Here is a 288,358-nt window from a genome sequence, read left to right as displayed (position 1 = left end):
AAAACAAAAGGGCAGATGGGATAGCTGATTGAAAAGCACTCCCTCAGTTCTGCATTGAAGTGGCCAAGTAGATTATTCACTTAAGCCTGGAGGAGGACTGGAATTCACAATATACTGGTTCGAAAGTTATACTATGAAGATTTGAGCATAAAAACATTTCACATTCTCCCACTCACTCAAACTGGAAATACTCCACACCGTGGGCAGCATGGTGGCAAGTGGGCAGCACGGTGGCACAGTGTTTAGCACTGCTGCTTCACAGCGCCAGGGACTCGGGTTCAATTCCAGCCTTGGGTGACTGTGTGGAGTTTGCATGTTCTCCCCGTGTCTGCATGGGTTTCCTTTGGATGCTCCAGTTTCCACCCACAGTTCAAAGATGTGCAGGTTACATTGATTGCCCATACTAAATTGACCCTCAATGTGAGGGGAATTAGTAGAGTAAATACATGGGATTACGGGGATAGGGCCTGGGTGGGATTGTTGTCGGTGCAGGCCCAAGGGGCTGAATGGCCTCCTTCTGCACTGTAGGGATTCTATGATTTAAAATCAGTCTACCCTCAACACTTATTGAGACAGAAGATGTTAATAGAATAGAATGAGAGAAAGGAGGGGCAGAAATCTGTGCTTATAAAGCCCCTTTAACCTAGTAAAACATCCCAAGGTGCTTGACAGAGACATTATAGAACAAAGCCAATAGAATCAATTATAGAATCAAGCCACGCAAGGAAATATTAGATCGGGTAACCAAAAACTTGGTGAAAGAGATAGGCTTTAAAGAATGTCCTAAAGGAGGAAAGTGATGTTTGGAGTCAGAGAGGTTTATGGACGGAATTCCAGTGCTTAGGACCTAGACAGCTGGTACCATGTCTACTGACGGTGGAGCGATTAAGGTCGTGAAGAGGCTCAAGGATTAGAAGAGCTCAGATATCTCAGAGGTTTGTAGGTTAGGAAGATATTACAGAGGTAAGGAGGGTCCAGGCCATGGAGAGATTTGAAAACAAGGATGGGAAAATTGAGACATTGCTTAACCAGGAGCCAGTGTAAGTCTGTGAGGACAAGGGCGATGGGTGAACAGGATTTGGTCTGAATAAGGAAAGAGGTGGCAAAACTTTGGATAACCATAAGCTTATAGTGGGCAGAATGTGGGAGGCCAACGAGAGAGTGTTTTAACAGTGAATTCGGGATGTCACAAAGACATGGACGAGGGTTTCAGCAGTAGAAAAGCTGAGGCAGGTATGAAGTTGGCCAATGTTCTGGAGGTGGAAATAGGCTATCTTACTGATGACACAAAGATGTGGCTGAAATCTCATCTAGGGTCAAATAGGATACCGATGCAAACAATCTGGTCAGTTTCAGACAATTGTCAGGCAGAGGGATGGAATCAGTGCAAGGGAGTGGAGTCTGCAATGACAGCCAAAGACACTGGCTTCAGACTTCCCACTATTTAATTGGTGGAAAATTCTGCTTATCCAGAACTGGATGTCAGATAAGCAGACTGATAGAGGCAATAAGGGGGCTTAAGAGAGGTGGTGATGGGTGTCATCAGCATGTAGATGGAAACTGGCGTTGCATTTTCTGATGATGCCATCTATGAGCAGCATGTAGATGAGAAGTAGGAGGGATCCAAGGATAGATACTAGAGGAACACCTGAATTAACAGTACAGGAGTGGAAATAGAAAACATTGATGGTAATTCTCTGCTTACAATAAGATGGAGAAAATTGGTGAATACAGATACAGTCAGCTAGATGCCAGTGGAGAAGTATCAGAGAGGGATGGTCTGATTGGACATGCCGAAGACTGAAAACGAGTTGAGAGGGACATGCATGGATAATTCATCTTTGTCATAATCACATTGGATGTAATTTGTGACATTGGTAAAAGTATTTTTGTACTGTGGCATGGGCAGAAACCTTATTGAGTTTCCATTAATTGTCCCTAAAATATTTGATTCAGGAATTATATGAATTCCATTGTTGTGTTATGTTAGAAAAAATGAGAGTTTGTGTATTAAAATTACTATTTGGTATGTACTAAAGTGGCTGTGGACTGTTCTATGGCTACAAAGTTATTTCAATGGATTCTGCTTACTTTCCTTACTCAGAGAAATTCAGTGAATTAAAGCAGTGCCTATCTGCATATTTTTTTAGTTCTGGTTGGAGTTTAAAGTCCATTCAGATTCAATAACTTGCTGCCCATTTAGAAATTTCTCTTAAATTCTGACAGAAATGGCTCAAAAGATATTTCCTGTTATCAAAGGGCATGAGGAGAGCATGATGTTATTTAGTGTGCCAGTTGTAATGACTTGGCTTATTCCAAGACACTGTTCTACCCATTACATGAGTGCAGATAAGAGCTCTGATGAACCCTGTGTTATAAATTATACTGTCAAGTGCTTGTCTAATCTTCTAAGATTCATGACTTGATTTTGTAAATACATTGTAAATGTTTTAGAATTTTTGATGTGTGTAATATTTTCCATCTATCTGATATGTAAATAGGCATGAAGCATGAAGTTGCATTTAATCCAGTAGCAATACTGTAATTGAGTTAATTGTTAATCTCTGGACAAAAATAAAAACATGTACATAACATGCTAAAAATTCATTCACACCCATTTTTGGATGCATGGGTTTTAACTTCCAATCTACCTTTGCCCAGTTCCATTGAAGCAGGTCTTACAACCAGGTGAGAAGGGGTGAATGGGCTCCCCTCTATTCAACTGCCTCACTTGGTCACAGCAAAGGTTTACGTTTCTTTTTCACGAGGATGTGCCTTTTCCGAATCCAAATCTATTTAACTATCTAAGCTGTGAATAATAAGGAACCAATCAAACAATGTTTTCTTGAGTCAAGGAATGATCAAATTTATTAACCACTAAACCTGAGGGAAAAAAGTAATCAAAAATTGACAACACACATGCAGATTTCACAAATAAGCAAGTATTAGAGTCCAGTAAAAAAAGTTAAACTATTATTTGGCTAAGTGTCTTTTGATTGTCCATGAGGCGTAGATATTTAAATGTTGCAGCTGATTTGATTGGCTGGTTTCTTGGATGCATGATGTGGAGATGCCAGCGTTGGACTGGGGTAAACACAGTAAGAAGTCTCACAACACCAGCTTAAAGTCCAACAGCATTATTTGGTAGCAAAAGCCACTCGCTTTCGGAGCGCTGCCCCTTCGTCAGGTAAGTGGGAGCTCTGTTCACAAACAGGGCATATAAAGACACAAACTCAATTTACAAAATAATGGTTGGAATGATTTACAGGTAATCAAGTCTTAAAGATACAGACAATGTGATTGGAGAGAGCGTTAAGCACAGGTTAAAGAGATGTGTATTGTCTCCAGACAGGACAGTTAGTGAGATTTTGCAAGCCCAGGCAAGTCGTGGGGGTTACAGATAGTGTGACATGAACCCAAGATCCCGGTTGAGGCCATCCTCATGTGTGCGGAACTTGGCTATCAGTCTCTGCTCAGCGACTCTGCATTGTCGTGTGTCATGAAGGCCGCCTTGGAGAACGTTTACCCGAAGATCAGAGGCCGAATGCCCGTGACCGCTGAAGTGTTCCCCAACAGGAAGAGAACACTCTTGCCTGGTGATTGTCGAGCGGTGTACATTCATCCGTTGTCGTAGTGTCTGCATGGTCTCCCCAATGTACCATGCCTCGGGACATCCTTTCCTGCAGCGTATCAGGTAGACAACGTTGGCCAAGTTGCAAGTGTACGTACCGTGTACCTGGTGGATGGTGTTTTCACGTGAGATGATGGCATCCGTGTCGATGATCCGGCATGTCTTGCAGAGGTTGCTGTGGCAGGGTTGTGTGGTGTCGTGGTCACTGTTCTCCTGAAGGCTGGGTAGTTTGCTGCGGACGATGGTCTGTTTGAGGTTGTGTGGTTGTTTGAAGGCAAGAAGTGGGGGTGTGGGGATGGCCTTGGCGAGATGTCTGTCTTCATCAATGACATGTTGAAGGCTCCAGAGAAGATGTCGTAGCTTCTCCGCTCTGGGGAAGTACTGGACGACGAAGGGCACTCTGTCCGCCGTGTCCCGTGTTTGTCTTCTGAAGAGGTCGGTGCGGTTCTTCGCTGTGGCGCGTCGGAACTGTCGATCGATGAGTCGAGCGCCATATCCTGTTCTTATGAGGGCATCTTTCAGCATCTGGAGGTGTCTGTTGCGATCCTCCTCATCTGAGCAGATCCTGTGTATACGGAGGGCTTGTCCGTAGGGGATGGCTTCTTTAACGTGTTTAGGGTGGAAGCTGGAGAAGTGGAGCATCGTGAGGTTATCCGTGGGCTTGCGGTATAGTGAGGTGCTGAGGTGACCGTCCTTGATGGAGATGCATGTGTCCAAGAATGCAACCGATTCCGGAGAGTAGTCCATGGTGAGTCTAATGTGGGATGGAACTTGTTGATGTCATCGTATAGTCGTTTCAGTGATTGTTCACCAGTGATTGTTCACTGAAACAACTATATGATGACATCAACAAGTTCCATACCACCATCTCTTCCTGTTGGGGAACACTTCAGCGGTCACGGGCATTCGGCCTCTGATTTTCGGGTAAACGTTCTCCAAGGTGGCCTTCACAACACACGACAACGCAGAGTCGCTGAGCAGAGACTGATAGCCAAGTTCCGCACTCATGAGGACGGCCTCAACCGGGATCTTGGGTTCATGTCACACTATCTGTAACCCCCACGACTTGCCTGGGCTTGCAAAATCTCACTAACTGTCCTGTCTGGAGACAATACACATCTCTTTAACCTGTGCTTAACGCTCTCTCCATTCACATTGTCTGTACCTTTAAGACTTGATTACCTGTAAAGACTCGCATTCCAACCATTATTTTGTAAATTGAGTTTGTGTCTTTATATGCCCTGTTTGTGAACAGAACTCCCACTTACCTGACGAAGGGGCAGCGCTCCGAAAGCTAGTGGCTTTTGCTACCAAATAAATCTGTTGGACTTTAACCTGGTGTTGTGAGACTTCTTACTGTTCTTGGATGCAGTCAGATGTAAAATATGTCGCAATTATTACAAGATCTTGGTTCGCTGGTCGATTTGTAGTAAAGTTGTCCCCTGATCCAGGTAATACACTTGTTCCAAGAGAGAGAGCACTCAGATTTTAGTATGTTTTCTCTGCTGAAAACCTTACTGCAATCTCTCTGCAATGGCTTGTAAATAGCTTGCAACAGACGTAAAACACAAAGTCCTTTGACATGGAAAACTTTAGCCACTGACAATGCATTTCTTCTCTGTTGACAAATATCCTTTTGTCATGATTTGTTAGGAATATTCTTTAATTACCATTATGAGCAAAATGGAACTGTTAAAATGTTCTGGCCAATGTTCCACCAATATTTGTCGCACACGATCATCACATTTGGACTGAGTAGCAGGGTCACCATTGTTCAAACTGATGGCATATTCACTTTCATGTCCTCTCAAGCCTTGATCCTGGCAGGCTTCATCTGGTTCATCTTCTACATTCAGATTATGTTTCTCAATCTCTACTTCAACTTGTGAAACTGTTGGCAAAACTGTTGCCTCCGTTTTGACTCCAGGTTCATTCTTTAACCTATGATGTGGATGAACAGACTTTAAGAAAGGAACCTTCTTGCTTTGCTTGTTTATTTTCCTTTACAGCCTTCTGTTTACAATATTGTGCCCCCGTCAATTTCTTTCTATTTGCCGTGATGCCACGTGACTTGTTTGTTTACTTATATAGTTTCAGAAATAGTTAATTCAGTTTTTTGCCACCACCTCCCAAATGTTGCCCCTCTAGGTGATTACCTGGTTTGCCTAGTGGCTACACCGGCTCTACACGTGGTTTAACTGACTCCACTCTAATTATTGGGTAAATTGGAAAATAATTCTTCCTTTCTTGATATTGGGTTCAGTGGCTGGAATGGACAAAAATGTGGCCAAATCCAGTTTTTCCAATCATGATGGAGGAGAATTTATGACCATCTGAACTATTTCTTTCCAGTTATACAAAGAGCTTCTGGATCAGTGGAAGAATCAAATGGAACAGTAGATGGCAGTATTTAACTTTTAAAAACTGGATTAGTGACATGAGATGGGTCAGTTACTGAATCAACAACCAAGCTGAAGATATGAAATAGCTTTACGTGCATTATTCTTTCCTGCACAAGACATCTAAGTCTAACACTCACAACTCATATTGTGAACTAGAAAACAGATTCAACCACTAATCACACAGCTGGCAAAAAAGAGCTGAATATGTGTATTTTTAAAATTTAATTTCTTCAATGTTGTGATAATGCTTTGCAATATTCCAAAAGACATTTGCAAATTTGAAATGTTCATTGCATCTGAAGGTAGTAATGAAAATGAAATGTTTCCTTTTATGTATAACTAGCAATAAGCATTTTGCTAGTTGTTGCGTTAATAGCGTTAAGGTCTGAAACACTTAAATTTAATTGAAGTTGAGCTCGAAGTCAAACTTAAAGCTTTCCCAACAGATTTAACTTACTGAAGCTGAGTTTGGGGTCATTAGAAAACACAAAAGCAGCCATTCATCACTAACATTCACCATTAATAGCTGTCAGAGGGTACTTTTAGCACATTCAAGATGTGAAAGAAGTGTTGGGAGTTCATGTTACCTTTTACTGCCTTGCTAAAAACAAGTGTTAGTGGATTGCCCGAGCTTCAGTGGAAAAGAAGATGAGGCCCTGTATAAAACAGGCAATTGATTCACTATCATTTATTTTTCACTCAGTAATAAAAATGAAAATCGTACTCAGTTCAAACAGGTCTTATATTGTACGTGGGAGAAGCTCTCACGTGAAAGCCATCAAAATGGTAACCCATCGGATTTATTTGAATGGTTGCATTCTTTCAAAGCTTGTGTTCTCCACAAATAAAGGGTAATTTACCACTATATTTTTGTAGAATCAAAATATTTAACAAAAGAACAAATGAATCCATGATGAAGTATATTACTGAAAAGTAAGTAATCCAGTATAATCCTCTGGGGCATGAGTTCAAATTCCACTATGGCAGTTGTTAGAATTTGAATGTATTTAATACATATGGAATTGAAAGCTAGTGTCAGTAATAGTGACCATGAAACTATCATCAATTGTAGTTTAAAAACTCATCTGGTTCATTCATGCCCTAATGCTCTTTAGGGAATTATGTGGAGATGCTGGCTAGGGTGGGCACAGTAAGAAGTCTCACAACACCAAGTTAAAGTCCAACAGGTTTATTAGGAATCACAAGCTTTTGGAGCGCTGCTCCTTCATCAGGTGAGTGGCGCCAGTCACCTTATGAAGGAGCAGAGCACCAAAAGCTCGTGATTCCAAATAAACCTGTTGGACTTTAACCTGATGTTGTGAGACTTCTTACTGTGCCTTTAGGGAATGAAACCTGCTGACCTTTACCTGATCTGGCTTACATATGACTCCAGATCCACAACAACTTGGTTGACTCTCAACTGCCCTATAAAATGGCCTAGCAAGCCACGGCAATTAGGAATGGGCAACAAATGCTGGTTTTGCCAATGACATACCCATGAAATTAAAAAAGCAGCATTTTCTCAGTTCAAAATAACACTTCAGAATCATGATAACTGTTAATATCAGCTGAATGGACAACTGATACTAATTCGAGCAGATTGTGAATTTTCCCCCACATTCTTCTATCTCCCACTGAAATCTGCCTCATATCCATCCCCCAAATGTTTGAATGATTTTACTTCTTTGTTCTTGATTGAGAGCATCCAGTTAGCCACTTCGTTTAGCTTGGTAACTCACACTTTTCCCCTCTGTCCTTGAAACTACTGCCCCATTTCCAGTTTCCCTTTCATAGCGCCAGGTCCTTGAATTTGTTGTCACCTCTTAAATACGTGCCTTTCTTTCCCAGAACTCTGTGTTCCTCCAATCAGGTTTCCATCCTGCTACAGTTCTGAAATGGTTGCTATCAAAGTTACAAATTACATCCAATATGACTGTGACAAAGTTAACTATCCCCCTTTGTCTTTTACAAACTTTCTGCAGCCTTTGACATAGTTCATCACAAAACTCTTCTTCAACACCTCTCCACAGTGGTTCAGCTGGTTTCTTTCTTATCCATCTCATCATAGCCAGTGAATAATCTGCAATGCCTTTTATTTCTGCTTTCAAATTATTAGCTCTGGTGAACCTGGTGATCCTTGGCTCTACCATTTTCACCTTCATTCTGCCTCCTTGGCAGATGGGGCAAGTGGGTTGAACAATAGCAGATGCAGTTTAATTCAACAGATGTTCAATAAAGTAGTTAAGAAGGGGGAGAAAAGCACAACTAACTTACTTCAGGAATGGTATTGAAGTATCTAAGGATGAAATTAAAAGAAAACTAGGAGGCTTAGTTGACTCAATTTTCAACATGCTTATTCAAAGCAGAACTGCAATCAACAAAATCAATAAGAATGACAAAAAAAGAATAGAACGATAGAAAGTCAAAGGAAGTTGTAATCAAACCCTTGTCAGACCACACCTTGAGTATGAAGCCCTGTTCTGGCGATTTAAAAAAATACATTTGAGGCTACGATGGTAGTATTTCTATGAGTCAAAAGATTGTGGGTTCAAGTCCCACTCCAGCAGTTGAACACAACAATCTGGGCTGACAATGCAGTACTTAGCAAATGCTGCACTGTCAGAAGTGCTGTCTTTCAGCTGCCCTCTCAGGTGGATGTAAAAGATTCCACGGCACTATTTCAAATAATTTCAATCTTGACAAGACTTAGCCCTCTATCAGTGTCATATAAACAAATAGATTCTGGTCATTACCAAATCACTGTTTGTGGGAGTTTACTCTAGGTAAACCAGCTGCTGTATTTTCTATATTACAACAGTGACTACACTTCAAAAGTACTTTATTATCTGTAAGTGCTTTGGCCATCTAGTGGTTATGAAAGGTGCTGTATAAATAGGAGTTTTTTCAGAAACATGGGAGGCAATCAAATGTTGGAGTCTGCACAGAAAAGAGGCACAATGGCAATCTCTAGTATTAATTACGGAGGAAAAACTGAAAAAAACTTTTACATATTAGGTTGGATGGAGGTATCAATGCGGGTCCCAGATCAAAGAAAGGTTTCAAAGCAAAGGGAAGACCCGAAAGCATCCGTGTACTTTTCAGATCAAAAGGCTGGTTTAAAATGAGAGATTTTTAAAAACTCTTTCAAGGGAATGTGGGCATTGCTGGCTCGACTAGCATTTATTGTTATGTGGTCTGAAGCTGGGGATGTAGTAACTGATTCTAGAGAGGAAGCCAACGAAGGGTCTTTTGTAGGAACAGCCGACAGTTTTATTTTAAGGTGTGGAGACCCTGATCACATGACCATCCTCTTAAAAGGGCCATGCCACAGCACGGTAACACCCCAAATACATAACAGCATTCCTCTTTACATTTAAGGCCCCATGGCAAATTACTGAGGTGTTTACACATAGCATCACAAATACTTGATACACATTAGGCAATGCAACATGACTGAAATCAACACAATCAATAGAAGAGGCAATCGGGAGGCTGCCAAGCCCTCACTGGTTGTATCCGTCAGTCAGGCATGTCAGTAGACATTTCCTCCCTTGGAGGGGTCCTGGTATCGTTCATAATAGGGGAATTGGCATCAGCGATAAGATTGTTAGTGCTTTTGGGCTTAACTGATGCACCTATAGTAGAAAGCCCAATATCGGGAATGAGAGAGGGCATTCATCTTGAGGTGATGCTGGCAAGCCACTATGGGCAGCCAGCAACTGGTTAGCAAACCAGTTCACCCTTGGTTTAGACTATGTACGATAGAACATAGAAAAGCTACAGCACAAACAGGCCCTTCGGCCCACACGTTGCGCCGAACATGTCCCAACCTACTTGGCTTACCTATAACCCTCTATCTTACTAACTTCCATCAACTTATCCAAAAGTCTCTTAAAAGACCCTATCGAATCCGCCTCCACCACCACTACTGGCAGCCGATTCCACGCACCCACCATCCTCTGAGTGAAAAACTTATCCCTAACATCTCCTCTGTACCTACTCCCCAGCACCCTAAACCTGTGACCTCTTATGGTAACCATTTCAGCCCTGGGTAAAAGCCTCTGAGAATCCACTCTATCAATACCTCTCAACATCTTATACACCTCTATCAGGTCACCTCTCATCCTTCGCTTCTCCAAGGAGAAAAGACCTAGCTCTCTCAACCTATCCTCATAAGGCCTAATCCAGGCAACATCCTTGTAAATCTCCTCTGCACCCTTTCTATGGCTTCCACATCCTTTCTGTAATGAGGCAACCAGGACTGGGCACAGTACTCCAGGTGGGTCTGACCAGGGTCCTATACAGCTGCAGCATTATTTCCCGATTTCTAGACTCGATTCCTCTATTGATGAAGGCCAGTATTCCATACGCCTTCTTAACCACAGCCTCTACCTGCGACGCTGCTTTGAGCGTCCTATGAACCCGGACCCCAAGATCCTTCTGATCTTCCACACTGCCAAGTGTCTTACCCTTAATATTATATTCTTTCATCCTATTCGACCTTATCTGGGTTGAAGTCCATCTGCCACTTCTCCGCCCAGGCTTGCATCTTATCTATGTCTCGTTGCAACTGCTGACATCCCTCTACACTATCCACAACACCACCAACCTTTGTGTCATCAGCAAACTTGCCAACTCATCCTTCCACTTCTTCATCCAGGTCATTTATAAAAATCACAAAGAGCAAGGGTCCCAGAACAGATCCCTGGGGCACTCCACTGGTGACCAACCTCCATGCTGAAAAAGACTCATCTACAACCACTCTTTGCCTTCTGTGGGCAAGCCAGTTCTGAATCCACAAGGCAATGTCCCTTTGTATCCCATGCCCCTTCACTTTCTCAATAAGCCTTGCATGGGGCACCTTAACAAACACCTAGCTGAAATCCATATAAGCTATATCTACCGCTCTTCCCTCGTCTATGTGTCTGGCTACATCTTCAAAAAATTCAATTAAGCTCGTAAGGCATGATCTGCCTTGGACAAAGCCGTGCTGGCTATTTCTGATCATACTATTCCTCTCCAGATGTTCATAAATCCTGCCTCTCAGGATCTTCTCCATCAACTTACCAACCACTGAGGTTAGACTCACTGGTCTATAATTTCCCGGGCTATCTCTTCTCCCTTTCTTGAATAACGGAACCACATCCGCAATCCTCCAATCCTCTGGAACCTCTCCCGTCTCCATTGATGACGCAAAGATCATCGCCAGAGGCTCAGCAATCTCTTCCCTCGCCTCCCACAGTAACCTGAGGTACATCCCATCCAGTCCCGGCGATTTATCTAACTTGATACTTTTCAAAAGCTCCAACACATCCTCTTTCCTAATGTCCACATGCTCAATCTTCTCAGTCCACTGCAAGTCTGCACTGCAACTACCAAGATCCTTTTCCACTGTGAATACTGAAATAAAGTATTCATTGAGTATCTCTGCTATTTCTATCGGTTCTATACAGACTTTCCCACTGTCACATTTGATAGGTCCTACTCCTTCACATCTTATCTTCTTGCTCTTAACATACTTGTAGAATGTCTTGGGATTTTTCTTTATCCTGTCTGCCAAGGCCTTCTCATGACCCCTTCTTGCTCTTCTAATTTCCCTACTAGTCGTATACTCTTCTAGATTTCTAACGTTACGTAGCTCCCTGAACCTTTTGTAGGCTTTTCTTTTCTTCTTGACTAAATTCGTTACCGCTTTCGTGCACCATGGTTCCTGTGACCTACCATAACTCCCCTGTCTCATTGGAATGTTGCTGTGCAGAGCTCCAGACAAATTTTCCTTGAAAAGTTGCCACATTTCTTCTGTACATTTCCCTGAGAAAACCTCTTTCCAATTTATGCCTCTAATTTCCTGCCTAATAGCCTCATAATTGCCCTTACTCCAAATAAACACTTTCCTAGCTTGACTGATCCTATCTCTCTCCAATGCTAATGTAAAGGAGATAGAGTTATGATCACTATCCCCAAAATGCTCTCCCACTAAGAGATCTGACACCTGCCCAGGTTCATTCCCTAATACCAAATCAAATACAGCCTCTCCTCTTGTAGGCTTATCCACATACTGCGTCAGGAAGCCCTCCTGAACACACCTAACAAACTCCTCCCCATCTAAACCCCTTACCCTAGGGATATTCCAATCGATATTTGGGAAATTAAAATCTCTCATCACGACCACTCTGTTATTATCACATCTCTCCAGGATCTGCTTCCCAATCTGCTCCTCCACATCCCTGCTACTATTGGGCGGCCTATAGAAAACACCCAGTAAAGTTATTGACCCCTTCCTGTTGCGAACCTCCACCCCCAGAGATTCTGTAGACAATCCCTCTGTGGTGTCCATCTTTTCTACAGCCGTGACACTATCCCTGATCAACAGTGCCACTCCCCCACCTTTTTTGCCTCCTTCCCTGTCCCTCCTGAAACAAAGAACAAAGAACAGTACAGCACAGGAAACATCTGAAACCCGGCACTTGAAGTATCCAGTCCTGTCCCTGAGATAACCAAGTCTCTGTAATGGCCACCACATCACACTTCCAGGTAGTGATCCACGCTCTAAGCTCATCCATTTTGTTCACTACACTCCTTGCGTTAAAATAAACAATCTCCACCCTTCGGTCTGAGTGCTCCCCTTCTCTGTCACCTGCGTATCCTCTCTCTCACACTGTCTACAAGACCCTTTTATTTTTAAGCTAACCTCCTCTCTCCCAGTCAACTCATTTTGATTCCCACCCCCCCAACCATTCTAGTTTAAACACTCCCCAGTTGCCTTAGCAAACCTTCCCACCAGGATATTGGTCCCCCTGGGATTTAAGTGAAACCCGTCCTTTCTGTACAGGTTGCACCTGCCCCTAAAGAGGTCCCAATGATCCAGGAACCTGAATCCCTGACCCCTGCTCCAATCCCTCAGCCACGCATTTATCCTCCACCTTATTCCGTTCCTTCCCTCACTGTCTCGTGGCACAGGCAGCAATCCCGAGATTATTACCTTTGCGTTCCTTCTTAACTCCCGACCTAACTTCCTATATTCTCCTTTCATAACTCCTTCCCCTTTCCTGCCTATGTCAGTGGTACCAGTATGCACCACGATCTCTGGCTCCTCTCCCTCCCATTTCAGGATTTCTTGGATACGGTTAGAAACATCCCTGATCCCGGCACCAGGGAGGCAAACCACCATCCGCGTTTCTCGACTTCCTCCACAAAAACGCCTGTCTGACCCCCTCACTGTAGAGTCCCCTATCACCACTGCCTTCCTCCTCCTTTCCTTACCCTTATGATGTGGGACCAGTTTGAGTCAATACAATTGCAGGTACCCACTTGTCTCAGGTAGTATAGCTATGTGCCAACTCTCCCTCCCCTTGCTGAAACAAGCATCGTTTACCATTCTCTTGTCTCCTGGCTACTTGCAACTGTTGGTTTCATTCTATTATCACTGATGTCTCTTGGGATATTAAAAGATCAAATGCCATTCTCAGCTTCCTCTTCATGAGTAACAATGTGGGTGAACTCTGCGTGGTCACTAGTATTCCTGTATAATGCCAGAAAGCTATTAAGACATCAGGGTAATGAACATTGGTCTCAAAAAGCTTTAAGTGTGTGTTTCAGGGATTGCACAAATCTTTCAGCTAATCCATTAGTTGTTGGGTGATAGGGTATTAATTTGATAAGTTGGATATCACTCCCCTTGAGTAATCTTCAAATTTTGTGATGTAAACTGTGGCCCATTGCCACTGGCAATTTGTTCCAGCCTGCCAAACCTTGTGAACATCCCCTTCAGTTTCTCGGTGGTTTTGTCTATGTTGGTGGATTTCATCAAAGCCTCTTCTGGCCACTTAGAGTGTGCATCAACCAAGAGCATATTCCCCATGACTGGACTAACAAAATCAAAATGGCATTTTAGTTCATTCCCATGGATGTAGGGGTGACAACATTGGTGGGTTTCTCACCTGAGCACCTGACTGGCATTGTCCCACTTTTTCTTCCAGCTGGGCATCCAGACATGGCCACCGAACATAACTCTGAGCAAGTTCCTTCATTTGGACTATGCCAGGATGTATTTTGTGTAGATGTCTTTTGTGTAGATGTCTTTTGTGTAGTTGCTTCAACAGTTTGTGTCACACATTAGGAGAGATGATCATTCTGCTTCCCTACAAGCATCCCGCCTTGGACTGTCAACTCTAGCCTCTGTGACATTCATGGTTTTAGATCAGGCTGCATTCCCATTATCGTCCCCTTTCAACACCATATCTGGGACTTCCCACATCACGGAATCATTCCTGGTATGTCGTTGGACTTGTGATGATGTCACTGATGCATTATCTATTTGGGGAAAAATAGAAAATGTTGGGAACACTGCTCGGTGGATGTGGCCAGCAGGCCAAGGACAACCATGATAATACATTCGCGTTAGCATGGCTCTCTGATTTTTGATACTTTATGTCGTATGAATGTGCTGACAAGATGAGGGACCATCGTTGCAATCTACTAGCAGTGAGTGAAGGTATACCTTTGTGCGACCCAAAGATGGCTGTCAATAGTCAGTGATCTGTTAATGGGGTGAAGTGTCGGCCATACAGGTACAAATGGAACTTCTGGACTCCAAAATTATACTCAATGCTTCTTTTTCCAATTGAGCATAGTTAGATTTGGCACTCGTCAGTGTGTGGGAAGCAAATACAATTGGCCTCTCCTCTCCTAAATGTAAAATGTGTGAGACGACTGCCCCTACTCCGTAGGATGAAGTATCACAAGCAAGTTAGATTTGGCACTCGTCAGTGTGTGGGAAGCAAATACAATTGGCCTCTCCTCTCCTCTCCTAAATGTAAAATGTGTGAGACGACTGCCCCTACTCCGTAGGATGAAGTATCACAAGCAAGTGCTTTCAACAAAGTAGCGAAATTGGAGACAAATTTACCACAATAGTTGACTAGATCTAAAAATGTCTTTAACTGGGTCACGTTCTTTGGATGTGAGCTTCCATGATGGCTTCCATCTTCTTTGGTGCTTCACGTAGCCCTTTGTTATCAATAACGTGGCCCAAGTATTGGGTCAGAAGAACTCATATTTCTATTTCTTGACATGCAGACAATGTATTTGAAGGTATTTGCAGCGTTGATTCAAAGTTCGTCAAATGTTCTTGGTCAGTTGCACTGGTAATCAAAATATCATCAAGATAACATTGTATCCTGAGTAATCCATGAAGAATTTGGTCCATTGACCGCTGAAATAACACAGGGGTGCTGAAGTGATTCCAAAGGGTAATTTTTTTGTAGTGGAAAAGGCCTTTGTGGGTAACAATGGTGAGCAAAGGTTGTGATTTGGCGGCAACCTTCATTTGCAGGTAAGCTTGTGATAAGTCGATTTTGCTAACCTTTTGCACACTTGATAGGCCTGCAAACAGATCCTCAACCAGTGGGAGTGGGTATTCTTCTGCACATCATATTGGATTGGTGGTCATCTTAAAATCCCCACAAATGCAATCTGTACCACCCTGTTTCATGACAGGCATTATTGGTGTGGCCCAGTCACACGGTGGTAAGTTTCCAAAATTCCACTGTCAACAAGTCGCCCTAGCTCCAATTCAACTTTTGGATGAATTGCAGATGGAACCACGGTGGCACAGAGGTTAGCACTGCTGCCTCACAACGCCAGAGTCCCAGGTTCAATTCTGGCCTCGGGTCACTGTCTCTGTGGAGTTTGCGTATTTTTCCCGTGTCTGCGTGGGTTTCCTCCAGGTGCTCCGGTTTCCTCCCGCAGTCCAAAGATGTGCGGGTTAGGTTGATTGGCCATACTAAATTACCCCTTAGTGTCAGGGGGATTAGCAGGGTAAATGTATGGGGATGCGGGAATAGGTTCTGGGTGGTATTGTGGTCGGTACAGACTTGATTGGCCAAATGGCCTTCTTCTGTATTGTAGGATTCTATGACTCTTGCCTGAAGGCTTTTTGGTTGGCTATTCAGGTAGATTTTGAGTCTCACTTGCACTCCTTCCATTGAGCCAACTGTATCTTCGAATAAACTCTTATATTTGTTTACAGCACTTCAGTCTAGCTTGATCTTCCCCAGCCAAAATCGGCCAAAGAGAGCCGGGAAATTACCTTGGACCACGTGGAGAGGCAACACCATCATTTGTTCCACCTTGATGATGATGTAGCCTTTCAGTGGCACATTTCTTCCGTATATGTTCTTAAGATCACATTTGCTGACATTAAGGGAGGATGCATTAGTTTCTGTTGAGATGTAGCATTGAGACTAAAAATATGGCAGATCTTGCGTCAATTTCCATTTTGATCTGTTGCCTATTCAGCATAGGGATTACTCAAAATTGGAGTGATTCTTCTTGGACGCATAACATGTTCAACCTTAGCTCCTCTTCAGACTCCTTTAATGTCTCTTCCTGACTGCTATTGTTCTCATCAGCCATGTTATCAATTTCTTTTGCTGAATTTGTCTTATTCCTCTTTTTATGTGTGTCTGGATTCTTTTCCAAACCACTTTGTTCAGGGAACACTGAAGCTCTTGCAATGTGGCTAACATTGCCACAATTCTTGCATTGGATGTCCTTGCTCCAACAGTCAGCCAGTGAATGCCCTGTTCCGGTACATCAATGACACTCCTGAGGTTGGGTAAGCTTCCTTTGGATGGAGAGCAACCTATGGTCTCTCATGCCAGTTCCCAATTGTGAAGTTCATCTGGCTGCGAATTCCATTGAGGCTGCAATTTCCAGAGTTGTTCTTAATCTTAAGGTGTGCTTGGAGATCAAGCATCGCTGGATTGCCTTATTTCTTAACCCACAGACTAAACAATCTCACAGAGCAGTGAAGGAATGGCTATATAATTCCAAATCAGGATGGTTTGTGGCTTGGAAGGGAACTTGTAGGTCTTGGTATTCCCATACATCTGCTACCTTTGTACTTCTAGGTGGTAGATGCTGGTGAAGGAGCCTTGGTGAATTACTGCAGTGAATCTTGTAGATGGTACACAATGTTGCTACTGTGGTAGAGGGAGTGAATGTTGAAACTGGTGGATGGGATGCCATTGAAACAAACTGCTTTGTCTTGGATGGTGTTGAGCTTTCTGAGTGTTATTGGAGATAATTAGCTTAATTTTTTATCTGTTACATCCCAAATGTGGCACATTTTGTTTTGGGTTCATCTGTGTGTTTTCTCATAAAAAGTTAGCCAACTTGGAAGATTGTGAGCAGGCAGCTGTGTATCTGACAGCCGTCAGAACAAGGAGTGTAGAGGGCATTGGGGATCAAGAATGTTCCTGATCTGGAGCCACTAAGCAGAAATTGTGAGTGGGACCCATGCTTGGAATGAAAAAGTCCAAGTTCATCATTGTCAGTCTGCCTGGTAAAGCTAGTGGAGATATCGGCAGAAAGAGAGAGCTCTGTAAGTCCAAGTGCCATTTTGGTAAACTGAGGAGCGCCCAAATGAATTCCTAAGGCCTGTGGCACAGCTTGATTTGGGTTCTGGAGAAATGAGGGAATCCTTAAGATCCTGTAATCTACAGGGGAAATTTTGGGTTGAATTATAAATGGAACAAGAAGTGGTCTTTTTAGTTTTGGGCTTATATGATAATGGGTTATGAAATATAGTATTAAGTTCGCAGTACTTGCTTTGTTTAATTCTTGTGTGGTCATAGAATCCCAATAGTGCAGAAGGAGGCCAGTCGGCCCATCGAGCCTTCACCGACCACAATCCCAGCCAGGCCCTATCCCCATAACCCCACGTGTTTACCCTGCGAATCCCCCTGATGCAAAGAAGCAATTTAGCATGGCCAATCCACCTAATCCACACATTTTTAGAGTGTGGGAGGAAACTGGAGCACCCAGAGGAAATCCACGCAGACACAGGGATAATGTGCAAACTCCATACAGACAGTGACCCAAGGCCGGAATTGAACCCGGGTTCCTGGCACTGTGAGGCAGCAGTGCTAACACCGTGCCACCTAAGTTTTCACTTAAATTGTGAAATCTTGTACCATGATTCTTTCAGTTAATAATTGGGAGTTTGAATTTCTTTTCAAAACTTAATGGTCTCCCTTGAGATCATAACAATTTATGTAGCATGTTGAATGAACAAGATGTCTGAAGGCACTTTACTGAAAAATAATAACTGGAAAGGTCACAGAGCCATGGAAGAAAGCTCAGAGAGATGACAGACGGATATGTTGAAAAGATGTGTTTTGACAAAAATTTTAATAGAGCACAGATGATAGAGAGGCAGAGACATCTTTCAGTACGTAATGTTGACATGACTGAAAGTTCTGTCAGCAATTGTGTGTTGAGAAGAGGTTAGAGTCAACGAACCACAGGATTCAGAAGAAAGATGACTGGAAAAGGCCATGAAGATAGAGAACTTTAAGATTGTGGAGGGCTTTGAAGACAAAGACACAAACTTGAAATTAGATATTTTGAGAAAAGGGACCCAATGTCAGTTAGTGAGGAACAATGACAAACTGAACTTCATGTGGAACAAGGTGCAGGCAGCTGCATTTTTGACAGGTTATAGTTAATAGAGGGTGGATAATGGAGCATTGGAGACTGGAGATGATGATTACACATTAATGAAAGTTGCACTTCAATGGAATGAGACCCATTGTCATCCACAAAGGCAGCACATTCGTTTGCAAGACTGTCTACAGTAAATTACACCCTGATCCTTGGAGAAGCCTGAAATCTACAAGAAAACTTAGAGTCCTTCCTTGCTGTTTCTGGTTGTTCATCAGAATCATATTATAATTGTTTGATTTTCTAAATATTCCATCAGCCTGTGCTTAATGCAAGCATGAATGGCAGAGTGATGTTGCTGATATTCGCTGTAGTCTGGAAATAACCAGGGGCAAAGAATTTATGGACTGAGGTAACCTTGACTGCAAGAGGCAATGCAATGTTACTTGTGGCTGCAGATCTTGTTGAAGGAAATGACACAGGTGTGTGACAGCCTCCAGTTACCCTGGCCATATAAGAAGCTAGTATTTAATTCTGGGCCTATACACTGTGTTGGGAGGGTCAGAACTTTTGCCACTTCTCCTCTTTGCTCACCCCAAAGCTCCATGTGATTGTTTCACATGTTCCCGCTGCAGTCCTTCCTCCGTTCAGAGTGCAGTGGCGAAAGGGTTCCTATTTTCAGTGTTGCCAGCACCTTGCAACAGGACAGCCTTTTGAAGGTTGTCCTGTTGCAAGCAAACAAAATTGATAATGTATCCAACATTCACAAGCAAGATGACTGCCAAATGTTTGCAATGATTTAGATCAGGTAAGCATTCCTTTAAATAGTGCTGGGACTAATTGCTTTTGTCCTGTATTATTCACAATTTGTGGATGGGTTTAGGAAACAGTGGTGGCAGTGCTAAAAACAGAAGTATGGCTCTTATTTGTGTCATAGGCCCCTAACTTAATTTATTTAATAGGCTCCCATCTGTTTCTGATAAGGATGGTGGATATTTAAATTGAGACCTATTCAAAAAATCACAACCTGTAGCCTCTTACAGAAAGTTGTATATTTTGTTCTGGTTTTTGTCACCCCATTCATGCCGAGAAACAGAACAGGAGGTAGATAAAAATCAGCCCCATGGTATGATCAATCTCAGTTCTAGTAAAATGTACTTTCTGACTTGGTTTAACTTTACTGTGCTCACTCATCATGTCCACCTTCACATGGCAGGAAAAATAAACATATTTCATTGTTTCACAGACTTGAGAAGGAGGAGGAGATATTCCCTGCAAGACAAATGTGACGATGAAAAGTGTGTGTGAGCCATCTGTTTTAAAAACACGCCTGTATATTTTCTGTAGTAAGTGAATATGCCGAAAAGAAACGCATCTTCCAATGAGAAGTGATTTTCAATGAGCTAAGCCTGGATTTCCTGAACAATGAAAACATTTAGTCTTCTTCCACTCTGTTCTCCTTCCTGGAATCCTTTCATCCTCAGGAATATCCACCAGAATTCCAAAGCTAATGGTGATGTTACGTAGAACCCATTAGGATATCACAATATGATTGATTTTTTTTGGCTTTCTTGAAAATAACACAGTTAATAGAAGGAAGTCATAGAGAACTGAGTGCTCTGTAACTAAGTGTTATGCATCACTGGGGAAATGGTTGGATCTTTAACATCAGAGTTATAAGCTGGGAGTTCAGATTATAACCTCTGCAGCTGGAAGGAAGGAGTCATAAAGAACTGTAATAATAAAAAGTATTACAAAGGAGAAGGTTGATACAACATAAGCACCTAACTATTAGACCAATCTACACTCTTAACAAATTGTGCAGGAGGGAGACAAAGAGGTTAAGGTCACAGAATAGGATGGGAATATTGATGAATATATCTGCAATGGCATAACAGACATCATAGTGAAACAAGACAATCAATACATTAGATCTCTAATTTTGAAGGAAAATACTTAATTAAATGAAGCTGCACAGATGTTATGTGGATGCAATCAATGAATTGAAGAACATTGGATAATATAAGGTGAAAAAAGTTTTCTTTTACAATGCTTGCTATGATACATACATTATCAATTGAGCAATGATCTGAGAGGCAGACATTAACATTGGTGTTTGACTGTGTCTGGAGGGTAACATTGGCACCAAAAGTGAGTGCTAAAAGCTGCTGAAAGACAAAACACCTGGAGGGACTTGCAGTCCAAATGACCCTTTTGTTGTTTTCATAGATTGTAATGCACTGGTTTGTTGAAACAAAATCTATATTGACAGTATTAATAGATTTTTCTGTAAAGTAGTTTATGAATCTTTTGGGAATTGCAGCATTCACACAGGGGAACTTACTGATTAGTGGTACAACTCCAGTTGCAAATTCCTTTCATTCGCAGCTAAAATGCAACTATTATCTACGAATTGTTACAGCATAAAAAAGTGAATTTTTGCTAAAATTATGGTGTATGCACATAGTAGACTAAACAAGTCTATCATTAAACAAATTATAGTTCAATTAAAAGCTTGTGTTGAACCAAAGTAATGCCACAAAAATGTACATTGGGTTTATCGCCTTATTAAAAGGAAGAATGTGAAATGTTTAGCCATGTGTCCAGACATATTGATTTCACTTTTCTTACTTTAGCAAGAAAGTAGATATTAATATTACAATTTGGTTTCTCTCCCAATACTGTCAACTTGTGTTCACAACAAAAAGGCATTTTCAAAAGTGGATTTAGTCCCTTTTGAATTATTGAATCTTGCACGTTCTAGGTAGCATAACACAGGACTAATAATTGTTCCTTTACCTCAGGATTGAGAACTGGAATCCACTTGAGATGTTCAATGTGTTCTGTGCATTTCAAAAGATGGAAAATACAAGGTTCTATGACAAATACTTTAGACTAATGCTAACAGTTAAAACAGCAAGAATTCAGACTGGGAGGGTTAAACAATGAGAGTTCAGCGTGGAACCGAATAATACAGCAAGAGTTCAGAGGGGGATCGCTTAAAACAGTGCGAGTTCACAGTGGGACGGGTTAAAAAACGTTCAGATTTCAGAGTGTGATGGGTTAAACAACGAGCTGGCTGTATCCAGTCTGTGAGTTCAGAGTTTGATGAGTTAAACAGTAAGCTGTCTGTATCCAGTTTGTGAATTCAGAGTTCGATGGGTTAAACAATAAGCTGGCTGTATCCAGTCTGTGAATTCAGAGTGTGATGGGTTAAACAGTAAGCTGACTGTAACTAGTCCGTGAGTTCAAAGCTGCTTTGAGAAAGAATAATCAAAGATGTGCGGGTTAGGTTGATTGGCCATGGGAAATTGCCCCTTAGTGTCAGGGGGACTAGCAGGGTAAATACGTGGGGTCAAGGGGATAGGGGCCTGGGTGGGATTGTGGTCGGTGCAGACTTGATGGGCTAAATGGCCTCCTTCTGCACTGTGGGGATTCTATGATTCTGTGACAGCACGACAAACCTGGTAAGTGATTGGCAGGATAGCATTTTGCATGTTTCCTTCAAATCAGGTATATTAGCTTATTGGGAGTAGTGCGCTTTTTCAGTTATAAAATAATTAAGTTTATTTTGATTAAATAATATATTAATTGACATAATAAAGATTGCAGGTCAGATGATGTGTTGTCACCATGGAATGTGGGGGTGATGGATGCCAGCTTGATTCTGGGCAAAAACATCTGCAGTTTGTGTCTGCTGCTTGAGGAAATTTAATGTAGCATTATTGAACTAAAGGCCACGTTGCAGGCACTGCTGTGCATCAGGGAGAGGAACGTTACTTGGACACTTCTTGCCAGGAGGCTTAACCATAGGATATGATTTTCAGATTTGATCAGCGACAGAAGGTGTGACTGAGAGTGAGGCAGGTTCAAGGTTCTTGCAGCCTATATGGATAAAAAGGTGACTGCACAGAATGAGTATATTGACCATGGCAGAGTCCAGACGGCTGCTTTGTCTGTCCAGTGCTAAGATTCGGAACAACTGCTCTGAGCTGGAAAATCACTTACAGTGGGAGCGGCTGAATCCAGTGGTCATGGTTCATGTAGATACCAACAACATAGGTAGAACAGGGCAAGAGATTCTGTTGAGGGAGTATGAAGAGCTGGGGGCTAAATTAAAAGGCAGAATATCACAGGTAATAATTTCTGAATTATTTTGTGAACCACAAACAAATTGATAAAGGGTAAATAAGATTAGAGAATTAATTTGTGACTCAAAGATTGATGTGGGAGAAGTGGTTTTGCCTCACAGGGTATTGGCACCATTACTGGGGAAAGTGGGAGCTGTGCCATTGGGGAGGTCATCACCTGAACCACAGAATTCCTACGGTGCAGAAAGAGGCCATTCAGCTCATTGAGTCTGCACCCACTCTCCGAAAGAGCACCCCATCCAGACCCTCCCCTCCATCTTATCCTGGTAACCCCATGCATTTACCATGGCTAATCCCCATAACCTGCACATCTTTGGACTGGTTAGTGTTTGGATAGGTTGTGGTGATATTCTCAATGATAAATACTCAGATATAGAAGACTAGATTTGAGTAAGGGTCATAAGGTTTGGAACTATGACAGCAGATTAGAGCATTGCGGTTGGATGTAATCTTCCTTTATTATAAAGGATTATGTCACTCCAGACCAGGACTGAACAATGTTTACTTGCATGAGAGGACATAATCAAACAGTGCCTGAGATCACCTGGCTGTGCGTATTGACAACATGAAGTGCAAGCAATAAATTGAAATTCATTGTTCGCTGATACTCTGCACTCGAAAGTTCAAAGGCTATTTCCTAATTAGATTCTTCCTTGCTTTGAAATGCCAGTGCAAAAGAGAAGCTAAAACATTGAATGCCCTGAGATATTATATCATAGTAGAGGCAGGACTTTTAAATTACTTTTTAATTCATAATCTTTATATAATGATGATTTACAACTTTATCCCAGTGAGCAGTCAGTCTGAAGCCAACTGAAGACTGGGCAAGTCAATAACTCCGTGGAGTATTTCATCGCATAGGAAGTGAGAGACGGTTTTTCAAAGATTATTATATGGTAAGGGTTAGTGCGAAAGAAGGGCTAGAGCAAAAAAAGCTGCTGGCTTTTCCCGTCATTTTTAAACGCTATTTCAAAAAAAGTGAAGCATCGCTAAAAATGGACACCCTTGCCATCCTCTAGGGAAAACTCTTCCCTGCCTCCCCATTGGAACTCTCTCTCCCCACTGCCCCCCCCTTCCCCTGCCCTCCCACCTTCACTCTGACCACTGCCATGGAACTCCCTCATGGAACCTCTCCCCACAGAATCTGCTACTCCCCTGCACTGACCTTGGCAGTGCCCAGACATTATCAGGGCCATTGCCCAGGCATGACCCTCTCCCCTTGGGGTTGTATTCACCTGTGCGCCTCCGGCAGGTTCTGCACATCGTGGGGGACCTGTGGTGATTAGGACACGCCAATGTGAATGAACAATTTAACGTGGGGGGGGGGGGAGTATCAGATGTAAAGTCTTGATTGAATATTTAAATTGATGCAAATTGCCTGTTATGTCATGGGGAGGGTGGAGCGTGGGTGGGGTGGGGGAAGGGGGGGGGGAAGGGGGGGGTGGGGGGAAGGGGGGGGGAAGGGGGGGGGGAAGGGGGGGGGGAAGGGGGGGGGCGGTCAGGGACAATCGATTGGGCAAGTCGTGCCAGTATAAAAGCCATTTTGGGACTCCCATTCAATTCTCCACCTCCTCCACTTTTCCTGCTCCCAAATGTAGCAGCGGAAAACCCCCTTCGAGTAGCATATGTTGTTCTGTTAAATTTTACCACAAAACTGTTTGTTACATCATCAAAAAGGTGTATCCTACTTTTTTAGATAGTAGATGGCGCAGGTTTTGAAAGTGCTGTCAAAGGTGCCTTGGTGAGTTGCTGAAGTGCATCTTGTAGATTGTACTAACTGTTACCTTTCTTGCTGATGGTGGAGGGAGTGAATGTTTAATATGATGGATAGGATGCCAGTCAAGCAAGCTGCTTTATTTTGGGTGGTGTTGAGCTTCCTGAGTGTTGTTGGAGCAGCACTCATCCAGACAAGTGGAGAGTATTCCGTCACACTTGAGCCTTGTAGAAGGTGGACAGTTTTTGGGGAGTCGGGAAGTGAAACACTCGTCAAAGAGTTCCCAGCCTCTGATCTGTTCGAGTCGCCCAATTTTAAATTATTGGCCCATTTACCTTTCTGGTCAATGGTGACCCTTAAAATATTGCTGTTGGGGAATTTGATTATGGTGCCACCGCTGAATCTCGAGAGGAGATGGTTTGATTCTCTTGTTGGAGATGATCATTGTTTGGCACTTGTGTGGAATAAATTTAACTTGGTGCATGGGACATTGTCTGCTTCATTATTTGAGGATTGTGAACTCAACTGAACGCCATGCAAGCATCAATGAACAACTCAACTTCTTATCTTATCATAGAGGGAAGCTGATTGATGAAGCAGTTGCAGATGGTTGGGCCTAGGACAGCACCTTGAGGAACTCATGCTGCAATGCCTTAGGGCTGAAATGATTGATGTCGGACCGGGGAGGATTTACAGTGAAACACACTGTGCCTAGGGACATGGCCCCCAAATGACAAGGAGAGCCAAAATGATGAGCAAATCTCTCACATCCAATCAAGGACAGAACTACTTCAAATCCCTTCCAAGATTTGCACGTCAATCATTCTGTTGAACCAATCATAGAGAAGGGGGCAGCTCTTTCCTGATACAACCCCCCGTCAGAACTATATTACCCATGCGGTTCGTGGTGCTGTGTGCTAGCGCAGTGAGGAGCAGCAATGTGGTATCAGGGGAGACCCAACCTGTGGTGCCTTATGGGAATTGTAATCCAGCCGCACGCAACAGTGATTGGCACCCAACAGCCAGGAGTTCGGATTTGAGAAAAGGTGAGCCAGAGCAGCTATTACACAAGCAGGGCTAGAATTGCAAGTGCGTGCCTGTAAGTCCCAGGCCCGGGTGGTGGGAACCAGAATCACAACTGAATAACCCCCTCTACCCCATTCCCCTCCTTCGCTCCCATTCCCCTCCCTCATCTCCATTCCCCCTCCCTCACCTTCCCACTCCTGCCTCCCTCACTTCCCCAATCCCCCCTCCCTCACCTCCCAATTAAGGTGTGTTACCTAATTCAATAGATAGAATGGCAGGGAAAAGAGAGTTGAGGATGCAGGCAAGAATTTCTTCCTCACTCGATGTATGGGAAGTAATGGATTTAATCATAGCAGTACTGTCTGATTTCCATGCGTGAACCATAAAATTTAACAGCACGGATAGAAGCTATTTGGCCCTACATTGTCAATGTGCAGCTCTCAGAAAGAAGTGTTCACATCATACTTCTCTTTGTTAAAACATTCTGATATGAAACATATGATGGAGTCTACTCCTACCATTGTTTTTGGTGGGAACATTCCATGTTCCACAATCCCTCATTTCATATCAATAGTCATTGTGTCATCATATTTCATTTGGTCGAGAAAATTATTGCTGCAGACAACCTGGTACCTGCTGTAAGAATGGGTTCAATTTTCAAGTATAAAGAAAGGTTTCAAACATGGATTTGATTTGACCGAAGAAAGGGCTTGATGCATGAATGCTTGCAAACATGCACCAAGCCCTATTCATTAATATCTAGATAGGATACAGAAACAAGAGGAGGCCACTCAGCCCCTGGAACTGGTTCTGCCATTATGGTTGATCTATATCTTAACTCTATTTACCCAGTTTTGTTCCATATTTTGTTGGTAAAGCTCTATAATTCATGTTTTAATAAGCTCAAATTACATAATTAAACTGTGGCATAATTATTTTCTAGCTATGCTAAAGACTAATGATTCACTGATTCATAGTTTAAAACAAAATGCAAACCGGCACTAACATGTAAAAAGCATAATTTTATTGATGTTTGGAGACTTAATGATAAAGACAGAGGAAATTGAGAAATTATATGGCCCACACATTTTCTTAGAGTTCCTGCACCTCAAACGTTCCCACGATACCACTGGTGGTGGTGACAGGGTAGGGGGAGAGGAGGGGAGAGTGAGTGTGAGGGGGTGGGGAAGAGTGAGTGTGTGTCAGGGGTGGGGCAAAGAGAGTTTGTGTGAGGGGCAGGGGAGAAGAGCTGGGTTGAGGGGTGGGGGTAGAATGTGCGAGAAGTGGATAGGAAGCAAGAATTTGTGCGACGGATGGGGAGAAATAGAGTGTGTGTGAGGAGGAAGAGAGTGTGTATGTGTGGGGTGGGAGGAAGAGAAAGTGTGAGTGAGGGGTGGGGATAGAGAGAGTGTGCGCGAGGGGTAGGGGAAGAGAGAGTGTATGTGTGAGAGAAGTGGGGATAGAGAGAATGTGTTGACGGGTGGGGAGGAAGAGAATGCATACAAGGTCTGAGAAGTAAGTGAGTGTGTGCAAAGGGTGAGGAGGAGGATAGTGTGTGAGTAAGAGGTGGGGATAGAGAGTGTGTGTGCGAGGGGTGGGGAGGAAGAGAGTGTGTGTGTGAGGGGTGGGGAGGAAGAGAGTGCGTGCGAGGGGTGGGGAGGAAGTGAGTGTGTGAGTGAACGGTGGGGAAAGTGAGTCTGTGCGAGGGGTGGGGGGAAGTGAGTGTGTGAGTGAAGGGTGGGGATAGAGAGAATGTGTGTGAGGAGTTGGGAGGAAGAGAGAGGGTGCAAGGGGTGGGGAGGAAGAGAGTGAGTGAGGGGTGGGAGGAAGTAAGGGTGGGGATAGAGGGAGTGTGTGTGAGGGATGGGGAGGAAGGGAGAGTCTGTGTGAGGAGTGGGGGGAAGATAGAGTGTATGTGTGAGGGGTGGGCTTTAGCTTTCAGATCCCAGAGTTAATGGGGAGGGGGGTACCCAAAGATAAAGCTGAGTATAGCATCCCACAAACTGTAAATCCACCTCTGCCTCCTGTTACCGAGCAGGTAAGAAACCCCAAGGTATATTATGAAGTTAAACTAGATCTCAACTATTTTTTTTATTTTGGCATAAGTGTGAGGTTAAGGTGCTTCTCTCCAGATGTGATTCTATTGACCACTTAAGAAGCTTTTATCAAATCAAACTTTATTTAACATTGCAGTTTAATATAACAAATTAATTAGTTTGACAGTTAACAATTGAATTACTTAAACATGACAAGATACAATTCTTAACTGCTAACGTATCTCTATTAGTTCCAATTTAAGCAATATCCTCTTTATAGACGTAAACTCCTGTTTAAAATCAGTTAGTAGACAACACAGGCTTATGTGCGTGGGCTGCCAGTCCTCAAGCCTCCAGAACACCTCTGGAGACAGGATGATCTATTTTTCTTAGCAGGTCTCAAACAACAGACTCCAGAGAGAGAGAGAGACTTCTTGCTTTTTTCAGAACCAAGCAGAAAACTGCCTGCTTTTCTCTGTAAGCTTAGCTACTCCCCTTCACCTGACTCTGTCTCTTGTCAATCACCTTAATCAAACCCTACTCTGAAACCCAGGGGAAAGCCAAAAATAAACAAAAATGCATTAACTCAGATTAAAACAAGCACCCCATTAGCTAAAACCAATTATTCTCCTGCATTCTCAGCATAGAGCTGGCTGTTGCAGACAAATTGGCATGGTGCAAACAGAGTTGAATTTTAAACATACCCTTTGCAAGAAACAGGATTTAAAATACATTTTTTAAAGGGAAAGTATCATCACACTCCAACAACCACAACCATGTATGACTCTAACTCTACTCTCCTTGTTAGAAAATGTCTTATATATAGGACACTTCTCAAAATAATAGGGTCCAGCTCTACATATTAAGAGACTCATTAAGGATAAATCTGAATAACAATTATAAATATTATTGAGAATAGAATAGAACAATAGAAATAAAACAATAGCACTTACAAGTTTTTGATCCAAGGAATCCACATTTTATTTAGCAAGAGATGAGCTGATCAAATCTTATTGAATTTTGAGGTCTCCCTACTTGCAGGTTTTCCCCTGAATACAGCTACCATTTTAGCACTATCTGTCATTCCTTCCATGTCTCTCATTTCTTGTCAATGGTTTATACATCCTGCAGAATCTATCAATCAAATTCTTAAGACGCAGTCAGTTACAGAATGAATCAAAGACGTTCTAACATTCCTGTGCGGTGTTATTTTTCCATCAACCTAGACTGTGCTACTTTTGACAGATGTTGCCTTCCAGGATGACCTCTGCATACAGCTGTTTGTATATCAATTCAAACACCTTTAATTTCACGGACACCGCCATGGGCGGCATGGTGACACACAATGATTAGCACTGCTGCCTCACAGCGCCAGGGACCCGGGTTCGATTCCCAGTTCGGGTCATGTCTGTGTGGAGTTTGCACATTCTCCCCCTGTCTGCGTAGGTTTCCTTCGGTGCTCCGGTTTCCTCCCACAATCAGAAAAACGTGCTGGTTAGGTGCATCGACCTGAACAGGCACGAAAGTGTGGCGACTAGGGGAATTTCACAGTGACTTCATTGCAGTGTTAATGTAAGCCTCACTTGTGACTAATAAATAAACTTTACTTTAACTATCATGAAATTGTTACTTCTGTTTTGTGTTGCTGCAAAGTTGAAAGATGAATAACTTATCAGGTTGTGTTCCCCTTACAGCAACAAGCCTCCTAAGGTCTTGTAACAAGCTCTGTCCATATCCGCAACAACAACACGAATTTATATAGCATACTTAATGTAGTAAAACGTCCCATAGTGTTTTACAGGGGGAATTCACAGCATCAGCATTAGGTGGGCTGAATGGAATGTGAAGGAGATTGAAAATATTAGTCTTCAGAGGGAAGTGAACGGCAGCTCACCAGCACAGTGCCTATGCCAGGTAGATTTGATGCACTCATGACCTCCTATATGAGACACTTCTTGCTGCCACAGAGATGGACACATGACTGGAAAGACCACAATGGCTGCAAGTCTTGTGCTTTGGCACAAACAATGAAGACATGGAAGGTAACCCTCTAATGCAGTTAATCATGTATAACTCATGGTTCTTTTATTGAATATCACTTCCTAACACAGTTTGCAGCCACTTTCAGGAAAGAGGTTAACACATCTCCCTGACATTAGACAAGGGGCAAGAAACTAAAATGAGTTAACTAGACATTGCATGAATGTATGGCTAACAAAGCAAGGCCGTCATAGAGTGGAAGCATAGATCATCCTCACAATAAGAGGCCACACTAATACAAATGTACGATGAATTCAAATGACAAGACCATTGTCATGAACAGCAAATGCATTTACAAAGTTGCATGATTTATACAGTGAGTGAACACCCATGACCCAAAAGTGATATAAAGGTTTCTTAATCTTTATAACCCGACTGTTATTTCTCAGTGGATCCCCAACATCTGCAGCAGTGGCGGAGGCAGCCAGCTGACTGCTATGTCCTGCTGTATTTCAGAGCTTTGGCAGGCATCCTCTGAAGATCTGAAGCCTGGAGGGCCCAGCCTGCTTTGGGTGTCCTGTTGCCAGGTGGCAGGTGAACCTTTCACAGCCTGTGCAGCTGGAGGTGATGGTGTTTATAAATAACACCAGGACCTTTGACTCCATTAGATTACAGTAAGAAGTCTCACAACACCAGGTTAAAGTCCAACAGGTTTATTTGGTAGCAAATAAACCTGTTGGACTTTAACCTGGTGTTGTGAGACTTCTTACTGTGCCTACCCCAGTCCAACGCCGGCATCTCCACATCATGACTTCCATTAGATTACAGCAGGGTGGACAAACAATGGTCTGCTCTGCCATGTGATTCAGATAAGGAGTCACCGATGCATAATTAACGAGCTTCTAAGCGTAAGGTAGGGCGCGATTTCTCAACCCGCCGCCGATCAGCAGAAAGTTGTCATTAATCCCATCGATTATCAGTCTCTGGAGTGGAAAATTCCATCCATTGTATTTTCACATGGCAATCTGCACCACTTTTATTTACTACATTTTGTACATTCACAGTAACCCTGATTTAGACTTTTTCCTTTGTCCTTTACTCTGACCTCATCTACTAAATCACTGTTCCTTTTCTCGTGCTATCTGTTTCTCCCAGTATTCTGTACACTTTGGTATTCCTCACTGATATTGTCTTCTGATTTCTACACCTCTACCGAGTGAGTTTACACCCTCCCCAATAACACAATTAAAATGCCCTAGAAAGAACTCAGTCCTGGCTCTATGTAGGAGCATCCTCTCTAGCCTGTGCAGGTCCCACTTCCCCTGAGCCCAAGAATCTAAAGTCTTCTCTCCTGCACTATCCTCCTATTTCTCTACTCACTTGCAGGTGGTGCTGGGAATAATCTGGGGATTGCGGCCAGGATTTTCCAGCCCATCCCACTGGCAGGTTCTTCAGGTCCAATTGAAGGCAATTCCTTCTATGGTAGGTTCCCTGTCAGTGGGGCGAGCGTAGACTTTGGCAGGATTGGAAGATCCTGCCAGCGGTCAATGGCGAGCTGCTTTCTCCAATGGAAAACACGCCACAGGAGTCGGGGGCAGAACTCCAGCCTACCAGTTCTGACATCCTGTTTACTAATTTCCTATCTAGCTCTCTAAATTCTTTTTTGTATTATTTATTCATGGGATGTTGGTGTTGCTAGCTAGGCCAGCATTTATTGTCCATCCCTTATTGCCTTTGAGAGGTTGTGGTGACCAAATCCCTCTTTAACCTATTTCTAATATCCATTTGAATTATTTCAAGTTTTCTTTCTCTATTTCTTTAAACTAGAATGGTTGGGGGGTGGGAATCAAATTGAAGTGACTGGGACAGAGGAGGTTAGCTCACAAATAGAGAAAGCTTGTCGACAGTGTGAGAGGGAGGATAGGCAGGTGATAGAGAAGGGGAGCGCTCAGACAGAAGGTTTGAGATGTGTCTATTCTAACGCAAGGAGTGTTGTGAACAAAGTGGATGAGCTTAGAGTGTGGATCGCTACTTGGAAATATGATGTGGTGGCCATTACAGAGACTTGGATGATTCAGGGACAGGACTGGTTACTTCAAGTGCCGGGTTTCAGATGTTTCAGAAGGGACAGAGAGGGAGGCAAAAGAGGCGGGGGAGTGGCACTGTTGATCAGAGATAGTGTCACGGCTGCAGAAAAGATGGACACCATGGAGGGATTGTCTACGGAGTCTCTGTGAGTGGAGGTTAGGAACAGGAAGGGGTCAATAACTTTACTGGGTGTTTTCTATAGGCCGCCCAATAGTAACAGGGATGTTGAGGAGCAGATAGGGAAACAGATCCTGGAAAGGTATATTAATAACAGAGTTGTCGTGATGGGAGATTTTAATTTCCCAAATATTGATTGGAATCTCCCTAGAGTAAGGGGTGTAGATGGGGAGGAGTTTGTTAGGTGTGTTCAGGAGGGTTTCTTGACACAGTATGTAGATAAGCCTACAAGAGGAGAGGCTGTACTTGATTTTGTATTGGGAAATGAACCTGGGCAGGTGAAAGATCTCTCAGTGGGAAAGCATTTTGGAGATAGTGATCATAACTCTATCTCTTTACAACAGCATTGGAGAGAGATAGGATCAGACAAGTTAGAAAAGTGTTTAATTGGAATAAGGGGAATTATGAGGCTATCAGGCAGGAAATTAGAGGCTTAAATTGGAAAGAGGTTTTCTCAGGGAAATGTACGGAAGAAGTGTGGCAAATTTTCAGGGACTATTTGTCTGGAGTTCTGCATAGGAACGTTCCAATGAGACAGAGAAGTTATGGTAGGTTACAGGAACCATGGTGTACAAAGGCTGTAATGAATCTAGTCAAGAAGAAAAGAAAAGCTTACAAAAGGTTCAGGGAGCTAGGTAATGTTAGAGATCTTGAAGAGTATACGGCTAATAGGAAGGATCTTAAGAAGGAAATTAGGAGAGCCAGAAGGGGTCATGAGAAGGCCTTGGCAGGCAGGATTAAGGAAAACCCCAAGGCATTCTACAAGTATGTGAAGAGCAAGAGGATAAGACGTGAAAGAATAGGACCTATCAAATGTGACGGTGGGAAAGTTTGTATGGAACCGGAAGAAATAGCAGAGGTACTGAATGAATACTTTACTTCAGTATTCACTATGGAAAAGGATCTTGGTGGTTGTAGTGCAGACTTGCAGCGGACTGAAAAGCTTGAGCATGTAGATATTAAGAAAGTGTTGGAGCTTTTGAAAAGCATCAAGTTAGATAAGTCGCCGGGACCAGATGAGATGTACCCCAGGCTACTGTGGGAGGTGAGGGAGGAGATTGCTGAGCCTCTGGTGATGATCTTTGCATCATCAATGGAGACAGGAGAGGTTCCGGAGGATTGGAGGATTGCGGGATGTTGTTCCTTTATTCAAGAAAGGGAGTAGAGATAGCCCTGGAAATTATAAACCAGTGAGTCTAACCTCAGTGGTTGGTAAGTTGATGGAGAAGATCCTGAGAGGCAGGATTTATGAACATTTGGAGAGGTATAATATGATTAAGAATAGTCAGCATGGCTTTGTCAAAGGCAGATCATGCCTTATGAGCCTGATTGAATCTTTTGAGGATGTGACTAAACACATTGATGAAGGAAGAGCAGTAGATGTCGTATATATGGACTTCAGCAAGGCATTTGATAAGGTGCCCCATGCAAGGCTTATTGAGAAAGTGAGGGGGCATGGGATCCAAGGGGACATTGCTTTGTGGATCCAGAACTGGCTTGCCCACAGAAGGCAAAGAGTGGTTACAGATGGGTCATATTCTGCATGGAGGCCGGTCACCAATGGAGTGCCCCAGGGATCTGTTCTGGGACCCTTACTCTTTGTGATTTTTATAAATGACCTGGATGAGGAAGTGGAGGGATGGGTTGGTAAGTTTGCTGATGACACAAAGGTTGGAGGTGTTGTGGATAATGTGGAGGGATGTCAGAAGTTGCAGTGAGACATTGATAGGATGCAAGACTGGGCGGAGAAGTGGCAGATGGAGTTCAACCCAGATAAGTGAGAGGTGGTTTATTTTGGCTGGTCAAATAGGATGGCGGAATATAATATTAATGGTAGGACTCTTGGCAGAGTGGAAGATCAGAAGGATCTTGGGGTCCGAGTTCATAGGACGCTCAAAGCAGCTGTACAGGTTGAGGCTGTGGTTAAGAAGGCGTATAGTGTACTGGCCTTCATCAATCGAGGAATTGAGTTTCGGAGTCGTGAGATAATGTTGCAGCTATATAAGACCCTGGTCAGACCACATTTGGAGTACTGTGCTCAGTTCTGGTCGCCTCATTACAGGAAGGATGTGGAAGCCATAGAAAGGGTGCAGAGGAGATTTACAAGCATGTTGCCTGGGTTGGGGAGCATGCCTTACGAGGATAGGTTGAGTGAGTTCGGCCTTTTCTCCTTGGAGAGACGAAGGATGAGGGGTGACCTGATAGAGGTGTATAAGATGTTGAGAGGTATTGATCGAGTGGATAGTCAGAGGCTTTTTCCCAGGGCTGAAATGGTTGCCACAAGAGGACACAGGTTTAAGGTGCTGGGGAGTAGGTACAGAGGAGATGTCAGGGATAAGTTTTTCACTCAGAGGGTGGTGGGTGCGTGGAATGGGCTGCTAGTAACGGTGGTGGAGGCGGATTCGATAGGGTCTTTTAAGAGACTTTTAGATAAGTACATGGAACTTAGTAAGATAGAGGGTTATAGGTGAGCCTAGTAATCGCTAAGGTAGGGACATGTTCGGCACAACCTTGTGGGCTGAAGGGCCTGTATTGTGCTGTAGTTTTTCTATGTTTCTATGTTTCTTAGACTTTTTTTTGGTCTACAATAGATATCAATGTTTTTGCAGTCTGCTTAATGCAGTGAAATTTGAATTTGATGATCATTACTTGTGCTGATTATGCAGCTATATGGCTCTAATATCACTTTGCAGATCTATTTCCCCCCATTAGTTCTTGTCTCTTTTCTCTTCACAACTTGTGTGCATACCATATAGATATAAAATATATATTAATTTTGTAAAATGACCCAAGGAAGTTCACAAGAGTTTTATCAGACAAAATTTTGCAAGAAGCAACTTAAGAAAATGTTAAGGCAGATGGTGCAGGTTTCTTGGAACATCTTCAGTGGGAAAGAGCAGAGATGGGGAGAGGTTTCGGGAAGAAATTCCAGAGAGCATGGTCCTTTAAGGAGGTGCTCCCTGAGGGCCACATGATTGGGCTGGACCCTATGGAGTGGCAGCATTGGAAACCGAGCCAATCGGGTGTAAGGGCACGTGTCGAACTGTGTCCACAGTTGGGGAGGATCCTCAATTGGAGCCAACAAGGAGTGGGGAATAGTTGCTTATTTAGCTAGAAACCTATGAGCGCGGGTGCGCTGCCACCGGGACCAAAGAATCCCGCTGTCGTAAATGCCGGAGAATTCCGGCCAAAGTCTTTTGACTAGATTGATGAATTAGTCACAAATCATTTTAACCCCTGAGCTTCGATCATTATGTTGATGTACAAATTTAATTCAGCGGTCTGCGAGCCAGGGGAGACAGTCTCCGGCTTCATGGCCAGACTGAGAGGGTTAGCAGAGCACTGTGAGTTCAACCCAACTTTAGGAGGAACGTTAAGAGACCATCTGGTCTCTGGTACAACAGTCTAATCATACAGAAGAAGTTTCTGGCTGAGACCAAAATCTCTTTAGAAAAAGCTGTGGAGTTGGCCCAGGTAATTGAGTGTGCTGAGCAGGGTGTAAGTGAGTTACAAGGTGTGCCCAACGAGGTGAACCGTTTGTGACAGGAAATGGCTGATGTGTAGAACAGCCCGACTGCGGGTGCAGCAGAGCCTGAAAAAGGGAATACAGTAATGAGGGCAGGAAGTTTGTTATTGATGTGGGTGAGGACGCTCCCAAGATGCTTGTCAATGCAGAAGTTATATATGTTACAGTGTAATAGGGTGGGTCATTTACAAGCGTGATGCAGAGTGAAGCAGTCAGGACAGAACATGCAAAAGAAAACCCCACAACAGGCCCAATTTTACCATTCAGAGACTAAGTGCTGGGTGCGGGCGTCAAATAGATCCGAGCCCAGAGGCCACGCTTCAGTGCGCCGATGCGCTTTTTTCCGGCGCTGGTCCAGTGGGCGGGGCTTAGCGCTGCCGGAACGATAGGAGTGCCGAACTGCGCATGCGCAGTTCGGAAAGAATCTGACAGAATGCGCCCAGGCGCAAAATAAAAAGCAGAGAGCGGAGAGAGCCTCTCTGCTGTTCATCCTCTGGTCAGGGGTGGGGTGGGGTGGGGGGAGGAGGGTGGGGTGGGAGGAGGGGAGGAGGGTGGGGTGGGAGGAGGGGCAGGGGTGTGACTTATCATCCCCTGGGGGGGTGGGAGGGGAGGGGGTGTGACGTATCATCCCCTGGGGGGGTGGGAGGGGAGGGGATGTGACGTCTCATTCCCTGGGGGGGTGGAGAGGGGGTGTGACATCTCATTCCCTGGGGGGGTGGAGAGGGGGTGTGACGTCTCATTCCCTGGGGGGAGGGGTGAGGGGGTGTGACGTCTCATCCTCTGGTTGGGGGGGTTCCGCTGCCTGTCTGCGGCCGATCCCTCCTGGCACCATCACTGGTACACTACCAGCCACAGATTACTGTTCCCTGCAGGTGCGAGAGAGCGGGAGAGATGGCTATGGCTGGTAGTGTACCAGTGATGGAGCCAGGAGGGATCGGCCGCAGACAGGCAGCGGAACCCCCCCCGACCAGAGAATGAGAGTCATAACCCCTCTCTCCGCCCGCCAATGGGATGATACGTCACACCCCCTCCACACGCCCCCCCCCCCCCCCCCCACCACCCAGAGGATGAGATGTCACATCCCCCCCCCCCACAGAGGGCGATGTGGGCCTGCCCCCTCTCCTCATCCCACCCGCCCCCCGCACCAGAGTTCCAACTAGGCCCGCCCCTCCTCTTCCGGCAGATGCCAACGGACCTGTGTGAAGCCCGATCACTTCAGCCATGGCTCGAAGTCAGTGTCCAGGAACGTGCCGCAGGCTGTCGAAGGACTGAAGGTGAGCGGGAAGGATGGTGGAGGGAGACCACGATCGAGGTAGGTTAGGGGTGTGCTCTGCTGGGGGGGCCTGCCTCCCAGAGGGGTCCAATCCCGGGGGGGGGGGCCTGCCTCCCAGAAGTGTCCGATCCCGGGGGGGGGGGGGGAGGGGGCGGTGGTCTGCCGGGGTGGTTAGAGGGGGTGTCCACGAAGGGTGGGCCTCGGCGATTCCCCTGCCAAATATAAGTACAAGTTGGACTTTTATTTATCAGGGCGGTAAAGGCGCGGACGCGAATTGGGCCGAACGCTGGTAAAGGGGGAATTGATGGTAAAGTTGGGCGCGCGCTTCATTAAGTCGATTTAAATGCATGCAAATGCATTTAAGTCGTCGCGCCGGCCGATTTGGGTGCGCACCGGAACGGCGCCCGAATCGGCCGTTGGTAAAGGCGCGATCCGCTAGGAATCGGGTGCGGATCGCGGCATAGGCCCGACGCCCAACTTTACTGCCATTTCATGGGGCGCGAAGTTTTGGTAAAATCGGGCGCAACGTTTCATTTAACTCCTTTAAAAAAACTGGATGAGTAGCCGGACAAGGGACCTGAGTCATTTACCCTAAACTAGGTTCAACTGAGTAAAGTGCCCCTATAGAGATATCGTTGATGGTAAACAGCAGATCTCTTAAAATGGAAGTCAACACAGGAGCTGTGACCACAGTCATTGTGGAGCAGGCATTTCATTAGGGGCCTTACCTGAGGAACACAGATCAAATTTAGAGGAAGTTTTGAGAAGATTTAAAGAAGTGGGTGTCCGTTAGAAACCAGAAAAACCACAGTCCTTCCAGCTCTGTATTATTGTAGGAATGGGAAAAAAAATTCATAATGATAGAAGCAGGCATTTATCAATGGGGATGTTGAGTCTTCTGTTCCTAGAGGAATTAAGCAGCAGAAGAAAGCTACAGACATTTTCTACACTTCAGACACTTTATTGCATGTATCTTCTATTATTTTATCTATGGGAGTTATGTCATAGGTTTGGTAGCATTGTACTGCTGTACACAATATAAGATTGATAAAATCAGATCTGCTTGCCTGTATGATTAGTGAAATGTACTCTTGCATGGCCATGTCATAACTAACCATAGAACAATCAAACAGAGGGCTGTCCAAATCAATCATTATAAATGAATTTCATTGCTTTTTTGAATTCAATTCACAGTGACTCATCGGAAATATTACCTTTCATATATCATTTCTTTCGGTTGTAATCATTTTTTAATAATGGCACCTCCTTCCTATGTTTTGTTTTGCTTTCTCTATTTCTTTTGAAAATGTCACAATAATGATGAAGGTTTAGTTCCCAGTCCAGGGTGTAGGGAGTGGGCAGATTTTAACTCCCAGGCAAGACGCCAGTGGAACATGCCTAGGACTACAGTTTGAACCCCAGTCCATTTTAATGGCTGGACCTCATTAATATTGCACTGGCCTATAGCTGCCTATCCAAAATTAGTGTCCAGAGGCAGCTCTGTAGCTTTGGATCTGTGAAAATTGGGCAACCTGGAGGTTAATGTTGGACTGCAAATAAGTGGGAGATTGGGGTGGTTGGCAGCAGTGGCTCAAAACCTTTTGCTCTTCCAATTGCTGACCCCCTCCACCAGGCTTTACTGAGTGGCGCATTCATTGATTAGTCAGCTGCTAAGATTGCATTGCAACCCGATCTAAAGTATTCATGTATTGCTTTATCATCCAAGAATACAGCAACATTAAAAATAACTGCAGCGTGGGAAGTGAATGCTAAATGTTCTCCTTGCATATTAATTCTCGTTCCGTCCGGTTTCCACAGGGCAAAGGGACTTAAGACTCCACAAGGGTCTGAAAAATTAATGACAGCTTAATGATTTGTGCTTCCTGTTCCATGATTTTATTTCTAACGCTTCGACCCTGTCCCATCATTACTCTGCGGTACTGCTCTTTTATTTCCTTGCTGCTTCCTTATTCTTTTTATAGCATTCCAGGAGATATTAAATTCATGGGGGCATTCATTTCTTTTAATGGTATTTGCATCTTAACAACATCATAACAAAATCTCTGAAATACAATTTCATAAAGGGCTATGAAAGTTTGTAACTATATTTGAGGTTACAGCGTATTGGCTTGCTGATCGTTGGAAGGGTCTTTATTCATTTTTGTGGGGATTTATTATCTCAGTGGATGTTTATTTATCTCAAGGGTGTTTTCAGGCAAGCTTATAAATTATAAATCAACAGCAGCAGACACAATCTACAACACAACAAATTAATTGCAGCACCATTTTGCCTTCTATTTTTAAACTGGTTAAAATGTAAAGGTTAAAAATTTTGACATTGAGATTAGAACCCAGTACTCAACATCACACATTTAGTCTCTTTGTTCAACAAGAAATGAATCTCTATAGTATTGTATTCTCTACTTCCAGATGCCTCGTTACTTAAGTCAATTTTTTCCAACTTAGTAAAATACCAAGGAAATGTCTTGCTGTTCGATAAAAGCACTAATTGTAATCTGAGTGGGTCTGAAACATGAAAAGTGATTGCTCCAAAAGGATATATTCAGCAAGGGAGTTATGACAGGTTTACAAAAAGCATTCTGCTAATGAGTTTGACATTTCAGTGTACTGAATGTGATGAAAATTTAAATGAGCTACAACATTTTGTTTAGAAGTGTGTTGATTTTTGTAGTTTAGGTTTCTGATGAAGCAGGGGTATAACACTTTGCCTGTTTAGATCAATAAATGCGGAGCAGATGCATTGCAATATTAACAGTGCAACAAGCAATAGAATTTGTGGTAATGAGCCAGAATGCATGATATATTATATACAGGGTCAATGTAAATGTAGGAACAGGAATAGATGGTTCAGCCTCTTGAGCCATTGATTTAGATAATAGCTGATCTGTACCTCAATTCTATCTATCCATCTTTACATCGTCATGTATGTGACCTCTGCCTGAAGACAACTCATTGATTCATTGTCTGCTGATGGTTCACCCGGAGCTGTTTTCTTGGCAGATTTTGTCAATGGTGGTTTGTCATTGCCTTCCACTCTCAGGAAAAGCTGGGTGAGGCGGCAGGTCCCAAGTCTACCTCAGCTGGCATGGGAATCAAAATGTGGAGATGCCGGCGTTGGACTGGGGTAAACACAGTAAGAGTTTTAACAACACCAGGTTAAAAAGTCCAACACGTTTATTTGGTAGCAAATGCCATTAGCTTTCGGAGCGCTGTTCCTTCGTCAGATGGAGTGGAAATCTGCTCTCAAACAGGGCACAGAGACACAAAATCAAGTTACAGAATATTGATTAGAATGCGAATCTCTACAACCAACCAGCTCTTAAAGATACAGACAATGTGAGTGGAGGGAGCATTAAGCACAGGTTAAAGAGATGTGTATTGTCTCCAGACAGGACAGCCAGTGAGATTCTGCAAGTCCAGGAGGCAAGCTGTGGGGGTTACTGATAGTGTGACATAAACCCAACATCCCAGTTTAGACCGTCCACATGTGTGCGGAACTTGGCTATCAGTTTCTGATCAGCGACTCTGCGCTGTCATGTGTCGTGAAGGCCGCCTTGGAGAACGCTTACCCGAAGATCAGAGGCTGAATGCCCGTGACCGCTGAAGTGCTCCCCCACAGGAAGAGAACAGTCTTGCCTGGTGATTGTTGAGCGGTGTTCATTCATCCGTTGTCGTAGCGTATGCATGGTTTCCCCAATGTACCATGCCTCGGGACATCCTTTCCTGCAGCGTATCAGGTAGACAACGTTGGCCGAGTTGCAAGAGTATGTACCGTGTACCTGGTAGACCAAGTACACGGTACCTACTCTTGCAACTCAGCCAACGTTGTCTACCTGATACGCTGCAGGAAAGGATGTCCCGAGGCATGGTACATTGGGGAAACCATGCAGACGCTACGACAACGGATGAATAAACACCGCTCAACAGTCACCAGGCAAGACTGTTCTTTTCCTGTGGGGGAGCACTTCAGCAGTCATGGGCATTCAGCCTCTGATCTTCGGGTAAGCGTTCTCCAAGGTGGCCTTCACGACACACGACAGCGCAGAGTAGCTGAGCAGAAACTGATAGCCAAGTTCCGCACACATGAGGACGGCCTAAACTGGGATGTTGGGTTTATGTCAATTTATGTCACACTATCAGTAACCCCCACAGCTTGCCTCCTGGACTTGCAGAATCTCACTGGCTGTCCTGTCTGGAGACACTACACATCTCTTTAACCTGTGCTTAATGCTCCCTCCACTCACATTGTCTGTATCTTTAGGACCTGGTTGGCTGTAGAGATTTGCATTCTAATCAGTATTCTGTAACTTGATTTTGTGTCTCTGTGCCCTGTTTGAGAGCAGATTTCCACTCCATCTGACGAAGAAGCAGTGTTCCGAAAGCTAATGGCATTTGCTACCAAATAAACCTGTTGGACTTTAACCTGGTGTTGTTAAAACTCTTAATGGGAATCAAACCCATGCTACTCATGTAATTCTGAATTACATGCTAGCCACCTAACAATTTACATGGTTCTGCCCAGTATTTGCAATACAGAAACCAGCCATTTGGCCCAACAGGTCCGTTTTGAGGTTTATGCTCCACATGAGACTCATCTTAACCTTCTTCATTTAACCCCATCAACATATCCTTCCATTCCTTTCTCTTTCATGCTTAGCTTCTTCATAAATGCATCTGTGCTAGTTACCTCAACTAATTCTTGTGGCAGTAAGTTCTGGATTTCAACCACTCCCTGGGTAATGAAGTTTCTCCTGAATTCTTCATTAAATTTATTACTGCCTATGACTATGGTGCAAGGAATGAGGGCTAGAGGGTCTAAAGTAATGTAAAACAACTGGGACAAAGTACCAGAGAACTGAGGTGGGTCTTTTAACCAGTCTTTTAACTTTGGCTATAGCCTGCTACTGTGCCAGCCTCCACCCTGCTTTTGGGGTTAGCAAGCTGGACTCAATCCTGCACCCATGCCTAGAGTGTGAAAATATTGCAATTTGGTGTACTTTTTAATCAAATTGGGAAATTTCCCACATGGAGCTACTTTGGTATCAAAAATCCAGCCTTTACTTTCCAAGAGTTATGTGGCCTTCATTTTCTTCCTTCCAAAACGTACAACATCACATTGATCTCCACTGAAGCTCATTGTCCATAAAAAAAACTGTTTGCAACTTTATTATCTTCCTATTTTGTTGCAGTGATCCTTTCTATTCATGATAACTCAATTGTTGATGATTTTCCTGTTTTGTTCCATCCTCTTTGATACTCTGGCCAAACAAAAATCTAGTAATCTAGGTTTTGAAATGGCAATTGATCCAACACCCCTTACATTTTGGGGCAAGGAATTCTTCCTATTCTTTATATGAATAAGTGTTTCTTGATTTTACTTATAAAGTGCCCAGCCCTAACTTAAGGTTGTGCCCTCTTCTTCTAGATTTCCTCCACCAGAAGAAATAATTTCTCAGTATGTATTGTGTTGAATCTGCTATAATTTTATACACCCTGATTAGATCAACCTCCAACTTTCTCAACTTAACAGACTAAGTTCTGAAGAAGAGCCATATTGGACTTGAAATGTTGGGGGGGTTCTCCGGGCCTGCTAGCTAAAGACGAGAATCGCAATGTCCCAGAGAATCAGGCGCTGGGCAAAAAACTGAATTGGTGCAGAGCTCAGGGCCCTCACGCATAAAGCACTGGACCTGGGAGTGACAAGATAACAATTAGGGAACAAAACTAGGAGGATAAAGGAGTAAAGAGAAAGTGAATCTAAGAACAAAAGTAAGTGATTAAAACACTGCAAGAAAGAGCAGAGTGCAAGTTTACATCTCCTAAGGAAATCTAAACAACTGTTTGGGTGAGTACAATTTGTCGGGAATTAGTACTACTATTGGTCGTAATTGTTAAGCTATCATTCTGTGATACATTGTTTGTAAGAAATATATTCTGTAATAACAAAGAGTGGAGAAGGAAGGCCCTAGTTGATATTGTTTGATATTAAAGGACTAATTTAACTTAAAGGGGTAAGTCATGACAGGGGAGGAAGACACGTGGGTCACAGTTAGGAGGAGTAAAGGTCAGAAGGGTAATGTACGAGAGAGTATCCCAGTGGTTGTCTCTCATAGCAGGAAGGGCTCGGCTCTTAGTGAGCAGTTAGTGGAGGGGTCACCTGTGGTTGTCCCCCTCCAAAACAAGTATATTGTTTTGGATAGTGTGGAGGAGGATGACTCTCCAGTGGTAAGCCACAGTGACCAGGTCACTGGCACAGAGTCAGGCTCTGTGGCCCGGAAAGGAAAGAGAGGAATTAGGAGAGCAATAGTGGTGGGGGACGCGTTGGTTAGAGGCACGGACAGGTGATTCTGTGGGTGCGAACGGGACTCCAGGATGGTAGTCTGTCTACCTGGTGCTGGGGTACTGGATGTCTCCGAGCGGATAGGACATCTTAAAAGGGGAAGATAAAGAAACGGATGTCATTGTACACATTGGCGCAAATGACATAGATAGGAAGAGCAGGGGGATCCTACGAGAGCAATTCAGGGAGTTGGGAAATAGGCTAAAAAGTAGGGCCTCCAGGGTGGCAATATCTGGGCTGCTCCCAATGCCTCGTGCCAGTGAGACAAGGAATAGGGAGTTAGTACAATTGAACGCTTGGCTAAAGGACTGGTCCTGGAGGGAGGGCTTCATTTTCCTGGATCACTGGGAAGTTTTCAAGAGAGGATGGCACCTGTACAAGAAGGACGGGTCACAACTAAATTGGAAAGGCACGAATATCCTGGCTGGGAGTTTTGCTAGTGCAGTTCGGGTGGGTTTAAACTAATATGGCAGGGGGGTGGGGATCAAAAAATTAGGTCTACAAGTGTAGAGACTGGGGACGAGCTTGGGGCCAGGACAAGGCTGGCAAAGAAGAAGAGCACTCTGGGGGAGGATGACCTCACTGGGCCTGGAGGTCTGGAGTGCATCTACTTCAGTGCAAGGAGCGTAGCAGGTAAGACAGACGAACGTAGGGCCTTAATGTTCACGAGGAATTTGGATGTGGTTGCGGTGACGGAGACTTGGTTGAAAGAGGGACAGGACTGGCAGCTGAATATTCCGGGGTACAAGTGTTTTAGGCAAGACAGAAGAGGGGCCAAAAGAGATGGGGGAGTAGCAGTATTAGTTAGAGAACATATTACAGTGGTGCAGAGGGAAGACAATTCAGAGGGGTCGTGTAACGAGTCACTGTGGGTGGAGCTCAGAAACAGGAAGGGCACAGTCACTATGTTGGGGGTATACTACAGGCCCCCCAACAGCCCAAGGGAAGTGGAAGAATGGATATGTCAGGAGATACTGGATAGGTGCAGGAAAAATAGGGTTGTTGTGGTGGAAGACTTCAATTTCCCTAGTATAGACTGGAAATCGCTTAGAGCTGGGACTCTGAATGGGGAGGAATTTGTAAAATGCATACAGGAAGGTTCTTTGGAACAGTATGTAGATAGCCCAACTAGAGAGGGGGCTCTACTGGACCGAGTACTGGGGAATGAGTGCGGTCAGGTCTTCAAAGTTTCGGTAGGGGAACATGTGGCAAATAGTGACCACAATTCTGTTAGCTTTAGGATAGCGATGGAAAAGGATGAATGGTGTCCCAAGGGTAAGGTGTTGGATTGGGGGAAGGCTAACTTTAGTGGGATTAGGCAGAAATTGGCAGCTGTTGATTGGGAGAGGCTGTTTGAGGGTAAATCCACATCTGGCATGTGGGAGTCTTTTAAGGACCAGTTAGGGCTGCAGGACAGGCAGGTGCCTGTAAAAAAGGAGGATAGGAAGGGTAGGATTCGAGAACCGTGGATAACCAGGGAAATTGAGGGACTGGTCAAAAAGAAAAGAGAGGCGCACGTTAGGTCCAGGCAGCTAAAAACGGAGGGAGCTCTGGAGAAATACAAAGAAAGTAGGAAGGAACTCAAACGAGGAATTAGAAGGGCAAAAAGGGGTCACGAAATGTCCTTGGCAGACAGGATTAAGGAGAATCCCAAGGCATTTTATTCATACGTTAGGAACAAAAGGGTTGTCAGGGAAAAAATCGGACCTCTCAGGGACAAAAGTGGGGAATTATGCTTGGAGCCCAAAGAAGTAGGGGAGATCCTAAATGAATACTTTGCGTCGGTATTCACAAAGGAGAGGGATGTGTTGACTGGGAGTGTCTCGGAGGGGAGTGTTGAACCGTTAGAGAAAATCTCCATTACAAGGGAGGAAGTGTTAGGTTTTTTAGAGAATATAAAGACTGACAAATCCCCAGGGCCTGATGGAATCTATCCAAGGCTGCTCAAGGAGACGAGAGATGAAGTCGCTGGGCCTCTGACGCAAATCTTTGTCTCGTCACTGGACGCAGGTGAGGTCCCAGAGGATTGGAGGATAGCTAATGTGGTCCCGTTATTTAAGAAGGGTAGGAAGGATAACCCGGGAAGTTATAGGCCGGTGAGCTTGACGTCCGTGGTAGGGAAATTGTTGGAGAGGATTCTTAGGGATAAGATGTATGCGCATTTAGAAAGGAATAAACTCATTAACGATAGTCAGCATGGTTTTGTGAGAGGGAGGTCATGCCTCACTAACCTGGTGGAGTTTTTTGAAGAAGTGACTAGAATGGTTGACAAGGGAAGGGCCGTGGATGTCATCTATATGGACTTTAGTAAAGCGTTTGACAAAGTACCTCATGGTAGATTGGTGCAAAAGGTTGGATTTCATGGGATAAAGGGGGAGGTGGCTAGATGGGTGGAGAACTGGCTTGATCACAGAAGATAGAGGGTGGGAGTGGAAGGGTCTTTTTCTGGCTGGAGGCCTGTGACTAGTGGTGTTCCGCAGGGCTCTGTATTGGGACTTCTGCTGTTTGTGATTTATATAAATGATCTGGAAGAAGGTGTAACTGGGGTGATCAGTAAGTTTGCAGACGACACGAAATTGGCTGGACTTGCAGATAGTGAGGTACATTGTCAGAGGCGACAGAAGGATATAGATAGGCTGGAAATTTGGGCAAAGAAATGGCAGATGGAGTTCAATCCTGATAAATGCGAAGTGATGCATTTTGGTAGAGCTAATGTAGGGGGGAGCTATACGATAAATGGCAGAACCATAAAGGGTGTAGATATGCAGAGGGACCTGGGTGTGCAAGTCCACAGATCCTTGAAGGTGACATCACAGGTGGAGAAGGTGGTGAATAAGGCATATGGCATGCTTGCCTTTATAGGACGGGGCATAGAGTATAAAAGTTGGGGTCTGATGTTGCAGATGTATAGAACGTTGGTTCGGCCGCATTTGGAATACTGCGTCCAGTTCTGGTCGCCACACTACCAGAAGGACGTGGAGGCTTTGGAGAGAGTGCAGAGGAGGTTTACCAGGATGTTACCTGGTATGGAGGGGCTTAGTTATGAGGAGAGATTGGGTAAACTGGGGTTGTTCTCACTGGAAAGACGGAGGATGAGGGGAGACCTAATAGAGGTGTATAAAATTATGAAAGGCATAGATAGGGTAAACGGTGGGAAGCTTTTTCCCAGGTCGGTGGTGACGTTCACGAGGGGTCATAGGTTCAAGGTGAGGGGGGGGAGGTTTAACACGGATATCAGAAGGACATATTTTACACAGAGGGTGGTGGGGGCCTGGAATGCGCTGCTAGGCAAGGTGGTGGAGGCGGACACACTGGGAACGTTTAAGACTTATCTAGATAGCCACATGAACGGAGCGGGAATGGAGGGATACAAAAGAATGGTCTAGTTTGGACCAGGGAGCGGCGTGGGCTTGGAGGGCCGAAGGGCCCGTTCCTGTGCTGTATTGTTCTTTGTTCTTTGGGAGCTCCAAGCTGTGGTCTGCTCTTCGGCACCATAAAATATTTTGGGGGAAGGGCCTGTCTCCGAGCACAGAGATTGGGGTGCCCTTTAAAAATGGCCCCAATCTCAGAACAGCGGGATTGGCTGGCAGGTCGCTTGGAATGAGATCATCTGCATCTTTCACGTGGGACAATCTACCACCTGATCCTGTGGATGGAGAAACAGAGTTAATGTTTTGAATCTGTATGACTTTTTCAAAGCTGAAGAGAAATTTGATGGGTGTTACATCGTTAAAGAGACGGGGTGGAGCAGGTGGAGCAAAATAGAAGGTCAAGGATAGGTAGGAGCTCAGGAGAGATTTGACAAAGATGGCATGGATATCATTCTACTTGTACATGATACTTATAGTTAAGAGGATTGCCAGATAAAAACTGAATAAAATGCAAGACAGAGAGTCTGATGGAACACAACTTGCTCTGTTGATGTTGCAGAACAGTTTAAGAGTAAGTTCAAATTCACTTAAAAGCTTTCCACCACAGTGGCGTTGCTGCTTCCATTACCAAAGGAGCACTTTTGTAACATATTTATGTTTATGATGTGAATCTACAAAAGAAAAGTGACTTTAGATTTTGCCTAGTGCCATTTACCCTAACAAGCAAACATGCTGAAAATTGATTGCGTGGAACAGGGAGTATATATCACCCACTGCTACATGACATTTTAGGTTTGCTACAGTGCAAAGATTATTTGTTTAATTGACCATTAGTCAACTGTGCGTGCAACTATAACTGCAGTTTAATGCTAGATTAAACAACAAGATCTAATTTTGAACCTTTCCCCTTTACTCATTTCAATGCTGGCTCATTTTTCATAAGCATTGTTACAGGACCCTCATAAAATTCTGGCTATTAACATACCTTTCCAGCCATGATCCTTCATAAAAGACTTGCGCTATTTTCAAAGTTTTTTGCACTAGCTGTTCTTGTTAGTGGATCAGTGTAGCCTGAATGACATCATTTTATTTGACAGGATTTCTATAAAAGCCATTCAAATTTTTTTATATTTCTGACATATCACCAAATGCCCTGAAGTAACATTATTTGAACTGGATTACTTGCTGCTTTGTTTAGCAATATGTAAATTGATTTCCGGATATTTTGCCAAGGTAGCACAATGAGCTGACACAAGTTTTTGCACTGAGGTCCTGGCACTGATTTTCAAAACACCAAAGGTTATTTGTAGAACTTATTTTATTATCTGCAAATACTCTCTGTGGGAATCTTTATATTTCCAAAAAATATTACATGCAATGGATTTGTATTTGCTATTTGCTTTTATGTAAAAAACCTAACCTTGTCTCTTTATGTGGAGGAGTGGATACATGTTTGAAGTCAGGAGGTGTTGGAATCAACAGTGTTCAAATATTTATCTGAGAATTTTTTGTTTACCTTTATGGAAGAAGGTTATCTCGGATTGCAACGGGATCTTGATCAGTTGGGCCAGTGGGCTGACGAATAGCAGATTGAGTTTAATTTAGATAAATGCGAGGTGATGCATTTTGGTAGATTGAACCAGGGCAGGACTTTCTCAGTTAATGGTACGGCATTGGGGAGAGTTACAGAACAAAGAGATCCAGGGGCACAGGTTCATAGCTCCTTGAAAGTGGAGTCACAGGTGGATAGAGTGGTGAAGAAGGCATTCAGCATCCTTGGTTTCATTGGTCAGAGCATTGAATACAGGAGATGGGACATCTTGTTGAAGTTGTACAAGACATTGGTAAGGCCACACTTGGAATACTGTGTACAGTTCTGGTCACCCTATTATAGAAAGGATATTATTAAACTAGAAAGAGTGCAGAAAAGATTTATTAGGGTGCTACCAGGACTTGATGGTTTGAGTTATAAGGAGAGGCTGGATAGACTGGGACTTCTTTCTCTGGAGCGTAGGAGGCAGAGGGGCGATCTTATAGAGGTCTATAAAATAATGAGGGGCATAGATCAGTCAGATAGTCTGACTGATCAAAGGTAGGGGAGTCTAAAACTAGAGGACATAGGTTTAAGGTGAGAGGGGAGAGATACAAAAGTGTCCAGAGAAGCAAATTTTTCACACAGCTGGTGGTGAGTGTCTGGAACAAGTGGCCAGAGGCAGGTACAATTTTGTCTTTTACATGGGCAAGATTGATAAAGAGGGATATGGGCCAAATGTAGGCAATTGGGACTAGCTTCGTGGTAAAAACTGGGCGGCATGGACAAGTTGGGCCGAAGGGCCTGTTTCCATGCTGTAAACCTCTATGACTCTATGTGTGGATGCTTCAAAAGTTTTATATTATAAAGACTGTATTTCAAGTGCTTACTACATTAGAATGACATAAATCATTAGAATGACTTTAATGGAAATAAAAATAGGGAGAGATGTATCATGGGATGGTGATTCACTATCGACTGATTTACACTGTTGCACAAAGTCAGGGGATTTTCACAGTAACTTCATTGCAGTGTTAATGTAAGCTTGTGACACTAAGAAGTAAACTTTAAAGTCAAAGTCTGCTCCCATGTGGTTTGATATAAATCCTAAGTACAATTTGCTGATGATATTGAACACTGGGACAGATAACTAATAGAAATGGGATTGGCTGCGATTCTCCTATTGCGACCCGCAACTTTTCTGGCGGGTCGGGGTGGGAGATACGCGTCGCCGGCCTTGTTCCGGGATTTGCGCATGTGCCAGGAATGCATGTGTATCTCCCAGAGCCGGCGAAGTCAACCGTCAGACCACGCTGGAAACCGGCGGAAAGGCAGGTAAGTCATTTGAATCTTTTAAAAATGTTTTAAATGTCATTTAAATCTAATTATCGGGAACTTGCTAGGCCCAATAGCATCTCCCACTCGGCCAGAAGTACTTCATTCTGACGGGGTTTAGAGTAGCTCCTCATGTTCAGGGAACTAGCGGGAGACCCCTTCGGAATGAAGGGGGGGCTATTGGGACCCCCCCAGGGGGTCAGGCGGTGGGGGGGGGTTGCCCCCGGGGCATGGGCACCATGGCAGTGCCAACCTGTGCCTCCTGGCGCTGCCCAAGGGGCAAAGTGCCCATGCCCAGAGGGCACCTATCTGCCGGGGGGGGGGCCTGCCGCCAGGGGGAGTCAGGATAGGGGGATCGCTACTGCTGGGGGGAGTGGGCTGTACATCGGGGTGCTCCGGGACGGAATGGTCAGGGCTAGCCAGGAATTGTTGTGGGGGCCGTGGGAGGGGCTGGAGGGGCAGCACTGCAGGGGTCCCGGACTGGCCAGCGATCGAACTGGCCAGCAAACGGGGAGTCTGACAGATCGGGGCCACTGCGCATGCGCAGAGCTCCAGAACTGTCAGACTCCGGTGTGAATAGGTCCCGCTCCCCTGGGTTTTTAATGCGATTCACGACTGGGACCTCTGCATTGCACAGGGTGGGGAGAATCGGGTGAGAAGCTGAACTGACAAAACAGTCAGGATCTAGAACAGTTTTCCCGCCAATTCAGCGCTTTTGGGAGAATTGTGGCGGGGATTACCAGGATTCAAAGAAACAAAATAATTTGAATACTAATGTAGTGTATATTGAAACTGGAAACAACAAACGTGCACACAATTAATGGTGTCTGCTCACAAAGGTGGATATCAAAGGATTGGCATGTGATTATTGATCATTCATTGAATCCTTTTAGTCAAGAGAATATCATTAACAACCAAATTAATCCAATGCCAAGAAAGACCTTACATTTACAGAGTGTATCATGAATGCTGAACTTTACAAGATGCTATGTTTTGTAATATACCTTAATTCAACACCTCAGCTCAGAGACATGCCCATATGATCCGATTATTTATTTTTCAGTTAAATTTGTGTAAAAAAATCAGAGGTTTTCTTTATCCAAAACAGGAAGTAGGCCCAGGAGAAGCCTGGGAAGGTTTTTGGAGGGTTTAAAAGCAGGCCACACTTTTGAGCAGGCAGCGTCAGGAGCGGGCAGTGGAGTGAGTGGGAAGCAGAGTGAAAGCTGTAAGGGCTTTGGCTCACAGGGCTTCAGGGGGAAAGGACGAGCAGGGGTGAGTTTCTTTTTTTAAAAATTTCTAATTTACTTTTCTCTGTGTACCTTGGGAGAAAGGGTGAAATATGAGTGTTAAGCCAGTGTGTTGTTCGCAGTGCAGTATGTGGGAGGTCCTGGAGGCGCCTGGCCTCCCGGACATCCACATCTGTGAGGGGTGTGTCGAGCTGTGGTTCCTGAGGGTCCTTGTTAGGGAGCTGGAACAGCAGCTCGAGGATCTTAGGCTGTTAAGGGAGAATGAGGTGGTGATAGACGAGCTATCATCAGGTGGTCACACCAGGGCCACGGGAGGAGGCCAAGTGGGTGACAGCCAGGAAGGGTAAAGCTCGGGTGATTGAGAGCACCCCGGTGGGTGTGCCCCTACACAACAAGTACTTCTTCCTCAGTACTGTTGGGGGGGACAGCCCATCTGGGGGAAGCAGCAGTGGCCGTGTCTCCGGGGTGGACTCCGGCCCTGTAACTCAGAGGGCTAAGGAAAAGAGGAGGAAGGCAGTATTCATCGGGGACTCGACAGTCAGGGGGATGGACAGGCGATTTTGCGGAGGCAGGCGGGAGTCTCGCATGGTGGTCTGCCTCCCTGGGGCCGGGATCCAGGATGTCGCTGGGCGAGTCCCAGAAATCCTGAGGTGGGAGGGAGAGGAGCCGGAGGTAGCGGTACATACTGGTACCGCTGATGTGGGTAGGAAGGGGGAAGGGGTCATGAAAAGAGAGTATAGGGAATTAGGGAGATAGCTGAGAAGGAGGAAAGCAAAGGTAGTAATATCAGGATTGCTGCCCGTGCCATGGGAAGGTGAGGACAGGAATGGACTGAGGTGGAGGATGAATGTGTGGCTGAGGGACTGGTGCAGGGGGCAGGGATTCAGGTTCCTGGACCATTGGGACCTCTTTAGGGGCAGGTGTGACCTGTGCACAAAAAACGGGTGGCACTTGAATCCCAGGGGGACCAATATCCTGGCAGGAAGGTTGGCTAAGGCTACTGGGGAGAGTTTAAACTAGATAGGTTGGGGGGAGGGGATCAAAATGAGGTGACTGAGAGTGTGGAAGGTAGCTCGCAAACAGACAAAGGTTATAGGCAGTGCAAGAGGGTGGATGGACAGGGAATAGAGAAGGGGAGAGATCAGACCAAAGGATTGAGATGTGTTTACTTTAATGCCAGGAGCATGGTGAATAAAGGGGATGAGCTCAGAGCATGGATCGATGCCTGGAAGTATGATGTGGTGGCCATTACGGAGACTTGGATGTCTCAGGGACAGGACTGGATACTCCAGGTGCCAGGATTCAGATGTTTCAGGAAGGACAGGGAGGGAGGCAAGAGAGGGGGTGGAGTGGCACTGCTGATCAAGGATAGTGTCACAGTTGTAGAGAAGGTGTATGCTGTGGAGGGATTGTCCACCGAGTCTCTGTGGGTGGAAGTTCGGAGTGGGAAGGGGCCGGTCACTTTGCTGGAAGTTTTCTATAGGCCGCCCAATAGTAACAGGGAGGTGGAGGAGCAGATAGGGAAACAGATCCTGGAGAGATGCAGTAATAGCAGAGTTGTGATGGGAGACTTTAATTTCCCAAACATAGATTGGAATATCCCGAGGGTAAGGGGATTGGATGGGGAAGAGTTCGTTAGGTGTGTTCAGGAGGGTTTCCTGACACAGCATGTGGACAAGCCTACAAGAGGAGAGGCTGTACTTGATCTGATACTGACCAATGAACCTGGACAGGTGTCAGATCTCTCAGTGGGAGAGCATCTTGGGGATAGCAATCATAACTCTATCTCCTTTAGGCTTGCATTGGAAAAAGAGAGTATCAGGCAAGCTAGGAAAGTGTTTATATGGAGTAAGGGGAAATATGAAGACATAAGGCAGCAAACTAGAGGAGTAAATTGGAAGGAGGTATTCTCGGGGAAATCTACTGAAGAGAGGTGGCAGTCTTTCAAGGAATGTCTGTCTAGAGTTCTACAGGACAACGTTCCGAGCAGACAGGGAGGTGTTGGTCGGTTAAAGGAACCATGGTGCACGAAAGCTGTGCGGGACCTAGTCGAGAAGAAAAGGAAAGCGTACAAAAGACTCAGAGAGCTTGGCGAAGATAGGGATTTAGAAGAGTATACGGCTTGTAGGAAGGGACTAAAGAAGGAAATTAGGAGAGCCAGAAGGGGTCACGAGAAGGCCCTGGCAGGTAGGATTAAGGAGAACCCTAAGGCGTTCTATAAATATGTGAAGAGTAAAAGGATGAGACGTGACGGAATAGGGCCTATAAAAGGTGAAGGCGGGAAAGTCTGTACGGAACCAGTAGAAATGGCAGAGGTGCTCAATGAGTATTTCGCCTCGGTTTTCACAGAGGAGAAGGACCTGGGTGGATGTACTGCGGGCGTGCGGTGGACTGAAAGGATTGAGTATGTGGACTTTAACAAAGAGTTTGTGCTGGAATCTTTGAATGGCATCAAGATAGATAAGTCGCCGGGTCCGGATGGGATGTACCCCAGGTTACTGTGGGAGGCGAGGGAAGAGATTGCAGAGCCTCTGGCAATGATCTTTGCGTCGTCGATGGAGACGGGAGAGGTGCCGGAGGATTGGAAGATTGCGGATGTGGTTCCTATTTTCAAGAAGGGGAATAGGGATAGCCCAGGTAATTACCGACCGGTGAGTCTACCCTCAGTGGTTGGTAAACTGATGGAGAAGATCCTGAGGGACAGGATATATGAGCATTTAGAGAGGTTTAGTATGCTCAAGAATACTCAGCATGGCTTTGTCAAGGGCAGATCGTGCCTTACGAGCCTGGTGGAGTTCTTAGAAAATGTGACTAAACACATTGACGAAGGGAAGGCGGTAGATGTGGTTTATATGGATTTTAGCAAGGCGTTCGATAAGGTCCCCCATGCAAGGCTTCTAGAAAAAGTGAGAGGGCATGGGATCCAAGGGGCTGCTGACCGGTGGATCCAGAACTGGCTTGCCCAAAGGAGGCAGAGAGTGTGTATAGATGGGTCTTTTTCTAATTGGAGGTCGGTCACCAGTGGTGTGCCCCAGGGATCTGTTCTGGGACCCTTGCTGTTTGTCATTTTCATAAATGTCCTGGATGAGGAAGCGGAGGGATGGGTTGGTAAGTTTGCCGACGACACGAAGGTTGGTGGGGTTGTGGATAGTCTGGAGGGATGTCAGAAGTTACAGAGGGACATAGGATGCAAGACTGGGTGGACAAGTGGCAGATGGACTTCAACCCAGATAAATGCGTTGTGGTCCATTTTGGTAAGTCAAATGGGATGAAGGAGTACAATATAAAGGGAAAGACTCTTCGTACTGTAGAGGATCAGAAGGACCTTGGGGTCCGGGTCCATAGGACTCTGAAATCGGCCCCCCAGGTGGAGGAGGTGGTTAAGAAGGCGTATGGTGTGCTGGCCTTTATCAATCGAGGGATTGAGTTTAGGAGTCCGGGGATAATGATGCAGCTATATAAGACGCTCGTCAGACCCCACTTGGAGTACTGTGCTCAGTTCTGGTCATAGGAAGGATGTGGAAATGATTGAAAGGGTGCAGAGGAGATTTTACAAGGATGTTGCCTGGATTGAGTGGCATGCCTTATGAGGATAGGCTGAGGGAGCTCGGTCTTTTCTCCTTGCAGAGACGAAGGATGAGAGAAGACCTAATAGAGGTGTATAAGATGTTGAGAGGCATAGATCGGGTGGACTCTCAGAAGCTTTTTCCCAGGGTGGAAATGTCTGCTACGAGAGGACACAGGTTTAAGGTGCTGGGGGGTAGGTACAGGGGAGATGTTAGGCGTAAGTTTTTCACACAGAGGGTGGTGGACGAGTGGAATCGGCTGCCGTCAGTGGTGGTGGAGGCAAACTCAATAGGGTCTTTTAAGAGACTCCTGGATGAATACATGGAGCGTAATAGGATGGAGGGTTATAGGTAGGTCTAGAAGGTAGGGATGTGTTCGGCACAACTTGTGGGCCGAAGGGCCTGTTTGTGCTGTAGTTTTTCTCTGTTTCTATGTTTCTATGATCCAGTCGCCATGGGGGAGTAATCCAAAGAGAAATTCATTTAAGTGTGACAGTCTTTCACCTGAAATTAGTAACAGTGAGGATAAATTGTAATTACTTTTAAAACATTTGGGGAACCTGTAAAAACATTTTTAGTGTTTGACAATACCTTTTAAGAGTCTGTATGACTTGTAAAAGGATAAATTATGTTTTTTGATAATAAGAAATACTGGTCCACGTGACCTGGAGACAACTGTAACATTTGTTGTATTTGTTGCAGGATAAAAGAATAGAATGTGATAGCCCATGGGTTTTGGGTGTAGGTTTATTAGGGAGCTGTTTTATCCACAGTGGCTGGGTCTAGACTTAATGAAGCCTGTGAGGAAGCTGGTGATGTCATGGACTGACCATGTGACCAAACCATTAAAGGGACACACAATGCTAATATATAACATCCTTCCTCCTTTACTTCTAAAGTCCCATACAATGAATAACCCATATCGGGGGGTGATCTAACCAGCTCATTCTGCCAGTGAAATTGGCTTCACACCCATAAAGGGAGCGAATCTGATTTCAATATTCATAAGCTTATTAAATATAATTAATGAGTCCCAAATTTTATCATTTGGACTCACATGTACTTACCTGCTCATTGACCGAAGTCCTCATTGGCGTGGATCATGTATGGCACCCACCAATGGCTATTTGAGGGCAGAGTGGGCAGTGCCCCTTGGGCAGTGCCAGCCTGGCACTGGCACAGCCAGCCTGGCACCCTGGCACTGCTCATCAGGCACCGGGCAATGGCAAGGGGGTGTGGCCTGACGAGGCCGGGACTTGCAGTGCAGGGCAGGGCCTGAAGGGAATGGGCCATTGACAAGGGGTGGGGTCATGATGAGAGAGGCAGAAGGAGCTCTGTAACAGGGGGAGGGAAGAGGGTACTCTGCATTGGAGGAGGTGGTGATCAGCTGGGGCGGCGATTGGGGGAGTGTCTGGGGGGGCACTGGGAGATCCGGGGGTCTGCGCAATGGCACCCCTAGAGCTCAGCAGCTGGCTTCCTGGCATGAATAGGCTCCACGCATTCCTACTTTTGGCAGGAATCACATTTGTGCTCTTTTTTCTAAGTGCCGTACAATCATGTCTGGAAGCTCATCCAAACAAATCGACATAATTCTCTCCCATTTTCACACTTGCTGGATACTCAGAATTTTTTTGGTAAGATCGCCCCATAATTACACAGTAATTATAATGCAGTTAATAGGAAGGATGGTTTGGAGGACATCTATTCTGTGTTGGGTGCCTGTGCACTTTAGGAATCTCAGTGTCCTTGACTTTTTGGGAATACTCTCAGGGTTTGTCGTAAGTGTTTCCACCCTGGAAGTCTCTTTAGCAGAAGGTGGACTAGTAGCAATAGATTCATCAGCGATCTTAGGGTCGACTATTTATCTGAAGTCGCAGTTACAGTCTCTGGTAGACTGGAAGGTTGTACAGCCTGAGGTAGTTCTGGCACTAATGATGATAATACATTGGTGCGTGCAGCCAATAACTGATCTGTGTGTCGTTCCTAAACTAACTCATCTTCCATTTGTATAGTCTACGAGATTGGACCAGTTTGAGCCAAGACCGTTGCAGGAACCCACTTATTATTGGTGATATTACTGCGCACCAAAACTTGTTCTCCTTGCTGAAGTAGGCGTCATTTTGAATTACCTTTCCGTTGTAGGATTTGTGACTGTTGATTGCATTCTACTGTCTCATACGTCTCCTGTAGTATGAATAATCCAAAAGTGGCTCTCAGCTTTCTCTTTATGACTAGTAAAGCTGGCAAATTTTCTGTTGTTTCAAGTGTGGTGTTGTGATATGTCACCAAGAAACTGTTAAGACGCCGATTTAATTATACTTGGTCCTTGAAGGCTTTCAATGCATACTTCAAGGACTGGATGAATCTTTTGGCTAAACCATTTGTCGAAGGGTGGTTATGGTGCTGATTTTATGAGTTAGATACCACTTCTTTAGATGGTATTCAAACTCTTGAGCCATGAATTGTGATCCATTATCGCTTACAATTTGTTCTGGTTTCCCAAATCTGGCAAAAATCTCATTGAGCTGCTCAATGGTATGTTCTGTGGTGGTGGATTTCATCATGATCACTTCTGGCTATTTTGAGTGGGCATCAATGACATGTGCCCTTCGTATGGACCTGCAAAGCCTCTGTATAAATCTTGCCATGGCATTTTAAACCACTCCCATGGATGTAATGGAAACAACAGTGGTGCATTCCTGACCTGCGCACATGACTGGCACAGTTCTGCTTTTTCCTCAATCTGGGCATCAAGTTTTGGCCACCAAAAGTAACATCTTGCCAATTCTTTTGTTCTGACTATACCCATGTGTCCTTCATGTAATTATTCCAAAACTTTTTGTCGCAAATTTAGAGGAATTATCACTCTCATCCCCCAGAACAGGCATCCATCCTGTACTGTTAACTTAAATCTCCAGGGCTGTTTTTAACCCTACATTATTATTCTTTGCTGTCAAGCTTCACTTCTAAGGCTACAAACAAGTCTGTCTTGGCTAGGATCATCCAAAGAGTTGCCAAATTCACAATGCTCCATGAGGCGCTTCAGGGTTGCAATAAACTGCATGATGTTTTCTCTATTCCTTTAAGAAAACAAAAATGCTCTGCTACGATCAATGGTCTTAGGGCATAAAGATCCTCTAAAATTTTGGTCAGTACTTGATGCTTTTTACTACCAGGTTTCATGGGTTGAACCAAACTCCTTAAAAGATTAAAAGTTTTATTACTAATAGTGCATAGGAAAACAGGGACCACAATATCCTTGTATATTTTTTTGGCTTGGATATAATAGTGAAATCTTTCTGTATAAGACTTCCAATTCTCAGATTCTTCCTCAAATGACAGCAAAATTTTAAGTGCATGGTGCCAATTGCAGCTTGAGGCAATAACCTCTTGGCACAAGAAGCAAGAAGAATACAGTGACAAGGCTGACACTGAAATCTGTGTTTCACAAATCCATTACATGCTAACTAAAGCATTGCTTTATGTGGAAGCACTTGAAAATCCACTTTAAAAAAAAATTGGCCCCTAACTGCCAGCATTAGAGTTTCACGTGGTCTGCTCAGAAATAGTAAAGTGGTCATAGTTTATATACAGAGTATCAAAAAACAAATATTTTTGCCCTAATTAATTTTTTAAAATTGCAACTAATTAGGCTTGTATTACAAACATATGAAAGTCTTAAGTTTAGCCTGCATTGGAAAGGCCTCAACTACAATTATCACTATTTATACTATCACAACCCCAAGATGTCCCAAAATGCCTTATAGTCAATTAAGTACTTGTGAGGTGTAGGTGCTGCTGTAATGTAGGAGCAGTGGTAGCTAATTTGTGTCCAACAAGTTGCCACAAATAACAATGTGGTAATCAGTTTTTGTGTTGTTGAGGGATAAATACTGGCTAGGACGTGAGCGATGTCAAACAGCAAGCCAAAAACCTATTGTACGCTATTGAACTGCAGACCGATTCATGATGGTTATGTTGTCGAGGAGCATGAATCTGCAGAAAGATCAATAATACGATATTAATCAATCATGTGAAATATGTACGTACAGCATTTTGTTTATTTGTTTGAAAGAGTAGCTTGGTCATTCCTGAACATTACCAAGTAAGTGGATAATGTCAGTGCAGCACAAACTTGGTAATATGTGTGATACTGAATGATTTTCGATCATTGGAACCACTTATATATATATATCTCTCAAGACTAATGTTCAATGGTTCTGAAGATATCCACACTATTAAACAAAACAATTATGCAGTTGTCTTGCAATAGCAGCTTGATAAATAATCACCACTGTACCCAACTTCAATTGCAAACATTTTCTGCTCTTGCCTCCACAAAGGAAAGTAAAACATTTTCCTTGAATGATCACGTCTGCTTCCAACATGACTGGAAAGCCAGTGTGGCTTTTTCACATAGGTCAAGTTAAAATAAAGGCTAGGGGTCTGATGATATCTTTGAACCCAGCTTTCTGCAGCCTGCAAAAATAGCAATTTCAGATTGAGAGGCAAGTCATTGTTGGGTGAGTCATGTAGTCAATTTTAACTGCTTCTTTGCAGGTTAACAGATTTAAATCCATAGATTCATAGATATTTACAGCACAGAAGAAGGCTATTCAGCCCATCGTGTCCATGCCGGTTAACAAAGATCTGATTACACTAATCCCATTTTCCAGTGTTTGGACCATAGCCCTGGAGGTTATGGCAGTACAAGTCAGTACCTAAATACTTCTTAAATGTTACAAGAATCTCTGACTCAACCACCCTTTTAGGCAGTGAGTTTCAGACTCCCACCACCTCTGGGTGAAAAGGTTACTTAACTTCCATCTTAGCATTCTACTCCTGGTTATTGATCCCTGTACTAATGGAAAAAAGTGCCTTCCTGTCCGCCTTGGTCATCATTCCTCCGACTGCACTCTTAAGTTCTCCAGCCTGTGGAAAAACAGCTTCAGCCTATCCATTCTTTCCTCGCAGCTCAGATCCTCCATCCCAGTCGGCATTCTGGTGAATCTCCCCTGCACCCTCTCCAGTGCAATCACATCCTTCCTATAACCAGAACTGTATGCAGTACTCCTGTTGTGGCCTAACCAACAATTTATACAGAACCAGCATGACCTCCCTGCTCTTATATTCAATGACTCGATGAAAAAAGGCGTATCCCATATGCCTTCTTAACCACCTTATCTACGTGGGGTAGAATCTTCCCGTTCCGCCCACTACGGGAACTGTAGCGAGCGGGTCATGGACTATGCAAAGGCCCATTGACCTCAGATGGGATTTTCCGGCCTTGGGGCGAGCACAGCCGGAAAATCCTGCCCCTCCTCTGCCACCTTTAGGGATCTGTGGCTATGCACTCCAAGGTCCCTCTGATCTTCAGTACTTTCCAGGGTCCTACCATTCATAATGCAATCCTTTGTCTTGTTAGTCCTCCCCAAGTGTATTACTTCATATTTGTCCAGGTTGAATTCCATTTGCTACTGCTCTGCACACCTGACCAATTTTTTAATATTCTCCCGCAGTCTAGGCTATTCTCCTCAGTATTTACCATCCTAGCAACCTTCATGTCATCCGTGAACACATCCTCTACATTTAAGTCTAAATCATTAATGTAGACCACAAACAGCAAGGGCCCTAGCACTGAGTACTGCAGAACCCATTGGAAATAGATTTCCAGGTTACAACAACATTTTCTACCATTTGCCTCTGCTTTCTGCCTCTCAGCCAATTTTGGATCCAATGTGCCATTTTGCCTTGGATCCCATGGACCCTGACTTTCTTGACTAGTCTGCCATAAGATTATTATCAAAAGCCTTGCTAAAGTCCATATAGACCACATCAACTGCATTACCCTCATCAACACTCCTGGTGACCTCCTCAAAGAAATTGATTAACTTTGTCAAACGTGACCTCCCCTGAGCAAATCCATACTGACTGTCCCTGATTAATCTGTGTCTATCCAAGTGCAGATATATTCTGTCCTTCAGAATTCTTTCTAGTGACTTCCCTACCACTGAAGCTAGACTAACTGGTCTGTGATTTCCCAGTCTATCCCTTCCGCCCTTTTTTAATAATGGGATAATGTTTAATAATGGGATAATGTTAGCAATGCTCCTGTCCTCTGGAGATGTGGAGATGCCGGCGTTGCAACGTTGTCTACCTGATACGCTGCAGGAAAGGATGTCCCGAGGCATGGTACATTGGGCAGTCCATGCAGACGCTATGACAACGGATGAATGAACACCGCTCGACAGTCACCAGGCAAGAGTGTTCTCTTCCTGTTGGGGAACACTTCAGCGGTCACGGGCATTCGGCCTCTGATCTTCGGGTAAGCGTTCTCCAAGGCGGCCTTCACGACACACGACAGCACAGAGTCGCTGAGCAGAGACTGATAGCCAAGTTCCGCACACATGAGCACGGCCTCAACCGGGATCTTGGGTTCATGTCACACTATCTGTAACCCCCACGACTTGCCTGGGCTTGCAGAATCTCACTAACTGTCCTGGCTGGAGACAATACACATCTCTTTAACCTGTGCTTAACCCTCTCTCCACTCATATTGCCTGTACCTTTAAGACTTGATTACCTGTAAAGACTCGCATTCCAACCATTATTTTGTAACTTGAGTTTGTGTCTTTATATGCCCTGGATGTGAACTGAAATCCCACTTACCTGACGAAGGAGCAGCGCTCTGAAAGTTAGTGGCTTGTGCTACCAAATAAACCTGTTGGACTTTAACCTGGTGTTGTGAGACTTCTTACTGACCTCATCTGTGGCCAGAGAGAATTTAGAAAGTACTGCTAGTGCCCCAGATATCTCCACCTTTGTCTCCCTCAACAGTCTGGGATATATCTCAACCGGGCCTTCAGATTTATCCATTTTTAAAGCTGCTAAATGTGCTTGTACCTCCTCTCTCCTCTAATATTTCACAGTCCTCCACCCTGATGTCAAAACCTGTGTTGTCCTTTCCCATTGTGAAGACAGATACAGAATATTTTCAAACTCAAAAATTTTCATTGATTTTTTTATAAATTGCTTTCATTGTTTCCAGTTCTCCTGTAAATTGGCACTTATTTTTTATCTTACAGATTCTGTGAGGAAGACTTTCACCCTGCTCATTATTGCAACAGATTTTTGGCTCAAACCTTTGTTGATACCAGACCGAATATTGTGTTGACTTATTTAACTGTCTGCTGACAGAATATCTAGACTTGTTAATCAAGGGATGCCAATGCAGTATTAGAAATTAATGTTTTAACAGACATTTTAATACAGATTGAAGCAGCATGCTATAGATGGAGATGACTGACCATACAACCAATAGATCAGATCATAGATCTGCAGTCCTGCAACATTAAGCCGTGAATTATTGCGAACAATTAAACAACTTGCTTAAGGAAGGATATAATTTCATTAGAAGCAGTTCAGGAAAGGTTCACTCAGCTGAAGAATGAGAGTTGATCTTATTGAAATATATATGATTCTGAAGGGACTTGACAGCTTGGATCCTAGGAGGATGCTTTTTCTTGTGGGTGAGTCTGGGCATTGGTGAATTGACCATGCTAAATTGCCACTTAGTATCCAAAGACCTTGGTGAGACCACATTTGGAATATTGTGTGCAGTTCTGGTCACCTCACTATAAGCGCTGGAAAGAGTGCAGAGGAGATTTACCAGGATGCTGCCTGGTTTGGAGGGTAGGTCTTATGAGGAAAGGTTGAGGGAGCTAGGGCTGTTCTCTCTGGAGCGGAGGAGGCTGAGGGGAGACTTAATAGAGGTTTATAAAATGATGAAGGGGATAGATAGAGTGAACGTTCAAAGACTATTTCCTCGGGTGGATGGAGCTATTACAAGGGGGCATAACTATAGGGTTCGTGGTGGGAGATACAGGAAGGATATCAGAGGTAGGTTCTTTACGCAGAGAGTGGTTGGGGTGTGGAATGGACTGCCTGCAGTGATAGTGGAGTCAGACACTTTAGGAACATTTAAGCGGTTATTGGATAGGCACATGGAGCACACCAGGATGATAGGGAGTGGGATAGCTTGATCTCGGTTTCAGATAAAGCTCGGCACAACATCGTGGACCGAAGGGCCTGTTCTGTGCTGTACTGTTCTACGTTCTATGTGCAGGTTAGATGAATTAGTCGTGTTAAATTGCCCCTTAGTATCCCAAGATGTGTAGCTTAGATGGATCAACTACGGTAAATGTGTGAGGTTACGGGATAGGGTTGGGGATAGGGCCTGGGTAAGATACTCTGACAGAGAGTCAGTGCAGACTTTATGGACTGAATAGCCTCCTTCTACACTGTGGGGAGTCTATGATTCTATGAAATGGAAAGAGAAAAACTGAAGAATATTTAAAATGGAGTTTGTGTTTCTTTTCCCTATTTTCCAACCCCACTGCCCCACATGATATTAAAAGGGAACTAAAACAATAACATAAAATATGTGAGAAGTAGTTTCTAATCATATGAAAAATTTGACAATTGTAGGCAATCTCTCAGGAGTATAGGCTAAACTGAATTTAACAGTCAGCCCCGGTGTAGTGAAATGTATAACTTGATTTGCATAATGATCCAGTGAAATTGACTCCTACATTTAATAAATGACAGGTTTATGTTTATCTATATTAAATCATTTTCGCCAGGCTTCACTAGTCAGGCATAAAATGTATTTATGTGATGGCATTTCTATCACTATCTTTGCAGGCCTGTGGAGAAATGTCACCTCCACTGGCAAAGACCAGTCATTAGTGGACTTTATAGTGCAGTTCCAGCCGAGTGCTCCAGGTTGGGGAGGTGTGACCCCTTTGTAAAATGTATAAGATTGCCCAAATAAATGTGAGCTGTGCAACCCCGATGCCAACAGGAGTACAGTGCATTGTGTAGTATTCAAGCTAATGAAGAGTTTAGTCCAGCCTGTGATTCATTTTACAGTTTCTCTAAGTCTTCGTTTTGTTTTGCCATGTTTGACAATTAAAACAGTAATATACCATAATATTTATTGTATAGTGATTCTCCCATGAAAAACTTGCAGAATAATACCAAGCCAATTTGCTCCTTTCATTAAAAAGTCCAGCTATTGTAAAATAGTGGATTTAGCTATTCTTGGATTTTGTCCAGCCTTATTGTTATAACTCATTCCCTTTGATGTTGATAAAATAATAAGTCCAAATGTCACAGTAACACCCTGTTATTTTTTTAATTGAACAAACTTGTATTTAGTAGTGCCTTTCTTGTCCTCAGGATGTTCCAAAATGCTTTTGCAAATAGATACTCTCAAGGCTGTTCTATTTTTTCAGAGATTATCTGTACCTTAACTCCATTACATGCCTTCTATCTATAACCTTTAATATTCTTACATAACATAAATATATTTATCCTCCCTGAAAATTTTAATAAAGCACAACCTTTTGAGTAAAAGAATTCCAGATTTTCAGTATCCTTTGTGTTAAAAAGTGCTTCCTAGAATTCACTCTAACCGGGTTAGCTCTGTTTTATGATTATTTTCCCTTGTCCTGCATCCTCTCCATAGAGGTCATGATGTGGAGCTGCCGGCGTTGGACTGGGGTGAACACAGTAAGAAGTCTCACAACACCAGGTTAAAGTCCAACAGGTTTATTTGGTGGCAAATACCATAAGCTTTCGGAGCGCTCCTTCCACTCCATCTGACGAAGGAGCAGCGCTCCGAAAGCTGATGGTATTTGCTACCAAATAAACCTGTTGGACTTTAACCTGGTGTTGTGAGACTTCTTACTGTCCTCTCCATAGAATCATAGAATAGAATAGAATCAGAGAATCCCTACAGTGCAGAAAGAGGCCATTCGGCCTATCAAGCCTGCACCGACAACAATCCCACCCAGGTCCTAGCTCCATAAACCCATGGATTTACCCTGACACTAAGGGGCAATTTAGCATGGCCAATCAACCTAACCTGCACATCTTTGGACTGTGGGGGAAACCAGAACACCTGGAGAAAATCCACGCAGACACAAGGAGAATGTACAAATTCCACACAGTCACCTGAGGCCAGAATTGAATGAGGGTCCCTGGTGCTGTGAGGCAACAGTGTGCCACTGTGCTGCTCTGGGAGACAATACTTTTTTGGTATCTACCTCCTACGATTTTTAAAGAATTTGATTAGATCATCTCTCAACTTTCTAAAATCAAAGGAATACAAACCGAGTCCATATAAATTATCCTAATTTAACCCTTTTGGATCTGTGCCATTCCAGCAAAGTTCACGCTGTACCACACTCGAGGCATGTATGGTGTGGAGTTTAAAATAAAACAAAGTTCTCCAGATGGGATCTGACCAAGGCTAGGCACAACTGAAACATAGGGTTCTCCTTGAGATAATAGCTCATGTTTTATTAGCATTTTTGTACCTGTGCACAGGCCTATGTTGATTTGTACATATTGATATCCAGATCTTTTGCTATTTCACAATTCCTACTCTTTTCCTATAAATAAAATATTCAGATTTGTAAGGAAAAGTGAAAATTTAGCTCGCTTAATATCCTCTACATTTATAGAGTTAAAATCAGGCCCACTTAGACTGTTAATGTCCTTTTGTAACTTCCCTCGCAGACAATGAATTAATTTTAAATCAATGTTGTCGTGTCTTCTGTGCTGGCAGCTCCCGAGGGAAATCAATTGTTTGCTCCTTATGTGGCTCGGTGTCAAATTTTGTTTGATAATGCTCTTATGAAGTACCTGGGGTGTTTTACTATGTTAAAGACGCTATATAAATGCAAGAGGTTGTTGTTGTAGAGAACATGGCCATTTTCACACAGCAATGAGAAAATTGAATATTTTATCTGTTTTTCTACATGGCACTGACGAACAGGTAAGCATTATACAAGCCATTGGATGATCCTACTGCTGTTTCTTTCAATTTATTCTTTCACGAAATATAGATGTCACCGGCAAGGCCAGCTTGTTACCCATCCCTAATTTCCCTTGAACTGAATGACTTGCAAGGCCATTTCAGAGAGCAGTTGAAAGTCAACAACATTGGAGTCGCAAGTTGATCAGACTGGGTAATGGTAGCAGATTATGATTCCTAAAGGACATAAATGAACCAAATGGGTTTTCATGACAATCGATGATCATTTCATGGTAAACCAACTGAGACTAGCTTTCAATTCCAGATTTATTAATTGAATTTAAATTCCACAGGCTGCTGTTGGTGGGATTTGAACCTCCCAGAGCACTCTCTCTCTCTCATTCTCTCTCTCTCTCTCTCATTCTCTCTCTCTCTCACTTAAACTAGATATGGTGGTTTACTATGATTTTTATTGGCAAGAATGAGGGTTGCAATAATAAATAATACATTTCAAGATAAGTCTACAAAAACTCTACGTTGAAGAAGTACTGCAGTATAAAATGAAGAATAATGATTGGGCCAGAACTTGCACCCAGCAACTGGATTACAAGAGCTACAAATCTGATGTTGGAGAGCCAGGAAGTTACAGGCCAAGGTCCTGCCATTCAATTAAATACCAAGTAAAATTGCTTTCCTTTTTATAAGGTCTTACTCAGGCCACAGCAGAAATACTATCACCAATTATGGACATGACAACCCGAGAGAGCTGAGACTTTTTACTTGGCAAAAGGACAGACTTGACAACATTTGATTGAGTTCTTAAGAACAATGAAAGGCTTAGTCCAGTTGGATTAGTTATTTGAGCTAGATAGGTTAAGTGTGGGGGGAGTGGAGAATGGGGAGGGTGGAAATGGGAGGGACCAGGAAACATGAGTGCAAGATGTGAAAATATAGAACTAAATTAGGTGCTTATTGCAGACAGTTTTTCAACCCTTGGAATAAGTTGCCGGATTGTTCAGGTCCGAGGGACAAGTTGGTTCTTCTTGTGCTCTTTCATGTGTTACTTTACTCTTTGCTTATTGGACTAGAGTTTCTGCAAAAGTTTTGCTAATCTTTCAAACTCAATGCTATTTTCACTGAGGTTTTAGGCACCGACTCTTTGGACGGTGAGCACCGATTGTTCACCATCCTTAAAATTCTATCCTTGGATTTTAATGATGGGTACCTTTTGAGGAAAGATATATACATATATATATGTTCAATAAAATGTGAGAACAGAGCCCAGTTATTGAACACGATAAACAAACAATCTGGCACGCACGTCACACTAATCACCAGGGCTCTGATTTGGCTAAGATTAAGTGTCAGATCAAGCCCAAGGTGGGGTGCAATACCTTATCTTGTCATCTTGGATCTTATTTGTTTCTCTTGTGGGGATCTTGAACTGGATTCAATTGGAATTTGTATTTGGTTTTTGGAGCAAGCAGGGAATGGATTTGGGTTTACCCAGTCCACTCTGAGCATCGACTTTATGTCTTTAAGGGAGCAGTTAAAAAATAAAAAAAAGGGTCGGTAAAAATGTTAACATTCGAATTCCACTATTATTACAATAAGCTGCATGAAAATTCATTATTTTTATTTTGGCCAAAGGTGATTTATACATTCATTTAGAACTCCAAATGTAACCCTGAAATTTTGGAAGAGTCGAGTTAGTTTAGTGATTACGCTACAACACAACATATCATGCATGACTCATTTGGAACAACACATCTTATGTTGGTTTAAAACTTATTTTAGTGTAAATTATACATTATAAGATTAAATATTAAACAAACATAAATATTTTCATAAAAATATTTATGATTTTTTTATATACAGTGCAAAAATTTAAAAGCACTGTGAATGGGTGTACTGCACCAAATGGGCTACAGCAGTTCAAGAAGGTCACCACCACCACCTTCTTAGGAATAATTAGCAATGGGCACTAAATGCTGGCTTTGTCGGTGATGTTTACATCCCAAGAACGAAACAAGAAATCCCCTTGTATATTAAATGATTGCCATGCTCTCCTCTAGATTGCTTTAGGCATTAGGAATTGAATTTCCAAGTTAGTACTTGAACTTCTCCTGAATTGGTCCCATTTAAAACATTGTTTTTTGCTGCCATTCCCTGAAGATAGATTCTGGGTGAGTGAACGGGTATGTAAAATTGCACAATTAATTGGATAAGGCAAGGTTAGTGGGCTTGATATTATACTTCCAGCTAGGCTTGATGGAGTTGAGTGTGGTAATATGGGAGACTTAAACATTTACATATGGGGAACACATTCTCAATATGCTGCACATGCCCTTTACTTTTTATGCTGTGGCAAACATGGGTCAAGATTTTTAGGATGGCAGGGTCTCCCTCCCAACCATCTGAAGAGTGTGTGGCAAATGACAATGTATCCCCACTGATACTGGCTGCCTCACAGCCATTTAATTCTCCAATAAGTGTTACTTGACTGGAGATGGGATTTCTGCCATTGGGAGGAAACCCGTCACACAGTAAAATTGCAGATGGAGTTTGGGGCAGGTGGCAGCAGTGGGAAGGCATTATTGTGGTGGATTACAGACAGTGGGTGGGATTTCAATTCTGGGGTCGGCACCAACATGATGGTCACTTCTGGGTCTTATTCCCACGATGCATCGGTAATGCTCATGTATTGCAATTTTGGTTTGAAAGGTTGATAATTGGCTAGAGTCATATTTGCTGCCCAATTAAAAGCAGGATTGAGGCAGCGGTGAGCTTGATTAAGGGCAGGCAGCAGCCACTGTTGAGTTTGCATTACTCCCAATGAATGGAGGGGAGTGCAGAGCAAAGGGCAGTGAATAGGGAGGCCCTCTTCCCTACCAGGCAGTCCCTCATTTTTCAGATGCCTCACTGCTGGAGGCAGTGAGAGTGAGTGGACACAGGGTGATCTGACAAGGTGGATTCATAATTGACTTAGCTGTAGGAGATAGAGGTTGGTGACGGACAGCTGCTTCAGTGACTGGAGGCCAGTGACCAGTGGCATACCACGGATACCTGTGCTGGGCCCCCTATTGTTCATTTTATATAAATGACGTAGATGACTATGTGGGGGGTAAGTTTGTAAGTTTATTTAGTTATTAGTCACAAGTAAGGCTTACATTAACACTGCAATGAAGTTACTGTGAAATTTCCCTAGTCGCCACAGTCTGGCACCTGTTCAGGTCATTGCACATAACCAGCACGTCTTTTAGAATGTGGGAGGAAACCGGAGCACCCGGAGGAAACCCACGCTGACACGGGGAGAAAGTGTCACACAGACAATGACCCAAGCTGGGAATCGAACCTGGGTCCCTGGCGCTGTGAAGCAGCAGTGCTAACCACTGTGCTACCGTGCTACCATATTAGGATACTCCTAGGGTAGGACCAGTAAGTTTGCCGATGACACAAAGATTGGCCAGGTAGTTAACAGTGAGGTTGAGTGTCTTGGGTTACAGGAAGATATAGACTAGATCAACTGGGCAGATAAGTGGCAGATGGAATTTAACCCTGAAAAGTGTGTGGAAGGAGTACTTTGACAAGGAAGTACACTATGAAAGGTCTGGCACTGGGAAGTTCCGAAGAACAAAGGGACCTTAGTGTGTTTGTCCATAGATCTCTGAAGGTGGAAAAGCGGAAAGGTGAAAAAGGCATATAGCATACTCACCTTTATCAATTGGGGTATAGATTACAAAAGTAGAGAAGACATAATGGAGTTGTATAGAACTTTGGTGAGGCCGCAGCTGGAGTATTGTATGCAGTTCTGATCACCACATTATAGCAAGGATGTGAACACACTGGAAGGGGTGCAGAGGAGATTCATCAGGATGCTGCCTGGGATGGAACATTTAAGTTATAAAGAGAGGTTGGATAGGCTTGGGTTGTTTTCTCTGGAGCAGAGAAGTCAGAGGGGTGACCTGATTGAGGTTCAAGATTATGAGGGACATGGACAGGATGGATAGGGAGCAGCTGTTCCCCATAGTTGAAGGGGCCGTTACGAGGGGACTTAAGTTAAAAGTGAGGGGTGGGAGGTTTAGAGGGGGATTTGAGGAAAACCTTTTTACTCAGAGGATGGTGATGGTCTGGAATGCACTGCCTGGGAGGATGGTGAAGGCGGGATGCTTCACATCCTTTAAAAAGCACCTGGATGAGTACTTGGCACGCCATAACATTCAAGGCCATGGACCAAATGCTGGCAAGTGGGATTAGGTGGGCAGGCCTTTCATGCGTCGATGCAGACTCGATGGGCCGAAGGGCCTCTTCTGCACTGTAGAATTCTGTGATTCTGAGAAGAACTATCCTGGTTCCTGTCTGATGCAAATGACTGTCTCTAAGATTGACCAAGAGGCAGCCTGGAAGTGGCTAATGAGGTTAGCAGCAGAGGAGCACTGAGGAACTGAGTGTAAGCACCTGAAGCATTTCAGTGACATTCTCTGGTTTGGAAAGGTGAGTCCAAAGATATTCCCAAATGACATGACCCCTGGTCACCAGTCACCAGGATGTAAAAGAGAGGGGAATTCTGAGGTTGTTATGACCATATTGCCATGACAGTGGGTGGAATCTTACCAGAATTTGGTAAAGTGTTATATCAGCAATGTATGAAAATCTGGTGAGAGGGGAAAATCTGGTGAGGGGGTGTTTAATTACATTTACATTTTACACCCGTTATGGGCGTGAACCTGATTATGTAATTGGTGAGGCCGCAGCTGGAATACTGTGTGCAGTATTGGTCCCCTTATTTGCGGAAGGATATATTGGCCTTGGAGGGAGTGCAGAGAAGGTTCACCAGGTTGATGCCAGAGATGAGGGGTGTTGATTATGAGGAGAGACTGAGCAGATTGGGTTTGTACTCGTTGGAATTTAGAAGGCTGAGGGGGGATCTTATAGAGACCTAGAAGATAATGAAGGGGCTGGATAGGGTAGAGGTGGAGAAAGGAAGCTAGAACTAGAGGGCACAGCCTCAAAATAAAGGGGGGTCAGTTTAGGACAGAGTTGAGGAGGAACTTCTTCTCTCAGAGGGTGGTGAATCTCTGGAATTCTCTGCCCACTGAAGTGGTGGAGGCTATCTCGTTGAATATGTTTAAATCACGGATAGATGGATTCCTGATCGGTAAGGGAATTAGGGGTTATGGGGATCAGGCGGGTAAGTGGAACTGATCCACTTCAGATCAGCCATGATCTTATTGAATGGCAGGGCAGGCTCGAGGGGCTAGATGGCCTACTTCTGCTCCTATTTCTTATGTTCTTATGTCATCGGTGAGGGGTGGCGAAAATCAGAGATCACAATTACGGGATCTCGAGCCCCCACCAGCAATCTGATGGATGGAGAGGGCGGGCTCAAGATCCCACCCAGTATTATAAATCTTAAAGCTATAATTTTAAAATACAGTATTTTTAAAAATACTGAATCAAAATCTATTCTGATGATAAGCTGACTTTTATGGATTCAAACACTCCCCTTATCCCATGAGGAGACAAATGGAGGACATTCCTTGATATGGAAAACATTGAAATTCAATGAGTGCTCAACAAATGTAAATCAGATCCATTGACATTGATAGTTTTCCTTGAAACACAACGGCAATAACTGATAAGACACTCGAATGCCTTATTTGAAGGATGGTTCGCTGCTGCTACAAGGTCGCATGGTACAGTAGCCATCTTTACTCGCTACGAAACATCTAGCAAAAAAGGATAAATTGTTGCCAAGCAGACTCTATCACAGAGGGACTAAGTATCATCAAAGAGGAGTCTTGCATGAAAAGCCATCAGACTGCTGATGTTCACTAGGCAGTTGAATACCACCCCACAGTACCTTGAAAAAGAAATCAGCACCCTCTGACTTCTACCTGCTTCCAATCTTCAAGCTTGACTGAGAAACTGGCCTCCAGCAAATCAATATTAGGTAGCTGTCATAGCTGCTGACATATCTCTGCATAGAGTCATAGAGGTTTACAACATGGAAACAGGCCCTTTGGCCCAACTTGTCCATGCCGCCATTTTTTAAAAACCCCTAAGCTAGTCCCAATTGCCCGCATTTGGCTCATATCCCTCTATACCCATCTTATCCATGTAACTGTCTAAATGCTTTTTTAAAGACACAATTGTACGTGCTGATGCACTATCAATTACGACGCGAAGACTTCTGAGAGTGAGGGAAACTAATAGGCTTTTATTCACAGAGAACAGGAGCACACCCTTGTAGCTGACCTGGTCTAGACTGAGGCAAGGAGGAGGGACCATCACCTTTATACCCCACTCTGGGTGGAAAGGGAGGAGTCTCGGGCCAGGTGCAGCATGCGTGTGTCCAGGTACATACTTGTAGTAACACCTGTCTCTACTACTACCTCTGGCAGCTTGTTCCAGACACTCGCCACCCTCTGTGTGAAAAAATTGCCCCTCTGGACACTTTTCAATCTCTCCCCTCTCACCTTAAACCTATGCCCACTCGTTTTAGACTCCCCTACCTTTGGGAAAAGATATTGACTATTTAGCTGATCTATGCCCCTCATTATTTTATAGACCTCTATAAGATCACCCCTCAGCCTTCTACGCTCCAGAGAAAAAAGTCCCAGCCTATCCAGCCCCTCCTTGTAACTCAAACCATCAAGTCCCGGTAGCATCCTAGTAAATCTTTTCTGCACACTTGCTAGTTTAATAATATCCTTTCTATAATAGGGTGACCAGAACTGTACACAGTATTCCACAGATCTCCAAGCCTTACCAATGTTTTGTACAACTTCAACAAAACGTCCCAACTCCTGTATTCAATGTTCTAAACAATGAAACCAAGCATGCTGAATGCCTTCTTCACCACTCTGTCCACTTGTGGTTTCACATTCAAGGAGATATGAACCTGTACAGCTAGATCTCTTTGTTCTATAACTCTCCCCAACCCCCTACTATTAACTGAGTAAGTCCTGCCTTGGTTCAATCTACCAAAATGCATCACCTCTCATTTATCTAAATTAAAGTCCATCTGCCATTCATCAGCCCACTGGCCCAATTGATCAAGATCCAGCTGCAATCCTCGATAACCTTCTTCACTGTCCACTATGCCACCAATCTTGGTGTCATCTGCAAACTTACTAACAATGTCTCCTCTATGCTCATCCAAATCATTGATATAAATGACAAATAACAGTGGACCCAGCACCGATCCCTGAGTCACACCGCTGGTCACAGATCTCCAGTTTGAAAAACAACCCTCTACAACCAGCCTCTAGCTTCTGTCATCAAGCCAATTTTGTATCCATTTAGCTACCTCACCCTGGACCCATGAGATTTAACCTTATGCAACAACCTAGTATGTGGTACCTTGTCAAAGGCCTTGCTAAAGTCCATGTAGACAACATCAATTGCACTGCCCTCATCTACCTTCTTGATTATCCCTTCCAAAAATTCAATTAAATTTGTGACTCATGATTTTCCACTCACAAAGCCATGCTGACTGTCCCTAATCAGTCCTTGCATCTCTAAATGCCTGTAGATCCTGTCTCTCAAAATACCTTCCAACAACTTACCCACCACAGATGTGAGGCTCACTGGCCTGTAGTTCCCAGGCTTTTCCCTGCAGCCCTTTTTAAACAAAGGCACAACATTTGCCACCCTCCAATATTCAGGCACCTCACCTGTGACTATTGATGATTCAAATATTTCTGCCAGGGGACATGCAATTTCCTCCCTCACCTCCCACAATGTCCTGGGATACACTTCATCACATCCTGGGGATTTATCTACCTTGATGCACTTTAAGACTTCCAGCACTCCTTCTCTGTAATATGTACACTCCTCAAGACATCACTAGTTATTTCCCCAAGTTCCCTAACATTCATGCTTTTCTCAACAGTAAATACTGATGAGAAATATTCATTTAAGATCTCACCCATCTCTTGTAGATCCACACATAGATGACCTTGCTGATCCTTAAGAGGCCCTACTCTCTCCCTAGTTAGTCTTTTGTCCTTTATGTATTTGTAGAAGCTCTTTGGATTCTCCTTTGCCTTATCTGCCAAAACAATCTCTTGTGCCCTTTTTGCCCTCCTGATTTCTCACTTAACTCTACTCCTACACCCCCTATACACTTCAAGGGATTCACTTGATCCCAGCTGCCTATGCATCTCTTCTTGACCAGGGCCTCAATATCCCAAGTCATCCAGGGTTCCCTACTTCTGCCAGCCTTGCCCTTCACTCTAAGAGGAATGTGTTTACCCTGAACCCTGGTTAAAACACTTTTGAAAACCTCACACTTACCAGATGTCCCTTGCCTTCCCACAGACTCCCCCAGTTAACTTTTGAAAGTTCCTGCCTGATACCATCAAAATTGGCCTTGCCCCAATTTAGAATTTTAACTTTTGGGTCAGACTTATCATTCTCCATAGCTATCTTAAAACTAATAGAATTATGGTCACTGGTCCCAAAGTGATCCCTCACTAATACTTCTGTCACCTGCCCTTCCTTATTTCCCAAGAGAAGGTCAAGTTTTGCCCCCTCTCTAGTCAGGCCATCCACATACTGAATGAGAAATTCCTCCTGAATACACTCAACAAATTTCTCTACATCTAACGCTCTAATACTATGGCTGTCCCAGTTCAATGTTGGGAAAGTTAAAATCCCCTACTATTACCACCCTATTTTTCTTGGCACTATCTGTAATCTCTTTACATATTTGCTCCTCAATTTCCCGCTGACTATTTGGGGGCCTAAGGTAGAACCCTATCAAAGTGATTTCCCTCTTCTTATTTCTCAGTTCTACCCATACAGACTCAGTGGCTGAATCCTTGGATATATTCTCTCTCAGTACTGCCGTGATGTTTTCCCCAATCAAAAGTGCAATTCCCCCTCCTCTCTTACCTCCTGTTCTATCTTTCCTGTAGCATCTGTACCCTGGAACATTGAGCTGCCAGTCCTGTTCCTCCCTTAGCCAAGTTTCAGTAATTGCTATAATATCCCAGTCCCATGTGTCCATCCATGCCCTGAGTTCAATTGCCTTGCCCGTCAGGCCTCTTGCATTGAAATAAATGCAGTTTAATCTGGACTTCCCTTGTTCTCTGCTCTGCTTTTGCCTGATCTGTCTGGTACTAGGATTACTGACACTGCCTTTACTACTTAATGTGCTCTCTTTAACTTCTGTGCTGTCCTCAACCTTCTCTTCTGTCTCCCTACTGCTTTGGGTCCCACCACCCCTTCCAAACTAGTTTAAACCCTCCCGAGTGGCTCTAGCAAATCTCCCCACCAAGATGTTAGTCCCCCTCCAGTTCAGGTGTAACCTGCCCCTCTTGAACAGGTCACCCCCTTCCCCAGAAGAGATCCCAATGATCCAAAAATCTAAATCCCTGTCCCCTGCACCAGCTCTCAAGCCAAGCATTCATCTGCCTAATCCTCCTATTCCTATTCTCACTAGCACGTGGCACCGGTCGCAGTCCAGAAATTATTACCTTCGAGATCCTGCACTTTAGCCTTCGGCCTAAATCTCTATATTCACACTTCAGGACCTCATCTCTTTTCCTACCTATGTCGTTGGTACCAATATGTACAATGACCTCTGGCTGCTCACCCTTCCCCTGAAGAATGTCCTGCAACCGCTCAGAGACATCCTTGACCCTGGCACCAGGGAGGCAACACACCATCCTGCAGTCTCGATCGCAACCACAGAAACGCCTGTCTGTGCCCCTAACTAGGGAGTCCCCTTTTATTACTCCTTGCTTGCTCTTTGCCCAACCCTGCTCTACAACAGAAACAGGTATGGTGTCATAGGCACCAATTTCAAAGTCTTCATTTAATACACTAAGAAACAACAGGCCTCCACCGAAACAGAGAATGAGTTAAGTTCCATTTTATAATTACTGTTCTTATCTTCATCTTCACAAATGTTGTGTATCTGTGAGAGGGTGAGTGAGCCGTGTGATTTCAGACTTCACAAACTGTATTTTTAATGCAAAAACTTGCTGCTGGCTCCTTTAAATTGTCATTAATCACTCCAAGGATAAGCAAATACACACATCCACATGCTAATAGATTTGATCATGGACAATAAAAGTTAACACCTTTAACATTGCCTGGGAGAGGGCTCATAGAATTCTCCTGACCATGGGAGAAATATGTGCTCAGAATGACAGATAAGCAGAAGTCAGTACCTTAGTGCTGCTGGACAGGAGGTGGACTGCAACATTGTTTGCCAATGAGAAGGTGCAAATGGTGAGGAAGCAAGGCCTTGTCTTAACTGTATCTTTCTTCATCTTGCAGCCCAACCAGGAGTTGAATGCCAGGGAGAACATGAAGGCACACCTGGGCTGTGTGGTGCTCCAGCTCACATCACTGAGGAATTTTGTGGAACTGGCCGATAACCCTGCCAGTGTTGGTAAGCCACTGGCATGACTGGTGAAGAATGCCTGACATAAACAGGGTGAAAACATCACAAATGTCTCCATGTTGAGGGGATGGATGGCAATACTTGCCATGCAACAAGCATTTCTTCTTTGTTCTAAGCAGTGTGAGCAACTGTCGATTGTGTCAGTTTCCCTTCACCATCTTTTGTGTCTCCCACAGGGCCAGCAGTGGAGGGGCAGGTGGCCACACTGCAATAACAAGTTCCCAAGGAATAAAGGGAAGGTCGAAATCCTGGGGTCCACACTGGCACTTTCTTGCGCACTTTTCACCAGCACTGATCCCTGCATCTCAATGGGTCCTTGCACATTATTACAGAAGGTGACACAGAGTGAAGTGCACAGCATGTTAGAGCTGAGTTCAGTGGAGGCAGAGTCGGCTGTGGCTTGTCATCTTTGGAGAATGAAGGACAGGCGCACCCCTGCTCAGCAAGACCAAGATGCAGACCTTTGGTATTCATGCCATAGGTGAAGGGCAACACCTCCAATACTCGTCCAATCCCAGTCCCCTCAAAATAGCCTTGTCAAGAGAGGTGCAGAAATGTGAGAGATATTTTTCCCCACTTAACATAACTGGTTGTCTATGAATAAGGGTCTTCTCTTATTCAATGAGTCTTCTCTTTCAATGCTGCCTCTTGCTGCTGTCCCACTGCTGTAGCTCGGTCCACACTGTGTCACAACCTCCTGGTTCTGCTTTAGGGGCGTCATGGTGGCACAGTGGTTAGCACTGCTGCCTCACAGCGCCAGGGACACGGGTTCGATTCCCAGCTTGGGTCACTGTCTGTGTGGAGTTTGTATGTTCTCCCCATGTCTGCGTGGGTTTCCTCTGGGTGCTCCGGTTTCCTCCCACAGTCCAAAGATGTGCGAGTTGGGTGGATTGGCCATGCTAAATTGCCCCTTGGTGTCAGGTGGATTAGCTGGGGTAAGTGCATGGGGTTATGGGGATGGGAGGGATTGTGGTTGGTGCAGACTCAATGGGCCAAATGGCCTCTTTCTGCACTGTAGGGTTTCTATGATTCTATGCTGACACTTCTGAAAAGGTTCATCAGTATTGACATATTTGCTGTTGATTGGTATAAAAGAGTTCTATTGTTCCTTTTTAGAAGTGGTTCAGAAGTCATAGAATCATAAAATCCCTACAGTGCAGAAGGAGGCTGTTCAGCCCATTGAGTCTTTGTCGGCTCAGCATCTCACCCAGGCCCACCCCCAGCCTATTCCCATAACCTCATGCATTTACCCCGTTAATCCCCCTAATTTACACACCTTGGGACACTAAGGGACAATTTAGCATGGCCAATCTACCTAACCTGCACATCTTTGGAGAGTGGGAGGAAACTCGAACACCCGGGGGAAACCCACGCAGACACAGGGAAAATGTGCAAACTCCAAACAGACAGTGACCCAAGCCAGGAGTCGAACCTCAGTCCCTGGCACTGTGAGGCAGCAGTGCTAACCACTATGCCACTATTTCAATCCTGATTTGCCTTGGATCCATCAAAGTGGTTATCATACACAATGTTGACAACAAGAATACATCTATGTTATTTGCATAGAAATTAAAACCAGAAGCAAAATTTGTCAACAAATTATTATATTCAAAAGCTAAAATGGCTAGATTTTTTTGGAAGGAAAAGACTATGTTATTAATAATTTGTGGACTTTGGCATGACCTCATTCTAGTTACTGGGAAATACTGTTGTTCTTCCCATTTGTGGTAACCTTGGCTATGAATTTCTTTATTGGTCAATAATATCATAAAAGCTAAGAATACAGTGCACTGATGGGAAATAAACTCGTAAAGAATACTATTTCCTAGCAAATATCCTTGAAATCAGATTGTATAAAGGGTGGAGAGGAAAGTGGTTATTCAATAGTTACAGTACCCAATTGGATAAATTGACTTAACTAGAAAAAGTCAATACAAATGACATATAGAGTGTTGGTGCTGAACATGCCCCATTAAAGGAAAGCTGTCTTTAATGTGTTTTTGTTATCAACTTTTCTAATGATTTTATCAAAGGATGCAACTTTACTGGTACCAAGTGTTATTGCTCTTAGATTTAATTCCATCTCAAAATTAATGACCGTCAGAGGAAAAATCAAAAATCTGATACACTTGGCTCGAGTCAACCAAACAGTAACTCCAGTTTAATTCTGATACATTTACTGCCGGGTGTAGAATTTTTAATCCAGCTGAAGGATTGAAAGAATGAATGAAAGTTTGGGCTGAGAAATTTCCAGTAACGCCTAATATAAAGTGGTGAAATTTGTTTTGCATTATGCAAAGTACTTGATAAATATCATAGCAAACAGCATTTTCAACATGTACCATATTCCTTGTATTTGAAAATTAATGTATCAACAGATCTAGCACGAAACTTAGATTTACTAGGATGCTATCGGGACTTGATGGTTTGAGTTACAATGAGAGGCTGGATAGAGTGGGACTTTTTCCCCTGGAGTGTAGGAGGCTTAGGGGTGAACTTATAGAGGTCTATAAAATAATGAGGGGCAAATAAAGGAGATAGTTAACATCTTTTCCAAAGGTAGGGGAGTCTAAAACTAGAGGGCATAGGTTTAAGGTGAGAGGGGAGAGATGCAAAAGGATCCAGAGGGGCAATTTTTTCACTCAGAGGGTGGTGAGGGTCTGGAACAAGCTGCCAAAGGCAGTAGTAGAGGTGGGTACAATTTGTCTTTTAAAAAGCATTTCGACAGTTACATGGGTAAGATGGGTATAGAGTGATATGGGCCAAATGCGGGCAATTGGGACTAGATTAGTGGTTAAAAACATTTCGGCATGGACAAGTTGGGCCGAAGGGCCTGATTTCATGCTGTAAACCTCTAAATCTCTATGAGACACATAATGAAATCAAATTCCTTAATAGTTATTTCTGATTGAGTCTTTATTCCACTCTGTACTGAAGTAAATATTAGTGTACAATATAAATAGCTGACATTTATTTGCTTTTTGTCAATTTAAAAGAATTTATGGCTATTGACATTACCATAACTGTGCAAAAAGAGGCAACCATCAAGATACACCAAACATCAAATTAGTTTTATTGATTGTCTGACATACACTATTTTTACAGATTCACATTTAACGAGCAAATACTGTGCGGCCGAGGCAATGAGTTAAAATTAAACTGGGAAGTTATACTTTCTTGTGGCAGTGAAGCTGGTCTCAGTGAATCCTTTCTAAGCCATCTGCAATTTTCAGATGCATGATGGAGAAACTGTGGTGCTCAGTCGGCCCAAAGTACTATGTCCACTATAACTTCAAGAGGTCACAGGCAGGTTGGTGGAATAGATGGGAAAGTGACAGATCAAATTTAATGCAGAGAAGTGTAAAGTGGTAGGAGGAATGAGGAGAGAAAATATAAAATGAATATTGTTTTGTGGAACTGGTCATCTTATTCATCCAGCTGAAGTCCGCAGTGCCAGAAAGTGATGATTTGATTTTATGGCTGCCAGACTGTTAAATGATTATGGTTGTGGCTTCCATTCCCACCTGGAGTCTATCATGAGGAGTATCACAGAGGCCAGACTCAGAGATGAGTTGGGGCAGTTTTGCCAAGGTCAGGCCCAAATGAGAGGGGTGGGGTACAATTGCAAGGGTGTTGGGAGGGTGAGGTTTGGAAAAGTGGGAAATAAGCAGCAATGGTAATCTCATCTTTAGTAGGAGGCTGGCTTCCATTGGACATTGTTTGCTGGAACAAGAGGAACTCCCCCCATATCCCCGCCTTGTTGCAGCTAGACCAGTAGGCAGAGGCGAGTAGGCAATGGGCATGTGCCTCACCACCACCAGATTTTAAGGCCCCTGACTACCAACCAGTTCCTTGGGGGTTGATGGAGAGAAATATTCCAGTTACAGCGCACAATTCTAGGGGCAGAGTGGCCTCAGGTTTAGGTGCAGGCAGTGGGACAGATTCAGAAAGTGGTTTAAAATTCATACAGGATACAGGGTTTTATAAATAGAGCACAGATACAAAAGCAAGGAGCTATGACACTTTATAAACACTGGTTGCCTCAACTGAAAAGTTATGTTCAATTCTGAGCACCGCACTTTAGGAAGGATGAGAAGGCATTAGTTGGGTGCACAAAAGAGTTATGAGAATTGCTCCAGGGATAAGGTACTTCTATTAGGTAGCTAGATTGGACAAATTGGGATTGTTTCCTTAGAGAAGCCTGAGAAGAGATTTGATAGAGGTGTTTAAAATCATGAGTGGTCTAGACAGAGTAGATAGAGAAATCATAGCCCAGTTAGTGGAAGGGTAGAGGTCTAGAGAACAGCGATATAATGTATTGACAAAAGAACCAACGGCAACATGAGCAAAAACTTTGTTTACACAGTGAGAGCATGGGATCTGGAATGTATTGTCTGAGAATGTAATGAAGGCAAATTCAAACATAGCTTTCAAAGAAAATTGGATAAGCACCTGAGGAAACAAAAACTGCAGGGCAACTGTAAATGGGCAAGGAAGTGGAACCAGTTGAGTTGCTTTTGCAGCAAACTGATATTGACATTATGGACCAAATGGCCTTCTCTGGGCAGGTTTTTCCTCCCCCTCTGTGGCATGTTTCGTGGCGGCTGTTGTCAGTGGGGTTTCCTGTTGAACGCATCTTTCGCTGCCAGGAAACCTGTGACAGGGCTACACCATTGACAGGACCGTAAGATCCTGCCAGCATAAGCAGCTGTGTTGTAACCAGATTCTATTCTGTAGTTGGTTGGCTCTCAAGGGCTCAATGAAATGCAGTTTCCAACACTCATGCAGCTGCAGAAATTAAAGTTTTCTTCTTTTGTCTGAGCCTGATATTTCTCTCTCATTCAACATCAAGAAGAAGAATCAAAAACAGCAAGGGGTAGGAAACATTGATGGGAGTTAACAGTAATTGTAATGTTTTGATTTTGATTTGATTTATTATTGTCACATGTTTTAGTATACAGTGAAAAGGATTGTTTCTTGCGTGCTGTACAGACAAAGCATACCGTACATAGAGAAGGAGAGGAGCGGGTGCAGAATGTAGTGTTACAGTCATAGCTAGGGTGTAGAGAAAGATCAACTTAATATGAGGTAGGTCCATTCAAAAGTCTAATGGCAGCAGGGAAGAAACAGTTCTTGAGTCGGTTGCTACATGACCTCAGACTTTTGTATCTTTTTCCCAACGGAAGAAGGTAGAGGAGAGAATGCCTGGGATGCGTGGGGTCCTTAATTATGCTGGCTGCTTTTCCAAGGCAGTGGGAAGTGTAGACAGAGTCAATGGATGGGAGGCTGGTTTGAGTGGTGGGCTGGGCTTCGTTCACGATTCTTTGTAGTTTCTTGCAGTCTTGGACAGAGCAGGAGCCATACCAAGCTGTGATACAACCAGAAAGAATTCTTTCTCTGGTGCACCTGTAAAAATAGGGCAGAATATATCTCAGGAAATTAGAGGTGCATATAATATGGGTAATATAGTAATCATGGGGAACTTTGATCTTCATATAGTCTGGGTAAGCTGAATTTGCAATGTGTGGAGGACAGTATGAAACATGTGCAAGATGGTTTTCTAGTTCAGTACATTGAGGAACAGGCTATTTTGGATCCCATATTTTGCAATGAAAAGGCTTCATCATTATTATTGTACTTAAGGCACTTCAACTAGCCATAATGTCATCGAAAGTTATTGTAAGTGATTCAGCTAAGTCCAAACCTAGGGTCTTAAATCTGAACAAAACAAACTGCTAAATGGTAAACTACATTAAAAGATGTAATGATAAACATGGCTAGCATTAATTAAAACATAATTTGCAACAAATCGATATTTCTTTCAGGCACGAAAGCCCCATAAAAAAAGTGGTCTGAGAGGGGAAAAAGACTATTAGATCAAAGTAAATGCTTATAATGTTACCAAAAACAGTAGTAAGCCTGAGGAATTTTGGAACTAGCAAAGGAGGATCAAGAAATTAATAAAGAAAAGAGATTATGAGAATAGACTAGAAAGAGACTAAAAAAACACACTGCAAGAAGGAATAGGTATTTAAATAGGAAAAGATTAATGAAAGTATCTGTGGGACCATTAGAGGCAGGCAAAGCAGTAATTAAAATGGGGAATAAGGAAATGGCGGAGACATAAAACAAATATGTTGTATTTGTCTTCAGGGTGAAAGACATAAATCTTCCTTGGAGACCAAGAGTGGTGAAATTGAGGAATTTAAGGATAAGAAACAGTACAGGACAAATGAATGGGACTAAGTGGCAATAAATGCCTTGGACCTGACAACCAGCATCTGAGGGTTTTAAAAATGGCAAAGAAATAGTGGATGCATTGGTTTTGATCAACCAGAATTCCATAAATATTTTACCAAAGTAAGGATGTACTTGCCTTTAGAGAGAGTGCATTGGAGGTTCCTGGGATGAGTGGATTGTTCTCTGGGATGATATTGAGTTGACCAGTCCTATGTAGTTTTGAGCTTATGAAAGGGAGAGTGATCTGATTGACATGTAAAATTCTTAAGGGATTTAGCAGGGTAGTTGCTGATGAATTGTTTCCCCTCCTTGAGAAATCTAGACCATGGGGACGTGATCTTGGAATAACGGGTCTGACAATGTTAGAAATGCAGGTCCCTTTAAGAGTAAACCAGGTCTTGCTTCAGACTGAATTGAGAGCACTTCAAAACTGGATTTTTCCCTAGTTGGCGGTGCTTTTGGGACAGGGAGAGAGGATCCAGAGGGGAAGAGTGGAAAACAGTGTTTATACTGAATAATAGGTTCATAATAAAACAGTTGTGAACCATCAGAATATCTTCTGCAGCCTCATTAGATAAATAGATAGTCACCTGTTTAAAAGGGTCATCCATTTAGGACTGAGATGAGAAGAGATTTCGTCACTCAACAAGTTATGAGCCTTTGGAATTTTTTTCAAGAATTAAGGGAATTATAAGATATAGGGATAATTTGGGAGGTCAAAGATCAGCGATGAATGGCAGAGCAGGTTCAAAAGGCCAAATGACTTGGTCCAGATCTCATTGTGTAGTTCTTACACAAGAATCTCTTCCATAGCCAAGAAGAACTCCGTTATTGTAATTTGCTGCAACTTGAATCCTCTCATGCATTCATGTCTTTTCATAGTAAGAATAATCACTCTGACAGTTACTGTGTGCCTTATTTTATAATGGATGAATCAAGATTATTAAAAATAAAAAAATAAGCAGCAGCAAGAAGGGTTTCACTCATGACAAAGCTGACTAATTTGCTAAATAACACTGTACCTGAATCAGTGCCCCAATGCAAAACTCATTCCAAAGGTACACCTCACCTCTTGAGTCTTGTATTCATTTTCAAATCAAAGAACATGAAGGACTGCAGATTGTGTTTGGCTCTGTCAGCAGTAGATGTCAATCAAGAATCAAAAGATACAATGCCACCTTGCTGGCTGAAGTATTTTCTGAAAGTATATTTCACCTTCCCTGAAGGCCCAATTCTGAAACCACTTCATGCCCCCGATGAGTATCAAAGGCTATTTGATATCTGTCTGTTCTGGCATTTAACCTCTCAGAATCCTTTGCTGCATTGTTGGAGCTAGTCAGCTTTCACAGCAGGTGACTGAGGCATCTGTCTTCAAACTCCAACCAGCTATATGAATGCGGATTCTCTACCAATACAGAGAGGCCAAGTCTGCATGACTTAATTGAAAGTGATAGTTTTGTGAGCTTCACTAATAAAATATATAAAGATTCCTATGCCATTGAACAAGGAAAGTGTCAAATTTGGCACAACACTATCTTACTGTTGCCTTCCCAAATTGTACACATGCTTGCATATATAATTTACAAAGTGCAATTAAAGCATACTATCGGGGAAAATGACATAGTGGTAATGTTACTGGACTAGTAATCCAGAAGCCTGGACTAATGCTCCAGAACCAAGAGTTCAAATCGCAACATGGAAGATGGCGGAATTTAAATTCAATTCTGGAATTAAAAACCTAGGGCTGAGATTGTTGGGCTGGGCTATTGTGGTGGATAGCTTGAATCAGGAAATTTCCTGACTTGCTGGACCTAAAAGACAAATTTATCTGTCTTTGCTTGCAGTGGCAGCGGGATGTGAACAGGAGGAGAATTCTGGCCATTATCGCTGGTAATGTCAACTGCAAAATCCTTGTGCAGACAAAGTCCTGTCTTCATTAGGAGTAACCCTTCATGTTGTCATGCAACAGTATCACTGTGCTAAAGAGATTAGATTCAGAATAGATCTAGTGGCTCAAAACAGGGCATCCATGAGGCTCTGTGGGTCATTGGGTGGCCGAATTGTATTCGACCACAACCTGTAACCTTGTGGTCCTGCATATAGTTCACTTCACTACAACATATCAGAGCATGCCAGGAGCAGCACCAGGCACACCTAAAAATGAGATGCCAATTTGGTGAACATAGACATATATGTCATTCAGTAGAAGCATGTGATAGACAGAGCTACAAAATCCCATGACCAATGGGTCAGATCAAAGCTCTGCAGTACTGTCACACTCAGTTGTGAATGGTGGTGGACAATTAAACAACAGAAGGAGGAGGCTCCTGAAATATCCCTATCTTCTTATGGGGAGCCCAACACATCAGTGCAAAAGACAACGCTGAAGTATTTGTAATCATTTGCAGCCAGCAATGCTGAATGGGTGATCCATCTTGGCCTCCTTCTATGTTTGCCAACATCACAGATGCCAGTTTTCAGTTAGTTTGATACACCTGACATAATATTAAGACATGGTTAAAGGCACTGGATAAGGTATGGATGACACAAAGATTGGACCTGTGGTTAACAGTGAGGTGGAGTGTCTTGGGCTACAAGAAGATAGAGATGGAATGGTCAAATGGACAGATAAGTGGCAGATGGAATGTAACCCTGAAAAGTGTGAGGTGATACACTTTGGAAGGAGTAATTTGACAAGAAAGTATTCAATGAATGGTAGGACACTAGGAAGTTCTGTGGAACAAAGGGACCTTGGTGTGTTTGCCCACAGATCTCTAAAAGTGGAAGGGCATGTTAGTAGGATGGTGAAAAAGACATATGGGACATTTGCCTTTGTCAATCGAGACATAGATTACAAAAGCAAGGAAGTCATGTTGGAGCTGTATAGAACTTTGGTGAGGCCACAGCTAGAGTACTGTGTGAAGTTCTGATCGCCACATTATCAGAAGGATGTGATTGCTCTGGAGGGGGTTGCAGAGGAGATTCACAAGGTTGGATAGATTTGGGTTGTTTTCATTGGCGCAGAGAAGACTGAGGGGGAACCTGATCGAAGTGTACATATGAGGTGTCCATGTATGTCCAGTTCACAAAAAGCAGGACAAATTCAACCCAGCCAATTACACCCCATCAGCCTAATCTCGATCATCAGCAATATCATGGAAGGTATCAGTGAAGTGTTATCAAGCAGCAATTATTCAACAATAACCTGGCTTCTGTGAGGGCCACTTGGCTCCACACCCTATTATAGCTTTGGTCTAAGCATGGACAAAAGAGCTGAATTCCAGTGGTGAGGTGAGAGGGAGTGCCTGGACATTTTGGCAGCATTTGACTCAGTGTAGCATTAAGGAGATCTAGCAAAATTGAAGCCAAGTGAATCTTGGAGAAACCTTTTCCATGATTGGAGTCACACCTAGTACAAGGAAGATAGTTGCGGTTATTGGAAGCCAATCATCTCAGTTCCAGCACATCACTGCAGGCGTTCCTCAGATAATGTCTTGGGCCTAACCATCTTCAACTGCTTCATCAATTACCTTCCATCATGGATGTGGGGATGTTTGCTATGATTGCTGTGTTCAGTTCTATTCACAACACCTCAAATATTGAAGAAGTCCATGCCTGCATTAAGCAAGACATGGACAACATTCAGATGAAAGCAAAATATTGCAGATGCTGGAGATCTGAAATAAAAACAGAAAGTGCTTGAAGAAGGGAAAGGGTTAATGTTTTTTGTACTCAATGTATTTTGTACCTGAAGGGAAAGGGTTAATGTATTTTGTACCTAAAAGGTTGAATTTTGTACTTAGAATGTATCACAAGCATAACCCTTCATTGTGGCTAATCTCCTCAGGTTTATACTGCTTTCCCTCAGGTTTATACTGCTTTTGACATGAATAAAAGTTATTCTTGTTTGTACTGCTTCTGACATTAATACCAGTTAACTTTTATTTTTATAACAATAGATAGTCAATGTAAATGTGAATGCGTTTGTGAAGTCTTACCTTTCCTACAAGTTTGTGTGTGGTTTGCAGAAGACAGGCGATTCCATGGTGTGGATCGCGATATCAGCCGTTTGAAGAGGAACTCCTGCTGAGGCAGCTGGACGAGTGTCGGAATTTCAAAGGGGAACCGCAGGAAGAACAGTAAACAGAAGACCTGCGCTTCATGTGCTGAGGATGCCAGATACACTGGTTTATGGTCAAGAAGTTATCAATGTGTTTTTTGTTGTTGGTCTGGAAGCTTGTTTCGTGACCCCCAGCAGTTGTAAATTGTATTTCTGAGTCGTGACTGGTCTGGGGTTGATTCGTGACCAGTATTAGAAGCCATGCTGTATATATATCCCCACTTTTCTGTGTTCAGAGAGAACTTTGGCTTCCGCTTTCAAGGGGTCAAGTTCTCCCGCAAGCTTTTGAGAATAAAGCCTGACTATTTTGACTCAGACTTCAGAGGTATTTTTACCGACTTCAGTGCTGAAAAAGCTCAGCAGATCTGGCAACATCTATATAGAGAGATGCAGAATCTTGAATCCAATATGACTCTATTTTGGAACTTGACGTACAGGCTTGGGTTGATAACATAAGAACATAAGAAATAGGAGCAGGAGTAGGCTATCTAGCCCCTCAAGCCTGCTCCGCCATTCAATAAGATCATGGCTGATCTGATATTGGGTTCAGTTCCACTTACCCGCCCGCTCTCCATAACCCTTAATTCCCTTAATGGTTAAAAATCTATCTATCTGTGACTTAAACACATTTAACGAGGTAGCCTCTACTGCTTCATTAGGCAGAGAATTCCAAAGATTCACTACCCTCTGGGAGAAGAAGTTCCTCCTCAACTCTGTTCTAAATTGACTCCCTCGTATTTTGAGGCTATGCCCCCTAGTTCTTGTTTCCATTGTAAGTGGAAATAACCTCGCTGCTTCTACCCTGTCTCGCCCCTTCATTATCTTATATGTCTCTATAAGATCTCCCCTCAACCTTCTGAACTCCAATGAGTACAGGCCCAGTCTACTCAATCTCTCCTCATAAGCGAACCCCCTCATCGCTGGAATCAACCTGGTGAACCTTCTCTGTACCCCCTCCAAAGCTAATATATCCTTTCTTAAATAAGGGGACCAAAATTGTACACAGTACTCTAGGTGCGGCCTCACCAGTACCCTGTACAGTTGCAGCATGACCTCCCTGCTTTTATACTCCATCCCTCTCGTGATAAAGGCCAACATTCCATTTGCCTTCTTGATCACCTGCTGCACCTGCAAACTGAGTTTTTGTGATTCATGCACAAGGACCCCCAGGTCCCTCTGCACAGTAGCATGTTGTAATTTTTCACCATTTAAATAATAGTCCATTTTACTATTATTCCTTCCAAAGTGGATAACCTCACACTTACCAACGTTATACTCCATCTGCCAGATCCTTGCCCACTCACTTAGCCTATCCAAATCCCGCTGCGGACTCTCTGTGTCCTCCACGCAATTTGCTTTCCCACTCATCTTTGTGTCATCCGCAAACTTTGTTACCCTACACTCAGTCCCCTCCTCCAGATCGTCTATGTATATGGTAAATAGTTGAGGCCCCAGCACCGATCCCTGCGGCATGCCACTAGTCACCGATTGCCAATTATCAACTTATTGATAAGTAGCAAGTGACATTCATGCCCAAGTGGCAGGCAATGATCACCTTCAACAAGAGAGAATCTCACTATCTTTCTTGTCATTCAATGGCATTGCCATCGCTGAAACCCCAACCATCAAAATTCTGGGTCTACCAGTGACCAGAAACTTAACTGGGTCAGCCACATATATTGTGGTTCTAAAGGTAGGTCAGAGGTTATGAACTCTGATGAGTAACTCATCTCCCGAAAGCCCGCCCACCAGTTATAAGTCACAAGTCAGGAGTGTAATGGAATACTCGCTACTTGTCTGGATGAGTGCAACTCCAACAACACCAAAGAAGCTTAACATCATCCAAAATAGCCCACTTGATCGACAAACCATCCATCACCTGAAACATTTATTCCCACCTCCATTGAGGCACTGTAGCAGTATTTTATACCATCAACAAGATGTACTGCCACAAATCGTCAAGCTTCCTTTGACAGTACCTCCAAACACATGACTTCTACCAACTAGAAGTACAAGGGGCGCATGGGAATACCACCAATTAAAAGTTTCCTTCCAAACCTCACACACCATCCTGACATGGAACTACATTGCAGTACCTTCACTGTCGCTCGTTCAAAATCACCCTACGTCAGATGAGGGGAGACAATAACCTAGTGGTATTATTGCTAGGTGTCACTTGATCAAGACCACCCGACATCACACAAAGTGGGGGGGGCAATGGCATAGTGGTATTATTGCTGGACTACTAATCCAGAAACTCAGCTAATGTTCTGGGGACCCGGATTCCAATCTCGCCACGATGGAATTTGAATTCAATAAACAATATCTGGAATTAAGAATCTACTGATGGCCATGAAACCATTGTCGATTGTTGGAAAAACCCATCTGGTTCACTAATGTCCTTTAGGAAAGGAAATCTGCCGTCCTTACCTGGTCTGGCCTGCATGTGACTCCAGACCTAGAGCAATGTGATTGATTCTCAACTGCCCTCAGGCGACTAGGGATGGGCAATAAAAGCGATGCCTATGTTCCACGAATGAATAAAAGAAAGGACTGCAGCAGCTCAAAGAGGTAGTTTATTACCACTTCCTCAAAAGCAATTAGGGATGGACAAGAGATGCTCACCTTGTCTTGAACATCCTTTGAACATATATTTTTTTTAAATGTTTATTTGTAAGACTAACACTCATGTGCTGGTTAACCTGGCAGCATCATTAATTCTTATTCTTTGCAGTTTCGGGAAAGATAGTTATTGGATAAATTGCTGTTATGCAATACCTGGATCTACTTTAATTCACAGGCATGTATGCTCTTTTTAATGACTGCCACTTTCTCTTAGCTAGGTGACAGAGGAAATTGCTGTGGTTCATGGCTGCAATGCCTAATCTTTAAATTGAGCTTGCTTTACCATTAGGATAGTAATAGAGTGAACATGTAACAGCTTGAAATTGGATTTTGACGCTTACACTGGCCTCAGACACTGTGCACTTCTTAAAAACCATTGTTCTTCATTGAATCCTAACTCGTGAAAATATTGCATATTTTTGACATGTTGCAGACTATTTATGATAGCTGGATGATGGAAAGAACAAGATTATATGGCTTAGAGACTATCATTTTGATCTTTTGCTCAGAGATCATTGGAAATCACAGCCCTTGCCAAGATATCATATTCTATATTGTGTATCCATAATCTAAGTGTTACATTTTTTGATAGGGTAAGTGCTAGATATGGGAATGGACAAAGCATTTTAATGGATCATAGTGGTGAAGGATTGTCAGTTATACAAGGAAACAATTAAACAATAATAGATGCTTCTATGAACAAGAAATTATTTGTAGTTTTGTAAAGAGATTAAAACCCTAGGCTGGATTTCATGCAACCCACTGTGCCACCCCCTCTCCCTTACACACACACACACCCATTCTGTGTGATTTTAGAGGTGGCTAGCTCACTGCCTACCCTCCTACCCCTGTACAGGACCCCATTATACATGTGATGGCTGGGGTACCCACTAGCCCACTACACTTCGGCCATTTGAGGGCCTTGAGTAGGCAATATGCCCTCAACCTGCCTCCAAGGCCATAATACTGGTTAGTGTGAGAGGACAAGGGTGGAAAAGCCATTTTAAATCAATTTCATTGAAAAGGTGGGAAGGAGGAGGGCACATCATTCAGATGGTGCCCTGTGCGCTTCCTGGGCACCCCTCAAGATGTTACTCCCTCCACTTATTCCTTTACACCAGGCTTTCAAAATTCCGCCACTATAATGACTCAGGAAGCCCGACTGGAAAGGAACATAGGTTATTTCAGAATTCAAAGTAAAATCACTGTCGTGGTGTACACACACTACTCTGTGCCCTGGGACTACAGTTCAGCAGACCCAGTCCTGGGCCTGCCTTATAAAAGGCTCAGGTAATGAGTTCCAGCTGGGCAGGCCACTGCCTGTTACCATGAGAACCCATACTCAATGAGTCCCATGGGGAGATCAATCAGTGATTCCCCATGGATCTTGTGGGAGATTTCATATCCCCCCCACCCGAGTCCGAGGGTTCCCCCTTGCTCCAATGATGGTGGGGCATTCTCCACTTCTTTGCCTGTGGCCTCATGCCCATTGCTAGTAGGGTCTGGTTGGGGAGTGTGTAATGATAGCTGAGTGCCTTTTCCGTGAAAAGCCATTACAGTGGGCTCATCCTCAATGGCGACCTCTGACTGGGTGTCTGCTGCCTCTGTCTCTGTGTCCAAGCTGGAATCTTTATCATCCAGATGACTGGCTCTTGAATTTATAGAGGGCGGAGTTTCCCATCCACAGGCCGGTGTGAAGTACACTGACAGTGGCGCATCTGTAGAAACAGTTGCCTCTGCGGAAGGTTGCCTGTGACAAAGATGATCTACATTCTTCTTTACGGTCTTCTCCCTGGTTTTTATCTGAAACGACGCCGACATTAACTTGACATTACCTGCCAAATTTGGGAATGTCAGACTAAGACTGAAGGTGTTGGCCCATCAATAGCTCCACCAGGGCTAGTCCTGTCATCATATGCGGCGTAATCCTGTAGTTAAAAAGGAAACGTTCGAGCTTTATTTCTAGAGAACCTGTGGCTTGTTTCTTGATACCACTTATAAACGTTTGGACCGCCCACTCAACCAGGCGATTTGAGGATGGGTGATAGGGTGCCATGCAGATGTGCCTTACTCTTTTCATACTCATGAAAGTCTGAAACTCCCCGCTGGTAAAGGGGGTGCCGTTGTCTATCATGAGAACTCGGGTATACCACGTGTACCAAAAGATTGTTGGATTTTCTCTATGACATTGTAAGAGTTAGTAGACGCCAATCTGTGCATGTCGATCCATTTTGAATGGGCGTTGTTGGGAATTAAAAACATGGAGGTCATAAATGGCCCTGCAAAGTCTGCGTATACTCACACCCACGGTCTTCCTGGCCATTCCCAAGGGTGCAGCAAGGCTGCTAGTGGGGCCTTCTGGTATTCCTGGCAAGTTTTGCACCACTTGGCTGATTTTCAAAATCTAATCCATAGATATCTGGCATAGATTTCCTTCTACTGAGGGGTGGAAATCCCAATCTCAACCTATTTAGGCTGCCTGTAGCCTATTTTAACGATGTGGAGATGGCGGCGTTGGACTGGGGTAAACACAGTAAGAAGTCTAACAACACCAGGTTAAAGTCCAACAGGTTTATTTGGTAGCAAAAGCCACTAGCTTTTGGAACAGGCTGTCCCTTCGTCAGGTGGGTGGGAGTGGGTGGGAATTCCCACCCACCTGACGAAGGGACAGCCTGTTCCGAAAGCTAGTGGCTTTTGCTACCAAATAAACCTGTTGGGCTTTAACCTGGTGTTGTTAGGCCTATTTTAACCACAGGGCAGGCTTTTTTAAGGTCAGCTGGTTTTGATCTGACTTGTGTATTAACCACCACCCTGGCACCCCTGTAAAATCCAGCCTTATAACTCTTAAAATCGGCAATTAGTACTAATTTGACTGGATGAAAGAGAAAAAATAATAAAGGGGAAGTTCCTTCCTTTTGGAATAAGTAACTTTCAAGAATCGTCTCAAAAGTCCTATGATGTGTTATAGTTAGGCAAGTAAATTACTGTTGGTTTTCAAAGACTGTGCTCTGTCTGTGATCTGCAATATGAAAGTCGAATAAGTTACTCTAAATGTATAAAATTGAGGACCTTAATTAAGGAAAAAAATTAACATTATTAAAACATGCATGAATTTTGTTTTTAGAGTCAGCTGCTTTTCTTAGTTATACATATCATGTTGACCAAGATATATTTCTTAATGAAGCTACTTCTTCCTACAAGAAGGACATTAGTGCTGTGAGCATGGCTACTGATTACATCAACCATCTTGTTCGTGCCTTAGCTTACATTACTTGGGTTTATCTCTTCATACTCTGTGACAAATTGTTATAGATTTCAATCTAATCTGCATCCTGTTTGTATGTCACACATAATTTACAAAGCTCATATTTGTACCAACTGAGTGTGCATCAATCCAGGGAAGAAAATTACAAAGTAGTTTATTTATTAGTGTCACATGTAGGCTTATGTTAACCCTGCAATGAGGTTACTGTAAAAACACTCTGGTGCCTGTTTGGGTACACTGAGGGAGAATTTAGCATAACCTATGAAGCTAACCAGCATGTCTTTTGGACTGTGGGAGGAAACCGGAACACCCGGAGGAAGTCAACGCAGACACGAGGAAAACATGCAGACTCTGCACAGACAGTGACTCAAGCCCGGAATCGAACCCAGGTCCCTGGCGCTGTGAGGCAGCAGTGTTAACCACTATTACATTTTTACTGAAAATGTAAAACACATTGAAATTATATTGAGAATCACATAATTGTTGAAGCCTATACAAAATTATGGAACTCATATTACTATATATTCTAGCTGATGTGCTCCAAAAATATAGGATTACTTCTAACACAAAGCTTATCATTCACAAATTTTCACTCGTCTCTTCAGAGTCAAGCTGACTCCATTGTAATCAAATCACGTTTTCGTCAATGAGAAATGTAAGCACTATTTCAAGCATAACCAATTAGATGTTGAAATAATGACCCAGGTACACATAATAAATCTTGTATACAAGCATAAGGCTTAAATAGAAAATTTTAATCAGGCGTAATGTCATATAACAAATACTGAGTCACAATCGTAGAGTGCAACTTTGCGGTACCAGCAGAGCTTGGGAAGTAAATGAGTTTTTTAAACAAGTAGTAGTGAGAATCTGGAGTTCACTGACTCTTCGTGCTGCACAGAATCAATTGAGGCGTTTCAAAAGGAAATGGCTGCACACTTGAAAAATAAGTCTAATAAGGGATAAAGAGAGGAGCCAAGACATTAGACTTATTGAGACAAGCTGCCACAGCTAAAAAAGGAACAGATTTCATAGGCTGTATGGTTATTGATATTTTTATATCCCTTTTTATCAATTATAAAGAAAGGGAAATTGATTTAAAAAGAAGTATTCAAAGCAGACACTTTAAAAAAAGATCACTCCAATTGCAGAGTAGTAGCGTGGTGCTAATATCACTGGACTAGTAATTCAGAGGCCCTGGCTAATGCTTGGGTGAAATGAGTCATGTTCCCCCCATGGCAACTGGTGGAATTTAAATTCAATTAATAAATCTGGAATTGAAAGCTAATCTAATGGTGACCATGAACACGTTGTTGGCTGCCACTATCGGCTGTTATGGATAGCAATGAGATAGGCAAACTATACTTCATTTCTCTCACCAAATGTCTGTAAGCAAAAGGAGTTCTAAATTATTTTAAAGTATACTGTGGTGTGTTTTTCCAAATCCTTGGATTGTGTGATCCAATTTACTCATAACTCCCCTCAAAATTGTGTTATGATTCACTCAGATTAGTTTTTTCTCCCACATTGAAAACCCAGAGGGGGATAGAAAAAGAGATTTACAATTAGGAGGTAGATTTTAAGGTGGGTCTTAAAAGAGGAGTGTGGAGTATAGAGATGGAGAGATTTAAAGAGGAAATTCCAGAGCTTAGGGCCCAGCTGAAAGAGGATTAAACTGTTTGTAAATGGAGGCATCAAAACCAAGAATGAGGTTTCAGTGACAGCTAGGCTGAGGCAACACCGAGGTGTTGATGTTAATGGTTTCAATAATAGTGGGGAAGATAGGGTCAGATGTTCACTTTAGAATTTGAAACAGCTATTCTTCTAATGTTTATATTTTCAAAAAGTAGTGCAATGTAAACTTTAGAATCAGTCTCAGACCTTCATTTATTAGTACTGTAAGTGATTTGTTGTCATTCAGATCACAAATTGGTATTTCCAATGCCTATAGGAGGACTTGTGTGTAAATTCAATTACACTTTGTCAAATTGTTCTACATGTGCTAAGTGCAGACATTTAAGGAATCTGTAATAGGATGTAGCATTGAGTCACAGCAAATCATGTGGCTATTTATTAGGCATGCATTCTCACCTTGTAGATCTAGTTATGGTGACATTGAAAAGCACTGCAAACTCTCTAATATCCCATGTTAAAATTGAATTCTGTAAAAAAAACATAGAAACATAGAAAATAGGAGCAGGAAAAGGCCATTTGGCCCTTTGAGCCTGCTCCACCATTCATTATGATTATGGCTGATCGTCCAACTCAATAGCCTGATCCCATCTTCTCCCCATTGATCCCGCCTTCTCCCCATTAACAATCATTAGTGGTATGCCAATTAAATAAATATGGCACATTATTCTTCTTTTGCATGGTTTAGGGGAGATTTCCCTTTTGTGGAGCTTGGACAATGTTCAGTTTTCAGGTACAGTGAAGAGGAAATGAAAGTGATGTTACTGTAGATCTCTGCCCTTGTTATGTTACTTTGGGAATTTCTGGGCCTTTGTTTTAAAGGAACTGATTGATCAAAGCTGGTTATAGAGTGTACAGTTGTTGCCAAGAGTTGGGAAGTCTTATTGAAGTTGTACAAGACATTGGTAAGGCCACACTTGGAATACTGTGTACAGTTCTGTTCACCTTATTATAGAAAGGATATAATTAAACTAGAAAGAGTGCAGAAAAGATTTACTAGGATGTTACCGGGACTTGATGGTTTGAGTTATAAGGAGAGGTTGGATAGACTGGGACATTTTTCTCTGGAGCGTAAGAGGGAGTGATCTTATAGAGGTCTATAAAATAATGAGGGGCATAGATAAGGTAGATAGTCAACATCTTTTCCCAAAGGTAGGAGAGTCTAAAACTAGAGGGCATAAGTTTAAGGTGAGAGTGAAGAGATACAAAAGGGTCCAAAGGGGCAATTATTTCACATAGCGGGTGGTGAGTATCTGGAACAAGCCCCGTCAGAGGCAATAATAGAGACGGGTACAATTTTGTCTTTTGAAAAGCATTTAGACAGTTACATGGGTAAGGTGGTATAGAAGGATATGGGCCAAACGTGGGCAATTGGGACTAGCTTAATGGTAAAAACTGGGGAGTATGGACAAGTTGGGCTGAAGGGCCTGTTTCCATGCTGTAAACCTCTACGACTCAATGACTCTGTGACTCTACTGAGGTTCAGGTGAAGGTGACTGGTAGATCCATGCCATCAAGACTGCTTTGAGCAAAACTGAGGAAGTTTTGCAGACATTTTGGTGAGGACTGTTTCTGTGGAACTCAGCTTGGTTGGATGCATCGGCTGAGCTTTGGAGGCTAAATGATTGAAGAAAAGAAGCTGGAAATCTACCAAAGTATAGAGCTTTGGAGGATTTTGTGGCTGGAATTAGTGCCCCATACATTACTTGTGCCCAATAACTCTAGAAAATCTATTTTTGTTATATCTGCTATTTAATGTGTAAATTACAGTTTATATTGATCACAATTTGCCTGATAACCATCTATAATTTATGTTGAATTTAGTTTGAAGTAAAAATTTAGAAAACATGAAATCTTGTCCATTGGTTTTCTTGTTGGGTTGTTTGGTAAGTTCACTTATTTTGTTTTATTGGTCTCCACAGAGATCAGAACATTGAGTGAGGCGAGAGATTCGGAAAAATGTATGAGGACAGAAGATCTTTGCTTTATTAAGGCGAGTGTCTGATCAGAGATCATAGAATCTTAGAATCAACAGCACGGAGACAGATCACTGCATCTTTTAAGAGAAAAGTTGTTAAATATTTGAATCAGAGGTGGATACAAAGCTTTTGGGAGAGGGCTGGACAATGGGGTTTGTTTTGAATTGCTCCTGCACACAGCCAACGCTGACATATTGGGACAAATGGCTCCCTTTCTTGTGTTGTAAACTTCTGGGCTACAAAACACAGCTCTGTAGCACTGCTGGTGTTGGTACTATGTATAGGAGCCCAAAGTCCCAGAAGCAGCAACCAAACCATCTGGCCACTTGCAGTATAGCCCATTCATTGCATCATATTTGTACGGGAACTAGCCGAGTGTCTGCTAGAAGCAAGCAGAATGGACAGTTCGTGATACCATTCTATCCAGTGTTAATTTAGTGCTTGAACCACGATTTTGGACTTCGTGGTTCCTGTTTACCCTGTTGATTTGGGGATTTTAAATTCACCTTCATTTGCTGCGCCGGGCTTTTATTTAATTTTTTTTACTGCAACTCACTTCTTCCAGATTAATTCTTTCTCAAAATGGCAAGGTCACACAGAGGTATAACAAATCAATGCTACCTGTGGTTTTGATTGCTTCATCATTGTGTGAATTTAAATCTTCTGTCTCCAGCTGCAGAGTGATCTGATGAAGAAAATGCTGTCTACTAATTTAATTCCGACCAAATGTCAAACATGTGCTCCAGTGCATTGAGCTTGTTCTTTCTCACACCCAGGGGTGGAATTTCTCCCATCAGTAATTTTACCAAAGACGTTAGTGTTGGCACAGAACAGAAAATGTCATTTTGTATTCACTGTGACCATTTTGATTAAATTAATGACAGAAGGAATTCTACCAACCCCCTACACTGCAAACCTCACTACACTACATCCTGACTTGAAACTATATTACCATTCATTCAGTGTTGCTTGCTCAAAATCCTGGGACTCCATTTCCAACAGTGCTATAGGTGTTCCTTTGTACTGCCTGCCAGTTACTATGACTTTGGTGCCCAGTCTAGCACTGAATGGCTGCTGAATGGCTGCACACCTCAATAAGAGACTGAGGTTCAGGAGAAGCTAGGATAACTTGAAACTAACCTGCAGTACTTAATGTCAGACCGTATTTCCTAAAGGGAAGGGTTATTTTGGCTGTAGCGGGGGTTGGAAGTGGCTGGGCAAGATCGGAAGAGCTTCTGGAAGCACCCCAAATGACACAATAAACAAGACAGTACTTACCCAGGTTGGAGATGTTGGTGCAAGAGGTGGACCAGGAACTAGAAACTGCCTGAAAGCCTTCCAAATAACTGTTCAGAAGGCAATGGGAATCAATGCTAACAGTTTGGTGCCAAGGACATTGGTGTATTGCTGCAAGAAGCTTAATTGCCTCTCAACAGTGATCAAGGTCGGTGAATAGATCCTTCCATATTTATTCCTGCCAAATTGCACCACAAGCCTCATGCACTGCCCTTCCTTTCACTCACTTATCAGGAATCTATATCAACCATGATCCAAATCTCACATTTATAGGCTTCATTCTCACACACTAAATAGTCTAGAAGATGCACATTCACATCTTACAGCTTTCATGTACAGCCAGCAATTCAACTGCGGCAGGCACACCATTGAAATACATTGCAACTCACAGAACCTGACTGCAGAATTTTGTTTTATTCATCCATGGGACATGGGCATCGCTGGCTCAGTAAGAAGCCTCACAACACCAGGTTAAAGTCCAACAGGTTTATTTGGTAGCACAAGCCACTAGCTTTCAGAGCGCTGCTCCTTCATCAGGAGGTCCACAATTGCCTAAAAGTGGCAACAAGGTGGCCAAGGTGCTTAAAAAAGCATATGGCATGCTTGCCTTCATCAGTCGGGGCATTGAGTTGGGAAATCATGTTGCAGCTATATAATATCTTGGTTAGGCCGCATTTAGAGTATTGTGTGCAGTTCTGGTTACCACACTATCAGAAGGACATGGAAGCTTTGGAGAGAGTGCAAAGAAGGTTCACCAGGATGTTGCCTGGTCTCAAGGGTGTTGGTTATGAGGAGAGGTTGAATAAACTAGGATTGCTTTCAGTGGAAAGACAGAGGCTGAGGGGAGACCTGATAGAGGTCTACAAAATTATGAGAAGCATAGAAAGGATGGATAGTCAGAGGCTTTTTCCAGGGTAGAAGTGTCAAGGTGAGAGCGGGAAAGTTTAAGGAAGATGTCTGGGGAAAGTTTCTCACGCAGAGAGTGGTGGATGTCTGGAACGCAGTGCCAGAGGAGGTGGTGGAAGCAGGCACATTAGCAACATTTAAGAGGCATCAGGATGGGTACATGAATAGAGTGGGAATAGAGGGATACGGACCGAGTAAGGGCAGAAGGTTTTTATTATATTCTAGTTAGGGCATCAAGATCGGCACAGGCTTGGAGGGCCAAAGGGCCTGTTCCTGTGTTGTACTTTTCTTTGTTCTTTGTTCTGAAATCACACATAGGCCAGACCAGAATAAGGATGGCAGATTTCCTTTCCTAAAGGATGCGAGTGAACCAGGTGGGTTTTTCCGACAATCGACAATGGTTTCATGGTTATCGAGAGACTCTTAATTCCAGATATTTTTTATTGAATTATGAGTGGAGGAACAGGAAAGACAGAGCTGTTCCTCCAATCACAGATTCACGCACTCGAGGTTCAGTGTGTTGTGTTTAAGGGAGTTGCCTGCTCTGTCACAGCTTCTCACTTACACAATGTGTAAAAATGGTGGAGACGTTGAATGAATGCAGGAGGCCAGCAGATTTGCAGTTATATTTTAACAGCTTGGAGGAGGCTGGCACCAAGCCAGCGGAAGAGAAAACAAAATCTTTCCAAGAGATAAGACTGTACCCTGGGGTCAAAGAATAACTAATAGATCAGCAGGGGCTAGCATACCACAGCGGGGTGGTTAGAAAAGGTGGAAGAAGGAGATTCGGATTGTGACAGCACAACACAGAATGAGAGGCAGACTCCGCGATATTGCACCTGTCTTTTTTTGTGAGAAAATCTCACAAGACTCAGAAAATAAGAATCTGACTTGTGAGACCTTGGGTGCTATTCTCCCAAAATATTTTCATGTGTGGTCTCTAGTGAGAAACACAATGCTCACTCCCTTGCTCCCCCTTGGAGTCCATGGTGCCTGGTCCCTGCTTTTAGAGACCCGTAGTGATTGGCACACAGGTGACTTCACACAGGGTGGTGGTGGTGGTGATGTCGGGGGGGAGGTTATAGAATCATAGAATCCTTACGGTTCAGAAAGAGGCCATTCGACCCATCGAGCCTGCACCATCATCAACCCCACCCAGACCCTATCCCTGTAACCCTACGTATTTATCCTGCTCGTCCCCCTGACACTAAGGGGCATGGCCAACCAAACTAACCTGCACATCTTTGGACTGTGGGGGAAAACCGGAGCACCTGGAGGAAACCCATGCAGACACGGGGAGAATGTGCAAACTCCACACAGACAGTGACCCAAGCTGGGAATCGAACCCGGGTCCTTGGCGCTGTGAGGCAGCAATGCTAACCACTGTGCCACCGGGCCGCCCCACTGCACCACTGGATTTGGGGTAGGGGGGGAGCATATTGGAGGTGGCTGCATTCAATGGCACGGTGGCACAGCGGCACAGTGGTTAGCACTGCTGCCTCACAGCGCCAGGGATCCGGGTTTGATTCCTGGGTTGGGTCACTGGCTGTGTGGAGTTTGCATGTTGTCCCCGTGTCTGCATGGGTTTCCTCTAGGTGGTCCGGTTTCCGCTCACAGTCCAAAGATGTGCAGGTTAGGTGGATTGGCCATGATAAATTGCCCTTAGTGTCAGGGGGACTAATGAGGGTAAATGCATGGGGTTATGGAGATAGGGCCTGGGTGGGATTGTGGTCAGTGCAGAATGGGCTGAATGGCCTCCTTCAGCAATGTAGGATTCTATTCTATGATTTTAATCTTGCTATTGCGATGAAAATGAATGCAAGTTAGTTCTGATCAGGTTCTCTCCCTTTCTGGGCGAGATCCTGATCACAGCAGTTGGAACTTGCTGGGAGGATCACGATCTGATTGATGCCCGGTATAAATCCTGTTTTGGGGCTACTGCTGACGTCACCGGCCAAGAGGGGCTAAAGGGGCTGGTGAATTGCCCTCCTTGTTTTCCGATTCTCTCCAACCCCTGCTGGTGATGTAACAAGGTTTCCACCCTGGAAGGTCAGGAACCTCATTTCAATAATAGAATACAATTAAAGGGCACCCCCGCATATCGACCCCCCAACCCCCACTCTCACATTTAGAACTCCCTGCTCACTGGTATGATGTCATACTGGCAAGGTTTGCAACTGCTCTTGCAGAACATGAACCAGGTGAAGAGAACCTGCCAAGGACGCACAGATAGGTATAGACCCTGGGGGGAGAGGGACATGCCTGGGCAGTACTTGGCGCTGTGCCAGGGGGCAGTGCTGGGGGTCTCTTTAGGAAGCTTCATTGGTAGGGGTTCCCTTATCCAATGAAGTGGGGTGGGGGGGGAATTGTATTTTATATCACAAAAGTGTGCCCTGGTCTGGCTCTATTAGGCCCCACCCAGCCAGTGCGACAATATGGGATGAAGAGTTTGTCATATGAGGAACGGTTGAGCACTCTGGGTCTGTACTCGTTGGAGTTTAGAAGAATGAGGGGAGATCTTATTGAAACTTACAGGATACTGCGAGGCCTGGATAGAGTGGATGTGGAGAGGATGTTTCCACTAGTAGGAAAAGCTGGAACCAGAGGGCACAACCTCAGGCTAAAGGAACGATCCTTTAAAACAGAGATGAGGAGGAATTTCTTTAGCCAGAGAGTGGTGAATTTGTGGAACTCTTTTCCGCAGAAGCCTGTGGAGGTCAGGTCATTGAGTGTCTTTCAGACGGAGATAGATAGGTTCTTGATTAATTAGGGGATCAGGGGTTATGGGGAAAAGGCAGGAGAATGGGGATGAGAAAAAAATCAGCCATGATTGAGTGGTGGAGCAGACTTGATGGGCTGAGTGGCCTAATTCTGCTCATATGTCTTATGGTCTTATGGGTCACACTGGGAGACAGTGCTGCACGATGTGACAAGAAAAGCCGGCTGTGTAGCCTGCAATCTACACACTCGCCTCAGCCAGCACACTATGCAAATAATGGCAGATTTTACCCGTAGTCTCACGATTAATGTCTAAAATTCCTTCTGGCTCAAGAGGGACATCGTCACCTGGGGACTTCTTCCAGTGTCCCTTTAAACAAAGTTCTCTTCACTCAATCCTTTAAGCATAATCAAATGCCCCAAGCATTGCAAGGTACCCTCTCATGATCCAGTGGTCATTAACACTTCACAATCTTTGTTTCCTCAAACATAGGGTCCGTTCTCACTAACCCTCCACTTGGTGGTTAGCCCAAAAGAGGTCCTTTTCTACTGCCCGGCCTAGCTACACCTGTTATGGGTCTTGTTCCCACAAATCTGCCCTGAGAGCCTGTGGGCAGAATTTTCCCAAAAACTTACTAAGGGTAGAATGTTCTGGCTGTTCACATGGGGGGATTTTCTGGTCTCGCTGCAGTGAACGGTGATTTGGCTGAATGCCAAATTCTATGTCCTCGCTTGCAGCGGCAGTGGGACGTGAACCAGGGGAAAAGTCTGGCCTGAGTGTCACTTTCAGTGACAAAACCAATGTGATTCATGCCGGCATGTCCAGCACAAATCAGATCGCAATTTTCCCACACTTAAACATTTTTTGGGAGAGGGTTGAATTTTGCACCAGTTCTGAGAGAGGCGGGGCCTAAACATGCCAGTGAGCCCGGCTTCACAGAGATCAAGTGCCATTTTTAAATGGTGTCCCAATTTCAAAGTGAAATTGAAGACTTCCCTCTCTCCTCCCACAGAATCATCACCCCCCTCTCATTGAAGGCATGTTTCCCCACCCTCCTTCCCAACATTGATCACTGGCATCAGTGAATCAGGGCCTTCCCAGCGTGTCTCCTTTCATGCACCCTCGTTATGACCCCTTCATCTACCCTCTTCATGACCCGTTTCAGGACCCTCTTCCTGCCCCTCTCAGACCCCATCCTTCTCAGGCTGTACCCCTCCTCAGGCACCCCCCCCCCACCCCGGCACTGCCACCTGGCACCCTGGCAGTGCCCACCTGGAGGCACCCACCTGGCATTGCCAAGGTGCCATTTGGCACTGTTGGGTTGGCACTGCCAGATGGGCATTGCCCAGCCATGTTCCCGACCACCTAGGGGCTTCAACAGCCTCCAAGCCCCCACTGATTTGGCCATCATGCCTGGTCTCTGTTTGTGGAGACCAGACCGGGTTCCCGCTGTGCCCGAGGGTTGGAAAATCCCGGGAGCTGGGAGAATCCGGCTTCAAACAGACTAGGCATAGTTAAATGCTTATTTAAATATGCTAATCTTCAAACAGATTATGTGTGGGTGCGGTGGTTGGGAGGATTGCAACAGGATTTCGTGCTGGCACTAAATGCGATTTTCCGACCCCGCACTGCCCGAACACGATTTGCGCTGGGTGCGACACAACTGGAAAATCACGGCAAGAACAACTGTCTTGTCCTTTGTGTCTAGGTGTTAAAATTTGCCAGTTACTTTGTGTAAGTTTCAAACTGGGCCCCTGTTCCCTCAATAGCCAGGTCACAAAAACATTTGTCCCAGGCAGACATCTTACGAGGTCACATGCCCCTCTCCACTATGCCATTTTACCTTGAATTAAAAGAGACAGTTGAAAATGTAACCATCTTACAAAGTCTCATATTCTAAACACTGGCAAACTGGATAGTGATACCTCGAAATAATATTGGTTATAAGAGCCCCATAGGCAGTTGAATGAGTGTTCAACTCTGCATATTTAAGATGGGCCTTAACAGAGATGGCAAAGTACAAAGTTGCAGGTTCAGCATTAAATCAGTGTTCGATGCTAATTGTTATCATGAATTGCCCACTCTGGACACATCGAGCACATGCATGAAACACCCACATTATCATCCTTCACAACATGGTGATTGGTGCAGGCCATGCCAGAAGCAGCCAGGAACAGTCTCCCTGTCATCTTAACCTCAAGCCACTCCAATAGACTTGAAACCACTGGAATTTTGCAGCCCTAGATGTATCTCTGTAACCTCCATCAGCCCAATAACCCTCCGGGCTTTCTGCACTCTTCCAACTCTGGCCTCTTGCTCATCCCTAATTTTCATCATTGCAGCATTAATGGCTGTCCCTTCATCTGCCTAGGCCCAGAATTCTGGAATTCCCTCCTCAAATTTCTCTACTTTGCTGATTCTCTTTTCTCATTTAAGATGACCCTTTGAAGCCTATCTTTTTTTTCTGTTTATATCTGTTATGTGAAGGCACATTACCAATTTACTGTTTTCACTAGATCAAATATGTCTTACAGCTGAGAGATTGAGTGAGTAATCTAGTCCTCAGCCTTCTCCAACTCTGTAGTTGAGGCTCCCAATAGAAGATGCACAAGAGTTGCCTGGCATTGACTTTTCTGATGATTTTTCCATCTTGGAGATTGGAAATTTAGTGCGATTGACCTTGTATCCTACTACTCTGTGGCAACATACATTTGGCATTCGAACCATGCAATCTATTATCCATCATTTTAAAAAACAAGATTTACACCTGATACTCCAGACATTTTCTGAAGATCAAATGGTGGCTACATATTGGATTTCCTTCATGTTATAGTATTGGGTGTGTATTCATATTCTTTGGGAATCTAGTGTGTGTATGCCTGTGTCCTTTGTTTCTCTAATAAATGTGTCTTTGTAAAGGTTCTGTGTGTTACTTGGATTACAAATTCCCAACCTTTAGGGGCTCTGAAGCTCAAGGGGAAACCGTCTGAATACGCTACTTTAATAAGAATAAAACGTATTGCATTGCAGAGAATCGAACAATTAGGACAAAGTGATGGTCTGAAATTTTGCAATTTGTTTTCCTAAAGTGGCTCAATTTCGGCTAATCAGGTAACAGCGCTGACAAATGAAACTTTTTTTTTTCTTTTTGCAGCCATTACTAAATCAAAGCCCTCTTGCACTTTGATCGTCACACCTATTTGGTGACAATTAATTCAATCCTTAGTGTTACATACTGCAGTTATTGTGAATCATCCCAAAGTCGACAAAAATTTCCAATCAAGTTTGTAGCCAATCATGCTGAACACCATGGTGCTGTCTATAAATAAATGGATTTGCTTGTTGTATCCAGACAGCATCATTTTGTTCTTTCAGCAGCTGTCAGATAGCTGCTGAAAGCTGGCGAGACCTTGCTGATTCCTCAGTGCCATCGGAGAATACATGATGATGCAGGTACCCGTCCTGCCTTAATACATCAATCTGTCGTTCCTTTTGCCTCGAGAGGCAGTGCTCCAATATCAGCAGCTGTTTAGCTTTCCTTCATTTTCCCATCACATACAAGTTTAAGCAGATCACCTGTCACCTGAAAAACCCAATTCCCCCGCTGGGTATATGATGACCCCGCCTTCTGCCTTCAATCACCAAAGGGAGGATATTCTGTGCAATAAATTCAGAGGAGGGAAACATCTCAGAATCTTTGGACTGCTGCTCTGATGAAGTTTCACTCACTAAATATAAATAATTTAAATTTTATTCTACAAAGCTATTCTGAATTAATCTCTCTCTTTTCATGGTGAAACCTCAAGAAGGTGCTGCTTCTTAATTATGGTAGACGTCAAGATTATGTTTAATTGTGAAAAGGTGGGGATGTTTTACTAAACTGAGGTGATCATTTGAGAATCATTAATTTTAGCTTTGAAATTTGTCATCATTTTATGTTATTTTCAATTAAATATAACTTTTGTTAGGGCACAATGAGAAATTGAAAGCATCTTCTTTATATTAATATCTTTCTCTGACTAAGGTGGCTAGGAGAACTGTCACTGTTTTCATCTCCTCTTAATTATTGCTTGAATAACCACCTCTTGGCTTTACGGAGGAGAGTGCCTTCATTCAAAATGTGTGAATAGAATCAATAAGAAATAAATAAAGTATCAACAGGCAATCCAAAAGGAATAAGCATTAGAAAGGAAGAAACAAATATTTCACGCTAAAATGTGCTTTACTCGATCAACTTATCACAGCCCTGCTCTGTAGAAATTGGGTCTTCATAACATGGCCAGCAACACCCTGGGCCCTCTGCCATATTGTCACCAGTCCCTACCAGTCCCAGCCTTTAATATCATCCATCACTTGCTTCAGAGCAAAGTGCCTTTTGGATACACTGCCATTGTTCAGAAAGAAGTGACCCGTGAAGTCAGGAGACCAGATTTATGGATTCTTTGACCTGAATCAAAGGGACTTGTAAAGTAGAAGGTGGTGTGCTACATCAGCAACAGTGTGTATGAAGACCAATCCTGTGCTCTTTTTTAAAATTTACTTATCCAATTCAATCAAATCAAGTCCAATTCAGAGTCTCATCAAGTGAGACATTCCCGATCCAAGCTGACAAGACAGGGCTCTCACCTCCTGGCTTGGGTTTGATCTACATGATCCAAGCTGATTGGAGTAGGCATTGCACCTCCTCCAAGGCTTGACCTCATTTGCATCTTAACCAAAAGGCCGAGATGCCGCTTTTAAAAATTGCTTCAAATGAAGCTAAAATGTAACCTAATGACTTCAACCAAGTACAGCATGTCGATACTACACTTGATCTTAGCCAAAAGGCCAGGTCCCTTGATGGTTAATTCCCAGTTCCAGGGGAAATATGAAACATTTATCCAACATAAATGCATGTATCAGTTAAGGTTATTTAATTTTTAAAAAAACTGCAGATGCTGCAAGTGTGAAATGAAAACAGGAAATGCTGGGAAAACTCAGCAGGTCAGGCAGTGACTGTGGAGAGAAACCGAGTTGACAGGCTGGATTTGACATGCCCCCGCCAGGCACATAAGGCAGGTCAGGTGTCTAGCTCACCACCATCCTTCCAACTTCTGAGCAGACCCCCATAATGTGCTAGGTGGGTGGGCATTGAAATCAGCAGCCTGCCCGCCATGTGTAGATAAATAAAGATCCGTTAAGTCTATTGACCTGAATAATATTGCTGGTGTGGGCAGATGAATGGGAGTGGGCAAGCTGTTTTTTTTAAGGCCTGGGTGAAAAAGGGCAGGAAGGTAGGGAGGGTACGTTGTATAGAGATTGCCCTGTGTGCAAAGAGGGCACGCTCCCCATGATGATACCTCTTCCTTTGTCCCCTCCAACCTGGCCTCCAAACAACCAATTTAACACACCCACACTCCATGTTATGGCTGCGGGGCTGGCTTGTTTCAGTTACGTTGGCAGTTGGCCCCATCCACCCCCCCTTTGGCAAATGCGGCCCAATGTTTCAGATGGCTGTTCATCAAAACAAGTTAGTTAATATCTAGTGTTGGTAGGTTTTTTGCTTTGTACCATTCAGAATATAGCGCTATCGCATTTTGGGATTTTTGACTATTTTGCCAAAGAAAGGATTTGGAAATGAATTTGGAAATAAATTACATTTAAATGGCATATTTTTTGAAAAATGTGGGTTTGCAGTGGTTTAAAATGTTCTTTTCAGCCATATTATGGGGATTAACTTGATAGTCAGCAGTAGCCCAAAGTAGGCAATAGGAAATTGGCAATCTGTTTTACACCCCGCCTGACCTTTTTGCAATTGAAGTAATTTTCTAGTAGAATTTATGATGCACCTCAATGAGCACCCGGAAACAAGGCTTTAGAACTGAAGGCTTTAATACATTAACAATGAAACTACTAACACAAATTCACCCGTTCAGACTGAAGGGGTCCTGCCGGAGCAGGGGGTCTTATACCCTGCCACCGGAGGCGGGACCCCACTGGAGTGTGCCATGATAACACCCAGGACAGGTAAACACCCTATCCCAACAACATAGTACAACCCCCATAACAACAACACCCTAGCCCAACAGTAATACAATAACAACCCCAGTGGTGAACCAACGATGGTTCACCACATTCACCCCTCCTTTAGGAACCAAAGGTGGCGGGGTGGATGAAAACAGACAATGACAAAAAAAATAACAGGATTCACAAGTCCAGACGGTCTGGAGGACCACACCGACGCTGCGATCTTCTCAACACCGGTTGCGAAACCGGAGCAGGTGCTTGCGGTGGCTCTCTCAAAACAACATCTGGCTGTCCCCTCAAAGACTCCCGGGCCGGCCGGCCCTGATGAGGCGATGGTGTAGGGGATCCTGGAACGTTTGGTGGTGGTGGTGGTGGTGATGATGGTGGCGCCGATCTCCGAGTCTCAGGCAAGCTGTACATGGGAGTAAAAGTGTTATGCACTGGTCCCGGTGCTGACCGCGCCACGTCTGGGGAAGTAATGAGGAGTAGTGGATCTGTGACTGGGGGAATAGGAGCGACAGGAGTTGCTACGTCCCCTGCGGGCGCCAGGTCTCTAATGGAGACAGTGTCCTCTCGCCCGTCAGGATATGCCACATAGGCATACTGAGGGTTGGCGTGGAGGAGTTGGACCGGTTCGACCAAGGGGTCGGACTTGCGAGCCCTCACATGGCGCCGCAGAAGGACGGGTCCTGGGTACGTCAACCAGGCTGGCAATGAGGTCCCCGAGGACGACTTCCGAGGGAATGAGAACATCCTCTCGTGGGGAGTAGCATTGGTTGCCGTACACAGGAGGGAGCGGATAGAATGGAGCGCAGTTGGAAGGACCTCCTGCCACCGGGAGACTGGAAGGCCCTTGGATTTCAGTGCCAGTAGGACAGCCTTCCAGACTGTAGCATTCTCCCTTTCCACCTGTCCGTTACCCCTAGGGTTGTAGCTCGTGGTTCTACTAGAGGCAATCCCGAATGAGAGCAGGAATTGCCTCAAGTCGTTGCTCATGAACGACGAGCCCCTGTCGCTATGAATATAGCAGGGGTACCCGAACAGGGTAAAAAGCTCACTGAATGCCTTGATGACGGTGGCAGTCGACGTGTCCGCACAGGGGAAAACAAACGGAAACCGGGAAAATTCGTCTATTATGTTAAGAAAATAGACATTCCGATCCGTTGAGGGAAGGGGGCCCTTAAAATCTACACTCAGCCTCTCAAAAGGGCGAGTGGCCTTGACCAAATGTGCCCGGTCTGGTCGATAAAAGTGTGGTTTGCATTCTGCGCAAATCCGACAACTTCTAGTAACTGACCTGACCTCCTCCACCGAGTAGGGTAGGTTGCGGGCTTTTATGAAGTGGTAGAGTCTGGTGACTCCAGGATGACACAGATCATTGTGGAGAGCCTTCAAGCGGTCCTCCTGCATGATGGCGCATGTTCCGCGCGAGAGGGCATCCGAGGGCTCATTGAGCTTCCCTGGACGATACGTAATATCGTAATTATAGGTGGAGAGCTCAATTCTCCACCGCAAGATCTTATCGTTCTTGATCTTGCCCCTCTGCGTGTTACTGAACATAAACGCCACGGATCGTTGATCCGTGATCAGGGTGAACCGCTTACCTGCCAGGTAATGGCGCCAGTGTCTGACTGCCTCCACAATGGCCTGAGCCTCCTTTTCCACCGCTGAGTGCCGAATCTCTGGGCCTTGAAGGGTGCGGGAAAAAAACGCGACGGGCCTGCCTGCCTGGTTTAGTGTGGCGGCTAGGGCGAAGTCCGATGCATCACTCTCCACCTGGAAAGGGATGGATTCATCCACCGCGTGCATCGTGGCTTTCGAGATGTCGCTTTTCAAAACCTTGAAGGCCAATTGGGCCTCCGGCGTAAGTGGGAAGGTCGTGGACTTAATGAGCGGACGAGCTTTGTCCGCGTAGTTGGGGACCCACTGTGCATAATACGAAAAGAACCCGAGGCATCTCCTCAGTGCTTTCGTGCTAGCGGGCAAGGGAAGTTCAGTGAGTGGGCGCATACGGTCTGGATCAGGGCCAATGACCCCGTTTTCCACCACGTATCCGAGGATGGCTAACCTATGCGTACGGAATACGCACTTCTCCCTGTTATAGGTCAGATTCAGGCGAGATGCAGTGCGTAGAAAGTGTTGGAGATTCGTGTCGTGGTCCTGCTGGTCATGGCCGCAGATGGTGACGTTATCCAGGTACGGGAAGGTAGCCCGCAACCCGTTCTGGTCCACCATTCGGTCCATAGCACGCTGGAAGACCGAGACCCCATTGGTGACACCAAATGGAACCCTGAGGAATTGGTATAGACGACCATCCGCCTCAAAAGCCGTATATTGTCGGTCCTCTGGGCGGATGGGGAGTTGATGGTAGGCGGACTTAAGGTCTATGGTAGAAAACACTCGGTACTGCGCAATCTGATTGACCATATCAGAAATGCGCGGGAGAGGATACGCATCCAGTTGCGTGTATCTATTAATGGTCTGACTATAGTCGATGACCATCCGAGGTTTGTTCCCGCTTTTGACTACCACGACCTGCGCTCTCCACGGACTAGCACTGGCCTGTATGATCCCTTCCTTGAGGAGCCGCTGAACCTCAGATCTAATAAAGATCCGGTCCTCAGCGCTGTAACGCCTACTTTTAGTAGCAATGGGCTTGCAGCCAGGTACCAGATTTTTAAAAAGGGATGGTGTCGTGATCTTCAGGGTGGATAGATTGCACGCGGGGCGCTTTGGGCAATTTGGAGGCTGCGGCTGGTTCCCTACTGCCAGTGAAGGGAGTGGCCCACCGTACTGTAGGATCACACTCCTCATGTGGGCCATAAAGTTTAGTCCGAGGAGAATTGGCGCGCAAAGGTGAGGTAGCACAAGGAGCCTGTATTGCTCGTAAACTGTGCCCTGTACCTCAAGAGTTACCATACATCGTCCTTGGATTGGTACAGACCGGGACTGTGATGCCATGGAAATTGTCTGTTTGGCAGGGAGAACCCGGAGTCCACACCTTTTAGCAGTTTCAGGGTGTATGAAACTTTCGGTGCTCCCACTGTCAAACAGACAATTCACAGTTCTGCCACTAACCTTTACCTCCATCATGGAATGTTCCAGTCTGTAATGCCTGGTCTGATCCAGAGAGATCGACGCCACCGTTGGCCCCTGGGCGTCACTGCATGCTGCCGATGTGGATGCTGAGGACCCCTGCTGGTCGCTGCTGCATGCTGCCGATGTGGATGCTGAGGACCCCTGCTGGTCGCTCCTAGTCGTCGTGGACCATGATGGCCGCCCCCATGAATCGCATGTGGCCGAGGGCTCCAAGCGCAGCGACTCCTGGTGGTCTTCCTCCTCCTCTGTCTGCCACGATGGCGCCGTCCTGAGATCGCACGTGGTCGGACCTCGTGGGTACTGCAGCGCCGAAAGAGATGGTCTCCGTTCTGGAGGGTTACAAGCTGCACTGCCGTTTTTAGGTTTGGACCTGCAGACTTTGCCGTAGTGGCCTTTTTTACCGCACTGGCTGCAGATTGCCGTTCTTGCCGAACACTGTTGCCGTGGATGCTTGGCCCCACCGCAAAAATAGCATCGCTGGCCACCTGGAGCTGCCGCCGTCGTCGAATCGATCTGGGAGCGCGGGTTCGCGGGGCGAGGAGGGAGCAGAGCTTGCTCCAACCACGTTGACTGCACGTGGTCCTCGGGGTACAGCGCCAAGCTCTTCGACGCCGCCTCCAACCTCACGGCCATCCCCATTGCCTGGGTCAAGTTGAGTTTCCCCTTTTCTAATAATTTAAGTCTGATGTACGAGGACCCTACCCCTGCTACGAACGCGTCTCGGGCGAGGTCTTGCATGTACTGCTCGGCGGAGACATCCTTACAGTCACAACCCCTGGCAAGCTGCAGGAGTTCATTGGCGTAGTCTTCTATGGTCTCGCCCGACTGCCGACGTCGTGTAGCGAGGAGATAACGAGCGTGAATCTCGTTGGGTGGCGTAATGTACCTATTCTTTAGGAGCTCGACGGCACCCTGGTAAGTGGAAGCTGCACGAATGGCTAGGTAAATCGTGTCGCTTACCCTTGCGTGGAGGACCTGGAGTCTATCACTGTCTGTAGTGATAGCTACCGAGGCTGCCAGGTAGTCCTCGAAGCACTTCCACCAATGTTCGAACGTGTTAGCTGCACCGACCGCACGTGGGTCCAGTGTCAGACGATCCGGTTTTAGGATCTGTTCCATATTCTCAGTTAATGTATTAAATTGATGCACCTCAATGAGCACCCGGAAACAAGGCTTTAGAACTGAAGGCTTTAATACATTAACAATGAAACTACTAACACAAATTCACCCGTTCAGACTGAAGGGGTCCTGCCGGAGCAGGGGGTCTTATACCCTGCCACCGGAGGCGGGACCCCACTGGAGTGTGCCATGATAACACCCAGGACAGGTAAACACCCTATCCCAACAACATAGTACAACCCCCATAACAACAACACCCTAGCCCAACAGTAATACAATAACAACCCCAGTGGTGAACCAACGATGGTTCACCACAATTTATCCCCAAGATAAATAGAAATATATAAATGTTCATAAGTATTGAAGATAATTCTTGCAAATACCCACTCTTTATTCTCTTTGGGAGGTTTCTATTCATTCAAGCACAGCATGGACTGTCTATTGAAAGCCCTCTCCCGTTGAGTGGGAGCAGCAATAACTAGTATTATTAACAATTCTACTAGAAAATTACTTCAATTGCAAAAAGGTCAGGCGGGGTGTAAAACAGATTGCCAATTTCCTATTGCCTACTTTGGGCTACTGCTGACTATCAAGTTAATCCCCATAATATTTAGTTCAACATATGAGGTGATAATATTGTTCTTCTTCCAGGTTGTGCTGTCATATTAGACTGTATCTGTGTTTGTTTAGAATATTTTCAGATGTGAAACACTCCCTTCATTTGTATTATTGGGCTTTGAGCTCTCCATGAACATTTGATAGTTCCACATACCAGTAATGCTATCATAGAAGATAATGTTCTGAGCTCTACATGATGTTAATTTTCCCTTGTTATCTTGTACATTTCTTACCATGTGTCTAAATTTGTATAAAGCTCCTTTATGCCACATTTGGCCAAATATACTTCTGATGTCAAGGGCAGTCACTCAGACATTCCCTCTGGAGTTCAGGTCTTTTGTCTATGTTTGGTCCAAGCCTGTAGTGAGGTCAGGAGCTGACTGGCCCTGGTCGAACCCAAACTGAGCATCCATGAGCAGGCAATTGCTGAGTAAGTGCTGCTTGATAGCGCTGTTGATGATCGCGAGTAGACTGATAAGGCGGGTTGGATTTGTTCTGCTTTTTGTGTACAGGACATACATGGACAATTTTCACATTGCTAGATAGATGTTAGTGTTGTTGCTGTATTGGAACAGCTTGGCTTGATGAGTAGACCCAGCTGAGACAGCTGCAAACACTCCAGTCATGGCAGCTTCAAAGGTGCCATGTAAAATATTGTGTGTTAGTCAATGATTACTGAGACAATGATATGTTCAAACAATAACTGGTTTATTATATATAACAAAAAAATGTACAGCTATCCATGAAAAGGTGTTACATTTCTGAAGCCATGAACTCCTCTTGACTCCTCGTCATAGAATCATACACTGCAAAAGGAGGCTATTGGGCCCATCGTGTCTGCACTGACCACAATCCCACCCAGGCCCTATCCCCATAACCTCATGCATTTACCCTAGCTAGTCCCCATAACTCTAAGGGGCAATTTAGCATGGCCAATCCACCTAATCTGCACATCTTTGGACTGTGGGAGGAAACCGGAGCATCCGGAGGAAACCCACGCAGACATGGGGAGAATGCGCAAACTCCAAACAGTGACCCAACCCGGGAATCGAACCTAGGTCCCTGGAACTGTGAGGCAGCAGTGCTAACCACTGTGCCTCCGTGCCGCCCATGGGTCATGTGTTCTCTTACATCATCATTATGGGATTATTTGCACAGTTCCACACATTAACCCTTACAAACCATAATACTGCACACCAACCTGCAGGAAAACCTTGCTGCGGTCTCACACCAGCTGCACATTCTGAGTGGAAATATTTTCTGTTTACAAAGGTGCCAGCTCGATGACCTGGTGATGTTATGAGGACATGTGTGCATTCGATAGCCCCCTGCACTTGAGGGTAGCTTGCTAATCCTGCAAATCTTGCAGCGGGAAGTGAAGAAGCTCTCCAACACCCGAGTGACTATCTTGATGCGGCTGTGTGCAGGTGTCCTGCCGAGCCCTGCAAAAAAGAGCCGGCTGCATAAAAGAGAGTAGCTTTCTCCCAGCAGCGGAAAGGCTGGCTCCTTGTAAAGGTGAACTCCCAAAATTGTGACGTTTCCAGCTTTAACTGATTTTACTGATGACATGTGTCACAGGTGGTATGGATTAGATCTGGCAACATTTTCAAAAAAGACAAATGTACTGTGTGGCACGAGAAATGGGTTTAAATGCAGCTTGTTCTGAAGTAAAATTAGCAAACGGCATTCTGCAAATGCAACATATACTTACAAGAAACAGCAATGGATAAATCTGTTTCTATAATTGTTTAGTCAAGGCAGTAAGCATGTGTTTGCCATGCGTAGTTGTTGATTAGATTTGAAATAGCAAATACTGGCATTTGGATGGTAGAACCAACGAAGCAGCAGTTACACCTTGTGAACAATAATGAATACATTGTGCCCCAGAAAAATAAATGCTACGGTTGAAAAATTTATTCCTTTATAATAAAAATACTGTCAGGTGTAATTTGCACTGATGTTAAACATAGTGTTCTGACATCACGCTGACAGGTTTAGTAATAGTTTAGGTCATTTTGCATTGATGTATAATTATGTTCACCGACATTAGAAAAGCATTGCTTTAAGTTGTCATGTAGAAAAAAAATCCATTGCAATTGTGTCAAAAAGGAGTTGGCATGATATCACTTTTAAGGCAGTTCTTTCCTTTTGTTGAAATGACACTTTGGTTTATTAACTCTTTGCCCTTGCTACAAAACAGTTACCTCAAATAGCTGTCTATTCAAAGACACAAAAGCAGCCCACTGATGGAAAGTGAATAGAATAACATTAAACTGGGAACAAGGCCGCTGAATAAATGTGTTTTCTGATACCAAAAGCTAGAGAGAACGGTGTTCGCACGTGGCAGCTTGAAGTACTCATGCAAGTGACAAAAGGGAAAGGTGGCATCGTCACAAGGAATGTTGGTCACCCAGCAGTCAGGGTGTCACTGATACTCCAAGTGCAACCAGAATGATCAAAGGTCTTGAACTGAGCTCTATCATCTCAATGTAATTAACTGTGGGGCAGGATAGTAACTGTGGAATTACAATCTCTATTCAGCCCAGAAATCTCAACAGAATCTCTTTGCTGGCATGAAAGTTGTCTCATGTATCTGTTGAGGAATTGGAAGCTGCAATTTTTCTGGAAGTGCAGCATCTTTTCTCCTGCTGATTGCAACTTCTAATTCTTTTTGGATATTTTTCCACCACATCAGAATCCGAGATACTGGAAGTCTAATTCAGGTGGGCAGGGAGTAATATGAATGACATCGTTCGACCTCAAATACTGGATGAGCAGAAACATTCTCCCATTTAATACTGGGGAGATCAGAGACAGCTTCTTCAGTCTCTGACACAAATTTCATTTCTGAGCCATTGGCTCCATTACTCTCCTTCGTCACTGTCTGAGGCTGATTCAGATCGCTCATAATCTTGGCATCCTATTTGATTCTGAGCTGAGCTCTGAGCACCTGACCTCTGCATCAGCAAGACAGCCTATTTCGACCTCCATAACATGACTTATCCCTGCCTCTGGGTCAGTTCATATGCTGCTGATAATTGCTTCTGATTCTTTGTTACCTCTCAACTTAAGTGTTCCAGTACTCTGCTGACCGACCTTCCAGCTTGCACTCTCCATCAACTTCAGCTTATCTGAAATTCTACTGCTCATATTCTAATTTGTATCAGATCCAACTGAGAAATCAATCCCGTGCTTGCTGAACAACATTGGTTTCCAGTCTGACAATACCTTGTTTTTAAAACCTCATTGTTGTGGTGTGTGTAATGTAAAGCTGCTCGGCAGAGCAAGGGTTAATGTGGGACTGGAGCATAGCAATGCCCACAGTATGATGTATAGAGTCACATGGTAAAGAATTCTGTCAGTAAGCTGCCTACCTGCATGGCTGAAGCATCAACGTGCATGAATATTCCTTGGATCTGTGAATAGTTAAAGACTAGTAATGAACAGCCCAGCTTAAACATACAAGCCACAAGATCTCCTCATCATTGAAACATCACTGTGCAGCATATTACAACATTGTTGTCACTGGTGGAAGCTCCTAAAAATATCACAGCAGAGAGAGTACCATAATCCAACATGCTGATTAGCAGTGGTATGAAATGTGGCAACTAAATGCATGAACCCAGAACAGTATTTCAAGGTATGAAAAACTGAAGCTGGATTGGAGAGACGCGTACCTAAGAAGAAAATTAGAAGAAAAAATTGAAGAAGCTTCACCACAGAAAATTGCAAAAAGCTGAATGACACAGTTCAGAAGATAGTGAGCAAAAAGTTATATAAAAAAGAAACTGTACTCATATTGTAGAATCGGTGGCAGTCCCACAGGTTCAGTAGTTGACAGAAGCTAATAGATAGTTGCATTAAAAAAAACTGTAAAAAGGGCAAAGGGAAACCTGCAATAAAGGCCAACAGTGATAAAATAAAGATGCCCGAAGAGCACAGTTACAAAGAGGGTAAATTTCTTAGTTACAACATTCTCTGAATACAATCCTTCCAAGCATTTTGGAAATGCTGAAATCTTCTAAACAGAAGGGAAGTGGCTTCAAACACTTTCATTTTGAAACAAGGAAAGCACATTTTGTCCCAAAACTAAAGCAGAGGCAAAAAGCAATGTTCCAAACCCAGTGCAGCACAATGAGCTGGAACATTCTGTACCTTCATTAATACATCTGTTACAAAATACATCTGCAAAGCTTTTTCAAAAATCTGCCCAGCAACAAGACCTCAAAAAAAGACAGAGGATGCTAAATATATCCTGGTAACTACCACTTGTGTGGAAAAAAATGAGCATTACACTCACTTTAAATAAAATTTAAAGTGATAACGACATGAAAATAAAGCTATGGACAGAAAATCAGAAGAGACCCTTGGTTGAGGGATACTCTCCATAAAGGTCCACAGACAAGAAAAGATCCCAGATAGAGGGCAACTCCACCAAGGGCGGCAAGAGACTCTAGAGAGAAGGCAATTTGCCGAGGGCAACACGAGGCTCCAGAAAGAGGGCAACTCCACCAAGGGCACAAAAGACTCCAGAGAGAGGATATCTCTACTGAAGGAAACATGGGACCTCAAAGGGACTGCAACAAAAGTCTCCAGAGGGAGGGTGACAAGAAATCCCACAGGGAGGATAACAAGAGACCCCAGAGCAAGGGCAACAAGAAAATAAACAGATAAAAGAACAATTGCTTGTCCTTCAGGATCGAATGCACAGGTATTGCATGACTGTTCAGCTACGTAAACAGCAGAATGGAAGTAAACCAAAAGACACTTGATATGACCCAATTGAATTACAGGAAAGCTCAAGATAAAGCAAGTGAGCTTTGCAAATGGAGTATTGCTATGGGGAATCAGGGTGATCATCCCTCCATGCTTACAGAGCCGAATCCTGAATCAACTGCACAAAGGTCATCCGGGGTAGTGGGGATGAATGAGCTCACATGAAGTTTTTTTTCGTGGCCGGGACTTGACTTGAAAAGTGGAGCAATGCCAGTCATGTGCTAGGATATGGATGATGGCCTAGTGGTATCATCACGAGACTATTAATCAAGAATCGCAGCTAAAGTTCTGAGGACCTGGGTTCGAATCCCGCCTTGGCAGATGGTGGAATTTGAATTCAATAAAAAATATCTGGAATTAATGTGAAAAACAGATAAGAATGTTGCTTCTGCAGGAGAATCACAAGACGACTGATAAGGTATGGATAGGGTTAAACTTGCTGAACCGAGTGCTACAGCTTGTCACGCACACTGTGGGCGTTCACACAGAAAGTGGCACGAAAATGGGAGATAAGGATGGGAGGGAACAGCCAAATAAGGGACAAAGTAAATATGAACGGGGACTGCCAAGCTGGGTAGCAAGGGCAGTAAACAAAGGCGGAGTAAACCTAGGGCTTATGATAGGTGGTATCCGATAACAAAAACACCAATTGTGGGGAAGGGGAGGGATTGAGAGACACAAAGAAATTGTATAAAGTATATGAGATTTACTCCAGGGTGTGCCTATTTGCTGGTCACCCGCTCTTGCAAGAACGTTAAATAAAAGTGTTTGCTACTTCAGAATTGTACTTGGAGTAAATTATTTGCAAAGTGAGCTTCGTTTCTCACATTAAGAATCTACTGTTGACCATGAAACCATTGTCGATTGTTGGAAAAACCCATCTGGTTCACTAATGTCCTTTAGGGAAGGAAATCTTCCGTCTTTACCTGGCCTGGTCTCCATGTGACTTCAGAGCCACAGCAATGTGGTTGACTCTCAACTGCCCTCAGAGATGGGCAATAAATGCTGGCGAGCCAGCGATGCCTATGTCCCATGAATCAATAAAACAAAAACTCCACTTCTAGAACCACTTCACCATGGGATTGGCCAAAACAACCTTGGTAGAGGATACATATTGACTTCACAGGATCCACTGAAGGCTGCATGTCTTTTGTTCTCGCGGACGCACATTAGTAGTTCTAATGATGAAATCCACCATGATGGAAGGAACCATAGAGGAGTTGGATGAGTTGTTTGTAAGATTTGGATGGACCAAACAACAGATAACGGGACACAATTTACATCTCAGGAATTTGTGGATTACCTTAAGAACAATGGTATACAACACATTAGGACTACCCCATATCATCTGTCTACGAATGGATTGACGGAGAGGCTAGTATAATCACTGAAACATGTTACTGAAGCATTAAAAGATGAAAGTCTGTTATCCAGGGCAGTAAACAACTTTCAAGTTTCAAAACAACAACCAAGTGCAACTTGATGATGAGAGAATATTGCGGAGACACACAGATCAAATACTCACTCCAAGTGAAGACAGTATCAGAAAAACTTACGTCAGAGACCCAAGGTTGTGAAATCTCTGAACCAAGGATTACAACAGAACCAAGTTCAGATCCTAATCCAGTGGAACCATAGAAAGCATTCTTTCTGGTTGTATCACAGCTTGGTATGGCTCCTGCTCTGCCCAAGACCGCAAGGAACTACAAAAGGTCGCAAATATAGCCCAATCCATCGTGCAAACCAGCCTACCAATCATTTACTCTGTCTACACTTTCCGCTGCCTCGGCAAAGCAGCCAGCATAATTAAGGACCCCATGCATCCCGGACATTCTCTCTTCCACCTTCTTCCGTCGGGAAAAAGATACAAAAGGCTGAGGTCATGTACCAACCGACTCAAGAACAGCTTCCTCCCTGCTGCTGTCAGACTTTTGAATGGACTTACCTCGCATTAAGTTGATCTTTCTCTACACCCTAGCTATGACTGTAACACTACATTCTGCACTCTCTCGTTTCCTCCTCTATGAACGGTAGGCTTTGTCTGTATAGCGCGCAAGAAACAATCCTTTTCACTGTATACTAAAACATGTGACAATAATAAATCAAATCAAATTAAAATCAAATCAAACAAACATCTCTGGAAACTGACAACAAAGCAACTTCACAAAATGAAGTATCTGATATTCATGAGGAACAAGCTACCAAGGATGTCAAAGATCAGGCTCTGGAATGCCGCATCTTACAAAAACAAAGTCGACGTCCAACAAAAAGACTCTCATATTAATTGTATATAAGTAGATAATAATACTTGGTAATGGAGCTGATGTTCATAGTGGATACTCATTAATGTTTGAAAGTTTGTTGAAGCACTACTGAAGTAAAGGGAGAGGGATGTTGTGTATTGTAAAACATTGCATCTCTTAGTCACATGATGTGCGGTGACATCACCAGAGGCACTGGCAGGGTTCTATCTCTCTTCCATGTTAGACTGTGATGAAGCAACACTTATCTCAATAAACTCTGACTTGTTAGTTAAGTAATCCTCTATGTGGCTACATATTCTTTTGCTCTTTGCTGTAGAAAAGGTTAAAGCCCCAAAACATAAGTCAGGAACACATATAAGATTGTCTTTGGCCAATGTGATTAATAAGACCATAAGACCATAAGACATAGGAGCGGAAGTAAGGCCATTCGGCCCATCGAGTCCACTCCACCATTCAATCATGGTTGATTTCAACTCCATTTACCCGCTCTCTCCCCATAGCCCTTAATTCCTCGAGAAATCAATAATTTATCAATTTCTGTCTTGAAGACGCTCAACGTCTCGGCCTCCACAGCCCTCTGTGGCAATGAATTCCACAGACCCACCACTCTCTGGCTGAAGAAATTTCTCCTCATCTCTGTTCTAAAGTGACTCCCTTTTATTCTAAGGCTGTGCCCCCGCGTCCTAGTCTCCCCTGTTAATGGAAACAACTTCCCTACGTCCATCCTATCTAAGCCGTTCATTATCTTGTAAGTTTCTATCAGATCTCCCCTCAACCTCCTAAACTCCAATGAATATAATCCCACGATCCTCAGACGTTCATCGTATGTCAGGCCTACCATTCCTGGGATCATCCGTGTGAATCTCCGCTGGACCCGCTCCAGTGCCAGTATGTCCTTCCTGAGGTGTGGGGCCCAAAATTGCTCACAGTACTCCAAATGGGGCCTAACCAGTGCTTTATAAAGCCTCAGAAGTACATCCCTGCTTTTGTATTCCAAGCCTCTTGAGATAAATGACAACATTACATTTGCTTTCTTAATTACGGACTCAACCTGCAAGTTTACCTTTAGAGAATCCTGGACTAGGACTCCCAAGTCCCTTTGCACTTTAGCATTATGAATTTTGTCACCGTTTAGAAAATAGTCCATGCCTCTATTCTTTTTTCCAAAGTGTACGACCTCGCACTTGCCCACGTTGAATTTCATTAATGATGGAAAGCTGTCATAGTGCCCATTGTTGTACATTTCTATGGCAATCTTGATAAAGCGGTGTGAAACTCACTTTAGCAGAACAACTGTGCTCCTTTCAGTTGCAAAGCTATTAAGAGAACAATCAAAGGCACTCAGAATTGTTGATTTGACTATAGCTTTTGCTCCCAGCAGGTGGAGGATGGAATGCAGGTGAATGAATAAAATAGGTCAAGAAAATCAGGATGAAGAACTAAGTGAAAACTTAAAACAATTTGGCTGTCAAAATTCAACATATATTAATGCTCCAGGCTAATGGGTAACATGAAAAATCTGAGCATCAATATTCATTAACACTGCTGTTATCCTGGGAGATAACAGCATTAAAATAAAGGTAATGAGCTAATATGGTTTTGACACTTCCTGTCCATTTTGGATGCATGGGATGATGATTTAATTGGGTTAGTGTTTAATCTTTGCATTTTCGTGTGCTTGAGTGCTGCAAGCTCATTACATACTGAACATCCGTAGCAGCAGGAAGCACAATAAGGAACTTATATTCTCCAGACAACAAACTGAATCATTTTGTGTGAGGAAAGCAAGTGATTTTAAATCAGACATTGTGCAGAGAGGGAGGGCGAGAGAGAAGACCAAAGAAGCCTGAAACAGAAATGGGAATTATAAAGTCTAGATGACTTGAAATTCAATCTGCAATTTGTTTATGTGATAAGGGCTGGAAATCTGGACCCACGGAGGCGCACCCCTGCTGTGGATTTCCCAGCAGCATGCGGTGCCTTCAATGGGAATTCCCACTGACAGCGGTGGACAAGAGGATCCCACTGCCAGCAAATGGCGCGCGACCTCCTATGCTGAGAAACATGCTGAGGGGAGGCCAGAGAATCTGCAAATTATGGAAATGGTTTTTCTCCTTGTTATGCTCCATTCCAGGGTGCAGATGGAACAGTAAGTGGGAATTCAGTTCTACCTGATTATTGCTTATTTTGTGCTTCACTGAATTTGCTGTCCGAACCTTAAATGGGAACTCCTGCCCTAAGTAGGTAGAAACTTAGTCCAGACTGAAATGACAGGATCATGTCGTAATAAATCAGATATTAGGCCAATTCAGGTAGTATATTTAAATGGCACCCAGTTAAAAGGCCCAAGAGCTGGAATTTTATTTTGTAAGAGAAACAATTTTGCTGACAATTGTTAGTAATCGCGAGTGAAGATTGTTTCTGGTGGTGCTTTTTGTGAGGCCACTGTTGCAAGCAATCTATTCTTTACATATGGGACCCTCTGGTCAAGACATCTGAATGGAAGAGAAGGAGAAGAAATGAACTAAAGCATTGCACAAGGCACAGAACTTGGGAGGAGAGTGACTCAAACCCATCATTAAAAGTCGCATTGAGAATTCATTAAAGAGCAATACTCAAGGAGGCTATGTTTCTCTTGGGAAGAGATTTGTGCAATATGCTGTTCGATTACCTGCAGTCAACCTTGCAGAAGAAATACAACATTGTCTTCTGCGGTAATGATCATTGAAGCCAATTTTGCCTTTGGTTCCTTTCGTGTTGTTGTAGGGGATATCATTAATAGTAGCCAAACTGTGTTTACACCACCTAATGCCTACTTCATTTTCCCCGTGGACATCATAAATGGGAGGAACCTCAGGATTCACACACATTGCAAAATTCCTCAAACATGCTTTGCATGTTCATCAACATGATATTGTAGTCTGCCTGAATTGCAAAATAAATCCTATCAACGTGGTTCAAATCCCACCGGGGCATCTGGTGGACTTTCAATTCAATTAATAAATCTGAAATTGAAAGCCAAGAAACCATTGTCAATGCTCATTGAAACCCCACCTTGTAAACTAATAGCCTTTAGGGAAGGTAATCTGCCATCTTTACCTAATTGTGATGCGTAACTGCCCTCTGAAATGGCCTATCATCACTCACTTAGGCTACCAAGCCTAAAAAAGGAATGGAACTGGGAGGATAACCCAACATCAACTAAGCAAACCTAGTCCTGTAGACCCTGCAAAGTTCTCCTCACTAACATTTGGGGGCTTGTGTCAAAATTGGGAGAACTGTCTCACACGTTGGTCAAGCAAATAGATGGGCAAATAAGTGGTAGACAGAATTCAACCCTCAAAAGTGATACACTTTGGAAGGAGTAATTTGACCAGAAAGTATTCAATGAATGGCAAGACACTAGAAAGTTCTGTGAAACAAAGGGACCATTTTTACACAGAGGGTGGTGATGGTCTGGAATGCGCTGCCTGGGATGGTGGTCGAGGCAAGTTGCCTCACGTCCTTTAAAAAGTACCTGGATGAGCACTTAGCAACATTCAAGGCTATGGACCAAGCGCTGGTAAATGGGATCAGGTGGGAGGTCAGGTGCATGTCGGTGCACCTGACTTGATGGGTTGAAGGGCCTCTTCTGCACTGTACGATTCTATGAGTGTATTGAAGAAAGCACCTGTGGAGCTTTAACCCTCCCTTCTTAACTGCTCCAAAGTCGTCTATCCTCTTGTGAAAATTAAGGCAATTACGCATGGGTCCTCAAGGAAATATAGTACCATCTGATTTGAACATATGCTGGCTGAAGCTAAGTGGTCCTTATGGTTCTGTTTTCATTCAGATAAAGCAGCTGTCACTTTGAATTTCACTATATCTACATTCATTTTTTTGAAATCTCTGATGGCCACCTTCACAACTATATTCTGCTTCTTTCACATGATCAGAATAATTTAGATCTCTCAAAATTATGCAATATTCCTCGAGATTTAATTTTTTAACAACTTTTTTTAGAGCAGTGGTTGAATTTATTGTGAATTTGTAAAAAAATGAATTCTCAGGACATGACCTAAGTGGTAAGCTCAGCATTGCCCTTCTTGCACTAGGAAAGGGGACTTTCTATTTGAACTACTGTCAATGACACAGGGAGGGCAGGTATTGTGTTTCTGCAGTCAGTCAGACCTTCATCAGTTAGGGAGGCCATGTTCTGTGCCACAAATGACTCTATGGGCAGGATTTAACACACAGGCTGTTTCTCTGCCCACAGCTGAAATGTTGGGGGATACCCCAACTGACCTGTAAATCAAGACTCAATTTGACATGGCTTGGGCAATTAGTTCTCTGTGGTCTCAAAAGAGAAAATGCTGGAAAATCTGAGCAGGTCTGGCAGCATCTGTAAGGAGAGAAAAGAGCTGACGTTTCGAAGCCAGATGACCCTTTGTCAAAACTAAAAGGCATTGAAAGTGGGAGATATTTGTACTGCAGGATGAGGGATTGAAAGATGAGTCATAGCCACAGAAACCAGGGGAAAAGGCTGCTAATGGCTGTCCACAGAGAGAATAAAGGACGTGGATGGCCAAACGGCAGAGAAGCTGAAATCAGAGGGTAAACTGTGACAGATGAAAATGAGGGTGGAAGGCAGGGGGATGGGTGGAAGAGAGTTAAAATTTAGAAAAGGGGAAAAGGGGAAGCAAAGGGGGAGAAAAGGTATGGAAAGGGGGGATACAATAGGGGGAAAGAGTGGGGGGGGGGAAGAAAAATGAAGAAAGACAATAAAGAAATAAAAGATAAAGAACAATAAAAAATTAAATAAAATAGAATGAAAACAAAGGGGTCGAGATGGGGTAGAGCAAATCATCTGAAGTTGTTGAATTCGATGTTGAGACCGGAAGGCTGCAAAGTGCCTAGGCGAAAGATGAGATGCTGTTCCTCCAGTTTGCATTGAGCTTCACTGGAACATTGCAGCAAACCAAGGACAAACATGTGGGCATGGGAGCAGGATCGTGTGTTAAAATGGCAAGCAACCGGAAGGTCAGGGTCCTGATTGCGCACAGACCGAAGGTGCTCAGCAAAGCGATAACCCAGTCTACGCTTGGTCTCTGCAATATAGAGGAGACCACATTGGGAGCAGCGAATGCAATAGACCAAATTGAAAGAGGTGCAAGTGAAACACTGCTTAACCTGGAATGAATGTTTTGGACCTTGGATGGTGAGCATAGAAGAAGTAAAGGGGCAGGTGTTACACCTTCTGCAATTGCATTTGAAGGTGCCATGAGTGACGGGAGAGGTAGTTCTCTGTGGCATTGCATGCATGAATATATATTACTTTGCTTCCTTTCAGCATCTGAGATTCAAATTGAATTCATATTCAAATTTCTCTTTGTTTTTAATTTACTGCAGCTGGCATAAAATAATTATTACATTTGTAAAGGAACGGAGGCAGAAGATGGGAAATTATAGGTCAGTTAGCCTGGCTTCGGTCATGGGTAAGATCTTGGAGTCCATTATTAAGATGAAATTGCGGAGTACTTGGAAATGCATGGTAAAATAGGGCTGAGTCAGCACGGCTTCGTCAAAGGGAGATCATGCCTGACAAGTGTGTTAGAATTCTTAGAGGAGGTAATGAAGAAATTAGACAAAGGAGAACCATTGGACGTGATTTATTTGGATTTCCAGAAAGTCTTTAAAAAGGTACCTTACAAGAGACTGCTAAATAAGCTAAGAGCCAATGGTATTAGAGACAAGGTACTGGCATAGATAGAAGATTGACTGACCAACAGAAGGCAGAGAGTGGGGTGAGGGGGTTCTTTTCAGGATGGCAACCGGTGACTAATGGTGTTCCACAGGGGTCAGTGTTGGGACCACAACTTATCACTATATACATTAATGATCTGGAAGATGGAACTGAGGGCATGTTGCTAAATTTGCAGATGATACAAAGATATGTAGAGGACAGGCAAGGCTGGCTCCACAGAGATCGGGGCACTGTCTTTAAAGGGCACTCTGATCAACACAGAAAGTAAATGTTCTCTAGTTCCCTACTATGGATACAGAGGACACCCCTTCACAAGCATTGGGGGCTCCCCACCCCACCACCACAGCACAAGCAACGGGGCACCCTTCACACCACAGTGCCAACATCATTCCCCACCACCTCCCTCTGTCGCAAGCATCGGGGCACTCCCTTCTCCCCAATCTCCCCCCTCATTACCGCAGTCTCAGGAACACTCTCTCCCTTCATTGGTATCAGCCGCATACCAAAACACCTAAGGGGACCCTTCCCCTCAAGTGGGACAGGAGGCCCACCCCTTGCACTGTCCCCTGTTCCCCGGCATAGGTTGGCGCTGCCAGGCTGGCACAGGTTCCAAGCGCCAGTGCCAGGACATTACCCAGGCATGTCCCTCTCCCACTGGGGGCTATAATTACCTAGGTGCTCCTGGCCGGATTATCACGACCGTTTCCTGTCTTCACAAACCTATCGTGAACATCAGGTCGGCGAGGCTTCAATATTCTGTGAGGGGGGATGATGTGGATGGGAAGACCTTTAAACAAAGGCAAATGTATTAAAATGTATTTAAATTTAGGGCAGGAACCTCATTACATCACTGGAGAGGGGCAGGGAAAATCAGGAAATGCAATCTCCCCGGCACGAATCGCCTTTCCTGATTCTCGTGAGGTTTTACGCTTTTCCGCCATTCTCACTGATGACAAACGCAGGCACAAAATCACCCAAGATATTTCAGTTTCAACCTTTGACCGAAACTGCAAGCTTTTATCAATAAAAATAATTTACAAAGGAATATCGTGTTTCTACCAGGCAGGGAACAGGTTAAGGTAAAAATTGTCATGAGGCTTAGCACAAAGTTTGTCACTGAACTGTACTGGTCCGTACACATTAATCTGCTAGGAAAACCATTCCTTCACATCCAATCCAGACTATACACTGCCAGTGCCAATAAAGGTCACCACTGCCTTTAAAACTTTAACTTACAGTCATCTTAAAAGATTCCCAAAGGAGGTTTTGCATGACTGAAATGCGATGCATCGGGGAAACTGAAAGGCTTTTATATTACATGCCCACTAACACACACTGTGGAACTATAGTTTTGTGACATTGTTCACTCCTCAGGCACAGGACATCATTGTTTATACCTATGTTGCCAGCTGCGAGTGTACTTACAATCCTATGGTATAACTAAATAGGAAGGGCTGCTGTTCTATTCACATGTGAATGATTTGTGGCCACAGTCAGAAAATTATACATATCAATACACACCTCCTATGAGGTATACATGATGCTTTAACTCTGAATTAATAAAACATCACCGAGCTCACATGTGAGTGTCTGTCAAATTACCTGTTTGTGTTGTAACTTCTGCCATCTCTACAGCTCTTTAAAAGAAGATTGATGGATGGATTTTTGTTTTGAGATATGGACGACACTGTGGAGTCATGGTTGATGACACTACTGTATAACCTGTACCTGTACATCCTAGAAAAGCACAATTATAATGCTGCACATGGATGAACCAGGACACTGACTGAACAGACGTTTGGCGATGACAGAACAATGCCTCTCATGCAGTAGCATCGCTATTGACTGAGTGGCTTGATGAACGTACCTGTCAGGCTGGGCTTGTAGCAGGAGATGAGAGAACCAACATGAGGGAAATATCTAATAAAAACAAAATGGTGGAAATCTGAAATTAAAAGAACAGAAAATGCTGGATAAAGTCATCAGGTTTGGTAGCATCTGTGGAGAGAGAAACATCTCTTTTTATTATGAGGGAAATATTTACTTGACCTCATTATCATCAGTCTATCTGTCGCGGATGCATCTGCCCATGGCATTACTGGGACTGACTGCAGCCTTCACCATTTTATATGGGATAGACTAAGAACAGAGATAGCAGTTTAAAACTGGGCATCCGTGAGGCACTGTGGGCCATCAACAGCAGCAGAATTGTCTTCAACCACAATCTGTGACCTCATGGCCTCGTATAACCCTCACATTCAGCCCCTTCATCCAAATCATGGAAATAGATTATAAATAGTTGAGGCCCCAGAACTGATCCTGATGGCACTTCATTCGTCACAGTCTGTCAACGTGAAAAAAAGCATTTATCCTGACTCTAAGTGTTCTATTAGCTAACCAGTCCTTTATCCTTGCTAATATATAGCATGAGCTTTTACTTTGTGTCATCACCTCTGATGTGGCACCTTAACAAAACCTTTTGGAAATCCAATTACACCACACCTCCAGGTTTCCCTTTTATCAACCTTGCTTGTTACTTCCTTTAATCAATGAGTTAAGTATGATTTCTCTTTCACAGAACTATGTTGACTCTGCCTGATGCCATTATGATTTTCTAACTATCCTGTTATAACTGCTTTAATGATGGATTTTAACAATTTCTCTACGGCACGTTTGGCCAACTGGTCTGTAGCTTGCTACTTTCTGCCTCTCTCCTTTCTTGAACATTTGTTACATTTGCTGTTTCCCAATTTGCTGGGAACTTTCTAGAATCTAAGGAATTTTGGAAGATAATGACCAATACCTCTACTACCTCTGCAGCCAATTATTTTAAGACTCTAGAATGTAAGCCTTCTAATACTGGGAACTTGTCAGATTTTGGGTCAAATATTTTTCTCAGTATCTTTTCTTTGATGATGGTTATTGTTTTTATTTCCTCCCTCCCTTTTGCCGATTGACTTTCAAGTGTCTTTGCAAGTTTTCTAAAGTCTTCTACAGTGAAGACAGACACAAAATACCAGTTCAGTACTTCTGCCATTTATCTTTCACTATTTGTGTACTTTGAGCTTTTCTCTTTCCAATTCTAATGTCTTCTTTTCTAAGTTTTTCAAAGTCAAGTATTTTTCATTACTCTTTCATGTTCAAGATAGTTTTCTCTTTCCAGTTTCATCCTCTGTTTCAGATCTTCTGATTTCCCTTGTTTTTGTTAAATTTTAGTCTGGTTAGTTTGCCTTGAGCAGTAGCGGAACTGTCTTCTCCTTTCTCTAGTTTCAAGTAATGAGCCAATTCTTCAGTGATCTCTGTCATCCTAGTTCCTGATTTTAAGCTGACGCATTTTTTCTTTGCTGCAACACTCAAATTATCTTCTGTCAGCTGTTCTAAGTTACTGCACCGAGAGACAAATAATCTCTCACCATGAAGGCCTGAACATCAGAAGTTTCCTTGTTGATTCCCCAATGGTTACAGCAAAAGTGAACATGAAATCTTGCTTGTTTCATTTCTGGAAAGTTCCAATGAACCCATTTAACAGCCAAATTTGGATCAATCCCAGAAAATTCTCTAATTTTGTTTGGATCCCCGTAAAGGGCAACAAACCAAAAGAACAAAAATTACCAAATGGCTCCAACGAGAAAACCAATTGACAAGATTTCACTTTTCGCATGTTCATTTAAACAATCAAACTAAAATCAATATAAATTAATCATGAATTAACCAGCAAATTGTGGTGAATATAAACTATAACTTATACATTATATAGCAGGTACAGCAAAGATAGATCTCATGGATTTATTAGGAAATTGACTCATGTTGTATGGCATCAATTTTGGCTACAAAGCTTTTCACAACGCTAATCTTTCGCAGGTAGAATTGCAGCTTCTTTTCTTCGAGGATTTAGCCACTGATACTCATCCGCCCACCAACGCCTCTATTTTCTCAGGAGACTTAGGAAATTTGGCATATCAGCTATGACTCTCACCAACTTTTACAGATGCACCATAGAAAGTCATAGAAAGCACCATGGTTGTATCCCAGCTTGGTATGGCCCATGCTCTGCCCAAGACCACAAGAAACTACAATATGTCATGAACGAAGCCCAATCCATCACGCAAACCAGCTTCCCATCCATGGACTCTGTCTACACTTCCTGCTGCCTCGGCAAAGTAGTCACACACCCCAGACATACTCTCTTCCACCTTCTTCCATTGGGAAGAAGATACAAAAATCTGAGGTCACGTACCAGCTGACTCAAGAACAACTTCTTCTCTGCTGCCATCAGACTTTTGAATGGACCTACCTTGCACTAAGTTGATCTTTCTCTACACCCTATCTATGACTGTAACACTACATTCTGCAGTCTCTCTTTTCCTTCTCTATGAATGGTATGCTTTGTCTGTATAGCATGCCAGAAACAATACTTTTCACTGTATACTAATACATGTGGGCAGCACAGTAGCACAGTGGGCGGCACAGTAGCACAGTGGATGGCATGGTAGCACAGTGGTTAGCACTGCTGCTTCACAATGCCAGGGACCTGGGTTCGATTCCCGACTTGGGTCACTGCCTGTGTGGAGTTTGCACGTTCTCCCCGTGTCTGCGTGGTTTCCTCCGGATGCTCCGGTTTCCTCCCACATTCTGAAAGATGTGCTGGTTAGGTGCATTGACCCGAACAGGTGCCAGACTGTGGTGACTTGGAGAATTTCACAGTAACTTCATTGCAGTGTTAATGTAAGCCTTACTTGTGATTAATAAATAAAAATTTTTAAAAAGTGAAAATAAATCAAATCAAATCATCCATAAGACATAGGAGCAGAATTAGGCCACTCAGCCCATCGAGTCTGCTCCACCATTCAATCATGGCTGATATTTTTCTCATCTCCCTTCTCCTGCCTTTTCTCCAGAACCCCTGATCCCCTTATTGATCAAGAACCTATCTATCTCTGTCTTAAAGACACTCAATGACCTGGCCTCCACAGCCTTCTGCGGCAAAGAGTTCCACAGATTCACCACTCTCTGGCTAAAGAAATTCCTCCTCATCTCTGTTTTAAAGGATCGTCCCTTTAGCCTGAGGTTGTGCCCTCTGGTTCTAGTTTTCCCTGCTAGTGGAAACATCCTCTCCACACCCACTCTATCCAGGCCTCGCAGTATCTTGTAAGTTTCAATAAGATCCCCTCTCATCCTTCTAAACTCCAATAACCTTAAATCCAAGTTCTACAGGCAATTTGTTCACCAGTAATTTCATACTTTTACCAGAACCTCCTCACCTCTGCTCATGACAGTTTTGGCAGTGTAGTTTTATCAATGTAACTTTGTCTGAACTCTCAGTGACAAGCCTGTACAATGTATGGCTGTTGCCGGTTAAACAGTTAATTTGAAATAGCTAAAGAAATGGCAGTAACCTTTTTACCTTATCTACCATTCCAAATCCACCCTTCATGTTCTTCATCTTTCACCAACCTGGTCATGTCGTCCGCCATGTTTTTGAACCAACTGGAATCACTTGAGTCTGTTTTACAACCCTCTGGCCAGGGATTGTGGGTTTTTGCACCCTGTTTCTTAGGCAAGTAAACTGTACTGAGCCATACCAGACCCAAAGGAGGAGTCCAAGCAACTCATTCTTCCTTTGTTGTTGCTGTCGTTGAACCCACTGCCTCTGTCTGAGCTCCAGCGTGCAGCCAACCCACTCATGCATGTGCCTCTCTGCCACCTCCAGCTGACCATCTCGCATCCACTCCACACATAATGCTGCTGTCACCATCATAATATCCTGCTCTGCTAATTGATAACTTTTTCCAGTGGCTCAACCAATGAACTTTGTTTCAGCTATGCCCACTCTGCCAGGGGTAGCTTCCGGAATTTGTGTTTCATGCGCTGAGCCTGGCAAACTGGAAATGCATATAGAAAGCCTGGCATGTGTTCTATTTGATGTTCGCAGACAAATTGGAAAAAGATGTGCTGCATGTACCCAATTACCTGAGATATGTTTCTGGCAAAGAATAGGGTGATTTTCTAGTCATGTTGCACCTGGTGCAGATCGGATTGGGGCCACGTAGGATCAGAGAATCTTGGGAGGGGGGTACTAGTGCATTTAGTGCCGGGGAGAACTCCCTTTGGGGTTCTTCCAGCCCCTGAGCCCAGATGTAATCTAGTTCCCGCTTAGCGACAACGTGAAGGGGACGTGAAGGGGACATGAAGGGTAGTATTGAAGGGCGACCCATTAGAAGGGCCCCAATGCCCCAATGCCATGATCTATATTGGGGAGGGGAGGGAAAACATGCCTTCAATGAGTGGGGGTCCCAATATCCATGGGAGGCAGGATGGTGGGGTTCAATTTCACTCTGAGATCGGGGTTCCCTTTATAAATGGCGCTCAATCTCTGTGAAGCCAGGCTTGCTTGCATGTTTAGGTCTGCCCCTCTCCTAAGAAGTGTAAACTTTCCCTCCTCCCAAAAAATGACTACATGCGGGAAGATTATGATCCAATTCGTGTCGGACATGCCAGTGCGAATCGCACTTGTTTTCTAGCCCGCTATGGGACACTATGGATGGAAATTTCCCCAAAAATTATTAATCTGGCTCCCACCCTCACTCAACTGATTCAAGTGATTGCAGCTTTGGACAATATTCAGCGTTGGGCTGATAAGTCACACAAGTGTCAGACAACGACCATCTCAAACAAGATAAAATCTAACCATCTGCTCTTGACATTCAATGGCATCAGCATCACTGAATCCTGTACTATCAACATCCTCTAAATTGCCATTGATCAGACACTTAACTGGAACACCCATTTAAATACTATGGGCTGCAAGAACAGGTTAGAGGCTGGAGATTTTGTACATGTAAATAACTTCCAGACTCTCGAAGTGCTGGAATACTCTCAATTTGCCTGGATGAGTGCATGTAGGACAAAGCAGCTCATTTGATTGGCACCCCATCCACCACCTTATACATTTGCTACCTCCACCAGCAATGCACTGTGGCAACAGTGTGTACCGTCTACAAGATATATGACAGCAACCCATCAAGGCTCCTTCGACAACATTTTTCAAACCCATGACCTCTACAACCTAGAAGGACAACGGCAGCAGACACATGGGAACGCTGCCACCTGCAAGTTTCCCTCCAAGCCACACACCATCCTGACTGGAAATATATGTGGAGATGCCGGCGTTGGACTGGGGTGAACACGGTAAGAAGTCTCACAACACCAGGTTAAAGTCCAACAGGTTTATTTGATAGCAAATACCATAAGCTTTTGGAGCACTGCTCCTTCGTCAGATGGAGCTATTTCCACTCCATCTGACGAAGGAGCAGTGCTCCGAAAGCTTATGGTATTTGCGACCAAATAAACCTGTTGGACTTTAACCTGGTGTTGTGAGCCTTCTTACCGTGGAAATATATGACCATTCCTTCACTATCACTGGCTCAAATCCTGGAACACCCTCCCCAACAGCAAGCTGGGTGTACCTACACCACAGGGACTGCAATGCTTCAAAAAGATAGCTCACCACCACTTTCTCAAGGGCAATTAGGGATGGGCAATAAATGCTAGCCTAGCCAGCGTATCCTGTGAATGAATAAATAATCTAAACAGGGAACAGGGGAAGTGAGTCACGGCAATGAAGAGAGAGTTGGACTTTGACAGTCTAAGAATCTCCTCTACAATAACATTTTCCTCTAAGTTCTCTGTTTATCTGAAGTTAATTTTCAATTCTTTCAGATCCAGAGAAATGCTGTGCTTGCACCTTACCGTTGGATTGCTTGTGAAATAATCTCATGACGCTGCTGTCATAAAGCGGAGAATAGTCTCAACAATAGTTTTTAAATGATAACATGTCACAGAATAGTGCTAAAGATAGTGCTGGAAAGTTTTGTTAGCGAAGTGCCATATTGGAGCTGTTAACCTGGTGTTTGCATGTATCAGTAAGCTTGCATAACAGATCTTTGACCTGTAAAACCTTTGGCTGCGATTCTCCCATTGCGACCCACAACTTTTCTGGCGGGTCGCGGTGGGAGATGCGCGTCGCCGGCCTTGTTCCGGGATTTCCGCATGTATCGGGAACGCATGCATATCTTCCAGAGCCGGAGAACAGTCGCAGGCCAGACCACGCTGGAAACCGGCGGGAAGGAAGGTAAGTAATTTGAATCTCTTTTTAATATGTTTTGAATGTCATTATCGGGAACTTTCCGGTCCCGATTGAATTTCCCATCTCGCCAGGAGTACTTCATTCGGCGGGGTTTATAATAGCTCCCCATGTTCGGGGAATTAGCGGGAGACCCCACCAGAATGAAGGCGGGGGGCAATCGGGGCCCCCCAGGGGGTCGGGCGGTGGGCGGGTGGTGCCCCCTGGACATGGGCACCCTGGCAGTGCCAGCCTGTGCCCCCAGAATTGCCCAAGGGGCAAAGTGCCCATGCCCAGGGAGCACCTGAGCACCGCCCATCGGGCATCGGGCAGTGCCAAGGGGTGGGGCCTACTGTGGGTGGGGCCTATGGGTGACCGGTGGGGGTGGGGGTTCCGCTGCCACTCTGCATGGGGATTGGTCTGGGATGGAGGAAGGGCAGCGATTGGGGCGGGCTAGGGGGGGGCCTGCCTCCCAGGGGGTAGGGTCTGACTCTGTGGGGGGGGGGGGGGTGGCGGAGGGGGGTCTGCCAGGGTGAGGGGGTGGGGGGATCGCCGCTGTTGGGGGCGGTGGGCTAGACATCGATGTGCTCCGGGGCAGGCGGGGTCAGGGCTGGCCTGGGAATTATTGTGGGCACCGCGATCGAGCCATGGGGGCGGGGGGGGGGGGGGGGGGTTGCTGGAGGGGCAGCACTGTGGGGGTCCCAGGTTGGCCAGTGATTGGTCTGGTCAGCAAATGGCAAACGGGGAGACTGACAGATCGGGACCACTGCGCATGCGCAGAGTTCCAGAACTGTCAGACTCCGGCGTGAATAAGCCCCCCCACCTCCTGGGTTTTTAATGAGATTCACGATTGGGACCTCTGCAGTGCACAGAGTGGGGAGATTTGAGTGGGAAGTTGAACTGACAAAACAGTCGGGATCTAGAACAGTTTTCCCGCCAATTCAGCGCTTTTGGGGGCATCACGGCCTTTATTTTATTTAGAAATTAGTTTTAAAGAAGTTATTTCAATGGGTATGCGGTATGATTTTTGAAAGGCTACTTAACAATCATTGCACTGTGGGGCTTTAAGTCTAATTATCTTTCATTATGCTATTGAGAATTACCTGAAGAATCATTGATATGGAAAGTGGCATTAGAACCATAGAACATAGAACATAGAACATTACAGTGCAGTATAGGCCCTTCGGCCCTCGATGTTACACCGACCAGTGAAACCAATCTAAAGCCCATCTAATCTACACTATTCCATTGTCTGAACAGATGCAACAGAGACAGGGAAACTAGGACATTGGAATGAAGTCCTCACAGGAAGTGGGGCAGAGGGGAAATGTCATCAAGGTAGTTGAGTGAGTCAGCACTTTACAAACTTATGGGCTCTGGCATGTGTGTTATAATGACATAATGGCACCAATCGCTTATACAGAACGGTGTAAAAGGTTGTCCGTGATTCTCCTGAGTTGGGACTAAGTGTACACACCAGCAGGAAAGGAGATTGAGGCTCGCATGGTGGACTGGGAACATCGGAACTGGTTTGGCAACTGGTGCAAAACCCATCTTTCAGCTGATGCCCGATCCTCTTGACCATTGCAATTCTCAGTGGGAGCTAGATGGCCCAGGGAATCGCTTCTGTTGTGTGTTCATTTATTTAAACTAGGTACTTGAGAACATATATATGTGGACAGAAAGCTTGAGGTCATCATAGTTGCAGAGCTGTTTGTGTGTGCTCTGCTGAAAATAAAAATGAAACTTAAACCGGATCACATGACAAACTTCCTTCAAGTGATGTCAGACTGTAATTCCTTAAAGGAATATCACAACATGCTCAAAATTGGGTTCAACAAAGTTATAACAGAATCTCTGCTCCCTTTTTCTGAGCTTGCAGCTTTTACTGATAATTCTTCTATTTCCATTTACACCTGCCCGCGAGCCACCTTTAGATTCTTTACTTATCCCATTATCATCTCCTTTTCCTAACACAACCATTTCCTATCTTGTTCCCTATCACAGATCTTCCCTTTCCTTCTCTCCCTTTCCTGCCTCTGTACTTCCACAATGTTATCTAGTCCTGATGAAAGTTGATCAACCTAAAATATTAACCCTGATTCGTGCTCCACAGATACTGCCAGACCTGTTGTCCATTGTTCGTTGTGTTCTTTAATTCAGTTAGAAAGGCAGTATGTGATAATCAATTAAATTGTAATGGGATGACAATGTGTGGCACAGTGGTTAGCACTGCTGCCTCACAGCACCAGGGATCCAGGTTCGATTCCCAGCTTGGACCACTGTCTGTGTGGAGTTTACACATTCTCCCTGTGTCTGCATGGGTTTCCTCCCATAGTCCAAAGATGTGCGGGTTAAGTGGATTGGCGATGTTAAATTGCCCCTTCGTGTCAGAGGGATTAGCTAGGATAAATGCATGGGATTATGGGGATAGGGCCTGGGTGGAATTGCAGTTGATGCAGACTCAATGGGCCGAATGGCCTCCTTCTGCACTGTAGGGATTCTATGATATTGTTCAAGTTATAGAGTTACATTTATTTACAAATCACATAGATACACACATGACATACAGCACAGGGACAGCCAGTCCGTCCCAACTGGTTAATGCCTGGTATTTATGTTCCGTGTGAGCCTGCTCCCACTCTCATTCATTTAACTACATCAGCATGATAGGTGAGGATCCTGTTTATCTATCTGGTGGAGTGGAATCTTTGGTTGGGGAAAAAATATGTTTTACTCCTTTATTGCCTCCAACCTCCTCTTAAAAACATATGTGCTATTCACTCAACAACTCCATGTTATAGTAAGTTCCACACTCTAACCACTCCATAGGTAAAGAAGTTTCTTTCAAATTCTTTATTGGGTTTACTGGTGACTATTTGATATTCATGGCCTCTTGTTTTTCTCTTATGAGTGGAAACATCTGCTTTATGTCTATCCTAAATGCTTTTACGGAAGCAGAAGCAGACAGCAAGTAACTATCAGCAGAAAACATGGTTTAAATGGCTTCAAAAAAATGAAGTCCATAGCACATAGCCACTCTCAAAATCATAGAAATCATAGAAACCCTACAATGTAGAAGGAGGCCATTCGGCCCATCGAGTCTACACCGACCACAATCCCACCCAGGCCCTACCCCCATATCCCTACATATTTACCCGCTAATCCCTCTAACCTACCCACCTCAAGACACTAAGGGGCAATTTTAGCACGGCCAATCAACCTAACCCGCACATCTTTGGACTGTGGGAGGAAACCGGAGTACCCGGAGGAAACCCACGCAGACACGAGGAGAACGTGCAAACTCCACACAGACAGTGACCCAAGCCGGGAATCGAACCCAGGTCCCTGGAGCTGTGAAGCAGCAGTGCTAACCACTGTGCTACCGTGCCGCCCATCTTCTAATCTTCTAACAGAATTTCTGAATTGCAACTTGTAATCAGAGAGCTCCTCTACCTGCCTCCACTGAAAATAAACAATGTGACTATTGGTACTGAAATCTTTCGGGAAGACTCCCAGTTCTTATACAAATGATAATGATTGTTACAGGCATAAAATTAGAGACCTTCTCCCTTTGAAATATCCTCCAGTACAAGTTGCATCCATTCATATTTCAGAGGCAAACAGTAATTTCTAATGCCATAACTCTTTAATTCGGGCAACAACATCACTGTGGAGAACTCTTTCCATACCCAAGATAGATGGTCCACTGGAAGTATGACTGTGATAAAACGTGTGTGAATTTGGGTGATGGATTGCCAGCCCATTATAAAACCCACTTGATTTTTATCACACAATTCACAGAACTGTCTTTGCAGTACATCATCACAATCTGTAACCTGAAAAAGAAGGGAGGTGGCAAGGCAGAGAGAACTATGAAAAGGGTTTGAAAGTTCACGAGAGGAGCAGCTGAAAGAACAGGAGATAGCGACATTAGGGTGAGAGAAAATTGAATATGATAATGAAAATGTTGAAGTTGGGGCTTGATGGCTCTGACATTAATGTTGGCTCACAAAGGGAGAGGGAGGGAGAATCTCCAAACAAGAAGCTCTTATTTTTTATTCATATGTAGGACATGGGCGTCGCTGGATGGCCAGCATTTATTGCCCATCCCTAGTTAAAAAGTAAAGTTTGTTAGTCACAGGTAAGGCTTACATTAATACTGCAATGAAGTTACTGTGAAAGTCCCCTATTCCCCTAGTTGCCCTTGAAATGAGTGGTTTGCTGGGCCATTTGAGAGGGTAGTTGAGAGTCAACCACATTGAAAATCATAGAAACCCTACAGTACAGAAAGAGGCCATTCGGCCCATCGAGTTTGCACCGACCACAATCCCACCCGGGCCCTACCCTCATATCCCTACAGATTTACCAACTAATCCCTCTAACCTATGCATCTCAGGACACTAAGGGCAATTTTTAGCATGGCCAATCAACCTAACCCGCACATCTTTGGACTGTGGGAGGAAACCGGAGCACCCGGAGGAAACCCACGCAGACACGAGGAGAATGTGCAAACTCCACACAGACAGTGACCCAAGCCGGGAATCGAACCCAGATCCCTGGAGCTGTGAAGCAGCAGTGCTAACCACTGTGTTACCGTGCCGCCGTGGCTCTGGAGTCACATGTAGACTAGACCAGGTAAGGACGACAAATTTCCTCCCCTAAAGGACATTAGTGAACCAAATGGGTTTTTCCGACAATCGATAATGGTTTCATGGTCATCAGTAGATTCTTAATTCCAAATATTTTTTAATTGAATTCAAATTCCACCATTTGTCGTGGCATGATTTGAATCTGGGTCCCCAGACTATTAGCTGTGTTTCTGGATTAATAGTTGAGTGATAATACCACTGACCATCGCCTCCCTAGCTCAGAAGTATGGCTTTCCTGGACAAACTAACAAAAATCAATTGCAGGACATTTGATTTTTTTTCACCAGGCTTACTGTCCTATTGCAAGCCTGATTACTAAGCTGGCTGTCTGCTAGAGCAGAGAGAAGCTGGGGAACTGATAGCAAGTAACTAGGAGATTACATAAAGGGAAATCAGAGATTGTGGAAGCTGGAGTGAAGATTGAGATTGTGGGGGAGATATTGAAGGAGTAGAGATTGTATAGAGGACGTGGAGGAGTGGAGACTGTCTGGAGGATGTGGGACTGGGAGCATGATGCGCATCAATTGGACTCGAGGCACAAAGCTTCGGTAAAAGAAGGCTTTTATTAACTAACAATGGAACTATCAGAACTTTAACACACTATCCCAGACTGAAGGGGTCCCGCCCGAGCAGGGGGTCTTATACCTCTCCCAGGAGGCGGAGCCCGACTGGGATGTGCCACAACAGTAACAACCACAGGTGTATCAATCCCACCCTAGCCCAACAACAACATTAGAACAATCCCACAGTGGGAACCAACGATGGTTCACCACATTCACCCCTCCTTTGAGAACAAAGGCCGGCGGGGTACGAAAACAGACTAAAATGTCAACAGATTATAAGTTCAGACGGTCTGGAGGACCGCACCATTGTTTTGACCTCCTCAATACCGGCGGTGACACCGGAGTAGGTGCTTGCGGTGGCGTTCTCCCAAAAACAGCGTCCAGCTGTTCTCCCACGGACTCACAGGCCAGTTGACCCTGATGAAACGGTAGTGCAGGGGATCCCGATACATTCTGCGATGGCGACGATCTTCGGGGCTCAGGCAAGCTGTGCATTTGAGTAAAACTGTTAAGCATCGGTCCCGATGCTGTCCGCGCCACGTCCGGGGGAGAAATAAGGGATAAGGGATTCGTTACTGGGGGTATGGGAGCGACAGGAGTTGCTACGTCCCCTGCGGGCGCCAGGTCTCGGATCGAGACTGTGTCCTCTCGCCCGTCAGGATATGCCACATAGGCATACTGAGGGTTGGCGTGGAGGAGGTGGACCTGTTCGACCAAGGGGTCGGACTTGCGGGCCCTTACATGTCGCCGCAGGAGGACGGGTCCTGGGTACGTCAACCATGCTGGTAAAGATATCCCCGAGGACGACTTCCGAGGGAATGAGAACATCCTCTCGTGGGGAGTAGCATTGGTTGCCGTACACAGGAGGGAGCGAATGGAGTGAAGCGCATCAGGGAGGACCTCCTACCAACGGGAGACTGGAAGGCCTTTGGACTTCAGCGCCAATAGGACAGCCTTCCAGACTGTAGCATTCTCTCGTTCCAACTGTCCATTACCCCTAGGGTTGTAACTCGTGGTCCTACTAGAGGCAATCCCGTATGAGAGCAGGAATTGCCTCAAGTCATTACTCATGAACGACGAGCCCCTGTCGCTATGGATATAGCTGGGGTACCCGAACATGGTAAAAAGATCACGGAATGCCTTGATCACCGTGGCAGCCGACGTGTCCGCGCAGGGGACAACAAACGGGAACCGGGAGTACTCATCTATTATGTTCAGAAAGTACACGTTCCGATCTGTTGAGGGAAGGGGGCCCTTAAAATCCACACTCAGCCTCTCAAAGGGGCGAGTGGCCTTGACCAAATGTGCCCGGTCAGGTCGGTAAAAGTGCGGTTTGCATTCTGCGCAAATCCGACAGCTCCTTGTCACCGACCTGACGTCCTCCACCGAGTAAGGCAGGTTGCGGGTTTTGACAAAGTGGTAGAGCCGAGTGACCCCAGGATGGCACAGGTCATTATGGAGGGCGTTCAAGCGATCCTCCTGCGTAGTAGCGCATGTTCCGCGCGAGAGGGCATCCGAGGGCTCATTGAGTTTCCCTGGACGATACATGATATCGTAGTTATAGGTGGAGAGTTCAATTCTCCACTGCAAGATCTTATCATTCTTGATCTTGCCCCTCTGCGTGTTGTTGAACATGAACGCCACGGACCGCTGGTCCGTGATCAGGGTGAACCGCTTCCCCGCCAGGTAATGGCGCCAGTGTCTGACGGCCTCCACAATGGCCTGGGCCTCCTTTTCCACCGCTGAATGTCGATTTTCGGGGCCTTGGAGGGTGCGGGAAAAAAAAGCGACGGGCCTGCCCGCCTGGTTTAGTGTGGTGGCCAGGGCGAAATCAGATGCATCGCTTTCCACCTGAAAAGGGATGGATTCGTCTACCGCGTGCATCGTGGCTTTCACGATGTCGTGTTTCAATTCCTTGAAGGCCAATTGGGCCTCTGGCGTGAGTGGAAAAGTCGTGGACTTTATAAGCGGACGGGCTTTGTCCGCGTAGTTGGGGACCCACTGCGCATAATAGGAGAAGAGGCCTAGGCATCTTCTCAGTGCTTTTGCGCTAGCGGGCAAGGGAAGTTCAGCAAGGGGGCGCATATGGTCTGGATCAGGGCCAATGATCCCGTTTTTCACCACGTATCCCAGGATGGCTAACCGGCGCGTACGGAATACACACTTCTCCCTGTTGTAGGTCAAATTCAGGCGAGATGCAGTGCGTAAAAAGTTCTGGAGATTTGTGTCATGGTCCTGCTGATCACGGCCGCAGATGGTGACATTATCCAGGTACGGGAAGGTAGCCCGCAACCTGTTCTGGTCCACCATTCGGTCCATAGCACGCTGGAAGACCGAGACCCCATTGGTGACACCAAATGGAACCCTAAGGAACTGATACAGACGACCATCTGCCTCAAAGGCCGTGTAGTGTCGATCCTCTGGACGAATGGGGAGTTGGTGGTAGGCGGACTTAAGGTCTATGGTGGAGAACACCCGGTACTGCGCAATCTGATTGACCATATCAGATATGCGCGGGAGGGGATACGCATCCAGCTGCGTATATCGATTAATGGTCTGACTGTAATCAATGACCATCCGGGGTTTGTTCCCGCTCTTGACCACCACAACCTGTGCTCTCCACGGACTAACACTGGGCTGTATGATCCCTTCTTTGAGGAGTCGCTGAACCTCAGATCTGATGAAGATCCGATCTTCAGTGCTGTAACGCCTACTTTTAGTAGCGATGGGCTTGCAGCCTGGTACCAGATTCTGAAATAAAGAGGGTGTGGTGATCTTTAACGTAGAAAGATTGCAGGCGGGGCACTTTGGACAATTTGGAGACTGCAGCTATTCCCCCACTGTCAGCGAAGGGAGTGGCCCACCGTACTGTAGGATCACACTCTTCATGTGGACCATAAAGTTTAGTCCGAGGAGAATTGGTGCGCAAAGATGCGGCAACACAAGGATCCTGAATCGCTCGTAAATTGTGCCTTGCACTTTCAAAGTTACCACACAATGTCCTAGCACAGGGACAGACCGGGACCTTGATGCCATAGAGATTGTCTGTTTGGCAGGTTGAATCTGGAGTCCACACCTCTTCACAGTGTCAGGGTGAATAAAGCTCTCAGTGCTCCCGCTGTCAAACAGACAATAAATTGCACGACCATTTACCTGTATATCCATCATCGAACAATCAAGCCTGTGATGCTTAGCCTGGTCCAGGGTGATCGACGCCACCGTTGGTCCGTGAACGCCACTGCAGGCAGCTGAGGTCGATGCTGAGGACCCCTGCTGGTCGCTCATGGTCATCGTCGACCAAAATGGCCGCCCCCATGAATCGCACATGGGTGAGGGCGCCAAACGTAGCGACTCCTGGTGGTCATCCTCTTCCGACTCCGTCGACCGCAATGGCGTCGTCCTGGACTCGCACGTGGACGAACCCCGTGAGTACTTCGACGACGATGGTGATGATCCCCGTTCCGAAGGGTCACAGGCCGCATTGCCGTTCTTGGGCTTCGATCTGCACACCTTCGCATAATGCCCCTTTTTACCGCATAAGGTACAGACTACCGCTTTAGCGGGACACTTTTGTCGTGGATGTTTGGCTCCTCCGCAGAAGTAGCACCGCGGGCCGCATGGGGCTGCAGCCGTCGTCTGGTCCACATGGGAGCACGCCATAACACTGCACTTCGAGCCCGTGGGGCGAGGAGGGATTTGCAACTGCTCCTGCCACGTTGTCTCCACGTGGTCCTCCGGATACAGGACCAAGCTCTTCGAAGCCGCCTCAAGCATTTCAGCTAATTCTATAGCTTGGGTCAGGTTGAGATTTCCCTTTTCTAGCAGCTTGAGACGGATGTATGAAGACCCGACCCCGGCCACAAACGCATCTCGGGCGAGGTCGTACATTTACTGCTCAGCTGACACAGCTTTGCAGTCACAGCCCCTGGCTAGCTGCAAGAGCTCATTGGCGTAATCCTCCATGGTTTCACCCGACTGCCGACGTCATGTAGCGAGGAGGTAACGAGCGTGGATCTCGTTAGGAGGTTTCGTATAGCGCTTTTTTAAAAGCTCGAGGGCCCTCGGGTAAGTGGTGGCCGCAGGGATCGCGAGGTAGACTGTGTCACTTTCCCTCGCATGGAGGACCCGGAGTCTGTCATCATCTGTGGTGACCGCTGCGGAGGCTGCTAGGTAATCTTCAAAACACTTCAGCCAGTGGTCGAAGGTGTTAGAAGCGCCCACCGCACGTGGATCTAGCGTCAGACGTTCTGGCTTTAGGATTTGCTCCATACTCTCCTTTCTTTTTTTTTCCTTCCGTCGAGAGTTTAATGTTAGTTAATAAAATTGATGTGCATCAATTGGACTCGAGGCACAAAGCTTCGGTAAAAGAAGGCTTTTATTAACTAACAATGGAACTATCAGAACTTTAACACACTATCCCAGACTGAAGAGGTCCCGCCCGAGCAGGGGGTCTTATACCTCTCCCAGGAGGCGGAGCCCGACTGGGATGTGCCACAACAGTAACAACCACAGGTGTATCAATCCCACCCTAGCCCAACAACAACATTAGAACAATCCCACAGTGGGAACCAACGATGGTTCACCACAGAGCATTTTGGGATTGTGTGATGAGCGTAGAGTCAGTGATATTGGGGAGCCAGACATCATATGAGTGGAGCCAGACATCATGAGGGTGAAGCCAGAGATTGTGGGGGAGCTGAGCATAAGGCAAGGTCAGAGGTTGTGGGTTGTGTGGAGAGTAGAAAATCAGGAGAATAGAAGATTGGGGAAACTCGAAATAGTGAGTGGTAGGAAAGTAGGAAAATTGGGAGGAATCAAAGATTGTGGAAGAGGTAGGGGTGTCAGAGATAACTCGGCCGGGGGGTGGGGGGGAGCGGTGTTGGGGAGTCAGTAGAAGATCATAGATCAAATCTGAGATTGTGAGGAGTTGGGGGCTGGGAGACTGCAGGCAGGAGTAGGAGACTGCGAGGGTGAGTGGGTTGACCTATTGAGGGTATGTAAATAATTATTGGTTTCGATCTGCACGTAATAAGACATAGGGAGCAAATGTCCAAGAGACAGGGCAGGCTGAAAAGACAGTACAAGTGCCAGCTCACCTAAGGCTAAGGTTGCAAACTAGTTCCGTTGCAACTTGGGTTGAGGGCTTTAATGGTCTATTCTGCAGAAGAAGGCTGACGGATGTAAATAACCAAATGCTTGTTCCACTGGAAAGGCTGAACACAATGTCAGGGAGTGTGGAAAAATCAAACTTGGTAGAGGACTTTGTGAGGAACTTGGAATCTATACTTTCTAATTTGAAAGTGGGTGGTCAGCTCAATCAGCACATCTGTAGAACCTACTATGTTGCATAGAGCTGATGTTATAGCTTCCACAGCAGCTTCCATTAAGCAGTCTGAGTGTAGTGGTGGAAGTTTAGAGTGCTGTACTTTGAAAGAATGGATTCTCCTTTTGTTCATGAAATTGACCAAACACGCATGAGGTGCATGGCTGATAATGTGGGTACAGTCAATGGCACCCTTTACCACAGGGAAGGCTGCAATCCATGTGATCCTCTGCTTCATACTCCCTGCTTATTTCGCGCAGGAAGGAATGAGATGAACCTATCTTTCTTTGTATGGAGAGCCTCAGTGAGTTCCCTTATATAACACTATACTACAAACTGTGTGATGTTCATAGAATCATAGAATCTACAGTGCAGACCGACAACAATCCCACCCAGGTCCTGTCTTATTCACATAACCCCACATATTTACCCTCCTAATCCCCCTGACATTAAGGGGCAATTTAGCATGGCCAATCAACCTAACCCGCACATCTTTGGAATGTGGGAGGAAACTGGAGCATCTGGAGGAAACTCACCCAGACATGGGTAGAAGGTACGAACTCCACACAGATAGTGACCCAAGCCGGGAATCGAACCCAGGTCCCTGGTGCTGTGAGGCAGCAGTGCTAACCACTGTGCCACTAGGAGTACCTTTTCCCAAAGGAAGGAGAGTCTAAAAATAGAGGGCATAGATTTAAGGTGAGAGAGGAGAGATACAAAAGTGTCCAGAGGGACAATACTTTCACACAGAGGGTGGTGAGTGTCTGGAACAAGCTGCCAGAGGTAGTAGTAGAGGCGGATACAATTTTGTCTTTTAAAAAGCATTTAGACAGTTACAAGGGTAAGATGGGTATAGAGGGATATGGGCCAAATGCGGGCAATTGGGATTAGCTTAGGGGTTTAAAAAAAGGGCGGCATGGACAAGTTGGGCCAAAGGGCCTGTTTCTGTGCTATAAACATCTATGACTCTATAACTCTATGAGTAGACTGGAAGCATTCAATTGCACAGCCAAAGGCAATAGAATCTTTTGCCTGTTGCAAGTTGCAGTTTTAGCTGCAGCAGTTAGCGGGTTTCAATCACAAACTCTTTCACGAAGTGAGGACAGGTCAAATATTGGTTGTCACTGAAGTTGAGATGTGAGGGTTGCTCCATCAGAGGATATGGCCTCATGCTGAGAGGCTTTCTCCCCCCTCCTGCTTCTCTCTCATCTAGCATCTTATCCTGCTCTGCATGGCCTGTTTTAAGAACATAAGGACTAGGAGCAGGAGTAGGCCATCTGGTCCCTCAAGCCTGCTCCGCCATTCAATAAGATCATGGCTGATCTTTTCGTGGACTCAGCTCCACTTACCTGTCCGTTCACTATAACCCTTAATTCCTTTACTGTTCACAGATTTATCTATCCTTGCCTTAAGAACATTCAATGAGGTTGCCTCAACTGCTTCACTGGGCAAGGGATTCCACAGATTCACGACCCTTTGTGTGAAGAGGTTCCTCCTCAACTCAGTCCTAAACCTGCACCCTCTTATTTTGAGGTCATGCCCCCTAGTTCTGTTTTCACCTGCCAGTGGAAACAACTTCCCTGCTTCTATCTTCTCTATTCCCTTCATAATCTTATATGTTTCTATGAGATCTCTCCTCATTCTGAATTCCAACAAGTATAGCCCCAGTCTACTCAGTCTCTCCTCATAAGTCTCTCAACTCTGGAATCAACCGAGTGAATCTCCTCTGCACCCCCTCCAGTGCCAGTATATCCCTTCTCAAGTAAAGAGACCAAAACTGTACACGATACTCCAGGTGTGGCCTCACCAGCACCTTATACAGTTGCAACATAACTTCGTTGTTTTTAAACTCCATTCCTCTAGCAATGAAGGACAAAATTCCATTTGCCTTCATAATTACCTGTTGCACCTGCAAAACAACTTTTTGTGATTCATGAACAAGGACACCCAGGTCACTCTGCACAGCAGCATGCTGCAATTTTTTACCATTTAAATAATAGTCCATTTTGCTGTTATTCCTACCAAAATGGATGACTTCACATTTACCAACATTGTACTCCAACTGCCAGACCCTTGCTCACTCACTAAGAATATCTATATCCCTTTGCAGACTTTCAGCGTCCTCTGCACACTTTGCTCTGCCACTCATCTTAGTGTCATCTGTGAATTTTGACACACTACATTTGGTCCCCAACTCCAAATCATCTATGTAAATCATAAACAATTGTAGTCCCAACACTGATCCCTGAGGCACACCACTAGTCACTGATCGCCAACCAGAAAAACACCCAATTACCCCCACTCTTTGCTTTCTATTAGTTAACCAATCCTCTATCCATGCTAATACATTACCCATAACACAATGCATCTTTATCTTATGCAGCAGCCTTTGGTGCAGCGCCTTGTGAAATGCCTTCTGGAAATCCAGATACACCACATCTACAGGTTCCCCATTGTGCACTGCACATGTAATGTTCTCAAAGAATTCCACCAAATTAGTCAAACATGACCTGCCCTTCATGAACCCATGCTGCATCTTCCCAATGGGACAGTTTATATCCAGGTGTTGCGATATTTCTTCCTTGATGATAGATTCAAGCATTTTCCCTACTACAGAAGTTAAGCTAACCAGCCTATAGTTACCCTCCTTTTGTCTACTCCCTTTTTTAAACAGTGGCATCACATTTGCTGTTTTCCAATCTGAGGGAACCATCCCAGAGTCCAGCAAAGTTTAGTAAATTATTACCAGTGCATTTGCTATTTCCCCCGCCATCTATTTTAGTATCCTGGGATGCATTCCATCAGGGCCAGGAGACTTGTCTACCTTTCGCCCCATTAGCTTGCCCAAGCTACCTCTTTCGTGATAATGATAGTTTCTAGGTCTTCACTTGCCATAGCCTTCTTGTCATCAATTTTTGGCATGTTATTTGTGTCTTCCACTGTGAAGACCGACACAAAATACCTGTTCAATGCCTCAGCCATTTCCTCATTTCCAGTTATTACATCCCCCTTCTTATCCTCTAAAGGACCAATGTTTATTTTAGTCATTCTTTTTTCTTTTATATATTTGTAGAAACTTTTGCTATGTGTTTTTATATTCTGAGCTAGTTTACTCTCATATTCCATCTTACTTTTCTTTATAGCTTTTTTGTGGCTTTCTGTTGACCTTTAAAGATTTCCCAATCCTCTAGTTTCCCACTAATCTTTGCCACTTTGTATGCATTTTCTTTCAATTTGATACCCTCCTTTATTTCCTTAGGCATCCACGGCTGATTATCTCTTTTTCTACAGTCCTTTCTAATCGCTGGTATATACTTTTGCTGAGCTCTGGGAAAAATCATTTTGAAAGTCCTCCATTGTTTCTCAATTGTCCCACCATGAAGTCTTTGCTCCCAGTCTATATTAGCCAACTCCTCCCTCATTCCATTGTAGTCTCCTTTGTTTAAGCACAAGACAGTGGTATTGGATTTTACCTTCTCACGCTCCATCTGTATTTTAAATTCAACCATACTGTGATCGCTTCTTCTGAGAGGATCCCTAATTATAAGATCATTAATTATTCCTGTCTCATTACACAGGACCAGATCTAGGATAGCTTGCTCCCTTGTAGGTTCCTTTACATACTGTTCAAGGAAGCTATCGCAGACACATTCTCTGAACTCCTCCTCAAGGCTGCCTTGACCAATCTGTGTGGGTTGTGTGGATTGACCAACCTGGTTTGACCAATCGACATGTAGGTTAAAATCCCCCATAATAATTGCTGTACCAGTTTACATGCATCAGTTATTTCTTTGTGTATTTCTCGCCCCACCGTGATGTTATTATTTGGTGGCTTGTAGACTACACCTATCAGTGATTTTTCTCCTTACTATTTCTAATTTCCATTCAAATGGATTGAATCTTTTTTTCCACAGAACCTATATCATATCTCACTCCCGCCCTGATGTCATCCTTAAATATCAGAGCTACACCTTATCTTCCTGTCTATCCCTCTGAACAGTCTGATACGCCTGGATATTTAACTCCCAGTCGTGACCATCCTGCAACCATGACTCTGTAATGTTTTAATTCTCCCAGTCATGTTGAATTCCAAAAACAAGGCCAACTAGACCACCCAAGTCTGGGAGAAAATTGTTTCATCGCAAGTGTGGAACACTCCATACAACTGGAGCAGCAGTCATTCTATGAAGTACTCTAGCAACTAACCTGTAACTATTTTACAATCCCTGTACTTAATGCTGTTCAGGGATTTTTTAGGATGTTGAATGAGTGTTCAGCTGTAATATTTACGCCAGGCTGTAGGCTGGAGCACAGCATTCAAAGCTGGCAACAGGGGCAACAGTTCAGTGTTGTACATTGATTGACGTCATAACCTGCCTGCTCAGCATGCTGTCAGTAGTCCTTAGGTGTATGCTCTTTTCCAAGATGGTGACCAATGTCCTCTCTTGACAGAAGTTCACCATTTTTGAGTGTCAAGAATCTACATAGCAGGCACTACAGAGACCTTTGTTTCCCTTTATTTTTAATTGGTTGATGAAACAGTGACAGTGAAATATAAATTTACAATTAGTGTCAGTCTACTAAAGGGAAAGTCAGAACATTATTTTACAAGTGAAAGGATGTTTAAATAAGGAATATCTTTTCAATCTGAGCCAGTCAAATAATTTATTGAAGAATTAGAAAAATATTTGAAAACTAGCAATATTGTAGGGTAGGAGAAGAGAACAGGGAATTGGGCCAAATGGTCTTTTCTGTGCTGCAACTGTAATCACATAAATGAGGGAAGAGGCATCAAAGTCATGCTGGACTTATCTAAACATGTCTGCATATATAATTTTCAGCTAGGTGAGAGATGGGTCAGTAATTGGATCATGATCAGGAACAGGATCCATTGGCTGATTATTTCTCTGCTTCTCTGGGGGAGCACGGTGCCACAGTGGTTAGCACTGCTGCCTCACAATGCCAGGGACCCGGGTTCGATTCCCGGATTGGGTCACTGTCTGTGTGGAATTTGTACATTCTCTCCGTGTCTGCTTGAGTTTCCTCCGGGTGCTCCGGTTTCCTCCCACAGTCCAAAGATGTGCTGGTTAGGTGCATTGGCCGTGCCAAATTCTCCCTCTGTGTACCCGAACAGGCGCCAGAGAGTGGCGGCTAAGGGATTTTCACAGTAACCATTGCAGTGTTAATGTAAGCCTATTTGTGACTAATAAATAAACTTTAACTTTACTTTAACACAAAAGCAAAATACCGTGACGCTGAAAATTTGCAATAAAACAGAAAATGACAGAGACGCTTGGCAAGTAAGAGAGAAAGAGATGTAACATTTTGGGCAGATAACCGTCCATCAAAATAGCTCTTTAGCCCATGTCCAGTCACAGCATGACCAACCGACTGAGGTTAGCAAACCCTGCCTAGACCAGTGATTGAGCCTGGAACGTTACCAGCCTATTTGATTCAGTTCCTTATTGGGCTGTGCAGTTATCAACTCAGTCTGATAGCCAACTAAAGGATGAAATTAAAAATATTCATTCCAATACAGAAAACAATTTTGTAACTACAGTCTAGTTCTGAAGGTAAAGTTAGATTCTGATCAAATTCACAAGCCGAGGCAATGGTGGATGTAGTTTAGATCAGTGAGCACTTGAACTTTTGCAGCTAAGATTTTAATTAGCCAACCAATAATATAATGGCACTTCTCATATCGTGAAGAGTTATCACAGCAAACAAAATATTATGTGAGAAAAGATTGAGCAACCCATTCATTCTGTGAAGGCCTGGGGCCTCAACGTTTCACTATTTATAAAATGACTTGGATGGAGGGACTGAAGGTATGGCTGCTAAATTTGTTGATCATACAAAGCTAAGTAAGAAAGTAAGTTGTGAAGAGGACTTAAAGAGGTTAAAGAGGGATATAGATAGGTTAAGTAAATGAGCAAAGATATGGTAAATGGAGTACATTGCGGGCAAATGTGAAATAATCCATTTGAAGAATAAAAACTAAGCATATTAATGAAATGGTGAGAGATTTCAGAGCTCTGACTTGCAGGGGACTCTGGGTGTCCTAGTGCATGAATCGCAAAAGGTTAGTCTGCAGGTTCAACAAGTAATTAGGAAAGGTAATAGAATGTTATTGCTAATTGTGAGGAGAGTTGATTACAAAAGAAGGGAGATTATGCTTCAGTTATACAGAGCATTGGTGAGACCACATCTGGAGTACCGAGTACAATATTGTTCCCCTTATTTAAGGAAGGATATAAATACATTGGAAACAGTTCAGAGAAGTTTTTCTGGACTAATACCTGAAGGCCAGTTGTCTTATGAGGAAAGGCTGGACAGGCTAGTCTTGTAATCGCTGGAGTTTGGAAGAGTAAGAGGCGTCTTGATTGGAACATAAGACCTTGAGGGTTCTTGATACGGTGGAAGTGGAAAGGATCTTTTGGAGAATCTAGAACTAAGTTTGAAGAGATGCCCATTTAAGACAGAAATTAGGAGAATTTTTTTCTCTGCTGGTTGTGAGCCTTTGGAACTCTCTTTCTCAAAAGGTGGTGGAAGCAGAGACCGAATATTTTTAAGGCTGAGGTAGATAGATTCTTGATTAGCAAGGGGGCAAAGGGTTCTCAGGGGTAAGCAGGAATGTAGATTTGATGGTAAATCAGAACAGCTAAAATCGTATTGAATGACGGAACAGACTTGAGGGTCTGAGTGGCGTACTCCTGCTCCTGCTGTATCTTCATATGTGAATGCCTTTTTATCTTTATCTTTTATAGGTGTATTTGCATCTCATTGTCATCCTTTATAACCTCTTATATGATTTATTTCTATTTGCCAATCTTGGTATACCTGCCTCCCTTTTACTGCCTTCTCTTGCTGTTCAAAGAACAAATTGCAGTCCTGTACTGATCAGAATGAGTTAAATTGGGTGTATAATAGCAAGCAACAGCACATATGTGCACAGTTAATTCTCTTGTGCCAAAATATGGACATCAGAAATAACCTTAACTGACCTGAATCTGCAACATCCATTCACACCCTGAAACCTTGCTATTGGCATTGTAACAAAGGCATCTGCTTTGTGGCTAAGCTTCACTGGTCAGAGCTTGGATTACAGTCAAAAATCAGTTATCATGGGCAGGCACATATTAAAGTCAATTGTAACTTAATGTGATAAGAGGCAATTCTACTAATTTTGCATACTCTCCCTGCTGCCTGTACACCCCCCCTCTCCTCCCAACCATGACCACCACCATCAACCCCATCTTGGAAACTGTAGGCAATTTTTATCCATTCATCTTAATAAATAGAAAATCGTGAATTGCAGTTTACTAAGATGTTTGTTGCGGTACTACAGTGGTTAGCATTGCTGCCTCATAGCGCCAGGGACCCGGGTTCAATTCCGGCCTCACTTGACAGTGTGGAGTTTGCCCATTCTTCCTGTGCCTGGGTGGATCTCCTTCGGGTGCTCTGGTTTCCTCCCACAGTCCAAAAATGCGCGGGTTAGGTTGATTGGCCATGCTAAATTGCCCCTTAGTGTCAGGGGAATTAGCAGGGTAAATATGTGGGGTTACTGGGATTTGCTGTTGGTGCAGAATCGATGGGCAGATTGGTCTTCTTCTGCACTGTAGGGATTCTACGATTCTCTGTGATACTTTTCCATGAGAATACAACTCCCTGCCGTGAGAATTAGACTGTGCAACCTTCAGGCCCCATCACCATTGATTCAATCCCTCTCCCTGGCCACTCTCTCAGATTGACCTAAACTGTTCACCATCTCAACTTTCTCCTTTCCCCTGAGAAGAACATCCTACACCATTTCCTTTCCATCAAAAAGACAGCCTACTTCAACTTTCATAACATAACCTGTCTTTACCCTGCTTTCCGTTCCAAACTTTTGTTGGCTCCTGCCAACCTCCTGTCCTCGATCTTCCATTAATGTGAATTCATCTCAAACATCGTTGCCATCCTTAGCACACACCATATTCCATTTGTCAGTAACACATTGAACAAATATTTGGAGTCTGTCTTCACAGTGGAAGACACAAATTACATACCAGAAATAGAGGGTAACCAAGGGGCTATAAGAGTGAGGAACATAATTGATATTGGCTGAGAAAAAGTATGTGAGAAGCTTAAGAACTAAAAGCTGACTGAACTCAAAGATCTCGTGGCCATTTAAAAAATTTAGTTAAAAATGTAATAATTTAAGAACCACAATTCTGTTTCTCAAGTAGCAAAAATATCGAAAAACAAGACAGAGGCACATTTTTGGATTTCTTTGCCAATGCTGCTTTACAGCTGTTCATAATTGTACATAAAACCATAGAACATTACATCACAGAAACAGGCCTTTTGGCCCATCTTGGCTGTGCCGAACCATTTTTCTGCCTAGTCCCACTGACCTGTACCCAGACCATATCCTTCCACACCCCTCTCATCCATGGACCTGTCCAAGTTTTTCTTAAATGTTAAAAGTGAGCCCGCATTCACCACTTCATCTGGCAGCTCATTCCACACTCCCACCACTCTCTGTATGAAGAAGCCTCCCTTAATATTCCCTTTAAACTTTTCCCCCTCACCCTTAACCCATGTCCTCTAGTTTTTTTCTCCCCTAGCCTCAGTGGAAAAAGCCTGCTTGCATTCACTCTATCTATACCCATCATCATTTTATACACCTCTATCAAATCTCCCCTCATTCTTCTACGCTCCAGGGAATAAAGTCCTAATCTATTCAACCTTTCTTGTAACTCAGTTTCTCAAGTCCCTCAAGTAAACCTTCTCTGCACTCTTTCAACCTTATTAATATCCTTCCTGTAATTAGGTGACCAAAACTGCACACAATACTCTAAATTCGGCCTCACCAATGTCTTATATAACCTCACCATAACATTCCAATTCTTATACTCAATACTTTGATTCATAAAGGCCAATGTACCAAAAGCACTCTTTCCGACTCTATCTACCTGTGACGCCACTTGTAGGGAATTATGTATCTGTATTCCCAGATCCCTCTATTCTACTGCACTCTTCAGTGTCCTAACATTTACCTTGTATGTTCTACCTTGGTTTGTCCTTCCAAAGTGCAATACCTCACACTTGTCTGCATTAAACTCCATCTGCCATTTTTCAGCCCATTTTTCTAGCTGGTCCAAATCCCTCTGCAAGCTTTGAAAACCTTCCTCACTGTCCACTACACCTCCAATCTTTGTATCATCAGCAAATTTGCTGATCCAATTTACCACATTATCATCCAGATCATTGATATAGATGACAAACAACAATGGACCCAGCACTGATCCCTGTGGCACACCACTAGTCACAGGCCTCCACTCAGAGAAGCAATCCTCCACTACCACTCTCTGGCTTCTTCCATTGAGCCAATGTCTAACCCAATTTACTACCTCTCCATGTAAACCTAGCGACTGAACCTTCCTAACTAACCTCCCATGCAGGACCTTGTCAAAGGCCTTACTGAAGTCCATGTAGACAACATCCACTGCCTTCCCACTTTCCTGGTAACCTCCTCGAAAAACTCTAATAGATTGGTTAAACATGACCTACCACGCACAAAGCCATGTTGACTCTCCCTAATAAGTCCCTGTCTATCCAAATATTTGTAGATCCTATCTCTTAGTACTCCTTCCAATAATTTACCTACTACTGACGTCAAACTTACCGGCCTATAATTTCCCGCATTACTTTTTGAGCCTTTTGTAAACAACGGAACAACATGAGCTATCCTCCAATCATCCGGCACCTCACCCATGGATACCGACATTTTAAATATATCTGCCAGGGCCCCTGCAATTTCAACACTAGTCTCCTTCAAGGTCCGAGGGAATACCCTGTCCGGTCCTGGGGATTTATCTACTCTGATTTGCCTCAAGACAGCAAGCACCACCTCCCCTTTAATCTGTATAGGTTCCATGACCTCCCTACTTGTTTCCCTTATTTCCATAGACTCCATGCCAGTTTCCTTAGTAAATACGGATGCAAAAAACCCATTTAATATCTCCCCCATTTCTTTTGGTTCCATACATAGCCGACCACTCTGATCTTCAAGAGGACCAATTTTATCCCTTACCATCCTTTTGCTCTTAATATGCCTGTAGAAGCCCTTAGGATTATTCTTCACCTTGTCTACCAAAGCAACATCATGTCTTCTTTTAGAACATAGAACATAGAACAGTACAGCACAGAACAGGCCCTTCGGCCCACGATGTTGTGCCGAGCTTTATCTGAAACCAAGATCAAGCTATCCCACTCCCTATCATCCTGGTGTGCTCCATGTGCCTATCCAATAATCGCTTAAATGTTCCTAAAGTGTCTGACTCCACTATCACTGCAGGCAGTCCATTCCACACCCCAACCACTCTCTGCGTAAAGAACTTACCTCGGATATCCTTCCTATATCTCCCACCATGAACCCTATAGTTATGCCCCCTTGTAATAGCTCCATCCACCCGAGGAAATAGTCTTTGAATGTTCACTCTATCTATCCCCTTCATCATTTTATAAACCTCTATTAAGTCTCCCCTCAGCCTCCTCCGCTCCAGAGAGAACAGCCCTAGCTCCCTCAACTGTTCCTCATAAGACCTACCCTCCAAACCAGGCAGCATCCTGGTAAATCTCCTCTGCACTCTTTCCAGTGCTTCCACATCCTTCTTATAGTGAGGTGACCAGAACTGCACACAATATTCCTAATGTGGTCTCACCAAGGTCCTGTACAGTTGCAGCATAACCCCACGGCTCTTAAACTCAAACCCCCTGTTAATAAAAGCTAACACACTATAGGCCTTCTTCACAGCTCTATCCACTTGAGTGGCAACCTTTAGAGATCTGTGGATATGGACCCCAAGATCTCTCTGTTCCTCCACAGTCTTCAGAACCCTACCTTTGACCCTGTAATCCACATTTAAATTAGTCCTACCAAAATGAATCACCTCACATTTATCAAGGTTAAACTCCATTTGCTATTTTTCAGCCCAGCTTTGCATCCTATCTATGTCTCTTTGCAGCCTACAACAGCCCTCCACCTCATCCACTACTCCACCAATCTTGGTGTCATTAGCAAATTTACTGATCCACCCTTCAGCCCCCTCCTCTAAGTCATTAATAAAAATCACAAAGAGCAGAGGACCAAGCACTGATCCCTGTGGCACTCCGCTAGCAACCTGCCTCCAGTCCAAAAATTTTCCATCCACCACCACCCTCTGTCTTCGATCAGACAGCCAGTTGCCTATCCAATCTGCCAACTTTCCCTCTATCCCACACCTCCTCACTTTCATCATAAGCCGACCATGGGGGACCTTATCAAACGCCTTACTAAAATCCATGTATATGACATCAACTGCCCTACCTTCATCAATACACTTAGTTACCTCCTCAAAAAATTCAATCAAATTTGTGAGGCACGACTTGCCCTTCACGAATCTGTGCTGACTATCCCGGATTAATCCGCATCTTTCTAAATGGTCGTAAATCCCATCCCTGAGGACCTTTTCCATCAATTTACCAACCACCGAAGTAAGACTAACCGGTCTATAATTACCAGGGTCATTTCTATTCCCTTTCTCAAACAGAGGAACAACATTCGCCATTCTCCAGTCCTCTGGCACCATCGCCGTGGACAGTGAGGACCCAAAGATCAAAGCCAAAGGCTCTGCAATCTCATCCCTTGCCTCCCAAAGAATCCTAGGATATATTTCATCAGGCCCAGGGGACTTATCGGCCTTCAGTTTATTCAAAACTGCCAGGACATCCTCCCTCCGAACATCTATTTCCTCTAGCCTATTAGCCTGTAACACCTTCTCTTCCTCAAAAACATGGCCCCTCTCCTTGGTGAACACTGAAGAAAAGTATTCATTCATCACCTCGCCTATCTCTACTGATTCCATACACAAGTTCCCACTACTGTCCTTGACCGGCCCTAACCTCACCCTGGTCATTCTTTTATTCCTCACATAAGAGTAAAAAGCCTTGGGGTTTTCCTTGATCCGACCCGCCGAGGACTTCTCATGTCCCCTCCTAGCTCTCCTAAGCCCCTTTTTCAGCTCGTTCCTTGCTAACTTGTAACCCTCAATCGAGCCATCTGAACCTTGTTTCCTCATTGCTACATAAGCTTCCCTCTTCCTTTTCACAAGACATTCCACCTCTTTCGTGAACCATGGTTCCCTCACTCGGCCATTTCCTCCCTGCCTGACAGGGACATGCCTATCAAGGACACCCAGTATTTGTTCCTTGAAAAAGTTCCACTTTTCATGAGTGCCTTTCCCTGACAGTTTCTGTTCCCAACTTATGCCCCCTAATTCTTGCCTAATCGCATCATAATTACCTCTCCCCCAATTGTAAACCTTGCCCTGCCGTACGGCCCTATCCCTCTCCATTGCAATAACAAAAGACACCGAATTGTGGTCACTATCTCCAAAGTGCTCTCCCACAACCAAATCTAACACTGGGCTCGGTTCATTTCCCAGTACCAAATCCAATGTGGCCTCACCTCTTGTCAGCCTATCCACATATTGTGTCAGGAAACCCTCCTGCACACACTGCACAAAAACTGCCCCATCCGAACTATTTGACCTACAAAGGTTCCAATCAATATTTGGAAAGTTAAAGTCCCCCATGACAACTACCCTGTGACCCCCACACATATCCATAATCTGCTTAGCAATTTCTTCCTCCACATCTCTATTACTATTTGGGGGCCTATCGTAAACCCCTAACAACGTGACCGCTCCTTTCCTATTTCTAACCTCAGCCCATATTACCTCAGTGTGCAGATCCCCCTTTAGCCCTCCCGATTTCTTTCTTAAGTAGTTTCTTGCACTTTTTATACTCCTCAAGCATCTTATTTGCTCCCTGTTGCCTATACATGTCATACATCTCTCTCTTCTTTATCAGAGTTCCAATATCCCTCGAGAACCACGGTTCCTTATTCTTATTCACTTTGCCTTTAATCCTGACAGGAACATACAAACTCTGCACTCTCAAAATTTCTCCTTTGAAGGCCTCCCACTTACCAATCACATCCTTGCCAGAGAACAGCCTGTCCCAATCCACGCTTTTTAGATCCTTTCTCATTTCTTCAAATTTGGCCTTTTTCCAGTTTAGAGCCTCAACCCGAGGACCAGATCTATCTTTATCCATTATCAAGTTGAAACTAATGGCGTTATGATCACTGGAACCAAAGTGTTCCCCTACACACACTTCCGTCACTTGTCCTAACTCGTTTCCGAATAGGAGATCTAATATTGCATCCTCTCTCGTTGGTACCTCTATATATTGATTTAGAAAATTTTCCTGAACACATTTTACAAACTCTAACCCGTCTAGACCTTTAACCTATGGGAGTCCCAATCTATATGTGGAAAATTAAAATCCCCTACTATCACAACTTTATGTTTCCTGCAGTTGTCTGCTATCTCTCTGCAGATTTGCTCCTCCAATTCTCGCTGACTATTGGGTGGTCTATAATACAACCCCATTAATGTGGTCATACCTTTCCTGTTTCTCAGCTCCACCCATATGGCCTCGGTAGACAAGCCCTTTAATCTGTCCTGCCTGAGCACTGCTCTAACATTTTCCCTGACTAGCAATGCCACCCCCCCACCCTTCATCCCCCTGCCTCTATCATGTCTGAAACATCGGAACCCTGGAACATTGAGCTGCCAGTCCTGCCCCTCCTGTAGCCAAGTTTCACTAATGGCTATAATGTCAAAATTCCATGTGTCAATCCACGCCCTCAGCTCGTCTGCCTTCCCCACAATACTCCTGGCATTGAAATAGACACACCTCAGAAAATTATTACCACCACACACAACCCTTCTATTTGTGATTTTGCATGAACTATTATCATTTATTTTCACCCCCGCTCCACTATCTGCTCTGGCACTCTGGTTCCCATCCCCCTGCAAATCTAGTTTAAACCCTCCCCAATAACACTAGCAAACCTCCCTGCAAGTATATTGGTCCCCTTGTAGTTCAGGTGTAACCTGTCTCTCTTGCACAGGTCCCACCTGCCCCAGAAGAGGTCCCAATGATCTAGAAATCTGAAGCCCTGCCCCCTACACCAGTTCCTCAGCCACGTGTTCATCCACCCGAGCATCCTACTCTTACCCTCACTGGCACGTGGCACAGGTAGCAATCCTGAGATTACTACCCTTGGAGTCCTGCTTTTTAACTTCCTACCAAGCTCACTATACTCAGACTTCAGGACCTCCTCACTCTTCCTTCCTACGTCATTGGTACCGATGTGTACCATGACATCTGGCTGAACACCCTCCCACTTCAGAATGCTGTGCACGCGATCAGAGACATCCCTGACGCTGGCACCCGGGAGGCAACAAACCATCTCTGTCACGACCACAGAACCTCCTGTCCGTACCTCTGACAATCGAGTCCCCTATCACTACCGCTCTCCTCTTCTTCCACCCTCCCTTCTGCGCTGCAGAACCAGACTCAGTGCCAGAGATCCAGCTGCCGCAGCCTGTCCCAGGTAAGGCATCCCCCACAACAGTATCCAAATTGGTATACCTGTTGTGGAGGGGAATGGCCACAGGGGAACCCTGCTCTGCCTGCCCTTCCCCTTTCCCTCGCTTGACAGTAACCCAATTACCTGTACTCTGTGCCTTTGGCGTAACTGCCTCCCTGAAGCTACTATCTATAAACTCCTCATTCTCCCGAATGATCCAGAGGTCATCCAGCTCCTGCTCCAGTTCCCTAACGCGGCTTGTTAGGAGCTGCAGCTGGATGCACCTCCTGCAGGTGTCGTTGTCAGGGACACCGGAGGTCTCCCTGACTTCCCATATCCTGCAAAAGAAGCATTCCAACACCCTGCCCGGCATTCTTTCTACTCTGAAGAAACAAAAACAACTTACCGGAACCTACCCTCGCCTCTGCCTGTTCACGCCGAATCCTGTTTGAGCCAAAGCCGTCCCACTCTGCTCCCCCTCACTCCACCGCCCACTCTCAACGCTGCCCGCTGGATAGAGTGGCCTGCTTTTTAAACCTTCCGCATGCTACTGGCTGACATCAGGCGCCTGCGCAGTCTCACCTTCCACTCGCTGCCTCCCTTGCTCCAACTCAAAAAATTCACTGGGGCCTACTTCCGGTTTTACACTCCCGGCTGCCTTAGAGAAAAAAAAACTCAGAGAAAAAGAGTAAGTTAAAAATAGCTCTTACCTACTAGCTCTCCTCACTTGAACCACCACTCTAGCTGCTCCTCTGGAACATGTATTAGTATCAGTGAAAGCGGGCGGGTGAGATTCTCCCCAAAAATTCTAAGGTTGAATTCACGTGGAAACTGGAGTAATTCACGTTGTTTTTATCAGTGGGTGTTCAGAGAAGAATCTCCCACACTCCGTGCACTGCAGGATGGAGAATTGCCCCCCGGCATGTGGTTATCAACAACATTTTAAAGATTTTGACTGCAAGTTATTAATTGAATGATGATGTCTCACAAGTGAAATGTTAATACAAGTTTAAATGAATGAAACACACCATTTAATTAACACCAACTTCTTCTGTGAATGCACAAAAAGGTTTCTGCAGCTGGAGTTTTTCGGACAGTCATGTGAAGTCTGGACATTTTGCTGTTGTTTTCATTTCCAGGTGGAACTGCAAACTTTCCTTCTTCAAGTAACTTCTCAGCTTGCTTTTTGTGAAATTCATATCGGAAAACGCTTGCTCGCACTGGAGCTGAATTTATTACCTCAGATCTGTGGGTTGGCGATACCTGTGGCTGTTTTCAGTTGTTCTGTCCTCACAGTCTTCACAGTTAAAGGCAGGTCTTTATTTCTTTGAGTGATTTTATTTTTGTTTTTAAAATCGCTATACAGCTGCTCGGAGACTTTGATAAAGCACTCCTTTACATATTAACAATCTGCAAACAGCTTTCCTCATTTCACAATCTCTCGAGCTGCCACTAAACTAGCAGTGGTTAAGCCACCTTTTGATTTCACCCATTTAGTAAATGCGTTCCCAGATTTCTCTGCCTTGTTCATCAGCTCCTCTGTCATTTTCTTTCAGGCATTCCAGCTGGATAATTTTCGGCTAAGGCACTGTGCTTTTTAGTCAACTGCCTCTCAAGATTTGATTTCTTGTTATTGGCAGATTTCTCGTCGCAAATTAGGCACACAGGGAAATCAGCCAAATCTGGGATGAATGTGAATGCATCGGTTTATTCATTTGAAAGTTTTGATTGTCCTGTTTGGTTCTTCTCTTCTTTGCAGCCATTTCCAAAGCGGCCTCAAAGAAGGGCTGAAGCAAGTTTGAAACTTCAATGATGTATCTGCCGGCCGGTATGGGATGCACCAGTACAGCCTCAACACCAGGGCCAGAGAGGGTGCACTTTTTACTGGTGAATGTGCCTGTTTGTTCATGCTTACCGGCATAGCATCAAGATCACCAAGAGCGCATCTGTTACAATTGACTAATCTGCCCTCTACTTATTATATCTTCACCCAATCGCAGAGTGCGAACTCATTAATATCACACAATCTGGTTTCAAATATGGTGACTGTTCAGACTGTGCCATTTTGTGTGAACTGTTCAAAAAAAACCAATCAGGGTCAGAATGAGAGCAACGCTTTATTGCTAATGTCTGCCTGTTTGCAGTCTTCAGGTTCCGAAAAGGGGAGCTGCAGAGAAAGGGAATGCACTGGTCACAATTTTCCACAGTTCCTTACACTGCAGACTGGATCAGATTTGAAGTTGGTTATTAACACTGCTATTCAAGAGAGTGGAACAAGAAAGCAGGAAATTATAGGCCAGTTAGCCTGACAAGTCATCACAAAAGTGCTGATTTGATTTGATTTATTATTGTCCCATGTATTAGTGTACAGTGAAAAGTATTGTTTGTTGCGCGCTATTCAGACAAAGCATACTGTTCATAGAGAAGGAAACGGGAGAGTGTAGAATGTAGTGTTACAGTCATAGCTAGGGTGTAGAGAAAGATCAACTTAATGCAAGGTAGGCCCATTCAAAAGTCTGATGGCAGAAGGGAAGAAGCTGTTCTTGAGTCGATTGGTATGTGACCTCAGACTTTTGTATCTTTTTCCCGACGGAAGAAGATGGAAGAGAGAATGTCCGGGGTGCGTGGGGTCCTTGATTATGCTGGCTGCTTTGTCAAGGCAGTGGGAAGTGTAGACAGAGTCAATGGATGGGAGGCTCGTTTGCGTGATGAATTGGGCTACATTCATAACTTTTTGTAGTTTCTTGCAGTCTTGGGCAGAGCAGGAGCCATACCAAGCTGTGATACAACCAGAAAGAATGCTTTCTATGGTGCATCTGCAAAAGTTGGTGACAATCGTAGCTGATATGCCAAATTTTCTTAGTCTTCTGAGAAAGTAGAGACGTTGGTGGGTTTTCTTAGCTATAGTGTCAGCATGGGGGGACCAGGACAGGTTGATGGTGATCTGGATACCTAAAAACTTGAAGCTCTCAGCCATTTCTACTTCGTCCCCGTTGATTAGACAGTGGCATGTTTTCCTTTACGCTTCCTGAAGTCGATGCCAATCTCTTTCGTTTTGTTGGCATTGAGGGAGAGATTATTGTCGTCACACCAGTTCACCAGATTCTCTATCTCATTCCTGTACTCTGTTTCATCATTGTTTGAGATCCAATCTTGAAAATCGAGTTGGAGGGGAATTTGGCCACACAGTCATATCATGAAAATCATAGAAACCCTACAGTGCAGAAACAGGCCATTCGGCCCATCAAGTCTGCACTGACCACAATCCCACCCAGGCCCTACTCCCATATCCCTACACATATTACCCGCTAATCCCTCTAACCTACGCATCTCCGGACATTAAGGGGCAATTTTAGCATGGCCAATCAACCTAACCCGCACATCTTTGGAGTGTGGGAGGAAACCAGAGCACCCGGAGGAAACCCACGCAGACACGAGGAGAATGTGCAAACTCCACACAGACAGTGACCCAAGCCGGGAATCGAACCCAGGACCCTGGAGCTGTGAAGCAGCAGTGCTAACCACTGTGCTACCGTGCCGCCCGCTGGTGTATAAGGAGTATAGTAGGGGGCTGAGAACACATCCTTGTGGGGCACCGGTGTTGAGGATAATGGGCGGCACGGTAGCACAGTGGTTAGCACTGCTGCTTCACAGCTCCAGGGACCTGGGTTCGATTCCCGGCTTGAGTCACTGTCTGTGTGGAGTTTGCACATTCTCCTCGTGTCTGCGTGGGTTTCCTCCGGGTGCTCCGGTTTCCTCCCACAGTCCAAAGATGTGTGGGTTAGGTTGATTGGCCATGCTAAAATTGCCCTTAGTGTCCGTAGGTTAGAGGGAGTAGTGGGTAAATATGTAGGGATATGGTGGTAGGGCCTGGGTGGGATTGTGGTCGGTGCAGACTCGATGGGCCGAATGGCCTCTTTCTGTGCTGTAGGGTTTCTAAGATTCTTTCTAAGAATCGTGGAGGAGGTGTTGTTGCCTATCCTTACTGATTGTGGTCTGTGAGTTAGGAAGTTCAGGATCCAGACGCAGAGGGAGGTGCCGAGGCCCAGGCCACGGAGTTTGGAGATGAGAGCTGGAGAGAACTACACAAGTTGTTAATATTTTAATCAGCTTTTGTGCAACACAATACCTACTGCTGAATGAAATATTGGAACCAAGTCATTGAAACCAACAGACAAGTTGATATCATGCCTAGTTATGCCATCTAATGCTGACCTCACCAAAATGTGCAGCCCATGAGAGGGCACTTCATTTGAATTGGGTTGAATAGGAGCCTGTGTCAGCATGGGCACCTCCTGGGCAACTGCCACCCCAATGCCACTTGAAATTGCAGCATGTGGTCAATACTGAGCAGGGAGAGGATGTCAGTCTTATTGAATCTGCACCCCTTTACAAAGAGAGATAATAATAACTATATCTCCCTTTTGGTGATCCAAGCTGCTTCGTTGGCTTGATGGAGTATCATTGGGAACCACCTGCACTCTTCAGTTCACTGCTCCTCCTTATGCCAGGACCCACTGAGGTCAGGGAAGCCAGAGCTCCAAGGGTAGAGAGGAGCTCTGACTGACCCTGGCTCCGATCCCAGCTTTACCCACTTTGCCTCACCGGTATTACAAGGCAAAGCGGGAAATCACAGCTTAGACCATGACTTGTTGTATCCGGATCCTGATTTATTTCCATGCCACTGGACACCCATCAGAGTTCCAGCTCAACAAGATTCAGTCCAATAGTATTTACTGGACCTTCAGTCAGTCTGTATTCTGCAACTGTCTTCAAATGAAGAACCTATTGACACCATGTTCACATCAATGAATTGGTGCATGTACATATGACTGCATACCTGACTGTGATAGAATTGAACTTGTTTTCAGCAAGGTGTACAAATAAAGTGGGACAAGCTGTTCCATTCTCGAAATGCCAGGTAGCATTTCCATAACCTGGTTAGGTTTTCTTAACAGAAACTGCCCCAGATCTGCAGAATGTATGATTATATCTGGACAAGGAACACCCACTGCTGCCATGCACGAGGGTGCCAATGATATGCAGCTCTGCACTCAATGTCACATCTTTTCTAGCGCGATGATGTTTTTGCGGCGTAACGTTTTAGAGGAAATATTCTAAAATGATATATATTCTGTTGCAGAGAAACAGCACCGGATTTCACTCAGGTTCTGTTATTGTCCTCACATTCCCAATGGTTGTTTTATCACCTTCAGTGCATCACCCTTGTGCAGTGCCACAGATGGTCAAGCAGTACAAGCTGTTTTGGTCTAGCACATAGTCAGTGGTGACACTGAGTGCATCACCTTTTCAAAACCCTCTAAATGGTTTGTAAACGCAATGACATTGATGAATGGCAGTTAGGGGACAGCACTCTTCAATTTAATTTGCTTGTTTTTATTTGCACCATCTTTAAATTAATTTGTGTTGCTGAACAGTATAGAAACAAAAATAAATTATAACCATCACACATTGGTGTGACTGCATCTTGTGCTAGAATAGAGTTTTAATCCTACACTTATCGTGCGTGATGCCGCTGTTCAAATATTTAATAGCTTTAGCTGACCTCTTTTCTTTTCCCCCCGGAAGGATCATGCCAATGCAACCTTCCTCCTACATCACTGCATCAATCTGTCTTATAATCATGTCTCAGGAGAGAGTTATGTCACACGGACAGAAAGTCTTTTGTTTAATCATTTTTAGATCATCAGACAGCAAGTGGATCTCCCTGAAAATCTCCAAGGATCGGAAACTGTAGATATTTATCTAGTAAACTCTTAAGAGATTGTACCTGACTATACACAGTCTCTACAGTAGGAGTGCCATTGCTTCAGGCTCCACAGTCCACATCATCAGCATATTTATGTTTGAGTACCAAATTTTCCTGTTTTCTCAATTAACCTGCTTGACTAATCCCTGCCAACAACAAGTTCTTAGCTATAATAATCCCACCAAATCTCCCTATGTTAAAACAATTCAACCAACTAACTTAAGGTTGATGTGTCTCTGACATAGTAAGAATGCTTATGCTACAGTTTCATGGAATCCTTGGTGTTTATTCTGTATAGCAATACTGCAAGCTCAGCAAAAGCGTTTCTGCTGCCATTTTATGAAACACCATTGTTAATTCTGTCTGACAGTAGCCGAAGTCCATTTATTCAAGTCAGCAGCATTATCCCATCTACAATTTAATGCTGCTGAGATGGAATAATCTGTAATAAATGCTGGTTAGTTGTTTTCATGCTGTCAGTATTCCAATCATAAGTTAGCTATGTATCAAGGTTTGATAAAGTCATTATCCTGCAGTGAATCCGCAGCTAATCTAGAAAGCTCCTGTGACTGAGCTTCCCCTCTGCACAAGGCTTTGATGCCTATTAGAGTGAATCCTAACAGACGCAAATTGAACAAATTAAGATTTATTCTCTTATGAAACAAAAAACAAATTTACCCCATGATGAATAAAGCTAGATGTGAGTGTGTTAGAAAGTAACATGATAGTATCCATGGATATTGGAGAAACATGATGCAGGCACTCGATATGATAATGCACATTAATTAGATAATGTGTAACCTTTTAATCTACAACTGCCGTTAAAATATTTTTTTCCTTTCAGTTTTTCCCTCTTCTTTCTGCTTCTATCCCAAAGGCAGTGAGGTAATCCTACCGTACTCCACAAATCCTGGAATTTCTTCAGCACCTGATCGTAAGTCTCCTTTTTCATGTGCAAGCTTATAGATTTGAGTGTTAGTGATTTATTCATCCACAGGGCATAAGTCTGACCTCATATGATGTCCACTTTTCAGCACTTGTATGGGATTGGGAAACCTGGTAAATTTACCTCCTCCCTTGCCTGAAGATGTTGAAGCCCTACTGTAAGAAGTACACATTCCCTATATATCCTTGCTGTCAGCTCCTGAATTTTGGAGTTTATAAAGGATAAACTTACATGGACACAGACTTTTAGGCTCAACCACAAATGTGTTTATTAACATAAAAATAACTCCTAATGCCCTAATCTAGGAGCTCTAAACTAGTGTGATAATGCCACATATTCAAAACCATGGCTTATTAATTCAAGCCTGCATTGAAAATCCAGGCATAACCCCACGTTTCTGCCCAAACCTCAACTCAAATCCTGTCAGGATTTAGTTGCGATGTGGAGATGGCGACGTTGGACTGGGGTGGGCACAGTAAGAAGTCTCACAACACCAGGTTAAAGTCCAGCAGGTTTATTTGGTATCATGAGCTTTCGGAGCGCTGCTCCTTCATCAGGTGAGTGGCACAGGATTTAGTTGCTACTCTTAAACTATCTTTAAATCTCAGCCCCAATATCCTTTGGATCTGACTGATACTTACAATCCCTCACACGATTGGTTGAGTTGTAATTCAGTGACCATTCCCCATTCTCCTTGATGACTACAGTGCAATATTCTACTGTCTTCGCCTTTTTATTACAGAACTCTATCAAAAATATCAAAGCATATTTCCTGCAGACATTCTGTTTGGTGGTCAGTACTTAGCACCCTTTAATCTCCTTCTGCCTGGTTCCTATATTGGTCCAGCCAAACTGATTTATTGTGATGATGTTTCCACAACTGAAACAATGGACTCCACTCAGGTGAGATGAATCTGACTCCCAAGTTAAGAGTTTAGTTTAGTTTATTCGTGCCACAAGTAGGTTCACATTAACACCGCAATGAAGTTACTTTGAAAATCCCCGAGTCGACACACTCCGGCACCTGTTTGGATACACTGAGGGAGAATTTAGCATGGCCAATGCACCTAACTAGCATGTCTTTCAGATTGAGGGAGGAAACCGGAGCACACAAAGGAAACTCACGCCGACACAAGGGGAACATGCAGACTCTGCACAGATAGTGACCCAAGCTGGGAATCGAATCCAGTCCCTGGTGCTATGAGGCAGCAGTGTTAACTACTGTGCCACTGTGCCGCCCGATATGCACATGATAAAGTCCAGTCCTCCTTAGCAATTGTTGATGCTTGTTTGTACAATGGCTGTTGTCTGAGACCATCAGCTCTGATGGTCTCCAAGCTTCTTTAATTGGATTATCTGATGGCCACTGCTTTGTCTTTGAGATAATAATGGCCCAGTGTTTTAACATAGCATTGACTTGGTTTTGTTAGCACCATGTTTTGAAGATTAACCCCTTACAGTACAACCTGCGTCTATGTGTTGAGGGTTGTCTTTTTTATTTACAGAGCTCATGTCCATGAAGCTGTTGGGTTTTGTATTTGATAGAAATCCAGTTGAAAGGGTTTCCGACCCTACACTACCGAAGATGAGTTAATTTCACACAAAGCAGGAATCAAAGTGAAATTTTTATTTTATAGTAATACCAAAATTTTTGTTCAATATCAGTATGTTTTCACAGTGAGATGAAGTAAGGTTGGAGGAGCTCCATGTAAAGCATAAACACCACTGTAGACCTAGTAAGCTGAATAGTCTAGTTATGTGCTGCAAATACCTATAATGCAATGTTATGTAACCTTCACTTGCTGATTTATGGAATTCTCTTGTAAATAAAATCTTTTGTGAATAGATTAAATTAAGACAGTGGCAGAAGGATATATACTGTAGATTCAAAATGGGACATAAACAATGTATAGATGTACTCAAGCGACAAGAGTGTAAAGCCGTTTGCAGTATAGAGAGCTGTCCTTAAGTAATTCTCTTCCATGATGCCTTTTTCTGTTTACTTTTACTCTGTAAAACAATCTTTCAAAGTCCAAGTTTAGCAGTGGTTCAGGGCCCTACCTGCAAAATGCAGCGAGAGCTGTTGACCTCTAGTTACACACAATGCACTTGCGAGCTTCGGTGGCCATATAGTGATCATTCATATCATGTGTCTGGAGACAAAATAGACCTCCAGTGACATAGAGCAATGAGAAAAGAGGGCACACAGTTAGAAGAGATGGCTTTGGCAAAGAATCAGAAACTGTGGGTTCTTAAGGTCACAAAGAAAGCTGTGGTGAAAGCTGTCTAAAGATTAAGATTGTGGAAGTCATATAACTCAATTCCTATCATCTTGGTCAATGATGGTAGATCTCTTCTGGCCCATTAAGGACTCTATCTGCACTGTGGAATTACTGACATGATGACAAGTGGTTAACAAATGCTACAAATGCAATTTGGCCTGTCCAACTTCCTGCCACAGGGTCTCCTCCAAATCTATGAGTGCCTTCGAATTCTCAAGCTGAACTATTTGCTTGCTGCAAATGCGATGACTGTCATATCCAAGACTGCTGTGGAAAAAAACCTTGCATTTCAAAAAAGGCAGTACTGAACACCAGCTGAAAGTAATGCAATGAAGTGGGGTAATTGAAATAATTCACCATGAAACATTTATAGCTTTGAAGTAAGCACATGCAGTTATGAGCATTAACAGCTTTAAAAGAATAGTTAGCAGAGTTCTTTCTCAGCATGATTGTTTGGGAAAGTAACAATCACAAACTTAATAACTTTCACAGGATGGGGAAGCAAAAATGTGATAAGAAGAACAGACTTGAGCTGCCTCAAAATCAGATAAAGAGAACAGTTACACCCCGTATAATTTGGCTCATTTCGTGAAATAAAGAACAAAGAACAAAGAAAATTACAGCACAGGTACAGGCCCTTCGGCCCTCCAAGCCTGCACCGACCATGCTGCCCGACTGAACTAAAGCCTCCTCCCCTTCCAGGGACCATATCCCTCTGTTCCCATCCTATTCATGTTATTTCTCAAGATGCCCCTGAAAAGTCACTATCATATCTGCTTCCACTACCTCCCCCGGCAGCGAGTTCCAGGCATCCACCACCCTCTGTGTAAAAAACTTGCCTCGTACATCTCCTCTAAATGTTGCCTCTCGCACCTTAAACCTATGTCCCCTAGTAATTGACTCTTCCACCCTGGGAAAAAGTTTCTGACTATCCACTCTATCCATGCCCCTCATAATCTTTAGACTTCTATCAGGTCGCCCCTCAACCGCCGTCATTCCAGTGACAACAAACCAAGTTTCTCCAACCTCTCCTCATAGCTAATGTCCTCCATACCAGGCAACATGCTGGTAAATCTTTCCTGTACCCTCTCCAAAGCCTCCACATCCTTCTGGTAGTCTGACGACCAGAATTGAACACTATATTCCAAGTGCGGCCTAACTAAGGTTCTAATTCCAAGTGCGGTCTAACTAAGGTTCTAATTCCAAGTGCGGTCTAACTAAGGTTCTAATTACAAGTGTGGCCTAACTAAGGTTCTAATTACAAGTGCGGCCTAACTAAGGTTCTAATTCCAAGTGTGGCCTGACTAAGGTTCTAGGGAAACAAAAGATATAAATATGTTACAGAGGGGGAAATATTCCCGTCTCGCCCACCACGGGAATTGTAGCGGGTGGGTGGGGGACAGAGCATGCAAAGGTCCGTTGATCTCAGGCAGGATTTTCCGGTTTTGGGGCCAGTGTGGCTGGAAAATCCTGCCCAAAGCCTTTGTATAAGGGATAAACCCTGTAGGAATAGGTTGTGTCTCCCAATTATGCCTGTGAGTAAAAGTCGCTGTTACCACAACCCACAGACTTGAGTGATTTCAATCCTTTACCACAACGGCAGCAAGGACAATGTAGATAGATGCTCCAAAACAGTCAAGTACTCTGTTCAGAAGCAGTCTTCCAAATGTCAATGGCAAATCTCAAGAACAACAAATAAAGTTTAACATTGGATCTATTGCCTTGAGATTGATCCAAATTATGAGGCATAATGAAGTTCTTATAACTTCATCATCCTGCCTCAGAAGCTGAGAAGAAATTAACTGCTTATGAACCAAGACTGACCTATTCAATTAAACAAGACATTCCCTTGCAATATGTAAATATGCTCATTGAATTCATCATCACTGAATCATGTTTTCAATGTTCTATCTCTCAGCAGCAAAACAAGAATGGGGATACTCAATATTTGTAAGAGAGGCTTCAGAAACCCAGACAAGCTTACATATGTAACAGAGCCAAACAGAGAAACAGATGGTCTGTTCAGTAATGATACACCTGAGCATCTTGATCTCCAATGTGCTTCACCCACCACCAGCCATGTAATCTCATGGGAGTCGCAAGAGAAAAACAGATTGAAACAACCCTAGGCCAATCCAGGAAAAACAAATCTAAAATTCCTCTCTGACTTTCCCCAAGGCAGTCAAAATAAATTCTCAGAGAGACCACATGGCATGAGGCACATAGCCTAATACTTCACTTGTCTTTTACACACAGTGATATCAGCCACAGCAGGAACTCACCCAGTTCCCTTATTAGTGCTTGCAATAAATCCGCACTGACCGCAGGAGACGGCAGCTTCTTCCAAAAATCGATAACCTTCGGTAAAAAGAATAACCTCCTGACATGTAACCCAGTATTCTGCTTAGATAACTCATACACATGTCACTTGTCCTCTCCATTAGAACTTGAGACTATGGGGAAGAGCGGAGGCAGAGGTATTATTTGGGGATCTCTAACAAAGTGCTGATACAGGCAAGATGGGCTACATGACCTCCTTTTGTGCTATATGATCCTATGAATTTACAATATAGCGAATTCAAATAGTCTATCCACTTGTCACAACCTAGCCCTTTCATTATTTTAAAAAATGTAAATTAAATCTTCATGAAATACAAGAAAATCTTGCTCGCTACACTTCTCATAATAACTCAGGGATTTAAAGTGTGTATCAATTTAACCACCTTCTCCTGAATCATTGCCAGGGCCTCTACGCCACTCACCTTGTGAGGAGAGCAAAATTGGATAGAATGGGAGAAAAAGTCAATAGAGTCTGTCTTCAAGTTTGGAGCTCATTATTACCCTGTACTTGGTCCCATTGAGGCAGGACCAGGCACAGGGTAATACCAGGCTCACCAGAATGATTGTAGAGTGCAGCCCAGTGCAAAATGAGATACTGACTATCTGCATACTTAATAGGGGACACTGCAGCATGTTTGGCTAACATAATGTACAGCTAGCCTGCATTTCTTAAAGGTAGTCTGCCCCATCAATCAACCAACAGTCACATGCTGCATTGCATCTCATCAATGGCTACAGGTCTCATACATGCCGCTCACAACGTCCACATACCTCCAGCTATACAGCTATGGTGATGTAGCTTGGATTTTGTTATCCTGTGAGCGAGGATGTGCACCATTGTGCCATGTGCTCATGGCTTTGTCCTGTTACCCTGATGAGTGAGTTGTCGATTACAACGAATTGTAATTGATGATCTGAACCGATTGTAATGATATTTGCCCATCTTTTCTGTATGTATATGTGGAATGATGATTATTCTGTGCTCTACCGGATTTTCAACGTTTGTTGCATTATTTGGTAAAATGGAAAATCTTCAGTAAAAACATGGGTGGCACGGTGGCACAGTGGTTAGCACTGCTGCCTCACAGTGCCAGGGACTCGGTTTCAATTCCGGTGTTAGGCCACTGTCTGTGTGGAGTTCGCACGTTCTCCCCGTGTCTGCGTGAGTTTCCTTCGGGTGTTCCGGTTTCCTCCCACACTTCAAAAATGTGTGGGTTAGATTGATTGGCCCCTTAGTGTCAGAGGGACTGGCGGGTTAATGCGTAGAGCTACAGGGATAGGGCCTGGATGGGATTGTTGCCGGTGTACGCTCAATGGGCAGAATGGCCTCCTTCTGCACTGTAGGGATTCTATGATCTGGTCTCATCATAGTGATGAAAAGCTACTTTATACTCAGCTACTATTTTATTCGCTTTCAGCCAAGTCTGTAAACTGCATGAGTAATTACACCAGTCCTCTTTGTTACATCTGCATTCCCCATTGTCCCCAAGTGTGTCTTCAGTGCCACAGCATGCACATGAAGCAGTTTATCTAATTGCTCAAACTCGCGCAGAGTCAATTTTAGGAGTTCCACAGATGTATGGCAATGTTCTTCAGTCCTTAATTTCTCAAGTTAAACTTTAAAAATAATTCTATCGCAGCCTCGTCATCATCTTTCTGTTATATATTGTGCTGAGTAAGACCAACCCATGCTCAGCTGCAGGGAACCATGAGTGAACTAACTTTATTTACACCTCCCAACAGAGAGGGCAGCAGAGAGGGCCATATAATAAAACACTCAGACCTTCTAATGAACTACAGTACATATTTCAGAATTTTGACCAGGCTATGATTGTCTGTGGCAGAGGGATAGAAAGATGGAGAATTAATGGTAATGTGGGATATGGGAACTGGAGTCTGAATAGCTGACAATGGGCAGCCTGTCAAGAGCTAAGAGGTACCTGCAACTTCCTCCTTTCAACCCACTCATCCTCCTCCCGCTCCCCCTCTTTCTAAGGTGCTCACCGCAGGCCTGGTGGTAAAGGCTGCACCCACTTGATAATGAGGTTGTGGAGGACCACGTATTTGGAGACATGCTCCGGTGATAATTGCAGGACTCCTCCTGTGTAGTCCAGTCATTGTTTCAGAACATCGATGGTTTGCTTCTTGACATTTGTGGGTCGGTATTGTTGTCATTGTGGGTGTCACATGTGGTCAGGTGGCAGAGGAGAGTCGTGAGCCTGGTGTAAAGTGTCGAGCCCTTCTCATCTCTGATTCGGTGCAGTGGCTTAAAGATTGTAGGCTGAATGAAGTAGGAAAATGCAACATGGCTGCAGCCAGGTTAGTTGGCTATCACCGACATGGAGATGCACATGTTCGTACAGCAACTGCACATTAAAATGATAGCACTTGCAGTTGTAGTACATCTCTCTATTAATGCAAGGGATCTACAGAGCCATGTGCTGCAGATGATGGCAGCCTGTCCAATTGGGAATCCTGCAGCCTGGCAAAGCCATGTACTCCCTCCCCCTGCTTCTCTCTGGTGAGAGAGAAGCCAATGATGTCTCTTCCCCTTCTGTACAGGGCCTCTAAAACTTGCAAGATGCTGCATTGCATGGTGAGCTTTGAAACATTGGCAATGTCACTTGTTCTGACCTGGAAGGATCTGCTGGCTTAGAAGTTGACCAAGGAGCGGCACAGGCTTGGAGGGCCGAAGGGCCTGTTTCCTGTGCTGTACTGTTCTTTGTTCTTTGTTCTTTGAGAGTCACCGTAATATCTTTGGCCAGTGGCAGTGCCATTCTTACCCTGCTCTGCAGCTGCATATCCAGTTCAAGGAGGTGGCACAGTTGAGTTATCCCCTACTTAGTGAAATATAACTGCCTCAAGACACTGTTCCTGCTTTTGGAACCAAACTTGATGACCCATATTCCTGATACAGCCAAACCAAAGTCAGACAAGGACAATATAATATTTTGAACCCAGCACAGTGTTATAAACAGGGCTGTGTTGGCTCACGGCATAGTGTTACCTGGACCATCATGGGAAATAAATATCGCAAGAGATGTAAAATGGGTGCTGATTCACAATCATCTGTTCACAGAAGGTCAAGATTCCCCTGGACTGACACCATCAGGGTTTGTTGGCATGTAATGGATGACATTATCAAAAATTATGTATGTGTCACTCACAATTTTTGGTTAAACATCCTGTTGTGTGCGTGTGCACTCAGTGCCCGTTGCACTAATCAAAAGCACGACTTGTTGCTGAATACTCTGAGCTATATATGAGTCTCTGATCAGAAGAGGCAAGCAGTGAGAAAAAATTCAGTGGAATAGTTACGGTCAAAGTATGGGAAAGCTCCTGTAGAGGAGCAGAATCACTGAACTAATCAGTGTGGGTTCATTAATAAACAACTAAAAGTTATCCATTTTGGGAACAGATTCAGCATTAATGCCAATCTGATCAGCAGAAGAGAATGTGAATCATTGCTGATGCTGAACATCAAGAATGGTGATGTTAGCAGAGATATGGTTAAGAATTGATTGATTCTCAATGCTCAAGCAGCATAGAAAGTAATTACCTATGACCAGCAGATTGTGCTTGGGTGGTGAATTTTAACAACCAAAACATTTGGGTTTGGGTTGGGTGGGATGTGAAAATACTAAATTTTAAACCCGCTCCAATCGACTCAATTGCAGTTTTAATGGAGGCACAATGGGGAATAAGCAACCAATCTTCTCCCAGTGGGCCTGATTAGTTATTATATATTAGAATATGCTGAGGCTGCATATCCCAAATTAAATCTATCTACCAGGTTTAACACTAAGTTGGTTTCCAGGACCTTGGGAAAGTCAGCAGCTAATGGGATGTGAGGACTATTTGTGGAAGACCTGGCTACCTTTAATGGAGGGCCATCCAGACTCGAAACATTGGCTCTATTCTCTCTCCAAAGAAGCTGTCAGTCCCGCTGAGCTTTTCCAGCATTTTCTGTTTTCGTTTCAGATTCCAGCATTTGCAGTATTTTGCCTTTGCCTTTAATGCTTGCTGGCCAGCAGTGCTTCTACCGAGCTCACCAAGCTACCTATTTCCTTGTCTGCCCAACTGTGAGCTGCCGGTTTTTCTGGTAAGAAAGGATGTCATGAGGAGAGCCTCATGGGAGATAAGGCAGGGAGTTCAGGGTTGGGGCAGTCCTAGTCTTTCCTTGCAGGGTTGGGAGGTGGAAGTAAATGAAGTTAGCTTAAATGGCCTTTTCTGGTCTCAGATTTCTTTCACATTGTCTTCATCAGACAGGAAAGTTACAGTGCCTGCCGTACTCAGGTTAGAGTTAAAATAGCTGTCAAAGTCCACCATCGGACTCCAGGCTGCATAGTTATTGGAGGACTCAGCCGCTGTTAAGCTGGTGGCTTTGACGTTGATTCAGAAGAGCAGGTCAAAATCATAAATGGCGCAAAGCAGCTCCGAATCATTCATGGTTGGTCGGGTTAAAGTTAACATCCATAATAAAACATTGAATTCTGCATCAAAAAATGTTGCTTGTTGCAAAATGAACAAGTTGCTCTGGTATGACATTTCACCCTATGTGTAATGAATGAGTTAATAAAAAGAATTACACTCCAGAGAAGAAAATAACAATGTTCGAATTTTCTGTCACTGATTTATTTTTGCTATTCAATACAGTGACTACTTTAGTTAACAGTGGTAATTTTTTCAATCTCTGATAACAAAAGAGCTTTCCATTTTATCGAAGAAAAATATTAGAAACTATTTTCTTCCGAAATCGTACCATTGCAAATCTCTTTTGCTTCTGATCTGTCAAACTAATATTGTACTGCTATCTTAGTTCCCTGCTAGCTGATATTCAGGGCAATGGGATTTCCATATGTGTCAATGTGTGATTACATGAAGTGTTTCGTGTACATTTGTATTCTTGTGTGTATATGAATGTTTATTGGATATATGTGTATATGCTTCTGAGCCTATTCATATACATTTGAGGGTAGACATTGATTTTTTAAAAATTTTGTTATTGTCACAAGTAGGCTTACATTAATACTGCAATGAAGTTACTGTGAAAATCCCATCGTCACTACACGCCCGCACTTGTTCGGGTACACTGAGGGAGAATTTAGCATGGGGAATGCACCTAACTAGCATGTGTTTTGGACTGTGGGAGGAAGCCGGAGCACCCGGAGGAAACCCACGCAGACATGGGGAGAACATGCAGACTTTGCACAGACAGTGACCCAAGCCCAGAATTGAACCTGGGTCCCCGGCGCTGTGAGGCAGCAGTGTTAACCACTATGTCACCGTGATGTGGTGCAGATTCCGTACTTGTCTTTTACATTCTCCTTGATCTTTCTTTCAAAGTGTATTCTCAGCTTGATTTTTCATTCTTGGTTTTTACAGTGAGAAATGGAGCAAGGATGAGAGCAATAAAATTTCACATCGATCTATTGCTGACAAGTCAGAAAAACAATCGGCACTGATCATGTTTCACATCGGAAACTGAAGATATTCACAACATTTGGCCAAATTAAGTTCTTTATCAAAGCTTTTTTAAAAATCAAATTTTTTAATGTCATTAGGATAACTATAATATTTAAATCTGGCATTGTAATCCAAGTTGGTATTTCATCTGGTGTAATATTTTTCTGGTTTTTAATATAAAACACGAAAGTACGCATGCTTTTTCCCCAGAACCGTGACTTTTTTACAAATCCAGAAATAATTTTTCATATAGAAGTTATATTTGCATCAAATTTTCACTGCGGGTTCAGATAAATGCACTGCAATAATGTGATGCAAAGGCAATTTGTTCTACATAGAGCAGTTTGCAAAAATGTGAGTTTTTCCCCAACAGTGTTAATATGTAATGGCTTTATAAATGTCATAGTGATGTGCACACTCAATTTAATTAACACATTTTGAAAGATATTAGCGTAATCCTTCCATAAAACAGCTTTTAGCTCAGCTTAAAGTCCGAGTCCAATTGTAACTCCAATGGAGTACACGATGGGCCCGATTTTACCAAAGTTTCGCGCCCGATCGTGGTAAAGTTGGGCATCGGGCCTAAAACACGGTCCAGACGCGGCCCAAGGCCAATCGCGCCTTTACCAACGGCCGATCCGGGTGCCGATCCGGCACGCCCCCGGATCGGCCGGCGGGCCGATTTAAATGCATTTAAATCAGCCTAATGAAGTCCACGCCCAACTTTACCAAAGTTTCCCACTTTACCATCCTCCGCCCCAATCTGCGCCCGCGCAATTACCGACCTGCGAAATAAAAGTCGGGAGCAGGCGCCTCCACAGCGAGGGTGTGAGAGGAGGTAGGCGTGTTGCGATCGGAGGCTCCATGGTACTTACTTGCGTTGGAAGTTGCGGCCATTCCGCTGTCCCGGGTGGGTGGCGTCTCAGGGACTGTGTTGGGGGGGGGGGCTGCTGCTCTGCACAACACTGAGCCCTGCAGTGCAGCTGGGTCCTAGCACCACAGTACACTGCAGGCTGAAGGCTGAAGATGTGCACAGAGTGCACATAGCACTGCAGCAGCCTGCCAAAGCAACCAGGGACTGTGGCTGTGTGCAGCCTGGAGCTGGGGGGATTGGGGGTAATGGGGGGGCTGTGGCTGTCAATGTGCTTGGGGCAAGCAGCATTGCATGACTCCAACATCTGCTCCTCCTCGCCCCCTTCCAATCCACCTCCCCTGCCCCCCCCTCCCCTTACCCCCACCCCCCTTTCAGAGTGGTGAGATGGCGTTTGGAATGCAACCAATCGATGTGGCTGTACTATTAGTTGCTGCTGGAGCCGAGGAGGAGGAACTGGAGGATGAACTGCGGGCCCAGGAGGCCCGGGCCGTACCACCTACAGGGCTGGAGGGAGACGACCATCAGAGGCAGGAGGTGGCCGACATTGTCCCAGGGCGGGGGCTTCGCAGAAGGAGGGAGCAGAGACTCCGGCACTTCCGTGCACGAGTCTCCTTCGAGGAGATGTCGGACACCGTATGCCACCGACGTCTCAGACTCCGAAAGGAGACCGTGCGACACCTATGTGACCTGCTGCAGGACCTGGCGCCGAGGGGCAGGGGGGGGGGGGCACCCACTCTCAGTGGCTGTCGGATTGACGGCAGCCCTGAACTTTTACGCCACCAGCTCTTTCCAGAGCCTGGGCGGAGATGTTTGTGGCATCTCCCAGTCTGCAGTTCACACGTGTGTCAAGCAGGTCACCGAGGCCCTGTATGCCCGAGCTGGGCAGTTTATCAAATTCGACTTGGACCAGGCCCATCAGGAAGCCCGGGCTGCGGGGTTCGTGGCAATTGCGGGGATGCCAAATGTGCAGGGGCTGGTCGACTGCACCCATGTCGCCCTCAGGGCCCCCCTGCAGGATCCACAACGATTCGTCAATAGGAAGGGGTTCCACTCCCTGAATGTGCAAATCGTCTGTGACCACAACATGACCATCATGCACGTCTGCACCAGACATCCAGGTAGTGTGCATGATAGCTACATTGTAAGGATGTCCGACATCCCTCAGGTATTTGAGGAGGAGCCCAGGCTGCGGGGGTGGCTACTGGGTGATAAGGGTTACCCGCTCCGCACATGGCTGATGACGCCTGTGCGGAGGCCTGTGACGGAGGCGGAGACCCGCTATAATGAAGCCCATGTAGCCACCCACGTGACAGTGGAGAGGTGCATTGGGCTCCTCAAGATGCGGTTCCGGTGCCTGGACCGATCCGGAGGGGCCCTCCAGTCCAGCCCCCTGATCTCCTCCCGCATAGTGGTGGTGTGCTGTGCCCTGCACAATCTGGCTCAGCAGCGAGGTGACCTCCTGGAGGAGGAAGAGGAGGCGGAGGAAGAAGGGGTGGAGGAAAAGGAGGTGGAGGAAGAGGAGGCTGAGGGCGCCATGGATCACCTGCCAGGTGGTGCAGGGCTGGCAGCGCAGCGGAGGCGTGCGAGGGCGGCGAGACAGGCTCTGATCACCATGCGGTTCAGTGGCTAGGGTCTGGTGATAGTGGGATCCATTCCCCCCCACCCCCAACACCGGAAGGTGCCTTCCAGTTATCCCGCGCATTGTCACACCGGAGTGGTGGGCCTGGGTACTCCGTGCTCGCGATATATCTGCCAGGCAGGAGGGTGATGACGACATGCTACGCACTATTCAGATGATGCCCTGGTGCAAACCAGTCTGACTCCTGCCTGAGATCGACATGCACGTTGGCACCTGGGCCCACGCTGGTCTAGTGGGTAAGGTATCCGAAACCCCCGTACAGGGCCTCGGGGCGGGTGGGTTGGGGGACGGGAGGTCATCGCCCGTGGGGTATGAGAGACCAATGGCTTCCTTTGCCTCCTTTGCTCAGTGACACCACATTGCGGGCCCACCCCAACTGATATCACCATGAGGCATCCATCGGGTGATCGTCAATGGGGCAGGGATGCTATTCGAGACAACCTATTCGCAGGTGGTTGCGGAGGGAATACATTTAATTCCAGTAAAGATAAGCTGGTGAAACACGGAAACCTGTGAAAAGAGAACACTGCGGTGCTTCCAGTCCTTTCCAACTAGTGCAGCCCTTCTCCCGGGCCATCCCAGTGCAACTACGACCTCCGAACCTTACGCTGCCTCGCACTACGCCTCAGTGACTCCCCAGAATGTACGGTGGAGGGGGAGTGGGCCAGCTGCTGACCACGCCCCGTGGCCTGTGATGCGTGTGGCCGTCCTCCAGAGGCCATGGACCCTGATGGCCCTGACCGGCTTCCAGGTGTCTGGGGTGTTACCATGGAACCCTCTTCATCCCGCTGCCCCTGAGATGCCCCAGTGTCGGGAAGGGGGTGTCGGAGGGTGTTGCCATAGCCACGGTCTCCTGGCTGGAATGCCCCAGCGTGGGCTCGCGCCCTTCCTCCTTCCTGGGTGCCCCTTTTGTCCCCTGGGTCACTCCATGGGACACCGATGCCTCTGCAGTGAGCTCCAGAAGCCCTGGCGCCACCTGGCACTGGCAGTCCTGGGGGACCACCTGCGTCCTACGCATGGTGGCAGGCCCCCCTCGGCGGGGCACACCCCCGATCTAACTCGATCGCTGGTCTCCCCCCACCATCCTTCCGAACTGCAGTCCTTCGACAGCCTCCTGCACCTTCCTGGCCTTGCTCTGCCTTTCCCTGGTGGGGGGGGGGGGGGGGGTGGGGGGGGGGGGGGAGGGCGACGGAGCAGGTGAGTGATGTGTCAGCCCCTGGGGGGAGGGGGGGGATGGAGCAGGCAGTCTTCGGCCGATCCCTCCTCCCCACCGGAGGAGGGATTCCCCCCCCCGGGGCTGACACGTCACCCACCCGCTCCTTCCTCCCCCCCCCGCCCCCCCCAGGGGCAGAGACGTCACATCATCCCCATCAGACACCCCCCCACCCACCCCCACCAGGGAAAATCTAAGGCAGCACAGACAGCACTGGGGATGAAAGGAATTCCCTTTGGAGGATAATGTCCAAGGACATGCGCATGCGCAGTTCGGCGCTCCGACAGATGCAAATGCACTAGGCCCCGCCCACTAGACCCGCGCCAGAAAAATGCGTATGGGGGTGCTGGAGTGCGGCTGCCGGGCACGGGTCTGATTTACGGCCGCACCCGGCACTTAGAGCCGATTTGGTAAAATCGGCCCCGATGTATCTGTTTGAAATTTGATTTGCAACTAAAGATAACTTGATTAAACTCTATAAATGTGTACATTAGTGTGTTAAAATCAAGAGCATGAAAGATTTAAGGATTCAATTTACAGGTTCACACTCTTGGAAAAGCAAATTTATTTGTCAAATCCCTTTGGCCGTGTTAAATCTATTTTGGAATTTGTGTAGTGCATAACCTGCCTCCCTGTGCATAGTGGGTTTATCAGGTGGACGATGATCTCAATGCCTCGGTACGAAAACAAACAAAGTTAAAAAGAAGCAATAAAAATATAGTATCAGGGTTGCAGTTCATCCGCAGCAATAATCTACTAATCAATTCTCCTCCCACAAATTTCAAGACTTTTGGTGCTAACAAGAGAGTTGGCATATCCACACTCACAATATATTTACAGTATACAATGCTTTCCATGCAAGACATGCAATTTCTCTGCAGTTCTATGGATATCAATCTGGAAACATTCATTCAAACCTAAGATTTGCAACAGAGGCAAAGAATGTCTCTTTGATTCACTGTTGCAGCAATGTTCTTGCTTTGAACTTGATTTTGGGCTCTTTGTAATTCAAGACTGAATAAAAAAGGAATTATACTCTCAAACTTCAGAATATTCTTACAGCAACATCCAGCAGTTCTGTTTTGCTAATAGAACTCAATTTTTAGTGCTTGCCTAGAGCAGTAAGTAATTGCTCAGTTGAAATTCTAGCAGGTAACAGGATCATGTCAGGTTTATTAAGCATCAACTTTGTATCCATTTTCAAAGTAGAAGAGGATAAATTAATAGTTATAGAAGGAAACAAATCTTTCTAAAATCAAGGAGAAGAATTTGCAAACTCCACACAGTTAGTTACCAAGGCTGGAATTGAACCTGACGCTGTGGGGCGGCTGTGCTAACCACTGTGCCACCATGCTGCCCATTACTGTGCGTGGTCGAACTTGGAGCTTTGAAACTGAGATTGTTTTGATATTGAAGGAGATTTAATAAACACTGACTCCTTAGCTCCCAAATCTCAACAGGTCACTCCCATTTCATTCCTATTGCCATCCGTGAGTTCCCCTATACTTTCCAGGATCTTCACTTTCTTCACTTCTCCTGGCACCAAACCAAGGCGTGCCACAGTTCTTTGGAATTCATTTTCATTCTCCTCGGTGTTCTTGGTATACTCCAAGGTGGAGATCTTTTGGGGTCCTTGCACCAGCAACCAGCCAGGTGACCCTCCAACATTCCCAAAGCACCACAATATTCTGGACATCCCAGCTCAAGCATAGGCATCATTGCTTTCTTGCTCAGTGACTCAAAAATCTAGAAACACCCTAATTCCTGATAGCCCTAACATATGACTCATGAAATTACACATTTGTAACAAGATAGATCTTTATTGTTAGGTAAGGGTATCAAGGGATATGAAGCAAAAGTGAGTAAATTAAGCTGAGATGCACATCAGCCATGGTATAAATGAATGGTGGAGCAGGGTCGAGGCACTGTATTGTCTATGACCCTATGATATTTGTGACCACCTTTTCCCAGTCCAGTGTATCAGGCTCAAAGGTGTCACTGGTCAGTGTAATGCATGCTTACGTTTCTCAGTCCAAGTCATATTTTGGCAGCTTGGTGAAATGGCTAATCCTCAAGGCACTTATTGAAACAGTGCTATTGCCAAAGCCACTTTAGTAACCCCTCCCGGCACGCTGCACCTGAAACTTTCTGGCCTTTCACCATCTCCACTATATCAACATCTCATGTGTGTAATCGACTCCTCTTAGTTCTCCATCATAACAATTTTACGTATGGAAAACATCTCCACTGTTTGCAGATGAGATAGATGCTACCTAATCTTATTATTTTTGAAGACTAGGCCCAGAAGATCAGGAGCTCGTGATTGCTGGGCTTTGTGGAGTTTTTGATCTGAAAGTACCTTGGTAGTCTTCGGAATGATATATCTCTCTCTTCAAGGAGCCCTTTGTTGTGTCAAAATGAAGAACTTGTTAAGCTGTGCGACAGTGACATTTCTGTTTGAATAGTGTAAAGACACTGTACTACTTTCAGGAGACACATAAAGCAGTCACTGTCTACAATGAGCTCTTCTCATTTTTAGCAAGCTCCTCGTGTCATCTAAACCTCCATTCTCACCAGTTCCAACAGTCTGTCCATCTGCCTATCGTTTACAGAGATTCTTATGAGAAGAGTTGTCGGGTGAGACTGTTTGGAGGGTCATGAGGCTTGGACAGCCTTATCCTTTGGTGGTCAGGTGATAGACTTTCTGGCTTCTTGGAACTAGGGGTGCACTTTAATGATCGAGGTGTCCACCAGCTCCATGTAAATTAGGAGATTGCCATTGATAGCACAAACTTCAGCTGAAAGGCACATGTAGCTATAATTGTGAGGAAACCACCAAAATCATAGCCCATGGATTTTCAGGTCACACAGTTTTCAGAAAATGCAATGGGGATCAAGGGGGAGGAGGAGTTAGTTTCTGTCTTTTTTAGCATCAGCATAGGCGATGTGCTCACATTGTGTGTGGTGAACCATTGTTGGTTACCACCAGGAGTGCTGAGCCATGGTTTGGCCAGCACTATGAGTCTGTAGATATGTTACTGTTGGGGTTAGGGTTGGGCTGTTCTACCTGTTAATATAGTCCTATGGTACACCCCAGTTGGCTCCGCCTTCCGGGAGAGGTATATAGGTCACTGCTCTGCCTGGTGACCCTTTAGTCTGGGATTGTATATTGTATATAGTAGCTCCGTTATTGTTGGCAATAAAAGCCTTTATTTCCCGGGTACATCCTGCCTCCCGTGTGATTTATCGCGCATCATTGTGCATCTGGAAATGACCGGCAGAATCTCCAATTTCACCAGTCACAAGGTATCCAGAACATATCGCAAGATAATAAGGACTCTTTCTTTATCGATAGCTTCTCATTGCAACTACTTTATCAAAATAGGACCTACGTGACAGGAAGCAGCAGTGGCTCGATAAAATTTCAGACCAAAACTGAATATTTTTAATATATTCAAAGACAGGTAAACGTGTTGTTTTTCTGCCTTGCAGGATATGACAGGATGTTCTCTTCAACTCATCTTTGGTTACAAAACAATGTATTTCTTAATTTTTAGCTGCCTTTTGCTGTTTTGCTGGGTGACCTTGCGAATTGCTTTCCCATTTAATATGCAGAGTCACTTCTCCACTTTCTGAATCATGATATATTACGTTGATTTTGAACAAATAAACATCTGTTACTTATTTCAATTTACAAGTGATTAACATGCAATCAGTGAAATAAATGTTGCACAGGGGATGATAAAATGCACACTTGCAGTATCACGCAGTGTATATTGCCAACATAGCATATTGAAGATGCAGGATTTCTTAAATCACAGTGAGTTATAGTTACAGCTAAGAACTTCCTGACAGAATAGTTACCGAGTACTATTTACCAACGATGGCACAGTGGTCAGCACTGCTGCCTCACAGCACCAGGAACCCGGGTTCAATTCCCAGCTTGGGTGACTGTCTGTGTGGAGTTTGCACGTTCTCCCCATGTCTGCATGGGTTTCCTCCGGGTGCTTCAGTTTCCTCCCACATTCTGAAAGGCGTGCTGGTTAGTTGCATTGACCCGAACAGGCGCCAAACTGTGACAACGAGGGGAATTTCACATAAGCCTTACTTGTGATTAATAAATAAACTTTAACTTTAATAGTTAAAACAAGTTTTTATATATGTTTTACATGTTAAACACGTTGATTACCCAATGTCTTGCAGCTCTACTATGTTGTATTTCATTTGATTGATATGAAAACTGTTTATTTAGACTTGGATATAGTGGCTCCCTTGTCTAGGGATGCATGAGGCATACAAAGGAATCCATTCTCTTTTATCCGCAGTTAATGTTCTCGCTTTATTCCAGTGTCCACTGACCAGCTGGAAATCGCTACTGACACTCTGGCACCTGTTCATCTTTTCTTTAATTCTTTCATGGGACGTGGGTGTCACTGGCTCGGCCAGCATTTTTAATGCACACCCCTAATTTCCTTTGAGATGCTGGTGGTGAATCACCTTCTTGAACTACTGCAGTTCAGTTACACGCACAATGCTCTCAGGGAGGAATTTCCAGGGTTTTGACCCAGCGATGGTGAAAGAGCGATGATATGTTTCCAAGTCAGGATGTTGTGTGACTTGAAGGGGAACTTGCAGGCGGTGGTGTTCCCATGCATTTCTTTCTAAGCAGCAAATGTCGCAAGTGTGGAAGGTGCTGTGGAAAGAGCTTTGGCAAGTTGTTGCAGTGCATCTTATTGATGGTACACACTGCTGCCATTGTGCTTTAGTGATGTAGGAAGTGGAAATTGGAGGTGGTCGATGAGGGGCCAATCAAGCGGGCTGCTTTGTCCTGGATGGTGTTGAGCTTCTTGAGTGTTGCTGCAGCCGCACTCATCCAGGCAAGTGAAGAGTATCCCATCACACTCTTGACTGGTCTTTGTAGATGGACAGGCTTTGGGTTGTCAGGAAGTGAATTACTCACCAGAGAATTCCTAGCCTCTGACCCACTCTTGTAGCCACAATATTGGGTTTAGGTCAATAGTAACCCCTAGGATGTTAGGAGCGGGGTATTCAGCAGTGGTAATGCCATTGAATGTCAGGGACGATGGTTGAATTCTTTCTTGTTGAAGATGGTCGAAGATAGAGGGTGGTGGTGGATGGAAAATTTTCAGACTGGAGGCAGGTTGCTAGCGGAGTGCCACAGGGATCAGTGCTTGGTCCTCTGCTCTTTGTGATTTTTATTAATGACTTAGAGGAGGGGGCTGAAGGGTGGATCAGTAAATTTGCTGATGACACCAAGATTGGTGGAGTAGTGGATGAGGTGGAGGGCTGTTGTAGACTGCAAAGAGACATGGATAGGATACAAAGCTGGGCTGAAAAATGGCAAATGGAGTTTAACCTTGATAAATGTGAGGTGATTCATTTTGGTAGGACTAATTTAAATGTGGATTACAGGGTCAAAGGTAGGGTTCTGAAGACTGTGGAGGAACAGAGAGATCTTGGGGTCCATATCCACAGATCTCTAAAGGTTGCCACTCAAGTGGATAGAGCTGTGAAGAAGGCCGATAGTGTGTTAGCTTTTATTAACAGGGGGTTGGAGTTTAAGAGCCGTGGGGTTATGCTGCAACTGTACAGGACCTTGGTGAGACCACATTTGGAATATTGTGTGCAGTTCTGGTCACCTCACTATAAGAAGGATGTGGAAGCACTGGAAAGAGTGCAGAGGAGATTTACCAGGATGCTGCCTGGTTTGGAGGGTAGGTCTTATGAGGAACGGTTGAGGGAGCTCGGGCTGTTCTCTCTGGAGCGGAGGAGGCTGAGCGGAGACTTAATAGAGGTTTATAAAATGATGAAAGGGATAGATAGAGTGAACGTTCAAAGACTATTTCCTCGGGTGGATGGAGCTATTACAAGGGGGCATAACTATAGGGTTCATGGTGGGAGATGTAGGAAGGATATCAGAGGTAGGTTCTTCCCGCAGAGAGTGGTTGGGGTGTGGAATGGACTGCCTGCAGTGATAGTGGAGTCAGACACTTTAGGAACATTTAAGCGGTTATTGGATAGGCACATGGAGCACACCAGGATGATAGGGAGTGGGATAGCTTGATCTTGGTTTCAGATAAAGCTCGGCACAACATTGTGGGCCGAAGGGCCTGTTCTGTGCTGTAATGTTCTATGTTCTATGGTCATTGCCTGGCACTTGTGTGGCACGACTGTTACTTGTCACTTATCAGCCCAAGTCTAACTGTTGTCCAAGTCTTGCTGCATATGGGCATGAACTGCTTCAGTATCTGAGGAGTCATGCATGGAACTAAACATTGTGCAATCATCAGCGAACATTCCCACTTCTGACTTTATGATGGAGGGAAGGTCTTTGATGAAGCGAGACACTATATGGAGAAATTCCTGCAGTGTTGTCCAGGGACTGAAATAATTGATCTCCAACAACCACAACCATCTTCCTTTGTGCTAGGTATGATTCCAGTCTGTGGCGAGGTTTACCCACTGAGTCCAGTTTTGCTAAGGCTCTTTAATGTCACACTTGTTTAAATGCTGCCTTGGTGCTAAGGGTAGTCACTCTTACCTCACCTCTGGTGTTCAGGTGTTTTGTCCATGTTTGGACTAAGATAGTAATGAGGTCAGGAGCCCCTGCATCAGTGGGCAGGTTACTGTTGAGTAAGTGCCACTGAATAGTACTGTTGATGACCCTTTCCACACTTTGCTGATGATTGAGAGTAAACTGGTGGGTCGGTAATTAGGTGGGTTGGATTTGTACTGTACTTTGCTGGAATGCTGTCAGGGTCCATAGTCTTTTCAGTATCTAGTGCCTTTAGTGGTTTCTTGATATCACATGGAGTGAATCAAATTGGCTGAAGGCTGGTATCTATGATGCTGGAGACCGAGGAGGAGGCCGAGATGGATCATCCACTCAGCACTTCTGGCTGAAGATTGTTATCAATGATTCGGCCTTGTCTTTTGCACTGATGAGTTGGGCTACTCCATCATTGAGGATGGGGATATATGTGGAACCTCCTCCCCTAGTTCATTGCTTAATTGTCCACCACCATTTATGACTGGGTGTGGTAGGACTGCAGAGCTTTGATTTAATCCATTGGCTGTGGGATCACTTAGCTCTGCTGCTTTCACTTCTGGTGCATAGATTGATCATGATGTGGAGATGCCGGCGTTGGACTTGGGTAAGCACAGTAAGAAGTTTCACAACACCAGGTTAAAGTCCAACAGGTTTATTTGGTAGCAAATACCATAAGCTTTCGGAGCGCTGCCCCTTCGTCAGATGGAGTGGATATCTGTTCTCCAACGGTGCACAGACACAGAAATCAAGTTACAGAATACTAATTAGAAGGGGCAGCGCTCCGAAAGCTTATGGTATTTGCTACCAAATAAACCTGTTGGACTTTAACCTGGTGTTGTGAAACTTCTTACTGTGATAAATTGATGCCAGGTGATCCATCTGGTTTCATTCATTTTTGTAGATTTCATAGCAGCTTGATACAACTGAGTTGTTTGCTAGGGCCATTTCAGAGGACATTTAAGAGTCAACCACTTTGCTGTGAGTCTGAAGTCACATGTAGATCAGACCACGTAAAGATGGCAATTTCCTTCCCTAGAGACATAGATAGGATGCAAAGCTGGGCTGAAAAATGGCAAATGGAGTTTAACCCTGATAAATGTGAGGTGATTCATTTTGGTAGGACTAATTTAAATGTGGATTACAGGGTCAAAGGTAGGGTTCTGAAGACTGTGGAGGAACAGAGAGATCTTGGGGTTCATATCCACAGATCTCTGAAGGTTGCCACTCAAGTGGATAGAGCTGTGAAGAAGGCCTATAGTGTGTTAGCTTTTATTAACAGGGGGTTGGAGTTTAAGAGCCGTGGGGTTATGCTGCAACTGTACAGGACTTTGGTGAGACCACATTTGGAATATTGTGTGCAGTTCTGGTCACCTCACTATAAGAAGGATGTGGAAGCACTGGAAAGAGTGCAGAGGAGATTTACCAGGATGCTGCCTGGTTTGGAGGGTAGGTCTTATGAGGAAAGGTTGAGGGAGCTAGGGCTGTTCTCTCTGGAGCGGAGGAGGCTGAGGGGAGACTTAATAGAGGTTTATAAAATGATGAAGGGGATAGATAGAGTGAACGTTCAAAGACTATTTCCTCGGGTGGATGGAGCTATTACAAGGGGGCATAACTATAGGGTTCATGGTGGGAGATACAGGAAGGATATCAGAGGTAGGTTCTTTACGCAGAGAGTGGTTGGGGTGTGGAATGGACTGCCTGCAGTGATAGTGGAGTCAGACACTTTAGGAACATTTAAGCGGTTATTGGATAGGCACATGGAGCACACCAGGATGATAGGGAGTGGGTTAGCTTGATCTTGGTTTCAGATAAAGCTTGGCACAACATCGTGGGCCGAAGGGCCTGTTCTGTGCTGTACTGTTCTATGTTCTAGTGACGAGTGAACCACATGGTTTTTACGACAATCGACAATGATCACTATTACCGAGCTTAGCTTTTTAATTCCAGATTTATTAACCAAATTTGCCAGCTTTATTTTAAGTGCCAAGCATCTGTGGCTGGACTTTACATTGTCCATCGGTGTATTTGAAGGTGGGGAAGATTGTAAGATAATGTGGGTGGCTTTTCTATGGTAGTAGAATCAGGTACATAAATTGTTAATGTGGGACTGAGTACAGTACAGCCTACACAGTGATGCAAGAAGACACATAACCCAGAGCCAGTGTTAGTCTAGAGATAGACAGAATAATGTAAAGTCCTTGGTTGCAGTCAGTTCCACACCTGTACCCTCTACTGTAAAAATGTACATTGCTATGGGTTGTTAATAAAGGCTATCTGTTAACATACTCCAGACTATAAAATGTCATGGCGTCTGAAGCAGGATTTTTCATGCCGGCAACATCAGAATTAAAACCCCCATCTTCACAAGAATGCTGAGAAACTAAGAGAAAGGACACCTTCAACAGATCCTGTGCTGAACCCAACTCCCGACTGAAGTTATTGATGCTGAGAAAACTCACCAGAATAAAAATAAAAACCTCCAGAGACAGAAGAACCTGGAAACAAACACGAAGGGTGAAAGTTTTACTCAAGCAGAAGATATCATTGCATCCCCATTGGAAGTCTAGTTTCAGCAAGCCGAGCTCGCAGCCTGGAAGGGTGAGAATAATTTTTAAAAATTCCAGGCCAGCTATAGTTCTGAGAAATCCCTTCTATGTCATTCAATCAGAAGTACTGTTTGAAAACAATACGTCGCTAAACCCGATCCTAGACTTTGAGTCTCGACACGCGGCTTCCGAGTCTAGTAAAGAAAAAACATTAATATGACCAGTCAGGTTCAAAGTTCAAAAACAGTAAGCTCACAGTTCATTTCCAAGAGTCTTAACTCATAGCACGGTACCACTGAATGAAATAAGTCGGCAGCCAGCTGACCTCCACTGCCATTGTGGTGCATTATTCTAATATTATATTAGAAGCAGGGCCAATGCCATTTTGAGAAGCCACCCAAAAAACCAGCAAGTGTGGGAAGATCCTTTGTTCAGCAGTAATGGGCGAAACCGTCTACGAAGCATATAAATTCTTAAAGTTGTATCCACACTTTTTGAAATCATCAAAAATAGGTTGCAATTCCACACTTCCAGTTCCACTGGAATTCACCCATGACCAAAACCAGGCGCACAATTCGAGTCTTTGGAGGAGAAGATTGTTAAGAAACATCATTACTACAGGTCTCAATAAAAATTCAGCAACAGAACAAGTTAGCACACTTCTTTACTCGACTGGGTCAATAGTAGACAACAAAGCTATTCATCATTGATGAATGGTCTGCCAAATTTGATGGTGTTTTAAAAACTTCTGATGTCTATTTCAACTTGAGATCCAACAACATACTGGAGGGAGCTAAATTTAATAAGAGAGTTCCCTAGGGAACCTGTCGATTCCTTCATATTGTGACCCTTAACAGGTCAATTAATGGCTACTTCAGGGCCACCTTTACTCCTGCTACCATTTTATATGCAGCGGGGAAGGTGGAGGCAAGGCGGGTAGCCTAGCAGATTCACTGCATGGACTACTGTCGTTTCACTCCTGCTCCCTCGCTAGACTTTGTCAGCCAAGCCCAGAACCCCAGACTTACCTCTACACCTGGACTCCTTCAGTCTTCTTCCTTGGAAGCTGTCTGCAGTCTCAGCAATAGCCACCTCTTGATCCTGACATTGCCGGGACTACACAACTGCTGGCCAATCAGATTGTCAGAAGGCATGACTTCCTCCCAGATGGGACACAATTAAGGCAGCTCCCAGTGTAATATTGCTGTGACTCAGGTTTTGGGTGGGTGGGCTGCTGACCAGCTGACCAACTTTTCTGTCGGTGAGGGGGGAGAGAGAGATGCGGGTGGGATATGGCACCCCATAAAATCCCTTCTGTTTGTTGGTGGCTTTCTGTTATCATATGTTTGCTTTCTTGGTGTTTATGGTAAGTCCCACTCTTTCAGCCTGATTACTGGTTGAGATAATTGCTGTTGAAAACCCGGTTATGCTGTCTAACAGGGCAGCGATGTCATCAGTAAAGTCCAAACCTGTAAGTTCACATCATTTATCCATTTCAATCCATGATTACTCTTAGTTGGCTTGACCAATTGAATAATTAGTCAGTTGCATTAACCAGCTTCTGTCCTGTAACACAGCATCTGGGATTTTCATAGATCTTCTCAATTGTTGTCACCATTCTTGATGGGATGCTTTATGAAGAGAGATTCTCCCAGAGCAAAGGCTATCAAAGGTCTTGATGAAATCAATAAAGCTGATGGTGGGGATGGGAGGGGGGAGGGGTGGTGTGGTGGGTTTGAAGCTCTTGGCCACGCTAGTCTGAAAGAAATATGCCTGATTTTAGCAGCTAACAAAGTCTTCGGCCTGGTTAGTACATGAATGGGAGAAATCCATTTGCTTAAAATATATTTAACAGTTAGTAAAATTTCTCATTTTGACTTTGTTTTGGAAGTTTTAAAAACACGTTTAATTTGATAAAGCATAATTTTACCACTGTGCAATATACAAAATTAGCCTCGCACACTTTTCCTCCCACATAGCAACTGCTGCGAACCTTTGAATTATGCAAACAAATCTGTTATTCCTTTCATTCCCACAAAAGGCTATGCCATGCACTGTGCTTCTGGATTCGTGTTTACTCGCCTATATTTACATATTGGCCGTACACCCCCAATTTAGATGAAAGAAAGATGGTGGAGCTGGATTGGATATCCTAGAAAGACATGAATTTATGTAGCACCATTCACAATTACAGGACATACGAACATAAGAACTAGGATCAGGAGTAGGCCATCTGGCCCCTCGAGCCTGCTCTGCCATTCAATAAGATCATGGCTGATCTTTTTGTGGACTCAGCTCCACTTACCCGCCCGCTCACCAAAAAGCTTAATTCCTTTACTGTTCAAAAATGTATCTATCCTTGCCTTTAAAACATTCAATGAGGTAGCCTCAACTGCTTCACTGGGCAGGGAATTCCACAGATTCACAGCCCTTTGTGTGAAGAAGTTCCTCCTCAATTCAGTCCTAAATCTGCTTCCCCTTATTTTGAGGCTATGCCCCCTAGTTCTAGTTTCACCCGCCAGTGGAAACAACTTTCCTGCTTCTATCTTGTCTATTCCCTTCATAATCTTATATGTTTCGATGCGATCTCCCCTCATTCTTCTGAATTCCAATGAGTATAGCCCCAATCTACTCAGTCTCTCCTCATAAGCCAACCCTCTCAACTCCGGAATCAACCTAGTGAATCTCCTCTGCACCCCCTCCAGTGCCAGTATATCCTTTCTCAAGTAAGGAGACCAAAACTATACACAGTGCTCCAGGTATGGCCTCACCAGCACCTTACACAGCTGCAACATAATCTCGCTGTTTTTAAACCCCATCCCTCTCGCAATGAAGGACAAAATTCCATTTGCCTTCTTAATTACCTGCTGCACCTGCAAACCAACTCCTTGAGATTCCTGCACAAGGACACCCAGGTCCCTCTGCACAGCAGCATGCTGCAATTTTTTACCATTTAAATAATAGTCCATTTTGCTGTTATTCCTACCAAAATGGATTATCTCACATTTACCAACATTGTACTCCATCTGCCAGACCCTCGCCCACTCACTTAGATTATCTATATCCTTTTGCAGATTTTCAGCGTCCTCTGCACACTTTGCTCTTCCACCCATCTTAGTGTCATCTGTGAATTTTGACACACTACACCTGGTCCCCAACTCCAAATCATCTATGTAAATCGTAAACAATTGCGGTCCCAACACTGATCCCTGAGGCACACCACTAGTCACTGATCGCCAACCAGAAAAACACCCATTTACCCCAACTCTTTGCTTTCTATTAGTTAACCAATCCCCTATCCATTCTAATACATTACCTGTAACACTGTGCACCTTTATCTTATGTAGCAGTCTTTGGTGCGGCACCTTGTCAAATGGACATCTCAAAGCACTTCATCGCCAATGAAGTATTTTTATTTTTGAGGTATAGTCACTGTTATAATATCGGAAATGCAACAGGAATGTGATATTGACCAGTTAATCCATCTTTTGTGATTTTGACTGCGGGCTATATATCGAACAGAATACCAAGGACGACTTGGTGACTCTCTTCAACATAATGTCACGAGAGGGCAGACAGGGCCTCAGTTAAATGTCTCATCTGAAAGATGGTACCTCCAAGAATGCAGCAGTTCCTCAGTACTGCAGTGGAGTGTCAGCCTTGATGATTGTGCTCAGGTCCTGGGGTGGAACTTGCACTTGGAATCTGATCATTCAGAGATGAGAATGAACTGAAGCACAGCTCATATATCCTTTATGATATCCTACATGCGGAAGGTCATGTTAGTAGTGTGGTGAAAAAGGCAAATGGGACACTTGCCTTTATCAATCGAGAAATAGATTACAAGAGCAGGGAAGTTATGTTGGAGTTATATCAAACGTTTGGTGAGGCCACAGCTAGAGTACTGTGTGCAGTTCTGGTCACCACATTATAGGAAGGATGTGATTGTACTGGAGAGGGTGCAGAGGAGATTCACCGGGATGCTGCCTGGGATGGAACATTTAAGTTATGAAGAGAGATTGGATAAGCTTGGGTTGTTTTAATTGGAACAGAGAAGACTGAGGGGCGACCTGATTGAGGTGTATAAGATTATGAGGGACATAAACAGAATGGATAAGGAGCACCTGTTCCCCTCAGTTGAAGGGTCAGTCATGAGGAGACACAGGTTCAAGGTGAGGGGTAGGAGGTTTTGGGGGGCTGTGAGGAAAAACGTTTTTACCCAGAGGGTGGTGATGCTCTGGAATGTGCTGCCTGGGAGGGTGGTAGAGGTGAGTTACCTCACATCCTTTGGAAGGTATCTGGATGAGCACTTGGCACATCATAACATTCAGGACAGTGGGCCAAGTGCTGGCAGATAGGATTAGATGGGAGTTCAGGTGTTTCTAATGTGTTACTGCAGACCCGATGGGCCGTATGATTCTATGATTCTATGCTTCTATGATTCTTTAGCCAATGTCTGACCGTAAAAGTACTTGAAAGCCAGAGTGTGGGGTGTATGTCAGTATGGCAAGTACAAGATTTGTTTTTTAAAGAGGGCGTGTTACGGTACCTGAGCAGAAACCCCAAAGTATGTTATGAAGCCTGATTTTACTCCAATGGTTTTTTAAAAATTTTGACATTAGTGAGAGGATAAAATATTTTACTCCAGGTGTGATTCTATTGACACAGTAAGAAGCTTTTATCAAAACAAACTTTATTTAACAATACAGTTTAACTATAACAAATGATTTAGCTTAACTTTTACCAACTGAAATACTCAAACATGACAACTGCTAACGTCTCTCTATTAGTTCCATTTTAAGCAATATTCCTCGCATAGAGTTAAACTCCTCTTCAAAATCAGGTAGCGCCACATAGGCTTACACATTTGTACTTGTTAACAGTCCTAGGACCTTTGAACATCTCTGGAGAGAGAGAGACAGAGAGACACCTATCTTCTAACACTCAAACATCAGCCACCAGAGATAGAGAGAGAGAGACAGAGACACCTTACTTCTTGCAGAACCAAGCAGAAATGTTTTGCTTTTCATTGTACACTTAGCTCCTCTCCTTCACATGACTGTGTCTCTTGTCAATCAACCTAATCAAACATAGCACTGAAGCTCCAGGGCACAAAGCAAAAATAAACAAAAAATGCATTAAAACAAAACACCCCTTTAACTGAGGTCAATTATTAGCCTGCATCTTCAGCATGTGAGCTACCTGGTACAGACAAATCAGCACCATATAAACAGAACTGAATTCTAAACATACAACTTACAAAAAACATGATATAAATACATTTCTTAAAGGCACAGTATAATCTAATCACAGGTGGCTGAGTACATGATTTCTATGATGTGGAGATGCCGGCGTTGGACTGGGGTAAGCACAGTAAGAAGTCTCACAACACCAGGTTAAAGTCCAACAGGTTTATTTGGTAGCACAAGCCACCAAGTAAACCTGTTGGACTTTAACCTGGTGTTGTGAGACTTCTTACTGTACATGATTTCTCCCATGAAAATTCGACTGTTTAAAACTTTAATTGACAGTTTCTCCAATATTTTGGCACCTGTAATTCATTTTATGGAGTGTCTGACTTGTTACCATGGAGCCATGTAATACATGGTAGTTGCTAAAGAGCTCCTAGTTTTACATTTGTGGAGAAGTTCACATTCACATCCTCCTCTTGGTGAGGCCATTAAACTTTTTGTCAGAATTTAATCTATGTTCTTGGAAAGGTTCAGCTACTGTTGCTGACCTCAGTCACCTTCCGCCACAGCCTTCATGACCTTTCTCCCATCGTTGGAAAGTAGGACATTACTCCTTTGCTCTAATTCCTGCAAAGTGTTCAATGGCTTCATCGTTGAAGCAAGGTGCCCTTGTGCAATTGGTGTCCTTACTCTGCCAACTTAGTGAATTAGACTGTTTTTTTTTTCATTTTTGTCACAACAACTTCCTCCTTGGCCCAATCACTTAAAAATGATTTACTAGCTGAAATAAACTCTCAGCAGCAACTTGGTTACAATCCGCAGGCTGCCACACCATTCAAACCTCCACAGCATGCGGGAATTTGAGATAACATGGGCTTTTGAAATTTTGCCCAACACATAAACGCACACACATACACACACACACACGTGTACATGCACACACACACACACACACGTGTACATGCACACACGCATGCACACACAGATCAGTCAGAAATCTTTAAAAGGATAATCAGTCGAATTCAAGAAAACACATTCCATTAAAGATCAAAAATAAACAAGCTAAGTATAGGGCAGTGTGAGTGGATAATGATATCAAGGGTAGGTTACTAGAAACTAAATGAAGGATATGTAAAGGACTTCGGAGAGAAGTTAAAAAAAAAACAGGAAGGTGAAGAAAAACTACAAAATCAAATTATCGAGGAATGAATAAGAATGTGATGCCTGGACACAAATAATAAACAGACAATTGAAGTAGGGAGAGATGACTAAAGCGTGAGAAAGAAAACTTGTGTGTAATGACAGAGAAATAGCAGAAGCTTTGAATAGTTTGTCTCAAATTCTATCAAAGTAATTCAGGAATAAGCTGAAAATGAGTATTATTGGAGGTGGGTTAGATAGGGAGAAAATAATTTGGCAAGCTAGCAAGACTGAAAGAGGTTGAAACGCCAGGGCCAAATGGTATGCACCCATGCATTCTCAAGAAAACCAGGCTAGAGATAATGGAGGCACTAATTTTATATAAATGTTCCATCAAAAAGGGGGTAGTGCCAGAGGGCTGGTGAACAGTTAATATTATTCCTGTATAAAAAGAGAGATAGAACAAAAACTTAAGAACTACAGACCAATCAGCTTAATATCAGTGTTAGGAAAAATACCGGAATCCATACTAAAAGAAAAATATCGAGAAAGAAAATATATATAAAAAGTTGTCACAGATTCCAAATGGCTAGACCTTGCTTCCTAACCTGTAGGAATTTGTTGAACTGAGGATAAAGGAATAGACATGGATAACTCTGTGGAACTCATAGACTTGGATTATCTAAAAGCCTTTGATGAAGTACGATGTGGTAGCCTCAATGGTTTGGATATGTGGAGCCTGGGGCAAATAACTTAATGGATAGAAAACTTGTTAAAAAACAAGGGGTAAAAGATAATTATCCAGATTGGAGGAAGGCAGTAAGCAAGGATGTGAATTCATATTAATGATTAGATGTTAGGAGCAAGTAATTCAATATCAAAGTTTGCACATTCACTGGGGAAGAATGCAGCAGTATAGAAGAAGAGCTTAGAAAAAGTCCAGACTGAACAGTTATGTAGAAAAAGAACTTTAACATGCATAAACTGGGCACCCATGCAATGCTAAACGCCATGAGCAATACTGGAATTAACCACAATCTAATCACAGCTGGATAAGATTTCTCCACTATTACCATCAAGCCAGGGGATCAACTCTGGTTTAATAAAGAATGTAGAAGAGCATTCAAGGAGCAGCACCAGATATCCTAAAAATGAAGTTCTGGTGAAATGACAACACAATGACATGAACATTAAACAGAAGAATCAGCATGCTATGGCTATAGCTAGACACACCCACAACCACCAGATCAGATCAAAGCTCTGCAGTCCTGCCGCATCCACTCATGAATGGTGATGGACAATTAAACATTTAAGCAGACAAGGAGGCTGCAAGAACATTTGCATCCTCGAGAATAGCAGAGCCCAGCATATGAATGCACTGACAAGACTGAACCATCTTTAGTTCAAAGTGTCGAGTGGATCGTCCACCTGAACTACCTGCAAGGTCCCCGTCATCACATTGTCAGTCTTCAGACAATTAGATTCACTCCATATGATACCACACTAATATTAAAGGTGTCCAAAGATGTGTGGGTTAGGTTGATTGGCCATGCTAAAATTGCCCCTTAGTGTCTTGAGATGGGTAGGTTAGAGGGATTAGCGGGTAAATATGTAGGGATATGGGGGTAGGGCCTGGGTGGGATTGTGGTCGGTGTAGACTCGATGGGCCGAATGGCCTCCTTCTACATTGTAGGGTTTCTATGATTAATGTTCCACTTCAGCCTCTTCCCATTCTTCCTCAACTAACTCTCAGCATAACTCTGTAATCCCTTCTCTCTCATTTGCTTATTTTGCCTCCTCTTATACGATTCACATCAACCATTCCCTGGGATAGCGAGTTCCACATCCTCACAACTCTTTGGGTAAAGATGTTTCTTTGGTTTGTTTTCCTGGTGATGCTCTTATCTTGCTCAGTACAATGAGAGAGAAAAGGATAGCCAAGTTTGGACATTGGAATCGAAAATCCAACAGCCCTTGACAACAATTGAAGGAGAAATTTAGGGTAAAAACAGAAGATAAAGAAGAAAAATTGGATGGGTGGATTACATTGACACATGGTCTGAGGGAGAGGCTGGGAAAGCCAAAGAGAAAGCAAGAACAATGCCAATAGCTTTATGAAAGTTATGGTGAAAATATGTTTTGCTCAACTCCACAAGTGGAAAAAACATTATCTGTGAATAGTTTATCAGAAATGTTCACTATTTTAACAATCTCTATTCAGTCACCCCTCAGTTCTGATATTATCCTCATGAATCTGTTTTGCACCCTGTAGTGTACCTGCATATCCTTTTTACAATATGGTGAGAGGATGGACATACAGTAGTCCAAAGGCAGATACTTGTGGCTCCCGGCAGTGGGCTTGCAAACGCCCAACTCTTCAAAAAGGTGACTGAGTGTGTGAGGATGGCGATGTGGAGAACGCCTGTAAGACCGTTATGACACTTAGAAAATTTTTGGGAAAATTCCACCCCGATTCTTGGCAATGAGATCAAACATCAAAGAACAAAGAACAAAAGAACAAAGAAAATTACAGCACAGGAACAGGCCCTTCGGCCCTCCAAGCCTACACCGACCATGCTGTCCGACTTAACTAAAACCCCCTATGCTTCCGGGGACCATATCCCTCTATTCCCATCCTATTCATGTACTTGTCAAGACGCCCCTTAAAAGTCACTACCGTATCCGCTTCCACTACCTCCCCCAGCAACAAGTTCCAGGCACCCACTACTCTTTGTGTAAAACATCTGCCTCGTACATCTCCTTTAAATCTTGCCCCTCGCACCTTAAGCCTATGCCCCCTAGTAATTGACTCTTCCACCCTGGGAAAAAGCTTCTGACTATCCACTCTGTCCATGCCTCTCATAATCTTGTAGACTTCTATCAGGTCTCCCCTCAACCTCTGTTGCTCCAGTGAGAACAAACCAAGTTTCTCCAACCTCTCCTCATAGCTAATGCCCTCCATGCCAGGCAACGTCCTGGTAAATCTTTTCTGTACCCTCTCCAAAGCCTCCACATCCTTCTGGTAGTGTGGCAACCAGAATTGAACACTATATTCCAAGTGCGGCCTAACTAAGGTTCCACAAAGCTGCAACATGACTTGCCAATTTTTAAACTCAATACCCTGGCCAATGAAGGCAAGCATGCCGTATGCCTTCTTGACTACCTTCTCCACCTGCATTGCCACTTTCAGTGACCTGTGTACCTGTACACCCAGATCCCTTTGCCTATCAATACTCTTAAGGATTCTGCCATTTACTGTATATCTCCTATCTGTATTAGATCTTCCAAAATGCATTTTGTTAGCTCAGTGGATCTTCCAAAATGCATTTTGTTAGCTCAGTGGACTGGATGACTGGTTCATGATGCAGAGAGATGCCAACAGTTCAGGTTCAATTCTTGTACTGGCTGAGGTTATTCATGAATAACTGTGCAGAGAACGCCTGAAAGACCATTATGACACTTAGAAATTTTTTGGTAGAATTCTGCCCCTGATTCTTGGGCCAAATAGATCAAATAACAGTTGGAGAACATTTAAGGGACAGTGAAAATTGTATCATAAAGTTTAGGTTGGCTATTGAAATGGCCAAAGAACAATCTAGAACAGTCCGCCTTCTCAACTTTACCCTTCGTCTGAGGTGTGGTGACCCTTGGGTTAAATCACCACCAGTCACCTCTCTCTCAAAGCGGAGAACAGACTATGATCCTCTGGGACTATGGCAACTTTCAGATTGGACTATTATCTGAAATGGGAAAGTGTGCAGGGAGAAGGCAAGGGAATGATACGAGGTGAATTGTTCATTTGGAGAGTTGGTGTGAATGGTCTCCTTCTGCACTGTAACAATTCTGTGACATGTTCTTGGTTTGTTTTTGTTATGGCTCAACATTTGCTGATCTGTTTACTTTTTCTCCAAAATATATTTGTTCCTCCATTCCATTTAGTTTCTGATTTTTGAACGAACTTGTGATCTTATTGTCTTTCCTGCCAAAATGCAATAGCACAGTTATTTATCATGAAACCCATTTGCTAATGACATGCCAATTCTGCAGGTTTATGAATATCTTCTGATAGTTTGTTGCAGTCCTGCAATGATGGTGTTGACTATCCGCCCCTTGTCAATTTACGTCATCCATAAAATTAGAAATAGTATTTTTGATGGCAAAGTCTAAATTATTATTATAAATTGTGAACAGCTGTGGTGCTAGAACTGATCCATGTGGGATCCCATTCCTTACCTTCTGCCACTCTCTTCACTCGCACTTTCTGTTTTCTATATTTCAGCCAGCCAACCAGTTCAGCTCACCTATCCATTCTATCACTTGTGCCCTTACTCTGTGTGGTGAACCATAGATGGTTACCACTATGGGTACTTGTACATATGTTACTCTTGTTACTGTTGGGGTTAGGGTTGGGGTGTTCCACCTGTTAGCATTGTTCTATGGTACACTCCGTTTGGCTCCGCCTTCTTACAGGAGTATAAAGGTCACAGCTACTTCCTAGTGGCCCTTAGTCTGGGATAGTATTGTTAAGCAGTATGCTCTATTCTCGTTGTGAATAAAAGCCTTTATTCCCGGGTACGTCCTAGCCTCCCGAGTGAATTAATCGCGCATCACTCTGCATGACCTGATCTTATTTATTAGTTTATTATGTGGTAATTTTTGAAAGGCTTTTCAAAATCTAGACATATCGAGCTGAATTATCAACATGGTTTCAGTAACCTGACACTGGGAAGGAACCTGGACTCTGACTTCAAGCCTGAGCTGCATTGTAATTGTGACTCATTTTTAGATACGAATGGTCTAATTGACCTGGTGGCAAGGGATTGAGTGTCTTCAATCTGGTGCTGGTGGCAAAAGTATGGGACAGCCAAGGTGGGGCTGTTGATGCTTTTGCTTTGCTGAATAGAGTGGGAGCTCCAGGAACTGGAAAATGGAGGAAAGTGGCCACGCAAACAAATTTAATGTACAGTGCAGGGCCTGAAGCTGTTGACCCATCGTACTTTTGTTTGTAACAAATAAATATTAAATTTAAACTATCTCCGCAATGAACCTGATAGCTGAGCATGAATAAGCATCGGGCTGTTCAGTTCACCAGAGTTAAGATTAAAAATCACTTTCCCAGCTACACCTGTGCCTTAGCAAACCTTTTGAGGAGCTTAGCAGTTCACTAATTGGGGGCAAACTATTTGTCTGTTCCTGTCCTCCCTTCGTTCCTTTACACATTTGAAACTATCCCAGACGCATCAGGATCGTGAAATAATTTCCAGAACTATGATTTTCAAATCACTCCAGCATTGGGTCCCGATCCCTTGGACATTTGAAAATCCAATCAGTCAGACAGCATTTTCCAATGGATGTCAGATCCCTAATGTTGGGACCATAGAAAGACACCACAATAATCATGGTCTTTAGCACAGATGGTAATCACCCTTGGATTCTTTTAGAATTACCTTGTCTGGAACCAAAGGGAGAGGTTCAATTGTTCATTAGAGAAAGACCCTGCAGCCATTCCTGTCAGTGGCTAGTGATGCATCTTTAAAACTATAAAACTCAGGTCTTTTTAAAGTCCAATATTTCCATGTATAATTTCAGGGTTTTTGTTTCCTTCACCGTCATAATAGGTTACATTAGAAATAGTTCAGCTGATGTTCACTCAACTCATTCCTAGGATGAAGGTCTTCTCTGATGAAGAAAGGTTGAGTAAGTTGGGCCTGTTTCCACTGGAGTTCAGAAAAATGATATTATTGAATTACATAAAATACTGAGGGGACTTGATAGGGTGGATATAGGGACAATGGGCAATTCTCCCAAAAGTGCTGAATTGGTGGGAAAACTGTTCTAGATCACGACTGTTTCCTCAGTGCAACTATAGACCTGAATCTCCGCACTCTGTGCACTGCAGAGGTCACAGTCAGGAATCTCATTAAAAACCCGGGGGAGGAGGGGAACTATTCACGCCAGAGTTTGACAGTTCTGGAACTCTGCACATGCACAGTGGCCCCGATCTGTCAATCTCCCCATTTGCTGGCCAGCTTGATCGCTGTCCAGCCCGGGACCCCCGCAGTGTTGCCCCTCCAGCCCCACCCCCCATGGCCTGATCGTGGCCCACACAACAATTCCCGGGCCAGCCCTGACCAACCCCGCCCTGGAGCACCCCGATGTCCAGCCCACCTCCCTAGCAGCGGCGACCCCCCCATCCTCTCACCTTGGCAGACCACCCCACCCCGCTGACCCCCCCGGGGTCAGACCCCCCCCAGCCTGCCACGATCGCCGGCATCCCTCCAGCCCAGACTGATCACCATACAGAGTGGCAACAGGACCCCCCACCCCCACTGATTGCCCCTAGGCCCTTCCCACAGTAGGCCCCACCCCCTTGGCACTGTCCGATGCCCGGTGGGCAATGCCAAGGTGCCCCCTGGGCATGGGCACTTTGTCCCTTGGGCAGTGCCCAGGGGGCACCATCCCCCCACCACCTGACCCCATGGGGTGCTCTGATTGCCTCCCCCTTCATTCCAGTGGGGTCTCTCGCTAGTTCCTCGAACGTGGAGAGCTACTCTAAACCCTGCTGGAATTAAGTACTCCTGGCGGGGTGAGAGATTCTATCGGGACCGGGAAGTTCCTGATAATGAAATGCAAAACATATTTAAACTACATTAAAAAAAGATTCAAATCACTTACCTGTCTTCCTGCCGGTTTCCAGCGTGGTCTGGACTCCGACTCTTCTCCAGCTCTGGGAGATGCGTATGCATTCCCAGCGCATGTGCAAATCCCAGAAAAAGGCCGACATCACGATTCTCCCGACCGGACCCGCCAGAAAAGTTGCATGTCGCGATGGGAGAATCGGGTCCAATGTTTCCTTTTGTGTGCGGTTACTAGAACTAGGAGACTGAAAATAATAAGTCTCCCTTTTAAGATGTAAATTAGTTTTTTTTTCTTTCAGAGACTCTTTAGTCGTGGAACCCTCTTCCCCAGAGAGCAGTGGAAGCAGGGTTACTGAATTCACTCAAGGCTGAGTTGGACAGATTTTCGGTCGATAAGGGAATCAAGGACTATGGTGGAGCAGGTAGGAACGGAGAGTTGAGACCACAATCAGACCAATCAGATCTTATCAAATGGTGCAACAGGATCGAGGGGCTGAATGGCCCACTCCTGCTCCGAAGTCCTATGTTCCTAAACAGAGTTAAAATATTTAAACAGGAATTTGCCATGAATGCGTTAACCAGTGCACTGTCAGAGAAAATTAGATCTCACATCGTTTCAATTACAGTAGCTCATTGAATTTAATTATAGTAATTTTAATGACTGACTTGGTACTTCATCTTTGGTTTGATATTTTGTTTTGTCTTTCGACATAAATATTTAATATTTTCTTTGTTGTATTGTTGTAGGGCAGTTGCGCTGTTTCATTCATTTCACTAAGAACGTTAATCTCCAAATAAATATTTTACACATCACACCAACCCACGAAATGGATAGAATATCAAAAAGGTTTCATTTGATTTCAATCCACCAATTAAAGTGAAAATACGATGTGAGCCCAACAAAATCTGCATGAAGTATAAAAGGAAAACCGAGATCAGAACTGGTTTGAACATGTTCTTTGAAGAGGACAGCATTCCTGCTTCAGAGTTACTAGCTGTGAGGCAGCTGGTAGAGTCACAGATTTAGATTTGCGTCTGAATGATCAAAGGCGCCTTTGCTGAGGGGGAAACAGAACTTGTTGTCTTCAGCTGAAGTTGACGTTACGTGAGACCACCTTATGTTTTCAAGTTGAGTCTCCAGTGTTTGCCTGCCTCCTCTTCATCTCCACGATTGATACAATGCGGAGCAGGCTGGCTACATAGAAGACTGATGCACTCTGCGGAGCCACCTATAGGGTCTTCATTGTCGACCTAAAAAACTATTAGGATAATGAAAAGAAGCAAACACTTCCTTCAAAATGTCAAATTCATTAAATATTCATGATTAATATTTACATACACGGTATTAATATTCTTTAAAAACTACCAGCTGCTGAAGGAAATCCCAGCAGAGAACATAATATTTCTAAGCTTGAAGAGACTTTCATTGATCAAAACCAAAGAGTCAAAGAGTTTGAGGCAATGAGTTAAATATTAACCACAAGCTATTTAAGTTTTTTTTAACAAACAGCTCATTAGGAGTCTTTTATGAAACCACGGTATTTCAAGCACAGTGAGCCTGATAAAATTGTTGGACATAGTGTTGACGGGTTCAGTATCTTTATCCCTTTATGCGTTCAAAGCAAATGCAGTTAAAAAAAACACTATTTCTCACAAGGCTACCTCAATCCAAACATTTTTTATATAGTGGCACCTAAACATGTACAGCTTGGCCAAAACACTCACTGCCCTATATCTGCTCATTGTCCCACTGTAATCCTATATAACATTGAATCATAGAATTCTCACTTGCAAACGGAAGCTATTCAGCCCATTATACTACTGCCTGCTCTTGTTCAAGAAAACACATTGGTCTAGATCTTTTGGTCTCCGGATTGTTGTACCCCGGCAGTATTCTCCCCACAAGTTGCACTGCATCACCCCTCAGAAGTCCCGATGCATTGACTATGTGGGAATTGCCCAGAAAGTTTGGACTTCTGATGGTCAATTCCCCTGCATCAGGAACCCCCCGAAAAAGCCTCCAACTCTGAATTAGAGTCAGAGACTTTGGATGGTTCCAATTTACTTACTGGAATAGTTACTCAGGAAATGTTAGAAGGACTAAAACTAGTTCTTACTTTTGGGGAACCAAACATAATCAATCACACTGACAATCCCCGTTCCCTCCTGATTATCCCTTTGGCCCTTCCTGCTCAGCCTGTCTCCCCCACTACTCCCCAGCCCTCGACTCCCCCGATTCAACCTGACTATCCCCAAGCTTCCCAACTCTCCCCCGATCCTCCAATTATCTCAGTCATTTGACTCCCCTGAATCTCTGACTCCCTTCCTGACCCTCTCAGTCCCCCAACCCTCCAACTCCCACTGATGCTCTGACTCCCCCAACCCTCTGACTCCCTTCCTGACCCTCCAACTCCCCGATCCTCCAACTCCCCCCAACCCTCCAACTCTCCCTGACCTTCTGACTTCTCCTAACCCTCTCTCTTCCATTGACATTTCAACACCCCAATCCTCTGATCAGCCCCTCCAACCTTCAACTCCCTCCCTGATCTGACCTAACTTGACCTCACCACCCTATCCACCCTATCAAACCTGAAGTTGGCATTATGTGAGACCTCCTCATGTTTTCAAGTTGTCTCCAGTGTTTGTCTGCCTCCTCTTCATCTCCACGATTGGTACAATGCGGAGCAGACTGACTACGTAGAAGACTGGCACACTCTGCGGAGACACCCACCCATCCTGCCACCTTCTTTTCAAGGAATGTGAGTTTCACTGGTGAGGGCAGCATTTATTGCCCATCTCTAATTGCCCTATCATCCTACTAACTATCACCTACCTCGCAGTCACCTGCCACCATAACCAGCTGACATCCTGCCCACCCTGCCTTCCCACCCACCTTGTCACTACCAACTTCCACCTACAGCCTGCCACCCGACCTTGGTACCCACTTACCTCACTCACACGTGGTCATTACCACACTGAAAAGCTAGTTAAATGCGCTAAAGCTTTTCACTGTGTTGGTGAATAAAGACCTACGAGAATACACCAGTTAGTGGCAGTGCCATAATAAGTGGGCATGGCTGATGATCCTACCCTCTGAGGAAGGACTCTGAGAAGTAGGTACACTCCGCATTTCTGAAGAGCCCAGTTTGGAAGCCTGGGCCAGAAAAGCGGAGCTCTGAGGCAAGGTAAGAAAGTATGAGTGGAGGGGTAATCTGACACTGCTTGCCAATCCTCACAAATTTTGGCCCAACTGGCTCAAAATGTGCCACCCCAGTCGCGCAAACACTGAGATGTTCGATGTTACTGAGGGCTGGAACAGCACTATAGAGGGCGGTTCTTCCAAAAGTGCTGAATTCTTGGGAAAACTGTTCTAGATCACAACAGTTTTTTCAGTGCAGCTTCAGACCTGAATCTCCCCACTCTGCACACTGCAGAGGTCACAATCATAAATATCATTAAAAACCCAGGGGGCGGGGCCTATTCATGCCAGAGTCTGACAGTTCTGGAACTCTACGCATGTGCAGTGGCCCCAATCTGTCAGTCTCCCTGTTTGCTGGCCAGCTTGATCGCTGGCCAACCCAAGACCCCCCACAATGCTGCCCCTCCAGAGCCCTGCATGGCCCGATCGCGGCCCCCACAACAAATCCCAGGCCAGCCCTGACCCCCCCACCCCGGAGCACCCCGATGTCCAGCCCACACCCCAAACAGTGGCAATAGCCCAATCCCCCTAACCCCGCAGACCCACTCTGGGGTCAGACCGCCCTCCCCAAGAGGCAGGCCCCCCCCCCATTAGCATTAGACCACCCCCCCCCCCCCCCCCCCCCCAGCCCACCTCGATCACTGGCCTCCCTCCAGCCCAGACTGATCCCCATGCAGAGTGGCAGCAGGACCCCCCCACCCCCACCGATCGCCCCTAGGCCCCATCCATAATAGGCCCCACCCCCTTGGCACTGCCCGATGTCCAGTGGGCAGTGCCAAGGTGCCCTCTGGGCATGGGCATTTTACCCCTTGGGCAGTGCCGGGGGCACAGGCTGGCACTGCCAGGGTGCCCATGCCCAGGGGGCACCACCCCCCCTACCGCCCGACCCCCTGGGGGGGCCCCAATTGCACCCTTTCACTCTGGCGGGGCCTCCCGCTAGTTCCCTGAACGTGGGGAGCTACTCTAAACCCCGCCGGAGTGAAGTATGCCTGGCGGGGTGGGAGATTCAATTGGGACCAGCAAGTTCCATGCCGAGTCCGATAATTGCATTTAAAATACATTCAAAGTATATTTAAAACATATTCAAATGACTTACCTCACTTCCCGCCAGTTTTCTGCGTATTCCCGGTGGCGCCATTTTCTTCCGGTTGGGAGATCTGCGCGGGTCGTAAAAGCTCATGGGGAACCCGCGAAATGGCCGACACACGCATCTCCTGACTCGACCTGCCAGGAAAGTTGCGGGTCGCAATGGGGGAATCGGGCCCATAATTTCTCACAATTGGAGATGCACCAAAAGCTGGAATTCAATGGGCTGCTACTACTGGGTCTTTCTTTAAAGCAGTAGCAGGGACCAATGATGTGTGCACTGGGGCTAATTACCCACAATTTGCACAGACTTTAATGTGCCATATGTTAGAACTGATATTGACAGGCGGAAAGCTTGCTTAGGGTGTGCTTGGGGCCAATTCACTTTATAGTAAACAGAAGGATCTCAGTGAATCTTCATCTCATCTTTTAACCCAAATTCACCAGGAATTAACTTTTGTCAAGCAGGTCTACAGAATGCTGCAGCTGCCTTTCCATCTTCATATTTCTCTTTTCCTACTTCCTGACTGAATGAATTGTCTGCATCAAGTTTGGTTTATCTCTGTCAAATACCAGGAGGTTTTACCTTTGAACCTTATACCCAATGTATTTTCAACATCTCACTAGCTTTAAGAACATTTTTAGCTTGTATGAATTACTCCACTCTCTTTTCCTAACAAAAATAAAGTTCACGCCAGATTAATATTGCGATTAATTTGACAAACCACGTCAGTTTCTTTTTAGGTGAATCTACTGAAGGTTCCAATTAAGCGAGAGGTAGTTTAATTGAAAATGCAATATCGATCCTTTTCTTCCGTTCTTTCTGCATTCTGAAGTATTTTGGATCGCTTTGGAAACCAGGCAGTTGTAAATTGTGCAGTCACCAGTCAGGAGAAACTTTGTCGTCTCTGGGAGCATGCGAGCTTTTAAGACTGGTTATGAAATAGGAATAATCTCCAAGTGCATTCCCTCCCCTGTTTGAAAATATATCTAAATCCCACGTGTGGTACTTCATTGGATGTGGTGCCAAGTTTTGTATTGGCATAAACAATTTGATCTTTCAAAAATAAGTTTTTCTATTTTGTATAAATTAATGTGTTTATTGGGGATTGATCTATCAAAATATTTGACTATTTGCAGTTTTTGAACACAGCTTTTATGACTTAATTTTGTCTTATTTCCATATTTCCTGTATCAATAGTTACTAGTGAAATTAAACAAAAATAATGAATAAAGCACAACCTGGTTAAACAATATATTTCACCTTGAGGGGTGAAGTTAGACCTGTGCAATAAAAACACAAGATACTGAAAATACAAACAGGTTAATCAGTCTCTGCAAAGAGAAAAACAGTTTTCCTATTGCTATGTGCACATTGGGTGAGTAACAGGTGGGCTATTTTCTGATGCTGTGCACTTTTAGCAAGTTTGAACGAAAAATGCATTGATATGGAGATTTCTTGCTTAAAAAAGTGTGTGAGAAGGGGTTCCCAGACATGAACTTATTAATTTAAAGAGGAATACATTAGTAATGATCATATTTGAATCACTGAGTGATGGTCATGTGGCACACCAACCTTTTGTGTGTCTACATTACTGCATCAACTACAGTAGGAGGGCAAGCAGCTGAGACACTGACGAGAGAAGACCCACAAGGGGTCCCTCCTTCCTCCCTCTCTTTCCAATACAACCTAAAAGCTTTTGAACCCTGTATTCTGACTTTGACCACCAAGGAACAACCCTGCTACAGACAGAGGCTTCTTGAAGGAAATCAACCCTGCACTTCTTTCTCCAAGAAAACAGCCAAAGTGGCCATCTATATCTTTAAATTGCCACAACACCGGAAGCTTCACAACCACTGAAGGAGTAGTAAGATTACCAAATTCAACATGAAGATAAAGGCAAAATGCTGCAGATGCTGGAATCTGAAACAAAAACAGAAAATGCAGGAAATTCCCAGCAGGTCTGACAGCATCTGTGGAGAGAGAATAGAGCTAACATTTTGAGTCTGGATGACGCTTCGTCAGAGTTGAAGACAAGGAAATTTGGACAAGATTTTTATTATGAGGGCAAGGATGGGGAGGGGGTGCTGCAATTGATAAGAATTGAACATGAAGCTAGCTAACACCCACCTCCACGGACTGTATAGCCCATTTATTTCACTGAGCTCTAACTTGTTTAATCTATCCTTCCCTACTCTGCAATCTATTTGTATCTGTGTGTGTGTGTGTGTGTGCAAATGTCAGAACATATTGTATTAATGTTTACTTAGATCACGTTAATTATAATAAAGCTAATCTGTTTCTATGTTAACACTCGAGAAAGCCAGCCTGATTGTATCTTCTATGATCAATGTGTGTAAATAGTTAAACACTCACTGAATTGGCAAGTACCCTTTTCATAGAAACCCTTTTAGAGTCAAATGAGGAGTGGGAAAAGGGGGGGAGCCATTCGACCCCTCCTCAACTGATTATTACAAGATACTCGGATAAAAATTTTAAATTTGAAAATGTGAGCAGCCAGTACAGTTCCATAAAGTCAGGATACCCTTGGCCTGGTTTGCTATTTTATGTAAATCACTTTCTTTCTGGGATTTGAAAATTAAAACAATTCAATATTAAAGAGTGTCATGGGGCAAATATAGAATATGCTTTTAACAAATTCGCTCCTATTCTAATTGAGCAGAAGCAAGGACGATACTTTATGCAAAATATCACATGAAACCTGGAATATTGTAAGCAGTTCCAGACACAGTGCACCTTAGGAAGATTATACAATATTGGCCTTGGAGCGAGTACAGTGTGCATGTTCTGGAGTGCTACAGGGCTTCAAATGTTCGCAAATAGGAGAGATCAAAAAACAGGGATTGTATTTCTTTGAATTTAGTTGGTAAAAGATGATTTGACTGACCTTTTCAAAATATTAAGGGGAACAGACATTGGGAAAAGCATCCACTTTGGGCAGTCTAGAATGAGGGGACTTAGTGAAAGAGAAATGGAAATAGCTCTTCCAGAAGAGAGATTAGGAACCGGTTTATCATGTAAAGGTTGATGCAAGTTTGAAACCCTTTCCCCAAACTGAAGTTCATGTTCGATCAATTGTTAATTTTAAAACTGAGTCTGATAGACTTTTGTTTGTCCCATGTCCCTTAATGCCTTTGGCTATAGTGGGCAATAAAACCTGTAAGGAAATTGAGCTGGTAACATTGTAGAAACCAGAGGAGCAAAATAAATTTTTAGTCAAGCGGTAGTCAAACTTGTTAAAGCAATTTGTACGAATGCAAATTTTTATAAGGTGGCTTTGTTCTAAACTTTCTCTTTAATTAAAGGTAAAACGGGATAATGAAGAGGGTCAGCAAATGGGCGAGAAAGCTGTGTGGTCTGGGGACCCCCCCCAGGTTAAGTGTTATTTAAATTGACGTGCAAGATTTAACAAAGGACCGAGCAGATGGCTTTACCATATTTAGACTCTTAGGATGGGATTTTCCAGCCATGCTCGCCCTAAGAGCGGAAAATCCCACCCGAGGCCAATAGACCTTTGCATGGTCCTATCCCGCTTGCTATAATTCCCATGGTGGGCAGGACAGGACGGGAAAACACTGAACTAAGAAAGTTCCAGAGAGACAGAGACACAGCTGCTGCGTTTAGCAAAGGGGAAAATTCTGTTCCTCTGTTAGCTACCATACAGAATTCAGGAGCGAATACACTCTCTGGTCAAAAGGACTACACTGTGGAAATGTAAGGACCCTGGAAGATTCATCTTGGCACAGTTGGGGAAAGGAATCAACTTGCAGCTGAAGCTCATTTTGGGATTTTTCAAAAGACTAAGATGAAGGACTTTTCATCATTCCTGATCATTACAACTCAGGAACAGGGAGAAACAAGCCTGTTGGAAGCTGGGAGTAACTTTCAACTAGTTCCTGCAAAGACTGCATTCCTACAGAAAGTGTGTTGTAATGTATAAATGTAACATGGGGTCTTTGCAACTCTTAAAACACTAGTAAGGGATGTCTTCTCCTCAGCTTAGAATGTTAGTTGCCTACTAAGGAATGTTTAGTTGACGTTGATTTTACAGTGAAAGCTACAGAAAAATCTTGAAATCTTGTCACGTGATTCCTTTAATTTGGTCACTGCAAATTCAATTTTTTGAAGTTATTGGTTTAAAAAGGGATCATAACAGTTTAAAAGTGTTTCAAGTTCATAACTGTATTAAAGAATATTTTAAATGTTTGAAGAGTGCTTAAAATGTTCACAGGTATTTAAAATCATGATGAAACATTTATATGCCTTTGAGATGAAGAGAGACATCAAGGGGCATGTCTTTGGCTCTTGATGTTATTAAAAGGCATGGATTTGTCAGCAATATGCCTTGCCGCTTTGCCTTGCTGATTGTTTTCTCGTGGACCTTGCGGCAGGAAATGAAGCAGGTAAATTTGTATTTCTCAGCATGGTCGGTGGCGAGAACTGCTTTTTACTGTTGACTGAAAAATCTAGGCCATTGCCTGAGGTATTGCTGGTGCTTTGCATATTCTATCATCATGAATTAGCCCTGATCCATTATATGCAGCACTCTGCAAAGAAATATAGTTCTTCAACTCTGCCTTCTTTTTAAGCTGCAACTTACAATGCAGTATTTATACCCCAATCTGCTTTAAAACGGGTCTTAAATAAATGTAGCAAACTGACAGACACAGTGAAAACTATACAGAATGCTCAAGGCACAACCTGAGAAATGCTGAATACCAAAAAACAGTGTTCAAAAACTTTCCAGAAAACAATAGCAACTTTGCTGTAGGAGCCATGTCTGTTTCCCTGTCATGTCTCCATTTAAATGGGCAAAAAGATGATTAGGAGTATAAATGTTTTGAAGGTTGAGTGCAATTCAGTAAAATTGGCTCAAATGCCTTTTTCATGAGTTCTATTTTTTTAATTCACTCATGGGATGTAAGCATTACTGACAAAGCCAACATTGGTGGCTCAACTCTTTTTGTTGTTGAGAAAATGGTGGTGAGCTACCTTCTCGGACCTCTGGAGTTCATCTGACGTAGGTACACCCTCAGTGCTGTTAGTAAGGCAGTTCCAGGATTTTAACCCAGAGACAGTGAAGGAATGCTGATATAGTTCCAAGTTAGGATAGTCTGTGGCTTGGATGGGACTTTGCCTTTGGTGATCCTCCCATGAACCCACTGCCCTTGTTCCTCTAGTAGATAAAACTTCTGGGCTTAGAAGGTGCTGTCGAAGATGTCTCGGTGGGCTGCTGCAGTGATGCTGATAGTGGCAGCAGTGAATGTTTAAGGTAATGGGTAGCATGGTGATCAAGTAGGCTGTTTTGTCCTGCTGAGTGCATTTCTCATTTTCCTCCTCTGGTCTCATTGTCCACTGTGCTTCCTCTGCTTAATCTCCTTTCATACTGAAGGCCAAGTGAGATGCAAGCTGCAGCACCCATGTCAAGGAGCAAGTAGTCTGAGCAAAACCTTTGAAGTCATATCCAAAGTCTACGTAATGAGCAACACAACTTCAACTTTAAACTTCTACAAACTCAGGCAAAACCAGTAAAAAATAATCAAGGACTTACCTGAAAGCTATTGCTGATGCCTTACAATAGCATTAGGTTAGGGGATGGGGCCCTGGCTGTTGAACACTTGTTCAGCTGTACATGGGAGCAGTGAGGCTGGAAATACTAGTGCTGGCTTCAATCAGTGTTACACACTTGCTGATATCACAATCTGCCTACTTGGTGCACTTGTAGTGTATGCTAAAACCCACATTAACATCTCACCAAAATGATGTCTGATGTTGTCATATCAGATGTATGTGTATACTGCATTTTGGGAGTGAAATGGTGCCTATAGTAAGAAAGTAAAGATACTACAGAGACAAGTTTTGTTGCCACACCTCAGAAGATGGTAATGAGCCCTCCTTTTGATCTGCTGCTGTTCTTTTCGTGAAGGTACCCCCAAAGGCATAAGGTAGGGAATTCCAGGATTGACAAAAAAATGGCCATACAATTCTAATCAGGGTGTTGGGTGACTTGAAGGGGAACCTTGATGATATTGCAATGAAATTGCAGCTCTTGCCTTTCTTGGTGGCAAAGTTCACAGGCTTGTTCATGGCATTGGATGAAGTTTGATGATTAACTGCAGTGCATCCTGAATATGCTGCAGTCACAATATGCTGATGATGAAGGAGATTGATACCCATCCAAAGTAGAATGAGCAAAAGCCAATCAAGGAGATTGCTTTGTTCTTGGTGGCTTTGAGTTTCTCTATATGTTTGTCTTCGCTTTCCTTTTGTTAACTGCCATGTAAGCACAACTTATTTGGGGGGAGGGGGCAGTTAGAGTTGTTCTAAATTATTTATTCATCCACAGAAAGGCAACTTTCAATATACTGCTTTTTTACTGACTGAAAAAATGCTTTAGACTTTGCCACCTGGTAATTAAATATTTCTCATTGATGATCTAATGAGCTATTTTAATCCATGTATTTGATTTTTCATTTATTTTTACATTCTAACAATGAACAAAGTTATAACATAGCCAATTCTTCCAAAATATGCTCCTTCTATGTTGACTACTTGCTGTTTCCAAGTGGGCGAGATGAGTGGGTTCCGTTTTTTATATTGGAGAAGGGCTGCCTGATCTTGGGATGCCTGGCTATTGATTTTTCCTGGCCCTGCCCCGCCACTGTGACAATATGAGCATTTTATTGTTTACAATTCTCTTTGTTTAATCAATCATAGAATCATAGAATCATAGAATCCCTACAGTGCTGAAGGAGGCCATTCGACCCATCGAATCTGCACCAAAAACAATACCATCCAGGCCCTATCCCCGCAACCCCACACATTTACTCTACTAATCCTCCTGTCACTAAGGGGCAATTTAGCATGGCCAATCAACTTAACCTACACATCTTTGGACTGTGGGAGGAAACTGGAGCACCCGGAGGAAACCCATGCAGGCACAGGGAGAACGTGCAGACTCCGCACAGACAGTGACCCAAGCTGGGAATTGAACCCAGGTCCCTGGCGCTCTGAGGCAGCAGTGCTAACCACTGTGCCACCATGCCATCCCTCTTTGATTAATCAATTGTCTTCAAATTTCTTAAAGGGTGGTCTCAATCTCCTGTCATTACATCAGAAGGTCCCTGGAGAAAGGACTGTTTATGCTGCTTTTCTGGAAATTCCTTCAATATCCTGCTTAGATTAAAGGTGGGAAATTGGGACAACCCTTTAAGGAACCCAGGGGGTGCAACCCTACTGCCCGTTCACACCACGCTCCTGCTGCAGCGAAGACACAGAATTTGGTGACAAATCGAATCTCTGTTCACTGCAGTGGGATGGGAAAATTCCACTGGCGTGAACGGTTGGAAAATTCCAGCCTAACTGAAAAAGGAATTGACTATTAGGTGGGATGACAGGAAGAGAGATCTTTGTTTTTGTACCCATTCATTCTCTGTTTCGAAGTTTGAAATTGGTGGCTGGGCATCTGCAATGGCAGTGAGGACGTTATTGTTGGTCTTAACTCTCCTTGGGCTGGGAAGAAAAAGTAAAACCATGGTTGTTATGCCTGTTGTACAGCTCCACGCATGTAGAGATTAGATGAAACCAGAACTGGCCTTGGCTGCGGAGCCATTAATTTAAGATGATAAATAGTATGAAAGGAAATGGAATACTGATAAACGAATTAGACCTCTTCAAAACAATCCTTACTTATCAATGACAAAAGGAAACCCTAGGCTTGTGGGGGAAACATGACAGCACTACAAATTTTACATGATTTGAAGATAAGGAATAATTTGAGTTTAATGGATTTTTAATAACAATCTTCTTTCCACTTCTTTCTGGTTTTCCTAGTTTGTTGATTCCTCCAGTGACTTGCCAAGTTTATCTTATGTTGCGCATCACAATACCATGAAAAAATCACAGATTGAGTACCCAGTATGAATTAACTGACCTGAACAGTGAGCACAATACAACTGGCCTCAGCACCACTTGGTCAAGGACATGGTAGGGGGGAGGGGGTTGGGAGTGGGGGGTGGGGTGGGGGGTGGGAATCAAGCAGGGCTCATGCTCCTGATTATGACCATGCCAAACTGATGGAACTAATGTCACAACCTTGAATCAACAGCATATGGAATTGCTGAATCATTAATAGCTGAAAGTTAAGGACTGATTTAAACATCCAAGTTTTTGGGAACATTTGAAATGTACCACATGGATTTCTGTACCAAAGATATTGGGCGGGATTTTCTGGCTGCTCTCGCCCCAAGACCGTAAATTCACACTCGAGGTCAACGGAACTTTGCACGGTCCATGTCCTGCTCGCTATGGTTCCTATGGTGGGTGGAGTGGGAAGATTCCGCCCATTGTTATAATGCTATTTCAGCAGACTTATTCATTTTAGAATTGCTCACTATCATGATATAATAGACAAAAGTCAGATTTTATTAATTTACCTCATTAAGTTGTTGCCTAGAAACAAAATTCTGTGCAGAAACTAAACCTGTTAAAATGCAATATGTACATGCTCATCTCAAACAATGCTAACCACTTCTTGGGATCCTTTAAATCTTTTATAAAGTCTGTACATATGTCAGATCTGTAGGAGTTGATGTTTCTACTGGATAAGAAGACTGAAGACCGAGGTGAAATGACCAGTGATTGAAAAGTAACTGAACCGTACCAAGGGTTAGCACACAGCTTTTCTTTATTGCTGTGCCCTGCCTGCCACTCTAACTGCAAATTACAACTTCTATCAGTAGCCATGAGTTTGGGTGAAACTTCTAAAATTGGAGTGGAGTGCAATGAGGGAGTGTGACTTAATGAAGCGAAAAACGCGGTTGGCCCTGTAATGGAGGATGGCTCTAAAAATCCTGACCCCCCCCCCCCTGCTGCACTAACCATGACAATGATGTTAGAAGTGATGCTGGTGACCAGTTTCCTTTCCAAATGACCTTGATTCCAGGATTTGGGATGAGTGCAGAGATATATCCAGATGGTGGCCAGAAGTCCTAGTGTGCCACATATCTGGAAACAGGGTCAGAGCTTAGCTCCAGTCACTTCAGACCCAACAGGGTTTCAGTGCATCCATTTTATGATTGTAAAATAGGTGTTTTGAAAAACAAATTACTCCATTCTTAAAGTCACAAAACCAATGTACAGAGTGAACTGGGCAAACCCTTAATCCATCTCCTTGCTTGTTCCAAAAAACAATTAAAATTTAAATTGAATCCAATTTATGGGCCTGAATGTTACCGCCACGCCCGGCCCAGAATCGGGGTGGGCACGGCTCACAGAACGGAATTCTCCGTTGGCCTCGGGCGGGATTTTATGAGCCTTGCCTGAGCAAGGTCATAAAATACAGACCATGGTCTCCACAAGAGAAACATACAAGATCCAGTTGACAAGAAAAGGCATTGTACCTAATTTTGGGCTTGGACTTAGTCAAAAGGCTGAGAAGCGTGTAAAGCATTTCAGAAAATCAATGTTCTAGGTCCCAAGGATTCCTGAACAGTGCCTGTCTCAACCTTAAGTGGTACCATCGTTCAGGCGTGCCTGGCCATTGCCCAAATCAGACATTAGGGGCAGGATTTTCCAACTGCACTCGCCCCAAAACCGGAAAATCCAGCCCGAGGTCAACAGACCTTTGCATGGTTCGCCCCCCCCCTCCCCCCCCCCCCCCCCCCGCCGGGCCTGCTACGATTCCCGCGGTGGGCGGGACGGGAAAAGACCCCCCAAGGTCCCCAAATATGTAAATGAAAGGCCCAAAGTTCCCTTACTGAAATTGAGCGATGATGAGCAGGGAAAGCATCGGGCCTGACACACGTCGGGACCTTCCATGAAAAGAAAATAAACGTATTTTATTGCAAGTTTTCCAAAACATTCCTGACAATGCTTTCCTGCCTCCACAATTGTCACATTCACTTTCCTCCCCTCACTCATGTTAAACCCCTTCTCCAACTCCAAGCATGCTCTCCATATGAACAAGGGCTTAAACCATTTCTATTCTAATGTCTTTAGATGCAGGAACAAAAAGGATAGAGTTGCCAAAAATAAAATTTTGGATGGGTGAAGACATATTTTCGTTTCCAAAAATAGCACTGATGAAAAGTACAGTCGAAGAGTTAAAAAAAAGACAATTAGCAACTACCCAGGAAAACAAAACATGGAGAGTAAACTTTAGGATACGCAAAAATGAGGAGAAAAGACAGATGCGAGGCAGCATTCATGATGAATTATTTCTGTTTTTGCCTTTATCTATCTCCCTTTCAATCCTCTTCAACTCGTGGGCTTCCCTTTCTAACACCTGCTTTTATGTAATCCACATTTCTCTAAAGCCACCTATATAACTATATGAAATTTAATAACACAGTTTGGTGGGCCTGATATAATCTGGAAAGATAAAGATGAAATCAAACAAAACTATTTTTCTTATTAACGCTTTGTAATTGAGTGTCATGTTTGTGTGCACTTTTTATCTAAGGATGTAAATAACCAGAACATGAGTAAACTTCAAATAAAAGCAAAATATTGCAGATGCTGCAAATCTGAAACAAAAATGGAAAGGCCTGAATTTTCAGGATGGTGTATACTCAGTGCCCGTCATCCTGGGAGTTGCTGGAGAATGCACCTCCACCAACTCTGATAGGTCCATGCCATTTCACACTTGGTTGAGCTCTGATTGGTATCAAGTGGGAATTCTGTCAACAATTGACCCCGCCTTGCAGAGCTGCCAGCCAATCAAATTGGTTGACAGCTCCCCAGCCAATCCAGGCACTGCACTGCAGTGGCTGGAAGAGGTACTCAGGCCATGCCTGAGACTAAGTCCCAGGACCACACTTTTGTTAAGTACCAGGGGAGAGTAAGGGATACCAGGGAGGGACCTGAGACGGGGATTCACCAAGTGTGTTAAGGTATATTCATAGGCAGAGAGGAATAATGTCCAACTCTGAATTCTGGTTGATGCAATTGGTGGAATAGCCCTTGTCGTCCTTAAAAAGACCCAAAAGCGGTTTGTGATCAGAAACAATAGTGCTTAACGTACGAGAACTGGTGGACTTTCTTGACACCAGAATTACTGATAACCCTTCCTTCTCAATGTATGAGTAGCCTTTTTCAGCTTCTGAGAGGGACATGGCCAATTGACCTTTCTCTTTGGGACGTCCTCTAAAACCAACGTTGGTGCATTTTTAGCAGCATGCACAAAGGGCCAATAATGTTGACAAATTTGGTAGAAACCATCCAAAGTAATTCATGATTCCTAAGAATGGCTTGAGCTCAGTTGTGTTTCTGGAGGCCGGTGTCCCCTTTATTGCTCTGACCTTGTTTTCCATGGGGTGTAATCCTTGTGTATCTACACAGAACACTGAATAGGCTACTTCAGTGGCTTGGAAAGTACATTTATCCTTTTTGAGGCAAACTCTAGCCTCTTGAAATCTCTTTAGTGCCTACTCTAAGTTAGTTAGTTGCTCAGCTTCTGTCAATCCACTTATGATTTAGGTCTACCACAACTCATGGCAGCCCTTGCAATAGACTTTCCATTGTTCTCTGGAAAATAGCACATGCTGATAATGCTTCAAAGGACTCTCACGTATACTGGAAAAACCTTTAATAGGATCATTATAAAATCCCTACAGTGCAGAAGGAGGCCATTCGGCCCATCGAGTCTGCACTGATTCCTGTCTATACCCATAACCCCATACATTTACCATGGTTAGTTCCCCTAACCTACACATCTTGGGACACTAAGGGGCAATTTACTATGGCCAATCAACCTAACCTGCACATCTTTGAACTATGGGAGGAAACCAGAGCACCTGGAGGAAACCCACGCAGACATGGGGAGAACGTGCAAACTCCACACAGACAGTGATCCAATGCTGGAACTGAACGTGCATCCACTGTGCCACTGTGATTTCTTTATGTGTGTTTATCGTGACATAACATCAGGAAGCGTTGTCAAAGTCAAGTTGCTGATATGTGTGACTCATATCCAGTTTTATATAAGATTGACCTCCAGTCAGCTTCACATACAGGTCTTCAATCTCCAGGATTAGATACTTATCTAACTTGGCAGCCTGATTAACTGTTAATTTGTAGTCTCCACAGATGTGGATGGACTTGTCAGGCTTTATCACGGGGACTATAGGTGCTGCCCACTCCACAAATTGAACAGGCTGGATCATATCCAGTTCTTCCAATCTCTTTAATTGAGTGTCAAACTCTTGCATGGTATATAGTACTGGTCTTGTTCTAAAAAAACAAGTGGTTGCCTCTGGATCTACATAGATCTTTGCCTGGTGGCCCTTTATTTAACCTAACTTGTCTAAAAAAAGGTACTATACTTCTTCATTACCTCAGGCAGTCCCCCTTCCTGTACTTGGAAAATCTCCATCCAGTTTAATTTAAATACCTTGAGCTAATCATGGGCCAAAAGACTTGGCCTAAACACTATTATTATTGAGAGCTGAGTGGACTGCTGCCAATAGCTCACAGGTACTGTGGTCGTACCCTTTATCTTGATGGCTTTTCCTGTGTAAGTTGTTAGTTTTGCTGCTACCCTTCAAACTCAATGGCTGGACTCCTTCTTGTAAATATCAAAATGTGTGTTCTCTTATCACCATGGCAGATGCTCCTGTATCAACTTCCATCTTTAAGGGCCAACCATTTACCAAAAGCATCACAGTGATGGGGGCTACCTTGTCCAATTTCACATTGAACAATGAGTGAATATTTAAATCCTTAGTACTGGACTCTTCCATATTACGCACTTGCAATTTGTTACTAACTCTCTTACTGGGTAGATTAGACTTACTTTTACCCCATGTCTTAAGTGACCTTTCCTGTGGCAGAAAATGTATTCAGCCTCTTTATACCTGCAGGGTTCCAGGGAGTGATTACCCTCACACTGGTAACACTCTGCTTCAAACCTAGTTGATTGGCCAGTCCTTTTAAATCTTCTTGCTCTATTCGTGGCTGCATTCTTCACGTTTTAAAATTATGGACCCAATTCTCCCATCGCGACAAAGAACAAAGAACAATACAGCACAGGAACAGGCCCTTCGGCCCTCCAAGCTTGTGCCGCTCCCTGGTCCAAACTAGACCATTCTTTTGTATCCCTCCATTCCCACTCCGTTCATGTGGCTATCTAGATAAGTCTTAAACGTTCCCAGTGTGTCCGCCTCCACCACCTTGCCTGGCAGCGCATTCCAGGCCCCCACCACCCTCTGTGTAAAATATGTCCTTCTGATATCTGTGTTAAACCTCCCCCCCTTCACCTTGAACCTATGACCCCTCGTGAACGTCACCACCGACCTGGGGAAAAGCTTCCCACCGTTCACCCTATCTATGCTTTTCATAATTTTATACACCTCTATTAAGTCTCCCCTCATCCTCCGTCTTTCCAGGGAGAACAACCCCAGTTTACCCAATCTCTCCTCATAACTAAACCCCTCCATACCAGGCAACATCCTGGTAATTGTTTTGCTAATCGTACTAATTTTTTTGGCGCATTGGTTTGGGAGAATCGCGTGTCTCCCATTTTGCAGGATTCGCGCATGTGTTCCCGACGCATGAGACCACGCTGGAAACTGGCGGGAAAACCAGGTAAATGATTTTAATCTATTTTTCATGTCATTTAAATGTTATTATCGGGCCCAGGACTGAATTCTCTGGGTCCGATAGCATCTCCCACCCTGCCAGCAGTATTTGACTCTGGCGGGGTTTAGAGTAGCTCCCCACATTTGGGGAACTAGTGGGAGACCCCGCTGGAGTGAATGGGGGGGAAATTGGGGCCCCTCCAGGTGTCGGGCGGTGGGGGGGGTGGTGCCCCCTGGGTATGGCCACCCTGGCAGTACCAGCTTGTGCTCCCTAGCACTGCACAAGGGGCAAATGGTCGTGGGGGCCGTGATTGAACCATGGGACTCGGGCTTGGGGGACAGCATTGCGAAGGTCCTGGATTGGCCAGCGATTGAGCTGCCCAGTAAACAGGAGGCTGACAATTTGGGGCCACTGCGCATGTGCAGAGCCCGGAACTGTCAGACTCTGGCGTGAATAAGCCTTGCCTCTTGAGCTTTTAATGATATTCACAATTGTGACCTCTGCATTGCACAGAGTGTGGGAAATTCTTGTCTGAGCTCCCACTGAAAAAACAATTGTGAATTATACCATTTTTTCCGCCAATTTAACACTTAGAATTTTTCTGAGAACTTCGCTCCCCATATCTTTGTTTCTGGTGGCACTGCTGACTGCAGCTTATTGCCCGAACTGGTGAACCTTGCTATTTTGTCGGCTCTGAAACTTCTGTGTGCCCTTCTCATTGCTCTCTATTGCAAACACCTTCTTAAAATTTATATCAGCCTCTGCTAATAGCTTCCTTTGGATGGCCTCATTATTTACCCCACAGTGTAACGGTCCTGCAGCATATAATTGAGAGTGGCTCTGAAGTCATAGTGTTCTGAGATCTGTCTTAACTTAGTGTTGTGGGAAATTCACCACTTCAGAGTCAGACTTGGAGGTTCAACAAAACAATTTTATTCAGACAAAGCTTTGGGAGGAGCACTGGTACTCCGCAGTACTGGCAGCTACCTTCGCAACTACACAATGGTAGTTGAGCATCTTTTATACTTTTTAGATAATAGACAGTATGGACATTAGCCGTTAGCACATTGTTACAAGTTGAGTAGACAGATACGGACATCAACAGTTAACACATCGTTACAAGCAGACAGGTACGGACATTGACAGTTAACACATCATTGTACATAGAGTGGATACATTTGTGCAGTTACGTCCTCTATTAATGACTGGTTTCGATATATACATTTATGCATTTATGTCCCCATCAGTGGCTGATCTTGTTATCAAACTCATTGTTCTGGGTCTGCTCTTATCTCAAGTCTTAGACCATAAGACCATAAGACATAGGAGCGGAAGTAAGGCCATTCGGCCCATCGAGTCCACTCCACCATTCAATCATGGTTGATTTCAACTCCATTTACCCGCTCTCTCCCCATAGCCCTTAATTCCTCGAGAAATCAAGAATTTATCAATTTCTGTCTTGAAGACGCTCAACGTCTCGGCCTCCACAGCCCTCTGTGGCAATGAATTCCACAGACCCACCACTCTCTGGCTGAAGAAATTTCTCCTCATCTCTGTTCTAAAGTGACTCCCTTTTATTCTAAGGCTGTGCCCCCGCGTCCTAGTCTCCCCTGTTAATGGAAACAACTTCCCTACGTCCATCCTATCTAAGCCGTTCATTATCTTGTAAGTTTCTATCAGATCTCCCCTCAACCTCCTAAACTCCAATGAATATAATCCCACGATCCTCAGACGTTCATCGTATGGTGCCTCAAGGTCTGACCAGTTTCCTGCAGTAATTTAAACACTATGGGTTTTAACTCTTTGTGTAATGTCTGTGCCCAAAGTCAGTGCCTCTTAATGTCTTTTCCCAGAGTCCATATTGTGTGCCAGGTAACCATTTTGTGTCCATCACTTTGATTTCACTATAACACTTAGATATATGAGTAGCAATAGTTTCCCCAGGGGTTCTCCTGTTGAGTTTAACTTAAATCGCTGCAATATTACTGATAGCTATCTCAGTGAATGACTTGGAGTTGGGCGCACTTAGGGTTGTGAAACTGGGTCCCATATGCTCTCAGAAGGATTGTCTTTCTCTTCCCCTACTCATCTATTCCATTGCCCTGAAGATAATAAACATTCAATGTATTGTGTCCTATCCTCCACAAAGTCATCAAAAGGAACTATCTGTCCGAATAGGGGCATATCTCCAAACAGTCTTCTGTTTCTCAACTTGGACTGAACTTTAACATAATTTTAACTTCAGGATCTTGGGACCACTATTTTATTCTCTTATATTTGATGCCAATGTTATATTTCCTGTTCACCAGTTAGATAAATAACAACTGCAAAGTTTATTTACCTATAATGATAACACAGAGGCTCATTGCTGCCAGCAAACTTCCAGGAAGATTCTGGAACAGAAACCTGGGCTCACCAGTGTGATCCCCACCCTGCTCTGGGATTGGTTCCTCAGATCATGTGACCCTTACTCGGCAAATGGATCCTTAAAGAGGCAATCACCATACATGACTAACTCAATAACCTTTCACCCCGTATCCCTCCCCGGACACTATCCCTCTCTCGACACTAGCCCTCCCCGGACACTATCCCTCCCTGGACATCCTGCACTATCCCTCCCTGGACACTCTGCACAATTCCCCCTCGACACTTTACCTCCCCGGACAATATCCCTCCTTGGATACTATCCCTCCTCGGACATCCTGCACTATCCCTTCTGCGACATCCTGTCTTCTCCCTTTAACCTTTGCCCGGTCTCTACTCCAACCTTCCCTGCTAATCCTGCATTTTTCCTTATCTCCATTGGTCATCCTCAATGAAACTTGTATTGTTGCTACCCAGCTAGAAGCATAGACTGGCATTTACAGATACTCTCCATAAAGGGCAATGCAGCAGCAACTCACAGTTAATCATGGAAGAAATCAACCTTACTGAGTGTATGCCTCCGATTTGCAGTCGTAAATGTAAATGTCCTAATTTCTTGACGGTGGGGAACTTAATTTGGAGAAAGATCTTAACTCTGATGAGCTGGCCTTTTGATGAGCACATGTGATGTGCTAATACATGAAAAAGACCTGTCCAACACTGTTGTAAAGCTTTTAAATTCTTGAGAACCTCATAGCAAAAGTTTGTCCTGCCATCAAATACAGATTTTTGGCCTCATGCTAAATTATGTTCCTCTGTCTGCTCAGCTTCCTGCTGCAGGTGGATCTGGAAATTCCAGACAATGTTTCAGATCAAGATAACCTTTGGTTAAGTGATGAGATAGTGTTAAAACAAACTCAGTCTATCCACCCAGCTGGATGTAATATATCTCCTGGCACTATTTTGAAATGAACAATGAGTGTTATCTCTTGTGTCCTCATTGATATTTATCCCACAATCAACATTATAAAGTCAACATCGCTGATAATTATCACATTGCTGTTTTTGGAAGCTTATTGATTGCAAATTAGCTACTGTGTTTTCATCACACTCCTGACTTATGTCTACTTGATGGTGGACAGGCTTTGGGCAGTCAGGAATTGAGTTACTTGCTGCTGATTTCCCAACATCTCATAGAAATCATAGAAACCCTACAGTACAGAAAGAGGCCATTCGGCCCATCGAGTCTGCACCGACCACAATCCCACCCAGGCCCTACCCCCATATCCCTACATATTTTACCCACTAATCCCTCTAATCTACGCATCCCAGGACACTAAGGGGCAATTTTTTAGCATGGCCAATCAACCTAACCCGCACATCTTTGGACTGTGGGAGGAAACCGGAGCACCCGGAGGAAACCCACACAGACATGAGGAGAATGTGCAAACTCCACACAAACAGTGACCCAAGCCGGGAATCAAACCCAGGTCCCTGGAGCTGTGAAGCAGCAGTGCTAACCACTGTGCTACTGTGCCGCCCAACCACTGTGCTACCGTGCCGCCCAACCACTGTGCTACCGTGCCGCCTGACTTCCTCTTTCAGCCACAGTGTTTATCTGGTCCAGTTAAGTTTTGGGTCAATCCCTATGATGCTGATGGTGAGGGCTTCAGCAATGGTAATGCCATTGAATATAAAGAGGAGATGGTTGGATTCTCTCTTATTAGAAATAGTCAGTGTTGGCACTTGTATGGCACAAATGTTTGTTGCCATTTATCAGCCCAGGTCTGAATGTTGTTCACATCTTGCTGAATATGAACATGGGACTGCTTCAGTACCTGAGGAGTCACAAATGATACTGAATGTCATGCAATCGTCTTCAAATATCCCTTCTTCTCACATTATGATGGAGGGAAGCTCATTGATGAAGCAGTTGAAATTAATTGAACACTACCCTGAGGAATTCCTGCAGTGATGTCCTAGGGCTAAGACAACTGACTACCAATACCCACAACCATCTTCCATAGTGCTAGTATGACTCTGACCAGTGGAGAGTTTACCCCTGATTCCCATTGACTCCAGCTCTGCTTGGACTTCTGATGCTGCACTCGGTCAAATGAAGCTTTGATGTCAAGAGCAATCGCTTTCACCTCACCTCTTGAGTTTAGCTCTTTTGTCCATGTTTGGAACAAGGCTGTAAAGAGGTCAGGAGCGGAGTGTCCTTGATGAAATCCATACAACTGTGTGGCTTGCCAGACCATTTTATTGGGCATTACTACAGATGTAGGTACACAAGTAGGCCAGATCAGGTAAGGATAGCAGATTTCCTTCACTAAAGGACATTAATGAATCAACTGGGTTAAAAAAAAGATGGGATGAAGGTGTCAGTAACTAGGTCAGCATTTATTTCCCATCCCTAATTTGTCTTGAGAAGGTGGTGATGAGCTGCCTTCTTGAATCACTACAGTCCATGTGGTGTAGGACAACGCAAGAAGTTTTATAGTTATCAGTACTCTCAGTAGATTTTTATGCCAGATTTTATTTAATTAATTATGGTAACATTCTCCAGCTGTCACCACATCATTACAGTCCAAAAACATACCCAATATGTTATGATTCCCTTTCACAGTGGAGATTTTGGGGTAGATTTTCCAGTCTCGCCCACCGTGAGAATCACTGAGGGCAGGATGGAAAATTTGATGGACCATTTAAAGGCCTGTTGACCTCGGGCAGGAATTTTGGGACTCAGGGCGGGCACAGCCAGAAAATCACGCCTTTCATGGAGTTACAGAGATACAGCGAAGTTCAGCTGCATATCTGCAAAACTGTCTAACTTCTACTGAATGCTTAGGAGAATTGGACCCAATTATTAGTCCATTTGGATTGTAGCTGGTAACCACCAGTTAATGTGATGCTTCACCCAATATCTCAAATCGCAAGTACTTTCCATGTAAAAACCATGAATTAAACATGTTTTAATCTAAAACACACAAGGGAGGAAAGTCAGTGGAATGAGAATTAAAATGAAAATGATCCCATTACCTCGCTGTTTCTGCCTTTTTCATAGCACTGTTCTCCTGAGCCTTTGAATCATCCACCTGACTCAGAAAGTCACCTCATAATTAGATGCAAATTGAGGTCCGATCACTTAAAAAAGATGTCAAGGTCATTTTAGAGTCTATCTGAATGAAGTGTTCAACTCGGTAGAAGTAGCTGAAGCAGCAGTAATACCACAAAATTATATGAATCCCACAAAGAAAGCTTGGGCGACATTTGCTCTGGGATCCCCATATTCCATGTTCAGGAAGTCAAGGAAAACCCCCACCACTTCTGACTTAGTTGAATGCCGCTGGTCAGCCTCTATGCCATCCAATATTCACCATCCAAGATACCTGAGTGTCCATTTCAGACAATGCATTTCAATGAGGCCTCACTATCAAAATGGATAGCCGGGCCTTATTGAAATATATTTCTCTCAAAGCACCTCCTGGACAATCAGCACACAATTACACTGGCTTTCCACTCCAACACTCAAACATCCCCTGCAACAATGTGAAAAGAACTTAGCACAAATCTTTAAAGGTTGCTCAATGATTTTTGATGTCAATTATTGCACTCAATAGCTACCTTGGAGATTGGAATTAAATTAAGCTAAATGATAATATTGTCATCTGTTTATAAAATCAAAAGTTGTTTCTCTAGTTAATAGAATACTTCATGGCACCTTGGCTGCTTGCAAATGACTGAATGGTGTAAGGAATCTGTTAGCACACTGCCAGAGAATTGATTCCAATATGATGTTCCTTTCACAACCCAGGGTGTTTCAACTGCTGTTGTAAAGTAGCAATTGCAACAGCAAAAATTATACATAGCAATCTGCCACTGTGACATGAAAAACAAGATCATCTGAAAAGTTGAGAGATGGATGTTGGTCAGGACATGGAGGCAAGTCCCATAACCTTTGAATAATGCGTTGATATCTTTTTCATCCATCTGGGAGAGAAGATAGGACCTTGCTTGATGAAGCTTGAATGTACCAATGTTGTGAAGCACTTAATAATTTAGTTAACACTCTTCCATACAAGAACAATAGTCAATGTAAGTGACTGAAATCCATTTGTATGGCACCACTTTACCTAAAGCTAACGCACTCTAATACTACAAAGTTTGTTCCAAACAATACAACTATTGGAGTAAATAACTAGTTTGGTGAATAAATATAAGAATATCAGAACAGAAGTAGGCCATTCAGCCCCTTAAATCTGATCCTCATTCATTCAAATCATGGCTGGTCTGTCCCTCAAATCTATTTATGTCTATTTTTTTCCACAGCACTGAACAAATGTTCGTAAGGTCAAACCATTTTCCCCTTACCATTTCAATGTGCATGTGCATTATAGAAGATCTACAATGAATTATTCTTCCATTATAATGAATCATTAAAGTTGAATTTTCAACCAACTTTTGTTTATTGCATCTGGCTCCTTTATATTTCATCTGGGTACATTCATGATCCAAAGAGCTGCCAGTGGAGTGCTCAGCCTTCCAAGATTTATTTTATTTTCATTTAGGTCTTTATTGATATTTGAAGAAAGATTTATGTGACTTCTTTCCGGGACTAATTTTAATATCTTCTTTCATCGTTAATTATGGCTACCAGTGCATTCATTCATACTATTTTGCAGAGGAGGAAAAAACAGTCATTAATTTCTCCAGCCACGAATATTACCAGTAGCATATGCTGCCAAGCACCATGGGATAAATTGACTAAGCTTCCATTCAGTAGCCATTCCATATCATGATTTATAATGGCAGTGAGTGACAAGGTTTGTTTGCCTTTATTTCAATTCGAGCAAGTGTCAAGTACTGCAGTGGCGGGAGGATTTTTTTTTATCCGAGGCACCTGTCAGGTTTCTGCCAGGGCACATGATAACAGCAGTGCCTTCTCACACAGCAAGGGACTGTCAGCAAGGCTGTGCAGAACAGTCACGAATCAGTGCATGTCCACAGAAGCATGAACTGTTTACAAAGACAGAAGCCTGATGTGACAGCAGGTGGGGGTGTGGATACAAACTGAGCATAAATTACCAGAAGCAGACTGAGAATTCATGGGCCAAGGAGAGACTGAAGCCAGGTTTTACATAATATATGAATGCTTTTATTTCAAATGGAGGCAAATTATAATCGTAAGTGTGAACCTTTGCATAATTAAATCCGAACAATTTTACTGACTACTTATTGCATTACTCTGAAAAATTGTCTCCTGTGGTGAGGCAAACACTTTATAAGATATAGATTTGTTTTTTACCCTGATATCTCCCTACCTTCTCCCAACAGAGTCAGCTTTCTAAGCCTGCACCGTCAGCCATTAAGAAAATAAGAGTGTGAGATTTGGCTGTCTGGATTCACTGCACATATATATACGTGTCTATTAAAAAAGGTGGAATTTAAATAACCTGGTTCTAACCATGTGACATTTCATCTAGCAGCCCAACTGAGAATTGCCAAAACTTATCAAGAAATATGAGCTTGAATTGTATGAAACCTAGAGAATCAACACTTGTCGACTTCTAGGTAGGAATCTAAGCAATTGGCTGCCTAAGTTACGAGTAAACCTTTAGAATTCTGTTTGAAGATACTCCGTATTAGCATAAATCATCTAAATTGTCGGAAGCTGACACTTATATGGCAAATTAAACTCCATGGAGTATTCTCCAGAAACAAAAATTAATTTGTCATACACAGAATGCTGAAGAGTTGCAAAGTCTGTGCCACTGAAATATTTATATCTGATTATTAAATCTGGCTAAATTGGTGCCATAAAACACTCGGCATCAGTTATTACAAGTTAGATTTACTGTGATTTTAGAATTTATTTGTGCTATGCTGCAGAATGTACTTCAAATGAAAGATCTAGGTTGTTACAGAAGGAGAGTACTGTGGATGCTGGAAATCTGAAATGAAAACAGAAAATGCTGGAAATACTAAGTTGGTGGCAAGCTAACAGTGAACATTTCAAGTTGATGACTTTACATCAGAATTCTCTCAGAGTGTGGCACTAAGTGAAGATTAATATGTGGGTTGTGTATTCATGTTTGTTCCTTGTTAGAACAAGGTCACTTTAAGAGCCCGATCACATGATGTATTGATGACATCATCAGCCATGGTGCTCCCGGTCTATCCTAACAGCCTGCAGAGTAAACAGCTTTCCAATAAGGTTCTTGTTCGTCTGTACCTTCTGACAACTTATGAATTCTTGTGCTCATACTCATCTACTGAGCTTCTTTGGCTAATAATTTCATGGATACAGTAACTTCCAAAGCTTTCTTTAGGGCTAGTTTGCTTTCTGTTAACAACCATTTTTGAATAGCCTCGCTTCTTAAACCACAGACTAATCTATCTCTAACAGTGTCATTCAAGACATCCCTGAATTCACAGTGTTCAGCTAGTCTCTTCAGAATATCTACAAACTGTGCAAGCCCATTCTTTAAAAATACCACAAAGAAAACAGGCGACGAGGTGGCCGCAGTCAATCCAAAAGAAAAAAAAAGTGGAAAAAGTCCAACAGCATTGTACACACTTGACTGAAGGATAAATAACTGAAATCATTGCTGCATGAAAGCTGGCAATAGAGAGGTGCCAAACAACGGTCGCAGCCACTGGAGGAACCAAAAAATAATTGAAAATTCTGCAGAAAGCAACTTAGGAAAGAAGCTCGTCAAGTTTTCTGCCCACAAAGATTTCTAACACCATTGGGAGCACCATGAGCATCAAGTACCCTGGAACAGCAGATTTAGAGCTGGAGATGTTGTAAAAGATGCTGAGCTCAGGTTTACCTTGTTTTGGGGAGAAAAGAAGCACAGCAACGCTGAAAATTTGTGGCACCTCTTGCTCACGCAGGCCCTTTCCATTGTAAAAATGATGGGAGTTTTTGATATTGTGGGACAGTTCGATGAGAATACAGAGTGACGGAGCTCATATACGGAGAGATTTGGCTATTTTGTCCAAGAAAACAAGATAGCGGCAGATAAAGTAGTCCCAACTTTCCTAACCATAATTGGGGGAGGGGGGGGGGGGAGTATTTAACTTCCTGATAAGTCTGATACAGCCAGAAAAGCCAAGCATGAAAACTTATGATGAAATAGTGGAAATATTGCAGTGCTGTATTCAGCAAAACCTTTTGTCGTCGCTAAAAGATTTAGGTTCCAAGAGTGTAATCAGCAAGTTGAATTGATCACACAGTTTGTAGCTACTTTGAAGAGATTAGCTAAACACTGTGAATTTGGGGATGTTTTGAATGACACCATTAGAAATAGATTAGTCTGTGGCTTAAGGAGCAAAACTATTCAAAAGCGGTTGTTAATAAAAAGCAAAGTCATTGTCATTCGTGTGCAAAAAAAGGGCACACAGCAGCAGATTGTTGGTGAAAAGACATCATATGCAGAAATTGTGGCAGAAAGGGCTGTATTGAACGTACTTGTTGGAAAAAGAAGCAAGTTTCAGACCAGGATGACAAAATGCAAAAGCCAACTGCATCAAATGGAAAGCCGGATAAGGGGAAAAGTATCCATGTGGTACAAAAAGGACATTAAAAAGTACTTGAGTCACAGCCTGATGATGAACTGTCATTAAATGTACTAGCTAATGCTGGTGCAACAAAATGTTACTGGATGGACAGCTGGTGAAAATGGAGGTGGACACTTGAGCTGCAGTTTCATTGGTAGAAGAAACTGTTCACCAAGAAAAGCTTCAACATATTGTCTTGAAACCACTGAAGAAAGTACTCAAAACTGATACTTGAAAAGTGGTTTCATTGTGGACCCATATTGATGCAACCGTGCAGTTGAATGGACAATCTGCAGACTCGTCCTTGCAAATTGTTAAAGGAATATATCCAGCACTAATGGAAAGAAGCTGGCTGAGAAAGATCAGATTAAATTGGGCCAAGGTAAATTTAATGTCAGATTCCAAAGCTAGCCCAACCAAAAGGAGCAGAAAATAACAGCTGCTGAAAAAGCTGGAAAACAGCTGCAGTCTTGGCTCAGACAAACAGTGTTGGGACCAAAATGACAAAGGCTCCGCATCCTGTAACAAATGTGGTTCAGGTTCCAGAAACAAAGGATGAAGAGTTTACAGAAGATGCATGTGAATTATTTGACAAAAATGAAGGTCTAAATTATACTGAAAAATACAGTGAGGATTACTAGAATGCATTAACGTGCTCTCTTTATACATCCCAAACCACAAAGGAATAAGAAATTGAGGCAATTCTCAAATCTCCTTACCATGAGGAAACCCTCAAGCTCATTGGAAAGAACATTCAGTTTGAACAAAGAGCTGCTGACTTCCTTCATGCATCAGTGGTCAACAAGAATAAAAAGATTGCGGATCGTAAACAAAGACAATGACAGCAGGAGCAAAAGGAGCCAGCACAGAAACTCATGATGGATGTTTGGATGGGAATTTCTCCATATGATCAAATGAAGCAGTTGAAGCTGTTCAGAGTGCAGTCTGCAGCACCAATATTCCTTTCTTATTTCACTCTGTACGGCTACATCTTAAGTCCAATGAACATACCAACAGCAAGAACACTACCAGAAGGATGTGGAGGCTTTGGAGAGGGTACAGAAAAGATTTACCAGGATGTTGCCTGGTATGGAGGGCATTAACTATGAGGAGATGTTGGAGAAACTTGGTTTGTTCTCACTGGAATGACGGAGGTTGGGGGGTGACCTGATAGAAGTCTACAAGATTATGAGAGGCATGGACAGAGTGGATAGTCAGAAGCTTTTTCCCAGAGTGGAACAGTCAATTACTAGGGGGCACAGGTTTAAGGTGCGAAGGGCAAGGTTTAAAGGAGATGTGCGAGGCAGATGTTTTACACAGAGGATGATGGTGCTTGGAACTCGTTGCCGGGGGAGGTAGTGGAAGCGGATATGGTGATGACTTTTAAGGGGCGTCTTGACAAATACATGAATAGGATGGGAATAGAGGGATATGGTTCCCGGAAGGGTAGGGGGTTTTAGTTCAGTCGGGCAGCATGGTCAGCGCAGGCTAGGAGGGCCGAAGAGCCTGTTCCTGTGCCGTAATTTATTTTGTTCTTTGTTCTAACAATGACCATGACCTGGTCTTGCTCAACAACCAACCCTAAAGGTTAAAATTGATCTCTTCTTAAAGGGTGAGAACCCTTTTAGAAATCCTCAAGAGCATCAACTTTAACTGGATAGTTTAGAAGTTGCATTCCAGAAGCAAGAGGTTTATTGGAAAGGTGTTTACTTTACAGGCTGTTTGGATAAACTGCCCGTTTGACCATGCAAACAGCCGATGATGTCGTCAACATGTCATGTGATTGGACTCGTAAAGTGACCTTGTTCCAACTAGGAACAAACATGAATACACAACACATTCCTCCCCCTTCTACATTAGGAGTTCCTGCAATGAAACACAATATAACATTAATAAGCAAAATTCTCAATATGACCAATTAATAAACACAACAGTCAATAAGTTAGACATTTTGGAGGATGTTGATACCCGTGTGGTTGTTGGTGAACCTCAGGAGTCTGCTTTTTCATGTTAACTGCAACCTCTGGTGTTTTTGGTTGAGTTTGGATGTTGTCCATAGTTGTCTCAAACAGAGTCGATATGGGATTTGGAGGTTTACTCTGTGTTGAACTGCCTTCAGCTGAGATCCTGTCTTCCACAGTTTCAGCTATTGTCAGGTTCTCAGGAATGTCTAGGGCTTTACTTGGTACAGCTTGTTACAGGCTCTCGGTTGATTCTGTCTCTAGTAAACTAGTTCTGGTTGCTAAGATCAGCATGTCTCCTCCACCCTACATCTTCCTGAGTTTGTACCGTGTCCTATCTGTGTTAAGATGATGGCAGGTATCCACTTCTCACCGGTGGTATGGTTCCTAGCCAATACTTCCTGATCTGTCTGAAAAACATGGCGTTTGTTGAGGAATCAGGGGTCTTGCCTGCTGGCTGAAGAGTGGCGAGGGACCGGTGCTGCCTCTTTTTGGGAAGATCTGCTAAGCCACCAGCAAATCAGGCAGGGGTGAGGCCAGCAGTGGGCGGGGCAGATCTTCCCAAGGAATCAAGACCCTAGGGGAAGGGGTCTCACCTACTGAGAGCTGGTAGCCAATCATAAGCCAGCAGCTCTTGTACAAGCAGCATTCGAGAGAAGGTAGTGGCTGCTGATGGAACAGCAGGGTTCGAAGTCCCAGGGTCTCAGAGAGACCAGGAACAGGGGTAAGTGATGTTAGGAAGCATTTTGTGGGTTGGTGCTGGTGGGAGTTGGAGTACAAGGAGGTCAGAAGCAAGATCAGGGATTAGCTCTGAGGGGACCCACTCTCTCCTATTTTCTTCCAGAGAGACAGCGGGATGAGGCCCTTATGTGGTCGTTAATTTGCCTCAATTGGTGGCAGGGTGTGAAGGTTGATCATGGGCCTTCCCACCCATAACTTAATTTTGTCAGAAGCAGGAAGCTGGTGAGGTTCAGGTATTATCCCACGTCATGAATGTCTTGTCAAGAGGAAAAAGGAAGCGTATGTAAGGATGAGAAAACAAGCTTCAGTTGGGTCACTTGAGGGGTACAAGGTAGCAAGGAATGAGCTAAAAAAGGGCTTAGGAGAGCTAGGAGGGGGCATGAGAAGTCCTTGGCAGGTCAGACCAAGGAAAACCCCAAGGCTTTTTACTCTTATATGAGAAATAAAAAAATGACCAGGATGAGGTTAGGGCCAGTCAAGGGCAGTAGTGGGAACTTGTGCATGGAGTCAGCAGAGATAGGAGAGGCAATGAATGAATACTTTTCTTCAGTGTTCACCAAGGAAAGGGACCATGTTTTTGAGGATGAGAGTGTGAAACAGGCTGATAGGCTGGAGGAGGTAGATGTTCTGAGGGAGGATGTATTAGCAATTTTGAAAAACCTGAGGGTCAATAAGTCCCCTGGGTCAGATGGGATATATCCTATGATTCTTTGGGAGGCAAGTGATGAGATTGCAGAGCCTTTGGTTTTGATCTTTGGGTCCTCACTGTCCACGGGGATAGTGCCAGAAGACTGGAGAGTGGCGAATGTTGTTCCTCTGTTCAAGAAAGGAAATAGGAATGACCCTGGCAATTATAGGCCAGTTAGTCTTACTTTGGTGGTTGGTAAGTTAATGGAAAGGTCCTGAGGGATAGGATTTATGACCATTTGGAAAGATGCAGCTTAATCCGGGATAGTCAACACGGATTCGTGAAGGGTAAGTCTTGCCTTACAAATTTGATTGAATTCTTTGAGAAGGTAACTAAGTGTGTAGATGAAGATAGAGCAGTTGATGTCATATACATGGATTTTAGTAAGGCGTTTGATAAGGTTCCCCATGGTCGGCTCATGAAGAAAGTAAGGAGGTGTGGGATAGAGGGAAATTTGGCCGCTTGGATAAGTAACTGGCTATCTCATAGAAGACAGAGGGTGGTGGTGGATGGAAAATTTTCAGACTGGAGACCAGTTACCAGCGATGTACCACAGGGATCAGTGCTGGGTCCTCTGCTATTTGTGATTTTTATCAATGACTTGGAGGAGGGGGCTGAAGGGTGGGTCAGTAAATTTGCTGATGACACCAAGATTAGTGGAGTAGTGGATGAGGTGGAGGGCTGTTGTAGGCTGCAAAGAGACATTGATAGGATGCAGAGCTGGGCCGGAAAATGGCAGATTGAGTTTAACACTGATAAGTGCGAGGTGATTCATTTTGGTAGGACAAATTTAAAGGCGGATTACAGGATCAACGGCAGGGTTCTGAGGAATGTGGAGGAACAGAGAGATCTTGGGGTTCATATCCACAGATCTCTGAAGGTTGCCACTCAAGTGCATAGAGCCGTGAAGAAGGCCTATAGTGTGTTAGCATTTATTAACAGGGGTTTGAGTTTAAGAGCCGTGGGGTTATGCTGCAACTGTACAGGACCTTGGTGAGACCACATTTGGAATATTGTGTGCAGTTCTGGTCACCTCACAATAAGAAGGACGTGGAAGCATTGGAAAGAGTGCAAAGGAGATTTACCAGGATGCTGCCTGGTTTGGAGGGTAGGTCTTATGAGGAAAAGTTGAGGGAGCTAGGGCTTTTCTCTTTCGAGTTGAGGAGGATGAGAGGCAACTTAATAGAGGTTTATAAGATGATGAGGGGGATAGATAGAGTGGACGTTCAGAGACTATTTCCTCGGGTGGATGTAGCTGTTACTAGGGGGCATAACTATAAGGTTCATGGTGGGAGATATAGGAGGGATGTCCGAGGTAGGTTCTTTACTCAGAGAGTGGTTGGGGTGTGGAATGGACTGCCTGCTGTGATAGTGGAGTTGGACACTTTAGGAACTTTCAAGCGGTTATTGGATAGGCACATGGAGCACACCAGGATGATAGGGAGTGGGATAGCTTGATCTTGGTTTCAGATAAATCTTTTTGAGGCGTTTGGGGGTCTCGTCTGCCACTTGGAGAACTGGTGAGAGACTTGTAGTGCTTCTTTCCAGGAAGACCCCCCAAAACACAAGTCAATCAGGCAGAGGTGAGGCCAGTGGTGGGTCTTCCCATGAAATCAAGACCCCTGGGACAGAAATCTTAGCTACTAAGAGCTGTCGGCTCTCTGTCTCTCTCTGCACAGATGCTGTCAGATCTGCTGACCACCTCCAATATTTTCAGTTATTAGATCAAGATTGTTTTTTGTTTCAAATTTCAGTTTCTGAGAATTTTTTCATCGGTTCAGAGTTAGTGGACTGTGGCTTACCCAAGGATTGGAGAAAGGGAAGACTGGGGATTATAAATAAATCTCTCTGCCCTGTGCATTAAATAATACATCATTGCAGGTGCAGCCTTTATCTATCTCTGATCTTTTAAGGCTCACCAAAAGACACTCTCACAAAATTCCACCAGCCCACCTGGAATGGGCTGGGAAGTAATTGTGGGGCAGTGGGGTTAAAATGGAGAGGGATAGTTGGGATAAAGTGTCCATCAGCTTCACAACACCATGGCATTTAGGCAGCAGCAGGGAAAGGTGGAGGACAGCCCTCTTGCCCAGAGGCTAATTGAGCCATTCAGGTGGCCAATTGAGGCCCTCGGCCTACTGCCACTGCCATTTTACTGGGCAGAAGCCTGGCAGCCTCCCTGGGGAGGGCACTCTGTGGCCGACCAATTGGCCGGCAGTGCCTGGAGCTGGCAGCCATCCCTTTAGGAGGCAGGAGCCTCCAGGGTCGATAATGCAATGCGTGGTTCTACAAATGACCCTGACTTACAGGCCCATTGTCAGAGTCTCCACTGCATTGACAAAACTCCAGCTGACAATGTACAATTGTCATCCAGCAAACTTGTTTATTTTATTTGAAATATATGAATTGAAGAATATTGGTGAGGCACTCACGTTTATTATGTGCAAATCAGGCAAAGGACAAATGCACTGTTAAATATGAATTTCAAAATGTTGCAAGATATCACTTCTGAGATCTTACTTAAATTTTGACCCAAGAATGATGAGGTATTGACAAATCACTCAGAACATTGTAAGTTCACTGAAGCAGATTCAAAGTGCTTACACCAAAAGGTTCACAGAGAATTCTCCACGACGAATGTCACAAGTTCAAAATACAACCTACCCAGTTCAAATGGCTTGGTAGTTGAAGTTTCAGTTCTGGATGATTGGCCAAATCCTGGCTGTAGTGCCAAATCATTCTTTACAGCCATCTTTAAACTTTCTCTTCCAAGGTGGGAATGGGTACTCATCAACAGGGACATTACTGTCCTGTCAAAGTCTAGCTTAAGCTATAATATCTAATGGTATGTTCAGTTTTTCTTGTTTAAACTTATTAGACTTACTCATTCTCTATGAGCTTATAGAGCTTTCACACATACCTTCTGCCTTTGATCAGCCAAGCTTTTACATTATCTTCCCTATCTCATTCCGAACTATTTTCCTTGACACGCTCAAAACATATCATTTCTCAGTTTGTAAACTTTCACAGCTTATATTCTCTGATCTTATCATACCATTGAAGCTATACTGATGTTCCACACACTAATTAACTTTTGCATCCCAGCAAGTATTCCTTAATTAGGCATGGTTTAGCTGGAAGAGTTGACACAGCTTTGAAGCATAGTTGTCTGAGCCCCATTTTATGATTGTGGTCCTCTCAGCTCGATACATCATGGTCTTGAAAGTCTGCTCTCTCCTGTCACAGCCCAGTGATTCTTGTTTATCTGTGATATGGCAGTCTGCAGCTTCTAGTAGGTTTTGTTCCACTTCAAAAAGTCTTTTGATCTTGCAAAATATGCTGGTAGAAATTGGTCAATTTTAAGTTTAATCAAGTTTTATTAAATCAAATCCTCACAAAGATACTGACTGAACGGTGCGGTGCAATGCCAATAGTTTTGGAAAAATTACATTTCACAGCTTGCTTCATCATTAAAATTCAGCGGGTGACAGATTTAGTGTGTTTTGATGGTACTCATGAAGCTTGCCACAGAAAATTAACTCTGGTTAATTCAAGTCTGTAGAAGTTTTTCTAAAGATGCTCGTTCACAGTTTTAGGGAAAACACAACTTATTTATTTACAGGTTAAAACTACACAGAGGCTTACAGCCTCATGGCTTCAGTCAGCTCCCAAGATTACTCTGACTACAGAAGCCCATGCTAACCAGAATATTTCCCCACCCTCCTATCTGATTGGTTCCACAGGTCATGTGACCCTTGCTCTGCAGATTGATCCTTAAAGGGGCAATCACCACTGCTTTAAACAATGCATTATGCTAATTTTGTTAATCAAATGTACTCAGTGGCATGATTTTGGGGGGAGGGGGGGAATTAGTTGGGAGGGCTGAAGGGTAGTTGGTGCGGGGAGTAGTGGATCGGGCATAGTCAGCTGGAGTGGGGTGTGATATTGAAGTGTGGAGAGGGGTTTAGTTGGCAGATTGGGGAGGGAAGTCTTGGGGCAGTCAGGTCAGGCAGCAAAGTTGGCAGATTGGAAGGACCAGTCAGGTGGTCGGGTGGGGGCTAGCGGGTTGCGGGGCTAGTCAGGTTGGGGGTAGTAGTCGGGGGAAGGGTCAGGAGGGTAGTCATGTCATGCAAAGGTAGACAGGTTGAGAGTGCAGTTAGCTGATTGGGGGTAGTCAGGTTGGAGAGCAGTTGGTGGGGGTGGGGGGGTCGGGGATAGTTGGGTCAGGGCTGTAGCTGGTTGATCAGGGTGGGGGGGTTGGATGTAATTGGGGGTTTGGATGCATTTGGGTAGGTCAGGGGGCAGTTGGGTCAGGGGTCACATCTAAATAATTGTAAATACTATTAGATGTCCTCTTGGACATTAGATGTCCTCTTGGACATCTAATGGGGACGAAGTGGAAATGATCAAGAGCTTCAAGTTTTTAGGTGTCCAGATCACCAACAATCTGTCCTGGTCCCCCCATGCCAAGACTATAGTTAAGAAAGCCCACCAACGCTTCTACTTTCTCAGAAGACTAAGGAAATTTGGTATGTTCACTACGACTCTCACTAACTTTTACAGGTGCACCATAGAAAGCATTCTTTCTGGTTGTATCACAGCTTGGTATGGCTCCTGCTCTGTCTAAGACCGCAAGGAACTACAAAGGGTCTTGAACAAAGCCCAGTCCATCACTCAAACCAGCCTCGCACCTACTGACACTGTCTACACTTCACACTGCCTCAGAAAAGCAGCCAGCATAATTAAGGACCCACGCACACCAGACATTCTCTCTTCCACCTTCTTCCGTTGGGAAAAAGATACAAAAGTCTGAGGACATGTACCAACCGACTCAAGAACAGCTTCTTCCCTGCTGCCAACAGCCTTTTGAATGGACCTACCTTGCATTAAGTTGATCTTTCTCTACACCCTAGCCATGACTGTAACACTACATTCTGCACCCTCTCCTTTCCTTCTCTATGGATGGTATGCTTTGTCTGTATAGCGTGCAAGAAACAATACTTTTCACTATATACCAATACATGTGACAATAATAAATCAAATCAAATCAAATCTTACTTTAAATCTGGACCATTTCTTGGCAAAGTTGACCTGGTTCGTGGATCATCAAAATGATAAATTCTGCAACTTCGCCCTTTCCTCTGAGTTAAACTCACTTTACGGGCCCGATTTTACCATTTTCATTCTAAGTGCCGAATCTGGGCGGAGTACAGATCCGACTTAGAAATCCGCTTTCAGGCGCCCCCATACGCTCTCAGCCATCTCCAGTCTGATTTGCGCTGTGGGCGGGGCTTAGCGCTGCCGGAACGATCGGAGCTCTGAACCGCGCATGCGCAGTTGGAAGAAATATCGAAAAAGCGCGTCCGTCACATCAGTGCCGGGCCGGATAATCCCGCGCAAGGCCCCATCCCACTTACACTCCGATGGCTGTGTGACACCCCCCTCTCTCCCCCTGTCGCTAATCATTGAGGCACTCATCCACCACCACCGCTGGCATGCAGGGGCTTGCTGGAGGCGAGGACTCAGCTGGCCCCAGGCTACATGCTGGGCCTCTGAGATCACTTCTCCCTCAGCTGCTGGAGATGCAGCAACAGAGCCAGGGAATGCAGGAGGGGCTGACGGCCACACTGGACCAACTGCGAGGCTGCTGGGAGGAGTCCCAAAGCTTTCAGGCGGACCAGCTATTGCCGGTCATGCATGCCTCCAATGGCAACACTGCAAGGGTGGCGTCTGCAGTGGAAAGCCTAGGGCAGGGGATCCTCACCATGGGTGGCAGGCTCCAAGCAATGGCCGAGTCACAGCAGGGCACAGCGGGGGGACTGAGCAGGCTTCTTGAGATTCTGCGGTCCATGGCTGAGAAGCCCGAGAGCTTGCAGGAGACCCAGAGGGACAACACTGAGACACAGCGGGCAATGGCAGCAACCCTTGAGAAGGTGGCCCAGTCTCAGAAGACCACAGCCGAGGGCTTGCAGAGCATGGCCCAGTCTCAGAGGGCACTTGCTGCAGCCATTGAGACATGGCCCACGACTCAAGTGGCCATCGCGGAGGGGTTGACCACCATGGGTAGGACGCAGGTGGTCCTCCAGGACTGGCAGTGCCAGGTGACGCCGGAGCTTCTGGAGCTCACTGCAGAAGCACCAGTGTCCCATGGAGTGACCCAGGGGCCAAAAGGGACCCCAAGGGAGGAGGAAGGGCACAAGCCCACGCCGGGGCCTTCCAGCCAGGAGACTGTGGCTATGGCAATGCCTTCCGACTCCCCCCTTCCTGACACTGGGGCATCTCAGGAGCAGCGGGATGAAGAGGGTGTCTTGGAAAAATCCCAGACACCTGGAAGCCGGCCAGGGCCCTCAAGGTCCAGGGCCTCCAGAGGACGCCCGCCACGCGCATCACAGGCGACGGGGTGAGGTCGGCAGCTGGCCCCCTCCACCTCCGATGTACACTCTGGGGAGTCACTGAGGCGCAGTGTGAGGCAGCATAAGGTGAGGAAGTTGTAGTTGCACTGAGATGGCACAGGTGAAGGGCTGCACTCGTTAGAAAGGACTGGAGGCACCTTAGTGTTTTCTTTTCGCAAGTTTCTGTGTTTCACCAGCTTATCTGAACGCCTTTATTGTAAATAAATGTTTTTTCTCCACAACCACCTGCGAATAGGTTGTCTCGAACATGATTCCTGCCCCATTGACGATCATCCGATGGATGCCTCATGGTGAGATCAGTTGGGGTGGCCCCTCAATGCGGTGTCACTGAGAAAAGGAAGCCATTGGTCTCTCATACCCCATGAGCGATGACCTCCCGTCCCCCAACCCACCCGCCCCAGGGCCCTGTATGGGGGTTTCGGATCCCTGACCCACTAGACAGGCGTGGGCCCAGGTGCCAGCGTGCATGTGGCTCTCAGGCAGCAGTCAGACTGGTTTGCACCAGGGCATCATCAGAATGGTGCTTAGCGAGTCGTCATCACCCTCCTGCCTGGAAAAAATATCGCGAGCACAGAGTGCCCAGGCCCACCGCTCTGGTGTGACAATGTGCAGGATAAATGGAGGGCATTTGTCGGGGTTCGGGAGGGGGGGGGGGGGGGGGGGGGAGCGGGAATGGAACCCACAATCACCATTCCCGAGCGACTGAACCGCCTGGTTATCAGAGCCTCCCTTGCCACCCTCGCATGCCTCAGCTGCGATGCCAGCCCTGCACCACCTGGCAGGTGTTCCAAGGTGCTCTGATCCTCTTCTTCCTCCTCCTCCCCTTCCTCCTCCTCCTGCTGGTCATCCTCTCCAGTCACGGCCGGCTGGTCATTCTCCACGTCCTCTTCCTCCTCCAAGAGGTCACCTCGCTGCTGAGCCAGATTGTGCAGGGCACAGCACACCACCACTATGCAGGAGGAGATCAGGGGGCTGTACTGGAGGGCCCCTCCGGATCGGTCCAGCCACCGGAATCACATCTTGAGGAGCCCAATGCACCTCTCTACTGTCGCACGGGTGGCTACGTGGGCCTCATTATAGCGGGTCTCCGCCTCAGTCACAGGCCTCCGCACAGGTGTCATCAGCCATGTCCGAAGCGGGTAACCCTTATCACCCAGGAGCCACCCCCGCAGCCTGGGCTCCTCCTCAAATGCTTGCGGGATGTCCAACCTCCTTATAATGAAGCTGTCATGCACGCTGCCTGGGTGTCTGGCGCAGACGTGCATGTTGGTCATATTGTGGTCACACACGATTTGTACATTCAGGGAGTGGAACTCCTTCCTATTGACAAATTGTCATGGATCCTGTAGGGGGGCCCTGAGGGTGACATGGGTGCAGTCGACCGCCCCCTGCACATTCGGCATCCCCGCAATTGCAACGAACCCCACAGCCCGGGCTTCCTAATGGGCCTGGTCCAGGTTGAATTTGATGTACTGCCCAGCCCGGGCATACAGAGCTTCAGTGACCTGCTTGACACAGGTGTGCACTGAAGACTGGGAGATGCCACAGACATCTCCGGTCGGGCTCTGGAAGGCGCCAGTCGCATAGAAGTTCAGAGCAGCCGTCAATCTGACAGCCACTGAGAGTGGGTGCCCCCCCCCCCGCCCCTGCCCCTCGGCGCCAGGTCCTGCAACAGGTTGCACAGGTGTCGCACAGCATCCTTTCGGAGCCAGAGATGTCCAACATCTCCTCGAAGGAGACTCGTGCATGGAACTGCGGGGTCTCTGCTCCCTCCTTCTCCGAAGCCCTTGCTCTGGGTGAATGGCGGCCACCTCCTGCCTCTGATGGTCGTCTCCCTCCGATCCTACAAGTGGTACGGCCCGGGCCTCCTGGGCCTGCAGTTCTTCCTCCATGTCCTCCTCCTCAGCTGCAGCAGCAACCAGAAGAACAGCAAGATCGATTGGTTGCATTGCAAAAGCCATCTCGTCACTCTGAAAGGCCGCGGGGGGGGGGGGGTGGGGAGGTGGATTGGGGGGAGGTGGAGATGAACAAATGTTAGAGTCATGCAACGCTACTTGCCCCTAGCATACCGACAATCACAGCCCCCCCATGCCCCCCAATCCTCCCAGCCACATGCTCCATACAGTCATAGCCCCCCCATGCCCCCCAATCCCCCCAGCCACATGCTCCACACAGTCACAGCCCCCCCATGCCCCCCAATCCCCCCAGCCACATGCTCCACACAGTCACAGCCCCCCCATGCCCCCCAATCCCCCCAGCCACATGCTCCACACAGTCACAGCCCCCCCATGCCCCCCAATCCTCCCAGCCACATGCTCCACACAGTCACAGCCCCCCCATGCCCCCCAATCCTCCCAGCCACATGCTCCACACAGTCACAGCCCCCCCATGCCCCCCAATCCTCCCAGCCACATGCTCCACACAGTCACAGCCCCCCCATGACCCCTAATCCCCCCAGCCACATGCTCCACACAGTCACAGTCCCCCCATGCTCCCCAATCCCCCCAGCCACATGCTCCACACAGTCACAGCCCCTGGTAACATTGAGAGGCTGCAGCAGTGCTATCTGCAAGGGCTTTGTGCACATCCTTCAGCCTGAAGTGAGCTGCGGTGCGAGGACCCAGCAGCACTGCAGGACCCGAGGTCAGTGCTGAGACCCAGGTCCGTGCTGCCAGACAAACATCGGAGATCATGCACAGCAACAGCCCCTCCTTCCCCCCACACACTCGCAGAGCCGCCTCCGACCCGATACAGCAAAATGGCTGCAACAACAGGACACCCGTGAGTAGCAGAGAGCTTTCGGATGCCATGCACCTACCTCCTCACCAACCCTCACTGAGGAAGCGCCTGATTCAGGCTTTTATTCAGCAGGTCCCTAAAAGCGTGGTTCCGGATTGGTAAATGTGGTGGTAAAGGGGGAAATGCTGATAGAGTTGGGCGGGCAGTTCATTAATTCAATTTAAATGCATGCCATTCGTGGGTCTCGGTAAAGTGGCGATCTGCACCGACGCGGGTGCCGATCGCGATAAAGGCCTCACACCCGACTTTACTGCGATTTCGCGCCCGAAAATGGGCGCAAATTGTTGGTAAAATCGGGCCCTACGTGACTATGGTCTTTGACCTGACTGGGACTTTCTTTAGAAAATAAGACTTCTTACTTTGTAACTTACTCTGACTCTTGTAGATTCATACTACTGAAGACTGATCTGTTCAATATGGTGATGGACAGGTGAGGTCTAATCTCTGATTCCTCAGTCTGTGTGTTAAGTAATGGCTTGTAACGCCACCAATAAATGCTGGCATCATGAATGAGAAGCTTCTCCCTTATTGTGCCAGACTATGGCAACTGCATTTTTTTTTCGCCAAGGCCCGAGTTTGTGTTTTTCTGGGAGTTAATACCTAGTGAACTGAGAATAACTTCATAGCAACATAATATAATTTGAACTTAAACTCCAGTGAGATTGCACAAGTCAAATAGTAAACACAAAAATCATTATACTATTGATTGGTCAATAATTTGGTTGTAATTAAGCACAAATTATGACATTCATGGAGTGATAGTCACCACTGGATTGCCACACCTCTCCTTTCTACATACCTTTGTTGGGAATAGCCCATTTCTCACTCAGATATCTGACCATGAGAAATGTACAATGTAGCTGCTCCAGAGTGTTTCCAGTGCAGTGCAGCAGTGGGGAGATGTCAGATTGCTGGGGAGGTGGGGTGGTCAGGAGGGCTGTGGGGGCTGGTGGTCGGATGGGTTAGGGTGAAAGCAGTTTAGTGGTAGGAAGGGGTATTGGTTGGTCACAAGGCATCAGGAGGGGTGTGCGGAACTGGTTGGGTGTAGTCAGGGGTGGGAAGGGTAGTCACAGGGTTCAGGAGGGTCATCAGGGGTGGGGGATTAGTTGGGGGCTGGGGGGTGGTTGGGGAGGGGTAGTCGGAAGTTCAGTGAGGGAGTCGAGGGGTCAGTACCATAATTACCCAGGAGATGGAGGTGGTTTTAATCATTCTAACTTTTCCCAGGTCACCATTCTGCGAACAGTCAGAACCATCCAAAGGGTTCTGGATGAATTCCAGGTATAGGGTAATTGCCCAACCGAAGGTTAAACCTCCTGGGCACTTTCGATGCAACCTTTGTGTGCGGAGACCCTCAATCCATCTTCTGTGGTACCTCCTAGTACAGGGAATGGATGTTCTGGGTCTACAATTAAACATTTTACTGTCCGTTAAAACCATCCCGCAACTTTCCCCAAAGTTGTTGATCTCGGCAAGATCCCTCCATTTGTTACCGTCCAACTGGGATATCCCCAAATTATTACAAACCCGGGTGAGGAGCGATGAACCGACTCCCTAAACCCCCTCTGTTGATAGCAAGAAGATTTAATCTAAAAATGATCCATTTTCACAGATATCTTTTCCCAGACCCAGCAGTTATGTTTTAAAAGGAGCCAATTTAACCAGGTTTTCTTGAGTTCCGTAGAGTGAGTTGATTAGCGACTAAAAAGGAAAGGAGAAAAATGGTACATGCATATACATTCATACAGATCAGAAGTGAGAATTGCATCCAATAGTAAATAAATATATATAAAACTGTATATGGAAAGGTCCTTGACTCATGAGGAGTAGAAGATGATGAAGCATGTGGCCGTTATGATTTGAGGTTTCAGTAGAGTTGACTTTGGTCAGCGGATAATCAGTTTTAAGGTTCCACTCGAGTTAACTTCAGCAAGTACTTCAGCAGGTGAATAGTTGGTTCTTCGATTCCAGTGTTCTGTGTTTTAGCAGAGAAATTCTCCAGTTCTCTTTCCAGCATGATCCTTTTGGTGGTTGGGGCTGACTTTCACTGTCGTAGGGGGCGGTTCTCCCATTCCGACCCACTAATTTTTTGGTGGGTAACGTTTGGAGACCTGCACGTGCGCCGAATCATGGGATTCGCACATGCATTCCCGACGCATGCATGTCTCCTAATGCCGGAGAGCATGCATGGTCGATACCACACTGGAAACTGGCGGGAAGACCAGGTAAGTGATTTTAATCTATTTGTAATGTAACTTGAATGTGATTATTGGGCCTGGGACTGAATTCTCCGGGCCCGATAGCATCTCCCACCCCACCAGTACAATTTCACTCCGGCGGGGTTCCCACTTTCGCGGAACTAGCAGGAGGCTCGCTAGTGAAGTCTCCTAGCAGGAGACTAGGAGTGAGGGGGGGGTGCAATTGGGGCCCCCCAGGGGGTCAGGTGGTGGGGGCCCCAGATTGCGCCCCCATAGAGAGAGAGATTTGAGATATACCTGCAAAAATTGTTATTTGAAGGGCAGCATTGGCTGCTGCTTTGACTGTGTCACACACTGTCAGTGTGAAAAGCCTCCAGCTTATATTTACAGAGCACACACAGGCAGACTCTGGGGCAGCTCTTTCAGCTGGTTTTTAACCCATCCTTAGCATATTCCAAGTTGAAAGTGGAATCCGCAACTCTATCCAGGTATTCCTCACAGGAACCCCTGAGATGAGATAACCATTATTTTCCATTGTCTTTACCAGAGATAGTAATCAGTCTTTGGATGCTTTTAGAATTATCTTGTCCAGAAACTGTTGTCCCTCAGAGAAACACCAAGCAGCAATTCAGGCAGTGGCTGACTGTACATTCTCAGCCATCTTTGGGTTTGTGTTCATTTTAATAAAAGCACAGGCCTAATTTAATATCCAATATTCCTGTGTGTAATTCCATGGTTTTCTTCTCTATCATGGTGACATGTTACATAAAATTTCTAAAATAAAAATAGTTAATTCAAGTTCAGTTTCCATCTAGAAAGACCCTGCAGTCCCTGTTCTGAAAATAAGAATACATTTCTCTGTGTGAACTTTTACTTAATAAAATCAGAGAATCATAGAATGTCATAACTTCAAAAACAAACCAATGTTCGGCTGTGAACCCCAGGTATGAAAAAAGTGAATTGGTTGGTTTTGGTCAGTAATCAGTTAGGTTTATGAAGTGACGAGGCTCTCTACTCTTTTCAGTAACATGAGAAAACTTCCATCCTCTGCGGCTAATAGCCTGAAATATAGATCAGTTTTCCATTGATCAAACACAGCTTGCATAGTGACATGGGCTAATGTGATCATTGTTCATTCTTACATGGAGATTCGGAAATAGGAAGCCTCATTAAAGGCATCTAATCAAGGATTGATAAAAGATTGAAATTAAGTTCAACAAAGGGGCAGTTGCTAATCATGAAGTGCCCTGCCGTTTTCTGAGCTTTTTATTCCATCTCCCAACTCTACAATTCAGCATATTCAGTATTCAATTTTATTTTATGAATTCTGATTTTTTTTTAAAGAAGGATATGAAGTGGATTTAATCACTAAAAATGAGCTTGGCTATATGTGTCACACAGAATTTGTCAGTCCACAGCTTTTGATTACTCTATTGAGCGAAATTATACATTTAATCTTTCCCGTTTTCAGTGAAGTCAGGAGGAGGGGGGAATTTGGTTATTTTGTCACTGCAGGCACATCAACACATTAGGCTGTCAAATGACTATATTTTCCTTTCATACGTCATATAGGATACAGTTGTATCCATCATGGCCATGAGAATACGTCTTCTCAGGTTCTGTCTATAGTATTTGAGCTGACCTTGGGCTCAAGTGCATTGCCAACTCATTCAATTGAATTGTCGGTGCTCCCAACTGATGGACACCGTATAACACACATTGAATGTTGAGGCACCATAAGCATACTACCCAGTATGGTGTTACCTTGTGCTATCAACTCAAAAAGATCTATTGGCTGTCCTTGAAGGCCTCCAGTTACCAAAGAGGCCTCAAAATGATTTGAGCCCAACAGGTACACTATGGGAACTGCTCAAATAAAAGAAGGTCATGCTGCCCTCTGAAGAAAAGGTGATTTGTTTTTGGAGTTGAGGGAGGCTTTACCCTGGGGCTCTTTTCCAGAAATGAGATGACTGATGGGTTGCCTGATAGAGGTCGTTAAGATCATGAAAGGATTTAATGGGGTAGATATAGAGAAACGTTTTCGCTTGTAAGGGAGCCCAAAACTAGGACTATGAGTTTAAGATAGTAATAAATCCAGTAAAAATTTAGAAATAACTTCTTTATTCTACAGATTGGGTTGAATTTGGAAATTGCAATTGCAATGAGTTGCTGAGATAATTGCATCCCCTTTTAGGTTGAAGCTAGATAACACATGAAGGAGGAAGGAATAGAAGGGTATAGTATAGGGTTAGATCAAGGTGAGTGGAAGGAGGTTTGAGTGGCGCATAAGCACCATCATTGCCCTGTAGGGTCAAATGGCTTGTTTCAATGTAGTTCTGTGCAAAAGATTAAATGCTACTGCCTCTGCCTTCAACCTGGGAGCAGGTGAGAAAGAAATTTGCTGGTCACAGGAAGGTCACTAAGTTAAGCACTGCTCACATTTGCTTCATTTTAGAACATCACCTTGCAATATATGTCAAGAGTTTTTCATTGCAAGATTGGTGTAACATAGAGTACAGTGCTAACCATTTGTATTATCTCTGAAGTTAAGCACCCAGCACCAAGTGTGCCGTGTTTAAACATGGTCATACATGGTGCGTACTGGTTTGGATACCTGAGTGACACATTCCTCACTCCAACATTTGTTTCTTTGCTGGCTGCTCGGCGAAGAGTGATGCACACAATCAGTGCCAGTGAATGCAGACAGGTGGAGGCATCATCTAAAGCTGCAATGCTTGACTCCTCACATGGAGACCATGCTTGAGAGCCAGAACACTGCTGAAATAGAGAAGGTAAGTGAGGAGCAAGTCAGAGGTCTTGTACAAGTTCATAAAAGGGAGGACAGAGAGGTTGAGTTCAGCAGGCTTTCCACCACAGCCCAAGGGATGATTGGTGTCACCCCTCATCTGGTATTGGTGCTATAGTGACAAAGGTGCTGGGGGGAGGTGGGAAGGAGAGTGGGGGAGGATCGGGGTGGAGGTTGGGGCTGCCACGCTCCACTTCCATGCTGCTACTTATATGTAGCTGGGCAGTCAGAAAATAAATAGCCTATCCTGTAAGAATATAGGTTTTCATATTTTTTTAAATACAGAACAAAGACAGTGACTTTTTTCAATGGCAGAACAAGTTTAAGCTGTGTGCTGGCAAGTTTTATCTTTTGATCACACTGACATTAGGGACAGGGTAAAACTTTGGACAGTTTAACAGAATTTGGGCATGCCAGTGTTGAGCTGCCTTCTTGAACCGCTGCAGTCCTTGAAGTGCAGATACGCCCACAGTGCTATTAGGGAGGGAGTTGCAGGATTTTGACCCAGTGACGATGAAGGAGCAGTGATATATTTCCAAGTCAGGATGGTCAGTGATGGAGGAGAACTTCCGGTGGTGATGTTTCCAAGTATCTGCTGCCCTTGTTCTTCTAGATGGTAGTAGTTGTAGGTTTTGAAGGTGCTGCCAAAGGAGCCTTGGTGTGTACCGGCAGTGCTTCTTGCAATGGTACACATGGCTGTGTGTTGGTGGTGGAGGGAATGAACGTTTGTGGAAGGGGTAGCAATCAAGTGGGTTGCTTTGCCTTTGATGACACCAAGCTTCTTGAATGTAGGAGCTGCACTCATCCAGGCAAGTGGAGAGTATTCTGTCACACTCTTGACTTGTGCCTTGTAGATGGTGGGCAGGCTTTGGGAAGTCAGGAATTCCCTCCTTCCACAGTATACACTTCAAGTTTTACTTACCTGTAAAGCGGCATTTGTCGAACATGTTACATAATTGATTCAATTTGTGTTTATTTTCGGCTGATGCGTCCAAGATATTCTGAAGATTTTTTTTTTGACATTCTGTGTCTGGCCAGATCTATTGTTCTGCATTCAATCTTTGGTTGGAGTTAAACCCCAACGGCATTAGCAACATTAATATTTCATCTTCAGTCTAAAATGTTGTCAGGATGGATCGAGTAGAATGCAAGTAGACAACTTCAAATGTTCAAACAAAATGGCGAATCTTTTAAGAATTAAGCAATTTTAAAATCAGGGATACCTGGTTGAGGGACCAAGCCCCACATCTTAGAAAAGAATGGAAGACGGGAATGGGAAAAGACATGGTAAACCGAGCAGCAGGTGACAAAAAGTTTAGATTTTAAAAGCCAGTCACCCTCTAGTGATCTGATTACTCTTTACAGAATTCAAAATTGCCTTAGACAGCATGGCTGATTTTCAGAATGCTGCTTCCAGCATGAAGCTCTGCCCATTAGGATCACACAATGGAAAAAATCACAGACTCTCACTCCATGACATTCCACACATTTAAGTTAATTGTCTGAAAATGGAGAGGACTGCACCTGTGATTTCTCAAAATGCAGCACTGATAGACAAAGCTCTCAGTTGGACGAAACATATAAATGACTGTTCCCCGTGCCTTATGTTTTATTTCTTCATCAAGAAGCAGTTTTAACATTCGCATTTGCCAATGCCGGTGCATTTTATGCCTGAATAATTAGAAACAGGTTTGGCAATGACATAAAGCTGTTTGAGTCCAATTTTGCAAGGTCACTTTATTATATGTACCTCGAGATGCATATGTGGATGACTATCAGGTGTACACAAGTGATGGGTGGAGAAGATTACACGACATCTAAAGGATTGGGGGTATTTAAAGGAGAATGTTCCGAGTCAGTAACTGAAAATCCAAAGCCCTTTCAAAAGGATTAAATTTGGTCCAATTATCCACACCACACGTAATTTCAGCAACAATTTTGTTCAAGTGTTTATTCTCAGAAAGGTTATTAACATTGGGAAGAATTGGATTGAAAACTTGGAGACAGAGCAACATTTTGATGAATATTGTTAGATGTTAAAAGAATCTTCAAGATCAGCTGGATGTATTATCCCATCTAGTATAGATTTCTCTTGGAGGATTAGTAAATTGAATTATTTTCTAACTCAAGAGACATTAAACATGGCTCAGGAATAGTTCAGAACAACTGAATAATTCAGAACACAGGTTGCATCACTTATTTCAAGATTATCATTTGACAGTTTCCAAGTCTGATCATCGGAAACATACACCCTTTAAATGAAAAGTCAATAATAGTCTAGATTACCTCATAATTATCATTGAATCCTTTCCAAGTCTGATCATCATAAACATACATCTTTTAAATAAGAAGTCAATAGTAATCTAACTGTACTGGCGTAAGATGAACTTTGTCAATTACAATATTCAATTTTTGCTGTTCAGAACCTCAAATGATTTTCAATATTTCTTATAAAATGCATTTAGTGCAACGGTCAAAGTTCTGTCCCAGGCCAGAAATATTTGGGTGAACATCAGAGGGTGGGATTTTCCATGCCCTCCCCCCCTGCCCCCCATATGTTTAGCAGAATTGAAGGTGGCCCGCCATTGACTGGAAATTCTGCTGTTGTTAACGGGGTTTCCGTGGTGGGATCTCCCAACAGGACTGGAAGATCCCACCACCAAGAACGGCCAGAAAATTCCAGCCAGTCCGTCTCAATAAACATGAACTGTCTGTGTGGAGTTTGCACATTCTCCTCGTGTCTGCGTGGGTTTCCTCCGGGTGCTCCGGTTTCCTCCCACAGTCCAAAGATGTGCGGGTTAGATTGATTGGCCATGCTAAAAATTGCCCCTTAGTGTCCTGAGGTGCGTAGGTTAGAGGGATTAGTGGGTAAATATGTAGGGATATGGGGGTAGGGCCTGGGTGGGATTGTGGTCGGTGCAGACTCAATGGGCCGAATGGCCTCTTTCTGTACTGTAGGGTTTCTATGATTTCTATGATTTCTAAACAGTTCTGTTGTTTCTTACTTCAATTCCCATTTTATATGGCCTCTGCCTTAAAAATAAGGGAAAGACACACCTTATTTTTTTCTCAATGCTCCACGGCCTCCTGCGGTGGGTAAGACATAAAGTCCTTTGACCCAAATAATTTCCATGATAATAGTGTAGCCACGAGCTGCTGTGGGGTAGCTACAGTCTTTATTTCAGTGCAGGCATTCTCTGCATGCTCCAAGGAGCCAGTCAAGCAGTGTTGGGGAGAAACCACATACTCCAGGTTTTCCTTTTCAATGATACAGCACCTATAAAAGGCACATTGCAGCATTGCACTGCAGGCTGCTGGTAATTGTTTCTTAACCATTCACGGTGAAGCAAAGGCACAACAGAGGAAGGAGAGGGCTTCCCAATTTCGCAACATCAATTTGGACTTTATTGTGACCATGTTTCCAGCAGGGTGGGGGTGTGCAGGAAGTCCTCCAGAGTAATCCTGTGAAGGGAATGGGAGGAGGTCACAAAGGTTATGAATGTCCAGTGCATGCCACCATGAACTTGGCAACAGGAGAATATCTAGCGAACAAGAAGTGTAAGATACACACAGGTACACCATGCAAATCATGATCTTCACAGACCTGTGGGAAATGGCTCAACATCGAGGTCTGTTAAGAATTGTAAAGTTTATTTATTAGTCACAAGCAGGCTTACATTAACACTGTAATGAAGTTACTGTGAAAATCCCCTACTTGCCACACTCTGGCACTTGTTTGGGTACACTGAGGGAGAATTTAGCATGGACAATGCACCTAACCAGCACGTCTTTTAGATTGTGGGAGGAAACTGGAACACCCGGAGGAAACCCATGCAGACACGGGGAGAACGTGAAGACTTTGCACAGACAGTAACCCAAGCAGGAATTGAACCTGGGTTGCTGGCGCTGTGAGGCAGCAGTGCTAACCACTGTGCCATCGTGTCACCCCTGGGGAAAATTAAGGTTAAAAAAAACAAAGTAAAAGCAGAGAATTGATTAGAGTTGGATGGCTGGAGAAATGATGGGATACAAATTAGGCTATCAGTGGAAAACAAGTGACGAGAGAAAACAATGGGGCTATAGAAGTGGAACTTCAAAGAGGAAAGAGAAGAAAATTAACACACACCTGCCAAAAGCTGACTCCACAGAGGGATAAAATCAAAGGGAAAGAAATGGTCTAACTGTAGAACCATAAAACAGGGGAACAGGAAGGCAAGGGAGAGACACAGCTAACATCAGAACTGTAGGAAGCTCCCGAGAGAAGCAGCCATTTTGCACCTAAGCTGAACTAGAAGACTGTTTCCCAGACGTGGCCGTGCTGCATTTAGTTCATAGTGTTACTTAATATTGGATGTTGCTTGGGAAAATGGGTGTCTCAGAGTTCAGGTAAAACAAAGGTAGATTTGGGGACCAAGGGATAGTTTCATGTTGAATTTCCCTTGTTTCATGTGTATAACCATTAATATCCTTAAATGTCATAGAAGATTATAGTCCTTATTGTCAAGTGTGTTTTGTTTTTGTTTTAAGTGAATGAATATTCTTTATGGGGAGGCGATGGCCTAGTGGTATTATCGCTGGACTATTAATCCAGTAATTCAGCTAAAATTCTGGGGACCTGGGTTTGAATCCCGCCACGGCAGATGGTGGAATTTGAATCCAATAAAAAAAAACTCTGGAATCAACAATCTAATGATGACCATGAAACCGCTGTCAATTGTCAGAAAAACTCTCTCATTCACTAATGTCCTTTTGGGAAGGAAATCTGTCACCCTTACCTGGTCTGGCCTACATGTAACTCCAGAGCCACAGCAATGTGGTTGACTCTCAACTGCCTTTGGGCAACTAGGGATGATTTTTGTTTACAAAATTACTGGACTGTTTCCTCAATGGGTTGTACATCATTCCTCACAAAATACCAAAATAAAATCACATGCACCATTATGAACTGATGTTCCAAGTTATCCTTTTGGGTTTAAAATGCCTTCACACTTAACATTAGTATGATTTGTAACAGATCTAATGATGAAGCCCTCAAAAGTAAGGTTAAGGTTATATGATGGCACAATACTCATACTAAGAGGTCAAAATAGTCTGAGAGTCACCTCAGACGTAGAGATCATGGGTTTGGAAGGTAGTGTCAGAGAATCCCTGGTGAGTTGCTGCACTGCCTCTTGTCGATTGTACACACTGCTGCCACTGTGTGTTGGTGGTGGAGGGAGAGGATGTTTAAAGTGGTGGATGGGGTGCCAGTCAAGTGAAGTGATTTTTTTTCTCTAACGTTGAGCTGGTTAAGTGTTGTTGGAGCTGCATTCATACTGGAAGGTGGAGAACATACCATCACACTCCTGACTTGTGGCTTGCAGCTTGTGGACAGGCTTTGAAGGGCAGGAGGTGAGTTACTCGCCACATAATTCCAAGCCTCTGACTTGCTCTTGTTGCCACAGTATTTATATGGCTAGTCCAGTTAAGGTTCTGGTGAATGGTAACCCCCCAGGATGTTCACAGTGGAGGATTCAGTGATGATAATGCCATTGAATGTCAAGGGGACATGGTTAGATTCTCTCTTGTTGGAGATGATCATTGCCTGGCATTAATGAGATGCAAATGTTACCTGCCACTTATGAGCTCAAGCCTCAAGGTTAACCAAGTATTTCTGCATTTGAATATGTGCTACTTCAGTATCTGAGGAGTTGCAAATGGTGCTGATGTAATCATCAATGAACATCCCCACTTTTTGACATTGTAATGGAAGGAACATCATTGTTAACATAGCTGAAATTGGTTGGACCTAGGACACTATCCTAAGGAGCTCCGGCAGAATTGACCTCCAACCACCTCAACCATCTTCTTTTGTGCTAGGTATGACTCCAATGAATAGAATGGTTTCCTCCTGATACCAGATGACTTCAGTTTTGCTCAGATTCCTTGATGCCACACGATCAAATGCTGTAGTAATGTTAAGGACAGTCACTCTCAACTTACTTCTTGAGTTCAACTCTTTTGTCCATGTTTAGATAATGGCAGTAATGAGATCAGGAGCTGGGTGACCCTGGCAGAACCCAAACTGAATTATTACTGAGTAAGTTCTGCTTGATAGCACCGTCAATGACATCTTCCATCACTTTGCTGATGACCGAGAGTAGCCAGGTTGGATTTGTCTTGCTTTTTGAGGACAAGACGTGCCTGGGCAATTTTTCCCATCGCTGGGTAGATGACAGTGTTGTTGCTGTACTGGAATAGCTTTACTAGGGGTGAGGCTAGCTTTGGAGCATAAATCTTCAATATTACTGCTGGAATATTGTCAGGGCCCATAGCCTTTGCAGTATCTGGTGTCTTCAGCTATTTCTTGATATCACCTGAGGTGAATCAAACAGGCTGAGTACTGGCATCTGTGATGCCGGGGACTTCAGGTTGAGGCCAAGATGGATCACCGACTCAACACTTCTGGCTAAGTCATTTATATATATCAAAGAAAACAGCAGTGGATCGAGTACTGACCCTTGGGGAACGTGGCTGTCTGGCATTCTCCAATGTGAGAAATAACCATTTAATTGACCCACTGTTGTCTGTCCTTAAGTCATTTTTTAAATTGAATTTGACTCTGACCTCCTGTTCCTGGTGCCTCAGTTTTGTCGGCCAGCCCTCTATGTGGCACTTTTTCAAACACTTTTTAAAAATCCATGTAGACAACATCCATTGCTTTCCTTTTATCACCTTCTCTGTTGCTTCATTAAAAAAAATGTAATTGGATTAGTCCAACATGATCTGCCTTTTATAAATGCGTGCTGGCTTTCCTTAAATTATAATCCTCTTCATGTACTTGTTGATGTAATTTTCCCTGATTATTGTTTCCAAAACCTCACCCACCATGGGGTTAACCTGACCAATTTGTAATTCTTAAGAGCGTCCTTAGACCCTCCCTTGTATAATTCACCACTTTCCAATCCTCTAGCACCTTCCTGCATTGAGAAGATTGAATGATTATGGCAAGCTCTTTCCCTGTAGCCAGTCCCACTTCCCTTAGTAACCTGGGATGCAAGCCATTTAGTCCAGGTGACATTAAGTATAGCCAGCATTTCCAGTAGATACTCCCTAAAATTTTCACTCCATCCATTTTCTCTATTGTCTCCGGTTCTGTCAATACTTTGTCAGCATCCACTTTGTTCATAAACGTGGATACAAAGTACTCATTAAATATTCTAGCCTTGTAATGTGTCTCTCAATGCACCTAAGCACCTTATCTCTAATATAACCCAGCTATCCTCTTTCTATCTGCTTACTGTTTACATGCCAGTAGAACATTTTTGAGTTCCCTTTTATTATAAGTGCCATTCTATTCCCACATTCTCTCTTTGCCAGTCTTACTTTCCTCTTCACTTCCCTTCTCAACTGATTATACTTGGCCTGGTTCTCATTTGAAGAATTCATGAGACTACGCTCTCTTTTTCTGTTTCATCATATCCTCTGTCTCCCTTGTCATCCAAAGACAGCTGACTTTGGCCCCCTACATTTTGGTATGTGCCTAGCCTACACCTGAATCTTCTCCTCTCTAAAATCATTCATTATTCCATTATAGTGCTTCATGTCAACGTTTTGTGTTCTCGTGCTCATTCAGGGACTCAAGAGATATGGGGAATGGGCAGGAAAGTGGAGTTGAAGTTCAGGATTGAACATGATCATGTTGAATGGCAAAGAAGTCTTGATGAGATATATGGCCTACTCCTACTCCTTGTGTTCTTGGATTCTTATGTAAAATTCTGGTTCCACTTCATCCAAGCTAGATTGCCTTCATCCCATTCAAATTAGCCCTCTTCCAATTTAGAAATTCTACTTTAGATTGTTACTTGCTCTTCTCCAAAGCTAACCTAAACCATACACTTCGATAATCACTCTTATGTAAGCTTTTCTTGACCGACACTTGCCCAGCAGATCCAGCATCACCTTTATCTTAGCTGGACAAGAATAGACGGGAAATGAAAGTTCTCCTCAACAAATTTAATAAATTCTTCCCCCCCTTTACCCTTTTTTCAAACATTATCCCAGTCGATAGCTCTGTATTAAATTCCTTTACTCTCATCACTCTATAGTTCTTGCACTTCTCTGTGAATTATTTATTTAATCCCTCTGTCACTATTCTGAAGCCTATAGAATACTCCCAGCAAGATCAGCTGTAATCAAATAGATTCCCTCTTTATCCTCTTAAGGACATCCTCTCTTTCCAAAACTACAATGTCTTCCCTAATCAGTGCCGCCACTCCACATTTATTTCCTTCTCTCTCCTTCTTGAACACTTTCCTTGACTATTAAGCATCCCGACAATGCCACTTATAAGCCACGTTTTGTTAATGCCACTACATCATGTTCCCACATGGCTAATTGTGTTTGGGACTCATCAACCTTATTCACCACACTTTGTGTCTATGCATATGGAACGGGATTCTACAGCCTCACTTGAGCGAGACCGGTAATTCCCGCCCGACGTCAACAGACATTTCCGTTGTCTGCCCCTTGCCCTCTCGAATTCCGTAGTGGGCAAGGCGGTAGAGTTTCAGCGGTGGTGTTAAAGTCTGGTCCAGTAACATTTTGATTAAAATAAAAAAGATTGAAATTCCTGTTACCCACGAAGAGAATTAAGCCACAAGATTAACAGCTATTGTGCGGTCTATTTTCAGCCGTTTGAGGCTCGAGCTTTGCATGAACAATATGACATATCATGTCCTTAGCAAAGTGATATCTCCCAAGGCAATGCTCCTTGTTCATTTTAAATTGGGACCAGTGCTGCTAGTAGACCCTCTCAGAATACGGCGCTCTAAGGAAAGGCCTTCTTCTTGTCCTTACTTTCAGATGTTCCCCTCTCTGTCACCGCTTCTTCATGTCCTGCTCATATTATGAGCATTTGTTGTTTCTGGAGTGAATAAGGAAAGTGTATCCTGCACATTTATTTGCCAATATTTTAGTACTTGGGTGTTGTAACCAGACATTGATGTGTGCGACCCCATGATCTTGCTCATTGAACCTCTTCAGGAGCATGTAGGGGCAGCACCATAACGTGCCATTCCACTCATCTGTGCAGGCTGGGCAGGAAATGAATAGTGGCACCTTTCATGCTTCAACTGTGCCGGTATCTCTGCATGGTGCCACATAAATGAATTTCATGGCCACTGTAATTTGCACTGTGTAGATGCATACAAATATGTTTGAGTTTATAACGTTGCCTACTGCTGAAGTTTAGTTATGTATTCAAGAGACGGCTAGATATAGCACTTGGGGCAAATGGGATCAAAGATTATGGGGAAAAAGCAGGATGAGGCTATTGAGTTGGACGATCAGCCATGATCGTGATGAATGGCGGAGCAGACTCGAAGGGCCAAATGGCCTCTTCCTGCTCCTATTTTCTATGTTTCTATGTTCATTATACCTGATTTAGCTTGAAGCTATCTCTCTTTCACAGGAAGAAAATCAAATTTCCAACTCCTCCCTCTTTTATTTACTAATATACAGATAGGAACAGAAAAACACTTTCGATAGTGTGAATAAACTGTGGGCAGCACGGTGGCACAGTGGTTAGCACTGCTGTCTCACAGCACCAGGGACCCAGGTTCAATTCTGGCCTTGTGTGACTGTCTGTGTGGAGTCTGCACGTTCTCCCTGTGTCTGTGTGGGTTTCCTCCAGGTGCTCCAGTTTCCTACCACAGTCCAAAATTGCCCCTAGGTGTCAGGGAGATTAGTAGAGTAAATATGTGGGGTTATGGGCTAAATAGCCTCCTTCTGCACTGTAGGGATTCTATAATTCTATGAAACTCACGAATTACATTTTTCCTCTGCAGACTTATTTCTCAATCCAGTCATGAAAAAATGCTTCTTGTAGTAACATTGAATTGCAAACAGCATTTATATGCTGAAATTAAGCTTTAAAAAGAATCCTAGAAAGTAATTTCATTTTCAATATAACATTACGCACTAATGTAAGAATTTTGTTAATAGATCGAGTGTCATAATCAAGGTTCTGTAAATGGTTATTTTTAGCAACATCTCATTAAAGTAAACCCACCTATTCATGAATTCATTATAAATTATTCTAGATGAAAGTATAAATTCAATGTTGGTGCAACTAACATTTGTATTTTACTCTTCCTGGTATTAAATATGATTACCTAACTCACAAGGATTCACAATTGTCACTAGCAGTAATTTTGTGTTCATCACCCAAGTTCCTTTGTCAACAAACAAAATGTAAATTGAAATGCAAGGTTCTGGGGATGGGAGAATTTTTTAACTGCAGGTTTTAGCCCTGAGTTTAACAGGTTGTCAAGTGGCAATTAGCTGGGGGTTAATTTACACCATGAGCCTCCCCATACCATTCCCACTTCTCCCAATTTTAACTCACTAGCCTTTCTGCTGGATCCATCTCTCTAATGAAGGTAACTAAGCCATAATTCTATTGCATATCCTGCTGTCAATGCCGTTCAAGATACATTTAATGGAGCGTCCACTGTTCAATGATTTTGTTGCAGTGCCGTGGCTTTATATTCATTGCCAATGGCCCAACTCCACTGATGTGGACATAAATTAAACATATAAAGAAATTATACGGTAAACACTACTGGGCTGTCATTGATTAATTTCTGACTGCTTTAATCTATAATACATAGCTGAACAAATGCACGGCTCTTTCCCAATGGGCAAGACTCTAGATTTCCTTAGGAATTCCTTGATTATAATGATAAAACAAACAGTTAATTGATTTACCCTTTAGCAAGCACAAATTGGAAAATATTCAAGATTAATTCCAAAGCATCATTTCCATATTCCTCATGATTACTCGCAAACTTTGACATGTTTGCATTAGTAGCTTGACATTCTAACAATCTAATTAAAGTTGGTTAAAAAAAGTTATATTTTTATTATGGTTGATGACTAGGGAGATAATTTTTTTCTTAAATTCTTAGACGTTACTTTCAAGTCTATTCTGTCTTCTGAAGATTGCTCATATATCAGCTTACCCACTGTAGAGCCTCATTCTAAAAGTGACAGTCTGGAGAAGGTATCTCAATATTTAAACTAATGAGAATCTAGAAAGTTTTCATTTTCTCTCTCAACTCTCTTCTCCAGTAGATACAAGGGGGAGTTTTAATAGAAAACTGTGCACATGATGCAGTGCAGGAGAGTTGTTAATATTGACAACAATGTCAGCGTATGTTGAAGTTGGCTCCAACATGTTCACTTCTTGGTTTAACTCAGGCAGGTTTTGATGTTTGGGTGTAGTCCTGTCTGCAGAGGTGAATGACTGCCTACAATATCTAAATAACCCACTTTTGACCAGCACTTAAACATAACAGCACAAGCATCCATTTGTTAGCCCTCCTGAAACTTGCCTATGTAATGAAGGAATGAAGATATATTACCATATTCATGGTCAATTCAAAGTCATAAATGCGAAGTGATGCATTTTGGAAGAAATAATGTAGGGAGGAGTTATACAATAAATGGCAGAGTCATCAGGAGTATAGAAACACAGAGGGACCTAGGTGTGCAAGTCCACAAATCCTTGAAGGTGGCAACACAGGTGGAGAAGGTGGTGAAGAAGGCATATGGTATGCTTGCCTTTATAGGATGGGGTATAGAGTATAAAAGCTGGAGTCTGATGATGCAGCTGTATAGAACGCTGGTTAGGCCACATTTGGAGTACTGCGTCCAGTTCTGGTCGCCGCACTACCAGAAGGACGTGGAAGCATTAGAGAGAGTGCAGAGAAGGTTTACCAGGATGTTGCCTGGTATGGAGGGTCTTAGCTATGAGGAGAGATTGGGTAAACTGGGGTTGTTCTCCCTGGAAAGACGGAGAATGAGGGGAGATCTAATAGAGGTGTACAAGATTATGAAGGGGATAGATAGGGTGAACGGTGGGAAGCTTTTTCCCAGATCAGAAGTGACTTTCACGAGGGGTCACGGGCTCAAGGTGAGAGGGGCGAAGTATAACTCAGATATTAGAGGGATGTTTTTTACACAGAGGGTGGTGGGGGCCTGGAATGCGCTGCCAAGTAGGGTGGTGGAGGCAGGCACGCTGACATCGTTTAAGACTTACCTGGATAGTCACATGAGCAGCCTGGGAATGGAGGGATACAAACGATTGGTCTAGTTGGACTAAGGAGCGGCACAGGCTTGGAGGGCCGAAGGGCCTGTTTCCTATGCTGTACTGTTCTTTGTTCTTTGTTCTTATGTATCACGGGTTGCTTTTTTATCTCCCACTGGGTAAGGAATTGTTGAGAGTACTTGTTACGGGTCACAGTTGTGTATTTACAAATTTTTAGAAAAACTGTTTTGAAAGTGATTTTTGTAAACCTTAGATTGCGTTTAAAAACTGTTTCCAAGATGGACTCCAAGGATTACTTGATTTTCTCCTTGTGGACTTAAACTGAAATCCCTTCAATCAGACAGAGAGCAAATGTCATAGCATGCTGAGGTTCTACCTGCCCCCTGTGTTGCAAAGGAGAGGTCTGGCCATGCTGCTGCAGAGCGCTCTAAGTAGTTGGACGGTGCCATACCACCTGCCCTTCATGGAGAAATTTGTGCGGAGAAACACCTTTGACCACAAGTCCATCAGATAGTGGTCTTTCATGTCCTAGAGGCCCTACTGGAAAGCAAAATGGGGGATCCTGTCAGATTGTTCCCTGTAAGAAGTCTAACAACACCAGGTTAAAGTCCAACAGGTTTATTTGGTAGCAAAGGCCACTAGCTTTCAGAACAGGCTGTTCCTTCGTCAGGTGGGTGGGTTCCCTGAGCAGATTGTCAAAGTCATTTGGTAGAATGCCTCATTACCAGAATTTTCAAACAAGCACCAAGACCTAGTTTGCCTGATGGTGAGAAAGACCCTTCCTACACGCCCTGAGTCTCACCCCATCTACACATTGTCCTCGACATGAGTGCAGTGGGGAAGAGACCATTCTCCACCTCCTTGTGGAATGTGCCTTTGCAAAGGAGGTCTGGAGAGAGACGAGATGGTTTTTGTCGAGTTCATTCTGAGCAGCTTTGTGACGCAGGACTCTGTGCTCTACAGGCTGTTCCCAGGGACGCACACTGAGACAAACATCAGTTATTGCTGGAGGGTCATCAACTGGATGAAAGACATTCTTTGGTCTGCCCGAAAACTGTTGGTCTTCCAATGTAAGGATTTGTCCCTAACTGAGTGTTGCAGACTGGCACATTCCAAAGCCCAGGATTATGTGCTCAGGGACACACTTGGGGCAGCCAACGTGGAGATGCAATGGGGAAGGTCGCTGTCTTAGACCTTTCATTCTAATCAGTATTCTGTAACTTGATTTTGTGTCTCTGTGCACTGTTTGAGAGCACATTTCCACTCCATCTGACGAAGGAGCAGTGCTCCGAAAGCTTATGGTATTTGCTACCAAATAAATCTGTTGGACTTTAACCTGGTGTTGTGAGACTTCTTACTGTGTTAGACCTTTCAGCCATTGTGAACTGAGAGGAGTGGGATCGTACAGAACACTCTTGGGCTGTATGGCTCATTAATGGTATACAGTGAACATTACATGTATCGCAATTGTATGGAAGCACCCCAGAATGAAACTTGAGCTAGGCCAACAACTTAAATACCTTTGCACCATTTGTAATGATCATTTTGAAATGTCTGTAACATTTCTTTGACTGTAATGAAGCACTCAGAGTGCAACATGATGTATGCAGAGAAACTGGATATTATTGCATTTTGTATGATGGCCATTTTGAAATGTCTGTAATGTTCTTTCAGATATTTTATGAATAAAGTATATTTTTGCAAAATAAAGGCAATATCCTCAGACATTTACGGTGGCACAGTGGTAAGCACTGCTGCCTCTCAACAGCAGGGACCCGGGTTCGATTTCTGGCTTGGGCCACTGTCTGTGCGGAGACTGCATATTCTCCCCATGTCCACGTGGGTTTCCCTCGGGTGCTCTGGTTTCCTACCACAGTCCAAAAGACATGCTGGTTAGGTGCATTGGCCGTGCTAAATTCTCCCTCAGTGTACCTAAATAGGGACCTGAGTGTGGCGACTAGGGGATTTTCATAGTAACTTCATTGCAGTGTGAATGTAAACCTACTTGTGACACTAATAAATAAACTTAAAAAAACTTGAACTTAAAATTCAATGAGGGTTTCAAATGAGTAAACAGAAACTCATTAACTTGATGGTTTTCTTCTCCAAACACAAAGGCACTAATTGATAAGCTACTATAAGGTGCGAATAACCTTGAGCTCTTCAATCACTATAGGCAGTAAGGAGGCTCAGGACACTGTAATAGAATTACCACTTGTGTTACGTGGAAAGATGACTTTGTAATTTTTACAGTTCATGTGATAACAGTGGCCATCTTCCCTCAACTGCAAAGAGCATTAGAAAGGAAAGGAAAAAGGAGATCCACAGAGAACCACCTTGAATAAGCTTCAACCAAGAGGGAGGCAGGGAAAAGCATTTAGAAGCAGCAAAAACTTCTCTAATTAAGTAGGCAGTTTGATTGTGCCACACCGTGGTGGGCAGGAGCAGAGAATCTAGTGTGAGTCGAAAAATCAGAAACTTGCCATCGAGTATTAGAGATTTACAGCATAGAAACAGGCCTTCCGACCCAACTTGTCCATGTTACCCCTTTTTTTGAACCACAAAGCTAGTCTCAATTGCGCACGTTTGGCCCATATCCCTCTAAACCATCGTACCCATGTAACTGTCTAAACGCTTTTTAAAAGACAAAATTGTACCCGCCTCTACTACTACCTCTGGCAGCTTGTTCCAGACACTCATCACCCTCTGTGTGGAAAAAATTGCCCCTCTGGACTCTTTTGTAACTCTCTCCTCTCACCTTAAATCTAAGCCCTTTTCCCTACCTTTGGGAAAAGATATTGATTATCTAGCTGATCTATGCCCCTCATTATTTTATAAACCTCTATAAGATCACCCCTCAGCCTCCTACACTCCACAGAAAGAAGTCCCAGTCTATCCAATCTCTCCTTATAACTCAAACCATCAAGTCCTGGTAACATCCTAGTAAATCTTTTCTGCACTCTTTCTAATGCAATGATATCCTTTCTATAATAGAGTGACCAGAACTTTAGTATTCCGAGTGTGGCCTTACCAATGTCTTGTATAACTTCAACAAGATGCTCCAACTCCTGTATTCAATATTCTGACCAATGAAACCAAGCATGCCAAATGCCTTCTTCAGCACTCTGTCCACCTGTAACTCCACTCTCAAGGAACTATGAACATGTACCCCTGAATTTCTTTGTTCTATAACTCTCCCCAACGCCCTACCATTAACTGAGTAAGTCCTGCCCTGGTTCGATCTACCAAATGCATCACCTTGCATTTATCTAAATTAAACTCTATCTGCCATTTGTCAGCCCACTGGCCCAATTGATCAAGATCCCATTGCAATCCTAGATAACCTTCTTCACTGTCCAGTATGCCACCAATCTTGATGTCATCTGCAAACTTACTAACCATGCTTCCTAAATTCTCATCCAAATCATTAATATTAATGACAAATAACAATGGACCCAGCACCAATTCCTGAGGCATACCATTGGTCACAGGCTTCCAATTTGAAAAACAAAGTGTAAAATCACTTTGAAATTCTCCCAATGGCAGGTTATATTCAATTAATTGAATATAAATTCCCCAACTACCATGGTGGAATTTGATCTCATGTCTTGAAATATTTAGTCCGGGCCTCTGTATTACTAGCCCATTAACTTTACCATTACATGACCATGGCAGAGCCAGTAGCATATCTAGATCAACTATTCCATTCAACTGTTGTACAACCACAAGAAATGGTTTGTGCTGGTGTGCATCAGGTTCTCAGAGAGCTTCCATGATGCTTTCATTCTGCAGCATTCAAGCTCCATGATCTCTTTGGACCAGCAAGCAGATGTAAAGGGTGCATACACGAAGACAAAGTATACCTCTGATGCGCGATTAATTCACTCGGGAGGCTAGATCGTACCCGGGAATAAAGGCTTTTATTCGCAACAAGAATAGACCATACTGCTTAACAATACTATCCCAGACTAAGGGCCACTAGGAAGTGGCAGTGACCTTTATACTCCTATAAGAAGGCGGAGCCAAACGGAGTGTACCACAGAACAATGCTAACAGGTGGAACACCCCAACCCTAACCCCAACAGTAACAAGAGTAACATATGTACAAGTACCCATAGTGGTAACCATCTATGGTTCAGTACCCATAGTGGTAACCATCTATGGTTCACCACAACCTCATTCAAGTTCAGCTGATAACACCAATGAAGCCAAAGAGTGCTACAAGAATTACCATATGAGCACCAGCTCTGCCATTAAGAAAGCAATTGACATGCTCACAATGCACTCCTGGTGTCTTGGCAGATTTGGAGGTCACATTCAATACTCACCAGGGAGGATCTCCAGAACGGTGTGCTGCACCTTGCACAAAATTGTGCAACAGGAAGGGTTGGAGACGCAGGAGCAGCAAGTTTCTCAGCACACATAATCCACACAGGATTCCAATGAAGAGAAGGCAGAGGATGAAGATGTCGACCCCAAAATAGAACCAGCAAGTCACACTGTTGCCCAGGATGCAACAGATTTCCTTATGGCTACTATGTCCTGTTAGTTACTACCACTGGAACAGTGTAGCAATCACTAGTCATGCTCCACCGCCTGGCCCAATCTTCATCAATCCATGCCTTCCCATTCATTCACGAACAACTGAAAAGGCGAGTTTCCGAACAGCAACTAAGAATGAACAACATGGGAATGTGGTGAAGTTATTACATTTTACATGATTCCAGTAAATAACAGAATCAAAACATTGCCAAACATACACATGCATAACTTTATTGAACTACAAGGGATTTTTCTGCCTGTTCCTATGTGAAGGTAGAGGTACAAGTAGGCTGCTCAGATCTCTGCTTTTGGCCTACGTAATTGAGTTTTGAACCTATGAGGACCCTACCAAATCCTCCTCCATCTATACTCCTAGAGAGGCAGACTTGGCCAGCAGAAACAGATGTCAGAGAGTGCGGCAACGGGAGAGAAGTGGGAACACTTTGAGTAGAATTCACCTCCATGTATCCTCTTTTGCCATGAGATGAAAGATAGGGAGGAATTTAAAACAATTATATTCACAAGGAAAAGAGTACTGAAAAAATCATTGGAACTAAAAGTTGACAAGTAGATGCATTGGTTTTATGTTTCAGAATTCCCTAGATTCTCAGAATGTCCCATCAGATTGGAAAATAGTGAATGTAACTCTTCAAGAAGAGAGGGAGGCAGAAAGCAGGAACTTGCAGCTCAGTTAGCCTAACATCTGGTATAGGGAAAATGTTGGAAATTATTATCGAGGAGGTTGCAATGAGGCATTTGGAAAATCTCAATGCAATTAGGTAGAGCCATCATGGATTTGGGAAAGGGAAATAGTGTTTGGCTAGTATATTAGAATTCTATGAGGAAGTAACAGGCAACACGGATAAAGGGGAGCCTGTGGTTGTGGCATATTTGGATTTCCAGAAGACATTTGACAAGGTGCAACTGCAAAGGTTACTACACAAAATAAGAACTCATGGTGTATGGGTAACATTAGCATTGATAGAAGAATGGTTAGCTAACAGCAGACAGAGTGTGGGCATAAATGGGTCATTTTTGGGTTGGCAAGCTGTAATGAATGGAGTTCACAGGGATTAGTGCTGGGACCTCAACTATTTATAATCTATATTAATGACTTGGATGATGGTATCAAATGTACGGTTGAAAATTTTGGTTGTGAACAATGATAGGCTGGAAATTAAGCTGTGAAGAGGACAAATGGAATCTGCGGCAGGATATATATGGGTTAAGTGAGTGGGCAAAAAATTGGCAGATGGAGCATAATGTAGGAAAACGTGAACTTGTCCACTTTGTCAGGAAGAATACAAAAGCAGCATATGACTTAAATAGAGAGGGTTTGCAGAACTCTCGGCCTTTAGGCTAAGATCAAGCATCAGATCAAGCCCAAGGTGAGGTGCAATGTCTTATCTTGTCAGCTTGGATCTTGTTTGTCTCTCTTGTGGGGATCATGAATTGGATTCAATTGGAATCTGAATTTAGTTTTGGAACAAGCAAGGAATGGATTTGGGTGTACCCAGTCCATTCTGAGCATTGGCTTTGTAGATTTAGCTTGTAACTTTGGCTTTGTAATTCTGTAACTTCAGTTCCAGAAGTTTCCACACTGAGTGGAAAAAAGGAAGGAGACAAAAGAAAAAAGGAAGGAGACAAAAGGCGGGTAACTATAGGCCGGTCAGCTTAACGTCTGTAGTAGGGAAAATGCTGGAATCCATTATTAAAGAGGAGATAGCAGGGCATCTGGATAGAAATGGTTCGATCAATCAGACGCAGCATGGATTCATGAGGGGAAAGTCGTGCTTGACGAACATGTTGGATTTTTATGAAGATGTGACTAGGGCGGTTGATGGAGGAGAACCGGTGGATGCGGTGTTTTTGGATTTCCAAAAGGCGTTTGATAAGGTGCCCCATAAAAGGCTGCTGAAGAAGATTAGGGCACACGGAGTTGGGGGTAGTGTGTTAAAGTGGATTGGGGACTGGCTATCTGACAGGAAGCAAAGAGTCGGAATAAATGGGTGTTTTTCCGGTTGGAGGAAGGTAACTAGTGGCGTGCCGCAGGGATCGGTACTCGGGCCGCAACTGTTTACCATTTATATAGATGATCTGGAGGAGGGGACGGAGTGTAGGGTAACGAAGTTTGCAGACGACACAAAGATAAGTGGAAAAGTGAATCGTGTGGAGGACGGAGAAGATCTGCAGAGAGATTTGGACAGGCTGAGTGAGTGGGCGAGGATATGGCAAATGGAGTATAACGTTGAGAAATGCGAGGTTATACACTTTGGAGGAAATAATAACAAATGGGATTACTATCTCAATGGAAACAAATTAAAACATGCTACCGTGCAAAGGGACCTGGGGGTCCTTGTGCATGAGACGCAAAAGCCCAGTCTGCAGGTACAACAGGTGATCAAGAAGGCAAATGGGATGTTGGCCTATATTGCGAGGGGGATAGAATATAAAAGCAGGGATGTCTTGATGCACCTGTACAGGGCATTGGTGAGGCCGCAGCTGGAATACTGTGTGCAGTATTGGTCCCCTTATATGAGGAAGGATATATTGGCATTGGAGGGAGTGCAGAGAAGGTTCACCAGGTTGATACCGGAGATGAGGGGTTTGGATTATGAGGAGAGGCTGAGGAGATTGGGTTTGTACTCGTTGGAGTTTAGAAGGATGAGGGGGGATCTTATGGAGACTTATAAGATAATGCGGGGGCTGGATAGGGTGGAGGCGGAGAGATTCTTTCCACTTAGTAAGGAAGTTAAAACTAGAGGACACAGCCTCAAAATAAAGGGGGGTCGGTTTAAGACAGAGTTGAGGAGGAACTTCTTCTCCCAGAGGGTGGTGAATCTCTGGAATTCTCTGCCCACTGAGGTGGTGGAGGCTACCTCGCTGAATATGTTTAAAGCGCGGATGGATGGATTCCTGATCGGTAAGGGAATTAAGGGTTATGGGGATCAGGCGGGTAAGTGGTACTGATCCACGTCAGATCAGCCATGATCTTATTGAATGGCGGGGCAGGCTCGAGGGGCTAGATGGCCTACTCCTGCTCCTATTTCTTATGTTCTTATGTTCTTATGAGTACAATTTATGTTTTAAAAGTTATGAAAATGTTTTACTGGGCAATGATTTAATGTGGCAGGTATATCTGATCTACACGTAACCTAATGAGCACAGGTCTTTAAAGGGACTACTCAGGTTGCAGACAGGAAGGAGTGCTTTAAAAAAGATACCTTAATGAGGAACCAGGAGTGGCAAAATGTTCCTCATGAATCCACATTAAACCACGGGCACTGATGCCTATTGTTTACCATGCTTTGAGATCGCATCCCCACAGCCTGGCTCACATTAAGCATTCGACCAGTGTGCCAGTCAGACAATGTTACTGACCCCTGGGATCAGTGAGCCATCCCTAGGAACATGACTGCTATCTACAGCTTGCCAGTGTATTGCTAATGAATTGGCGCAAAGTTGCCATGGTACTGCTATTGGGTTCAGTCGGTGCATACAACATGCGATGCACCTGGATTGCGTTCTGATTTTGGGACAATTGAATCTCTACAACAGCATACCTTATATTTGAAAACAAGTTTGTAAGATGAAGATAAAACGTTACTGGCGTTCTAAAATAGTGCTTTGACACCAAGCTGCTGTTGGTGCAACTATCCCTAAGCATTGCATGTGGCAATTATGTAAATCATATTCGACCAGCGGACCAATGATTGACAATTTATGCCAGGTATTTGGAAGGGTGTAGATGATCTCAAAATAGGAATATACCCTTATAATAATGACTGGGGCATTGGTAGATGACCTTGTGATGGGCATTTGTCTGCATGCTTGACTCCAAATGATGGTTATTTGCCATGCTTCTTAAGATTGGTGATTCTGTAATTGCAAGGAGTGCTGTTACCCCCAGTCTGAATTGGAAATTAAATTTAACATTGGCATAGAATTTCCTGAAGGGTTACAACCTATATTACAGGACCCATGAAAAGGAAAGTGGAAATTATTACATAAGCGACTTATGCCATAAAATAATTACCAGAAACAGTGAGAGGTTTTCAGAGTCCACTATCATTAAAGTCAATGGCAATCGCAAATTTTCTTAACACTGACTTTCTCCCTATTGCCACTTAAGCTGAAAATTAATGGCGCTGGTGACCTGGCACAGCAGCAAGATTTATTGCCTTTATCGTAAATGCATTCTCCAATTGCACTGAAATGATGTGCTTCTTGAATGATTTACAATCAAGTGATCGTGATTCAGTCCATGATTTTGTAATCTAATATTCACTTCTGCTGTAAGAGAAGAAGCAGCTTTTGTCTCTATCCTGCTGGTCGACTGCTCATTATCTCAGCAAGAGGTCATGGCTGAGAACCCATGGGGACTGTCCTTGTACGAAACCAACTTGATCAGGGTCCTGCAACTCTCTGAAAAATCCTCTCCCTCCAGTACAGCATGTGAAAACATCATGTCAGTTTCTCCGTGCAGGCTGACAAAACCCAGCTCTCTCGATGCCTCCGTTGTTTTGAAATTGTCGGTCTATTTTCTCAACATGCCGTACTGCATGATTAGACATCTCTTCCAACTAAATATGTTTCCTTTACTCCACGCACAGGCTGGTATCGGTGTACAGCAATACCTGTGGGGTCTCTTTCCAGCGGGCTCTGAAACTTCAAAGCCGAGGAACGCCGCACTGGGGCAGTTTCCGCCGGAAAGAGCGCTGGGCCAGGCTCACTGTTTATCCCTAACCAGTGACCTGGACCTTATTCCACACCAGGTATCCTGACCACCACCAACGCCTGGGTGATTCTCTCGTTGGTGGAGCAAACGGCCACCCTGTAACCGCCTCACTCAGGTAGTTTCCAAGAGAGAGAGAAAGAGGGAAACTGCACTGTTTATCCCTGACCAGTCGTTTCCCCCGAGTGAGCGTTTTCGAGGCGCTCAGATCACCCTTGGTTCTAGACTCCGGATTTACGGTGAGAGCTCTTGAAATTGTGACCCCGCCAGAGTACACGGATGAGAGAACAGAAAAGCAGGACAAACTCCAAACGGGTTTCAAAGTTACAATAATTTATTCAAACAGCAAATCAACCTTCCCAACACCACACCATACAATAACAAAGCTTATACTTTAAACTATTTTCTATGGGAGGAAACACTATCGGCACAACGTAAATTCTTACTTTTACACAGTCTTATCACACTTAACTTCACTAAACACCACCCCCTTTCAACCCTCGTCCTCTACCTTATATCGGGAACTTCAGCTGGCGGAGGTACTTACAACTTTGAGAGCGGCTTTACTTGTCTTGATGCGGGTCCGGCTGGCGGGCAGGAGCGGGGACACGTGGTGCGAGAGCTGAAGAGCCAAGTGCCAGGAGGAAGAGGCGAAAAGCTCAGAGAGAGCGGGCACACATCGAGAGTGAGAGAGGAGAGAGCGAGAGCGCGCGAGCCGTTGCTCGCTTGTCCTTTTTAAACCTCCCCGGTGATTCTCTCGCATAAAGCAATTTTTGATCACTGGTAGTTTCGATCGACTGGAACAAAGGGCCGGAACTGTCGGGGCCGCCCTTAATCGATATTTTAATGTCTTTTTAAATGTTTTCTGAATCGGCCTGATTGGTATCCCATCAGCGAGATGGGTCTTAATGTTTTCCGTGGATGGACTGATCTCTGTTCTCATTGTCTTGCTGCTGGGCTATTTACCCCTCGTCTGCTGGCCATGGTTTCTCCTTTGTTTCCTGTTGATTAGATCATCCCTGACTCGACCTTCTCATTATTCCCAGCCTCTTGCATATTCATGTGGTTGTAAAGGTCCACCGACAGGTTTGTGCTTGGGAGTTTTGACAGCCAGCAGGCCATTTTAACAAATTGTCCATTCTCCTTATCCCTGGTTTCTTTAATCATGGAGGATTTGCCCTAAAACTTACAAATATTGGGAAGACCAAAGCCATTCGCCAAAATCTTGCTGCCGTTCATGCCAATGGGATCTTATGGTCCCACCAAAGGCATGCCCCCTTCATAGGTTTCCCAGCAGCGAGGGGTGCGTTCAACAAGAAACAATGGCGGGATGATAAGATCATGTCACCAGCGAGCGGCATGCCGCCTCCCATCACCACCAAACATTGCGCAGAAGGAGAAAAATCCCACCCATGGTCTTTGATTCCTGTCACAAACTCCATTTCCTAGCCATTGCCTAATTCCCGCTCTCCGAAAACTGGCCAACACTAAACAAGACCATTCGCAACCCTGGTGTCATATTTTACTCGGGGATGAGCTTCCAACTATCTGCGCCATCACTGAGTCTGCCTATTTACACCTTGGTAACATTGCTCTACTCTTCCCATGCCTCAGCTCATTTGCTGCTGAAACCGTCATCCATGTCTTTGTTACCTCCAGACTTAACGGGCTGGAGTTTCACAGAGTCGGGAGACTCCACGGACCTTTAAAAACAATGGTTGGGACCCAGTTCCGGGTTTCCTTGCCCCATTCACGATATACCCAATTTTCATCAGCCTGGGATAAGGGAGTGGAGGAGGATCTGGGTCAGGAGAGCTGAAGAAAACATTTTTTGAAAATACTTTGCCTAATTGGATTTCTTAAGGTCTCTGGGTAAGTTTTCTTAAGCTCTGGGTAAGTTTGTCCTGTTAGGGCTAAAGTTGCAGATTTAAGGCAGAACTCGGGTTTTCTTTTCGTGATATTCTGTTCACATGTGCAAAAGAGCAGGTTAAAATTCCAACCCTCAGGAAGGCTAGGATTAGGTGAATCGTTGTTGACATTTTCTCTGGCTACTGGGCTGATTCTGGTGGAACATCCTGTGCACCTGCTGAGATGGCAGGTTTAAGTCCAATTTCAAAGTATTTCACTGCCCTGATTTTAACTGTATCTGATTATTGTCACAATTTTCCTGCCCCGGCCTTACTAGTGTTTTACAAAGGTTTCGTATAACATCCTTGCTTTTGTGCTCTCTGCCTTTTCTTATAAATCCAAAGATCCCATATACCGGCCTTCTCAACTTGTTCTGCCACCTTCAGAAATCAGTAAACATACTCTATTTTTAATTTTCCTTTTACCATTCAGTAATTTGATTTGATTTGATTTGGTTTGGTTACAATGTGGTTAACACACGTGGTATAGCGCAATACTTTGTGAATCTGGGTTAAGGCAGATTGTCTATTTATCTCATGTTTATAATTATATTTTTGGTGTTAGAGGGTATTTTCTCATGTGTCCAAAATTGTTCGAAGGACATCATCAGTAAAATGAACATTTCTCTGTCTCTCCCTTCCTGAGTGCTGCAATTTGCACACTCCACTGATGGACTGATAATTTTAGCATTATTTATAGCACGTACGTGCTCAGTGAGGAGGACGGGATTAATGGATAATTTGGTACCATTATTATGATTGGTTGCTCAATTGTGCATTAGCTGTAATGCATCTAAGCTCGAAGAAAGTGCACTGAGAAATCCCGTGGGGGCACTCAAAAAAAGATTAATCCTCATTAAATGCGTACCAGTGTGCTAAAAGTAAATAACATTTATTTGTTTATCTTCATTTTTCTCCCCCTCTGCTTGTCGTCTTTCCTCATTCCCTCTCATTATTTCTTCCTCTTAACCTTTTTCTTTCTGGGCCTGTTATTGTTCATTTTGGAATGGATCTCTCTATCCTCTCATTTTCTCTCTCAAATTCGCCCTTGGCTCATCTCCCATTTTGTTTTTATCCATCTTTTACTCTCTCTGTCTCGTTTCCTTAATCTCTGTTTTGTTTTGTTCTATTCTGGTTTTACTTCAGGCTTTCGTCGCTCTTCTCGATTTCTATTTGTTTTTCTTTCTCCGCCCCTCCTTTTATTTTGCTCAAGCTCTTTCCCTTTACCGTTCCTTTCTCTCTCTCATCATTAAGTTTAATTGTTCCAGCTTCTGTTTTCTTTCTCTCAGAATATCTGCCTCTGTTGGCCTCCTCGTGACTCTCTTTCCACTCACCTTCTCACTAACAGGGACGTGACCACTGAGACTGCACCCACACATCAGTTAAGTATGGCCTTTTTGTACATCCATGGGTACATGGAACACATGTGGTTGCGATATTCTGGGGAGTTAACAGCTGCTACTACCCTTTTGAAATACTGAATATGCATCACTTTAAAAAAGAAACACCCATTGAATGTAAAGATTTGGAAATCATACCCTGATTTTGCATGCATTCTCTGCAAAACCTATTGCAGATCATAGCAGCCATGTTAATGTGTGATGTGGTTTAGATCTGTCGAATTAATTTCCTTAGCAGAGCAGAATTCAGAGATTTCAGTGAAAGATTAAACTCAAAGCTAGTTTTACATAGAATGCTGCTTTAGCATCATAATCAGCAGCTTAAAGGCGTCAGGAACATCTTGAAGCATTAAGTTGTGGAAAATTAAATGGCTTCTTTGTCTGGCAATTTTAATCCCGATTCTGCAACTGGCAATCTAACCACACTTGTTGTTTCATGGTTACACCGCAGGTTATCTCATCTCCTGGATTCAGTGGTGGTAACTTTTTTAACTAACCCACACTTGTAAAATAGGCCTTTCATTTTTTATGATGAAGGGTCACATTGAACATGAAGCAACTCTCTTTCTCTCTCCACAGACGCTGCCAGACCTGCTGAGTTTTATCAGCACTCTTTGTTTTTATTTCAAATCTGCAGCATCCACAGTATTTTACTTTTATTACTGCAAATTGGCCACCTGATAGAGAAACCCACTGATTTTAATTTCATTGTGGAAATGTAAATGTGGTGTGGTGTAAAAAGGCTACCGTTTTACTATCTCTGATCTCTCACCTCTGACTCTCTTTCTATCATTGTATGTATTTTTCTCTTTCTCATTCTGCTTCTCTTTAAACCCAATTTCATATTGTCTATATCTATGTATGTCTCTTGCTGACTGTTCTTTATATTTTCCTTTGTCCTTATTACTTTCCTTTATCACTTCCTCTTAATCCTTGCCCCTTCTTCTGCTTGTCTTCTTGTCTGCATCTCCCTCTGTCGCCTTCTGCTTCTCTCTCCTTCCTTTTGCTTCTGTCTGCTTAACCCTCCTTCAGCCTTCTACTGCTTCTCTATCTTTGTCTTAGCCATTTCTGTGCACGTTGGGTTGTTGTTCACTTATGGTAAGGATTGGAAAAACTATTGGAAGGCAAGAAGATATGTACAAAAGAAATAGGAACAGAAATGGACCATACGGCCCCTCGGGCCTGCTCCACCATTCAATAAGATCATAGATGATCAAATTGTGTCGTTAAGTCTACATCCCTGCCTGCTCCCCATGATCCCTGACTCCTTTGTTAGTCAAAAATCTGTCCAACTCAGTTTTGAATATACTCAATGACCCAGCCTCCACTGCTTTCTGGGGAAAAGAGGTCCAAATATTTATGACCCTCTGTCCTCCCCATATCTGTCTTAAGACACTGTGGGGGCGATCTTGCCTTCTTGATCTTGATAGGCGGGGTGAGTTGGTAAGATTGCAAGAGATTTGAAAAATCGGGTTCGCACCCGATTTCTCACCTCTCACGATCTTCCCACATATCCGGCGGGACTATGCGTAAAGCTCATTGTAATATTAATCAATGGTAATATTGATATAAATATTATTAGTGAGCCCGAGATGCAATCGTCTTAGCGGCCTTGTCAGGGAAGGTCCTCACTAATGTGGATCACCTATGGCCCCCATCAATGGGGACCTGTCATGATGGCCTTGCTGGTAGGGCCAGAGGCCTATGAGGCCTCCCTGGGAGGTCAGGGTCAGGGGCCCATTGGGCAATGCCAGACTGGCACCCTGGCAAAACGGCTCGCAGAATGGCATTCTCGTTAGCTTTGGGTGGGATCTTACTAGCCTCGGGTGGGCGAGGCAGTAAAATTCTGGCATACATTTCAAATTATAAACCCTCCATTGGAACAGAAAGGAGGGAGAATGTTACAGCAAAACAAACTGCAACATAAAGTAGCAACTTTAAGAACAAACAGATGACCTGATGAGTGGGAGGGAGTGTTTTGCATTGAGGCAATACATATATGAAATACTTTCAAAAAAAAGAGAAGAAAAGAGGGGGTTAAGATGGAGGAGAAAGGTTAAAATCTAAAGTTGCTGAACACAACATTGAGCCCAACTGGGAGATGAGATGCTGCTTCTCCAGCCTGCACTGGTCTTCACTGGAGCACTGGAGCAGCACAGGCGTGTGTTCATGAGAGCAAGGTGCTGAGTTAAAATGGCACGCAACAGGAAGGTTGGGGTCATGCTTGCAGACTGAGCAAAAGTGTTCCGCAAAGCGGTTATCCAGTCTTTGCCAGACATGATACGGAATTGTTTTCAGGTCTTGAACCTGCCTCCAATCACTGACTGTGATTGAAACTGGGCCAATCCTTTAATTGGCATGGAGACAAGTTCCCTGTCCAATTCAGGGCAACAGGCAGGCTCTGAAAGCTGGAAGACCAATCAGAGGCCTTTGGGCATCAGAGAAGCAGCAATCTGCAGTAAAGGAGAAGTTAGTGGGAGGGCATGACAACAGGAATGTGTTTGCCAACCAACGTATTTAAAAATGGAAAAAGACCAGCACTGTGAGGGTGGGGGGAATTGGGATGTTGGTGGAGGAATCTCTCTTTGGGTGGCCTATGGCTGCACCCACATGTCAACATGCAGAAAAGGACCTGTAAGCCTGTCTGGAGAACTGGGTCCCCAGCCTGTCATTGGGCGCCCACCTCCAGGAAGTTGAACTGTCCCAATCATAGAGTCATAGGCCAGAATTTTGCCAGCTTGCCCTGCCCACCAATGGGCAGAGCGAGCTGGTAAAATCATGTAAAATCGCACCCAATTTCTCGGCTTTTGCGATCTTCCAAGAGCTGAATAAATTATGGTAATTTATTCTAATGTTAATTCCCATGGCATTAGGGGCGGCACGGTAGCACAGTGGTTAGCACTGCTGCTTCACAGCTCCAGGGACCTGGGTTCGATTCCCGGCTTAGAACATAGAACAGTACAGCACAGAACAGGCCCTTCGGCCCACGATGTTGTGCCGAGCTTTATCTGAAACCAAGATCAAGCTATCCCACTCCCTATCATCCTGGTGTGCTCCATGTGCCTATCCAATAACTGCTTAAATGTTTCTAAAGTGTCTGACTCCACTATCACTGCAGGCAGTCCATTCCACACCCCAACCACTCTCTGCGTAAAGAACCTACCTCTGATATCCGTCCTGTATCTCCCACCACGAACCCTATAGTTATGCCCCCTTGTAATAGCTCCATCCACCCGAGGAAATAGTCTTTGAACGTTCACTCTATCTATCCCCTTCATCATTTTATACACCTCTATTAAGTCTCCCCTCAGCCTCCTCCGCTCCAGAGAGAACAGCCCTAGCTCCCTCAACCTTTCCTCATATGACCTACCCGCCAAACCAGGCAGCATCCTGGTAAATCTCCTCTGCACTCTTTCCAGCGCTTCCACATCCTTCTTATAGTGAGGTGACCAGAACTGCACACAATATTCCAAATGTGGTCTCACCAAAGTCCTGTACAGTTGCAGCATAACCCCACGGCTCTTAAACTCCAACCCCCTGTTAATAAAAGCTAACACACTATAGGCCTTCTTCACAGCTCTATCCACTTGAGTGGCAACCTTTAGAGATCTGTGGATATGGACCCCAAGATCTCTCTGTTCCTCCACAGTCTTCAGAACCCTACCTTTGACCCTGTAATCCACAGGCTTGGGTCACTGTCTGTGTGGAGTTTGCACATTCTCCTCGTGTCTGTGTGGGTTTCCTCCGGGTGCTCCGGTTTCCTCCCACAGTCCAACGATGTGTGGGTTAAGTTGATTGGCCATGCTAAAATTGCCCCTTAGTGTCCTGAGATGCGTAGGTTAGAGGGATTAGTGGGTAAATATGTAGGGATTTGGGGTAGGGCCTGGGTGGGATTGTGGTCGGTGCAGACTCGATGGGCCGAATGGCCTCTTTCTGTACTGTAGGGTTTCTATGATTAGTGAGCCCAGTGCTCAATTTCTCCAGTTCTCTCCGGCGAGGAAAACAACTGCTCCCCATGAACAGTGAACAGTTGTTTTGACCTTGTCGGTAGAACTGGAGGCCATTTAGGCCCCCCCAGAGAGGCCAAGGGGGGTGTCCTTCCTTAAGCAGTGTCAACCTGGCAGTGCCAGCCTGGCACCTCAGTAATGTCCACTGGGCGGTGCCGGAATGGGACCTATGGGGGATGGGGCCTATGGGGGAGCAGGGCCTTTGTGGGTGGGGCCTATGGAGCCAATGGGGGTGGGGCCTATGGGGCAGGGCCTATGGGGATGGGACCTATGGGGGCGGGGCCAGGCCGAGACAGGCTGACCTGGAGGGGAAGGGGAGCCACTGCGCACTCTGCCTGTGATTGGGTCAGGGAGGGAGAGAGGCCCGCTGCTGTTCTGCATCGTAATTGGATCGGGGGTGAGGGGGCCACAGCCACTCTGCATGTGATCGTTGGGGTGAGGAGTGGGATAATTGGTTTGGCTGGCGGCGGGGGTGGGGTGGTGGCATCAGGGGCTACATGTCTGTGCGGTGTGGGGCTTGTGATCGGTCACGGGTCCCCACAATTGCGGGGGAGGGGAAGTTTGTGAGGTTGCCTGCAATTGCAGGGGCCTGAAAGATCTCTCTCTCTGTCTGTCAGATCTCTGCTGTTGGAATTGCACATGAGCAGGATCAGAGGTCTGCACATGCGCAATAGCTCCCTCTGCAGACTAGCTGGTGATTTAAACACAGCCCACTGCATGCAGCAGCTGGAAATGGGCTGGCCCATATTTTCAATGTCTAAATCTGTAGAATTGGGCGTGAAAACCTGCCCAAAAAATGGATCAGGAATTTTCCCATTTTCACACTAGCTGGACACTACCATTTTGGGCTGAAACTGGGAATGTTTCAGATCCAACTTTTAGACCCATTCTTAGGTGCCCCCATACACACTCCGCCTGAAAAAAATCAGCAATTCCGAATCACGCTGCAGAAACCTGTGGGTGGGGCTTAACGGCCCAAACTCCTGTAGCTCCGATTGGCGCCTTCAACTGCGCATGCGCAGCAAAAAAAATGATAGCATGCAGCTCCCCTGCCACACATCGCTCCCGGGTCAGATAATGCCTCTCCCTGGCACTCACATACATTGCCCCACCCCCCCTTATCCCCCACTCCCCTCCACATAGACCAATCGCAGGCCCCTGCCCCCTACCCTCTCACTGATCACAGGCAGAGTGGCAGCAGACCCCCCCTTCCCCCCCACCACCGATCTCAAGCAGAGAGCCGTTGGACCCACCTCCCCCCCCGCTCCCACCGATCTCAAGCAGAGAGCCGTTGGAATCTCAGCACTTACCTCCTCACTAACTGGAGCGCCCGAATCGGACTTTTGTGGAGCATGTCTGTTTCGTGCTGATTCTAGATGGGGGAACATGGTGATAAAGGGGGAAGTGGCAGTAAGGTTGGGCGTGCAGCCCATTAAGTCAATTTAAATGCATGCAAATGCATCCAAATGGCCGTCGCGCCTGTTTCAGGTGCAGTCCCAATTGCGGTCATTTTTGGGCCTTGGTAAAGTGGGAACTGGCGTGGAAGCAGGCGTGGATCGTGCTACTCGAATCACACCTGACTTTACCAAGTTCTCGCGCCCGAAAACAGGCGCAACCTGATGGTAAAATTGGGCCCATAGAGTTGGACAGCACAGGAAAGGCCCTTCGGCCCGTCAAGTGTGCACTGACAATAGATCGGAGTCAGACAATCAGATTGGAAAATTGTAGGATCTCAGTCAGCCTCCTTTAATTGTCACTATGAATGCTCTTACTGAATCCAATTGGCTGCCTGTCGGCCTTGGTATTTTAAGCCCTGTCTGGCTCCATTTATGATCTTGGTGGGGTCAGAGAATCATGCCCAGGATGTCTTGGGCCTGGAGTGGACAGGACAACAAGAGTATCTCCTTACCAATGAAATTTAAGAATTGGGAAATAAAGAAAAGACTGAGAAGAAGAATGAACTAAAGGGACTGAATTCAATGTTAAATTGGGTCTACAGAAAGAGAAATAGAGGGAGTGCATGATTGGATTTCATGACAGAAAGGGAAAAAATTGAGTTCTAAAGCTTTCTGCCAAAATTTCAAAACTTGAAGGTATGAGACGCCAAACATTGAGTATGTTTTGGTGCCGGGGAAGTTTATCGACTGACATCAACACTCATCATGTCATTAAAAGGGTACTTACATTTGTAATGGCAAAAATTTACTTTCCAGTTTATTATGCAATCAATGGGTGAAGTCCCTTAAAACACGTGAAGCTAAGATGAAGCCAGTGGCAAAATGTTGCAACTTGCCAGTAACTTGTGGACAATAGCATTTGACTGTGTACGTATCTGCTCCTTGCCTCAAGTTGCTGTACCATTTATACATAAATAGTGACGAGCGTCATTAGTTTCTCCATTAAATTGATAGCAAATTCAGGCTGGAATGTTACACTGCATTAGAGAATGCTTTACTGAAGTGGGAGCTGAAGCATGATATTAAGTCAGTGCAGAGGAAGCGTTCTTTGATGCTGAGACTGGGTATCTGAAGTGTAAAAATACAATCCCTCAATGTTAGCATTCCTCAACCTCAAAAGCAATTTAAAAAAAGTGAAGTGAGAAAATAAATCATGCGTGGTGGGATCGATCCAACTTGGTCAGCAGGTTTAGGCCATTTGAGAGTTGAGGAAACAGGATCAGGTGGGGAATGTATGATGTGCCCCCTCCTGTTGATTCCTACCTTTAGGATTTTATAAAGGACAAATTTCACAGGCACAGGGTTTTGGCACAACCACAATCCTGTTGAATAGGAAAAAAACCTCAAATGCCACAATACAAGGGTTCTGTTCAAGTGCAAATTACAATGCACAATACTTGACTAGTTAGCCCGAGTTACTTCCGATTCCCATTAAGACATAAAAACAATGACTTATTAATAAAAGCCTCCATTGAAAAACCAAAGGACAAAACCTTATTCCAACCCAAACCCCCTCAGAATTTAGTTGTTACCCTTAAATTATCCTGAAACCTCAGCCCAATATCCCTCAGATCTGGCTGATAACTTACCACCCCCTACACGGTTGATCCTTCCGGTGAATGTTGTAGGTCCATGAGTCAGGTTGACCATTTCTGACCCTCCTTGGTGACTGCAGTCCCAAACCTTCAACAATATCACCGTGAGATGGCTGAAAACACAATCCCCAACACAGCCAGTCTTGTCCAGTGTTGAAAGTAGGCCCGAGTCAAGCCCTGGTCCTTCTTCTGACTGCAGTACCAGACCCTGCGATCTTGACCTTTTGTTGCAATTCTTATTAAAAATATCAACACATTTCCTGAAGACATTCTGCTGGATGGTCAATGCTTAGTATTTTTCATCTCTTTAGACTCATACCTGCTTTGGTCCAGACAACTCCATTCATCGCTGATGTTGTTCCCGTGACCGAAACTATGGACCCCAAGACTACAAGCAGTCCCAAGAGGAATTGTCATGGATGCTGGAGACAATTATATCATGGGTTTTATTGGCGGGGTAAGATCAGGTACTCAAGAGTGGAGGGTGTGGCGGGAAGCAGATTTTGGAGGTCAGGTCAGAAGGTACAAAGTGAGGTGAGCATGATATTGGGAGATACCTCTGATGCAAACAGGGCGATCCCTAATGTAAGCCTCTCCCTTCTTTTCACCAACCCATTGCCCAGTGCCCAGTCTATTATGGCAGTGGAGGTGGATTGAGGGCCCTAAGTGGGCAATAATTGGCCATTTAACAGCCTCATTAGGCCAATGGGCAGGCATGCTAGTGGGTGCCTTGCCTACCTCAATGTATGGGGTGAGCAGGAAGGTAGTGGGCCAGCCAATTGACACATTTTTAAGCTGAAAACATGCCTGGTGAGAGCTGTAAAGTCCAGCTCCATGTTAGAAAATACAGGCAAAAGGCAAAAATTAACAATGTCAATTACTGTTCGTTTCTGCAGATGAAATTGTTGGCTTAATGATGTATGAAAATAATTGTCCTCACACTCTCCTGGCTGGTGCTGAATTATTTAACATATCTATTAACAAAAGAAAAATATTTTTAAAATGGAATTTTCCTTTTTTAAAAATATCTACTATGTTAGGATCCCTAAATCTACCATTGCTGCCATGAATTCATATTTGTTGTTAATCTGTTGCACGAGAACATGTTTCAGAACTCATTGAAAATCAACAGTACATCAAGGACATTGGTAAAATATGCCATGTCATGGAAATGGAATTAGAGCTTTTAAAATGAAAACAATGTCACTGCCGCATCTTGTTCTACTTACATTACATTTTCATGCTGTTACATTTTTTGTGTGATGAATTTAATCTTGTTGAAAAGTAATTATGGATAAGTCTTGTCAATGATTTGCTGAGTGCAACTGAATGAGTTTCAGATGAGTCCTTGCTGCACCATACGGATGTGCTTTTAAAGTACCGTACAATATTCTTTGGAATTAGCTCAGGCAAACGTATTCCTGGCTTTTCATTTATGTTACAGAGGGAACATAAAATCTGGATCCATAATTTCCTCCCTTTCTCAATATGTGTAAATAAATAGATGGGAGTAAAAAACCATACTAACGGGTTGTACAATCTGAGGGTTGCTACCCCTCCCAAAATTGATGAATATTCATTCACAAAAACTAACTAAAAGGGTAACTTTTTCCATGGTAATGCTTCATTAAATCAATTTTGATAAAACTTTTGCAGCAGCACAACTAAATGGAGATGTGATAACCTTGCTTCAAGTCAAACTTGCATCAGTGAACTTTACAAATGAGATGATTTCCGCCGTTTTGAGAATGATTGTATAGCGCTTCATCATACATGGGTTCATGGACTCCAAAATTATTGGGTTGAGAGGAGGGCGTAAGTGAGAAATACACATTTTACAGGTCAGAAATTTCAGAAACAGACAAAACATGCTGGATTTCTATGGAAAAGCTTAAATTCTATTGGATTCCAGGGGACACTCACTCTGCCAATGGCAGCTATTTCAAATGACAGAGTTATAATGGGGTGATTTCATTGGTCCTAAAATATGAGTTCTGCCTTCCAATTGGACTTGATATTGTATAAGCCCAAAGAGTGTGCCCCAATCTAAAAAGGTGCAGTTTGACAGGACCTGTTCATCAAGATGGAAGTATTAGCTTAAAGGAATAGTGCTTACCTTAGGTTGCATGTGGAGACTCTTGGCCAAATCTTTGGACTGATTGCAGGTTCTGCCTACTTTGCATGTTATGATAACCTTGGAAACCGTTGTTTTTTCAAGTGAATTTCTGACCCAGAATTTAAGAGCTGCATAATTAGCCTTTTACATAATCTCCTGTTGCTGCAACACCCATGCAGCAGAAGAGGCACTTTTGAAGACTGTTCCCAGGAACTCTGTCTAAGAATGCTGCGCTTTAGTCAGGAAGATTTAGAGGAGTTCAGTTCATTGTTACAGATGATCTTCAATCAAGATCCATTAGATAGACAGCTCGGATTGTGCAAAGAAAACAACCATTGCTTTCAACTTTTATGTGACAATCTAATTCCAGAAAGACACAGGGGACGTTTGCCAGTCCAGTCAATTTTCTGTGAACTCCTCCATTGGGAAAGAACGCAATTCCTTCTGTGTGAAGGCAGCTCAATTCATTCAAATAATGCTCTCAGACATATGATTGAAGGGTCATCAAATTTCTTGGAATTGCCAGATTTTCCTGGGCTTTTAAGGCCCATGTGGCCTCTGTCCCAAATGAAACCCCATTTTTATATGAGCCAGAAAAGAGTTTGTTTCCTTGATTGTACAGCTCAATTTCAATGCTCGCTACAACCTGAGAGTTGTCTTGACGCATAGGCCGGAATTTTACCACCACGCCCATCCTGGAATCGGGGCGGGTGAGGCTTGCAGAATGGAATTCTCCGTTGGCCTTGATTTGACAAGCTTTGCCTGAGCTAGGTCGCAAAATACCAGCCATACTGTGTCAGTCCAGTATCATACCTTTATTTCAACAGCAGGGATGAAGGACAGATGGCTGCTTGGTGACAAGAGATGCCCATTTTTGTGGCTCTTCTGAACCAGTGCTACAGGGCAGTGCTACAGTGTAGCAGACGTGAACACAGCAATAGGAATTGTGCATGTTATTAGCAAGCTGACAGGCAGGACCGATGTTTGGATGGGTCCAGAGCTTTTTAAAAATATATTTTCATGGGATGCAGGCATCACTGGCATCTTAAACAGGCCATATCAGAACTGAAAAGATGCATCAATTGGGAAAGATTGGACAATTTGAGTCGCTGGGAAAAGTCAAAGGAGACTTGATAGAGGTCCTTAAATTACAAAGCAGTTCGGTATAGGATTTGTAGAGAAATTGTCTCCACTTGTGGGGGAACCAGAACAGGGGGCCATAAATGTAAGATAGCCACTAAGAGATGATAGGGAATTTAGATGGAATGTCTTTACACAGAGTTCAGTGAGAATGTTGAATTATTGTCACATTGAAGCTGACAGCACTGACACTTTCAAGGAGATTGATGACGTGTGTGAAAGAAAATGTAATAGCGAGATACAAGGGCTGAAAAGAGACATTTAAAAGGCTTGTGCTGAGTCAAAAACCAGTTGGGACAAATGACCTATTTCTGTGCTGTAGATGCTATGTAATTCTATATATAATTAGAAATAGTTCAATCTCATTGGTAAGCTTGAGAATCTGGTCCAGTGAACTGTCAGCTTTCACTACATTCTCCCTCTGAACCTAACCATCGCGTTAGGATTTAGCACAAACACAGATTAATGTGGAAGTCCTGAAGTTGCTGTATCTCATTAACTGGTTCATTGCAGGCTTTGCTGAGGATCGACCCTCCTTCTCCAAAGCAGGAAATCAGCAAAATCAATTGATTTGGTTAAAACTGCCTTCTTCCACTCCCATATCTCTGTTTGAGCCCTTCAAAAAAGTGACACCTTGTTCAATGAGGTGAAACTGGGTGGTTAACAGCAATCTGAGTATCAGCTAGCTGACAACCAATCTGGCCTTGAAAACATAACTTTATATATGTGGAATAGTGTTAAATATGTCCATTATGATTAAGTTGTTTTTTGTAACATTCATTTATGAATGTTCAGCTTCTGCCTTAAACCCATCTGTACACCCCAATCTTTATTTCATTCACTGTAAAAAATTTTAAAGTTATTTGATTATTAGTGCTTGTCATTTCTGGTTGGCTGTCTGTGAGAACTCTGTGATATGATTAGCTGCTTAGACAGATTGTTACATCACGGCAATTTGACCCTGATCAATAGCATGTCAGGAGAGTTAAATTTCTTGTAGTGAATGTCCTTCCTTTGCTGTTGACTTCGAAATCCGGGTCTCTATTTGCAATTTGCACTTCAGCGCTTAAGTATATCCCACACCACACTTCTATCTGGTGGCTTGTGATGAAGTCAAACTTTTGAAGAAAGATTTGTGAAATGTGAAGCTATGGACAAGTTGCAAAAGTGTTTAAGTTTGACTGCCTGTAGGCTAAAAACTTGACTTCAAAAGATAATACTTCCATCCCGACCTTAGCACTCTTCTGTGGGGCAGAGCAATGAAATGCCGCTGCTGCAGCAACCCAATTAGTAACTCTGATCATCGTTATTGGTAATTTTAATTTTAATAATCTTAAACATGAGGAGTGGGTGTTGTGAGTTGATGTACATGCACCTTTAAGGATGTGTTTCTCAAATGGCTATCCATCACTCTCTGTGCGAGACAGGATGTGATGTATAGTCCCAGGGTAGTTGTGGTGGGTGACTTTAACTTCCCCCATACTGACTGGGACTCCCTTAGATCGAGCCAGGGGCTCAAATGGAGAACAATTTGTTAGAGGGCTTTTTGATATAGTAAGTTGACAATGCAACCAGGGAGAGGGCAATACTAGACTTGTTATTGGGGAATGAGCCAGCCAAGTGATTGATATTCCAGTGGGGGAGCATCTTGGGCTTAGTGACCACAATTCCATAAGATTTCAGGTTGTCATGGATAAGGACATGAGTAGCCCTCAGGTGAGGGTGCTTAATTGGGCGAGAGCCAAATACATCCAAATTAGACAGGAACTGGGGAATGTGGATTGGGAGAGGCTACTTGAAAGCAAATCCATGTCTGACACGTGGGATGCTTTTAAAGGCCGTTGATTGAAGTGCAGGACAGGTATGTCCCTGCAAAAATGAAGGATAGAAATGGCAGGATTCAGGAACCAGGGATAATAGGGGAAATTGTAAGCTTAGTCAAGAGGGAAAAGGAAGCATATGATAGGTCTAGGCATCTAAAAATTGACGAAGCCCTTGAGGAATATAATGAAAGTAGGAAGGAACTCAAATGCAGAATTAGGAGAGCTAAAAAGGACCATGAAATATCTTAAGCAAATAGGGACAAGGAGAATCCCAAGCCTTCTTATGCATTTATTAGGAGTAAGAGAAAGAGTAGGCCCACTCAAGGATAATGGAGGGATGTTATGCATGGAGCCACAGGAAGTGGGTGTGAGCCTTAATGAGTACTTTGTATTGGTATTCACCAAGGTGAAGGACATGATGGATGTTGAGGTCAGGGATAGGTGCGTGAATGCTCTAGAGAATGTCAATATATAGAAGGAGAAAGTGTTGGGTATCCTAAATTGCATTAAGGTAGACAAGTCCCTGAGGCCGGATGGGATCTATTCCAGGTTACTGCGGAAGGCAAAGGAAGGAATAGCTGGAGCCTTGACAGATATTTTCACATCCTCTTTGACCACAGGTGAGATTCCAGAGGACTGGAGAATAACCAATGTTGTTCCCTTGTTTGAGAAAGGAAGAAGGGATAATCCAAGGAATTATATGCCAGTGAGCCTGCTGTCAGTGTTGGGGAAGCTTTTGGAGAAGATACTGAGAGACAGGATCTCTGCACATTTGGAAGAAAATGGACTAGTTAGTGACAGGCAGCATAGTTTTGTACGGGGAAGGTCATGTGTCACCAATTTGATTGAGTTTTTTGAAGAGGTGACAAAGATAATTAATGAGGGAAGGGCTGTGGATGTAGTTTATATAGACTTTAGTAAGGCGTTTGACAATGTCCCACATGGCAGACTGGTACAAAAACTCAAATCACATAGGATTTGGGATGGACTGGCGAGATGAATACAGAAATGGCTTGATCATAGAAGACCGAGAGTAGCGGTGAAAGGGTGCTTTTCAGAATGGAGATCATTAGCTAGTGGTGTTCCTCAGGGATCAGTGCTGGGACCTCTGTTGTTTGTAGTATATATAAATGATCTGGAGGAAAATGTGCGTGGTTTGATTAGTAGGTTTGCGGATGACACGGAGATTGGTAGAGTTGCTGACAGTGTCGGGGATTGTCAGAGGATAAAACAGGATATAGATAGATTGGAGACTTGGGTCGCGATTCTCCCAAAAGTGCCGAATTGGTGGGAGAACTGTTCTAAATCCCGACTGTTTTCTCAGTTCAGCTTCTCACCTGAATCTCCCCACTCTGTGCACTGCAGGGGTTCCAGTCGAGAATCTCATTAAAAACCTGAGGGGGGGGGGGGCCTATTCGCACCGGAGTCTGACAGTTCTGGAACTCTGCGCATGCGCAGTGGTCCCGATCTGTCAGACTCCCCATTTGCTGGCCAGCTCGATCGCTGGCTAGCCCGGGACCCCCGCAGTGCTGCCCCTCCAGCCCCCCTATGGCCCAATCACGGCCCCCAGAGCAATTCCCGGGCCAGCCCTGACTACCCCCGCCCAGGAGCGCCCCAATGTACAACCCACTCCCAACCCCCCCAGCAGTGGCGATTCCCCCCACCCCCCTCACCCCGGCAGACCACCCCCTCTGTTGACTCCTCCCCAGGGTCAGACCCTCCCCGGAGGCAGCACCCCCGGCAGACCACCCCCCCCCCCCCCAGCCCGCCCCAATTGCTGCCCTCCCTCCATCCCAGACTGATCCTTTCTGCAGAGTGGCAGTGGGACCCCCCACCCCCACCAATCACCCCTAGGTCCTGCCCACAACAGGCCCTGCCCCCTTTGCATTGCCCAATGCCCGGTGGGCAGTGCCAAGGTGCCCCCTGGACATGGGCACTTTGCCTCTTGGGCAGTGCCAGGGGGCACAGGCTGGCACTGCCAGGGTGTCCATGCCTGGAGGCACCACCCCCCCACCACCCAACCCCCTGGGGGTCCGATTGCCCCTCCTTCATTCCGGTGGGGTGTCCCACTAGTTCCCTGAATGTGGGGAGCTAGTCTGAACTCCGCTGGAATGAAGTACTCCTGGCGGGATGGGAGATTCAACATAATTTACTCATATGCATATTTCAAATACATTCAAAAAAATTTAAATGACTTACCTGCCTTTCCGCCGGTTTCCAGCATGGCCAACTGTTTGCTGGCTTTGGGAGATGCGCATGCGTTCCTGGCGCATGCGCCAATCCCTGTTCAAGGCCGGAGACATGCATCTCCCACCCTGACCCGACAGAAAAGTTGTGGGTTGCAATGGGAGAATCGCGGCCTTGGGCACAGAAATGGCAGACGGACATTAATCTGGACAAATATGAGGTGATGCATTTTGGAGGATCAAATTTAGGCGTGAATTATACTGTAAATAGCAGAGCCCTTAGGAACATTAGCATACAGAGGGATCTGGGTGTACAGGTCCACAGATCCCTAAAAGTGGCAACGCAGGTGGCCAAGGTGATCAAGAAAGCATATGGCATGTTTGCCTTCATCAGCTGGAACATTGAATACAAGAGTTGGGAAATCATGTTGCAGTTATATAAAACCTTGGTTAGGCCACATTTGGAATATTGTGTGCAGTTCTGGTCACCACACTACAAAAGGACGTGGAAGCTTTGGAGATAGTTCACCAGGATGTTGCCTGGTCTTGAGTGTGTTGCCTATGATGAGAGGTTGAATAAACTAGGATTGTTTTCACTGGAAAGACAGAGGCTGAGTGGAGACCTGATAGAGATCTACAAAATTATAAGAGACATAGGCAGGGTGGATAGTCAGAGGCTTTTTCCCAGGGTGGAAGTGTCAATTACAAAGGGGTAGGTTCAAAGTGAGAGGGGGAAGTTTAAGGGAGCTGTGCAGGGTAACTTTTTCATGCAGAGTGGTTTGTTCTAGTTCTGCCAATGTTACACTAATAGTTAGTCTGAAAATGTTAGGAGAAATATAACTTCTCTAACTTCAGCGTAACTATTTTAAACACCCAGATTATTCCCTGTATGGGACACTCTCCACCCACACTCCTGAGCTCACAGGGAACTCCTTGCTCTATTCTGCCCTCCCACTATGTGTCCTCCTCCCTCCACACACAGTATTCCTGGACACCCCCACCCACACTGGATTCCCCGCTACCTCCCTGACTTGACCTCCCCCCACCGGACCCGGTTAGATATTCACCCCCTTGACCCAACACGACACCTCCCCCTGGATCTAATCCCCAATCCAAACAAAGCTGGACCCCTCCTTCGACCTGACCAAATCCCCCTCCAACCCAATCCAGTTAGATTCCCCCTGAACCAGCCTGACACCCCCCCACCATGTCCAACTCTCCCACACCCTCCCACCCACCCACACTCCCCCATGTCTGACAATCCCGTTTTTGATTTGGTTTAATATTGTCACATGTATTAGTTAGTGTACAACGAAAAGTATTGTTTCTTGCATGCTCTGCAGACAAGCTCCCTGGCCTGTTATTTTCAATGGGTCATTTAAATTTACTTGCCTCACAGAAGCTAGTGCCATAAAAGAAGCAGCATGTTCTCCTTCGCTCTGGATCTTTTAGACTTCGACACTGAGCCTTGGTGATCCCTGTGCTGCTTGGATCTCATCTGGCCTGAGTCAGGAGGGTCGGCTGTGATAGGCACTGAAGGAATTTGATGCAGGTCGTTGGGTACTGAGTGGCAATCCAACGCTGATTGCCACTCTGAGGACATTATGGCCCAAAAACACTTAGGACAGCTCGTATTTTAAATAGTTTCTCATGAAACTTCAGCCTATCTAATGTCTCAGCTTCCCCCTCTTTCGCTGTGACTTTGGCTATACCTTCTTCCTTTTTAAAGACTGATAAAAAGTATTGATATTTATCGCAAAGGCAATGGACTATAAAAGTAAGGATATTTTGATACAGCTGTTGGTGAGACCACATCTGGCGTATTGCACACAGTTTTTGTCTCCTTATTTAAGAAAGAATATAAATGTGTTAGATTCTATTTTGCAAATGTGCACTTGGCTGATACACGGGACGGGGTGAGGTCTGTATATGTTGGAATTTAGAATAAGAGGTGATCTTATTGAAGCGTATAAGATCCTGAGGGGACTTGACAGGGTGGATGTTGGGAGGATATTTCCCTTCTTGGGAGAGACTGGAACTAGGGGACAACATTTAAAAATAAGGGGTTACCGAGTAAACACAGAAATGAGGAGAATCTTTTCACGCAGACATTTGTGAGTCTGTTGAATTATTTTCCCCAGAATGTGGTGGAGGCAGAGCCATTTAATAAGGTGGTGGTGGATAGATTCTTGACTAACAAGCGAGTCAAAGGGTATGGGGGTAGGCAGAAAAATAACTTTGAGGGCACAATCCGATCAGACATGGACCAGGATTCTCCCAAAACAAAAGGAATGCCCAACAGGCGGGAAAACTGGAGAATTTCCCGCTAGTTCTTGGCGTACTTACCTGAATGAATCTCCGACATTGAGCATTGCAGAGTGTCACAGACTCATTCACGCTGGAAAGTAGGGGGCAGGTCCTATTCCCGCCGGAGAGGCTGACAACATAGTGCTGAGCAGGCCACTGCGCATGCATCAGTCTGTCAGTGTGTAAATCGGCACCTGTGCATGGGTCCCCCCCCATCGCTGGCCTCCTGATTGTTGGCCTCTGATTGCTAACCTTCCCCAGAACCCCCTGATCGCTAGTCTTCCCAACCGCCCCCCCATCCCCCGATTGGCCCACAGGACCCCCCGCCCCCTCCCCCCTGTGCCCCCAGGCCAGCTCTGATCTCCCCAATCTAAGTGAGCCCCGGCCACCCATCCCTCAGTGGCCAACTCTGACCCCACCCTCCCCCCCCCACCGATGACCAGGCCCAACCATACCCCCTCCAGCCCATGGCCGGCCCTGATTTCTCTTCTCCCTCCCTCTCCCATTGATCCCACTTGCAGAGTGGCAGGGGTGCCCCCCCACCACCGATTGCCCCTAAATAGACCCACCAGAATGCTCTGCCCCCTTGGCAGTGCCAAGGTGTCTGGTGGGCAGTGTCAGTTTACCCTTGGGCAGTGCCAGGGTGCCAGGCTGGCACAGTCCAAGGGGAACCCCTTTGCTCCTGACTTCTCCGGGGGGGGGGAATGGGCTCAATGGCCTCTGTCCCACAAATAGGGTGAGCATGCCTGTTCCTCTTTAGTCGGGAGCAATTGCGAACCCCGCTGGTGGGAACCACTCCTGGCAGAGGGGAGAGATGCTAGCGGGCCCAGAGAATACTGTCCCGGACCCGCTAATAATATTGAAATTCAAATTTCAATATGCTAATCAGCTCCGTGTGATTTCTGGCTCGGAGCTAATTACTCTGAAGAAAAGTGCCTCGGAGACTCATGCCCCACAGATGAGTCCTGGCCCACTCGCTGGGAGAACCCCAGCCATGATTTTATTGAATGGTGGAGCAGGCCTCAGGTGCTGAACGGTCAACTTTTGCTTCTAATTCTAATATTCGTATTGATTTAGTATGTCAGCTATATCTTCTATTTCCATGCATAGATCCTATTTTTGGTTCCTAATCAGCCCCACCTCCCCTCTTACACACTTTCACCATTTATATGCCGATATATCTGTTACTTGTATTCTGCTTCAAATTATCTTCTATCTCTTTCATCATTCAGGAAGGCAGTAGCTATGTTTTCTCAACTGTTCCCTCTTGTGGGAATTGTCTTGACTCTACCCAAAACATCTCCTCTTTAAAGGCAACCCATTCTTTCAATAGTGCTTTGCCTGTCAATCTTTGGCCCAGATTTCCGTTCTTGGGTCAGATTTGCTGTTTATGGAGATTTCCTGGCTCAGTGAACATGATAATTAAAAATGGCTGCCTGTAGATGGAATTTTCAAAGGGGGGAGCTGAAAAAGGAGTCAGGGAAAGCGGCTGAGGAATTGAGGCTGGTTGGGTGCAAGACCTGCCTTTGTGCCCCAGTGTTTAAATAAGGAATAATAATATACAAAAGTATCCCTCCAGGTCTCACCCTTTCTCCCTCCCTGCCACTCTTCTCATGTCCCATTTATGCTATGACTCCAACACCAATATGCCAGCTTACTGGCTTCTCCATCCACTCCCATTGCCCCAATACACCTATGCCAATGTAATGTCCTCTACCCAAACCCAATGCCCCCAAATCTCCAACTCATGCTAACTTCATGCCTCCAGCACCCTCCATGCCCTTGCTTGCTCCATGCCAACTCGCCTAGTATCCACAGACAGTTCCTTAACAGGTTTGTCATTCCCTGGTAAATTTTGCAGGTTTGATACTTCCTGGATAGCAGTGGCAGCTTTGATAGATTTGACACTTCCTGGACAGCTCAGTCAGATTTAATAGCTGGACAGCTCCTTAACATTTATATGACAGCTGGACATTTCCTTGACAGTTCAACAATTCCTGGACAGTTGGAAACCTCTTTTACAGCTTGACAGTTTCAATGAGTTTGTACATAAACAGTGCATGATCATGTTCACATTTAACAATCACATTCTCCCATCCTGCTGCACTAACTTTTTAGCGCAGTGGGCAGGGATATTTCAGCGGGGCTGGAATAGTGTGATCTGCGCTGTGTGTCCGACCCTGAGTGCATCTCCCAGCATCGGATTTCTGGCACCATCAGTTCCGGGCTGGAAACAGGTACGGAGCTGCATTACCTATGCAAGAGGACATTTCAATATAGTTTAAATACAATTAGCGGGCCCGGAGACTTCAGACCCGG

The sequence above is a fragment of the Mustelus asterias genome, chromosome 7 (genome assembly GCF_964213995.1).
Source record: "Mustelus asterias chromosome 7, sMusAst1.hap1.1, whole genome shotgun sequence".
Classification (NCBI taxonomy): domain Eukaryota; kingdom Metazoa; phylum Chordata; class Chondrichthyes; order Carcharhiniformes; family Triakidae; genus Mustelus; species Mustelus asterias.
The sequence above is the reverse complement of the archived record's forward strand: the minus strand, read 5'-3'. Positions refer to the sequence as shown.